This window comes from Chaetodon auriga, chromosome 8 (assembly GCF_051107435.1).
Source record: "Chaetodon auriga isolate fChaAug3 chromosome 8, fChaAug3.hap1, whole genome shotgun sequence".
NCBI lineage: Eukaryota > Metazoa > Chordata > Actinopteri > Chaetodontiformes > Chaetodontidae > Chaetodon > Chaetodon auriga.
This window is the reverse complement of record NC_135081.1, coordinates 17444500-17680655: the sequence shown is the minus strand read 5'-3', so window position 1 is coordinate 17680655 and position 236156 is coordinate 17444500. Positions and strand designations below refer to the sequence as shown.

The window sequence follows — 236156 nt, the reverse complement described above, 5'->3', positions numbered from 1 at the left end:
GTAATTACAGTAAATTCCTTGTGGCCATCTACAGATCAAGAGAATATTTGTACTTTACTGCGCTGCACAGCCTGAGCAATAACTAATCTACCGCTACGACTGTCTACTCTTGATTGATTGTAACTCCAATCATAAGCGCGAGTCTGCGCTGCTCGGTCATGACAAGCCATTGATTACCTTGAGACAGCAACAGTGAAAAGACCACTTTTCCAAATGTGCTGTTGCTGTTGGCTACTGACGGTGCACCGAAGTAATCCCAAGATGAAAATGTGTGATGCTGAAGTCTGCGTATTTATTTACCCTTTATTGATTCAAATTTAATGAAATGTCTAATGGCAACGGTTGAAACAGTGCAGGCATTGATCTGGCTGTGATTGAAGTGATGGTCAGTACTCCCATGTTGCTTACATTGGACCTGGCCTCAGAGATTAGAATAATATAAGCACATAAGCCCTTGCTTGTTCTCTGCCTCTCCACCCATGCCCCCTCTTACTCCTGCTGCACTGCTCCCTCCCACTTCCCCCCATTTTCCCCTGTTTCCTCTCTCTGCATCACCTACAACTCAATACATTTATGAATTATATAATTGCACTGAGTATTTTCTGCACGATGTTTCCAAGTGGAGCACATTTGGGAAGAGGACTGTTGGCTCTCTAAAACTAACAAAGAGCTGTTGTCCTCATGAGGCGATGACTGATCCAAATCCCGTCAGCGTAACTCCGCCGGGGACAAGTGAGCCTGTCTTATGTGCAGACTGTTATGCCACTGTACGTGTATGCACTGTACTAACTCGAAACCACTCCCCCTCTCCCCTCTCCCTCACTTTGCAGATGTTAAGTAAAGAGGGGGGTAACTTTGAGGGGGGTTGCGTTGAGTACAGAGGCCCCTCTCAGATGCTTTACTGCCAGTAAAACAAATAAAAATACATTAAAAAATACATATATTCATAGGAAGGCTAAATCAAACCAGCGCGCTGAACTGAATTACACTATTTGGAAATTCATGAAAGAGCAAATGTTTGTTTGTGGATCCACTCTTTTTTCTGTTGCTGTGTTGAGTTGCATTTGAAGTAGTTATCTCAGGTATGCATCTAGTCATTGCTCCAGCCAGTTACACACATATAAAGGCATTTGCCAGACAGCATTATGAGGTGTGTCTTTATTTAAACACTGGTAGCTGTATTGGACATAAAGACATGATTAAATGGTTACATTGTAGGTAGTAAAATGATGCTGTGGTGGAGTTCGACAAGCAGTAATGTTTCTTATACTATGCTTTCATGACTCTGATTATCAACAATAAAAAAAGAGCTCTCAGCGCCATGTGATGACATGCATGTGTATCTCACGTGAAAATGAAAGTTAATGAAACAGATTCCTGTTCACTGCCTGCAGCCATCAATCTTGTATTCATCTGTAAATGCATCAAACCCCATGCAGGCGGCTCTATGTGCAGATCTTTTACATTCTTCTGGTGAAGGCTGTCTTTCAACCCAGGTGTTTGATTCCAACAGATACTGCATCCTGCAAAAAGAGGTAAAGAGTGAACAGAATGAGAATCCATCAGGGTAAAATCACACTTGCATTTAATGTGACTCACGATACTTACATTCCATCTGAGTCGGTTGTGGAGCCATCTTTGCCCATGATGAGATACTGCTTTCCCAAGTCTAGCTGTCCTTTACACTGACGCCTCTTAGCAAACACTCGAACAGAATTCTCACTCACGAGGATATCTCCATCTGGTTGACAAGAGGATTGTCATTATATTCTTGATACGTCTTCCCAGCATAGATGTAATGGTACGCAGCTATTTAGAGGACGGTGATACAGTGCCTGCTGAGGCTTGTGGTTGCAGCTTACTTACGTGATCTGAGTACCTCCTTTACGTTCATTTTGTACAGCTCAAAGTTACTCTTCATAGTAACATTGAAGACTTCAACAATGTATGCTGAAATAAAACAAGAGCCATTTATCAACAACCATTAGTTTTGGTATAGTGTAATTATATGATAGAATGGATCCTTTATAGTCAAGTTAATATTAGATACTGACCGTAATCTACTATAGGGAAGAAGCAAGCATGTTGCAAACGGACATCCTTCGTGATTCTTCGACCTCTTTGTGATTGGAATGTATTTTGTATTTTGTGACAGGGTCCTGAAGAAAACATGAACATAAGGCAGATACAATTTCATTTACACGAACCTGAAGGGTAAAGCTACATGTTCTCAGGTGTTTGTCAGTACGGGTCTGAAGAGTAATGGCCTACTTTCTGCACATTGGCACACATCCTCTGAACATAGTTTGGAAACCACCTTGCTTCTTTGGGGGGCGGAGTAGAACACAGTGCACTTTTTGCCTACAAGGAAAGCACGAGTAGTTCATAAATTCCTGGTAAATTAAACAAACATGTTCCCTCTGTCCTGACAAAAATGCACAAAATGTCAAATAAAAAGCTTACTTGGTTCGTAATAATCATAGAACACAGCTGGAGCAGGCTGTAGAAGGCCAATCGGTATTCTCTGTATCGCATCGAAGTTAATGCATTCCTCTGAGTCAAAGAGCTAGAGTGAGACAAGAAATCTTTAATACTGGCCATGTACCATTTTTGTGTATGTAAACAGATTTCAGCCTTACCTCATTGAAGTAGATCAGCACTCTTCCATAGGAGACCTCGTAATGGGTAATATATTGTTCAGGTCCGTCTCTTAGCTACATGGAGATGAGATTTGAAATTTTGACACGACAGCAGGAGAAAAGACAGTTCTTAAGACCGTTGCTCTCATTTATTGCTTTGTCAACAGAGTTTTGAGTTGAGTTAAATATGAAGGCTAGCTTAGCCTTAGAATAAACAGTAGAAACAGGGAAATAGAAAGCCTGGCTCTCTCCAAAGTTAACTAAATCTGCCTATTAGTACCTCTAAAGACTAATATTTGACATGTATCTTGTACATTTAGTGTAAAAAAAACAGATAGCAGTTTTACAAGGAGTTATGTGCCGGACTACTTGTTAGTTAGGACCAGTAACCTACTGGATTTTCAGTTTAGGCAACAAGTCATACTCAACTTTTCATCTTTTGATGTACAGAAGCTTGTATTTTCTATCCAAGAGCCAAGATATTTTGCGACAGAGCTGCTAATCTTTTGAGTGTTTCATGTCCATCCAAGCTCCAACTGTCAGTTACCTCAGCTTGTCTACTGGGAACATGAATGAGAGGTGCCCAAAATAGCTATGGAGGAGGAGGTAGAGAGAGCTGCTCACCTTGTCCAGATCCTCAGTGACAGCCTCAAATCCACTCAGAAGTGTGATGTCAGCAATGGCCATTCCTGAGAGATTTCTGTTCAGGCTGTGACTATACACAGGAAAATAATGAAGAACACAGGCTGAGAAAGATGCTCAGTTTTTTGCGCAAAGCTTCTTGTCTCATAAACACCCGGACAAATGTGATGTGAATCTCTGTTGCTAACCTGACACAGACTGTGTAGGTGACAGTCTCATCCACATCATTGTTCTCAAGATCTCTCCTGTTTCGTGTGCGAGCATCAAACCACTCAATCGCTGATCTTGGCACTCGTGTCTCCGCATCCTCGATGTCACTGTCGTCATCGTAGAATTCATAATTTTCTATGACCTTAGCTAGGGAGACATGAGTTAACGTAAGTGTGTTGCTTTTCTCAGTAATACATGTGTTAATGATTTGTTATCAGTGACATAAGCTGACCAGTGTACTTCACTTTTCCCTCCGCTGTGACACTGATAGACACTTCTTTACAGTCGTCCTTGGGGTCGAGGAGATGGAAAGCCTTTACAACCTGCCAAACAGATTGGTGATTTACTGTAAATGATGGCACTCGTTCAGCATACTGCATATGCAGACGTTAATCAATCTCACCTTTAGCTTGACGTCGCCTTTTCCTGTCAGCTGCACAATGATGTTGTTCCCTGCAAATTTCTTGGAGAAAAGACAAGAAAAAATAAGTCATCAGAATGATATTATATATTTATGTGCGTGTTTAAGTGTAATGCTGAGCCTGTTTTTGTGATACCTTGAGGTTTGTTTCCACCTTGTCCTTCTTTTTTTCCAGAGTAAGCTTCAAAATTTCTGTCTTTCCTGGAACGGTGAACTCTGCTACTAGATTTGCATCGGGACTGGAGTGCGTCTTTAGCTCGTACTCAGCGAGGGCTTCTAATGCCATTATGGTATCCTGGGCATGGAAATAAAACATTAATAACTTATTCAACATCCCTACATCCCTGATGGACTATACTGTATGATGTGGGCCCACACGGGATACAATGGTTCAAACAGTCCTCAGTCTAGCATCCCAGTCACCTGTGACGATCTGAAGCCTCCAAAATAGTTTTCTTGGGTGGTTAACCAGCAGGCTATTTTGTCTGCATACTTATTATGCCCAAGTTCCACTGCAGCTATGAGAGCATAGGCAGTAGCATCTATTGTGATGGCATCCGCCGTCTTCTTATTCTGTGGGCTGGCATCAGTTGTCCACAGATAACAACCATTCTCCCCTGATAATTAAGAAACAGACAATCAGCAAAAATGTACAACAATCACTAACAATAGCATACTGCGACACACCATTTTACTGAACTTTATATTCTGACCAAAACAAGTATTGTTGCTCTTTGGGTTGGGCGATATGTGAATATACTGTATGAGATAATAGAAACTGACAGACATTCTGCCACATACTGTTAACACCATCATTTTAATATTTCTGAATGTATTAGGCAATGTTGCAAATCAATTAGAAGGACCTCTTTATGGAAATATTGGATTTCTAGATGACTTTTGCATCACTGTAATGAAATGCCTTGCTTTGTCAGACAGTTAATTCACTGGATTTGCTAAAGATGGATATTACTGTCAAGTGATTTTATCAATAATCGCCCATTCATTTTGTTTGGACATGCCTTCAGTTGCCAGTGCTTGAAGTTTTGTCCGGGTAGATGAATGATCTGTTCCCTTTGGTAGGCAAGCTGCGAGGCAGTAGGCTGTAATGGCAACAGCGTAGGGATGTTGAAGGTCCATCAGGCGTGATTGGAGATATGTTGCTGCTCTTGAAATGCTGGCTTCCTGGTACAAAGTAGCATAAAGACAGTCAATTATTTTTTTTTGCAAATTATGCATTTACTAAAGTGTAATAAAATAAGTTAAATGTAAAACTGCAACAGTTACAAGGCTAAGACTCAATAGCCTGCTAGCAGCTCTATGGAGTTGTACTTAGGCACAGCAGTGCTTTGAGCTACATGGTTACATCAGCATGCTAACATGCAGATGTATAGTGTACCATTGTCGCCATCTTATTCTAGCTTGCTAGCCTGCTAATGTTTGCTCATTAGCTCAAAACACAAGGCTGAGATGAGAACGTGGTTAGTTTGGCAGGTATGTGGTCGTAAAACCAAACTACTGGACAAACTGAAATTTTGACCTCTTGATGGCGCTAGAGGAAAGTATCACAATTTAATCTCTGGTCTCAATGGTTGTCGAGATATTTCATTCTATACCAACTGGGTAGACTGACCAATGCGGCCATCACAAAAGCAACACTGCTAGCATGGCTCAAAGCGTGGCACAGTAAGTCTTTACATTATCTCACCGTATTACTTTTCCCTTCGGTGTCCAGAAAAGGAAGGGACCGTTTCAGTGCAAGAGTTATGAAAGCCGTCATGGATGCTCTTCGGTCTTCATCTTTCTACATTAAACACAAAGATAATTCTGTCTTCAAGTCACTGCTGTTGAGCTGGTTGCCACATCTAATACTGCTCTAATGTGTCCAGTATGTGCATGTTCTAGCTTGTACGCAGTAGCAGTTACCAGAACTCCTCTGTGCAGCACTGGATTTGGGTCGCCAAATGACCCATCATTTTTCTGTACTGAAAGCAAGTGACGGACTGGACGCCTGATCTCTTCGACTGGTACAAGCCTGGACCTCCTGCCCTGCTGTCCAAAAGTCACTGCCTGACGCTCTCCCACCAATGATAGCACTTTCACTATAAGAGCAGTCATCCTGAGAACAGGAGAAAGAAAACAAAGGGAGACATGAGAATGAAAAAGTTGATTTACAATATACTAGAAATGAGGACAGCAGATTTGCTATGTGAGCCAGTGGAAGTAACTACAGTTTCTTGCAGTGTAGAACAAATACTCACCAATTACTATACGGCACTGTGCTCCATGTTCCATAAACTCCCTTGGAATTTTTCTTTCCTAAAATGTGAGTGTAACCTGGCAAAGAAAGGGTTAACTTTGTTAGAAACAACACGGTCTATCAAGGCGATCACAAAATACTGAATGAAAACAAGACGAAACAGAAGCTTAGGGGTTACTTTTGATTCCCAGTTAAACTTTCCTCATTTAAAATAAGCTGAGTCAGCTATTCCATGCTGTGTCTCTCAACTGTTTTTTACTGTTGAGAAACATTATATATCTATGCCTCTGACAGCTCGAACAAATCGTCCATTCTTTTATTGTAATGCACTGTATTCTTGTGTAAACCAAGAAGATGAAACACACATTATTCAATCACTAGCAGTTGGTTGTTCTGCTGTAGTTAAATTGAGAGCCGGTCTATACGTTTGAGAATCCAGTTTCCTTGTTACTACAGCACCTTATTTTTCTCTCACGCTTATCATAAAAACAGTTTCTGATAGATACAAAAGCAGTAAAACAAATAAAAGCACCAAAAGGGCAGTTAAATAAAAATCACTTGTGAAAGCTCTGTCACATCTTGTTTTCAGCCTTAGGAACAGATGAAAGACTTCTGCTCGAGGATACACACTGGCTCAGATATATAGCATGGTGAGAGGCCATGAAGAGCTTTGAAAGTCAACATGAAGATCTTAAAATCAATTCAAAACATATTGGTGCAAGGAGGCTAAAACAGACATTATGTAGCCCCTTCTCTCTGATGTTGTTAAAAGCCTGGCAGCTGAGTTCTGTACAATCTGGAGCCGATTAACAGATTTTTGGTTGAGGCAGATGAGGTTGTTGCAATAGAGATGAAGGCGTGTAAAAAGGTCTCTGTGTCTTTCAAAGATAAAACATGGAAATATTTCTAAGATGACAAAGACAAGACTGCACAAGTTTTGTTGTGTGCTGCTCAAACCTTAAATTAGTATCAAAACCAATGCCAAGATTCTTTGTAGCAGGCTTGTTGTGTTCCAGCAGGGAACCAGCAGATGGCAGGTCAGTGCTGGGAGCCAGTTACAATAATCTGCAGCATCACATAGGCAGTCATAATGAACTATATCCACCAGAAAAAGGTAAGAGGAGCAATCAAGACAGATTCATAGTGAGGTCAGATGATAATGAGATTTTAGAGTTTATGTTTGGCTCAAACTTTTTCCTTCTTCAGTCTGTCGTAGTCACAGAAAAAGGGCTTCATGACTGTTTGATGTGTTCCTACCTCGCTCGAGTTTATCAAGAGCATCATCTCTGGAACCAGCAGGCAGGTCGAACCATTGTTCACTCAGGTCAAGGTAGCGGATGGCCGAGGCTGTAGGGGCAAGTCGTGTCATCGTCTGTTCTAAACATCCAGTAGGTAATTTGATCAGGTTTGCAACCTTTTCAGGAGAAAGAAGGTTCTTCACATGTGAGCTGCCAAATCCATTTCCTGTCAGATGAGAAGACCAAACGGGTGAGGTACTGTTATTTACAAAGGTCTGTGATTTGTCTGTCTGTGTCTAAAAGCACATACCTTCAGCTGAAATGAAAATATTAGAGCCTGACTCTGGGACTGTGTCAGATGGCAGAGATCCATCAATACTAAAATTCTTGCTGCTCCTTCCTATCAAGATAAAGAGAAGTACATGATTAAACCAAACCAAGAATAAATATTACTGTCAAGCAAGTACCAGTAGGACTCACCATCTAATTTAAACACTCTGGTTTCTTCCACTCTCTTTTCTAGTCCTTCTGTCTACAACATGAGAAAATAGAGCCAAATTACTGTGCGCCCGTTGCCTTACAGATGGAAATATGCAAGTGAAAGAAGCATGATAATTGAAGATTTCTAGTACACAAATATGCTCCTAAGTTAAATCCTCACAATCACTTAATGATACAATTTTTAAGACAAGCACAGAGATTGCAGTTATTGACAAAACTTTTATCAGTTTGTGAAGATTGACTGACCGTTAGTATAAGCATAAATAGCTATCACCAGAAAGTACCGAGTTAAAAAGAAAACAGCTGATAGTGTTAGTGAACTTATGAGAAAAATGCTGATAGGTCACAGATGGAGAGTCAACAAAGTCACGTCATTTTAACATTTTATCCAGCAAGACTCCCAATGTGTCATGCATTTATTTTGTCCTCTATGATAAGATTTTTTTGCAGAGATAATGTCACTAACCAGCACATTCAAAGTCTTCTGAACTGCATCAATTCCCGCCTCATTCTCCATGTCGTAGAGACGTATTTTGATGGGTATTGAGCCGATTATCATGGGGACGGCAGAGAAGGAGACAACCTGGGAAGACTCTGGTTCCACAGTAATGTTAACAAAAGCTGTCGTGGTGGCTGAGCCAGGGGAACACAGCCCCTCAGTTTGTTCCATATGAACTGCCAGCTATAAAAATGCAGGCGTCCACAGATAAACAATATTAAGAACAGAATTTCAGTTTGTACAGTAGGCAGTTACTCTTTTTAGTGCAACTTCAAGTCAACATTTTATCTACCTGTAGTGGGCCAGCGCCATAGTTGTAGATAACAGGCGAAATGGATAGTTGCTCATATTTCCTCACTGAGTAAGGCAGTCTCAGAGATACAAAGACATTCTTAAATGCTCTGACCTCTGACGGCTTAACTACACAGAAACCTGAAACATAGAGTAAGCAAATTGTTTTTAATGAGACGCTCTTCAATCAAACATCAGAGATGCATTTGTAAAGCAAGAAACTGTTATTACCAGTAGCTGGAGACAGAGTGGCAACCTGAATCTCCCATGTGGTGATGGAATCAGGTAGAGGCAACAAATACCTAAGAATTTTCAATTAAGATTCAATGAATAAACTAATGGTAAAAAATACATCTGACAAATGCTTTGTCTGCTTATGTTGTATGCCGTAGGACTTAAGGTAATGCATTTAACCAGATTGACTCACACACATTCACACTGAACCGGGAGAAAAAGCAGAAATTGTTGCATAGACGGTACCAAACACAAAGGATATAACTAAAACTACGGGGTAGCAAAGCTTTTAAAGGCTGTGACTGGCTGCTGTGTTTCATTAGAAGAGAAAATATCTATTTAAACAGGTCTTAAAAGTTCACTGTCCTCCTCTTACCTTCCTTTTCCATTTACATCAAATTCTGTGAAGGAAAAGCTTGGAGGGAAAACCCGTCGGATGTACTGAGCAGCTGTGTCCAAGAAGAACTGTTCAATGTCATCTATGGTTGCAGCTGAAATTGAGGCAATGAAAGGTTTGTGATTAAACTCTGTGATAATAATGCCACAGTTATTTAATACTACCTCAGTAAACGTGCAATGCATTTAAAATCCACATGACAACTTCATCTCACTCCTGCCAAACTCTTTCTGGGAGTCCTCTTCTATCTTTTTTTGTCGCAGACGCTCTCCTTCGAGGCAGCACTTCAAAAAGGTTTCTGCACAAAGAGGAGTCATTTCCACCTGAGCCACTCTCTGCGCTCTTTCCTGACATGTTCGTCTCATAGGGATGAGGGAAAACCCATGAGCGCAGCACTCTTGCAACTTTTCATCAGAAAAGTTTGACTCTGAATGTGAACAGAAACGCAAAAAGCATTTTTAAAGCGTATTAAAGCAGAAGTATCTTCCATTATGTCAGACCGGAGAATGCCAGAATGTCGTCTTACTTAAGGTCATCATTTCCTGTTGAAGGTCCACAGAGCGTCTCTGTCGTGCAGCTTGTGAATCACAGCCAAGATCTGGAAAAGTAGCATAACAGCATTGAAGCTCAGCATGTGGATGGTTGCTTGAGTTTGGATGGTTGTTGGAATCATGAAAAGAGTGATTTGCTAAAAAGGTCATTTCTGCATTAGTGGTTGTAGCCACTAGTACCAACGCTGTCTCCAAATTTAGTCTATTCTCTGCTGTATTGAACATCATCCACACAGATAGAAATACTGGATGGAACTGGATGAATAATATGTTAGTCCTATTTAACATTTTAAAGGGTTTCAATGATGAGAAATTGTGCTTTTGTCATACTCTGTCTCCCCTTTGACTGAGAATGAGATACAAAAGACAGTCCAGCATCAGTTAGCACAGATGCAGGGTCAGCTCCTCCACTGTATGAGCAACCCAAGTCATATGACTGCATGGTGGAAAACACCTGAAAAGTAGGAAGAAGAGCTTGGATTTACTGTATTATAATATATGGGTTGAATTAAATAGTCAGTGTGTTGTAACAGAAAGTACAAGGGGAGGGAGAAAGGGTGAAAGGGTTACCTGTTTGGCAGTGAGTTTATTGTCGGCATGGAGAGCGTAGAAGGCCTTATCCACAGCCAGCAAAGCCACTCTGGCTTTCTGACCATGGAAATCAAATTGCAGCTCAGACTGTCTTCCAGGTGCAAATGGTCCTTTTCGTTCTACCTAAATTAAAGTCATAATATTACAGAGATTTTTAAACTCCATGGCCAATGGTAATTCAATCAACATTAAAACGAAACATCTAAATACAGTATATACCACTAAACACGTGTTCAGTAGTTGAAACTAACCTAGACTAAATAGGACACCTCCCTGTCCATTTATAACAAATGTGATACAATATAAGAAGTGTCCTACTTATACAAAATGAACCTATTCAAACACACACAGTCATTAGAGGTAAAGTGTTTGCTTGCTGTTTTCTTCTGCTCAGACTGCCCTCTTATCCACTCTGTTTACTGTTTACTCACCTTGACGTTTATCTCACATTCATCCCTGACATCTACCCACACCGAGTCAGCAATGATGTTACCACGCTGGTCATAGAAGTAGCCAATCAGACGGAAGGATGGCACCATATCAGCCGTTATCTGCAGGTTGTCCCTAGCAGAATAACCCATTTTGACAGAACCCTTTTTTACGAGGATCCCACAGCTTAACACCTAAAACATAGTCGATTTAGAAATGTTAGTTATAAAAAGCTTTTGCTTCTCTTTGTCAAAGCAAACCGTGTTGTGTTCACTCACCATGTAGTATATAAACCCATTTTTCTGGCCACTGATGGTGTTGTAATTTACAGTTAGTAACTCGCCCACAGAGTACATCCTGTTGGTAAAACTCAGGTAAAGGAAGCTGTTACTTGGAGATGAAGTGGGTTGCATGACTTTCCTCTGCTGAGATCTTTCTGCCGACACCTAATGAGGTCAGAATGTAAACAGTTACCCTGAACTAAAGGAAAATCCAGCCATGACACCTTTAAATTGTTAGTTGTTTAGGGATACTAACTTCAACAGTAATCTGATCTATAGTGGGAATGTTGAACACAGTAAACACTGCCCCCTCCTGGTCAGTGATGCCTTGCCATGATTTCTCAGTAGATGCTGGTACTTTAACCTGAACTGGCACACCAGCTGCTGGGGAGCCATCTGGGAGATGCACAAGCGCCTATAAAAACAACAACAACAACAACAACAACAACAACAACAACAACAACAAAAATGTGTTACATATCAAATCATCACACTCATGTACATGGCTGTGCACCCATTTGTTAGTTTCATGCATACCACCACATCTAGAGGATATCCGGGAAGGAAATGTGAGCGTGTTCGAGAGAGATCCAAGGTGTATTTGTGGGAGATGACTGGAAGGTAAACTTCTGCCTCTTGTATTTCGCCACCTAGACCAAAAAATGCAGATATCAGATGCAATAAAAAATATATATATATTCCCAATATCTTCCTCTTCTTATTCTTATATTTTTAAACAACAAATATTTTACACATAAAATATATTCTATCTTTAAATAATAAGAATAAGAATAATGTTTAGCTCTTTTGGGAGGTTGCTGACTTAAACACTGGCATACAGTGTGACAGAGTGGTTCATTACTTTGTATGTTGGTGACAAATACTCTCAGGTAGAGTTGCGATCCCTTTTGCTGTAATCCAGAGAGCGTTTGATTCTTCTGGTCTTGGAGGCGCAGACGTAAGTCTTCCATCTGGAGAGAAACATCTGCAGTTCCATCCTCGACCTGCAAGAAAAGGCAAAGCTTGTCAAACTTAAAAGATGCAATATGTTGCCAGATTATTTGAACTCAGATCTTCAAATGAGCTGCGTTTTAAATTTTGGATTGGTGTCTGTTTCCTCACCGAACCAGTCAACTCAAGTCCCGTGATAAAGACAGGCTTCATCTTCTCACTAGCTTTTTCTACCACTCCAAATTGGCAGTGGTAAGCCCCTTTAACTTTCTCACCATGTGAATACCTGGAGAAAATAATTATAAAATTGTGATGCTGACTTTAAGAAAAAGATGCAATGTAATGTAATGCTGGAGCTTGAGACAAGATTGTCACATTATAATTTACTGCAAAATATGTAGACTAGCAAGCTTTCCTTCAAATCACAACTGCATTAATCAGCATCAGCATTAAAGACAACCCAGTTGTTGAGCACCTAAAGTGGCATTAGCTAAGCTAATGAGGCATTTTTTTCAGGAGCTGGTCGACTAACTGTAACTGTTACACCAATGCAAAAAGGCCTGTGAATAATGGGCTACGTTCATCGTTAGTCCAATAACATAATTCTGGATGTCAAAGTAATCTATTGCTTACCGTTGGAAAGCTAATGCTAATAGTTAGGTAAAGCAATGCTAACAGTTAGGTAAGCTAATTCTAGCTTTTAGCCGTAATGTTGGCTGCAACATTAGCAATTTCATAATGCAACAAGTTATCTGTTTCAACTAGTCTTTGAGTTCTCCTGACATCTAGTGGCCAAAACTGATTATTGCAGAGTTAACAGGAAAACTTGGTAGTAAAGTGAGTTTCATAGAAAAATGTCCGCACTTACTTGGCTGAGATGGTGAAGGTTAACTGTTCAGCATTCAACAAAATATAGTTTGGCGTCATTGCGACGTTCACCTCAAAACTGGGTAAAACTAGGGTGTGCGACAATAAAGAACATTTGTTTTTTCAGGGAAGAAATGTCTGAAAATTTTTTAAAAAGTGAAATACGTAAATTTACTTTTCTTACCGAATTTTTGTACTTTAAACTCTCGGTAAGCAGCGTTTGCTTCATCATCTTCATAGTGAGCTGTAATCTTCCATATGCCCATTCTTTGCAAACAAAACATGCATGTGTTATCAGGCCCATATCAAAGTTGCTTGTGCTGCTGGACGCAGTTTATTGTGAATCTGTTTTGACCTACTTGGAGATATCAGGTATTTGAAATAGGCCTTTGAGTATTCCTCCCTTTGCAGTCTTAAGGGACTTCATTACTCTGTTTCCAGCCGCATTCTATCATAAAATGATAAAAAGCACGAATCATGGAATTAAATGTGCACATCTTTCAAAGTCCTTTTTATTATATAAGAAAACATATCTACTCACAAATACAGATATGTAGAACACTTCCTCATGAGGCCTGAATCTGTGGTCAAGAGTGAATATTCTGTACTTCACTAGAAGAGAGATAATCAACATAAAATGGCTTTAAAAACAATCACTGTTACTCTTTATAGTGTGTAGAAATATTTCACATTGTTTTACATTTGTCTTTGTTGACGTTCCTTTTACCTGTCTGTGCTGGGTTGTAGATTGGCTGATCAGTCTGAATGAAAATACTGCCCCTGTGTTTTGACACCAGGACCCTTGTTTGCTTCCTGCCTCTGAAGGAGGGGCTCTCTGCCACCAGCATTAGGTACATACGGTCTCGACGTTGAGGTAATCTTGACATCATGTCCGTGTCAATCTGTAAAAATGCATATTAGCAGTTTGGATTTACGATATCTCAGTCCTGTCTGCAGTAAATGTTTTGCTTTTTGTATGAGTGGGCAGGTTTCTCGTACCATGAGCTCAACTGTTTCGACCTTCTCCTCCACGGTACACACAATTGTTTTCTTGGCAGACAAAATAATACTGGTGACCTCATGCTCCAGGTAGAGAGTTATAGGATTATTAAGATGAGACACTCCCATCTGGACGAACACTTTCTCATTTACACCCACATGAAACACTCCGGGGGCTGAGATGAAGAATCTACACACAAAGGTGAAAAAATTGCACTTACTACTCCTTCATTGCTATATTTTGCTTCATCAATTTCTATCCCTGATGCTAAACATCTGCTATGCTGCCTATTTTGTCTTATATTTTACATTATGACATAATAATGTATTGTAAGTTAATGTATTATGTATTCCACTGAAAACATATTTATGTTATTTAATGTCTGATGAAACCACAGAAGCCATATTTTAACCCTCTTTGCATTAAACACATTGGCATTACGCTGAGTCAGTACATAATGTAGATTCATGCAGTTGTTTCTCTTCTTACCTGTCGCCCGGTGAACACTCTGATTTCCAGATCAGGAACAGTATGAAAAAGATGTGGCACTTCATTGTGCAGCTCTTGTCTGTTTCCCTGCTCTGACACAGGCTTTTGATTAACTGGGGTTTTATAAGGCGTCCACCCCTGTATTTCTCAATCGTTGGATTTCTCAGTGCCCTCCCTCTGTTTTTTTTTCTTCTTCAATGATAACTCAGAAAGAATTATCATTCTTGAGAGTGATGCATACATAAACTGAGAAAATCACTATACTATCACATATGTGTGCTGATGTGCACAGATGTGTGACACACTTGCTGGTTCAGTGGTGTGTCCGTTTCTACATAGATGAAAGTATGACAGATTTATAGAACATGAGGTTAACAATACAAATCAGATCACCGTGGACTGACAGATGCATTTCAGACTGCAACCATTTAGTAAAAGTCTATTTTATATCACAGTTTAGCTTGCAACATGGAAAGTGTTTGCTTCTGTTTCACAATGTGTAACCGTTCTCCCATTGGCTATGGCAAGTCAGCCAGATTTCCCACAGATCATGTGATTTACAAGAAACCAAGTTTAAGCTCTTTGGGATGGAGAGAGAGCTGTTGACTCTGCAGTGCAAGGTTCAGGCAGGATTTGCACAGTAGAGTTCCACTTATCTGTAAACTGCCTCAGCTTAATTCAGTTTAGTCAATCAGATTTTAATTATCTTATCAGCATTTACCAGAGATTCTTATTTAACACATCATAAACGCTCTGTGCGGTTTACTTTTCGATCCTTACCGTGTGTATTTTCATCAATGAACAGATTATATGATGAATGGAATTTTAAAAGCTCCCAGACGTTGTCCTGATCTGTCAAAATGGAACAGTTGTAGGATTCATGACAGAAACACAGAACAAATAAGCAAGTAACAAAGATAAACGGAGACGAGGTCTGGGACTTTATTTCTTACTATATAAACATGTTGGTGTAAGATGCAATAAGCAGATTTACAAAAAGTGAATGCATCATATTTGTATGTCTTTATTGATATTTTACTTTACACACATAGCTCTTGAGTAAATGCAAACACCCATAAAAATCCATGTCAAGTTTTTGGGAAGAATTTATGTACCAAAATGTTCATCCGCTCCATGTTGAGTCACTGATCCCCAGAGAAATTTTGTCTCAATTTTCCATTGTAGATCTTGTATATTTTGTAAGGAAATTTAATCAGTGTTGCTATTCTCCCTTATTTTTTGTCAATAATCAATCAATTTTACACATCATTCTTTAAAATATTTCTGGGTATTCATTTAAAAAGCTTTTAATTGCATTTTAAAAATGTATCGACTTTTCAGATTAGATAATAAAGAGCTGTAACATCAGCATTAAGCTTCAGATAGCTTCAAAGAACTGGAAAATATTGGCTCCTATAATGTTGCCATCAAGCTAACATACTGTATTCACAAGTTATACAAATACACACGCAGTTAAGCATAAAATTGGTATGTCACGATGCTGTGTAATCCAAAGACACATTTAGCACATGGAAGAAACTTCTCTGTCAGCCTCCATTTCACTTCACCAGCCGCATGCCATGTGGCCCTGTGCCATATCATCTCCTCATCCATTAATAATCTGATTCTCCCCACATAGCGAGAGAAGCTAATTGTACTTTTGAAAATGTTTCTGTCCAACAAACTATCAGAATTACACAGAAAAGTGAAAAACGCCAGTCCACTGCTGCAGCCTTAGAGAAGGTAGGCAGCCTGCAAGAGAGAACTTAGGGAACTGAAAAGTCAGAGCCCAGGTTGTGGAAGCTTAATGTGAATTAAGATTCAGTTAACAGAATCCAGTGAGGGTCCTGCAAAGTCATTTTTTGCACCATTTAAAATGCAGTCCCATCAAAAATTAAACATGTTTGATTAAGTCCCATGTTGGTCTCTGTCTTATTCCAGTAAGAAGTAAGAGGAAGTGAACGAGAGTCGGGGGCATGATGTCCATCCACAACTCCTGGATATGGAGAAGTAACACAAGAATTGCGTTTGGACAATCAACACCAGATTCCCTGTCAAACTTGAAATGAACCATGCTGGGAGTAAATCCTGCAATGGATGGATGGTTTGATAAAATATCACAGGAGATGAATTCATTAAACAAGCGCAGAAATATCTAGAATGTGCTGACATTTTTAAAGCTTCTGTTCAGGCAGTTGCTGTTAGTTAAGAGACTGAAGAATTAATGAAATGTCAAGAGAAATCAGTCTAAACACTCCAAAAATGAATCCAAGAGTAGCTGTTTCTTAAAAAGACTACATGCAGTTGGTGTAATCCAAAGGTTTCTACCACTAAATGCTTTCTTTAAAAAAATGGTATATTGTTCATTCAACAATTCCTTCTATTTAAGCTTACATATTAGTGACTTAACTTTTCCAATAAGTGAAAAACAAACTATTTTAATACTTACACTGTGCATCATCAACGATGCAGTGATAATAATCCCAGAGAAGCAGCTATAAATCATGTGTCTCTGTGCATAAGAAATATTAAACTAACTTTTGTCAAATACTGTTTACTCTCCTCTGCATCCGTCCTCAACCGCTGCTTGTTCAGTTTGCCTGTCCATGTCCCCCTCTCTATCTCTTCCCCTCTGTCCATCTCATTTCATGCAGGAGTGGGGTTACCTAAGAGACTCGGCCTCAATGGAGAAAATCTCTTTTTCTACAATTAACTGTGAAAGTGACAGAAGGAAGAAAGAAGGGAGGGATCTGCGGAGGGGTGCAGACTCAGAGAAGAAAAGGAGAGAGAGGAAGGACACAAGTGCGCATGGCAGGTGGAGAGACGTAAAGTTAAAAACTAATATTTGCCCGCATTTTGAAAGTTTCACCCTCAGAAGTTTCAGAATTGATCTTCTTCAGACTCTCAAGACAGCAGCATTTGGATGCTGCATTTAACTTTTTGATTAAGTAAATATTATGTATACTGCATTTAGTGAGGCGAATAATTCACATCATAAACTGATATGTAAGGTAATGGCTATACCTCATGTCCTATCATGGGAAGATTTGAAAACAAGCTCTTCATAAATACATACATTTCAGTTTTGTAGCACCTCATACTTGAATTGGGATTAGGCCAAATTAGGCTGCATTACACTGATCCCACTGAAAGTGAATTATATCTATCACCATAATTGCTAAAAATGCAGAGGGAGTGACCGCTAGGTTTCCATGGAGAGATGTACACAAAAGGGTGTGGCGTGGGAATGTTCTTGGGGGTCAGGAGTGAGGGTGAAAGGGTCAGAGGTCAGAGCCAGCTGGACAGCACACAAGAGGAGATGAGGGTGAGAAAAGGAGGTGAGGGGGTAGTCCAGAGACCGACTGACTGGACCCAATGGGACATTAACATTGAACTGATAGGAGGCTCACTGACCAATGCCTATTCAGGGAGAAGCTAAGCTATGACACACTCATGTGTAATGGTCCGTGGTAATTGACAAGTGACAAGACCCTCATTGTGGATGCAAAAGCAGTTATCAGAATGAAGTGGTGGATTACAAGCTATACATACTGGTATTCAGTGGTTATAAGGAGTTTTTTAATTCAGTAATGCAAACATGCTTGTATACAGGTGAAACTATTAAAAGCACCATCCTTAAAATGGGATAATGTCACTTCTTTTCCACAAAGAGGCCTGCTGGAATATATTGGGACATAGGTTTTTATCATCTGTTTGTGGTTTAAGGATTCACATCAGTACGTACCCAGTACCACCATTTGTTTTCCAATAGTTTTCTCTAACAGCATTAGAAGAACTTACAGTGTGCATATTTTATTATTCTGTTTACATTTTCCTTTTTTAACTCAGAGAACATAGACTTTAACATGCACCAGCTGACATGTCAAACATGCAAAAGCAAGCTTTTACTGTTTGTGTGTGTAAAATAAAAAATGGAAATAAAAATACACAGAAAACATCTGATGTTTCTCCAAAAACTCGTTCTATGGAACAAGCTGTCTGATAACAGTGAAAACTGTCCATGCACAGTCTCATTCATGCCATAAAATTTGGGATCAGTGATGAAAATGCTGAATCATTTCCAGTTCCCACGGTTATAGATGCTCCGTGTACCTCAAGGGTGCAGACAGGAAGGTGAGCGTCTGTGAGCTCTGTCTTCCATGTTGCTGCTAGTGAAGGTCAGGTCAGTGAGGGCAGCAGGCAGTCTAGATCGGGGCCATACTCTGGTGGTCTAGAAAAGACAATCTTGGGGCCCAACCCAGGGGGTCAACATGCAAATAGTAACCCCTGAGTGAGAGGCACAGAGCAGATCAATGTTCTCACATTACTCTTGCTGCCCATGACTGTGAATGTGCACGCCTACACACCACATGAGGTTTTTATATTTAATGAAATTCAATCTCAACAATAGAGAAGGCAGCTGTATTTCAACAAAGGTAGATGATGACGTCATAAGTGGTGGTTGAAATAACTATGTTATCTCAAAGTCCACTAGTTTGATGTTGCAACTGTCAAAAACATCGACTCTGTAACTGCAAAAATATCATCATGAAACAACAAAGCTTGTTAAACCGGGACTCATTTAAAAATTCTTGGTCATCTGCAGTGTCACTGTTCTCATCCAGCACATGCATAGCAGAGGAAATTCAGTTTTTCTGTCTCAGGCAAGCCTACCCACTGCTGCCCCCCAGTGGCCTGAATGGCACCTGTGACACCACAGTCATATTTCCCTTCAGATCCTTCTCCTGGTGCCCAGTTCAGGTAACAGCCAGCAGTCGAACTGGTCCAGAACCAGAAGTTAAAGTTACAAGTGTAGCGTAGACCTAGCCAAACATGGGGAGACGTGGCATTCTTTGCCTTCTCAGCCACCTCCCTCTGAATATCTTTGGTGGGAATGTGGACAAGGTCAATATGATGCTTCCTGCAGTAACTCATAGCTTCAATCCATGTCATATTTTCCTGGATTAGTATCATGTTTCCTTCTGGAAGACAACAGAGAGACAAACAGAGAAGTTAAATTCATAATACAAATGTAAGCACCACAAAGGCCATTGATCATTTTAAACATACCTGGAGGCAAACTTGGACTGTTCTCAGTGGGCTTGAGAGTTAAGGCCCGTGTGGTGCTCTGGGCGGAAGTCCCCGTCGGTGTTGTTAATGCAGAGACAGTGTCTGTAGTTAATTGCACATTAGTTGTGGGAGGTAGCTGCACTGCCGTCACAGTTGGCATTACTGTAGTTGCATTGTTGGGCGCAGTGCTTGCTGTGCTTGAGACAAGACCAAGGCTGTTTGTTGTTGTCACTTCACTGGCAGTTGTCGCTTTATTGGTGGGAACATTAGAAACATTTGAATATGATAAAGTGTTTGGAGGAGTTGGCAGATTTGTTGGCAACTGATCTGTTGGAAGGTTATCCTGTGTACCTGATTGACTGGTGGTTGCTGGGATTGATTTTCTTGCTGTGGGAGTAAAAAGTATTGTGTAAGGCTAAAAAAATTAAATATAACAATTTCTACAAGATCTGTTTGATGACCAAGAAAGTATGTAATACAGCAACTTACCCCCATGACAAAAAAAGGGGCGTTTGAAACTGCATTGCACGTCATTCCACTTCCCTTGGTCTTTGAATATGGCAACAACACAATTCTGATCCTCACGGTTGTTAGGCTGATTGGGTTTCCAATGACGGAATGATGAGTTGCTCCCATCAGACCACTTCCAGTGGTCTTTGAAGAGGCCAATCCACACATTTTGTGACACAAACACATTACGCACTGCCTCATTCTCCTCTGCTGAGTGTATGCTGACGAGATCAGACGATGAGCCTCTGCAGTGATTCTGAGCCTTCCTCCATGATTTGGCCTCAGCAACAAACATGTAAGCAGTGGTATCACTGTGGCCTGCAAGTTCAAAGGTTTCACATTTGAAACGCAAAGAACATAGTGGTGTTGAACATGATGTGTGCCATCTGAAATAACTTTGACTGCAATACTGCCATTTTACTTACCGCGACAAACAAAACTTCTTTTAGTTGCACAGTCACTTTCAAACCACTTCCCATATTGATCCATTGCTCCACATGCATCTTGATCCTCATTTTGTGGTTCTCCTGCCTTCCAGTTTGAAAAACCCAGTTTTTGACCAGGCGGCGACCAGTGCCACTTCCACACACTTCCAGTCTCCAGTCCTATCCAGGCTCTGGCAGTGTTATTTGACAGTAAAGTGATCATATTCATGTCTGTTGAGTTGTGAACTGTGGCTAAATCTGTGTACATCTCCCTGCAATAGTTTTTTGCTTCATTGTAGGTTTTTGACAGTTTAATAAGGTGAAATTCTGAAGATCCCAGCACAAAGGAAGAAAAACCTGTGAAAATGACAGAAAGTATGTTACAGCAGTTTGAATAACAACAATAATAACAAAACATTCTTGTATCTGTGAATCATTTCTAACTTTTTTATGCCATGATTTGCCACCCTTCTTCACAGTTCAAAGCTTAGTGCCTTCACACGTAGCTAACTACATTTGCACATTTATGCTACATGTTCATAATATGAGGAAAACAATTAACAGCAGTAAAAAACATATAAGATTCAAACCTGAGATAAACAGCAGATAAAAAGTTCGAGTCGCTTTCATCATGATGAATCAGCTTTCAGCAAAACAAAAAGCAAAGAAAAAAAGTCTGTGTAATTCAATCTAATGTTCTGTTATGAGCAGTTGCTGGTCCTAACGAGGCGATAACACCTGTGAGCAGCACAGTGATTGCAGCAAGAATGCCACTCGGCTAGTTAAGAGACAACTCTTCAGGAGCAGCTACTGTGACAAAGCAGTTTTTCAGGTTTCTTTCTCTCTTGCACATACTGTGTGGTTTATGGCTTTCTGTTTGTTGAGGTGAAATGAAAGCAGCTTTACCTCCCATGAAATACAAAAAAAAATTACAGTTAATCACACCTGACTGGATTGAAATCACTGATCAGGCCAGGTGTGTTATTTATGTCACTACACCTCACCTAGAAAACTAAATCCAGTCCGAATGAGGCTTTTGGCATCTTGTTCATCTGTGACATGGTTGGCAAAGAATGAAGGTGAGCACGTTGTTGTGCAAACTGAAAATTGTAAACCACTTTCCCATGTCTGCCTTCTTCTGACCTACATTGAAGACAAATGCTAATTAGGGATTAACACATATTTTCTCATCTAAAATATCTCAGATGGTGGAGAGTGCTAACAATTAATCATTTCTGGCTCCTCCCAAGCATCCATGATGACTGAGAGCCCCCACCCACCCATTGATCTGTATGGGGAAAAGGGAATTATTCATTATAAAAGTCATTCATTCGATTAGTAAATTAATCCACTATGGTGCTGAATCAACCATACTCTGATATTAGCGTCTGTTGGATCATACATAGTGGAAAATGCTAATTTTTGGGGTGCTGCATCTAATTTAGGACAGCTTTTGTGACAAGGCTGTCAAGTTTCTCAAAGTGAATAGAAAATGAGCTGGAGTTTGCAGGTTACTTCTCGATATAAGGTTTTAAAAAGTGTTGCAGTTAATTTACAGCTCTGCCATTAGCATGCAGCTCATTCTTCTCCCTGGAGAGCAAGGGAGTTTAAAGACGACCCTGACTGATTGCAAGAACAGAAGACTGTGTTGAATATTTTAGATCATGGAAAATGATACTGTGCAACATCACTGGATCATAAAGATGCGCAATACTCGGCTGTATACCCACCCTGTCAAAGGCAAAAGTATTCCAGCACTTCTTGTAGGTGTGGCTGTCTAAGAGTTTGCTCAGATTAGCTTCCTTGTGTCATACTTAAGATACACCAACACCACACGTCAAATCTGTTTGAATTTACCCCAATTTACCATCTCATACTTGAATTTTAGATAACCATTACCACATCATAACAAAATTAACGTATTTTTTAACCCCCATTTGTCCAGGAAGCAATATTGTGTCACAGTACATGCAGATTTGCTGTGTATCATTTTCCATTACTTCCCTTGAATGCACCAGTGATATGCCCTATAATCACAGTATTTTGTGCATTGAACAGATGGTGTGTGTGAGTAGACTTTTTATTCTTGGATAGTCATTTACTCAATTTCAGAACAATATGTAGTGGGAAGGTTATAACAAACCACTAAGTATAATTCGTCATAATTTTCATGCATTTGTTCAAATCTTGTAGAGATTTATGAAACAATGAACCAGAACCAGTCCTATTAAATTACAAATCATGCTGAAGATGAAGGCCTACTGCAGGAGTGTCATATGACAGTAATGTTATGGGTGGTCCCCTGAGACAATTTGGCTCGAGGGATACTGGCACTGAGCCATCATGGCCTGTAAACAACAACAGCGTCAAGTTGAAATAAAGTGGATCTGAGTGTCGGCCTGTTGTCTGGTGCTTGTCTGATTACAACAAGTTTAGTGAAGCGGTTTTCAACCATGCCTCTAAGGTGTGTCTGGTAAGTAATTCCAACCTTCAAACGACCATGAGCTTTTTTGTCAACAACTGCTTCTTGAGCCTCAGCCTTCATCAGCCTGAACCGTGCGTTTGGGTAATGCTAACCATATTAGCTAAGGTAGCCGTGATGCAGCTAAGAGGCTAATCTTAGCCTGTTAGAAAACATTGCTCGAGCTGTACGGATTTATCGAAGTGGTTCGATGAACGTCGAGCTATCAAGCTACACATGTCTTAATGAATAACCAGGTATGTTCATGTTGTAGTTTTACGAAACGTACAACAGTGAAATATCAGTCAGACATATGCAAACCAAAGCTAATGTTAGCTGTAACCAGGGTCTTTCGAGCGTTTATGGGTCTGGCTAGATAACTAGCTAACGGTACAACAAACGTAGACTTTATTAATGTATTACGGTGAGTAATACAATGTACTAACGTTAACATTTATTCATGAAAACACAAATGGACACTCGCACTCCTATTTGTGGTCAGCGTTTTGCATTTATTTGCTGTTCTCCGCGTTAATCGTTAGCAACATTTAGCAAACGTGTAACGTTATTGCGGAGCCAACGGGGCCAGCTAACGTTATCAAACACTACATACGGCCAGCAAATGTGAACGTGCTTAATGGTTTGTTCGGTTTGAGGAAAGATCATCACACAAAATATGGTTTTGTCTTAATGTCCTTTTTCATGAAATTTGTCCAAATAGGGCGATACATGTAAATCAGTCTGGACCTTGAGCTTCTATCTAGCGTTAGCTAATATACGGTGTGGTCTCAATCTTACTCGTCCATCAAATCCCTCTTTTTGTGTGCGACAACTAATAACGTTACGTGTCAGGTTTATTTTTAGGTTTTGGTTCAATAGATAGCCTGCTAACGTTAGCTATTGGAAAATCTGCAGCGTCAATGTGTCCTGCAACAAGGGCTACAGTATGTTCTCGTTAATCGTTAATTAATTGTTGTGTAAAATTACAGAGAGCGCTGAAAAATTCCATCGCAAGTCTGAGCTGATCAAATGAAAAGCCCGATTTTGTCCGGCCAACATCCCTAAAGCCAAAGATATTTCATCTTTAAGTGCACAAAACAGAGGAAAGTAGCAAGTCCTCAGAGCCAGAGTGATTGAAACCAGAGACTGATCGGCAGCTTTGCTTGAAAAACGACTTTAATGATTCATGGATTAGTTCTTGTTTTAGCTCTGCTTGCCATCACAGCCAGTTCAATCCAAAAACTTTGTGAAGCTAATAATATCCTTTTGTGCCACCCACAGACTGATATCCTTCAGACAGGACACCATCCTCTCAACCGGGTAGCTTACTAGCCATGTCCTCACAGCAGCCCAACAGCTCAGCCTCCAACAGCCCTACCAACATCTTGGGATCTCCTTTCTCAGTGATTAGTCCCTCACTTAACTCACCAGTGGTCTCACCATCCTTGGGATTTGGACCCATCAGCAACAGTCAGGTAAGTGACATTAGAGTCTGTGAACTGATGTTATGATGCAAAAGAGGAGGAAGCATACTTGGATAATGCCAGTTGCAGGAAGCTTTTGTATGAGTACTGGACACTGTCGTCAAATTCTTGTGATCAGGTATTGATTTAATAAGGTGACGAATTAGTCAAGCCAACAGAAAGTAGTGTTGTCATTTACTATTGCGCATAGACATGACAGTGTTTTAATGATTTTTTTTTTTTTTTCCCGCTGTTTATCCAGATCTCTTCTTCAGCACCCGTAACAGGCATGCACTCAATCAGCAGCTCAGAAGATATCAAGCCTCCGTTTGGCCTGAGGCCCATGCCAGCTCACAGCCCTGGACTAATGTTGTCTCAGAAACGCTTGTGTGTCATCTGTGGAGACCGTTCTTCTGGTGAGTGAGCGCACTAAGAGCAGGATTAGCAGAAGTGAAACGTCACCAAGGGACTGTTTTCATGACAATTTTAGTGTGGATAATCCCTGACTGACTGACAGATATTTGTGCCTGCGTTCCCTCAACATTTTACCAAAATGGATCTTGGTCTCTATTGCCAATGAAAATCCAAAATGTGTGTCAGACTGTTGCATTCTGTGTTTGATCACCCATCAGCTTCTGACTTTTTAACTTACATAATTTACAGGCAAGCACTATGGAGTGTACAGCTGTGAAGGTTGCAAAGGATTCTTCAAACGAACTGTGCGCAAAGACCTGAGCTATACCTGCAGGGATAACAAGGAGTGTCTGGTGGACAAACGCCAGCGCAATCGCTGCCAATACTGCCGCTACCAGAAGTGCCTGGCCATGGGCATGAAGAGGGAAGGTATGCAAGGAGCAGGGTTGTATTAGAGGTCTAAGTTTACTGTGCAAAGGTGTCATACATTGGAGTTTTCTGCAACATAGAGTTAAAAATCTATTTTTAGAATGATTTAAACATTGGCAGTCAATTAGATTTCTTAAAATAAGTCAATATGCCAAAGTAAGCCCAATTACATTGATTAAGTTATATTGGATTAGCACAGTATTTCTGGCGTAGGTGAGGGCGGATGCTAGATTAGGTAAGATAAAGGGTAGAGACTGGTGCATTGGGGCTGGTTTATATAACTGAACCCTCTCCATCTCTTCTCTTCATTTTCTCCTATTCTGCCCTTTCTCCATCTTTCAATAGTGATCAAACATGTAAAGTGGATAAAAGAAGATGGAAAGGATGAGGGATGGATGAGTATGACATTGAAATCTTAAAGATACTGTATTTTCATGTTACTTGGAGAATTAGCCTGTTCTGTTAAGCTTGGTTTAGGCTTCGGCGTCGCGGCGACGCCGTACCTACGGCGTACACCCTACGCCGTCACTGAGCATTCGTAGTTCTGCGTCGAGGGAACGCGTTGCTCCGCAATTCACCGCCAAGCCGCTAGGGGGGTGCGGCTGTGTCTTTGTATGGTTTCGGGGGGCTCTTGCTGCCGCGAAGAGGAGTTGTAGAGGTGGTCGTACTTGCGTACCTCCTCGATAATTCTTTCTTCGGCTTGGTCCAGTTTTTCTTGTAGCTCTCACCACAGAAACTTTGAAAATGGCGGTGTTGTTGTGCTGCGACCATAGGGCTGCGACTGAACCGAAAATTACGTTCTGAACGGACCAATCACAGTCCTCGACGTTCACGTCACTACGCGTCGACGCGACGCGTAGTCAGGATTTTTTGGAGGCGCGCGTCAGGCTACGGCGTAGGGTCCGCGTAGGGGTCTGCGTCGACGGCGTAGGTACGGCGTCGCCGCGACGCAGAAGCCTAAACCAAGCTTTAGACATGCTGAATGGTCGAGTGGGGGAAAACATACCTAGAAATGATGGAGAGTGAGGATCGCGGTATATTGCCCTGTGATGATAGACTGCTTTATAAGATAAGCAATTAGACAGCTCTAAGTTGTTTGCAGAGTGTGTGTAAGTGTAAGATCTGGTGGAGTCAATTCGTGTTGAAGCAGCATAGAATACAGTTGGATCCCATTATAGTTAAGGCATTGCTAGGCCAGTCCAGGCCAGTACGCTTTTTGTCAAATTCAGCAAAAATCAGCAGTTCGTTCTGTGTGTGCGCTGGAAGGGGGGCACATGATATCTGGCACATGCTAAGATGTAATTACACTTGAAAGAAGGAGATGGCCAAGAGGCAGCCAAAGAGGAGAACATCAGAAGAGCAAATATTGATAAAGAAGGGTTATTATCAGGAAAGATCAAGAGATGCGTTAACAATCCTGAGGCTTTGTAACGGTGGAGAGACCTCAGAGAGTTGAAAGGCATGAAGATGGATGTCTTCTGTCTCTGCTTTATAGGTGCGTAACATTAGTGTTGCAATGTTTGTGAATCGTCACTTGCCCATGAACATTCAGCTTACTTTCTAGTTTGTCAGGACATGTTATGTTGTTGTGGTGTTAGCTAGAAGCAGGAGAGTTGTAAGTATTGCTGTCTGGAGGTGGTGTTCTGGTTTCTGGGCAACTGTCTCATGCTCTCAGCCTGCTAGCTGCACGTCTGTGAATTTTGAAGGCGTAGCTTCTGAAGGAGCACTGCAGGGAGGGGTGTGTTTGTGTGGGTGTGGAGTACAAAGAACAGTAATCTTTTTCTGGAATGGCTCATCCCACCTTTGTGTATCACTATTGCATACAGTGTATGGTACATGCACTATGAGAGGTCTCGCTTCTTGTGTCTGATCTGCCAGTGAGATGGGTAGATTATATGTCAGTGTCAGTATTTTTAAAGAGATTTACACAGTTTGGTTGGGTTCTCTCCCCAAATTTGATCGAGGGAAGTTGTAATATGTGGTGGTATTTTTTTGGATTAGACAGCAGCTTTGCTTCTTCCACCTCATTGAGATCACAGTCTCCTTTTGGGTTGCTATAAATGAAGTAGACTCACTTTTTTTAACTGCTGTTAAGTTTTAACAACCTTCACATGCTAGTCCTCAGTTGTTCTTTGTGCTAGTTAGGACAGCAACACACTGGAGTCATGCTGCCATATTGGTAGAGGTGGGAAAAACACTAGGTTTTTAGATGCATCATGGTTCTGTCTTAAATGATTTAGTATTCGATTGTGAGACATTAAACTAATGCATGTGAGCTAACTCGAGCGAGGCATGTTAATAACAAGCTCATGCATGTAACTTCAACCTGCCAGTGACTCTACTTCTGTTGATGATGGAAGTGAATTCATCTGACTTGTGTCATGATGGATATGAATTATGCTTTCGTGAATGTCTTACTACAGCAGATAAAGTGTGGAAGTCAAAAATCAACATGTACACAGATGCATTGAGAAACATAACCAGTAATCATAATCAGGTCTTCCCACCCTGAATCAAAATCCTATTTTGAGGAGCGTGCTGTAGAGACTGCCAGCCCTACATTTGAGTTATAATTCTCAACAATCCACTGAATGCGCTGAATGAAATGTGTTTTGCTGTTAATGATACGATTACATTTTTATCAAGACTGTAGAATTTCAAGAGGACTTTCTCAATGCAGCAAAAACCCTGTGGAGAAGCAGAGCATTTTGCATAATAATCACTCTTTAACCCATAAATTCATCAGTTTACATTTTTCTTATCTCCACAGTCTCTTCATTCCTCAATATTTACCATCGTCTCATTCCTTTTCTCCCCCCCCACCACTGTCTCCTTTTGTTTTGTCTGATGCAGCGGTCCAGGAAGAGCGCCAGAGGAACCGAGAGCGTGAAGGAGACTTAGAGTTCAGTGTCGGAGTGAATGAGGAGATGCCTGTGGAGAAGATTTTAGAGGCAGAGACTGCTGTGGAGCAGAAGACTGAGCTTCACTCTGATGGTGGTTCTGCAGGCAACTCTGTGAGTGCTTACACCATATCAGTAGATAGAGAATCAGTAGATTTATATGAATAACTTTGCATCATCTGTTTCTCACAGTAGCATAACGGCATTAAGCCTCATGCTTTTAGAATAACCCATTTAAAATCTTTGAAGTACAGGTTTACTGTAATTACTGGAAGCATTTGTTTCAGATAATAACTAAGTAAACCAGCATATTGTTTGGTTTCAGCCCCACGATGCTGTCACCAACATCTGCCAGACTGCAGACAAACAGCTGTTTGCCTTGGTGGAGTGGGCAAAGAGAATCCCTCATTTCTCTGAGCTGCCTCTTGACGACCAGGTCATCCTTCTGCGTGCAGGTATGAGCGAGCGCCTTCAGAATCAACACTTAAAACACGGAGACCAGATCCACAGTATGTCTTTGCAAGTTTTTTTAGAGGCAGGTTATGAATGTTGCAGTCTTACAAAGTACAGATACACCATAAGGTGAAACACAAGGAAATGTTTATGTTCGGGTGGAAACAGATTTGCCACTGGAGCTAAAAGCCTATAAGTTTACCTTTTGCTGCACTTCACATCTAGAATAGAAAGTAACTACAAAACATCTTATATGATAACATGTACATGATGTGTACTTACATTCCATTTGTCAGGGTGGAACGAGCTCCTCATCGCCTCGTTCTCCCATCGCTCAATCGCTTTGAAGGACGGCGTTCTCCTGGCCTCTGAGCTGCAGCGTGACAGTGCGCACAGCGCAGGAGTGGGAGCCATTTTTGACAGGTACACGTATGGAGACGAAACAAATCGCTAGCGTACTCAAATATAAACTGTAACGATTTGTAATGCCGTTGTCCACTGTTTTAGAGATGTGCAGCGTCTGCATAATAGTTTGTTTTCTTTAACACAGAGAGAGTGTGCAGAGTGCAGAGGTTGGCGCCATATTTGACCGGTAATTTTTCTCTTTTGTAATAATAACATCTCTCAGTCAATTAATTTCTCATTATGTATTGCATGTCAAACTTAGAAACTTTTTTCAAAACTCTGTGCAAAATCTGTCGTCGTTTAGGGTTCTTACCGAGCTTGTCAATAAAATGAGAGATATGCAAATGGACAAAACAGAGCTGGGCTGCCTCCGAGCCATCGTCCTCTTCAACCCAGGTGCCTGCATAGTGCTGATATCTAAATAAAAAGAAAGTTTTTTTAACAGTAGGATGTATTGTTAAGTGTCTTGGCCCTAATGAAAATGTGTCCTGTATATGTTTTTTTGCAGATGCTAAAGGGCTCTCCAACACCGGTGAGGTGGAGCTCCTCAGAGAAAAGGTCTATGCATCGTTGGAAGCCTACTGCAAACAGAGATACCCGGAGCAGCAGGGAAGGTAAAGGTCCTCAGCTACGATGAGCTCGGCGTAGTCTTGTTTTTCACTCAGCTGCATCGATTTGACATGATCAGATGGCAACGTTGAACGTCGCCGGTGCATGAATGCTGTCTCCTTTGCTCTGTGCAGGTTTGCTAAGCTCCTTCTCCGACTGCCAGCACTGCGATCCATTGGCTTGAAGTGCTTGGAGCATCTCTTCTTCTTCAAGTTGATCGGTGACACGCCTATTGACACTTTCCTCATGGAAATGCTTGAAGCTCCCCATCAGTTGTCTTAGATAGGAAACGCGTACTGTGGTTAGGTTTAGATAGCTGAAGTCTGGGAAGCTGGAGTGGGACTGGAGTGGCACTTTAAGTTCTTTGAAGATTTGTCAATTTGTCTCACTGCTGTCTGGGTTACACTATTTTAGTGCAGCACAGATTTGCTTTTTAGACCAAACCCAAGGCTTGGCATGACCTACAAGCTGGTGCTATATGTTCAGACGACTTCATGAGTAACTATAGTTTAAAAAAACAAAAAAGAAAAAAAGGTATTTTTAAAAATGTAAACATTTACATATTTCCCTCACAGGAGCTATAATTTGGGTATACACTTTTATATAAGCTTTTTAGACACCTCAAACATTCAGCTTCAGTTGTTCCTCCAACTGAACGTACCCCTAAAACCTGTTTTTTAAAAGGAAGGCCACCTTAATCATGAGTGCGCATTAAGGATGGAGTCTTCTTTTTACAATTTCTAATTCTAGCTAGACCTAAAAGTATATTGTACCAAACAGTCCCTGGGATCTGTGTCCAGTAACAGCTCTGGGTTTACCTGTATCCACTGCAGAAGATTATATCTTAACCATGACCCTGAGATAGAAGACGAGTCGGTGGCTGAACCTGTCCGGTCCGACTTGACTGTGTTGATTGAGGATCAGCTTTATGTGTCTGGTAATATACAGTTAGTGCCGTTTACTCCTTTGCCATTTTATAAATCGAATCATTTTGTGGTTAACGATTAAACCGCACTGCACACTTGCTATATACTATTTCTAAAAGATACTTTCAGTAAACGCCTGGCGTGTAAATGGTCAGGCGTTTGTCTTTTGGTGCTATTTTCAGATAATTTGACGTTATTGGTGCAGATGCACACCAAACTACACACCTAAGAAAATATGCAAAACTGAAAATCCCTTTCTTAATCTTTGTTAAAAAATGTAGCAATATAAAATGTAAACTGCATAAGAGCTTTCTGCCTGTCAGTCATTCAGGGGTTTTACAAAGTAAATCGTGTCTGGTGGAAAGGGAATACTCCATTGTGTTAATTTATCTATACAATTCAGAGGTACTGTGCAAAAGTAATTGTTCAGGGAAAATGTACATTGATAAATTTGAATTATGATCAGGAGATACAAATTATATAATTCTTAATATGTGCCCTTGTTTTTAGTTTTCAGCGCTAATAAAGCAGAACATGTCTTGGGTTGCACTGGATTTGCTGAGACTGTTTGAGCTGATTTTTATTTTTTGTGCTTTTTTTTTTTTTTAATGCTCAGTTGTATTTTCCTACCTTTCCCCCCTTTTTGTAGGTAGCTGTCTTGTTCAACGTATTGTCTCTGCAATTTATTAAAAGCAAACCATAATCACATGTAGATCCATAACACCTGTGGACATATAGGAATTTTAAACAAGACCAAATGAGGTCTGTATGATGGCCATGTGTAAACACCAGATGAGCTGTATTGGCAAGCTTGTCATCGACCTCTGTATGCTCTTGAACATAAAGTGACTTGAAGCATAGGTTGTGTGGACTGAAAATAAAGAGGCTTAAGGTTTTTTGCTTGCTTGCTTGCTTGCTTTTTCTTCCCCCAAAAGCCTTAGATGTAACTCTTATTTTTCCCTGCGGGAAGCTCAGATTTTAGGGAAAAGCAAAAAAGCATCAAAAGATGTTTTTAAGGAACCTTTTTATTGTAGTTGTTACATAGTTTTTGCTGTGGGCACAGATGCAATAGAAGCCTTGGTTGTATAGCACTTATGTCGTAGTTCCACAGTGATGTTATGGCACAGGCAGCAATGTGTGTGGTGGGCTAATGTTAAATTAAAAGGAGAAAACGTTGAAGTGCAATGAAATCGAAGGCTTCTAAGGGATTCCACAGGACTAGCTGGTGAATGTCATCACTGCGCGTTTCACCACATTTCTTCACTTTCCAGTCTGCAAAGTAAAAAGGTTTAATAAGACGCACATAAACCCTGCAGCTCTGCGAACCAATGGGAAGCTCCCTGTGTTTCGAGCAGAAGTGACACATTTTGAAACCATGCATGGCTTGGTTTGCTTAAATTATATTTAGAATAATACTGCTTTCAGTCTATAATACACTATTCTACACATGGAGCAATCAAAAAAGAAGAACAAAGACACTGTCATGACATGTACATAATTTTACAGCATTCCCCCATATTACTTAAAACCTCTTTCTCATTTTTGACACAAATCAGTACAATCTGGGAAACACAACGAGCCCCCCCCCCCCCCCCTCCCATAACTACTAAGTTGCATGCTACACATTGAGTCTAAGGTGCTGAATTGGTTTCAGTAAATTCTAAAGAAAACAAAAACATGTACTGCTGGTGTGGTTTTATGTAACTTTATCATGATGTCGCGCTTGTTTCTTGTTTCTCTCGACGGCTACATCTCCATCACAGTGAAGATTTGCAAGTGGGCAGATGAACCTTCCCAGCATATAAACTAGTTATGCATGTCATAAATTTAGCCAAGGCCATATTTAATAGCAGAATGAGCTCATGAAAAGTTCAAAAACAGACCTACATAATCAAAGTTAAACAGTGGGCTCCTTCTTGTTCAATACAGATTTACATGTTTTCAAATAGATAAATAATGCAGATTTTATGTGCGTCCATATTACTAATTATCATGTTACCCCTGATGTTCACAGTCATACAGAGTGAGGGAATACTCTGTCATGTGATTAACAAAGCAAAGATCTCCAGTGATGCCAGCTGAGCTACACATTAATTTGGCCTGGTCTATTTTTAACTCTCATATTTCACCTTGATCTGGACTCGAGTGGGACAATGCGTGTCCGTATTCCACAGTAAGGCAACAGGATCCAGCTAATGTGCATAGCCAATCCCCAAGTTGTCAGAAATACTTTAAAGCTATCGTCATAACAAGCTATTTGATTCAAGACGTAGCATGGAAAAAAAAAGAAGCAATTTTGCTAGGACAAGTTTAAAAACACTGGTTAAAAATAAATCACAGCTCGTGAAACATTGCAATAACTCCCCCCTCCCCCCGCACACTCAGACTGCACATCTGTAGTAACATTTCCTTGATTTTATGTCCCTGAAAACGTCTTAATAAATAACTGTCTCTGAAAGGCACTCTGAAATGTGCAGCTCATAGTTTCTAGAAAATAAAATCACGTGTCTCTGTGAACGTTGCTCACCTCTAACACTGCACCTGCCTTCCTCAGACCATTTCCAACCGTGAGAACAGGCCATGTAATGCAACTTGTCTACATTTGTTTAAGCTAAAAAATGTTTGCATTTGATGAGCTTTAGTCTGAAACTAGTGGTATCACCGGTCCTACCCCGAGAAGCTGAACTGCTCTTTACAAAAATGTTTCTCGGATAAATTCCTTCTCATGCTGTCAACTAACAGACGTTTGACAAAGCTTGAGATGCACGTCTGCCTTGACTCTTTGAACAGACATTGAAAATGTGCTACTATTGGTTTGCTGGTTAAACTGTTGAGTATATTTTCAGGTTCAGATGTCAGAGTGGTTCATCAGTGTCAAGGATTTCACATTCCATTGATACCCAACTTTTACATCCAGTGCAATTGTTCCTCATTTGAGCACCTTCTTGAGCAAAATGAAAAGAAACACAAAACTACCACAGTAGTATATAACAAAATAACCTTCTGCACAAAGCCATCTATTCAATAGATGAAATTTCTTTCAATTCAACTAATCACGAAAGCTTCAGGGCTGACACTAAACCCACGCAGCGCAGAGTTTAGTGTCTGTACCACACTTTAGCCCTTTTGATTCAGTCAAGGCCACGGAGGCTGAAGCACACGCACCGCCTGCTCCTCTCAAAACACACTTTTGCGCGGGTGTTTGCAATGTCACATTCGGAGGATGACTGTGATGAAACCTTGTGAGCGCAGATCATCGATGTTTATCCGGCAGCAGCAAAGCTTGGTGTTTTGAATGCTGCACTCGGGTTCTGCTCTTTCTGCCCATCAGTTTGTAGATAATGACCTTGTTCCGCTTTTTATCCACTCTCCTCAGGAAGCACTTGTGTCAAGCCGATGCAAACCAAACGCAGAAAGATGAGATCAACTCATCAAAGCTGGGGGGATTTTAGTGCCAAGCCAGAACAGAGGGGGTTGCCGGGTTGGGTGCGGGTGTTGGAGGGGCAGTGAAAGGGCTTCTGAATGTCTTTATGCCCAGCTCACACCTGCATCTCTGATCCACTGGATAAGCCAAGAGCGTTTGCCTCCTCTGTTGTCAGACCGTTCTTCAGTGTCCTTCTCACTGTGCAGACAGGAAGAAAAATAAAAAGGGAAGTGGAGAGAGAATGATAAACTGATTACAGCTTTCGGTAGGTGTATATTTACACTGTTCACACATGCAGCCGATAGCATTTCTCTGTGCGTGGCAAGAAAACTGGCCACTTGTCCAACAGTTGACCCGACTCACGTGATTTTCGGTTGGCTCGGGATCGCCTCCTCTCCCGAGGCTGCGTCCGCTGGCTGGGCCCCTGAGTGGCTGACCTTACAATCCTCTCCATGATCTCATCAGCCGTATCATCTGTGCAGTTCACTGGGTCGTCATTGGCAGAGTACCATGGGGGAACGCGCCCTAAAACAACAAGGTCAGAAAAGGTAAGAAAACAACAGGGATATTGTAGGACAGGTTTAAGAAATCAAGACTGGAAGTCCACACTAGCATGCCTTTTAGTGCACTCAAACAGTACGAAGCCAATAAAGTGCACACTTATTATGACGCCCACGCTAACGTCAGCATGCTAACATACTTGCAACTACGAAACAATGTTAAAGTAGAGCTGATGGATTTAGTAATAAAGGAAAATGTTGACCTGATGATGGTGCAAAAGTTTTAGAATCGTGTGCGCAAAATTTCATGGAAGTCCATCCAATAGCTGTCAAAAACACAAATGTGAATCTTTTTTGCTGCTGGAGAAAGTCAGGGAGTCACCCAAGTCAATAGTCTGTACAAAATCTTACAGCGATGCATCTCATACCATGCTGTTAGTGTGGCTAAAAAATAGCAGTTCTAGTGAAAGATTATCTCAAAGGTTTCATGCAGAATTGCTCAAGTGTCACTGAAATGATCCGGAGCAGATATGACCACAGAGGAATGCAAATGTCAGTGTAGTGGACGGATGAAGCTATGTAGCAGCTGTAACAGTGTAACATGTTAATGGAACTGACCTCGGGTGCTGCTGGCTCTGGTGCGTGTGCGGAGGCCGGGCACCGTGGACGCTCCACTCTCTCCGCCCTGCAGGCTGCTCTTTAGTACGGCCTTCATGTTCTCATGTTCAGCTGCATCTTCTGCATACTGGATACCCTGAGGCTGGCTCTCCTGTGCTTCTGACGGGGCACCGCCAAATTTACCACTCTGCGGGGGGGGGGGGGGGGGGGCACAGGATTACAATATCTGACATTCTACAAGCAGGAGATGGTGAAACTCAGCTCCATGCTCTGCCACTTTTAGTATTAGGGAAGAACCATGAGGAAAATCTTTAAATATCAAACATGTCATATAGGTTAATCTTCACTATAGTGACACAGCATTTTCCAGCCGAAAATAAGAACAATCAGTCATTTCAAAGAGTGGAAAGTTCCACATACGCATTGAAAGGGCTGTTTATTCTGTGCACAAGCAAACAAAAATCCGCATGACTATCTCTTGCAACAGTGCAGACATGCCAGGTTCGAGAGGTCAGCTCTGAATCCCTCTGAGGTCCATTCATTTCCAACAGGAAGTAGCTGTGGCGATTCCCTCGAGTGAGATTCACTCAACACTCCTGTCGACACCGTGCGGACACCTCTTTTTCTCTCCTCATCATCACCTTCAAGCTTCCTCTTTCATGTGAGGTCACACACACAGGACCTGTCAGTCTCACTGACGGCTTGTCCTTTGTTAATCCTCATAGACACACCAGTTATTGTTCAGAGTTACGACAGCACAGTCCGGTTGAGCGTTAGTCACAACGGAAAGTTCACATGCACTTGCTTGCACACAATGTTACCTCACTATCATCGTCATCCTCACTCTACAGAGATAAAGGAAATGGAAGGGGAAAAAATGCCAAAAGGTGTGTTGTGAATACAGTTAACTGCTGGTATCAAGTGAAAACCTTTCATCACAATTTTTCAGGAAGCAGTCTTTAAGTTTTCAGCCTGATAAACACACATTATGTAACTGGTTCCACAAAGGATGCAGTATTGTCTCAAATCACCAAGACGCACACAATCCTTGATTTGTACTGTAACCATGAAGGGAATAGGTCAACATTTTGAGGAGACTGATGAGAAGATGGATACCACCTTCATGTCTGTACGGCAAATATGAAGCTTGACCTTAACGTAGCTTAGCATAAAGACTACTAGCCTGGCTCTCGCTGCCACCTCTGAAGCTCACTAATTAACAAGTTATTCTTGTTTGATCCATAAAAAAACACAACAATTTGTGTTTTTATGTGGTGTTATTGGAAGTTCCTTTTTTTTGTTACTTTTGGACAGAGCAAGGCGAGCTGTTTCCCCTGCTTTCACTCTTTATGCTTGGCTAAGCTAACCAGCTGCTGGTTCCAGCGTCATTTTGAATCAACAGATACAAGAGTTGTATAAACCTTATGATATCTCGGCAAGAAAATGAATAAGGGTGTTGGACTAAATGTAAAACTATTCCTTTAAACATGATAATTGTTGGGAGATTTTCACCCCCCTGTATCATAAAACACATCGCAGCTTCGGAGCAGCGGAGCATATTTGACTGAACATCTTTGTAGGAGTGTGGTTAAGGTGAGGGTCTCATTATCTCTCCTTCAGGGACATGTAAAGGTTTGAATTTTCACACAGTGATTGAATTAGGGTCCCTTTGAAGAGAGAGGGGCCTCTGCCAGGGCTCACTGTGGAGTCCACTCTGAGCAGCCGACTCCTCAGGGTTTAAGGGATTTTAATCATGCAGGGAGGTGTTTGCTCTGGCTTTTCTTAGCCTGCTGCAGCTACAAAATGAGATACACTAAAAACAACTCACTGATTGTTGTTACAGTAACCTATACATGTGAAAACCAAGGAACTGTGCTGATGTCATTCCAAATGTATGCCGTGTCTGTCAGAAACGGCTCACGTTTGATGCTTTAACCAGATTAAAGTTATAACCAGTGTCGAGGGATTGCTCCTATTGATTCATAGAATTGAGAAAGCACAAACTAAACAAAGATGGGAATCAGGAAATGGAGAAAGAGCGTGTGTGACTTGTTGCTGGTGGTGAAGAGCACTTACATCTGTTATCATTTTTCCCCTGGTCTTGTTCCTCTCTCGGTGGTTGGCCCTCTTCTGTTTCTGTTGTAGCACCCGCTCTCTTGTTGTGCGATACTCCAGGGCAAATTCACTCAGGATCTTGCTAAAGCGATGAATGCTGACCTCACGGACTGCATATATCGGATGGCCCAGGAACAGCAGAAAGGCATGAAACCTGCAGATGCGTAGACAAACATCACATGGCTGCATGGAGAACACAGTTTAAACATGGAAAAATAGAAGTCACCAGGAATGAACACTAATAATGGTTGGAAATGTCATCGAAACAGGTAGAAATACTAGTGAAGATATTTGAAATTTTCTAAATGCAACAAAGGTTTTGTCTAATCAGCATGGAGTCCTTTGATCTACACATGAACGTACCTGTTGATTATTCTTCGATGTACAATCTTCAAAATAATGATTCTCTCTGCACAGTCTTTGAGGAAGTCTGACATTTTTTGTTTCAACACTGGTTTCATCTCATGTTTCGCAATGACCTTGAGGTGATCCCATGATGCCTTGCACCTTCGCTCCATCTGGGCCAGATTGTCTTGAAGCTGGTCAAAGTCCACCTGACGACAGTATCACAGACAGAACTCAGCACAGATGGCCGGGGACTCTCTCCGGTGCATATGACAGTTGCATTTACTGCTAATAGTAACAAAGTGTTAATGTGGATAAATGAAAGTTTCATTTTTTATGAGCAAACCTTGGTCAAGCGGGTGATGGCTCCAATCTCAGAGTAGAGGTCAGTGCTGTCTGGAAACTTCTCCACCACGATGGAGCAGGTATGGTGCAGCAGGGACTGCTTGTGAACTGTGTCCTTCACCTCCGGGACTTTCTCCAAGTAACTCAGCTCAAAGCCTTTCGCCTAAAGATGAACGCACACGCAGCAACACGGTCAGAGTGTGCGATGGAAACAACTGTCTGAGATTAAAAATCAAAAGCCTCTCCTCGAGGACCAAATTGCAGGGAATTTCCTTTTGGCACAGTCAGAAAAAGGGGCTCATTGGAGTGCGCAGGGTAGATATGCAGATTCATTAAGCTGGTGATTATCAAAAACCACAATCTACTTCAGACCCGACCGATTGTTCTGCTCACCACAGTGGAGCTAAAAAAAAAAAAAAGCCAGAACATATCATGAAAGACATAATCCCAAAAGGATCTCCCTTGTTCTCCTGCCAGTTTTAAATGACTTACTGCAAAAAACAAATGCAGCCATTATTTACAGGAACTACTCTTTTTTTTTAATGCTGATGACTTATGTTTCCCTTTTGCATTTGTGGCTCTCATATCCCAGAGGGTCACTCACACATAGACCTACACACAGATGCATGCACACAAAGGCACACGCGAGGCCGCAGACAGCCAAAAAGCAAGACACAGATGCAAGTTCACAGAGAAGCAGCCAGACGAACACAAGCTGTTAGAAGACACACAGTCACACAGCCTCCCTCCCTTTTTCCTCTCAGACAGACTGAGCCAGGTTCAGCAGAGGCCTTGACGAGCGTTTTTACTGCGGAGGGACAGCGTCTGGTGCTCATAGTCAGGCGGCACATTCTTCTACACATAGACTGTCCGCTGTTATCCTTGCCAAATAAATATGTGTGCGGGGGAGCTGGGGGAGGAGGAGGAGCGTGGGAGGAAATGGAGGAAGTGAGTAAAAGACAGAGGGAGAGAAAGTGAAAAAACAGGAACCTCTAAGCCACAGATGTCTTGAGGGTGACTCACATTAGTGCTGTTGAGGAAGTTGCCGATGGCTAGCAACGTGGTCAAGATGTGACGGAGTGTCTTGTTTTTCTCTAACTGGTCCATCCCTTCCTTGAGGTCCTGCAGAGGCTCTGCCACTTCCTGAAAGAGCATGAAAATGCAATCATGAAGCACATTAGCTATTCATTCCAATTCATCTCTCTGCCAGCTCACTCTGCTCTTCTTCTCCCTTGATAATGATGTGCAGAAAATTGCTGAAATAATAAAAAATTTAAAGTTGTATAAAGCCTTTTGTGGCTTGAGTTGTGTGAAGTCTGGTAAAAGTCCTCAAGTGATGGCTGCGTCAGCTGGGGCTGAAGACTGCAAGTTTGAAAATGAACAAAATCTTTGCATGCGGATTAAGAAAGTGTGGTTACAGAGCTTTGAAGCCCACTCCTCAGATCTATCTTGAGGCTTAATTAGCCTCTACTAGCATAACACACCCACATTTCCAACTAAACTGGCATTGTGGGTAAAGAGTGTGATAAAAAAAGAGGACATCATCAGTTCTGCTGAATCAGGAAGTACTGTTTTAGGCTCTTTTAAATAGTTCAAAGTTTTGGAACAAACACTTTCATTTCTAGATGAGAAGAAGCTGAGCCTATGAAGCTTCACCCTGCAGCCAGTTAGCTCATCTTGGTTATTCTGTGACCAGGCGAGCTGTTTCCCTCTATTTCCAGTGTTTATACTAAGATAAGTGGCTGTAGCTTCATATTCACCGTACAGACGGGACAGTGGTTGATCTTCTCATCTCTCAGCAGCAAGGCCTTTTCCCCAAAATCAAACTATTCCTTTAAGTTCCAAAAGCAAGTTGGGAAAAAATGGCTGCATGTGATTAAAGTTAACGAAACAGGAAATGTGTCTGACCTTCTCAATAAGATCATAGTCCATCTTGAATGCCCACAGCTGCAGGCGAGCAGACAGCTCTGTGATGGAGGAGAGGGTGAGAAGGAACTGTTCGGCGCTGCCCAGGGGAATATCAGGGTTGACCAGCTGAGCCTCCTGGATCCTCTGCTTCTCCTCCTCTGTGGGGATCATTGTCAGGATTTTCTAGGAGAGGGAGGAGGAAACGAGAGGAGGGGAAGGGAAAGGAAGAGGCTTATTGGATCATCCATCAAGTCAACCTATAAAATCTTTTTCAATGCCTGAGTAAAATTTTTTACATAATATGTCAGGCTGTAAATCATAGGTAGGGAGAGGAAACAAATCAATTCTGACATCTCTGGCTCTGCTTATCTGAAATGCTTCCAAGCTTGTGTGACATCTGAACTTTCAACCTCACTTTTGTTGTCTGGCTGAAAATATCTCAGGAGACAAAAGGTGGAGAGGAGCCCTCCTCTCTGAATGAACCCAAGGAGAAGCTCTGAGAACTGCAGCTTATATAATACCAAAGGGATGCAACATTAATCATTATCTGCTGATGTGAAGTCCTTCAAACGTCCATGGTATGGTTTTTAAAGCCAGCTGAAAATATGCATGTGGAGCTAACCTTTAATCATTGCTGTGATTAATTACGTGAGAACAGCCAAAAAGGCAGCCATGCAGCCAGAAAATCCCATGATATGTCAACATTGTGGGTCATCCCATATATATAAGTTAAATCTCCCTTGTTTGGGGAAATTCATCAGTGGACTTTGGTGTGCTGAGTAAATATCATTCAAGAAAACCATGTTTATTTTGGACCCAGTGAGCTTGAATGGATTTTATTTGATGGACTAGACTGTAGTTATACTATGAAGTACCAATTTAGATACAGTATGTGTCTTAAAGGAGAAAAACGGTTACCTCAATGCCTTCTTTGTTCAGTGCGTACTCATCGAAGTTGAGGATGGCTGTCTTGATGGTGCGGGGAGGAGGTAAGACAGTCAAGCCGATGTTTATAGCGTTGCTGCGTTTTGAATCCAGGACTATGATTTCTTGTCGTTTGCCATCAACAGCCGCTTTCTATGAGAGATTTCAAGAAATAAGGGTGTGAGCGTCACTTATGAGACCATGTATCTTGAGTAATGGAAGCAGTTCTTAATGGTTAGAAGATGCACTTGACAAAATATATGTAAAAACACATCCGACTCATCAGTCTTCATTACAAAACGGAGAGCACATTGCTATAAATTTCACCTGTGGTTGACATCTTGCGGGTACAATCAGCAGCCTGAATGATCCATGGATCAAACTGATGTAGTAATGAAATAGATGGTGGATGGATGCTGAGAAACATTTGCTGTTCTTAGATCCTGACTGTTAGCGGGGCAAAAGGTATAAAGTGTGATTCCTGTTATTTTCTGTGAACATGAAACAGGTAAGAAATAATTTTCTGGCCTGAGGGTATTGTTAGCAGAAAGGATGTGACAGGAAGGCGCTCATGGGGTTTTCATGTACAAGTGGATGGCTTAAGTGTTAAGCTACTTAAAGTTAAAAAGGATTTTCCTGTGGTGAACATGACATTTGCTCAGAAAACACTGCAACTACGTGCAACAGTTTGCCGTGATGGTGGGGCATCAGGGGTCATTAAAATAAAACTGTGTCCTCCAGAAGGCATGAATTAAACTCCAAATTAAGCAATGAACACAGACATCACTGAAGAGTTTAGTGATATTCATCATTTTCAGTGTCATTGTGTGGATGACACATTCTGTTGAGGTGGGCCTATTTGTGTAGTCTGGTGGTCTCTTCCTCTGCTGTTCTCACTAATATTGAGAGGAGTTTCGAACATTTTAAATGCTTACTCCACCCTGTGAATCCTAAGTTATGTGAGACACCCAGAGGGATAGTAGTTTGGCTAAATATATCACTAAACCCTCTCACCCTTCTCACATGGTGCCGGATAGCAGGAAATCCTGAGCTATGGCAGAGAAACCAAGGCTAATCAGGACTGCAAAATAAACCCCAAAGTGCAGAGTAATACTGCATGGTTCTACTGTAACAGCAGTACAACACTAAGTTACCTTGGTGACAGGCAGCTCCTTGGATTTGGACTCAAACAGCTGCTCCATCTTGGATGTGTCCAGTTTAATCGGCTCCAGCTTGGACCAGAGGGACTCCTTACAGAATTTATGGTTCTTACACTGCCAGTCCATGGGACGCACCTCATTCCAAAAGAGACGGATGGTCTTCTTCTTCTTCTGGAAGAGAGGCATGTCCCCTCGACTCAGCTGAGGGGAGGGTGGAGGGATAGGGGCCATAAATGGTGGCGGCGGTGGCATCATTTTGCCAAGCATGGGAGGAGGAGGGGGGCACCCAAACAGGGGCGGTGGTGGTGGCAGGGCAGTGCTGCATGGTGGAGGCGGAGGTGGCGGTATCAGGTCACCTGACCCCATCACACTGTCCATATCTAAAATGTCCTCATCATCCTCCTCCCTCAGGTCCGTGAAGTCCATCTCTTTGATCCGCAGCTCCCTGGGAGTGGCCATCAGCTGATCCCAGATATAGTCCGACTCTTTCTTCGGGGGTGATGTCGATGAAGCAGCGGTTGATGATTTGTCAGTCTGCTGCTGCTGCTGCTGCTGCTGCTCCTTCGAGGCCTCGACCTCAGGAGGAGATGTGAGCCCTTTTACCAAATCTCCAAACTTCTCAGCCACAGCTCGGACATTGCCCTGGTTGTCCAGAGGTCCCACCTCCAGTTTTTTCACATTTTCTTCTCTGGCCTGTCTGTGAGCTTCCAGTGTGGAGATCCTGCTGGCCAAGCTAGCCACAGAGGAGTCACTGACCTCTGTCTCCTTCTCACACTTACATGTTTCTTTCTCCGTCTCTACTACATTCTCTTCATCATTGCTGGTTGTCTTCTGAGCATAGAGCATATCCAGCATGAAGCGCTTGCTGTTGAGTATTTTGTTGCACTGGTCATTCACATCCGCGTCTTTAATGCACTGGGTCCATTGGCCTGTTGAAAGCAGACAATTTTGACATTGAGAGACATACATGCAGTTGATAATCAAAGTAAGTGAATAACATTAGCACCAATCATACCTGCTTCAATGTCATTGGTGAGTTTCTCCTCCCGCTCCTCCCTCTCCAGAGTGCTACTTGTGGAGGAGATGCTGGATGCAGAGCAGTTGTCCTTTTCATTCACTTCCTCGTTCTGTCTCTCCTTCTCGCTCAGCAGTACGTTGTCCTCTACATCCCTTTCCGTCGGTTGCGCCTCCTCTAACTCAACATTTGCCACTGCATCAGTTTCTCCCACCTCTGCCACATCTGCTACCTCCGCTTCTTCTACCTGCTCTTCAACCGCTACCTCATCCTTGCACGGCTTCTGTTCCTCAAGCTTCTCCTGCTCTTGCCTCTCTTCTTCCTCCGTGGCCGACTGCTCATCAGCCGCCGGCTCTGCTGCCACATTCTGGCCACACTGAGTCTCAGCAACGTCCTCTGTCTCTGCAGGCGACTCCGCCTCAATCTGCTGCTCGTCTGGCTCGGGTGGAGGTGTGGGGGAAGGTTCTGTTAGCTCTGATGCTGGACTTTTGGTCCTGGACTGTGGGTCAAGGTTTTGCTCTGAGATATGTTCTGTTCATGGGAATCAAAACAACATGGTATAAATTTACTTTCAGTACTTCTGTTATGTGCCTTTATTATCTGTTGTGACCCCATGAAACATTCTTTGTTTACCGTTAAAGCTGCTTTATATCACATACTGAGGTATCCTGAATTGCACTGAGAGATAAATCTACATACATTTTCGGACTGTAGAAGGAATTCACAAAGCATTACTTTGATATACGGTAAATTACCTTCAAATCACTGACACTGTTCAATCAGAACTTCATTAAAGCCATTTTGCTATTAAGAAAAGTAGATTTGTGTGCACCCCCACTCCTCCTTATGTTTTACTCAGGCATCTTGATATTGACTTCTAGAGTCAAGTAGGTCTTCTCAATAACTCCTTTCAAGAGAAGTGCAGCTGAATCTAATTTCTGTGCAATAATCATCCATGAAGTGTTAATGCCGAGCCCACAGTGTGTGACAGTTGTGCTGACAGCCAGTATTGTCTCTGCCAGCTCTGCAAGCCAACATTACACTCCATTCATGCTCACTCGGGTACTAATGATGAATAAATGCTTGGCGAATGCCATTTACCCGATGTCTGATGTGCAGTGGCGGCGGTGTCTTCCTGTGAGACAATGGATGAAGGTGTGGTACAGCGGGACGCTGAGCGGCTGGCAGGGTTCGTACTGAGACACAATGTGATCTCTGTCCGTCCTCTTGTCGGCACCCTGGGACGCTCTCGCTCAAACTCCTCAGCAGCTAGCCGCTCCACAGCTTTGTACCTGCAGTAACAAAATGCAGCTTTAGGACATCTGCCCACTATGGTTTAGATGCCTGCTGATCTCCACTCAGTGTTAATTTAAGTCTCAGCCATTTAATATCTGTTGATGATAGAATACACACAAACAAAGGAATGCAAACTGGTATTTATATATAACGTATAACATCTAACTGTATAACGACTAACAGATATTTGTGACATTCATATCTTCCTCTCTATAACAAACCTCCGAAGAAACTGATCAATTTAAAATATTACATTTTCCTACTATGAGGCCTCATCCAACAACAGTAAAAAAATTCAGTCAGGTTTTAGTTACTAATACCTATGGTGTCAATATTTCTGCTGTGAACAAATATGACATGTTTGCCGTATTCCAGGCTAATTATGGAAAAATGGAGCTGTAATTACTCAGAAACTCAAATGAAGACAAGTGACGCCCAAAGTGCTGATCAACATTTTTGCGGTTCCTGATCTGAGTTCACACACACCATAAAATCCAATGAGATGCATTCAGTTGACAGGGGTGAAATAGGTGAGGGGATTAAAAAAAAGCTATAAATCACTTCACGTCAGACGGAGAGGCCGGACCAAATCCATGCCGAAACACAATTACACACTTGTCCTGTTAACTTTGGGATGTCTTAATGGTGAGCATGCCTAAAGGGGCTCTGACACCTATAATTCAGCCTGAGGCTGGGTGCAAACCGACTTCACATCTGCTATCTATTTTAAAATAGGATCTCAAAGCATTCACAAACCTCCTCAGTTGTTTGATATATCGTCACTACTGCAGCATTATTGTGGATCCATGTGAACCCATGAAATAAACTCACCTCTCCTCTCTGGCTTGCCGTGCTTCTTCCCTCTTGTCTACGTAATCTCGACTGAGATAGAAAGACAGAAACAGAGCGAGAGTAAGGCTATGTAGGACCAGAACAAATATTATATTTTAAATCTGATGATTGTTTGGCTGAAAATGATCTGGTAAGTGCAAAGAAAGCCAACAAATTATTATAAAAAGCTAAGACAAGACATCTGCACAGAACATATGCTGTTAAAGACTCCTTCTGCCATGATTCAGAATATCAAATGATCCCCATAAAGACAAACAGCTCAGCTTTAATCAGACTCATGGTAGATTTGTTTTGTCGAACTGGTAAGGTGAGACTAACCTGAAGCGATTCCTCTCCTCTCTCTCGATTCTCTGCAGACGCTCCTCTCTTTCCAGGCGCCTCCTCTCTCTCTCTGCAGCCAGAGACTCCTGATGCTGTCTGTACGAGGACGTCAGTAGGCCCCCTAAAGCAGGTCTACTTGCCAAAGACAAACAACAAATTTAATAAAATAATCAAAATTGAGTGATTGGTTTGTGTTCTGATTTAGGTATTGGCGCATTTGGTCAAATAGGAGCTTTACAGATGGTTTGAGTTACATTCAATCAACCATATCCACGACATGTTCTGCATTAGCTGTGGAAAAGCTGAGATGCCAACCTGTCAACCGGTTTGGAGTCTGGTGTGGAGGGTGCTGAACTAGTGAAGCGATGGATGGGGGATGTAGGAGCCTGGTGCCTGCCAGGGTATGGAGTGCCATTGGCATTGATTCTGTTAAAAGAAGGGGAGAAATAAATGCTTTGCTCTCTCCAGAGACATTTCTCTACTGAAAGACAGAGAAGAAGGCCGAACATCACTTGAAAAATCTGTGATGTGATGCAAAGGACAGATACACTGAGATATGACTGTGCGGAGTAAAAGAACAGTGAGCTTGAGCACTTCTCAAGGTGCATTGCTCATGTCTGTACATGGGGGCATTTTGTCCTTGAACAGTTGCACAACACATCATGCGTAAATAAAACTAGTTAGCGAAGACGACGGATTCAGTCTCTAGAAACATAGTAGTGTTCAGCTATTACTGTTGTTCCACTGTTCAACGACAAACCTTTTCCCGACACTCTATTTAGGAAAATCACAGGATCTCAGAGCCATCTTACATCTTGTCCCTGCACACTCCTGTTACACTTGACCTGTTGACTCTTGGCCTTACCTTTCAGCCCAGCAGGGCTTTCTAGGTGAGTAAGATGTAGGAGAGTTGTTTATGTCTGTCAGACTGAAGATGGAAGTGAGAAAAAAAAAGAGTAAGGTCAGTCACTCCAAAGATAAAATGAGTAAAAGTTAGTCAGACACACAAGATAGTGAGGCAGCGGTCGGAGGAAGGAGGGCTGCAAGACCACACAACAACAGAGCCGACAGGGGCAAGACAACGTCTCTGTCTGTGTCAGTGTGCTATATAGAAGGTTAGAAACCTACTGTAAATTTTCATAAATAAAGTTCTTTTAGAGGCTTTCTCATCTTATCGTCCACTGCATTAAGAACTGAATTTGTGCTTTGATGCCAACATGGATACACTCTGAGCAACTGCTTTGCCAGTTCAGATTTGTTTCTATTACCAGAAACGATTGTCCCAGAAACATGGACAGCTAAGACACAGTGACTCCTCAATGCTTTGAATCGATTTATCGACTGGATGGATTAAATGTGGCACATGGCCACAATGAAAGACAGATGAGTCGTAAATGTTCTGCAAAATAACATTTTCCAGCAACTGAGAAAAGGAAGTCATTACCACTTTCCTTTTTCTGGTACCGTATGTCTTTGGAGATGAAAGATGCAACATAAATCACATATGATGGGATATAAAGGCATTTCTGGCCGCCGTGATCAAGAATTTTTCAAGGATGACGGAGAAACAGAGGAATAAAATTACAGCATGTCCAACACAAATAACCTCATAGGACGAAGAAAAGATGTAAAGAATACTTTAGGTTTTAGAATGACTACATCTGCCTTTACTCCTGTGACGCTTGCAGGTGTCTTTGCTGAGTGGACAGTGAGCTACAGTGAGACGCAGACACCAGTGACAGGGAGGACACTGTGTTTCCACATTGTGAGGCGCAATAGGATGTAACACACATAGATGAGCTGTAGCTCCTGCCTTCTCTGTCCTGGCCCTTTTCGCTCTACTCGGACCCAACAGTCACCTGGCTCTGGTTCAAATCATGGGACGAAGGGAGACGTCGGGGGAGAGGGAAGAGGGGTGAGGTTGGGGTAGACCGACACGTGCAAAGCCTGGCATTCTACAAAGCAACAGTCAGGTGGCTGGGGAGGAACACACCAAGGACTATGCATCCTCTTTTTAGGTGCAACGGACACAGGAGATGACGCCCTGGTCTTGACGCTGAGATATTTTCTCTGCCCTTCAGGGTCACTGGCTTTAGGGAGGATGTTGGCCATACACTTAAAGTTCAGACACATGTTAGGAGTGTCTCCTACAGCTGGAGCCACACTAGGATGACAAAATACAAGAGAGTCCAAAGGGAATAAGGAAAATAATCATACTTTCAAGTGGAGGAAAAAGTAGGGAGATACTGCATGGGTAAATGGGAAAACTGCGTGGGAAGGCACAGTTGGCCCAAAATACCTGTGAGCGCCCTGTCTAGAGGACTCAGTGACTGGGTGACTTTCATCATCTGCCTCTTCCTCGTCCTCCTCATCCTCCTCCTCCCCCTCTCCTTCCTCCTCCTCCTCTTCCTCCTCCTCTTCTTCCTCTTCCTCTTCTCTGTGGCGAGAGGAGGGGTCGAGGGTTGGAAGGAGGAAAGGGAGGATGTAGGCAGGCGAGAGGGAAGAGAAATTGGACACAGACAACATGAAAACACATGGCTGAGGACGCCGTCGGAGAGACAACACACAGGACCGACAAACACTAACAACAGGCTCGAAAGCAGGAAAGCATTAAAGGAAATATTAGTGTTTAGCAGGGACAGCCATTGAAAGATGTACGAGAGGGTTCGTCGGTTTTGACAACAGACACAAAATGTTAGAAATGGATATGTACAGCCAACAGGTACAACTACATTCAAGTGCAACATCAACGTTAACATTAACACAAAATAAATATAAAACATCTCCAAGTGAGTTTAATTGAGGAGGAAAATATTAATTTCAATAACAAGTGTTAGAGCTGTTAGGAGCTGATGGTCTGGACTACATCGGCACACGAGTCAGTGGCCGGTTGGCTATTTGGATCTCTCCTGGCTGTCTGGATTTCATTAACAATATGGAAACTGGTGAACTTCAAAGGCGGCTTGGATTTCCTGCGGTGAGCTGCAAGAAGCTAGTCTGGTATCATATGACCTGCTGGACTGAATTTAAGTGCACCTACAGGCCTGAGTGCTACCAGGAATATTGGCGCATATGCTGCTTTACGTTACGTTGTGTTACGTTGGAATCAGGAAAGACAGTAATCAGTGGTGACCTAAAAGACAAAAGGCAAGGCATCAAATAATTCCCTGTTTAAAATTTAATTCTAGTTGTTGTCTTCTGATATATGATCTATAAAAAAAAGTTTTTCTGGTGGTTTTATGGGGCACAGTCCAAGCTGCTGTGCAATTAAACAAGACTGCAATTTGCTTCTTCTTCTGAATCACCAGTTTCTTTTGGTTTCTTTGAGTTTGTGCAGTCACAAAGGTTTGCTGCATATAAAACAGAAGTGAAATCTAATGGACTCTCACTGAAGGAAGCATGAGACCAGGCAGATAGCTCATATCAAGTGTTTACAGAAGCTTCCTATTTCGATCAGCGGCAGGAGAATGCCTCTGACAGTGGGAAAATTAATTTAAATGTCACTTTCCAGCAGCAGTCTCCTCTTTGCCTTTCTTTAAATTACTGTATAATTAAATTCTGCTTTAGCTTGGGACAGAATCGGCAAGTCTCTCCAAGACTGAAATACAATACAACACTTGCAGTCAAGCTGTTTCCTGTGAAACGGAGTAATACTCCACGGGCCCAGGAATAATTTGTGATTCCTTTTTAGTTGCACATATCTCTCAGGGTTTAAAATATACGAGATCAAAACAAACCCTCCTGGCTGAACCTTTTACAGCCAGGATCAGACCAAGTTCAAGCTAAAATGGGAGCGAGGATGAAGTTTCTTTTCTGCTCTTGAATAGCTTCCACTTTTCCGTTTCTCTACAACCTCCCACCGCCTCACCTTTCGCTGATGTCTTCGATGCGCTGGCCCCCGTAGGGCAGGAAGCTGCTTGCATGAGTGTGAGGGCTGCTGGGTGATGCTGGGGCAGAAGCGTGGCCTCTGCTATTCTGGAGCGAATGTCTCCGGCTGCGTCTTCTCTCCAGGCCACGCCTCTCGTTGGTGCCGCCGACGCTGGCCCGACGGCGGTCCTTGCGGCCGCTGGGAGGCAACTGGGTTTCATCGTCTCCGTCCTCATGGCGGAGAGTCATCTGGATCAAATGCATCACAGAAGAACTGAGTAAATAAACTGTACGACTGTTGTTCATAAACAGCAACCTTGGTAGACACTTCATTCCGGGGATATGAGAGGTCACGTGACCATGACCTATGATGAGACACACATTCCTGACCTCATAGATGTTGAACTGCTCTACGAGGTCGAGGTCAGTGCCTTTCCTGCTCAGGTGTCTCTGGGCCATGGCTTCAATGCCCTGCTCCTCCAGACAGTCCACCATGTCGTAGTATGAGTCCTGGTCTGGGAGGCCTGCCAGAGTCTGAAACGCAAACACATTCAACAAAAACAGCATAAGATGCAATATTTTATATTAACTGTGAGAGAACAAAAACACACTGGTATAATCAAGAGAGACAGAAAGGGAATAAAACGTCTGGAGCCATTTTGTTTAAACCTCGTATTGAAATGGAATCTGTAACCAGATATGCCATCTAAATAAATCAATCACCACTATTTAAGACACTCACATCTTCTGTATTTTGACTCCAGTGTAATTAGAGCCATTTTTTTCTGTGCACTATAAAAAAACAGGGCAGGTTCATTAAAGTATAAAGTTATACAATCCACATTCCTTTAAATCAAGGACTCTTCTGTTGCTGCTGTTTCAAACTACTACAGCAGCTCCTTCACTTATAAGGTGGAGCAACAGGTGTTAATGGGTCACACTGCAACAAAACTCACAAATACAATCAACATACAGACTGAGTTTGCACCTGATTCAATCGAGCTGAATACAGTTTTGAAAACAATGCTGCTTCGCTGAGAACATTTACACCTCAAGTCAACAGACGTTTCTCCTTGTCCCAGATGTGGATTGCATTTTAATACAATGTGTAAGAGGGGTTTGACAGACAGAGACTGAAGAAAGAAAGAAGAAAATACTGTCATGGAGCAGACCATGTTAAAGGGTAAATAATTAGCTGGTTACTAGCCCGAGGTGGTATTCATTCACTGACCTTATTGATGAGTGTCATTGCATACACCAGCAGCTCTGTATCCACTCCATCCTTCTCATCCAGGATCTCCATGATGTTTGACCACAGCTTTGTGCCTGCAGCAGCGAATGGCATGCAACACATTGCATATCACGAGACAAACACACAGCAAGACAGAGCTTCCTGTATTTTCACATGGACAACAGATAATAATGAAGTCTGAATCCACCTGCTCATCTGAAGGCATAAAAAAACTACTGCAACCTCGCAGCTCCACCAGTGTGCAAGAAGCAAAACACAAATTGTTTTGTCATCTCATGGCTCCAGCAGGAGAAATGCAGTCATAGCAGTCTTTCTCTAGAAAAGCAGCAGTGGAAAAACAGAGCAGCGAGAGCCAAGCAGCCTTGTGTCTCTCACACACAAGGGTCAAGTCCATCTCCTTCTCGTCAGGACACTGGGGATCAGGTTTAGTCTCCTTACGCAACAGCAGAAGTGTCGGGATAAGATGGAGCTGAGACAGAGGGATACCCGACCCCTGCACGCTGCTGTTCAACCCCCTGTTGTACGTCACAGTACAATGCGAAGCCTTTTAGAGCAGCAGGTAACTGAAACCCATTGCAGACGGGAGTTACAGTCTTTCTAAACAAGCCTCGTTCCACGCAGGGAGCTGCTCAGGACGACTGATCTGACTCCTGTGTAACAGGAGACTGTGATCTATGGTCAGCTGAGCAGCACTACAGCCAGCATGGATAGCTTGATTTCCGTATTGAAGGAAAAATCTACCCAAAAAGGGTATTTTGATATTGACTTGAACACCCCAAAATCACTCTATACTATCACTAATCACTCATATACTATCCACTATATTCTATTAGTTTTGCCTTAGATTCCCTATCTACAGTTAAACTGCTGGCTGGTTAGCCTGGGCTCTTACCTCTTTTGGCATCCACCACGTTCACAGCCTTTATGAGCAGGGCGGCGTTCGACTCGGTGTACTCCACAAACACCAACAGCAGCTTCAGGGCTGTCTTCACCACCAAACGGAACTACACAAGGAGAATAATGAAGTTAACACAGACCACCGAACTCCAAGCACATAACCGACAATCCACTGAATTTCAATTGTAAACGATGTTCTTGTTGAAACACAAGGATCAACATGATGCAGAGAGTTATGTGTGGCAGCCCTTGAACTTCCAACTCACAAATGGCATCGTATCATCTTTTAAAAGCTTTTCCTGTCTGAACCATCTTGAGAGGTTTGATAAGAACCTTGTGTGAAGTTGAGGCAAATGGGAACATGTTGTTCTGTGCTCAGAGTGGAAATAGCAAGAAAGTAAAAATGACTACAATGACAATAAAACAAAAACTGGGTTAGAAAAAAAGAGTCTAAAAATGCTGAAGCTAATAGTCGAAATTTACACTCCTGCAAAAACATGAAAAGGAGAGAGAAAACTATTAACAGCAAAGCTGTCAGGGTTGATTTGCTTGGGAGTGAAAATCAACATCATGTCAGTGATGATAAAACCATCAGAGTTAATTTAACGCTTCTGAACAGCTGCCACATCAGCACTGCGACTGGACAAGCAACGGCCCGATCATCATCGTCAAACTGACTATTGGTGATGGAAATCTGCCACATAAAATGATTGGGAAGACAGAGTTTTGATTAAAAAAAACAAGGTGGATGCCAAATATTATTTCAATATTTACACAAGAAGGCAGAAAAGTAATTAGTGAGAACAGAAAACAGTGGGGTAAGAGAGGATCATCTGCTGCAAATATGTTGCACATGTGGGAATCTGGCCACTAGAGGGCCGAGGTGGCCACAGTGACAGGGCTTTCCACAGACCATTTCAGCCTTTGTCAGAGCACAGATGGGGTTGCTGAGTTGATTTTTACAGTGCACCTACTGTGCTGGCTGTGCTGAAAATGAATGTTCATATTCTTTACCTTGGATCCGACCAGGGTGTAAAGCCACTGGACTGTTTCATTGTGAGATATGAGGCCGTTCATCCCATCCACATACAGCATTATCTGTCCAAGAGCTGAAAGATGGAGAGAGAGAAAAAGATGGGGTTTGGTTAATCATCTGCCACTTCACTTTTGTTTTCTTTTTTTTTTTTCCTGTTTTCACTAAAACCTGAACATCACATTGGTCTTGCAGTCCTTACTCGCTCCTCAGTGTTTGGTGCCTGTTCAGAAGACTGATCATGACTCTCAGTGGAACCTTTTATATGCAAAGCAGGCGAAACGTCACCTACCTGGTTGGCTTTGGAGTCCTAGAGAAGCCCTAAATATGCACTTTGAGAGTTGCTTTGTGTTAACTGTATGCAAAACAAGTTTGTTAGGACAGTAGGTAAAACTCTGAGTGTACCCTGACTGACTTCAGCTCACCCTGTATGTCTGAAAACAGGACCTTGTCGTATGTATTATGAACAAAAACATAGATTTTTCAAAGTGGGAGTCACATATGCATGTATAAACAAGCACTCACACTCATACACACTAATGTGTATTGTTAGTGAAATCTACATACAAACTGGAGCTGCTGTGGAGATAAACCTTTGACAAATCACAACAGTTTGGTGCACAAAAAGAGTCTGGAGGGAAAATATTTCAGCAGTGTGCCTCAGTGGATGCTGACATGACTTCCATCTGTAACAGGATACATAAATAAGAACATAATAAGAGCCAAGGGATCTCGATGGGGGGCAGTAAAAGTGAAGGGCTTCTGTTAAAGAAGGAGACGGGGGAGGGGAGACAAACACCGCTGGACACCAGTGGAACAGACAAAAGCTCCTTTTAAATATGCAGTCTTTTTTTTTTTTTTTTTTTTTTAACCAGCATCTCAGTGGCCATCCACACACAGCAACTTAATGCATTCACACAGAAGACCACAGCAACAGGATGAGCTCAGCTTGAACCCACTGCAACTTCAGGTGATAGATTAGCTGACACGGGAAAAAAGCTGGAGCATAAACATGTGAACACATCGAAAGTGGAACATTTTTGGAAGGCCTGTTTGACTATTTCTTGGCAGACGCTGTGGCTGTGGGGGGTAATGCCTGTGAGAATTTTTGGAAAAAGTCAGTAAGGCCGGTCACGTCTTTTTCAAACATGACAAAAGGTGAGCTTGTACTGATCAAATTCAGAGATGTATGACTGGCTGGAGAATTCTTCACGGGCTGCAGAAACTGACACACCAGCTGTTTTCAACTGTCAGAAATCCAGGAAGGAATAACAAAAACAGGCAGAGTTCAATCTTTGACCAACAACTAGATAAAATACTTCAACAGACTTAAAGCTCCTTAAAACGGTTTCTGCTGACATGTTTTGATGAGAGGCTGCAGCTTCTGTCGTATATTTTTCCTCCCCTCTTCTCTGGAGGGGCATGAAAATCATGAAAATGCTGTAGATAAGCCAAAATTCCCAGGTGCAGCTGCTGTGTGTGCATGGTGCATGAGAGTGTGTGGGTGGATGCATGAGTGCATGAGTGCGTGTGTGCGTGTGTGTGTGGTGACAGGCCCACTGCTGCTGCAGTTCATCTTTTATCAATCAGGGCTAATTACTCACAACATGTCAGGCCAGAGCATTCCTAAGAGTCCTCTCCTGCAGCGAGCTCAGAGTCGTGTGTCAGCAGCGCCATGGACAATATGGCGAATCAAAGCAGACCACATCAGAGCGTGTTTATGAAAACATGATTAACCCCCTCAGTCAACGAAGGCCATAGTGTCAGCCTCTCGTGTAACACTCCCACTTTGTATGGGACCACCGCTGAAAGATGAGTGACAGCAGTAATGACATGACATACAGCTGGTCTACTGAGTCCAGAATGGTATACTGTGAAGAGAAAAAGCTCTAACTAGCATGTAAAAAAGTGGCTAAAAGAACTTTTCTTTTCAAAATTCTTTAGAGACGGACACAAACACCTGTGACTTTTGCTGGATGAGTAATGAGCTGCATGCTCTTCTTGTCAAATTGGTAGCCGATGTCTGACCCGTGGTATCATCACTGCGAAGACTTTTATCTCTCGTGTGCACCTGTGTACAGTATCTGGTGAGGTTTTGAGGAATGTCCATTGAAAGCAGGGGTGAGAAGAGATAGGCGGCCTTAATGAGGCTTTTGAAAGTGTCATTACACAACGTGAAGGTTCAGCCGCTGACGGATGAGACGTTGCTGATTGTTCTTCAAAGTTGACCACGAACCAAAATGGCTTTTAGATCATTCTGACATGTTATCATAAGAGATTATTTAAAGACACCATCAGTCGGATAGGAGTGGCTTTCTTACTGAAGCATGTAGCCAAGCAAAATGAAATCAGAACAAATGTCTATATCGTATGTGAATTTAATTTAGCGAGCAGTTAAGATACAGAAATGATATGATATTCAAACATTTATGAACCACGCCAGAAACCGCACAATCATTACCCTTTTGTCTCAGATTCATTAAAACTGCTGCTTCATGGAATTATTCAATGCCAGCTGCCACTTACGTACAATTCAACTCTGAGTACCAGAAACCACATGGACTGCAGCTACCCTGTGAGCAGTTAGGTAAAACGATACTGTAACTGCTTTAAAAAAAAAATAAAATTACCTTTCATTATGGGAAACTACAACCTTCAGAGTCTGGTCAGAAACTGTTTAAAGGAAACATCTAATTACTCTCAAAGCAATCACCTTTGTGAACTTCAAATGGAACTGATTTCCACACACTTGTGATTAAATTAGTCATGAAACTGCTCCGGAAAATGAAAAGCAACCTGTGTAGTTGCAGTCCAGGCTTTAAAAGGGTGATCAAATCATTACAGTATGGCGTCCTTTCCCAGGCTTGTACCTTTGTGACTAGCTGAGTCTGTGTGTCCAGAACCTGGGATCTGTTTTTAAACTCTACAACAGTCAGTCATCGATAACTCTGGAAGAGGGTTAATAAAAAGAGCATGTGAGTGCTGAGTCTGTACAAGACACCCTCCACTTCAAGCACTGATCCGGGGCCAAAAATGTGGGCCTCCATTCGAGTAATCATGAGCAGCTCTACAATACCTCACACAAAGTACAACAATAACATTGCTAAGTCTCTTTGCATGTATGTCACGTAAAGAGATGCTGGCAGACAATGAGCTTCCTTCAAAACACAGTGATTAGAATATAAATGTAGCCATTATGGGAAGGGATAGCCGAGGAGGAAAGAGTTAGCTAAAAAGAAACTTGGAAGTGTTCAATGAGAAGCCTGGCGTCTGTGCAGCGCTCTCACACTCCCATTTCTTTCAGTGCTTAACATACGTTTGCCTTCGGTGTAAATACAACATTTGAATTGTACTGAGCTGCAGAGAGGAACCACAGACCCACCGTGTGGATGAGACAGACCCCGTTCCTGTGTCTGGACCAGAACTCTGAGAGACGTAAAAACTTCAGCAACTGAGGTCGGCTGGAAGTGTTTCTTCTGGGCCTCTCCCTCTCATAAACCGCAGCAATTATCTTCCACAGCCCCAGGAATGTGCAGGAAGGGCTGCTCCCTGACCACTGCTGAGGTGAGAAGCACTCTGAGGTCTGGGTGGCAGCACCAACACGAGCCAGTTGACTCATATGCGGACATAAAAAAAAAAAATCCTTATCTATGAAGACGCAAGAAATCAACAGCTGCACTTCCAAACTCCCCTTCCACTCACCACTCTGCCGCCTTCGGTTTCATTTACAATTTGGAATTTATCAAAACTGGGTCAGCCAAACTGTCTGTCAGCGTGCAACATTTATTTTACCAGGACTTAAGGAAAGGGGCCAAATCTCCATCCCATACAGTCCAACTTAGACCCTCTTATCTTGTTATGCTCTTAGGCGGCACTCAGGTCTGAAGTGTGCCTCCCTTTACTCACGTGACCTGAATGTGCTTTACTGCAAAGTCTGGAAAATACTGAACTGTTCTGCCACATTATGCCCGCTAAATATTGAAGTACAAATTGATTTTTTTTGTCCATGTTGATGGTAAACATGTTAGCTTATTGACAGATCCAGCAGAGCAGCATTAGCATTCATTTTGAGTTGTTTCTGGGCATTTCACGAACCTTAGTCCAATAGTTAATCTCCGTTTAGCGCTTTGGTCTCCACCAACTCCAGCATGTCGCCGTTTGGTGCTGGGCAGGTAATGTTACATGTTACATGGAGGCTTATTCACATAAGCTGCAAGGGTGAACCAAATCAGTAAAGTAGCAGGCTGTAAAACCAAAACAGTGAGCTGAAAGACTGAGGCTCTGCAAGGATGAGGGGAAATGCAGAGTCAGCTTTGTAAAACAATGTCTGTTCTGACATATTTCTGCAGAATTTAGAAAGTTCCTTTCAAAAAAGCAGTGCAACGTAAAATGAAAGATTTCCTTTTGTTACTGACATCTGTCATTATCAGTTTAGGGTCTACAATAAAAAGGCAACTTTATTACTATTACTGTTATACAGCTCTTACTGTATATGAACTGGATAAGATGTGTTCATGGGTTACGTTCCATTTGTTATTCAGCTAATCACCCAGACCATTAGAGCCAGACAAACTGCCTCTGCCAGACCAATTCCAGTCACCGAGCTGGCTGCCAGACTTGCATTGAGCCCCATACAGTAAAACAACAGGGGGACGCTTCCATTTTCAGTCCTGAATACATGTCTGCCAGAATCTGACACAATTTACTGTGGGCCGAAGCCCAAATAAATTCCCCAAAGACAAACAAACAAACCTAATGGACTAATAGCATGAAGTAAGGCAGGGGAGCCTCTCCAGTATTTGGCTGAGCAAGCTCTACAGGCACTGCGGACCTGATGAACCACCGCAGTGCTGAGTAGGACACAGTGAGCGGAGAAGACAACAATGCTATAAAGAAGATAAAAAGGCTGAACAGTACTATTTCCTCCACCTCTGTATTTACAAACTATAAAGTGGATAGATTAGAGGTATTACTGTACTAGAAAAATGTTAGAAAATCATTTTAGGACAATGAACAACTGGGGAAAGCCCAACAGATGAGCTTTTCCCATCCCATCCAAGCGGGGAAGACTTTGGAGAAAAGCTACTGCATGACATCCACCCACTTGTAAAGCGAACTGAAAGATGAGCTGCGGTAAATTCTTACTGCTCTACAGAGAGTAGTGGTGTGATTCGCTCTGGTCCTGGCCAGCCATATGCTGAATTCAGTCCCAAAATACAGTCAGCTCGCAGGAATCAGCCGTAAAAACCCACTCGAACGCTGAGGATTTCAGTCTATCTGCCTGCGTGCTACATTAATGCAAGAGATTTATTTTTTTTCCAAATGATAGTTTATGTATCTTAGACAGCAAGGTCAGAGATGATAAAATAAGAGCTGGAGAAATGAACCAAATCAAACATTCTTACAATATAATTGCCTTGTATACTGAATTCGGTTACAGTAAAACAGGCTGTGGTGCAGGGTTGTAATCCCACTGCCAGGGGGTTTGCTAAGGCTGAAAATCCCAACAGATGAAGGGAGAAGAAAAAGGGGAGGCAGAATATAGGTCAAGCAGGTGGGGTTGAATTAGGTTCAGATGGAAGCTCATGTGAGGGGGATCTGACGGGGTCTGTGGGGGTCTGCAGGCTCTGACACAGGGGGAGGACAGGGTGGGACGTATCCGGTAGGAACAAGGCTCTAAGTTTAACCAAAAACATGACAGCGGGTGATGTTTTTCTATTCAGTTAAAGGTCGTCTGGTCAACGATTTTTTTGTTTTAAACTTTTAATTGTTCACCTATTGGTAAAGGACGTTAAAGGCTACATCCACACGAGAAATTTTGATTTTAAAACAGCATTTTAAAAAGAAAACAATGCCCCTCCAGATGAGCATTTTAGCACCATCACAAATAATCTCCATCCAGACTAACACACCTGAAAGTGCATATGGGCAAGAGTGTGGTATGGTAAAATGCAGAATCTAACTGCATAACATCTGCTAGCATTGGCAACAAGGTCAGCAACGCCTGCACATTCGTTAAGTTAACTGCTGTAGACAAGGCTCATAAATATATACATGCTGATGTTGTTTAATTTCTTCTGGAAAAAGGTTACATGATAGAGGCATGACAAATCAGGGAGTGATAAGACCGATCAGGAAGCGAATGTGTGTGTCTGCATGATCTTTTCCAAAAAGTGCTATGTGTAAATGCAGCAACAGCTATGCGCCTCAAAACGATAAGGTATTAAATGACAAGTTGTGTTATTTCTTCAAGACATGTCCGTGGAGCATGTACAGTAGACTGTGTTTTTGTGCTTTTGAAAGCTGGTGATTTAATTCAATAGAGGCCCTGCTGGAGGCAAAGACAAAATGTGCCAGTAGAGCAGAGAAGTTGTAGGCTAAAACCATATGTAGCACTCATTTCCTACATTTCCTGTCACAAGTAAAGATGCTAAATTATGTAGCCTATGACAACATCATTGGCTTTCTAAAGAGGACAAAACCTTTTTGAGAGCTTGGTTAGGGTGTCAACTTGTACTTCAGCAATGAAGCAACCTGTCGAATGACCTTCAGATCATAACCTGCATATTTAAACAAGTGTTAATAAATTAACCTTTAAAAGCACAAGTAGTATCACGGATTTGCATGTGTATTAGCGAGCTTTACACAAAGGGGCAGCAGGGGCACTGGCTGGCTCTGAGAGTTGCAGGAGATTGGGAGGAAAAAATGCATTATGTTCCCATGGGGTTTCATTACAAACCAGGAGTTCAAGTTTCTATTGGTACGACAAGGGCATTCCTGGAGATCTCCCTCTGGCTTCAACGCAGCGCTTGTCCACATGTGTGTGTCAGCAGTTCCTATGTTTTCCCCGCTCAAATTTCCTTTCTCCTCTGAGATTTAACGGGACGTTTCTTCACCTTCTCCTACGCATCATTCTTGCATGATCACACCAATAAGGAAGTGATCACACCTAAAATAACCAGAATATACACTGATACATTTACACAAAGCCTCTCAATGGAACCCAGACAGAATGGAAATGTTTATCCAGACCATGGGCCATAGTAAAGGTCTCCCCCCTCTAGAACAGACGACCTATAACACAGCCAGACAACACAATACACACTGTTTCCAACAAGAGCGTCCAACACCACTGTTAACCCAACTGTGCCTGGGTTTTCACTTAATGCTCAGTAAAACAGTCCAACCAGCAAAGAAGGAATTCAGTTATGCTCTGTTAAATGTTTAAAGGACTTAGGTCAGGGCATTACACAGAAACAATGATCTTGACTCAAAAATTAAGAGAAATAAAAGGTCACTCTAGTATGAAATGTTATGCTGGAAAAACTCCAGTCCATCATCCATGTTTTCTTTTATTTGCCAAATCATCTGTTTGTAATGAAGCAATGCTTACATGGTGATAAAGAAATATACTTTGTAAAGGATTTAAAGCTTAATTGTCCCTGTTGGTTCTTAGCTGTGTGCAGTAAAGGTCTAAAGGTTTACAGGTTTTCCATCCGACCGCTGATTAAACTGCTTAGACTACAAAGACGGAGTGAATAAGTGAATTTAGCAGCTACTGTGTTTGTTTACGATGAAAACTTCACTGGATGTTCTGGCTTGCTGATCTGCCACATACTGTATAAAATGTGACTCCACGACACTAGAAACACCACAGAGACCAACAACAACTTCAACAAAAGGTCTTGTGTTTCAGGTGCACTTGTAGCCTTGTGAAAAAGACTGCTGCCCACTAAAGTTACTGCCGTGTGTGACACTAAAGGCTGGACTGAGTGCTGTATTCAGAACAGTGTTCCAGGTCCCAGACAGTTTAAGAGGCAATGTAACACTTGAGCACATCTCCCTTTCCCACTGAGGCCCTTTGCATATCTCCCTCTGGAAACCAGGAAGTCAAGGCGCTTTAACTTATGGCATTATAACTGCCGTGTCATTAAAAACAGAAGATCTCAAAATGGTAGCAGGAGAGAGAGAGAGATAGAAAGAGAGAGGAAGAAAGGATGAGATAAAAGCACAAAATGAAATATGGGCATGACTTATTTGATACAGTAATACTTTTGGACCGTTCACAGCACAACTCCCATTTCTGTGGTAGCTATAAATTCACAAATATAAGTTATAGCATGTTAGCCTATGTATATACAATATAATATAGCATGAGATGAGATATGGCCTTCTGAGTATGACGGCAATTTATGCAATGTTTAGGAATGTGTTTTCCAAGACGGCTTTGAAAAAAGACTAAAAGTCTAAATTCCTACAGATCGAAAACTTAACGTCACTTCCAATTCGATTCTGCCGAGACTTCGAGAAGGCAAGTGTTTGGTAAACAACAGTGTGCAGACAGAAATGGCACGGCCTTTAAGGAGCACAAACAGAGAAAGTGTTGCTAAAAACATAGCTTATGGGGAGGAATGTCTACTGTGCACATTTCAAAGCAGGGAATAATTGCTTCAAGTTGACTGTAATTGGTTTGTCTTTAATCTGCCCTCCATCTGCCGCTCCCATTTTACGGTGAAGAATTAAACACAGTTGTTACTTTTGTTGGTGCTCTTTCTGTAAATACTACATGCGGAACGATGATCCAGGAAAAAACCTTGTTTTTGTGTTTCCATCTCCTCTCCCAGTCTTGCTCATGATAATAAGCACCGTAGGGATCTTTTACTTACCGCAGTGAAAAAGCTTGAGCTTAGCGCAGAAACGTCTTTGACCTTTTGCACGAGCTGCTTTCGTTTTAGGGCTGCTGAGGCGCATACTGTGATGTCAACAGCAATGTCTTGCTGTGACAATCAATTATGTTTTTTTGCACGTTAAAGACTGGAATAGAAAGTCTACTGCATGGAACAAAAGCATGCAGGGGATGGACAAAATAACAGAAACACCTTGCTATATTTTGCAGTGTGCACCTGTGCTTCAGCAATTTGATTTGATGATGGCCGATCTGGACGTTTAGCACCTCTGCACTGTAAATGTTGGAATGTGGGCTTGATGACTCAGTTAAAAGAAGTGATTATTAGATCTCTCATCAGGCTGTATGTAGTTCACAAGGTAGCTACACAAATAACCTCCAAAATAAAATAAATAAGATGAAATATAAGCCTCCAAAAAAATGTTCAACTACGTTAAACATAGTGAATCTGCTTTAGTGATAATGAACAATGTTCAGTAGATGCTCAGAAAAGCTTCCTGTCATGGTTTCAAAAAATTAAATGTGGTGTTTACAATGGATTTATTAACTAGGTAACATTTACTGTAAAGTGAAGCATTTTGTCTGTTACCTGGCTAGTCTTGCTAATGTCATGCTGCTAACACCAGCATACAGTGACAGTGCTAGCATGCTGATGTTTAGTAGGTGTAATGTTTAACATGCTGGGCATCTTAGTTTAGAGACACTGGAATTTAATCCATCCAATAGTTCTTGAGATATTTAACTGAACCACAAATGCGAAACAAACTGCTGAAGGAGCTAGAGGAAAAGTCAGGGGGTCGCCAAAGTCAGCAGGATTTATTCTGGGGATCATGACTGATTCCATGGCAATTCATGTGATAGCTGTCAAGATATTTGGGTCCAAGAGAAATGTCCAAGGAAATGTAGAGGGATGACTGACAGACTGACGCTGACGTCCCTAGAGCTGCTGGCACGGTTAAACAGCCAGTTTTCTCTGTGATTAAACATTTTGACTCGAAGAAAAGTTTGCATCTGTTTTCTGCACCTGGGTTGGAGCCTGACAGCCAAAGACTTTGAGAGTAGCTTAAGCTTTCCACGTCACCAACGATTTATGGTTTCAAGATCTATTTTGGAAAAATTCTAAATATATATAGACATAGATGTTCTGCGTTGCGTGAAACACAGCCTCTGTGTTCATTTAAATTCTGAAACAAAGAACATGCAAGCGCTTTTCTCAAATGAATATCTCTAATGAGCCCTTCACAACCTTTGTGGCTCCTGTGTGTTTGCAGCACTACACCAGGGCAGAGTGTAAGGTTTACAGGGGTACCAGATGGCACAGGCACCTCTGAAAAAGTGACCTCACACCCTTTCCCTCTGATGGGGTGATAAAGGCATACATGCTTTCCCCTGGGCCAAAAAACGCAAGCCTCCAAGGAGCTGAGTGCAGGTCTGGAAGCCCTCCGAGCCAGGTGTGAGGGGCCCAGAGAGGGGCCTGACCCCAGCCAGGCAGAGCCAGAAATCCCCACATCACTGAGGGAGCACTAACTGGCCACAGACACCTCCAGGGCTTTGGGAAGATGGAATGAAAAAGTGAGGGGAAAAGAAAAAAGTGAGATGGTGTAGATTGCTGAGAGAGCAGCAGGAACTACCATTTACAATGACGGCAATGTTCCAGAGACTGGGAACCTCCTCTTGTAAAATTCATGCAGACTGGTGTGCACGTGTGCCTTTTTCATCTACAAAAGACCATAAGATTGATTTTTATTCATGAAAGAGAGCAAGATTGTTTTGTCGGGAGGTTTTTTAATGCACACCAGACAGATGGGTTCAAGGCTGCATTCCTATTTCTTCTTTTTTTTTTCCTTTTGGTGGCCTCGACTTGAAAGACATTACAGCAAAAAAAAACCCACATTAGAAGTGATCAATGTTTGATACCAAACCAACTGCTGTTGTTGGTTCTCTCTCTGTCTCCCCATCTCTCTGCACGTGTTAAAATTTCAGGCATGTAATTTACTCCCCTCCTGGGAATCCTTATGACATAGCTCCTCTTGGAAGTCATCAACCAGATCTGTATACATTTCTGACCTGTGCATCTGTGCTGCAGCACATGCTCGACTTGCGTTCTCCAACACATGGCTCACGAGGGAGGGTGATGTGCTGCACTGCTACACACTTCCTCAGCTGGTCAGGAGAAATTAGGTCAGGAGTTGAAACAGGTTAAATGGGCTTTTGGGAGAGAGATACTTTGGTTTAGTTTCTCATGGTGATGCAGGGATACATGAGGGGAAACTGTCTGAGTCCACAGAAATGAAGCGATAAATTAGCACATGAAAGAATAAAGAGAGTCCCACAGAAACGCTCTGACACAGATGTTTTATCAGAATACGCTGGGAGGTAAAGGGAAAAAAGGACAGCACAATAAGGAGGAGTGAAACGATATGAGAAGTGGCCTCATCATTCACAGCACAATGACACTAACAACTCTTACATGTGGTCAACGCTGAACTTTCCAAAAGCCTGTCGTTCCCATCCTCTGCCTTGTTTTGGCCATTTACCTCATGTGATTTATCTGTCTGAGTCAGAGAACAGGCCAAGTTCACATGAAGAACCAAGCATTAAAGAGCCTACAGAGGTAGTGCTGGCAGGGGTCATGTTCATGGTTATGACTTGCCCCAGGGGGTGGGGGTCAACATCAGAACTTTGTCACAGACATCTACACTTTGCTCTTTGATTTTTTTCAATAACAGTGAGTAGCTCGGAAAATTAGAGAGGAAGCATTGCAGGGGGGGGGGGGTTAACATCTGATTGAAATGTGGCTCCAAATTACACTGAGATTCCTTTTAGCAAAGCTTAAAGAAGAAATAACAGAAGGGGTGTCTGGACTGTGAAACTGGAGCCTTACAATGAAACTTTTTAGGACAAAAGATGAATCCAAGCTTATGTCTACATTTATATTATGTACTGTACCTAAAAAAACACTTGAGTAATAAAGGCCTGACGCACTGGCTCGGCTTAATTAACAGAAGTGAATCTTCATGAACACACAAGGTAAACTAAAAATGAGAGATTAAAAAAAAAAAAAAAAAAAGAGAAGAGGGGAAATTTGTTTTATGATCTGCAATATCCTGCCAGAACTTTTATTGGCCACTTAAGCATGTGTGACCTGCCCCCTCACAGCAGGCTGTTAAATAGTAGTGACCTTGTAGCCGGTGTTATGAACCCCTCTAGTATCCTTGAACATGCTGCCCCCTGCCCACCCCTGACTTGACCACATGCAATCTTTCACCTTAGCGACATGGGGCAGATAAATTAACCAGCTGCTCAACTTGGCTTCCACATTATCTGCGGCACACATTTAAGTTTGTTTATACGCTGTAAGTGTGTGAGTGTGAGGAGGTCGTCAAGCAGAATCATCAATTTACATGGTGCGCGTAAACACATGTGGTCCTGGATAGGTTTACGGAAAGAAAAGTGTTACAGGATTGATGAATAACATCCTCGATTAGCCCGTGTTGTAAATTGAGGTGTGAGAAAGCGGCGGAGAGGAAACGTATGCTGTGAGTTTATGGGTTCTGCAGTGGACGTACCCCTGAGGATGTAATTCTGGTAGTTCTGGTCGGCTTCAGCTCCCACTTTTATCAAACAAGTGAGTCCTTCTGCCACCACAAACTCATGCACCAGGTCCTTGTCATCCTGGAAAGAAGTCAAAGGGAAAGAGGCGTCACATACAGAGCCAAAGCCTATATTGATTCAATGTTTTTTTTTAAATAATTAGTGCCAGTTGGAACCTGTTGTTTAATAGCTCACACAGTGCCTTCCAATTACTTAACAGTTTTTATGTGATAACGAAATAAATCAACCCCTGAAAATTGGCATCTTATGAACAGAGGGCACAGATGACTTCATAATTTCAACTCGGTAATGACTCAGTAATGGAGATTTCATATAGCTCAACAAACTTTTCTATTGCTTTAACTTAAACATTGCTGAACAACACCTTGTACTGTCTTATATTTAAGTGACGTACCATTTGCCAGACAGCACGAGCACATCACTCCATTCAGCCTCTACAAACTCCTCAACATTCAGTTATAGCTACTGTAGGAGCAGCGAGCAATTCAATCTGCTTGCTGCATGTTCGGATGGGCTCCTGTTGCTTTGGCCTCCCCACTTCATCCCACATTTTGTCCTGGATGACAAAACCACCTGCATCTCTCACATCTGTCAATGGCTCTGTAATTTAAGACTCATACATGCACACTACACTAGTGCAATGAAGAAAAGTAATACCGAAATCAGGCCAAATGGACATTTATTACACAACAAGAATCATAAATATTCTCTACAACCAAAGCCACTCATAGCGTAAAAGTGAGCTATTCTAATCTATTCTGGGCCTGCATCGACGTCTGTTGCTCTCTTTTCCATTTAACTGTCAGTTCACCCTCCCCCTCTATGGCCGACTGCCCATCAGGCCAACCCAGCCCAGCCCCAGTGTGTGAAGTATGACCAGACCTGAACACTCCACAGCTGCCACGAAGGCAGACTCTGAGCAGCACAGCTCTGCCTCAAGAAAACAATGCTGCGTCCAAGTGTGAGTGTGCATGTTGGCTGATCCTAAGAGGTCCAGAAAGAGCTCAAAAAGAGAACTAATTACCTGAAAAATCTGCTTGAGGGAAAAGAGGGCTCTCCTCAGCTCCCGTCCAGTTGAGTTGTAGAGTTTTTCTGTGTGGTGAGAGGAAAGAAGAATGGAAAAAAATCAGCTGACAATCGCACATGTGGTATCCGTCTATGACGCTGTCCTGCAAAAAGTGAATGTAACAAACGGACATGAGGTTCAGAATCATTGTGATTCCTTTTGAAAAGTGTTATCGCATCATCAAATCCATGATGAACCACACATTTCTCTTTCAAAATCACTTCCTTGTGCCTACGTCACACACATATCATCGGCAGCAATTATGCCAAGTAGCGGAATGTGAAAAATACTCTGCAAGGGGAATAGTGAGAGCAAAAGCAACAGCAGGAGCAACTCAGAGCACATCTGTGGAGAGTTAGTGAACAGTGGATGTTTCCTGCTGACAAAGCCATATCTGTAGCTTACCATAATATTAAGTCGAGGCAGAAACTTAAACCAATAGCCACCACAATGGCTAGGAAACAATACACCCATTAATCAGTTATGGAAACACCACAGAGTACTAAAGGAGAGATATGACAGATGAAAGATGCTTGAGACGGAGGCGAACATTTTCTGCAGCGACTGTCCTTCACCCTGCACGCAGTCTGCCAGGGGGTGGCAGCAGTGAGCACAGTCCTTGTAGCTCACTCATCACTGCTGAGTGAACTCTCTCTGACTCAGCAAAAACTGCCCCTGTTATTGCTGCAGATGCAGTAACATACAGCACAGCACAGTTCAGTGCAGTACAGTTAGGTAATACTGCTGCTTCTCCCTCAGTATTTTCTTTTTTTACTCACCCATTGCTTACTGTTATGTCCCAAAATGCTTCTTTCATCTGTCTTTGACAGATACATCTTCGCATGAGGGAGTGGTGATTTGTCTCACCCAGCACAGATCGGACAGGAGACTTGCATGTACACAGAAGGCATGAACACAGTGAGGTTGTGTGGTTCTCTCTCTCTCAGACACACACACACACACACGTATGCACACACACACAGATACACCCTACATGCAGTGAAGCACTTTTCAATGTGCCTTCAGTCTGTTTATTGCACCACTGCAGCTGTTGCAGTCGCAGTGGGATGATTTATCTCCGTTGGTGCACGAGCATGTTTTAGTTCAAACACACCCAAACATGAAACATGAGCAGGGCTGCAACTAACGATTATTGTCATTATCGAGTAATCTGCAGATTATTTCAATGATTCATCGATTAATGGTTTAAGTTTATAAAATGGAAAAAATGCTCATCACAATTTCCCGTAGCTTAGTTACATCTTTAAATCGCTTCTTTTGTCCAACCAACAGTCTAAACCTCACAAACCCTTCTTTTACTATCATAAACAAAAATGGCAAGAGAGCAGCAGATCCTTAGATTTACGAAACTGGAGCCAGCGAATGTTTGAAAAATGACTGAAATGATTAATCATCTAATCGTTACAGCTCTACAACTGATCAGCAGACACAACCTATGTAGATCCCGCCTTCCCATATCCATAAACAAACACACAAATCATTTGTGCCTATGTGTGCCTCATCTTTACAAACAGCTGCCAGTAATTCTATTCAAAAGTGTGAGAAACACACACCAGTGAGTGCATACGCTTGGGAACAGGCCTCTATTCATTGTTGTCCCCTCAGCAGATGAACTGAGAGAGAGAAACAGGGTGTGTGTTGCCAGTTCTGTGGGCACACACAGGCTGCTTGTAGACGCTGGACCAGACAGAGCGAGCACTCGTGGTCTGATGTCTTGAAGTGCCTTTCCAATGATACATAACATTTTCACAACAAACATAAAAAAAATCACACACGGTGACAGCTAGCATACGGAGGCCCACTGAGAAGGCTATCAGGCAACATCATGAAGAGTTTTGGGGAAAACATGTCAACAAATTAACAGCTATGATAACTGAATAACTAATTAACTATATCTTCAATGTACTGTTAAAACGTTAAATTATGAGTCAAACTTTGATTTAAATATCTGTGTTGCATTCCTGGGTTAAATATTGCACCCATGTTCCAGGACATGCCATTGCACGGTAAGGTTGTCCACACTAGTGTAACTCAAACTTCATATTATTGGTGTAATCCGGTCTAGTTCAGACAGAGAAGACACTGGAGATGCCTCTGTAATGCAGACAGCCTGGGACTGGGCCATATGTGGTTAAAAGGCTCCCATTTGATGAGGCTGCACACTGAAATCACACACCTCACAATCCGGTTCCAGCAGAGCTCCTTATCTTTAGAAGATGTCTTGTTTCTAATTTATGACTCTAATGGTATTTGGTGTGAGTGGAGCCGGGCTTTGGATGTTTGCACGTTCAGTGCCGTACATGGCTCAGACGCATGATGAGTCAATGAGTGTTAGTCCCAGTCAGTCACTGGAAACAACATCCACAAGGAATAAATCTCCACTGGTCCAGAGAGGGGAAGCTGTGCGATGTTGGTGATTTGTGTCTTTATAAATAACAGGAAGGAACTGTGACCGGCCCTTTTCGGTCTGGGGCCCCCAGCTGTGGAACTCCCAGCCAGAGAGCCTCAGGGTTGCCAAGTTGGCATCATCTTTTAAATCTCCTCTCAAAACTGACACATTTTTGTAGTGGTATCTTTCTTTCCTTTCATTTACTCCCTTTTAAAACTTCTGATTCTATTTTCATCATCGTCATCATTGCGATAAAGCACTTCGTAACTCAGTCGATGAAAGTGATATATAAATGATTAATAACAATGATCCACTCACAACAATACCTAAAATAAATTTTAATCCTTTTTTTTAGATTTGGTCTGAGCTTCATGCAGCTGGAATGAACTGAATCCTTTTACAACCATTCTGCTATGAGCTCAGGTCTGTGGTTAAAGCTTTTTAACTAGTGCACCCCCTCTTGCAGGTCAAGGTAGGGCCACATCCATTGCCCTATACCTCAGGAAGATGACTCAGAGTTTAGATTAGTGATCTCTAAACAGACAAGCTCTCTGATCGCTGGAGCGGAAAGACAGAGGGAGATGCTCTGGGTTACTCATCACACCTTCGCCACACAAAGCAAACTTGATTTGCGGTCCTACTAAACCCAAGTCCCTGAATCCATGTGCTCCTTTTCTTCTCAAAGGCTTCCCTGCACTTCCTCACGGACATTGAATGTTAATTAGTCGACAGTTAAATTACACCCAGCACTGCTGAGCAACCGGTGATGATTCTGCCCAGCAGCACAGCACTACGGCAGTGATGCATCAGCACCTGGGCTGCCACTGGGTTTGAATAAATCCCAGGAGCATGTTTTGTGTGTGTTTGTGTGTGTGTGTGTGTGTGTGTGTGTGTGTGTGTCCACCAGTACCAGCATGGCAGAGACATTCTTCTTTTTGCTCCTCTACTTAGCCCTGCAGTTTGGACCACAATAAAACTGTCAGAAAGTTATTCCTGCCCGACACTAAATGAAGCCCATCTGCAGGAACAGACTGTTCCTTCCCTGTCCCTGTCTGCAGTCCGCATACACTGATGCACCTCCGAGAGGCCCATTTCTAATGAGAAATAGCTCAGCGGGGATTAGTTCCATACCATTTGGCACAGATATGCACCCTAAAGTATGGGCCTTCTGCATTTCCATATTTAGGAAAAGAACCCAGCCACTCATTTACTCAGAGGAAATGTTTGTGAACCCCAACTCTCATAGTCACATCCACCTGAAACCCTGAAACTAGCTGAAACGTCAAACTCAATAGCTCTCTACATTTGTCATGTATTTGTTGTTGGGCCAAGGCAAACCCAGGGCTACAAGAGCAAAGGGAGATATGATGGATAACACACAGTTTGGGCACTGCAAGACATTCTGGGCACTTGAGATGCATCTTTCACTTCTGACTGGAGTGGAGCCAAAACACAGCTACAGCTAGAACACAAAGAAACTGTAGCAGCCAAGTAGCTCTCCACGAGCTAATCTTGAGATTAATATAATATGCCTATATGGCTAAATGGCCATTTAAGCGTGTTGCAAATTCCTCTTCATACCACAAAACAAGACACCCTTAAAATTAAAACAATGCAGGAGTGCAGCTGAGGACAAGCAGCCCATTTTTTGCCTGTCATCTTTACTTTCCCCTGAGGCTTTTACTGACAAGAAGCTGACAGTGGAATGACTCAACCAAGTGAAAGTGGGTTTTTTTTTTTTCTTTGATGCCTCATATTGATGTACGAAAGGGAGCAGCTGTTTTCTCCTCTTAAATTGCAATCCACAGTCACGTTTTGTCAGCTGGAATGGCTACAGGGATGTGTTGGTCTCGTAATTATAACAATCATAAAAGTAGTAGCGGAATTTCTATAATCATCAGGAATGCGCTCAACTACCCCGAGTGGGAGGGTGAAGGAAAAGCGACTGTGGGGCCTGAAACATTCAGACAGGCCAGGACTTCATGGACGGTTGTGCTACTGCTGAGGGGACAACTTTTAGAGGCATATCTGTCCTGTGCTGCTCTTGACACCTTCTGGTGTCTCTGTGACAGTGCCAGCACATTCCAGTAATGCTGTTTTTTCGTCTGAGTCATGGGTCACTTTTTATTTATCTCTGCACGTCAGTCTCAACCCAAGACCAGTTTCTATCTCCTCACTGCTGGACAGCTCACAGATTATCCACATTAATTTGCCAATAAAGCGATTGACCTTTCCATTTTCCATCTGCGAACACATATGACATGCTCAGTTACTCTGTAATCTGTTAGCATGCTTGTACAGTATATCCAGAGAAGTGCCATAAAATGAAAAGGATGACTACCACTGCTCATGCTTCCCGCAGCAGGCGGAACACAAAAACCACATCCAAGGCACAGCCAGGAAACCCACAAAGACCCCACTGGGCGGTACAGCCTCACACACGCTGCTGTAAATTAAACTGTGTTTGCTTTTAGGAGTGGAGCCGTCAAGACAAGAGGCACAAGAGGAGGATCCCTAACAGTGTACTGATGATTGTAAACAAGACTGTCGTAACAATGCACAATCACATCCACAGTTTTTTCATGCCGGACGCACAGATGCTCACGTTGAGAAGAATACAGCTATTACTTCTGCAATTAGCAAGGCTGATTTTTTGCATGATGTTATTATACCACATGATAACGTGGTATAATAACATCTCTTTCTCTCACCACGTCACTTCCGCAAGCGTGGTCGAAGCACAGCTCAGACTAGAATGGGGAGTGGTGATAATTAGGTTTCCTTGCTGGAGAAAACTTCAGAGCCTACAGGTGGATTCTGGGTTGGATGTGGGACTTATAAAGACCTAACTGAGCAGCAGCAGCAGCTGTGTTAAGTGGGGAAGGCATTGACAGCTTAAGGAGACGGCCTCATAGATGGTATGTTGCATGCACATTGCAGTACATAGAGGTTGTCATTTGTCAGTACAGCAGCGCAACTCAAATTGTTTGCTTAATCTACCTCACAGGCATTGTTCTATGTATTGCATGGAGCTGCTGTGATCACCGATTGTCCTTAACACATTCTATTTGGAAAAGACTTCATTTCATATGGGTGAATCCTGGTAAAGGAAAACAAATCATGAAGCTACAATCTACACAAATCAAAAGGCAGGAAATGTGTTTTTGTGCAGCCTTGCAGGAGTAAAGGTCAGTTTGTGATGGCCAACGCTGGACTGTAAGAGCTGAATTCAGTCCCAACCAGTGCCCTGCCCATGTCTGCATTTAGCCCCGTCTCAGAGAGCCCGGAGCCCGTTCCACTGGTCAGTAAAGGCCACAGACTCTGTGAGAGGTGACGGCGGTCAGACTGAGCCCAGACAAACTGTAGCCATCTGGGAGACCACGGCCTTGTGTGAGCCAGCATCGCCACATCACTGCCTGCCATGTGTAAGGATAAAGGGACCCATCTTTCATTTTTGTCCCCCTGGTATTTTCATGAGAAGCCCTTGAGTTTACAGTACGCGTAATGGCCCTCTGCAGTCACGAAACACAGCAGCATAACAAGATCAACACTGCTTCCTACTCATTTTTTCCTCTTCTCCTTTCTCACTCTGTAAGGGAAACCTCCTGGTCCAAACTTTATGGAGAGAAAACAAAAGTAATTAAGGTGGAAGACCTCCCAGCATGTGCATGGGTTTGTAACATGCTACTTTGTGGACTGGGGTTTCTTCTGCTCTTTTTATCCCTTTCTCCTTGAACAAAAACATAAGGTGAATGATGGGTCAATAAAAGCAGACTTTAGCACTCAGGTGGAAATCATTAAGTGGGAATGCAGGTAAGAATGAGATCACTGTCAGCGTGTTTGAGCTTTGAGTACAAACGCAAAGTGGATCAAGACAATTATATGGACAATGTGTGTGTGTGTCTGTACATGAACATGCACTATAAACATGCAAGGACACTCAGACAGGCAGTTTATAAAGTGCACAGAGGAATAAAGACATTAATTAATTTGTTCCTGTTGCCTGGAGTTTATTCAAATGCTTTGGAAGTTGTGATGGAAGACATATGGAGATGATGGTTTAGATTAGGGAAAACTGAGTTGGGCCACACAGACTAAAGAAGGCTCTGTCATTGGGAGCAGGCCTCACAGGGAGGCCTGGGTGGACCCACGGGGCGAGAAAGTCTCTGAGCAGACACACAGCTAAGGCATGGGACAAGATCAGAATCATCAAAATAACTAGTAAATCTGGGCTTAATTTAGTGATGAGGAAAGAGTTAACACACAGGGCAGGGCCGTAAAAAGTCACATGTGTGCTGCCTTTGTGTGTGCTTTGCTACCATTGATATAGCTGACTGCTATATGATTGGCTTTTGCAAAAAGATCTCGCAAGCTCCACAATAAAATATGCCTGGACACATGTTCCTTCAGCGTTCGAACATGCAAATAAACCTCGCTAATTCATTTTGATTTGATTTCCTTCACGGATGTTGTACCTGGACTTCCTCTGCACATCATGCGAGAGAGCACGGTGTTTAAAATCTCACAGGAGCAGTGAGGAGATCAGGTTTCTGGGCTGCGACACTCTATCCTGGCAGAGACATTTGATACCGAGGCATACCACAGCTTAGTTCCAATAAACACAAAACCCGGCCCACAGAGCTCAACGGCACTCATTGTCCCTTGATGGAAACGGGGGAAATTGGATTGTTGTGTTTATTGATGTGTTTACGTAAGACTTTCTGTGAAAGTTTATGTTTTTGTCAGTCACAGTAATTCTTCTGGAAGGCAGCAGTGGCATTTGTCTTTTAGCTCGGAGCAAAGTTTAGCCTCGCGCACCTTTTCATTATTCTCGTGAGGTAGAACATGTTCCGCAGAGCACTTAAAGGGCATCGCGCGGGCTAATTATTTTTGGGTCCCTTCAATAAACTGTACGTTAACCAGCCGTCAAGATACTATCTGATGCTGTCAAAGAGAAACAGTCCAGGAAAGCGAGGGTGGAATCTGCAGAATTCCAGACGAGGAGAGAGACATGACAGCAAGGCCAATGTGAGGACAGACAAATCTTTCATTAGTGCCTGCCTGTCTAATGAGTCATTCCTTCGCTACCAGGTGGGGTGACCCTCACTACACCCCTCAGTAAATACCCCCTTCTCTTCCCTCTGCTTTTTTGTAGCCCACTGCCCTCTTTCACCTCCTCAGCGGGGCTTCCCCACACTCGCCACCGCTGACACAAATAGGTAGTGGAGCGGAGAGCAGAGTAAAGGCATGTACTCATTCAGCAGGCCAGACAAAAGCCTGACACAGATATAAACCGGGGGATCAACAATTGAAGTGGGTCTGCTTCGGGGTGGTGCTGCTGGAACACAGTTAAAGCCAGGCACCGTGAAGTTATGGTGACCGCTGTCAGGGGTGAGCTGGTCATTAGCAGCATTTCTGTGACTCTGTTGGTGAATGCTCCTCTAATAACCTCTGTATGTAAAGTTGGAAGGAGGCTGGGTCAAGGCCTTTCCCCATGTGTTGCTTGGCAGCTGCTTCAGCCAAACAGCTTTTCTTACTGCAGTAAAAACCAGCGCATGTGCATATGGATGCAGGGCCAGATGCTTAGAGAGTAAGATTTAAAATCTCAGTCCATACAGCATATTCCCCTACTGTCACGTGTGCACACATATGCTGTAGTGCTTTTTTTTTTTTTAAATTTGAGGATTTTTATCTTTTTAGCCATAACAGACAATTCCACAAAGCCAAGTGCTTTTCTCAATTTAGACTTTATGACCCTTAAAATGAAAAACGTTTCATTTCATGTACTTGCAATTAAATGTGAATGTGAAAAAATGTTTTTTTCTTCCTAAAGTAGGGATGGAAAATATTCTCAACAATGACCTCAGTGACTCTCTCCCCAAACCTACTTCATTCCCCTCTTCCTCTCTCACTCCTCTTGGCTGTCTCTCTGCCTCTGCCTTACTCAGCTCCCTCTTATTCTTAACAACCTGACACGTGGGGAAATGCACCAGTGCAAACTCTGTCCAATAAACACAGTTGTGCTGAGACCACATCTATTTCAGACTCTGCTCTAGGAATAGGAAGCTGACCGATGTGGAAGCGCACACATCTGTGACAGCACACCGTCTCATTTCCATACTGACCACACAGTGACTGTACTCTTAATGGAAAAGAAATGGAAAAAAAGTTCTTCCATCTCACTCACTTTCTGTCAAAACACCTGGTTTGTGGATAAGTGGGACCCACTGCGGTCTTTCTCAAACTCCTTTTCTTTTTAATGCCAGGGAAAAATTAGTTTCCTCCTGTCTTCTCAGTGAGGAAGAAGAGGACGTTTGGTATCTGTCTGTCAGTGCTTAGGTACAGACACAACCTAGTTAACCTGACATCCAGTCTAATAGGAGCAGCCCCCTGTCATCAGTGTTGCTCACAACCTTTGATGACCTTCGGTAATTACTCCCACCAGTCAGAGACAGACGGACACTTAAAAACACATGTGACAAGGAAGAATAAAGAATCTGATGTTGAACATTTGCAAGGCGTCACTGTCCAGTGACAACCATGCATGTCCAATTTTTAATATTTCAAATACATTCAATGATTAAGTTCCTTTACGGCTCAACAAACGTCCCCTACCTCTGAGATTAAATACACCTTTAAACCCACTGGACATTCTCACAAAGCTAAAAACAGGGTTGTTTTTTCTTAGCCCATGAAAAAGTGACCTTTTGGAGCCACACGGTTTTCAGAGTAGTTCGCCAAAAAGCAATGTATAAATGCCTGACAGGAGATAAAATGTACTGCGCTAGTCATATGATCCGCATCTTACAAAGGGAAGCTTAAGTATTTGCTACATGTGAAAGCATATGGAAGCTTACTTAACTGGCCACTGAACAAAATAAAGCCTGGACTGAAAGCCTGTAAGAGCAGGGCTCCACATTTGCATGAGGGAAAAGTCAGGCTGTTCAAGTACGGACAATCCTTCATAGTTATGAGTTATGGAGACAGAAATAACAAAAAGACCAAGCTCTCTCTCGCTCACATACATATCTTCAAACACTACTCATTTCTTGGCAGAGGGAAGTTTATGCCATCATCTTTGATCCAGATCCAATCAGGCTGGCACAGATGCTACCTACAGTACAATCATCAAGCAAGCTAGCGCATGAGTTTGTTTTTATAGTTTGTGTAATCTCCAAAGTCGTCACAGTGAAATGATTTCTAATGAATCCACAGAGGATGAACAGTGGGCTTTTTCAAAGCCATGTACGGCTTAAAAAGATATGGGTGGACTTAAAATTATTCTCTGCGGTGATCTGTGATCATAAACTTCATTTGCCATGACCATCCTGGTCTTGCATGAGTGCTCTGTCATGTCAAATTGTTGCACCTTGGCACTAGCTTTGCTATGCCAAGCTGGGTGTGAAGTGTGATCTGACTGCTGACAGGTGGCAGAGCCCAGGGAAGGGTCAAGTCAGCACTATTATTGACAACCGAAGAGGCAGGATAAAATGGATTTATATGAATAGCATACTGTAATAAGAGAGATTTGATATTCCTGTTTATGGTAGGCTTAGATCTGACATTGTAAATATTAAACACGCAATTACAGTCCAATCCAAATTGTTTAAAAGACATTTGCTGCACGAAAACAGAACATTTCTTACGACTCAGAGGAGACAGTTTCATCCACAATTAATTATCTCTGTTGTCGAGGAGGTGTTTTGTTTGGATAGAGACTGCTTTATTCTGAGGTGTCATTGAAATGAATATAATCCATGCTTGGCACAGACAGTCAAAGGACTGAAAGACCTGTTTTGTCCTCTGGGGCCAACCTGTTTGCCCAACTGGAACAAATTCACAATCAACATGACTGACTGCTTTCTCTCCAAAATCCTGCTTGACAATGCCAAATGACTGATGTGTTTGCTGTTTTATTTCTGATGGATCATATCAGAAATTTCCCACTCATGTTAGCGCTGTTTGATAAGGAATTAATGTTTGCTAGGCAAGCCAGCTGAGTACAGTAAACTACAGCCTTTTGGCATGATACATTTACAATACACAGTTGTCAAATCAAAGAGAACACAAGGCCGGTTTCTATTTATTGTACAGTGCGAAGAAAAACTGAGCGAAAGCTCAAATATTCAAACATGTCTTCCTCCCTTGTCAGAGAGCATCAGCTGTCATTTCTCTCCAGTGTCACTGGGCCTCACAGCACCCCCGACATATTTGGACTGGTCTGAATAAATATGGTAAAACAGTTCCCTGGTATCACTGTACCACACTGGGCCAGTCTCGGAGAGGAGACGTAACTGCAGCTCAAATCCATCAAACTCTGACGCACTCACACACAGCAGACATTAATTCGCATCATGATGAAAGGAGATACGGAATGACCCCACAAATTTGAGATAAAATGCAATAATACCCCTTTGATAGATAGGAGTGGCCTCTGTGATCTCATGTTACCCAGCGAAAATCAACAAGAGATGGGCCAGTATATTGCAGCAGACTGCTTGTCTACATTTTAAGCGATACGCTGGGCCTCTTTCCTCACCATTCATCTGTCATGTGAGAGGGTATCCACTGTTCCAGTGTGGAGGAAACCAAGGGCCTTTCTACCATACATAACCCTTAATGAGCTAATTTAACCTCGGCCTGTATTGTTGGGTTCAATTTGCCGTTATGTTGATGAAAAACAGATTAAAGTGAATGTCTTTAAATGCACACGTTTCTTAGATTAACTTATCTTAACTTATCTAGTTTCTATAAGGACCAAATCTCTTTTCCCTTCGTCATAAAAGGAAAACTACGAACGAAAAAGAACAGCAAAACCATCTGCGACTGAAGATCACAGCTACACTTAAAACAAGAGACGGGGTTATGGTACTTTATCTATTAGTTTCTCAGTCTGACAACCTAAATGTCTTCCCAGAATGACTATTTTGAAAAATATGCATGCATGGAAAATTAAACAAGCCCCGTATCTTCAATACAAAACAAAGGGGAAAATTACTGCCTCAATGAAAAGTGAGATGGTCTGCTTTACTAGCAACTGCTGCACACTTTGAAGAGAGACATACCTGGCATTCAGCAAACATGCCCTAGCAATATAAATCACATGAAGAGATTTTTGAAAACCACCATTAGGAGCCAGTCATGCATCCCTGTAGCATGACAGTGTCGAGGTGGAGAGGGATTGGCTGGCACACCTAAAGCACCCTCAATTTCTGATAGGATAAAAGGCCGTTTTGGCTCGCAGCACTACAGAGGATCAGCCGTCTTTTGGCAAGAAAGAATGTTAAGTGTTCTCTTACCTTATTTAGCCAAAGCCAGCCATCATATCACAGAGCGTGCAATGGAAAAAAGGGAGAGATAGAGCCAAGATTATGATCCAAAGCTATAAAAAAAACAATGTCAACAGAACATACCTTAAAGTAATGAAAAGACATTTGTGGTATGAGGATGACAAGAGGTGTGTCCAGCACAACACATTTATTAGGGAGGAACCACATGCCGTGAGATAACAGAGTCTCCATAACATTTATTTTGTCTGAGAACGATGGAGTGGATATATGGCACCTCCTGTTACTCCAGTGAGTGGGAGAGTTATTCAAAGACTAATTCCAGATTAATATAATCTGCTACAAAGTGCATGAATCTGATATTGTCAGACATGACAAGACATTCTTTAGATGGACCACATTAGCTTAGTGGTCAAGCTAATGAATGGTTTAACTTGACCGCTAATGGTACATTAGATTCCAACACTACTGTCTAAAACAGCTTCCATACACTCCCATAGAACTATTTCACGGAAAGGCTGCTTGTTTGTGTGTCTCCTTTACAAGGAAGAAATATTAACACATGGGGCTCGGACCAACATGTAAAATTAATTAGATCTCATTCAATAAAACCTCAACAGAAAGGTAACTTAAACGTAATCTACCTTTCAAAACATAAGCAACTTAGTTACACCTTGGTTATAGCTCATAACTGATCTGCTTCAAGTGGGTGTCTTTACCATCCCAACCTCTAGAGGTCTCTGTCTGGTATTTTATTCCAAGCTTTGCTGTGTTTGCATGAGAAGTAGAGTTAACAGGTTTAACTATCCCAACAAGACGGGGGGGCCGGTGTAATAAAGCTGCAGAAAAAAAAGAGACCTTGTTCTCTGCGCAGCAGGGGGTGAGATTCACGCATGGCTGCATCTACATCTATAGAGACACAAATGTGGAAAAAAAAAAAAAAGAAGAAAAAAAAACCTCTTGCATAACTTTGGTCATTGTGATGACATTGTGGTGTTGGTATTTCAACCCCCTCCCCGCAGAAAAGTAGAGCCCAAATTATTTCTGGCTAATGTTGGCTAATAAGATTCAGCATATCGGTATCAGCATATGCACTTCAGTAGATGTGCAAAAAAATGCAGTAGATACATGTTTTATATACTGTTAAATACAGTATCTTATGTCTTTTTAAGTTATGGTTATTTGCATTTACTTTTAGAAACTTACTGCTACATTAACTTTGGCAATGACATTTATTGTCTACTCTTGGATAACCAAATAGAACAGATGGATTTTGCTGGCAGTTAAGTTTAAGATACTGTTTGAGATACTGTGAACTCCTCCCTAAACTGGCTGCATAGTGTTGTGCATATAGTGATGACTATTCCCAGAACAACAGCTGTTTAACAAAAAATAGCTCAGCTCAGCTCAGACCACCAACAAAAGCTACCTGGTTTGGACTCGTCCACGGCGCGTGACCACAGATACCTGTGGAGTGTGGTTTACATGAGGCTGTGGGTGTACTGCTGGGTGTAGCCCTGATGCCTTTCAAAACAGACGATTTCATAGTTGGGAAAATGCTCTCTTTTTATTTTTCTTCCTTCGCCCCACTTGGCTTGTTGTACAGAGACTATGATGGACTGTAAATCTTACAACTCACCTCATTTGTCTTTCATCTTGATTGACCATGGCCTAGCCATAAAATCAGCCAGATTTAAGAGCCAAATCTTGAAAATAACATTTATGACTTCACACGACCCACATATATGCGTGTTCATTTACCCTCCACCTACTAAAGAAGCCAAAGAAAAAATGCAATAATGCTACGTTTCGGGGGGGGGGGGGGGGGGGGGGGGGTGCTCAGAAATCTGAGCATGCGTGAGACAAGATTTCAACAGGCAACAGCCCTGCATGATCACACCATAACAATTTCAGACACCTTAGCCCAACACTCTGGTACCAGCTTCAGGCCGTTTGATGTTTTCACATTAAGCGATTCCATTCCTCTGGTACTCACCCCTCTTTCGCACCCCTCCTACTTCCACCCTGTCTTGACCCTGTGCCAGTTTCACCAAAACCTTTTCGAGCACACCTGGTAGTGGTTAGGCTCAATCACAGTATAAAGCTTCTGAGCGCTGCTGCAGAAGACTGGAAGAACTTGACAAAAAAAAGGTGCTCTCATTAACACATCCACGCTTTATACTATGTTCCATACTGGACTTAGATGCATGTAAGTGAATGCACTTGACAATGCATGCTTTTCCTAAAAAAAATATCTAATGTTTTATGCAGCTATTTTGTATGTTTATGCACAGCTGGACTAAAGTTTACTGCAGTAAACTTTAATAAGCCTAGATGTGCCCAAGTCTGAAAGCGCACTGTAGGAATGCAGATCTATTCTTTTTTATTTTACAGGACTTCTGTTAGAAATAATAGTCCTGAAAATAGGTCTGACCCACATTCAGAGGGTAGTATTTTGTGACGACAAAGAACATGAGTTGGTCATTATAGAGAGAGGGAAATGTTGCCACACCTGCTGAGGAGTGTTTGAGAGTTTAAGTACTTTACAATAGGTGGAGTCAGGATAGGATTGTAGGTATGTATGCACACAGTTTTGGGGTCACAGTTTTACATTTACCAGCTGCTGCATCAAAGGCTTAATGGGTGGTGTAATTTCACTGATTTAGATCAAATTTCATCGCTCAGGAGATTTAAAATGAGTTTTATTGTAGATTCCTGGAACCTCCCTCACCATGTGAGACTAGTATCAGCAGGCACAATAGATACTGGAATGAAAACAACTCCGTGATCCCAGTGTTTAATCTGTACAAATGTATTCATGTTCTCTAAAACTCCTTGCTCTTCTAAAAGCTGCAGTGGGTCTCTGACTGGACTTCGCTTGGCTCTGATCTGGTTCAGATAAATGTGGAACTTTGGAAGTGCTGGACTGAGCCAGCTGGATTCCATAAAGGCCTCAAAGCGGCCTTTGCACTCTCTGTAAAAAGCCATGGGATTTAACCAGCGGACAACGTAACCTTAACCTCTATATATTCTAAATATTACATGATTAGAAAGAGGGGAGGTTAGATAAGCAGAGCAGAATATACCACACAATTACAGACTTACAAACACAAGCTGTGTTTGGACTGAGAACAATGGCGGCTTGTAAATGAACGCTATGATTTGCATAGTATTGAAGTATGGAGGGGAAGAAAGAACACTTTTTGCTCAATGAGTAAAACAAATATTGAAACACTCCTAATGGCATCCAGAGGGGGAAACAGACGTGTTTGTTTACGATGTCAGGGTAATGGCTGTGCTATTTCATTCTCCTTCAAGTGGACTGTTGTTGATATGTTTGATCATGGAGTGGATTTTTTTTCTATTATTGCTTTTCTAAATTTTCCACGACTGGACGGAGAGAAGGTGTGATGACTGTACAGTAATACACAACGTTACTACCAGGTTGCATAAGCTGTAGACTCATTAACTGTAAAAAATTAAAGCTTCAGTACAAGGGCTGTGATTTGTATGATGGTGTTCCTTTTAATGTGATGACATCTTTGGCAGCAATCCGTCATTGCTGTGGTGTTTGTAATGCATTTTCCAGAAATCAGTTTGTAATCACACAGTGTAGCCATGCAGGGTTGCAGCATCTTGGTGCATGCATGCTTTCTGCTGCAAGGTCCTGGTCTTTCCTTTGTCTGCCCTTCGTTGGTCACAATCTATCAATTTTCTTCATTACACATGAAATTGAGCTAATACGTACAGTAATGTTTCATGGTGAAATCACTGCTGCAGTAGCTGTTTGTCATTGAAAAATTGACAGTATAGAAAATAGGTCACGAGAAAAAAAAAAAAACACTTGATGATTGCACTAGATGAAAGGGTAAGAGATCACCAAAGAAAATGCATTTTATCATGAGGGGACCATGAACGTCTGTACAAAACCTACATTTAATAGCTGTTCAGATATTTCAGTCTGGGCCACAGTGTTCCATCACCATGCCTACAGCCACGCTGCCAGCATGGCTAAAACTGAACATTTTGTACACAAACATGTTACAAACTTTAAGAGATGAAGGGCAAAATGAACTATGAATAATAGACAGTCACTGATGAAGCCCTGTTTATCATCTCAAACATTCATAAAAGTCAATACTCCAAACCACAGAACACCGTTTACTGTACGACTGTACCACAGATAGACATTTGTTGAATCTGAAATGTGTTATGACATTTAGTCCAGTGTCACCAAAGTCAGGCATCTTCTTTGCATTACGGCTTGTTCTCTGCACATATGGGCCAAAACACTGTCAAATATAAACAAAAATCCAACTTGTGAATGCACAAAAGTCAAAATGATCCTCTTGCTTTGAACTCTGAACTGAATGTGTCACCAATATATTAACAATTAACAACAGTGATAATAAGAAACATCTGGTACCAATTAAAATAAGCTCTGCAGATAGAGAAGAAAAAAAGCTGGTAATGTTTTCCCACTGGAGGAGCAGGTTCTTGCCACTAGCTGTTTCACTTCAAAAAGTGACCTTTGACTCCCTGATATCAACAGCTCCTAGAGCCGGTCTGCCTCATCAAGAGCTAATTGTCTCCTTTAAGAAAATACACTATGTTTGAGGATCCACAGGGAATCCCCCCCCCTCCCAAGTCATTTGTTACCAATCATGTCAGCGAGTTCTTGGCCCCCCACATCTTACTCTCAGCACTTTAAAGGATTGATTGAAATAGCTTTGATTGAGCGAGCCAGGGCATTTCTGCAGGAGAAGTCTCACCAAATGCTTAATCCAGAGGCTGTCAGGATTACAGCTCTGCAGTTTTATTTACTGGTGCAATGTGTGCGTCTGCCACTTCAGTGCAGCATCATGTCAACCTCTGATTTAGAAACAATTCAGGTGTTAAGAATAGCTGTATTTACAAAGGTCACAGGCTTAAAATCGGATCTGAAAGTGGAGAGGGGTCAGGAGCATTCCTCGGACTGCTGGGTTTGAATCTGAGAGACTCTTTCTGGATGGCTGCCTTGCTTGTGTCCCCTCTTCGCCTGCACTGTATTAAAACTTGATTTTTAACATACTGTGCACTGAAAACCCTACCATATCTCCATGGTTAACCCTTGACCTAGATAATTTGTTTTTTTACCCTTTCATCCTAATGTTAACACAGCTACTTGAAGCCACAAAATGTCTCTATATCTTTGACTTTCCCTGAAACAAGTGTTTACATAAATATAAAGAAAGCTGTCTCCCCTGCTGTCCATGTCAGAATGTGTATAATTGCAGCAGAGTGAACACTTTGTGTTTGCATTGCGGGAGAGCAAGTCTGTACTTAGCATGTTGTTTTTAGCTAGTCTTAATGTCTTCCATGTCTGGGCCCATTTGTCTCTGGGCTGACTGGGCCACATCAGTGGGGAGCGAGAAGGAGAAAAGTGAAGTCTGAATGTGTGTGATGTGTATGACAGCTGCAGGCCTGGTTCACAGGGCTGCTGTGGCGCGCTCTGTCACACCAGCCAACAAACCCTCATCTGTAATTAGCAGATCCACGGTGAGATTTTTGTTTTAACTTGTTTGTGTTTGCTGTGTTTGTCCGTGCATTTAGCTACACAAATATGAATGCAAACATATGCAGCAAGTGGCAGAAAACAATTATTTGACAGTCGTGCATGCTGCTTTGTGGCATTACTGGGTTGCGAAACTAAAAAGAAAAAGTATGACAAAGCTATTTGAGTAGAGAAAGACAGAAATGATACTTTGAAAACATACAGGGGAATGAGGTGCAGTTAGGGTGGTGGCGACAGAGCAGACAGGAAGTGCTCACTGGAGTTTGATTTGATCCATGCCAGTGTGTTTGACAGTGAGGTCAGACTGAGTCCTCCACTGTTTATCCAGACTGCCAAGCAGAGAGCTGGTACAGGTGAATGTCTGATCCCTGGACCTTAAACTCTTCACTTGTCTGTTTCCTTTGCTTCTGTTTACTCATACTGGGGGATAAATCCTTGCTGCTCTATTACAATAGCTTAGTTATAAAGTAGATTTGTACTATTAACACACTGTTTCTTTGTAGAACTGCTCATCTTGTTCAAGGTTGAAGTGCACTGGGTGAGAAGCAGTGAAACACCTTTGACAGGTAGTTTAGTCCATCGCTGACACAGACAAGTACAGTTACACCCACCATCCCACTGGTGAGAAGTTCAGTTTCCCATTCATCCGAGCCCCCACAGGAAACCCACTCGAAAGCAGGTAGAACATGCAAGAACTCTGCAGAGAGTTAGCTGGGATCAAAGTCGGCAGGTCTTTTGCTCTAAGTCAGTGCTGACGCCGTGTTCTCATTCTAAAGAAGCTGCTAATTACCTTCCAAAACAATACTACTAATGTCAAAATCCAAGTATGGGGACTTTTTTATGATCCTGAAACCTCTGATACTGTATATATGAACTGCAGCAAAGCAGTACATGTCTGACCAACACATGAACACTGGCACCTCACATCAGCTGGAGTCCATTGTTAAGGGACCTAAACCTGAACGTAATGCTGTGTGCAACCCTCTTATATCAACAACCCTTGCTACATTAGGCATATTGAAACAGTCTGTCCATAACATGGCTGGAGATCACCATCTTGGGTTGTTTAGGTGAACACTTTTAAATTATAACCACTGGAATCTTTTCAACCCTCCATTCAACATGATGTGAACGAGGCCAAACCACTGAGCCACTGCTCCACCACTCCAAAACATCAAAAACAACAAATAAAAAGATATCCTGCCACCACTATACGGACTAAAATAGGAGAGACTTAAGGAGTAAAGTCAATTTGTCCGCCCTGTCGCATTGATGTGAATGCCCAGTATGGCAATGACAGGGATAAATATGAATATAATTGTTAAAGAATAAAGATATATATTTGTTTGACAAGATTATACTGTTTACAAAAATATCCAACAGAGATCAAGAGAAAATGACAGTCTCATGTATTCTTCAGTGCATGGAAACGTACCAAATATGTCCACCACAGCAATTTATGACCGCAACAGTATAACAAACAAACAATAAAATGAGCAGAAAAAAAAATGCAAACATTATATTCATTACATCTTACTGACATGTTTAAAACCCCAAACACCAGCAATAAACTCCCAGGGAGTGAAGCATGTGAATTCACTTTGTTGAAGCTGTGCTGGTTGCCAGAACTGGCCTTTGTACCAGACAGTTCTTTGCCACTCTGCCATTTGCTCGTTCGCAGGTATTTGTTTGCTTTTCAAATTGCTGTCTCCTGACAACAGACAATCAGTAACTTAGATGTGCCCCAATCCAGGCAATTCTAAGTGCTTAAGGGGCTCTATGTTTGAAATCTGATTTTAGGTAGCAATGCTGGGTGTGGAGCCTGAGTTTGTGTCCCATCATCTCCCCTCTGGACACCATTAACTTTTCCAAACAGCTGCACTGGTTCATATGACGAGCACAAGATAAAGGTCTCTTATAATACTGTGAGCCATGGGACATTATCATCTGATTCTGCTGACCCATATTTTTGCGTTGTTGCATTGTTTGGTCCCTAAAGTGAAATGCAGGGGTGGGGGATTTACTTTCCGTCTGTTCATTTATTCACATCCACATCTGTCCATCACAAAAACCTCAGACACCACGGACTAGATTTTGATGTTCTGATCACTGCAACGCTAAAAATACAAGTTGAATCAAGCTGACAGAGTATTTGTTGGCCCAGAGATGGACTGCATCATTCATTGTTTAGTCATTGTCAAGGTGATGATCTGATAATTGGGGTATACAAAATTGCAATCATAGCATGGAAAGGATGCAACCTTTGAATTTAAAGAGAGCTACAAGGGGTGGTCACGTTGAAGGGCAGTTGTCAGTGCGTGTCAGTGAGAGGTTTGACAATCACCACTTTAATATGCCAGTTTTCAGAAGCAAGCAAGTAAGCAGCCTCAGTCACAAAGGTAGAGAGCAATCTTTAGCAGGATTGTTGCTGAAAAGTATGGCCGAAACTTTGCAGTTTCCAAACAAAAAACTTTCCAAAGATGATATTTACAGCTGTATTGCCATTTGGAAATCACTTACTGTCGGCCTACATCCAAGGATAACGCGCGATGACATATACTCTGGCATCCCACAAAACTGGGGAAAAAAAAGTAATATGGTGTGATAAGTCGTTTTCACCCTTTCCCTACATGAAGTGGATCTGCAGCCATCTCATGCCAGGCATTAGGTCTGATGTTAGCTCTGCATAGCGGCGTAACCGCCAAGAAATATGAGGTGTTTTTTACAGGACCAGGTGCACCTTTTGATGCATTGTTCCCTCAGTATGTTAAGAGATGGCAAAGCCCCCATACACACAGCTAAACAAATTCAAGAGTGGTTTCATAAACACTGGGGTGAATTCCAACACCTTCACGGTCAAATCTCCTCATGCACACAGCTCAGTGCTTGTATTACAGCATTCCTTGGGGAATTGAAGATGCTGGAAAGGCTGAACATGGCTCCTTCTTTGGTTATCGATATTAGTTGGGGGGGGGGGGGGGGTGTTCTTCCTCTGTAGTATCAGAGTAGAAAACAAAGCACTTTCTCTCCACTTTCTTATTGAATAGCACATAAAGCTCATCTGGACAAACTCTTTGGAAAAGGCTCAAGCTCTCAAAGATGAACCCATTACTTGTACACAGCTGCCATTTGTAGACATTACGCAAAAGTAAAGACAGGACTGACATCTTTTCCCCACACTCCTCTTTTTCTGAGCTTTACTGAGAATGACCGAAATTCCTCGGACATCCTGTAAAGTCATCAACCTGACTTCCCCTCATGTCACAATTCAACAGGCGGTGGAATACTGTAGCAAAGCACATCCAGGCCAAACCCTACCTGACTCAAGGCATGAATAGCGGTGTAAGCAACTTTCTGGGACATCTTGGCAAATGTAAGAGTGGAGGACAGATGCTATGTTACATAATACTGAAAATGACAGAAAAGCATGATTTTTTACTTTAAACAGTAATCTGAGGTCTTACACTATGACCATTTGCATAGGATTTTAAAACCTACATGGGATTGTGCAGCTCTGCAGACTATTACTGGCCGACTTACTCACCAAACAGAGTATCCTACTAAAGTAATCAGCTGGCGAGAGCTGATACAGCTGAGGCCTGCTCTCTGAGCTGTATGTGACAGGAAAGTGAGACCTGTCTGCACCCAAAATATATGCAGGCTAGATCAAAAAATAAATTAGCACCGTTGCAAACACTCTTAATGAGTCAGCTGCTGAGAAGTCCAAACGGGGGGAGGGGCATCACGCTAAAGATAAACATAAGCACATGTAAAACCATAAGGTAAAAATATTGCATTCAACATATGTGGCACATGGCGCGTGGTGACGTCTATAAACAACGACCTGCCCTGCTGATGCTCAGCTCTTCTCTAAAAGGCAAACAACAAGTGACAAAGCTCCTCTGTTAACATTCAGGTCACTCTTTCATTACCACTCTTTATCTAACCGAGAATATCTGCTGTATCATGAGCACAGCTGATGTGATATTTTAGTCACGCAAGCAGATCAAGTGACACAGAGTGCTTGGTCTGGTGATGATAAGAATAATAGTCACATTTAATTGCTTACGTCTAGGATTTCATAAAATCCCTCCAGGAAAAGAGGAAACCTCCCCGCATTAGACGGCAGTGCTGCAAATACATTTAGGGGTATTTATATATATGTATATATATTCTTAAAGCAGCTACGCAGAGTTTTAACTGGTCTCAATTCAATATCGATGCCTCGATCTGACCCACGTAAGCAAACGAGACCATCAGTGAGAAGATTGGCTATTTCTATATAGTTATATTTAATGCCTGTCACCGGCTCAGATTCCCTGTGAAATCCAGCTAAACAATTTATGGCAAGCAGACAGGAAGAGCCTATGTTTAAATTTTAGCGAGTAGTACGTTAGCTAGTTAAAAGAAAGCCGGAGGAGAGTTTTATTTTTGATGTTACATTTTGTGGTTGTGGATGATACTGGTGTAGAGTCATATACATTAGTATAATACAACTGGTCCATATCAGGCTGCTGTCTTATTATCATGAAGATGTAACATTATTAAGGAATGTTGATAACTTTAGCTTTCTCAGCAAAATCATTTTTTCAGGGAAACCCATACCTCCTGCAAACAGCTATGTTCAAAGAAGAAAAATAGTGTTATGTCTTTCTTTGACTCAGTTACCAAACAAATGTGCCAGCTAGATTAAGTTCTTTAAAACAGAGGCGCTCATGGGAAATGCAGTCTGGAAACACTACCACTTTTGTCCACAGGAGGCGCCAAAATCACTCAATCAATTACTTTCTAAAATTAAACATACAGTGTTAGATAAGATGTTCGCTAATTCTTAAGGGAATTTGTTCCTCTTCACATGATAAATCATAAACTTGTCATAGTTCGAAAACATTTGTTCTTATTGCCATTTGTGAACAGAGAACAGAAGAGGTATCTTTGGTTTCTGATTATGTATCACTTTGTATCTTTATGCCAGAGAAAGAAAGCTATAAGGATCTCTGCCTACGACATGAAAAGTTATGTAATGTCTTGTATTTACGGTAATGCAATATGTGATATTACCGATAAATAATACTGTTCAGTTAAGACCACGATAAAATATTCAGGAATGTAGTGCCTGGGGTAGAACCTGATACCAGATACTTGAGAGTTAAACATAGAATACAGCGTATTACACAGTGTACTATGCTTTACGTAATTATACAGTGTACTTTAATACGGTTCCAAAGAGGATGTACAGCCAGCTATGTTCAAAAAGTATGAAATTGTATAATAATAATGAAATAAACTCTTGCATCAAAAGAAAACAGTAGATCTGATGAGAAACTGTCCCAGCCTGAAAGCCTTATGAATGTTCCATTATACCACAGTCTTCTGCTTGCCAAGTCAGGAAATAGCCATGCTGTTTTGATGAGACAAACATCCATAGAAATTCAGCATTTCTGCAGGGTGCTAATTTGTCATGCCCCGCCACAACATGCACAATGTATAGGAGGCCATCCAATCTCCTGCTGGCTTTTGGGGGTCATTATGAAGGGAAAAATCACAGCAATATAGACAGGCAGAATGAGATGGATTCCTGCATTAAGTGGATGAGGCCCTCCTCACTACAGGACTTGGGTTACACTACAGCCGACTACACATATGGAGCTCTTTGTCCCACATTCCCTCAGCGTTCTCATGACAAAAAAGCCCAAACTGTGTCAGCTAAAAGCAACGTCCAATCTTGGACCACTTCACTGGACCATGCGGCTCTCAGTGTCAGAGAGGGCTTGTCATTTCCCGTCATCAAAAACATGACTGTGGTCTTTGTTGTTGCAAAAAATGTTCAATAAACTGCAAAGCTGATCAGTTTTCCTTGGGCTCAGTTAAATAACCGGGAAGGCAGGAAGCGTTTCCTCTCTGCTACGACAGCATAGACAGTGCTTTGATACCCATCAACTGTTGTGCTATTTGCTACTGCTTTCTTTAAGTCGTCTAAAGAGCAGCACAGTGTCTCCATCTTTCCTTAGTAATAGTGAGCCTGGGATGTCTAGCTGACACTGGACTCCGTGCTCCTGGGTTTCTGTGGACTCGACACTTTCCAAAGATAACACGGGCCAAAGATTTCCACTCACGGGCAGGCTGAGGCCCTGCTGAGGCAGCCTGCCTGATGGGGAACAGACGAGAAAGAGCTGGCTCAAGACATCTACTGGGATGCATAGCACTGTACTGTGTGATATGCCTTCAAGGTCTATAGTTAGTTACTACCGATGAGATAAACCGGGACCAAACGTATTTCTCTTTGAATGCACTCAAAGGATGAAGAAGCAGACGCGGGATGCTCAGCCGGCTTGACGACATGATACCAGAGGTGAAGAATAATGATGTCATCACATCCAAAAAAGGCAAAGAAATCAAGGGCATTTCAAGCGCGTTTTCCTCATTACTGTAACTCTTCACTAATAGCTGTCTGTTTCATGTAGACGTAGATGTCTGTGATATATTGACCCTTTTCTATTATTCAGGGGTAAATTGAGATTTCCAGGAAAGGCTTGTCCCTCTGAGAGAGCCTGGAAAGCCCGGCCTGGCGGTGTGCAGAGTCATACACCACATGACGTCTTAGCAGGGGAACATTCCTCCGTGTCTTTTTCTCTCCCTCTAAAACCATCTTTCTCGATTTAGAAATGGGGGGGGCACCAAAGTGGTTTAGCGCAAAAATATAGGGCAGCAGATTAATGCAAAATTAGGCCATAAAAAACCTGACATATGTGAAATGTCCCAGACTGGGAGTGAAATATCATTTCTCCCTATTCAGGAACTTTCCACAGGAAGAAATACATGAGACTGAATTCCACTTAACCTCCTTCTTCTGTGTATCCAATGAGGAAAAAGAAAAAAATGGCTAAAAGTTTTACCATTGCCAAACATTACCATTACCTAACAGGATCTCTCTGGGGGGAGTAGGCATCTACAGTATGTCCAAAAGGTAATGCCTTGGACGGACGTTACCACAACTCCAGCCAAACAGCCACTTTAAAATATTTTATTTCCAGCTATGTCCTCCTAAACACCACTGAGGACTGAAATGATGTTATGGCTTCAGCACTGAATGTAGCTTACAGGAGCTGGGATTGTGTCTCTTCTCCATAAATCATTTAATGGTGACAGGGGGTGGTCCTCTACTCACTCAGCCCGCCCCCGCCGGCTGACCTCAGGGGTGACAGCTTCCCTCAAGCGCCAACCCAAACAAAAAGGGGTGCAGCCAGCTCCCATAGCCGAAGCTATAGAGGTCACACAGGCCTGTGTCACACCAGCCCTTTCATCATATAACATTTACAGGATCAGCATCCCAGAACACAGGCATCAAAGACAGAGAGAAGGAGAGGGAGAGAGAGAGAGAGAGAGAGAGAGAGAGAGAGAGAGAGAGAGAGAGAGAGAGAGAGAGAAATGACCTCTATGGTCCTTAATATGTGTGCAACTCATGTGTAGGAGGGTGTGGGATAATCCTGGTGAGCTGCGTAGTGGGGGTCTCCAGGTGGCCCAGAGGGTTAGACAGGGTTAACCCCAGTTGACCCTGGCTTTCTGCTGTCAGAAGTAGGAGATCCACCCTTAGCTTGTCAAGGAAACCAGAACAATGTGGCGTGTCCCCCAAGTGAGACAGTCCCTGAAAGAGTTGAAATGGGATTAACTCCCTTTTATGTTTTCCTTGTGCAAATGTGCATCAGGAAAACATAAAATCATAGACTTTGTTATGAAACCACATGGCTGTGCATCAGAACACTCTTCACTTTCTGTATCTTGTCAAAACTGTGTTTAAATTACACCCATCTGTTCCTGCTGTCTAAGTATTAAATGTCACAATGGCAAACTCAACCCTAACCCAAACATTTTTTTTTTTCCTTTTCAATCTAACTCTTATTACTGTATGCCAAGTTTAAAGAGGATACCAGTTACATTTGTTCCAATAAAGCGAAATGATAGCGTCTGTCTCAGGACAAGCCTCGGCAGAAACACGCGGCTGGTTGGCAGGTTGTGCCCAAACACTTCCTCTAAATGCTGAGACACAAAGGTCTCAGATGGCAGCACATGGCAGGGTGGGGGTCTCCTTCAGCGTCGTATTAAGCAGTCTAGGAGTGCCTGCAGCCTGCAACAGCTGACTCTTAGTTAGTTTGGGGTCACAGTCTAATTTTACTCATGAGTTTTGTGTTCAGATGTCCAGGCGAGGACTTAAGATAAGCTTTAACATTCAGTTATGTGGATGTTGTCTGAAGATGATCCGTGGAATTAAAAAACTGTCTCAGGAGGATGACACTGTTACTGTACTTGTATTCTTTTTTTTCCACTGTGATATGTTGTATTTTCTCCATCAGTGGGCACTAAACATTCAGCAAATCCAACCACAAAGCATGAGTCCTGACAAAAGAACTACTTATACCCAATGCAACCTATATGCATTTAGGGGCCTGCTGGATACTCACTTGTGGTGTACTTTAGTGTACTCCACATACAGTCCAGCTGTAGGAGAGTTTGTCTTCTTTGCTTAATGTCAGGCCTCTACAATACGGCTGTTGGGAGAAATTGCGGGATTGGCAGTACAAATCTGCCCAGCACAATAAACATTTTCATTAGTTACTCATACAGCTGGAATTTAGTGGGCCTGATCAAAATTTGATGAATGTGTTTGTGTATGCAGTCTGGCCTCTCTCCTGTGACCTGGACTCCAAGGGACAAAGCGTGGCAGACGGCAGTTGTCAGGAAGCAGGTGCGTGCACAGACTAGCATGTGTAGACTTTTGGCAATGTGGAAAACTGTGTCGATAAATTCTGGGCTTGACGGAGCATATCACCCACTGTAAGCTAACAGTGCTACAGACGTTTTAATATGAAGTTCACGTGGCAAACGTGTAAATCCAAAGCTATTTAACTGTCTAACAATGTCTCACAACAGATCGCCACCTCACAATGATCATCCATTCTGCTTTCGTGACTTATTGTGAAGCAAACCCTCAACCGAGCCGTCCCTTGTTTCTACACTAGAAATCAGGGGTGAATAGAAGACACCGTACTCTTCTTCTTCCACGACTCGCTTCCAACACAGCTGCTCGTGTTGCCTGCCACAGTAGGCTGTGCTCGGCCGCAGGACTGGAAAGTTCAGAGGTATTCTGAGGCTAATATGTGGTTCCTGATGCATTTTTCATGAAGATGCTAAACTAAATGATTGTGTTCGTGAAGTGCACCTAAAATTACTTGTCACATAAGGCCAGCATAAAGTCGATGAATAGCCAAATAGCTATCTGAAGTGCTGTGGTTATATCTCTGGCAGGGCCTGCTAGTATGTCATTAAAGTCAAGAAAAAGGTGAGTTACTCATGTAGATTGCCTGTACCCTTATGGATCAGGTGTTGCCAGCAGATTTGGTAATAGATTTGATAATGTCCCTTGGTTTTGGCAAACTGGACTTACGAATACTGTTACTGAATACAGAGCACTTATAAAGCTTATAGACCGCTGCTTGACATTGAATTTGACTAGCCCATGACGTTGCATTGACAAGTGCAATGTAGTACTTCAAAGTTAAATCTAAGTGTCATGTGCCGTTTCCTTTTCATGTTCTTCATACAAGTGCAGGAAGCGACAAAAATAGCACTTGTAAAACGTGATGCTCCTTTTGTAAAACCTCGGTGTGCTTTTTGTTGGCAGTTCATCAGAGAGCTGTTGAATGAGGTTGTACTTTGTGGTGCGGGGGGTGCTTTGGAATGCATTAGACTTAAAGGCAGCCTGGTTTACATTCTAACCCACACTTCTGAAAATCAAAACAAAAACGAAAAAACAGATATCACAATGTAATGCCAAAGAGGATAGGATAATGCAATCCAGCGTACTGAACAGATGTTTGCATGTTGTTTCGACGAGGGTCAGGTGACAGGACGAATATAACAGCTACTGGGGATTGGCTGAATCCTATGCTGTTTGTTTTTTGGGAAGTTTTTTGTCATTTTCTTTGCTAGTTTCATGGTCTGTATTTGAAGAATGAGTGAGAGCTGCTCAGCGAGATAACCCAGTAGTACAACAAAAGCCAGCAAGAGTGAAGTGACAAGACAAAATAAGGTTTTGGTGAGGTTTTTTTTTTTTTTTTTTCTGACCGAGGTGTGTTTTACAAATGAGTTTACAAAGTAATGAAGCTAGAAACTTGAATTCGGAAGGTGTGCAGTTGTATTTTTTCTGCTTAATAAGGAAAATAGGTTTCTTTCTTGGACACACACCTGTGCAACTATATCGCCAAGTGCTGATTGTTGGGCTGAAATTTTAACATATTGGCCAACCCTAGTTTCCACCCCCTATATTTAGTATCCGTGTGTGTGTGTGTGTGTGTGTGTGTGTGTGTGTGTGTGTGTGTGTGTGTGTGAATAGCAAATTCTGAATGAAATCCTATACAGCCCCTCTTTTTGTGTTGAACGTCGCTAATACAAAAGGCATTCATCACAGAACAAGCAGAGAGAACAGCCACTGATGTCATTGAATTTTGAGGTCCAGACACTGGGAGAGATTCAAACATTTTTCACATTTCTAAACACAGAGATTAAAGGCTTATACGCAGGCTTTTATCTTATAAACAAGAGCTCTAAGCAAAACATTTTAGCGCTTTGTGTGCTCAATGATCCTTAAGTGACCACTGAGAAAACCACCACACAACACATATGAATAGATCTGAATGGATCACAACAAAGTCTGACATATTCACTGAAAGATGAGACTTAACTTTACACAGCTTTAACCACAACAATGATGTAAACATGGCTCGCTTTCCTCACATCTTCAGGAAACATCACTTATGGTTTATACCAATAGAGATTTTCACTCCTCTTTATAACCCAGACTAAGCAAAAGCAGACAATGTTTCTTTTACTCTCACCACGGAGCAAGATTGAGTAAGCTATTTGTTCAAATGTAATTAGTGCTGAATTTATTACTTTTTCCCACAAAATCTGACAATTCATTGCTGAATTAAAGAGCATTCTCCACTTCCTCAGCTCCATCAGTGTTATATTAATGATGAAAGCTCCTGGGTGTCACACGTTCATATGCTTTGCTTGAGCGTGCTGCACTTGTAGGATACTTGACTACCATATGCAACATACATTTCAGGAGGACACAGTGAATCCTCTTGTACCCAGACAGAGCGTCCCAACTGCCCAACATGCCTGAACCGATTAAGTAGGCTCTTGGCCGACATTCACACAAGGCACAGGGGCCTCTTCTGTTTTTGTCCTCCGTCCACCGTATGGCTCTTTTTCCCCTGCTTTGAAGAAGGCAACAATGGTTGTCCAATCTTCTCCTGCTCAGGCCACTCTGAGTGGTCCGCTCCAGAGCCATGGGTGGGCTGCAAGAGGAGATTCTCCTGGTGCTTGAGCTCTTTATTTCAACTGGGCTCTCCAATCACCCGACAATGTCTGGAATGGAGGTGAGAGGATGGAGAAATTTCATCCTCGGTCGCAGCCTTAATCATAAGCCAAGTGAGAACAATGCAGTTGATTGCTTAAAATTTGCTCTGAGTTTGATGAAAAGGTGGTTTAATTGCCTCAACTTCTTCTGTTTCATCAGTATCAAATGATGTTGTGAATGTCATCACATGCTCTAGTCTTTTTTATGAATCCCTCCCTCGCCTCAGTGTTCAGTATAAAGTGAATAGAAAATGATGTGAGGTTAACAGTGGAAGGGATATTATGTTTCATTAAAGGCCCTGCAATATAAATATTACTTATCCCACTTCTGCCCTGGACTTGAGCTTTCATCAGCTCTAAAAATAACAACTATAGTTGTCCCTTGGCCTTGAACATATTTGAAGCTGATAAAGACAAACAGATACCCAGGATGGCCTAGCTAATATTTACAGTGGATCACAATATGGTCAGCAACATCCATAATGACTCCACAGCTGCGTGTCATGCCTCCCCCTCTGGGTGCTTACACTGTTGTGAACCAGAACACGAGTGGACGGCTCTCAAATCATTAACACATCACCACGAAGCGCCACATACTTTCTGCCAAATGGCTCACAGTGAACATGCCTGAAGTTTCTGTTGGCCCCCAACCAATCCCCACAACACAATGTGACACGTGGGAGGCCACAGGTGTTCCAGAGCTACAGCACAGAGTCATGGAGCAATAAAAAAAAGGACACTGTTAATCTGTCTAATGCCATGGAATGAAAAAGCTACTGTTTACCTGATAAAACAGAAAGTCTGCAAGGTTCCTCTGACTGTATCATCATATGTGCATGAGAGGCTCGCAAGTCAGAGGGAGGAAGATGCAAAGGCAGAAAGAGGTGGAGGAGAAATGCACCCGCAGAGCAAGGAGGGCATAACACGTACGTAGCAAGGCAAGATTTTTCACAGAGGAAGATGAGGGATTCAGATGGCTTTGCAGAAATGTAAAAACATGTAGTGCTTAAATATTTTGTTGTGTCAGTCTCTCCACACAAGTCAATTCTTCTATCAAGAGTGACATTTTGAGTACAAGAGTTCAGTTTTCAATTTGGACATTATGCAAAAATGACTCGCTCTAAACTAAGGCCTAAACCGATCTTGTCAATATTTATTTTTCTAGCTGATGTCAGCTTAAAGGCTCAATCAATCTCTGCACATGGATGTGACAAAAATCCAATAAATCCCCCTTCAAAGTAAAACAGCAATGCCAAATGATTCAAAGCTAGCCAGCTGTGGCAACACTGCTTGATCCAAGGTGAGAGAAGAAATAACAAGGCTGTTTCATAGAACTCTGGATGAGTGACAGTTACTGTAACGACAAACAGAGAAAATATGAAATGTTTTGGTTCTGGGAAGCATTTCTCATATTCTCTTGATAGATGCAGAGAGGGAAAGAGACGTTCCCTTACAAAGACATTGACATCAAAGCTGAAGGAGAGAAAAGGAGCCAGCATGACATGTGAGGGAGGATGTGAGATGGAATTCCACGGCACACTAGGATTTGGCTGAAGGCCAGTGGGGTACTGAGTTATAGGTCAGGGTTTTTTTTTTTCTAGGAAATACTGGCACTCAAATTCTCTCTGCCCATATACTATAACCACAATCCCAGCTGAAACAATTAGTCAAACAAAACCAAAAATAATCAGCGACTATTTGGATAGATGATGTTTTCCAAGTTGCAAATTTCCGTAATGTAAGGATTTGCTGCTGTTCTTTTTTTTAATGTGTTAGTAGCTGAAAGTTTGGGGGTCATGAACTGTGAGCGGGACAAAACAAGAAGTCATGGCACATCATAAAATGTGATGGGCATTTTTCACCATTTACTGACATTTTAAAGACCAAACAATTATGCACTGAATCAGCTTAACAATCATCAGATTAACTCATAATGAAAATAATCATTAGTTGCAGCCCAAAACTGGTTCAATTAAAAGTAAGAGCATTTAAAGAACGTCACGCATGTGTTTTCCCAGTCAGGATACGGAGAGAGGGCAAACGCTGGCTGTGCAGAGGCACCTCAAACCTCAGCTCTAAAACATCATAGACCCTTGTGTAAATATACAATAAACAATTCTCTGCAGACATCAAATAAATGTTGGTTTGAGCAAAAACAAACTCAGATTCCTTCCAAATGTTCCTTCCTGCGAGCAGTCAGCTGTTTAAAGTCTGCGGCCAGTGAGGTTACACACCTGTCCACTTCAACAAGGACAGCTCCAGTCTCACAGCAGTGGTAAACCCCACAGTGGTCTGGTTCATATGGCAGCCACTCTTAGCGGTCCGACTCATATGTCGTGATGTGCCACTTTGAAAAACTATATTTTGTTATGAGCTGAGCGTAAGTTATACCAATTTTGAACCAAACATCTGATTTTTTTTGACAGGAGCTTGGCTGGCTGTCAGTGAAGTGAAGTGAGGGGAGGTGAGTAGAACGTCATTTACTACACTGAAGCTCCGTAACGAGGCTGTAAGAACCCTCGTTATCCACAGGAGCACAGTTCTGTCCCCTGGCCCGGCTGCATGCTCACCCTTCTCCCTCCATCCTGTAAACACAGCAAGGAAAAAACACTCCCCTCTTGGATGAAAACGTAGACAGCGCTCTTCATTTTGGACGGGTGAGGAGCAGTGCTGTGGGGCCTTACAACTGGAACCAGATGGCTTCTTAATACGTGCATGCCCTTTGCACGAGTGTGTGCATGTGAATGCGAGCGTACGAGTGTGCTTATACGAATTAATGTTATAGTAGTGTATAACACTTGTGCAGTATGGACGCAAATGTACAAAATAGCCAACAATTAGCCCTAATCCTACCCAAAAATGGAAAATGTTGCATTTTAGCTGTGAGGGATAAAATGGGGGGAAACGTTGTCCTGCACGGTTGCCCATAAATGAAGCATTAACCTAATCCATGTTGTTATCTCTCTGCATGGGGCTGTTGGGCTCACAGCCAAACAAAGAGCATAGAAAAACTGAGCGGGAGAAAGTGTGAGATGAATGATACCATCACACCTTCCTGATCGAGTTTTGCTATCAGCTGTGATTTGAAAAGAAAAACCTTCCCCGCTCGCTCCTCTTCCTGAGATGTTTGCTGCTTCAGATTTCTCCTCTTTGGCACGGTGTTGTTTAGGTTGGCCATCTGGGGTGACTGTAAGTCCGTGATCCCATTTTGGAGTCTGTTTGTGGGAAGTCAAGGAGATGAGAGACCAAGCCATTTGATCTTCCTGTGTCTCTCATGGGTGCCACGTGATACGTATGCGTTCAATTATTCCTCGCTTGCTTAGCACCCGCCAGTCACAGGAACATGACTAGATATGTGATTTGGCTGCTTTAATGTGATTCTGAAGGGTGATGCTGTACTGAGGGTCCTCAGTATGTGATCCAATCCAAAAGTTGAGTTGTTGCAGAGCTATAATACAGATATTATCAACCAGATAAGAATGTCAAACAAATATATGAATATGTGTGTAACATTATCCCTGAATCCATCTGACCTGATGCAGAGAACTGCACATGAGTCATGACGTGGGGTATAATTGAGTCTCTTGGCTCTTAACAAAATGATAGCAGACATTTTGAGGTGATCTTTTTTAATAGGCAGGTTAACTACTGGAATTGTTTTTTATGTGTTCCCAAAACTGCAGATGACTTAGTGCAGATCTGGCAGAGCGTATGGAAAAGACAGGCAGTGTGGTTGGAGCACCAGCATAACCCACAGGTGATCTTATCGTCTTAAGTCAAAGCGCCGACATCCCCCCCCCCCCCACACACACACATTAATTACACATTAAATTAGACAAACAAACACTGAGCAGCCCATACTTAACGGCGCGTATATCCCTACAACTGTGCTGTTAGCTGCCAGGAAGTCATCCTCCAACGTTTGCAGAGGGATAATCGTAGAGAATTTACTGCTCATCGTCTTCCATCTTAACAACCACAGAGTTTTCAGCTGTCAACCTGATGATCAAAACTACCAATTTGACAAAATTATAGCGTGAAAAAAAACACAAGTCAACAGTGGTCACAATGAATCATGCACTGAGTCCGGATTATAAGAGGTTGTAAAACACAAGGCAGATAATCCACTAAGAATGTGTCACCTCTGATTACAGCTGTCACTGCTCAGCTGGGATCAATGTGTCGACAGATGAACCTGCTCTTAAAGGGGAACACCGACACATTTCAGCCGTCAAACGCATGATTTTTACATTCGCGAATAATAACGACTTGCTGTAAACAAAAAGTTTGTACCACCCACCGATCTGTGATGTGTGAGCGGGCTCCATCTAAAATCATTTGCAAGAGTATGACTGTGCCAGAGTTCAAGATGATTTTCTGGGGATCAAGGAGAATTTTCTGGATTGCACTCGATAGATTCACCACATCAGATGTTCGCCCTGCATTGCGCAAATGTCATTAATTGGCAGAAGTCCGGCTTCTGACTGTACATCTGCATGAACTCAAGAGAAGCTTGTTTGGAGTCTTTACTTTGCAAGAGCTGCTGCTGATTACAAAACATATGTGACATTTGTTAATTCTTTACTTGGTATCCCCCCATTTAAACATTCTGCTGCCCACACTAAAGTCTCACTCCCGGTCTTCAAATTCTCCTTACCATCACATCACAGCAACCCGGGCAAATCTCAGAAACAAAATGACACATAACGACAGGACCTGCTGTCCTAGACGACATTAAAACACAAGACTGCTTTAATCAGACCCTCGCTACCACATCTAGTCCACCAACAACAATAGCAGCCCAACAATTTAAACAGGCTGTGGCCAAATGCTAACACGCAGAAAGGGGCGAGTTGAGTTTTTTCTAATTTACAGGCTGTTGTGCTGGTCAAACAAATATAAACCACAATCAAATCATCACCATTAATGGTTACTTAATGACAAAAACATGCATTCTGAAGTCATTTTCTTGTCTCTCCACATGAGGATTAATGTGCACATCAACTTACTGCATAAAACGTATACATGCCTTGATCTAGTGGCACCCATGTATTACATCAATAGCAATCACATCTATCATGTGAGAGCACTGAATCCAGCCACCGAGCACCAAGAAGGCTCATGCTGGAAGCCAGTGTGTGCCTCCTGAACACCTTCAATGTTAATGTGAGCCATTAGGACTTCATCTGTTGTTACATTTAGTGGTTATAAAACAGGTCAAGCTAATGAGGCTACACCCAGAGACAAACTTTTGTGTGGTGCCTGATAGGCGCTTTCAGTAGACAAAGAGCCTGGACTGCTTCACTGCATGATTACAACAAATCACTGTGCCAGAGGTGGACCAGTAAAAAGCAGTTTAATAAACCATCAACTCTTTGGGTGAGCACTTTCCTTCCTCTGCTTACTCTGATGCATAGATTTCCGCCTGGCCCCTGCACAACCATATGTATGTGAGAGCTAATGACTATGATTAGGGAAGCCTGGATTACATCTCACTGTGGTTCATGACACGTGGACACACATACACATGAACAAAACCAGCCCTGTGATGTGTAAATTTGGAGAAACACAAAAAACAAGAAACAAAGTTATGTATGGCTTAATTAAAACTTACAATACATACACTGGGTTTTCCACAAAACAGTGCTGAAAGACGCCGATTACATACATGATTGTAACCAACTCATCACTGGTGCTAATGGAGGGGGCCTCAGGGATAAACAAGTTATTTTGACGATGTAGGCTGACTTAGCAGCCAATCTTACGTGAGGATACCTTCAAAAAGATTTGATGTAACAGCACGGGTAATGTTGATCAGGATCAAGCTAACACAAGATTGGTGCTATTAGGTCAAGCTTGTTGGACTTACACAAAGATTTCCAGACATTTACAAAAATCACCATGTTAAAGCCACACTGATGCCTCTGTACATTTTGTGCTGGCTATTCTCCAAAGGCCATTTAGTGTAAAAGAGTGCAGCTTTTTTTCATTGCATCCCTCATTATAGAAAGACAAAAGAGGGTGCAAACAAAAAAAATAATCACTGACAGTAAGGGGGCTCCTCTCTGGGGACATGTTGGTCTTTATGAAGTGACAGCAGGGCAACGCTCAATCCCTTAATACAGAGCAAGTGCACAGCCTAAAGAATACCATGCCATTTGTCTCTGGAAGACTAACGAATTATCTCCTGCGTGGAGCAGGAAAATCACCCAGTAATTCTGCACTCGTGGGGTACGAGGTAAGCCCTCTAGTCAGATGAAATTAGGCTCAAATGTCTGGACAAGTTACAGTAACAGTGACCACCTCACCTAGAGGAAATAAATCAGCTAGCCACGCAGGCAGTCACTGAGGGAGGCTAGAGAAGGGCAACAGGTGGCTGTCAACTTAAAGAGAAAGAGGGTCATCATCCACTTAGAGAAGAGCAGCACGTCTGTCTGCCACTCCCCAGGCTCCACTAAGCTAAGCCACGCACCAGCAGGAGGAGAGAAAAAGGTAAAGCCAGTTCAGCGTAGAGTGTGGACAAGGCTCAGCCAAATATTCACAAGTTGAGCCATGTTCAGCATGTGACCTGTGACATCAGGAAAAGACTGGGAATGTCTTCTATCCAGTGTTATAAAATCATTATTCACAATTGGAATTTAGCAATGTTTGAAAAGTCTGCCTGTACAACATTTGATAGGTTTACTGTTATCAGTTACATGATTACGGTGTGAAGAGCATCAAAGAGAAATCGACATGCGCAAACTAGGCCTCATCAAGAACAAACTGTCTCATTTCGCTCATGTCTCACCAGTAGTTTAATGAGCTGTCATGACAGAACGCTAAGTAAAATAAATCCACTGGAGAGTCCATATCTTTGCGTTACACCTCATGCATCAGCAGGTACAATAATAACCAGAGACGACTGTCCGAGATAGTTCTCAGATCATAGTGACTTCACTTGAATGAAAAATGTCTGGGCCTTTGGTTTACTTCTACTGCATTAGAGGAAAAAAAAGGACCAAATTCTGACAATTTACAGCCTAATAGCTTTTCCAGGCATTGGGTTATTTTTACACGTGAAGCCTGCAGAGGAGGCACCCTGTGTGAGAATGTGTGCTTCTCCACGTTCTGCTACTGACAACCACAGTGCTCTTTGTACAGACCCTACAAGTCACTGGCAAATTACTTTACAAGGGCTTGTGTATTCATTTCTTACGTGCGTTTAACACGGTAGCAAAACAATTAACACCTATTTATCGGTCACATCTTGCCAGAAAGATGCGGAAAAAGTAAGCCTCTAACAGGAATTTAAGCCAAAATCTACACTGTAGTTAGTAAAAGTTCAGGCGGTTAACATCCTCAGTTTAATCAAAAGCCAAACTCAGATAAGAACATTCTGTGAGTGTGTGTGTTTCCACGCATGCCACGTGCATGTATGTTTGCATATGTTTTCACTCAGCTCTTTGTGCTAGTTCCCTCACATTACTCAAAGACACCAGGAGGCCCAATAAAACAAAGTGACAGAACACAGTAACTCCAAAAACATAAAATGTTCTCCGTCTCTGCTCCGCGCCAGCGCTCTGTTTTTCACAGCGCTGTTGAAATGCTATTAATTCTCGCTCAAATTAAGATTCTAGGCTGCTTCCCAAAACTGCCACCGTGCAAGTTCAACGCGGACCTCAATAAAATAATCCACTGGTAATGGATGTGATTAAGGCTCATACCTCACCGGTGATATAGACCGAAGAAGACAAATTGACCATGATAAAGTGAGACGTGACAGTTTAGATTACAGGACAGAATATTACCCACCGATGCAGGCATGAACTCTGACGGAGAGCTGCGTTCGAAGAATAATGCTGTGTTTCTTGCCTCTCCTGTGAAGAAAAAAAAAAGGAGAAAAAGAGAAATGTTACTTGGACATTAAGCCATGCATGGTCATTTAAATTTGTGTGTGTATGTGTGTTTTGGTCTGTGTGTATATATCACACACACACACACACACACACACACACACACACACTTATATCAAGATAAAGAAACAGAATGTCTGTCTGAATCTAGGGCAGCCATCAATATGCCAGGGGCAGGCAGGCAAGTGCTGACAAGAAAATACAGCTGAGGAGCTACTGTGCAAAGCTGCAAAATGATCTTCCAGCTAAATTCTTTTCCAACAAATGATACCATTCAGTCTCATCCAAACCCTTCAATATGTGAAGTTTGAACACAGCAGGGAAGGGGGGGGGGTCTCCAAAGGTAAAAATGAGGGATGGGAGCAGCTCAGAGGTCACCTCCGCCCCCTGTGTTAATGGAGATATGCCAAGACACGATCACCATCCTGTCAACTGCTTACAATGCCTGAATGACAATCCAAAACAAAAATGACAACAATGCCACCCAATTCTATTCAAACGTGAAAGTGAATGCGAGAGCGGTTTAGTTTGTAGTCAGACACAAGATCATTTGGCTACTTGGAAGCCTGCTCTCTTATATGCATACAGAGATCGATGTCAAATTTGCCTTTTTAAAGGATATGACTGACATTATTCTGTGTTTTTCTTCTTCTAGTGTCAACAAATCCCATTAAAAGACCCAAACCGACAATGCGCTGGGTCCCTACCCTGTCTGTGGCACTCAGCCACAAGCTCAATCATTACTGAAAATGTAAACCTTTAAAGGCTCACTAATTTCCTTAAACAGGTGGGCGCTGTAGATTTCACTCCTGTTAAAGTCTAACAGGATTAAATGGAGAATTTCTAGACAAGAGTTTTCAGCCGTGGACAGTAACAATGATACATGCAATAATAAATATGTGCGAAGTTACTGGGTATTTATGTCAGTAGGAAAGCGTGTGTGGGGCTGACTAAAAATAGACTACATCGCCAATAATGGATATCTACGGCAGAAATAAAGCATATCTGGCTTCCGCTACAGAGTCAATACTTGTTGGTGGAGTTGTTGATGAGTGGCAAGAAAAATATAGAATATGCTAATATAATATATGCCTCCCAAATGTAAACTTACCTGTAACAATATAAGAAAAAAAAGACTCATGTCTACAACCCTGATTCCAAAAAAGTTGGGACGCTCCAGGATGCAATAATTTGAAAACAAACTGTGTTTACTGGTTTTACGAAGTGTCCCTGAGCTCATGTACTAATATCCTTTATACAATCATGTGTTCACAAAGTGCTTGTGAACGGCTGAGCCTTTCCAGGATGCCCTTTTCATACCCACAGCTTTCCCAGAAATGTGTTGCTGCATCAAGTCCAGAACGAGCATATATTTAAAAAAAAGAAAAAATCTATGATATTGATGAGGTAAAATAAATATTTTGTCTTTGTACAGTTTTGAGTTGAGTCAAAAAGGTTTAGTAAATTATCACATTCTGTTTTATTTATGTTTTACACAGCATTCCAACTTGTTGGAAGGTTGGTTGTTGCAATGTCTCAATTAATTTGACGAATTTTGGTGGTGGGGGCCACTCTCTTTGGATCACAGATTGTGTCTTTAACCTCCCAGCTAGCTAAGAAGCATACAAACCAACCCAGCAGACACAACTGTAGACAAGAGCACAGCAGGTAGAGTTGCTCAACAACCCCCCTCCTAATTCGGCTCTCTGACAAATGGGCTTTTATGCCGCCTGCACAAAGGCTGTGTGATTGTTCAGACAGGCGCAGTGCCAGCAACAGACTGTCGCTGTTAGTGACAGTCAGGCAGCAGTAGGTCTGACAGAGAGAGAAAAAGTCCATCAGCACAGAAGGCAGTTCATACTGCTGCCTCACCATCCAACCAATGAGCAGCATTACTGCTCCACACATCCAGACAGACAGACATACTGACATCTTTCCTGCCCCAACCAGTTAGTTGGAGACTGCACTGACATGCACACAAGCAGATTACATGGCAGGGGAAGTCTGAATATGCTCACTGTTTATTAAATTTAATATCCAGCAGCAAGCAGAGGCGACACAGCAGTAACATCTGTCAACATGGACCTTAACTGGTGAGATGAGATGGCAAACAGGAACTTAATCCTCTACGATGCTGTTGAGGCAAATGGGTAACCAGAGCCGTTTTGTCACGAATGTCTGCTTTCTCTCTGCTTGGCTGCAACAGTATCCCTGTGCTTAACCAAGACCTGAGGCTACATAGGCCAACGTGCTCATTATCAAATTAAACAAATGTGCATGGAATATAAGTGAGGTTTTCAGACCCCCCTTCAACAATTAAACATGAAAATTGGACACTCCCACAGACAATGCTGCAGGCCTGTGAAGGAAGGAGCCCAGAGTTCCAGAGATAATCGGAGGTATAAAGAATGTGAGCCAAATAACAAATTGGCTACATGTTGGGTTATAATACCTTTTGGTCTAGTGTTCCTCTGTGCCAGGATGTTCTGGTTTCTTGCACTGGTGGTACTGTATAATCAACTTAGCCAAGCTCCTATTAAATCTGATTCATCATGTACAACATCATCTCAGCTTCTGAAATACCTTTGTTGCTCTCATTTGAACAACCATGACTATTTCAAATAATCTCATGAAATGAATAAACTTACCCAAAACAATTACTCCTTACTTTAGGTTTTATTTCCTGACCATTACCCAAGGCAACTGGTCATAATTAGATGGGTTTTATAGAAGATGAATGGAAACATATGGCCATTTGATTCATTCTGTACATGAAGAGAAGCAGTACGCTATAAATCTTTAAGCCTGATATTCATCATCATCACTTTGCCCATCAAACGTTACAAAACGGAATGCAGCTGCGGAAACATAACAGCTATACCTGCCAATTAGATACCCCGCCTTATTTTCTTCTCTTTTTGTCTCCATTACCCCGTCATTGCTCTGCTGTACGGGGCCCTCATAAAGCTCGGTCTTAATCCTAATACCCTGAGCAGCAGCAACTGGACAAGTGGATGCCTGCCAGCTCCATGCTCTCTGGCTTTATCTACGGGAGCATTATTGGCCCTGTTTATAAAACAGCACAAAATGTGTACCCACGGAAAGTGAGCACACACACTTGGGCTACAGTAAAGCTAGTGCTTTTCCTCGAAGACCAATTAATGCCAGACCAGAAGGCCCCACAGAGATCTACTGACTCAGCACTTCTTGGTGAACACCCCTGCTCCTGCATTGGTGGCTACAGAGAGACCTGCAGAGGATGAGGGATACGGAGGCTGGAGAATCAGCCTGGGAGACTATGTACAGGGCCCATTTCCCTCAGAGGGACTGCCTCAGTAATCACTGACCTGGTCTCACACACACACACAGAACAATCACCGAGCTGTTCTATTCTATTCTGTTAATAATACCCATAAACTGCTCTGCAAACACAGAGGGGACAACTGGTGTTTTATGTCTCTCCTTGAAGTTCAAGCCGTACCATGTTTGACAATTCCTCTGGTTCTTTTCAAATGTGCATTTTCTCCTCAAATGAAAATCTCGTGTGCTTGCGAGCGTCGGCGAAACAATGTCCAAGTCGGTCAGAAAAAAATGAAAATAATGAAAGTGGAGCTGTCCTAAGAGAGATGAAAGGATATGATGAGAAACTCTGAATAGCTGAGGCCTACAGTGCAAGAAGAGTTGGATTTTGAAATGCCTGACTTCTAACTGGTTGTCGAGCACATCAAAAACACTCAATAAAACCAGAAAAGGCATATTCAGCACAACAATTGTTAGCTTTCAGATGTGCTTTATATGCACCAGGGCAGTGAAATGCTAAGACGTGTCTTCTTCTGTGCTGTTCTTCTCAGCTACACATTTCACATGCTGAATCCATTATGGCGTCAATAACACCACTTCATGTTATCTTCTAAAGACAAGCCAGGGAATATATCCTTGAGGACTTACAACTTTACTAATCATCTGCCAATCAATGTCATATATTTGGGCAAAAAAACATCAAGCCCAACACATAACTCCACTCAATACAACATTTTTCCAACATCAAACCCAAGTTCCCCTTAAAACTCTGCAACAGGCTCGCTCTCTTCAATCCATGTAATCCACAAAAATACTCAAGGGCTATAAATGTCTGTAAGCACATGTCAGGACATCTGATCCTAACTACGTCCACCATACTCCATCTCGGCCCCAGGGCTACAAATGCAGGAAATTGTGTGTATGGGGTCAATCAATCTATCATAGCTACAAACCTAAATGACACACTGACTACCTAAAACTGTGCAGATATGTTTCAGCACATGTCTGGGCTATATGGTCACTTTATAACTTGAAGTGAGACTGTATTAGGGATGGGACAGGGGAGTTATGAGTCACAATCTCCTATAGCTGAGTTTCAAAGACGGTGTGGAAGTGATTATGGCCCTTAAGCTCCCATGACATGGATATCTCCTGGCTCTGCAGCGCTCTGTCAGAGGATCATTCTTTAATCTGTTTGTAAAGACACTAGGTATGACACAGGCGCCTCAGGAATGTAACCTGTCATTAATATCAATTACAGATGGATTCGATGGCCAATGATCAGTAGGTTCAGGAACTCAGGAAGTGTATGAATATGGTCCAATTTTCTTTCCAAAGGTAGGTGGGCTGGGCTTAAAGGAAAAATAATGACAGCACAATTTGGTTTTCAGCTTGAGTTCGTGCAGTGCTGTTACTTTCACATCAACTTGTAAACTTCCAAAGGGGAAAAAAAAATAATAAAACAACACCTGAGAAATACTCCAGTTCCTCTCTGTAGGTGAAAAGATTTAGAGTTGGAGACTGCTGTTGACAGATCTTATGCAGTAAAAGGAGGGTGAAAACAAAAATAATATGGAACAAGTAAAGGTGAAATGCCTCGTCAGACCTTTTATTAGCTCAATAATCATCAAATCAACGACGCCGAGCAGTGGGGGATGCAATCACGGGCACATCAGCACCATAAAAAGCCAGGGAGCAGAACTGCCCTACTTTTCCAAAATAATTGGCTAACCACCTTCACCCCCAGCCTCCTCAGACAACACTGTGTGGGTTTAATGACACACATCCATACCAGCCTGTGCCAGCTGGCACTGCACGGGTCCTGGCAGCCTCGGCCTTTGACGAGAGAAGAAGTGGACCACTTTAACCTCACAGCTCTCAATAGCCTCCCATAAGCTCCTAGCAATTTCAGAGGGAACTGGGAAAGGACAGCCATCTCAGCGTCCAGTAGAAACACCAAGCCAGAGAGCAGCTTATGAATTCCAAGTTAGACAAATAAATCCATACATGTTTGTGGTCCAGCCGACCAGGAACCCCCGTGCCAACCTTTGGTTTGTGATCATCTAAAGTGGGCGGCATATGAGCGATATATCAACATACTCCACAGTACATGAGAAAACATATGGAGTCAATAAAGTAACTGGCCAAAGACCGTGGATGAAACAGAAATGAAACTAACACAATTTTAAACCTCTTCTTCATCCAGGTCTAAAGTTATGTCAAGACAGAACCTCCCTGAACTACATATTACAGGAAAACTACGCAGCTAAATTAGAAGCTGACGGTTGTATGGTGGTGGGTGTACAATTGTTGTTTGGCCACTTCTAATGAGGGCACTGAGGTAACATTCAACAGAGATGAGGGTGATTACTCCTGAGACGTGTCTACACCTCATAAGTGGTTTATATGACATCACTGCTGCCACTCAGCCAGGTATTTTAAGGGACATGAATGGATGAATGCCATGGAAACTCTGAGACATTTAGTCTGTTACTAAAAATGGCACTAATACCACCACAGATCTGATAAAATAAATCAACTACACTTGCTAACTTTCATACCATGTGACAAATATGATTTAGCAACGCGTTCCACTTATTCATCAGCTAACAAAATGACATCCTGAGCTAATGAGAGATCTAGTGGCTGGTTCACACAGGAATTAGTGAAGCTAATAATACTGATATTCCATTAAACTTCTTTTTCCTCCAGAATACCAAAGTGCTGAAAGACTTCTGAAATTGAGAGTCCCTCAGGTGGGGCAAAGCCCGTCCCCTCAGCTCTTTGACAGACCCAACCACCTCCTGAGAGCAGCTTTTGAGCAGGGGAGCTCAATCAGCTGAGGCCCGGAAAAGGGATTATTTCCCTAATTCATCCTGGACTGACATGGGTATCATTATGATTCAAATCACTCTAATAGAATCAAATTAGGCAAGCAGGATATTAATACGTATCCCCGTACTCAAAGATTTAAATACGGTATCTTTTCCCTCTTATCTCCTAAATTTTTACGTGGACCTCTCTGGAAATACAGTAATCACATTGTGCCGATTATATCTGACTGCTAAAGCAGAGACATGTGTGTGTTTTTAAAAGTCAGATTGTTGTAATCAAAAAGTCAGTGACTCTTGAATGGAGTATTTTTATTTCTGGTTCATAACAATTAATTTGACCACAACAACCTCAATAATCTATTCCTGAGCAATCAAAACCTGGCAAGTAATGTACATACGTAGATTAACCTGCTAGGCAGTGCCAGTCCCTCTTGTGTTTTCAATCTGAGCTGCTCTGGCACAAGTCCCAGCTGCACCTTTTGAAGTGCAAAGAATATATGACCACCTTTTTATAGAGGTACCTATATGTATTTCAGTTTTCAACTTTAGAGCAGTAACGCAGAATGTTTTTCATTTCAGCACATTGTGCAATTGCTTGCTTTCGAAGTTTGGTGATGGTGAAGGAAAAGCTAAGAGGGGTAGACAGAGGCGATCGTTATCTTACCCTCCTTCCTCCTGAAATCCCTCCAGCTCATCTTTCTGCTCTGCCAGGGTGGACTCCAAGTCCAGGTAGCTTCCATTATGGGACAGCTGAAGGGCACAGTCGTCAGGCTGGATGGGAAGGAGACACAAACATTGATTTGCCATCAAGACACTGAGGATCATGTCATTTTCACTTTACACATGTAAAGAATGCCAAACATTAGGTAAGCAGATGTTTATGTTCAGTTGATGCTGGGAGCAAAAGGCCTGCTGCACCGCATACTACTCCAATCTGATCAGATCAGAGCCTGCATATCAGCTGAACAAGGTAAAAACAGGCTGATTTGCAGACTCAGACATCCTGTTATAACCGTGACCATGAAAGATATCAAAACTAGGCAACCTTTCCAAAGCAGTGAGGAAGTTATCTAGGAGCTTCAATGTTTTTTAAAAAAGGCTGAGCTCTTGAGAGGCTTGCAACAACAATACTATTTGTTGTGTGAGGCAAAAAAACAATCTTATTATCAGAAGGGGTCGTATGCAAAACATGACTTTATTGTTTTAATGGGTCAGCGCACAAATGTATGGGGTATGTCTAGTCTGAAGCATCCTGTAGAAAGTTAGTTTTATCAGCTCCTGTCAGCGCTCTGCAATGACAAGCAGGGCAAGGTTGAGAGAAGTCATGCAGATTCGGAGCAGCTTGGCAGTCTGGTGCCTCTTATCTCGCTGCTCTCCCTGTCTGATAAACCATCATCACACAAGATGATGTTGCAGAGGGGGCATGATTTGTCTGGTCTTGAATGGCTGTCATCAGCTCACTGTGGTCAAGGAGGTGAGGAATGAGAGCGTCTGTTCACTTGTCTGGGTGACCTCCAAATTGGAGATATTAACCTATTTATATTCAGAGCCTGTCAGCTCCACAGGGCAGCGGCTCCAACAGCGAAGCAGACGACAGGAAAACAAATACCATTGCAGGAGGGCAAACATAAAGTTTATGAGGAGACAGTGACACTGCTCTACTCCACCAACAGTACGGGTGTCTGAAACAGCAACATACTGAACAGCCCACAGTTATACAGAACTCAGTACATTTGTCTTCTCTTGTCACTTTTCTCTCTTAAAAGAAGAGAAATGCATGTAAACATGTATGTAACATGCAAAGCCATGTGTTTTTTAAATCAGACCCGTTATTGCAAGATCTGATGCAGATCAATTTCCTCTCCCATATGACAGTAACTTAATTGAATATGAAGGAAAAAGGCTGGGAAAGACATTATGGTTGTGACGGCTTTGATCTGTTGGGCCACTCTGTTTGTATTACTGCACTACAGCACTCAAGCACTGTGTCATATTTGAGAGCTGAAACAAAACATGTGGTTGGTTAGGATAACTCTCGCTCTTTCTCCGGCTCTCTCTCTCTGACTCTGAGCCGTCTTGTTTGCTTTCCAAGCATGGTGAAACAAGAGATTATTGATAATATTATAGTTGTAGAGATTATAGGGCTGAACATCTTCATTTTGAGAGGATACAAGAGATGAGGGAAAGCAAAAGAAGGCCAACGCAGTAAACGTACAGCTAAAACGTTAATCGCTCAGGAAATCCTGGTGTTTCTCACACAAGACTTCGGTGATGATCTTACACGAAGGCAGACTGAGAGGTAGAACGGGACAGAGAGAAGTGGAGGCGGGAAGAAGACAAACAAACAAACAAAACTATGCTGTACACAAGCAGAGGGAAGAAACTGCAGGACAGATGCTGGACGGACAGGAAATCCAGGAATAAAGGTCAGTGTTTGGCCTGCTATTTTTATGGCTATGGACTGACATGCATTTAAAAATGATGGGTGTGACATTAACATGAAATGCAGCCTACAGGAGAAGACACACTAAATCGTACATGCTGCCGGCGGCTGGACCCTAGGTAACCTGTGATGTACTGAACCAAAACAAGGACAAGTTGGGCTTTTACTGAATGTCTGTTTTTACCCACCAGGGGTCTCCCTAATGTCTAAATCACAAAATATCACCATCACAAGTCCACAGTGGTTTTCTTCAGGTCTTAAATGTTAATGGATTCATTTGTTTATCAGTATATTAATGTATTGTTCACTTGCTTGTTGTTGGCTGTTTTCATTTGGTCATATCTCTGTTGTTAATCAGTACTAGCTGTGAGATGTTGCGCCTGCCAGTGGTGTTTTGTCATCTCAATCATCTGGAACCATTCACATTTAAAAAAAACACTTGAGTTTTCCAGTGGCCATTCTTTAGTTTAGTTCTGTTTGTTCCAAATAAAATGATGTTCCTGCTTACAAGGAGAACATACATATACATATATCTACCAGAGGATAATTTGTAAACGTAAAAGCTGTCATGAACTTGGTACAAATGCTGTCCCTTAAAAAAAAAGAAAAAGAAAATCTGATTTAATATAATAGTTCAGTGCCATATTCTAGTTTTTCTTTCCCTCTCTTTACATTTGTAGTTCTTTAAATTCTACTTAAAGTCCTGTTGAAGTTCTTGGATTGGATAAAAGGGCAAAATAAAATTGTTTGTTCTCTTTCAGCTTTACGCTCTGTATCACAACCTGAAATAGACAAAACATTGGGCTGAATTTGCAGCAGTAACCAGTAATTAGCTAACTGTGGGACAGAGAAATGCATTTCCCCACACAAGGTTTTGACTCGCAGACCATAAGTGAAAAAGCAGAAAAGTCAAAGTGAGCGACTCGAGTCTGGCATTAATCAGTCCCCATCTCTACATCCATCTACTCATCCATGTATCCAAGCATTCATAACAGAGTCACTTGAGGTTCTCATTATATAATCAACCTGGATTACTGGCCACAGGTCTTGCCGTGTATAACCATGCCAGGTTGATGCACATAAATGGCCCTTAATCCAGGAACACTGGTACCAGATTATCAGCAGTAGAGGCTTCTTTAGCTGTCCCCCGCCCAGGACTTGAACCTACAGTGGCCCTGCAATGGCCAAGTCCAGAGAAGGAACCACAAGCGCTCTGCTCACACTGAGGTCTGGCCTCTCCCTTCAACCACCATACTGTGGTCCACTGACCAGGGAGGCAGTTAAGGCAGAGGGGACTAAAAATAAACACCATGCAATTTCCAATTAAAAACTGCTACCTCACTCCAAATGTCTTTGTATTCCACAGGGGGAAAGACATCTGGAATGAAATAGCATATATTGTGTGCAAGTTGTATGCTAACCCTGTGACAGCCAACCTTACACATTTCTTGTCTTAAAACTTCAACAAACTCTGAATCAAACAAGAGGAATTACAGTAAGCCACTTAAAAAGCTCACAGTTTGTTTGATAAAGGTGAGGATGGGATTTGTGGTTTCTCTCCGAAGGCAAGTGATTTAAAACACATTAAAACGCACTTGATGGATGAAAGAGGAACCACAACAGTAATCTCACATTTCTGTCGAGCATGCAGAGGATGGGTCTGTCCACAGATGCTGCATTCTTCTGAAAGGAGCCCTCTGCTGATACAAGCTTTCAAAATGCACAGGCCGGCAAAACCTCAACTCTGCATAACAATGTGTAAAAGAATTCAAAGGAGCTTTGACAGGCATGAAGGAGGAACCTGTACTTTACAGCATTTAACATAACTTCTCATTATGGGACTCTGTAATTTCTTTGGGAGAAAAAAAATGCAGGAAAACAACCGGCCCAAAAATTGGAATTGGTAAAGTGAGAGTCCATTCTCCAAGACTTAGCCACATTTTCCCTCCCTTGAATTCTGCTTTGCAATCTGATGCCAGGCCTCAAGGCCACCAGGCCACAAACTACAAAACACTGACAGAGAAGAAAGCATGGGAAGGACTATTGATCTGTTGATTTGTGTTGACATCACCAGCAGATTTGGAAGAACCCCAGCAGTTTCTGAACAACACTTTGTCATCTGACAAGATGCATTCATCACCAAAATCACACGGCTGACTCAGGTATTGCCCAGTAATACTCTCCATCCACAGAAGTAACACAAAAGCTGGTTTATAGATGAGATACTGCAGGTATACATGGTATGGATTAATATTGCTGACTTTAACACAAAGAACTGATCAGCCTTCAGGATGTTCACTGCTACTGCAATAACACCACATTACGCACTGCATCAGGATACATGGTGGCATGGCATTTTCCAACTTCAAAGTGTGTCTGCTGTCCTGACGAAGCTGCTGTTGCTACACAACAAGTATTTTTTGTTTGAATCCTTGTTGCTATAAAAAATAAACCCTGCACATAATGGCTTTTGATGTTCGAACCTTACAAAACAGTTACTTCTGAGGTCTCACAGCATAGCCGAAGTGTCATCCCACGTCCAACCCAATCCAACACACACATTTAAACAACAGTCGCGCACACACGTACAGTGTTGAGACTGCGGGCTGAAACTGACAGGAACAGCCCAGAGACAGCATATGCTAGCTGTTTCGACTCCCTCGGCACCATGTGTTTGCAGGATGCTATTTATACCAGATTGACCTGCACCATAGAGACGGAGCTCAAAGACAACAGGTTTGCTGTCTAAGGTATTTGCAGGGTCACGCCAATGTCACTTCTTCAAAATTTTGAGGGCGTGAATCAGAGAACTCGACCTCAAATGCGGTGAGTCGTGTCATCTACCTGTTAGTTTTCACGAAGAGCACAAGGGCTGCTAACCACATATGTGAGCAAATCTCACAAACCAGGCACTGCAGAGTCTACCACTGCGACTCCTTCTCTGTCTAGTTTGCGGTCCAGCCGGCCTGCTGCTAAACTGAGACCAGTCAACAGCGCAGGGTACATCATCTCTTTTGTTTGTGTTTTTAATTCTGCTCGCTTCCCTCTCCTCTCTCAAACAGGGGAAAGCGTTCCCATCCCATCCTGCTGGTCAGACCGAGTGGGCTGCAGAATGAGAGCCAGGCTTGCGGTGATCCGCAGCATCCTGAGGCTTCCGTGACTTATCTTAGCAGCTCTACTCAAACAAGATGGAGTACAACTGATCTGACAGAATGAAGAAAGACCCTAATTAACTTTATATTTATGCGACTTCCCAACCAGACTGAGATGAATGCCGAATAAAAGACTTGACTTCAGATGCAATGGCCCCTGTGTTTGAACGTGAAGGTCAGGAGATGAGGCGTTATGAAAGTGTGATTGCATGCACACAGTCTGATCAGCATACAGGCAAAAATATAAATGATATAAAAGGTAAAAAAGTTTATAAAAGTAGATAATGAGCTTCAGGTTTACAATATTTGTCACTGGCTTTCTTCACGAAACTTAAAACAGGGCAATTATACCATACCAAATTGGACCATTTAGTTATTTTGAGCTGCTTAAAACTGGCTGTGCAGCTGTGGATTTTGGGAAGGCCAACTTTTGCAACCAAAACAATGTGTACTGTTTCACCTCCACAAATAGTTCAGTTATGACTGAAGACCAACGTGACGCTGCTGACCAAACACAACAATACAGAGGTACAGCAAAAATGCAAAAGAACAAAAAGAGCTCTGTTTAGATACACATGGATCCAGAAGTGGGGTTGAGATCAGTTGCAAATTCGAATCCCCAGATTTAGGACAATCCGGGTCAACGACTGACCAACTGGGCATTTGACCTCACCAAAGAGTGGTTTCCTACACAGACTCCAAGCCTGCCCATTCATAATACCACACATGCAAAGCAGGCTCTGTTTCCATGAAGGACTTTTTTTTCATCTCCTTCATAGTTAAAACAAGATGAGCCCAACTGAAAGTTGAAGGAAGGTTAAATTGTTAAGAAAAGACAGTCAGCATTAATACACCACCATTGTGTTTTCTTCTTTTTGTTCCTTTTCTCTTAAAAAACTCTCCCCAAGACTAGACAATGAATATTAAGAGAAGCAGGTTAAACTGAGGGAAATTATTGTTGTGGTTGAAGTAAACATTAACAGATGACTGCCTCCCCTCACCCAAATAATGGGTGTCTACTCCACCCCAATACCACCTAAAGCCACCAAATGTTCCACCATGTCAGATCATAAACCTATCTGACACCGTGCCTGAAATAACTGATTGAATGCATGTTTACGCTCCATCAGCATCACAGATCAGCTTCAAGTCACTGGCACAGTCAATGGTCCATTAGGTTTGTTTGGTAGTAACCCCATCAACATGCTCGAGCTAATCATTAATTTAGCATTTTGTAGCTGTTATCTTTTCACTGAGCTCATTTAAAGAAATGTGATCAAGAGCTGAGAAAGTATCCCACATACCTTCTGTGGAGCTTTCAGCTGCCTGTGGACTCCAGCAATCTGATTGATCAGAGGAATATCTTCTCTGAAAGTGTACAGAGGTGGTCTGGTGGGCTCGGGGAAATTGGTGCTGTTAAATGGATCAGTATCATCTAAGAACTGTACCCTGCATACAAACGTAGCCATGATGTATCCATGCAAGGCGATTTGAGATGATGAAAAGAGCGGATGCGACAACGCAGCCTCTGACAGACGGGCAGCCCCCCGGGCAGCGAACTACCGGCAGGTCCTCTGCAGTAGCAAAATCCTGCACCCTCTGTTATCCTTGGACCTTCTCCATTCCCTTCACGCAGCGCAGATGACTCAGGACAGTGCACCCAACAGTCCAGAAGTAAAGATCCAGGGTGCCTCGTTGAGAGATACAGCCAGTCAGAGCGGTGTGCAACTGAGCGGGGCGGCGGTATCCAAGGGCATTGCGGGCGTTTGAGGTGCTGAGGCACACTGCGGACGGGACTGCTACACTTGGCGCCTGGTCTGTGGGAGCGATGCGAAGCGGATCCCTCCTCAAGCACTAACTCTGCCAGGGGACGCAGCGGCCAGACCTCAGCCGGCCGACACAGCTCATATTACAATTGCAATGGCGACGTCCTGTGGCGAATATGAGAAGTGCACGAAATTCTACACCGGTAAAATAAGATGTAGAAGAAATCTACTTGATAGTGATGATAAGGATGAAAATAAAATTAAAATAAAATTTAAAAAAAGGCATAAAACCACACTATAAAATATTAATTCTAGGTAAAAATAGAGTAGAATAAGAATAAAAATGTGAAGAAGTCTATGAAAACGAAGCTCTGAAAGAACTCTTCGTCTCTGATGTCTGTGGTCCTCCTCTACAGATACTGACTCACAGGGCTTGATTACACCAAAATTCATGGACATCATCAAAAATGATGTAATATTAAAGCACCATATGCACCAATTACATTCAACTATTTAATCTCATTTTGAATCTACCCAGATGGACGTGCTGAGGATGAGAATGCACATTCTGTCCCAGAAGTGATGCAGTGGCTGCCTGGACAGTCACACAGCCCCTACTCCTCTCAGAGAGAGGAACTGTTAAGATCAGTCCGCTTCGACCACACGATTTGTTATCCATTAGTTAGCACGTGCACACACACCATGACTTTTCCCACTGCACACTGTGTGAATTACTGTGAATTTAAGGAGAATATGACAGCAATCAAATGTGGTGCAGGCTTTTACAGGATCTGAAAATGTCTTAAAGGGTAGCTGCATTACCTAAAATGTTGTTAGTGTAAAATTACAGCATAAAAGAATTCAAAACGTTGACCACTTTTGTTGTGCAGTGTTAAAACTTAAGACCACATTTACACGTTCGTGTCCTCTTAATGTTAATGTATATTTAACGGTCAGAATTTGTCTTTTGCCATTGATTCCTAATTACCAACACAACCCTGAGATCCAGATGAATCTGATGCTTCATGAGATGATTAATGGGTGAGGAAACAAGAAAAATTAAGACCTGCTACACAAGTTTGTATTATTTTAGGAGTTTTCTATGGTCTTTAATATTTTTGTGAAAATTTGGGTTTCATTTCTTTGGTGTCAAACGGTTATTTAAAGGAGACTAAGGCAAAGTTGTAGTTAGTTGTATTTTATTGATTGATCATCTTAATCTGCCAAGTAAACAGTACCTCTAACTGTCAGATAAACATAGTGAAGTGAAAAGTACAGTATGTCCCTCATAAATATAATGCAGTGCATAGTAGCATAAAATCCCAATACTGAGATACCGCTAGTGGTGGAAAGTAACTAAGTACGTTTACTCAAGTATTGCACTTCAGAGTGAAACCTGACCAGTTTCTATTTGGCTGAATGTCAGCTAGCAGCGAAATACACAATACAAAGAACTGCTCAACCCTTACTCAAAGTACATTTAAAATGAACTACAGTATATTTCACTCTTAGCTTTGCAGACTTTTTCAGTAATACTTTATGAAACAGCAAGAAAGTAACAATACCTCTAATTTCCTGTACTTTTTTCTACCACAGCGCTCATACTGTATAGATCAAGTTGTTCAATGAATGTGTCCTGTAGAAAACAGTGTGCAGGGACATGGGATGAGGTAACAGCTGCATAACTTTCCCGTGATGCCAACAATTGAATAGAAAGTGCAAAACATATCAGTATTACAGTACAAAAGTGTGAAGATGCAATTTTATAGGCAGTTATTTTGTAAATTCATAGGAATTGAAAACTCGTGACTGCTCTTGATTCTACTGTTTGCAAAAAGAAGTGCAATTGTATAAAATCTTATGAGAAAATGACCATACTCATTTATAACCTGTGTAAACATTTTCCTTTTGAGTTTCAGGTATCAATCGCTAGTTCAAAGTCTTCAATTCAAAGTATGATGTTCGTTTTGTAAATGATGGTATCATGTAGAGTAAAATAGCAGGATACGCTTGTAATCATGTTTGGTTTCTCATAATGATAAAATAGTTTATGAAAATGAGTTCATTGTCTCATAATGATGAGCCAGAGGTGATAATCATGAGAAAACATACTAGAACTTTTATTTGGTGAATGCATTACATGCAGACTTACCACACCTAATATATCTCTGTTATTACACATTCAGGTGCTTCATTGGCATCGATCCCAAAGAGGAACAAAGGCAGTGGTGTCCAAGAAGCAACTGTTGATCTCTATGTGGCTGTCGGTATAAAAAAAAAAAAAACCTCATGGACTCTGAGTGGGGCTTTAGGCCACAACACATCGCCACACTTGACCTCACTTTCACAAGTTGTGTTATTTCAAGGTAACAAGTCTCAATTTTATGGTCTGTTAAGTTCAGAAAAGTCAGAAAAGAAGCAAGTTACTTCACTTGCTTTCTATTGCATGTGATCAGAACTCAGGAAAGATGCACACTGAAGGCAGGGTGTACTAAGTATGATATGCAAGGTGTATACAAATTGTTGAGAGTCTGCTTCCCGTGGATAGTATTTTACAATAATTGTATTATTTGAAGTGCATTGAATGTTGTTTTTATGGATCGTGTTTTTTGTGTTCTGCAAAAATAGTATTTCAAAAGTGGCCTTTTTTGCTTTCAGCTGACGCAGACAAGTTGAAGCGCTCGGCTCTCTTCTGTCGTCTCTGCTCAGCAAAAGGTGAAACTTTACATCAGAGCACATGCCGCTGCCAGGGGTGTTGCTCCTGCTGATGAATACATGCACACGTGAATGAATCTCATGTGTAGTATTACAGTGTTTCCTGGTTTTACACCGTCACACCACTGAAAGTATTACTGTGTCGAGAGGCTCCTGCTGGACATGTGTGTAACATCCTGTTTGAGTGTGTTTTTGAGAGCTCAAATACCGTTTCCACATGTGACAGAGATCTTTGTATGAATGTATTATTAGTGAATGCAAAAACATGTCATACGTGTTAGTGGGACGCTCGATGTCGAGGTTCCTACAGCAGATATCGAACATGGCCTTGCTGTCCATCATGAAGGTGCAGTCAGAGTGCTCCAGGGTGGTGTGGGTGGGTAAGGATGGGGTTGTAGGGTTCCACCACAGCAGTGGACACCTGTGGAGCTGGGCAGATGGAGAACCCCAGCTTGGGCTTCCTGCTGTATTCCCCAGACTGACACTCCATTCCCAGGGAGGTGAAACCAGAGTCAGTGCTACCTCCAAGGCTGTTGAAAATCAGGAAGGCCAGTGCACTGATCAGCCTGAGGACAGAGAGAGAGAGCAGTTTGGCCTGAACCTGGGCATTTAAGGCTTTACTCCAGAGGAGTGGTCTGTCAGGCAGGAAGTGGAGAGTCAGCAGGAATCCAGAGAAGAGAGAGGACGGAGGATGAGAGAGGCATCTACTCTTATGGACACCAGGAGTTCAGATGGGAGTTTGATCCACCTGAAGGGCTGAACCCTGAAGACATCACTGCTACCTGGCTCCAGACAAGAAGCTCCACATCCAATTAAACTAAAATAAACTGTGAATATTTCAAGACGCACAGTCTTACAGACGCCAGCCACAAAAGGATCAGTCTTGATGTTACTTCTCTGGTAGGTAGGATGAATCTGAAAATTTACACACTTGAGCATTTTTAATCAAGCTAATGTTTGAGAACGTGTGTAGAGATTTTAGGTTGAGTGACAACAATCAGTACTGATACTGGAGTAATTTCACTCGTGTCAACACAGAGGTTTTATTGCCCTCCTGTGGTTGAAACAGTGTCTGTTTCTTCACACTTGGAGTCCAGTAACAAGTGCAGCATGAAAACATTGCTGTTAACAATAAACATAAGGCAGTTTGAAATGAGCACAGTAAAAGGCACAGAGGTAAGGAAGAACAACATGCATGGGTGATTTGTAGTGGTTCAAATATGTAGGGAGCATAAAATAGCATCAGTAAACTCACTGCCTGTGCACACATACCTGCTGTGCAGGTTGATTACAGCGTCCATGCTGTCCTCTGGTGCCAGACACAGAACCAGGGTGCCTTTCTCGTACTTCTTGTCTATGCAGAGACAGCCAAAGCCTGGCAGGAACACCACCCGAGGAACAACGTAATACAGACCTGTGGTGAGGTAAATCAATACACTTGGATACTCTGTTGCATGGGCTCATTTAACCATGAATAAACTTTGATGATCTAACTTTACTGATTCATACATCAGTGCTCTCTCCTTTGTTCTTTATATGTGTGTGTTTCAGAGCACACATGGGTTCGACTTCAACCTTCACCGCTCCAGGTTCAGAGAGATTGGTCCCTCGTATGTTGAAAGGAAGCAGATCACTGCTGAACACTTCGCTGAGCAGTCAAAACAAGTCCAACCTTTGACCTCTCGCCCCCACCACAGAGGTCAGACTCAGACCTCAGCATCTGCGTACAGCCTAAAAGCCGAGATCATCCGGTTGCGATCTGAGGTGATGCCTAAAAGTTCTATTTTATTTTTCATTTACAAGTGCTATAGTGGCGGCTGGTGATTAAATTTTTTGGGAAGGGGCAGGAGGGCCTGGGGAAGGCCTTCAAGGTGGTGGTCAGAGCTTCTTCCAGGAATGCTGCGTTCACTCAACAAAGCGGTCACCCTGCAGTAAGGTGGCACTGATGAGGTGGTCAGTGAATGAGAAGCGTTCCCTGGTACAGTCATCAGGAAGGATGACAGCAAGACGATCTTTTAATGCTGCAGCGATGGACTCAGCTGTTGCTGACTGCAGAGGAATGAATTCAGAAAATCTTTCCAGCACATCACGCTTGTCATCAGGGTACCGCAGCACAAGCACAAGCTGGGTCTGTGTGCCAATATCCATTGTCTCATCTGCCTGTTCTGGGTGTAGCCACACTGGTTCAACAAAGTAAAGGCCACGACTCTTGCTGATGTCTTCTGTAATTTTATTTGCTGCGCTCTCTCATCAGCAGACACCATGAAAACGGCAAGAAAATAAAACACGTAGAGACATCTCTCTGCCTTCTCAAAATCTCTGAAACTAATGTCCATTGAAGAGCAACATGTCAACACAGCCGAAATTATAATGAAATCAGATGCAATTACTCACATATCACGTTGACCATGAGGGTATATCAGTAAACTCACGAAAATATAAGAAATTAAAGATAATTACCGTGTGCGCCTCTTGAACCATGTGCAGAACGAAGTCTTTGCTGAGCTCTCTGCAGACATGCCTCCCCTCCACATCCACGCTGGCCTTTTGGCTTTTTCCCACAACACCACGGTTCTGGTCATGTGACCCATAACTTCCTGGATACACACAAACATTTTTTTTTTTTTATTATTTTTTTTTAACCATGGCATGTTTTTAGATTAATTTTCTACGAACTGTCAACATTTCAACCTCTTATTTATATCACATTTTATCGATATTCAAATATGACAGAAACATATGACAAAACCAACATCCCATTGAAATACTGTCTGCGACAGTTACACCGGGCTGCATACAGGCAAGCAGCTCGTTCAATTCCAGGACTCTGAAATAAAAGACAGGGAAAGCTAAAGGCATTACTCACGCCACATCCAGCTAACCAACTCCGTTTGTCATAAAGAGTCATGGGGAAGCTTCGTCCGTCGTCCGCTGTTCAATATATTTTCAACATATTTTCTGTTAATGAGCACCAAGCTATACTTGTCACCAGTGTATGTGTAATACCTATTTTACCAGCAACACTGCCTCACCTTCATTTTAAGAGTTGCTGTAAAGAAATAATTTGTTTAGTAGTAACTTAATCAAAACGGTGGTTGTCACAAGTTTTGCAGTCGCTGTTGCACATAATTGTTTGCATTAATTAATGTATTTTACAAAAATGTCTTCTTGTGTCTGTCTTGGATGTCTCTTTCTCTCTCAATCTCTTTGTCCATTTCTGTTTCTTTGTTAGTCTGTTAGTCCAGCTGAAAACATGCCATTTATCAGACATGTAGGAGAAAGTGAGAGAGTTTGCAGCCAAACTGGCACTGGTGCCTATCCCCCCTCCTGGGCAACTACATTTGGTGTGTGTGTGTGTGTGTGTGTGTGTGTGTGCGTGCAACCAAACTGCAATTACATATCCATTCACTACTATGATTACTGGTCCTAAAAATATTTACATTCATAGTATCATTAGCCAGAAATTATCAGGCTCGTATTGCTTACATAGCAAACTGCCATAGGTAGTGGTGCCTCTTACATGAGTGTACATATAGGGGAGAGTGGGGTAATTTGTGCCAAGGGGCAAGTAGTGCCACCCCTGTTATTTAGAAAACCATAGAAGAAGTTGGTCATGTGACCACATATTTTTGAAGAGGCATCCATTTCGCTCATTCTGCAAAGAAGGGAGACACATGACTTGAGAGGTAAGCACATTTAAGTTCAAAAAACATTTTTTTGCCCTCCAAAGTAAAATTTCTATGACTAAGGTTTTTTGATTGCTGTGTTTGAACAATTATAGAAAACTTTGAAAACAGTTCACACATGTTTTAGTGCTTTAGTAAGCTACATCATGAGTCTATACAGTTAGCATGATGCTAGCTCAAAACAGCTGGGGGATGCATTTTTTTCAAAATGGTGGGCTTGGGGTAATTTGTGCCAAAGGAGCTGGGTTAAGTTGTGCCAGTGGCACAACTTCCCCCATCTTATGATTATTTACTATATATTACTTTATTGTATTTTATTGATGACGATGATGATGATGATGATGGTGACAAGGATCTGTCTGCTGGTGACTTTGTCTTTGTGAAGTTTGCAGGTAAAAAATCCAAATCCTATAACTATGTTGGATTGGTGGAGAATGTTGAAGGTGACGAGATCAGTGCAAAGTTTCTGAAGCAAAGTTGTAAGAGGTCTGTTGATGGAAAGCCCATCTTCACATTTAGAGAGAATGATGAAGGAGTCATCCCTAGAGGTGATGTGCTCAAGAAACTACCCACACCACAAAAGCTTGGTGGTACAGCCAGAAGGGAGCACAAGTTCACATTCCCCTGCAGCATTGACAAGTGGAATGTCCAGTAGTAGGCTGAATCTGTGAAGATATTCAGATGCAGATGCAGTTAGGTGCCCATTTTGGAATTTTCATTTGGTTCTGAGCATGTGTTCATGTGGTGCTAGGCCTTGTTGAAGCAAACTGGCCTTTGATGATGTTAAAACTTTAAATAAACATTAAACAAGTACTTTTGTATTGAAATTGTCTTGCTTTTATATAGCATTATCGTTTGTGAGATTAAAATGATCTTTTTTACTTCAGTTATCAATGGCACAATTTACCCCAGTGTATTCTGACTAATGGCACAACTTACCCCGCACTGGGGGCAAGTTGTGCCACAAAACCACTTTTTTTTCTAAAGCTATATTTCTGAAACAGTTTATTTAAGATCCAAAGTGATTGCTCCCAGGGATACACAACATCCTAAACTATATGTACATATTTTAGTTGGAGGCATTCCTGTAATCCCCTTGCGTAAAAGGCACTTTAAGTAAAAATTGGCACTACTTACCCCACTCTCCCCTACCCATTTTCACTGCATTCTTTGACTGTGATGACAGAAGGTAGAACAACACAAACTACAACACTGTGTATGTTTTGCAGATGTTTACCTTGCATCCTCTGACCATTGTATAACCAAAGAGAGACAAAGACAAAGACCAGCCAGCTATAGATTTAGACCTTCATCTGTCTTTCTTCTGTTTCAGGCCGCAGCAGCTACTGCAGGTACCACACACACCTCTTGTGTTCGTGTTGGATCGTGTAAACTCTCTTAATTCTTTTCCGTCCCTGTTTCTGTAGGTGCTGTCTGGTCTCCTGCAGGAGCAGCGGGTGGTGGTATTTTCTGCTGATTGGGCCAGACTCACACTGGTGGCAGAGAGCTTGTTACTTTTCCTGCAGGTCCGTTGAAAACATCTGCAAAGGGCACAATAGTGTTTCGCGGTGATTTTCATTGAATTTAACCCTTAACTATGATATCAGAAGTACTTTTGCAAAAATGTGCATCTTGTGTCATTACATTCACTTTGAAATAATGCCTTACTACTTAATTTGTTTCAATGAACGATTTAAGAACATCCCTGCATAGACAACTTGCAGCATTGAAAAGTGTTGAATCCTCCATAATCCCTCATCAAGCCATCCGTTCTTTCATCTTTTGACCTTGTCCCTCCATGCCTCTTTCTTCCAGCCTCTGTCCTGGCAACAGCCATATGTTCCTGTCCTGGCCAGAGCCATGCTGGACTTTCTCATGGCTCCTACTGCCTTCCTCATGAGCTGCCTTCTCAGCCATTTTGAAAGGGTTACTGCTGTGAGTACATACCTTCCAAAAGAGTTCAAACTTCCTGCACAAGACAGTTGTTGTTTTTAGAGAAAAGGGGCATGGAAAATGCTGCGATGAATGTCCATTTAACCCATCAACAGTACATACTGAATGTCTGGTAGCTTTTTCATCCTTCTTCTCTGATTCATAAATGATGATGAAAAGAGTGAGAGACTGACAGGGCAGACTCCAGCCTTCTGCTTCAGGCTTGGTTGGATTATTAGAGGAATGGGTTTGTTTCTGTCTCTGGCCACAGAAAATAGGCACTTAATTTTAATGCATCTAAATAAATATTTAACTAAGAAGGTTGTCTGTAGCAGGTTTACATACAGTGTGAGTTACAGTTCTAAGTGAATACTTTGCTTACTTAACTTAAAGAGTTATTTATTCTTGATCTTCCTCCATCCAGGAAACAGATGATCTGATTCTAATCAACACTGATAACGGAAGTGTTTCCACTTCTTGCTCTGAGACTGTTGACCTACCAGAGATTCCCCTGGCTGCTGCAGACTGCTTCACACAGAGGTATTCGCTAATGCCAAGAATAATACAACTACAGCTAATCTGTAATAGTACAATACAAAAAGATGGATTTGGACTGCAGATGTACAACTTTACTGATCCAGTAACCTTTTCTTGGCAAGAGATATGAACATATTTCTGTTTGTTTATACAGTATGAGTGTGTATTTGCAGGTGTCTGTCCCTGAACATCCATTTTGACCTGCATCAGTGCCACCGTGCAAGCTGCACTGACATCAGTGAGCACAGAGAAGAGCGTGGCAACGCAGCCTCAACCACGACATCCAGAGGATCACACTGGAACTGATTGTCGACGTATTCAGGTTCTGTGTGTGCTCTTTGAGATCTAATGGGATGGTTTTCAAAATAATGTATTTTGTTAATATCTAAATGAATGTATGTAACAGATATGTCGGCAGTCATTTGAACTATGAGCATCGAGTGTTCAACAGTGAAGAGTTCCTGAGAACCAGAGAGCCAGCTGAACAGCTTTTTTACAAGGAGGTAAATGCTAATTTGGTGTAACAATTTATATATTTTTATTATTTTAACTTGAAATGGGACAAATGTTGCCATGTTGCAGGTGTTGGAGACACACATCTTCCATTCATTCCTCAAGTTTCGTCTCAACAGGAAAATGGACAGCTTTGCTCGAATGGAACTCTGGACTTGCTCTGTGATGCAGAAGTGAGATATAAACCTGTTTTTAAAAAGCCTCAAACCAAATGATAGTATTCATGAAGTTCACCCCTTGATCTGTGCGTTGATCTAAAGGTTGTACAAAATCTTAGAAATTTACTGCTGGGCTTATGCAGACCTGGAAACTAAGTAAATACTGAAAGTACATGGAGTTTCAGTTAGGGACACATGTGAACACATGCATACCTGATCAGACTGCAGGTACACGCTCTGTGTGAGTTTACTGGGCCAGTCAAACAGTTAATGTTTATACCTAACAACTGACAGCATTTTGAAGTCTGCAGCTGAGGCGAGGTATCAAATAACCACTGCAATCTCCTCTAACTGTGTGGTAAAATTTGTATTATTTGATCTGCTTTTTGTGCTGGAAAAGTACCTGCGCTGCATTGTTCTTTATCATGTGCCATCTAGGATGAAGGCTACGGTTGAAGTCTGCAGACCCACCATGCAGGAGATTCAGGTTGTGGTGACAGCATTGTGGAACTGAAAAAGAACGGGACACCACAAAGAAGGATGGCACTTCCTGATAACCTACGGAGCATGCCCAGTAGCTTCAGCAGCTTCATTGTCATCCCAGAGGTGACTTTGCAGTCATCAGCTAATGTGTTTATCTATTAAACAAGCTGGCAGCCATTTGGTGGTTTAGCAAGTCAGTCATTCAGTCTGAAACATGGCAGGACATTAAACACTTCAGGAAAAAATACTCCCATGAGTTAAGATATAGTGTAGCTGGAACAAATATTATTACACAAATAGTATTTACCACAAACATTCCCCAGGATTCAGATGTGCAGACACAACCATATTATGACTTCAATGCCTTAGCCCATTTTTGTGTGCTTGTGCCAGCAAGGTCAGTTGTGGACGGGCTGTGCAGACTCAGGGGAGCTGTGTCTGTGGCACACTAACAACCACAGACAGCCACCCAAGAGATTACCCCTGCCTGGCAGTTCAGGAGTCACCCGCATGATTCGAGTCAAGGACCAGGTGATACATGATATATGATCCTTTTCTTTTCACGGCCCTCTTCAATCACCACCTAACCACTGCTACCTTTGATTTCCTTGATGCTCTCCCCCCCTCAGATCTGGGTGGGCTGTCGTGGCCGGAGCAGTGTCGGAGGTCAGTGTGACAGGCAGCTGAGAAGTCAGGTGTTGGTGATGGACCCAGAGAGCCACACTGTGTCAAAGGAGCTGCAGGCCCACTCGGACAGCGTCCAGATGCTCAGACTCTGAGTATCCTCTGCTCTGCTGAGGATCGCTACATCTTGAGTGGCTCTGCACGACATGATGGCAAGATCGCCATCTGGAAAGTCGAGTTGAGAACACAGACAGGTAGCACAAATGAAGTAAGACGGGGCCATGTGGAGAGAAGACGACTTTTGGGTATTTGACTGTGACAAAAAGATCCTCTTGTTGGGGGCTGACTAGAGAAAGGGTGGACACAGGTGGACAACATGGTGAAGAATCAAACTGAATAGAGGTGTAGAGGCATCTTTTTGGAGCCATATCTCAATGGTAATTCAGTTTTCATAAAGTCACAAAATGTTAAAAGCAGCCCTTTTAAAGATGACATTTCGAGACTTTTATGGAAGAGAGAACCCCTAAACAAAGTATGTACTGCATGTAACAAAGATCTGGTTTTTGACACTGGTCTGGACTATGAAGAGCAGCTCTTTTTCTTTCTACACACAAGAGATGTCCAACTGGTTTCCTCTGCATGTTCTGTTTGAAAAACTTAATTTTTCATTTTCCAGCATTTTCGATAAAAAGCAGTTCAGGTATTATCATGTAATCTTTGTGTCACATCACCTCTGAGTAAAGACAAAATTTCAAAAACACAACCTCAAAACACACATGAAGCAATATAGAATACAAGAAAATTTCCAGTTTTGTTACTGATTTGAGGTCATCAGTCTTTATTCTTTATTAATACAAATACAGTTCAGCCACAGTTAAAGAGCTGGAGCACATCAAATCTTTGAATTCTTCATTGGTGATGTTGACTAATTGTTACCATTATTGCTTTGTTATATGGATTTAGACCAACTCTTGACATGAAAAGACAGTTTAAGCTATAAATACATAGATCACAAAGTAATATGAATGCTGCGTTGAATCGTGAATTGAATAAAGTCGTCTGGGTTTGCAGCATTCTGGTTCCTGAGTGATGCTTTCATGTATATGGGTGGGTGGATGGATGGATGGATGGATGGATGGATAGAAGGATGGATGAGTGAAAGAGCTTCTCTGGTCTCAGTAGTATAATTCTTGATCCCACCAACCTGACAGATGACAAACCATAGATAAGTGAATGCTGAACACATGTAGAGATGTTAATAGTTTGATGAATGGATGGTGAATAAAGAATATTACTTCCTGGATGTCTTCTGACTCCTAGCTTCCTGATCTCGTCGTAGACAAAGATTAAAATGCCATATGGAAGAGGAACAAACCACCACTGAAATCTGGAGAGAATACACAGCGAGTAACATGAGAGCATGGGCTGCAACCTTTAATCTCAAATATGGAAAAAGGAGTTATTGTAGTGGAAAAACAGCTTTTTTTAAGCATTTTTTAATCGAAATGTGTATTCCCAGAATTTACAGCATACAGATTGCTTCTTCCTTCTAATCCAGTCTGAGCTTTGACTTGAGATGGTGACCATGTGAATGAGGCCCTGTGTGCTTTTACCTGATGGGCATGAAATTGAAGATATTGGGCATTAGAGGGCAGTAACAAAGCAGATTACCCAGGCAGAGCTGGAAGACTATGGCAGTAACCAGGACACGGTTCCTACACACAAGTAAAAACATAAATAACCAAATGTCCTGCTGGAATCTTCTTAAAAAGATAAGGAGATTAGTTCAGGTCTAACTGTTGCCATATGTTTTATGCAAATATAACAATTGTAACACATACACTTAAAATGTATTAAACTGTTCATAAATCACAAAATAAGGTGTTTCAAGCACCTTAGATGACTGCAACACTCTCAAAGTTGGAATAATGGGAGGTTTTCCTGTTCTTCCCATTTTGCTCAGGAGGTTTTATTGGTAATGTCAGAATTTTATCAATTGAAAAACAATCTGTAGATCGATTCATGTTAGAGATGGGTCTTTACTGACCTAAAGAAGCCTTGCTGGAACGCAGAGAGGCGTCGAGTTTTCCTGATCAGCACATCTGCGATCTGACAGATTTCTATACTGACGAAAAATACAGTGTAGCACGTATACTCCTGGTACAACCTCTGACTGAAGGTCTGGAAGGAGTGGAGAGGAGAGGAGTTATGTTATGTCCATAGTTTGAAAAGAGTCCAAAGGTAGGATCTATACTAACCCATTCTTGTCCATAGCTGTCCTGTAAGTCTTGAAGGTGAACATTCTCCCACTGAGAACGCAGGCCAACACACAAGAGTGGGAACCAGCCCTCCTGGGCCATGGCTGTGAAATAATCTGTGAAACCTGCAAAAGACTGGATGGCTCCTAAAACAGAGAAAGAAGAAATGGAAATATCACATACAGTAAGCATGGCTTTCTCACCAGCACACAAACACACACACACACACACACACACACACACACAGTCTCACCTATCTGGAAGTATGAGTACACAGCCAGGGCTTCGTTTACCAGACGATCACGACGAGGGTTCCTAGGCTTCAGGTGCATGATGTCACTCTCAGCTTTCTCATAAGCCAGAGAGACAGAGGGGAACTACAGGAGAGACGGGACAGACTTAAACAAATTATATTTTACAGCAGATATAGGAGTGAGGAAGATCATTTACAATTAATGCCAGCAAGTAACCCCCATATAGGAATAAATGAAAATAAATAGCCAGTGAGATGATCAGTGATTTTTTTTTCATGCTGAACTATCACTAATGTCCTAATTACTAATTACTTACGATGTCAGTGGCCAGTTCGATGAAGAGGATAGTGATGCAGCCCAGAGGAAGAGGCACGCTCACAGTGATGTAGATCAGATATGGAGTCAGCTCAGGGATGTTCTTGGTTAGTGTGTAAGCAATAGACTTCTTCAGGTTGTCAAAGATAAGACGGCCTACACACACACACACACACACACACACACACACACACACACACATTTAAAGTCAACTAAATAGCTCAATATACTCTATGTATTTGAATAACAAAGACAAAAGAGGGAGAACAGAGACATCCTTCAACAGAGACAGGAGTGTTGACCTCCCCTCCACATACCACCACCTGTTATCACGTGTGGTCTCACCTTGCTCCACTCCAGTGACAATAGAAGCAAAGTTGTCATCCAACAGGATCATGTCTGCAGCGTTCTTGGCAGCATCTGACCCTGCGATGCCCATGGCGACACCAATATCAGCCTTCTTAAGAGCCGGAGAGTCATTCACACCGTCACCTGTTACAGCAACAATTGAGCCCTGTGTGTGGGGATGAAAGGTGAGAACACGTTACACAAGCCTGAAAATGAAGTCTGATCCTCGTCGTCCTCTCAGGGGACAGCAAGATAAATTAGTAGTATTGGTATATTTACCAGACGCTGACAGCTCTCCACGATGATCAATTTCTGCTGAGGGGATGTTCTGGCAAACACCATCTCGGGATGGTTCCGCAGCGCTTCATCTAACTCATCACTACTCATCTCTTTCAGCTGACCACCGCTGATCACACAGGCACGAGCGTCCCTGCACACAGACAGCAGAGAGACGGATGGAGTTAGATTCAATAAATAGACAGAGAGCATGCACACAGTCAGACCTGACAGACCGGTAGGATAAACATCTATTGCAATGAGCAGTCATAGAGGTGAGGGTTGTTCAAAGTGTGGACAGCACTGATGCAAATACCTCTTGTTCACTTGTTCGACAGGTATGCGCTTCCTCTGGGCAATATCCTCAACTGTTTCACTGCCCTCTGAGATGATACCAACATTTGCTGCTATTGCCTTTGCTGTGATTGGATGGTCCCCAGTCACCATGACAACCTGAAGTTCCAAGATACAAAAGAAAACTCACAAGTTTCTTGCAAACTTCTGCAATATAAAAGAAATTTTTAAGCATTTCTTTCAGTATTCAAGATGCTCATGCACGTGGGGCATGTGAACACACCCTGATACCAGCAGTACGGCATTTCATCACTGCATCCGGTACGGTTGCTCTAGGGGGGTCAATCATCGAGATGAGACCAGCAAAGCACAATCCTGAAGTGGTGAAATTCATCTCATCCGGGTCAAATTGAAAGCCTCGAGGAAATGATTTCTCATTCAGATAGATATGACAGAAACCCAGAACTCTCTCTCCCAGTCCTCCCAGGTCCATATAAGCTGTCTGAAAGGCTTCTCTCCACTGCTCATCCAAAGGCAGCTCCTGGCCTTTTATCAAAATTGTGGAGCAGCGCTCTAAGATGCGTTCTGGTGCTCCCTTCATCACCAAAAGGTAGCGTAGGTCCAGAGGATCCTCCAGTTCATGGACGGACAGCTGCAGAGAGATGGATGGTTGATAGAGGCTGAATAAAACATTAATCTGTGAATCACAGGAGTGTCACTACTCCAAATGTTTTCTGGTTTACACTTATACACTTAAGCCCTAACTTCACCTGGAACTTGTTGGTGGAGTTGAAGGGCACCTCCACAACTTTCTTAAAGCGATCACGGTAGTCCATGATGTTCCCCACAGTGAGCTCAGTGAACTTCAGCAGAGCTGTTTCCGATGCGTCTCCCACCACAAGCCTCTGGGTGAGATGGATAAAGTGAGACAAAGGGAACAAATCTGTTCTTGTAATAATTTAAGAGAGGAGAACATTTTGTCGGCTCATGTGACTTCACATGGATGCTTACTACAAATGCCTTAACATTTGTACCTTAGGAATAGATACACCTTCCTGACCAGGTTTGAATATAGCTCTGTTACACAGGGAAGCCACTCTCGCCAGTGAACGCCACGTTTCTGATGACTGGTCAAAACTCTGGCCTGGAAACCACACAATCGCATGATTACTGAAAGATTACTCAAATGTGAAATGACAGTACTCTACCTTTGAAGCACTCATAATAGTTGAAATAACAACCCACAGGTTAGCTTATCTTATATTATGCTTATATGACAGCGCTTACAACAATGTTACATTGATATATTTCAAGAGGAAGTGCTGTGAACAAAACCAGAGGTTTATCTGTGTTTACCTGACTGATCTTCAGTGGTATCAGCAGCGTGGATGTGGTTGTCGAACCAAAGGTGAGCTACAGTCATCCTGTTCTGGGTCAGGGTACCCGTCTTATCAGAACAGATCACTGAAGTGGAGCCTAAACACACACAGTTTACACACATACTTTTATATTAAACTTATGTCATTATGCTGCATGAGGTATGGAGTTGGAGTTGAGGATGTAAGCATGTGATCTAAAGGCTTTCTTTGGATGGCAAAGCTGACGAAGGGGTGGCCTAAACAGAATTAAAAGTGTTCATGTTCAAATTTTAAAGTTCACAGTCCCTGAACTCACAAAACTGTCAGGAACAGGATGCGTTGTGTGATCAGGCATACTAACCTAATGTCTCCACAGCTTCCAGGTTCTTCACGACACAGTTCTTCCTGGCAAGTCGTTTAGCAGTCAGAGACAGACATACCTGTCCACAGAGACAGGTTACTACAGAGCAGTGTTAGACTTGTCGAGCCTACAGAACGTGTGATGACCTCAAGCTACATTCATTTTGCATATTTTTTACTAATCCATGATTTTGCATTGGGGACCACATCCAAACTGAGCAGTCGCACAGTCCAGTTCTGATACTAAAGACATAATTGGAAGTACACATCATAATGTTACTCACAGTGACTGTGGCCAGTAGACCTTCTGGCACATAAGCCACCACGATAGCCATGAAGAAGATCATGGCTTCCAGGAAGGCATATCCGATGAACATGGCAACCACAAAGAAGGTGAACCCAAAAAAGATTGCAAGACCAGCAATGATGTCAACAAAATGCTCGATTTCAATGGCAATGGGTGTCTTCTCGTTGCCAACGCCGCTTGCCAAGCTGGCAATGCGACCGATGATGGTACGATCACCTGTGTTGATGATCACACCAGTCGCGACACCTGGAGAAAAGATGAGGGTTTATGTTGTGGCTAAAGCTCTGGCAGAAGATTATAACTACTTAAATAAATGACTAAATAGGTTACGTCTAGGCCCAGATACGTGCTGGTTGAATGTAGAGCGTGTGCTGCTCACTGTACCTTCCAGACAGGTTGTAGAGAAGAAAGCAATGTTTCTGGTCTCCAGTGGACTCTCATGGGTACATTCAGGGCTCCTGGTTTGCGGTTCTGACTCTCCTGTCAAGGACGAGTTGTCCACCTGGTACACAGAGAATATTCGCAAAAAGTTCATTACATGGTCACAGGATAAAATGGGATAAGGAGGGACATATGTCTGATAGTGGATTGGACTACACCTGCCCCTCAAATATGACACAGCTTAAAGGAGTGATTCAGTTTTCAGTTGTCATTTGAGTATTTAAATACAAGCAGTCGTACAGAAATCACGATGTAAAAACTAAGCATGTTACATTGGCCAGCCTATTGAGGATGGTGTAATTGAAACATGACAGATTTTAAGTTGAAAATGGTGTTTGAGTTGACATTTTGTATTCTGTTGTTTGAAAAATACATTGATTTATGTGGACCCAGTGATATAAAATTATAGAAATGTCAAACTCTGAGCATAATCTTCTGTCATAGCATGTTTCATTTGTATTAACAAGCAGTAGATACAGTATATGTGTGCGATCTACCTTGCAGCCCTGACCAAAGATGACCCGAATGTCAGCAGGGACTCTGTCTCCTCCTTTGATCTCCACCAAATCCCCAACCACCAATTCGTTGGCGTTGATCTGGTTTTTCTGGCCATCACGGATCACAATGGCTTGCTATGTTTGGAAATTAGGAGTAAGGTTAGCAAAGATGAAGGGAAATGAACACAAGCAGAAAGGCAAAGAGTGCGAGAAGGAAGAAATAGAGTGACGGAAAAGCAAAGTGATCGAATGATAGAGACGCCATTAATGATTAATCCAGCAATGTGCTGACATGAAGTTTCTTACCTGTGGCACCAGATTCTTGAAGCTTGCAATGATGTTGGTACTCTTGAATTCTTGGTAGTAACCAAAGCAACCAGTTACCACAACGACGGCAATTAGGGTGATGGCCAAGTACAGCTGAAGTGAAAAAAATTATGTAACGATAAAAACTTTTATATCTGTTTTTTCCACAGTGTAACACATTAGAAACTCTCTACATAGGACTATAACTCACATCATCAAAGCTGGAGAGGTTCCCTCTCCCAAGTTCAATTCCAAAGGCGATGAAGCAGATGACAGCCGCGACCCACATCAGGCACTGCAGCCCCCCGGCCAGCTGCCTGGCAAACTTCACATACTCTGGGGTTCCTTTAGGGGGCTTCAGTTCATTGGGACCATCTCTCTCCAAAACCTGAGCTGCAAAGGCACTTGTCAAACCCTGTGGATGGAGAGCAGATGAAATGAGTGACTATGGTTCAGGAGAAGACACCATTGTATGAGAACATAGGGAAAAAGGGTGGTGTTGCATATGGTTGAAGGGAAAAGAACCTGTAAGAGGAATAAAGTGCACAAACACAACAGAAACTATCCAAATGAGGCATTAAAGAGACAAAGTCATTATGGAAGAAATATCTTACCTTGGTAACACTGGTGTTATACCTCATTTCAAGCTCTTCTATTGTAATCTCATGGTCGTCCTGCAGGAGGCGACAAATCACAACATTGTTTCAGAACAACCTATAAGGCAGATCTGAGTGTATCAAGGTAATTTATTCATAGGTGGTTGGTTGCAACTTCTTCTCACTAACTAACGATAATTAATCTCATTACACTCCATGCATCTTCTATGGAATCACCTCTAAATCTCAGGTAGATCTTTGCAGCACAAATCTAATAACTGATCTGACTTTAAATCACTCACTACAACTTCTTGACCTCCACAACTGTTTTCTGCCACGTAATGTTTACTTACTATATCCATTTCTTTCTTCATGCCCTCCAGTTTCTCCTTCTTCTTCATCTTCTTCTTCTTCTTCTTGTCCATGTCTCCATCCATCTCAAACATGTCGTACGTGTTCTAAATGCAGACAGCAGTTGGCAAAATATTCATTGGCATACATTTAAGCAGGAAATCTATCTGTGTGGTGTCTTGTTATTCTTTGTGATATGGATACCAAATACAGTATTGTATTTTCTGTATCTTCTATATGCTCTTGAAAAGGACTGTGCATTATAAGTGACCCCTCAAACAGCTAATTTCATGTAAAATACATACATTTATATACACATCTGGTTTGTAGTAAATCAATTAACCTTGACACCTCACAAATTGGAGTCAAAGAAAACTAATGTAAACTGAAATAACTTACAAAAACTCAAGGCACTATTACTTTCTTTGACTTTATTTACATGCAATGACACCATTACAAAGTAAAGGTGCAGTGATATATATATATATTGAGAGAGTGGAGTTCATCTTAGAAGTCATGCAGAACATCACAGATAACCAGTGCCGGGAGGCTAAAAATAAGGGCGATAATTCTTGTTGAACCTTTTTCATTTCTACAGTAGTTTGTCTGTGCAGTACACAACAGCTTGAGGCCATGCATTTTTAAAGTCTGTGTTTAAGTCCCTGTGCCCCCGTCCCCCCCAAATTCACGAAAGACTTGTTCCTGAGTGGTCATCAGCCAATCTGCTGGGTCTCCTACCTGTTTATCCATGGTTGCAGGTGTGACAGGGGACTGCTCTCCTAAATCAATGGAGGTCCAGACCACTCGATCCTTCTTCGCCCCCGGAATTTTGCCTGTAAGTTAGGGTCCGGTCCCAAACACACACCCTGTTTCTCCCTCACTCACACAAACAATGGCCAGAAACAGGGCAAATTGCCTGGAAAAGCCTTTTATACGTGACAACTCCCTTTTACATATGCACATGCGCACAAACACACGTGTATGTTTAAATGTGCACTTTAATACGACTACCCGTGTAAAATGGTACCTCAAGTAGCAACAATGTCACCCCTAGGCAGAACACACAACACATACAAATACACTCATATCATAGGCTATGCGTAGGTTAGTGTTTCTCTTCTATCTCTTATCTCCCCAAAGCACGTTTCTTATCCTGATAAACTGATTGGAGTTAAGAGCACAGGAACAGTGAAGGTTATAACAGACCAATGTCATTCCTACCAGCCTGTCTGACATTGCGCTGCATCAATTTACACCAAATGCTGCACAACTACAGCACACTATTGGCCATTGAGTCAGTATGGGGGTCAAAATGGGATTGATTGTCTTGACATGGTGAGAATTAACTGAAAAACACAATAAGAGAGAAGAACTCATACTCGGCATGCACAGTCCACAGCCTGACAGCAGTGCCATCAGGCCACATAGTGCAGCTCCACACAAAACCAAATTCAAAAGGAGAAGACACTTGGGAGAAAATTGCCTATGGCTGGAATTAATCAGCAGTCACACCTGATGCCAACCACAGCTCATCAGCAGGGCTGCAGCCGGGAGCATCGACCACGGAGCAAAGTTAATGGTGTCAGCATGTCCACTGTGGTAGGGTTTCCTCCTCCTGTGGACTGTGTTTACCTTGATGACCACACATTCCTTCTGTCTTCACCCATCTCCTCCTCTGTCTGCAGCTTCTACCCCACACTGCCACCACATTTGATTAATGCACTCTCCTCTGCAGGTGTGTGTACCTCATTTGTCATTTTGTCTGGTTATGATGCCTAGCTTGTGTTTCCACTGCCACAACTCTGTAAAAAAACAGAATTAATGTGTTACTACCACGACTCCAGAGAGCTGAGTCTTTATATTAGCACAAAAAAAACATCCTCTTACAAACATGAGAGCTTCAACCATAACTCAATATGTTTAATTATGTTTGATTGTAGCACATATACATATTGAATTTGATGGGCTGTAACAAACAATAGTAGTAGTAGCAACAGAGACAAGAGGCACTGGATTTGAGGCAAAGGCGGTGGAGAAAAACAGGAAAGAAAGGGAAGTTTGAAAGTTGCAAAACAGTACAGCATTGGCCTATTATCTGCTGATGTTTTAACTGGCTAATTAACACAACTACATGAAGGCAGCCTCAGTTTATGGTGACAGAGGTTTCTACTATTAAATTTTGAATTTTGCTTATGGGACCTTTGTTTAACAGATTTTTAATGTAACAAAATCTGTAAATAACTAAATGACCAAAATGGTTGATCAAGAACACAGTTGTTCAGTGACATTCAAGCCCAGCGCTAGCCTGTGTTAGCCTGCAGAGGGTCATGATATTAGACATGCATCAGCAGCCCTCTCTGCCAACATAACAATAACCTCTGACAAAAGACCAACTGAGGCCTCTCAGTTTGTACTGCACAGTAAAGGACATTATTCCACAACATTGAGACATAACTTCCATTTCAAAAGGCATTACTTTGAATCCTATAATATTGTATTATCCTGTACTGAAGAAAAGTAAGCAAAAATGGAGCTAGGGTCACCCTGTCCCTTAAGTGTTTCTGCTCAGGACATGGTGCATGCCGGATAAATAAGATCCAGGAAAAGATAAGTTGTGTTTAAGAAAGTCAATATTGTACTGCACTGTAACCTGTAGAGTGACAGTGGCTTTGTAGTCAGAGCGATGTTATCAGCCCAGTTTTATCAGTTCTAATTACACATTGCTGGGGGGGACAGGTGAGGAGGAAGACGATAGAGAGGATGATCAGTTGACAACTGAGTAAGAGACAGGAACAGATAGAGCTACCAACATATATACACTACAGTATCTAATCACACACTCCCTGCCCTTTGTAGGTAAAAGGTAAGTTTGGTAAGAAAAAAAAGAGCACAGTATGTGCATTACATGGTGGTTACATGGGCACACAGGAAGACGGATGTTTTAAGTGAAACTTTAAGTGTCAATGGTCGATGCTCTGAGCACCACAAAATAAATCTTAGGAAATGTCTGAACAAAGACATAAGTGAGCTGCATCATGGTTAAAATGTAGGATCCAACACGGGTCTAAAAGTCAGGCTATCTTAGCCTCTTTATTTTAGATTATTTTATGTTTACATGGAGCATATTCTCAAGGTCCTTAACGAAATAGTCCAGCCATGAAGGCTATGTTGGCTACCTGGAGACCTGGGCAATTAAAACCAAAACTAGAATCCTTCCATTTTGAGCAAAACAAGTGTACTCATATATTCAGTCACATCGACACTTGAAACTTAGTTTCGACTATAAACTGATCTATAAAGCGCTTTGTTGGTGTGCAAATTCTTCGAAACGTGACGAACATGTCTAGCCAATTACAGCTGCGTCCGCCGGCCACGTGAGAGCGTCCCGCTACGTCATTTTCCAGCGACTCTTCCTGACAGACTCCATGTGAACAGCTTTCATCAAAGTTATCGTGAATTATTGGTAAGTCGTGTGTCAGAATGGTAGCTGGTGGTGCTGTGGGGGTTTTGTTGTGCGTTGCGCTTTTTGCAGATTAAACTTCCGATCGGAGACGGAATGAAACGCTGCCGATCAGCAGCATTTCTCAGCGTCCATTCCTGATCGCGACAAGGTCAGGATTTAACGTTTCTCTGGCAGCTCTTTCCGCGAACATCACCTTTACAATACGCGTGGTGTCGTTTTATTCAGTCACAATAACAGATGTGTTGCTGATCCTAACCTAGCTACATTCTGGTGTAGGTGTACTGAGATAAGTGCCTGCGTAATGGGTTACGCAAGCGTCCCCTTGGTCGTGACATTACACGACTCAAGAACTCTGCTCCTTTCACTAAAGGCAAATGGATCGAGCATTTGACTGACATGGCGATGAATGTATGACCAACGGAGTGAAGGCTCAGTTCATTGTTGGGGTGTCTCTGTAAGCTGTCAACCCTTTAACCGCCTCTTGCTGAATTCTCCACTGCCCCCTTAGGTTGGATGTGGGATGGTGACACCAGCTGCTGAATTTTGAGAAACCTCTGCTCTCCTTTTCTACCTGTAGCCACTGTCTGGTCTGTCAAGATCAATGGCCAGCCGTCTCTTGGGTAGATATGCCCGTCTGCTCTCCAGGGCCTACTCCCAGGCTCCAGCTGCTGCTGCCGCCCGCATGCCTCCACCTGGGGCTGGGGTTGCGGAGGTGCAGAGGGCTCAGGGATGGCCATGGGCCACGGAGAGGTCTATGTGTGAGGTAAGGACATTTGCCAAGGAAGACGTCCTTTCGAACCCCCCTATGGGCACCCAGCTGGATGACTTGGTGCAGAAGGCCGCGTCGCCAGAGGACATCCTGCTGGCCTGGGCAGAGCATGGAGGAAGTGGTAATCAAGCAGCTTATGCCCTGATTAAGTGGACTCAGTTGGTGTTAAGAACGACGGGCAACTTTAAGGAGCAACAAGACAAAGCGATGAGGGATTCAAGGCTGATGGACATGATGGATACCGTATCTCGGGAGGTAAGGGTACAGAGATGGCCTGGCACTGTCATCATGTAAGGTGACTGACATCTTATCCAAGCACTTGTGCCGAAGGTAATCTCTCATTTTTGTGTGTGTGTGTGCGTTTTTTTTCTTCCAGGTGTCAAAAGTCTGGAACAACAACTTAGTGGCCCTCTTGCGAGCTCTCTGGATTATGGGTTTGCCCTCTACTGATGTAGTACTCAGGTCTATCCAGACGGAGGTCCTGTGGCGAGTCCGCCGGCTGACCTACAAACAGCTGGCAAAGCTGCTAGATTGGAGAGGAGACAAGAAAAGACAACAGAATGTGTTGATAGTGGCCGCTGCATTAAAACAGCTGGAACTGCGCTGGACTGAAATCGCTGATGCCAGAACCGTCAGTGTGCTGATATCCAAAGGAAAATCCATCTCGCCTACCTTGATGGACAGACTTGAAGAAAAGGTATCAGAGTCCTTCATCATTTAACACAGAGTTAATTGCTCAGATAAACATGCTGCCTTAACCTCACTGTATAGGCAGTCAGTTGAACGTATTGTCACAAGATGATTGAAAGATGAAATCACAGGTGTTTACTAAAGCATACAGTGAAAAACACAAGGATAGCTGAAGTTCAAAGATTGTACACCTGTGAACAGCGCATCATGAATGTCCCGCTGTCTGTCTCTATTGCAGGCTTTGGAGCTCGCAGAGGGCTTTACAGCAGAAGAGATCAGCAAAGTGTGTGTGTCTTTGGCGACTCAGAACCGCAGATCTGTCCCGCTGCTCAGAGCTTTGTCCTACCACCTTCTCCAGAAGCCGTCGTCAGAGTTCACCACTCCACTGATACTGGACATGGCTTTTGCATACGGTAATAAAAAAACACTGATGACACACAGTCGTAATTGCCTCACGGGGAAACGACTTCATGTCCAGGGAGAGTCAGGACAGATTAAAGCTGTCTCGGCTCAGTAGCGTGCTGTACAATGATAACAGTAACGACTCTGTCTTTGTCCCTCTGCAGGCAAGTTGAATTTCAACCAGTCTCAGGTATTTCAGCGAATGGCCGCAGAGTTGTTACCCAGAATCCCTGAGCTCAACTCTGTCGATGTCACACGCTGTGCTAAATCACTGGGCTTCCTCAAATGGCTTCACATCCCTCTCTTTGAGGCCTTTGCTGAGGTCAGTCATGTACTTACAACTAACTTGGTTTCAGTTGATTTTAAAGTGCTTAATCTCTTATCTGAAGCTGAGTCGTAATATTTCCTCACTGACCGTGCTTTCCCTGCGTGTGCCTTTTTTCACCAGCACTACACAGCAAACAGTCAGAGCTACAGTACTCTTCAGCTCTGTAATCTGCTCATGACTTTTGCCAGACTGGACTTCCAGCCCAGCAAAGGAGACGAGTTTTATAGCAAGGTACAGAAGATGTCAAAGGCTGTCTGTTGACTCTACAGTGCTGCTTCCGCCTCTTAGCCTAAACATATTCTTTGTGTTTGCTGTTTTGTGTGAAGGTTCACTCTGTGCTGGAGGATGCTCTCTCAGGCCTGGAGCCCTTCTTGAAGACAGATGTAGTTTGGTCTCTGTGTGTGCTGCAGCAGGCCAGACCCCACTACCTCACCCCCCTCACACAGCAGAATCACATTACCAAGCTGTCAGGTAAGAACAGCCCACAGCTGTGGGCACTGACTCTTCTTCTGTACCGTGCCGTTTCCTGATAAATGGTGAATTTATAAATCCATGACAACAATATTCTGTAGTTGCAGCTCAAGAATATTGTTGTCTATCTTGTATAAACCCTGTTGAAATATTTTACAAACAGCCCGATTAGAATTAAAGGAGACATTTTCTCACCATGCAATAAGGCCCGCGTTAACTTTACAGTTTAAATCATCTTGACTGAATTAGCCCATGTTATCGTAAGTTATTAGACTGACGTGTGCGTGGTAGTTTCTTTGGGACCGTTCAAATGTTCTGACTCCTGTTTTTATTTTTTAACATCCTGTCCTGCTGTGTAGTCTCTGGGTTCTGGGAGCTCACTGGCAAAATACCCTTCTGGCTCAGCAGATGGCAGTGCAGCACCAATAGATTTCTTCGTAGACGGCCACATGAGTCCCTTTTTCTCACAGATGCGAAGCATAGCATTGATTAGTCAAACATTGTTGATGTGGTTTTGATGCTCGTGGCTTGTCAGCACTCAGTCTCTCTGTTATCTCTTCTGTCTGCAGATGGCAGTCCAGTTCGATTGGGGAGCTATCAGCTGAAGGTCCTCCACATTGCCGCTACTCTCCAGTTAGAGCATCCGGGTTCCCCAAAAACTCCATCCTCCCAGAGTGCTCTGTCTGTCCCGGTCAGCAGCCCCACCCTCACCCTGCTGCAGAGCAGTCTGAGAGAAGCTTTACAGAGTCTAGTGAGTGGGAGGACAGAGGCCCTTCGCACTGGGGTTGACACTGTGTATGGATGGACTATTGGTAAGGGTAGCACATTGAGATCACATACATGCCTTATAGTCAAAGCAGCATTCGCCACATCTCTGTGTAAACTTAAAGGTGAGTGTCTTTTGAGACGTAGAGCTTTTTTCACAACTGACCTGACTTTCTCCAACCAGATGGAGAGCTGGTAGTGGATTGTGACAACAGACCAATTGACATGTCAATGCTGAAAGCCCCTCATCTGCCCAGCGGAGGAGGAGGCCAGGCTTTACCTGCAGGGGCACGGCGGTGAGTCGTAGAGGAGAATCATGAGGGCTTGCGTTGTTTCAGCATTTATTTTTGTTTTCTTCCTTTCTTTTGCTTACTTGTCTAAAGTTACTTTGCCCTCTGTTGCTCTCATCTCCACCTGTTTGCAGGCTTGCTTTCTTAGCTTGGGACTTTCCAAGCTTTGGCTCAAAGAGTAAAGACCTCCTGGGGCGGTTTGCCATGATGAAGCGGCATCTCCAGTTGGCTGGCTTCATCACAGTGGAGGTAGGGAGAGGCAGAAGATGGGATAACCCATCTTTGTAGCAGACAGTGATCAAGTTATATCCTCTCTCTCTCTACAGATGGGGTGAACTGAGCTATTTGTTCTTTACATCAGTTTTTCATTACACACCCACTAAAGCCAATTGCAAGAGGATTTTTTTTTGTGTGTTGTGTTTTCTGTGATAGTGAGTCATATTTCAGTGAACAGAGGCACTGCTGCTGCTGCTGTATCTGACAGGCTATGCAAACATTGGACCTAATACTTTGGTAGAGCTGAGAGTCAGGTGGGTCCTGCTGCAGTGTGTGGTATAAATAGAGCTCCAGCTGCAGCTCTGCCTCATCTAGGCCGATGCAAGCTCTCTCTCTCTCTCCCTCTGATCTAGGACAATGTCCTTTGCCAGCAGTAGCATCAGTTGCCTCTCAGGTTTGCAGTGCTGCAGGATGTGTTAACTGCAGGGCAACATTGTCTACATGAGACTGAAACGCATCCTTTTTTCAGCGTGACCGTAAATGTATGACAGTAAAATGAGTTTTACAATGACATTCCCTTCAAGCACTCACTGGTAATGAGGAGGTACTCTCTCTCTTCAAAGAAATGTTATCAAGCTCATCCTTTTTGTCCTCTTTCAGGTGCCATATTACGAGTGGCTGGAGCTGAAGACAGACTGGCAGAAATTGGCGTACCTGAAGGATAAAATAGGGAAAGCTGTGGCCGAGGACATGGCCAAGTGAGCCCATCGGTCTTGAGCAAATTTGCAGACTCGGCTAAATCAGAGCTTTCCCAACCAAATGGGACTACAGGGAATACACATGTACACCCACGTTCACACGCGTTGCAGAAAAGCTCGCTCGTACTTTATCTGAAAAAACTATATCGTATTTTTACTCTGGTTCCCGTGGCAACATGTGGGGCTTTCCCTGTTTCCATGGTGACGACGAGCGAGAGTTGTGGAGCCAGAGAGCGACCGAAATAAACACGACAGCGAGTCCTTCTGCAGAAATGATATGATCGACGGTCACGTCTTTGCATCTGCGAGTGACATTGTGCTTGCTATGAGTATGTGAATAGTTTGGAGTAACTTAATTATCTCTGTGTCAGCTTGTGATGGAATAAATTGTATTGCCGTCAGGTTTTTTTTTTGTCTTTTAATTCTTACGAGATCGACCGCTTTTAGGATTCAGCCTCAGGATGTGGGTGTGTACAGTCAGTTGCATTAGATTGAGTGTTCAGACGGTTTCATTTCACATCTAACAGCTAATGGCACACCTCTCTGCCATACTGGTGTGAGTGCATCAGTATTATTAGCGAACAACATCACAGGGCAGGGTTGATGAGATGTTTAAGTAATTTATTCAGTCATTTTTGGTTTGCAATATAAAACAAGGCATTAAAATCACTGAACGTAGCAAGTTTGAGTGAAGGATACATTTGTATATTTCATTTCTTCAAATATGCTTATGTTTAAATGGATATTTAGAAATTTCATACTGAATCTATGTTTGTGTGTTAATGTTATGACGAGACAGCGAGGGTAAGACTCACATAAACACTTCGCTGACCTGAAACTGCTTACACAACACCACGGGCAGAGGCAGCACTCTGACATCAGAGGCTGTTGAGAAGCAGAGGGAAGAAAATGCAACGCTGAACAGAAGAGAGGAAATGAGTTCAAGTGACAGGGAGCAAAAAGATAACACAAAGCCAGAGTGATAAATAAGCTACCAGGAAATGACGCACGCAAAAATTGTTACTCTGATCAACCATCACGTGATCCGAAGCCTCCATCATTCTTCCTGATATACAGGGATTAATGGATCGATTGATGGCCTGTTGACAAAGAGCCCAGCCAGCACTTCCAGTATTGAACTCCTTGGTCATTGTGTCTCCTGTGTGATGGGTTGGCGGTGTGCAGGTGCAGCCAATGTGTTCAGGCAAAGCTAAGGAACAAAAGATGTGGAAATACTTCACTGTGCAGTGATAAATTACCTTAATACAGTGAAGCTACAGTGAAACTCCATTGCTACCTGAGCTTACTGATACTTGAGAAATGCTGCTGTGCACAGGGCACCTACAACCAGGAAGATAATTAGAGTTTGTCGAGGTCACCTGAATTGCATGGAGGCTGTTATACATTATCCAGTGAAGCGGCACTCACTTCTGCTGAGCTGGCACTCTATCATGGGAAGTTTTGGGTTGCCATGGAGACTACCCTTGCTGATCATTTGGCTCAGTGCTGCCGCCCCCTCTCCGTCTTTCTATTTCTGTTTATCTTTCCCTCACTTGTTATCTTTAAAGCAGAGAAACAAAGAAGAGAACAATCAAGAGTGTTGACGAGGTGGGTGAGATGGAGGGTGGAGGCAGATGGCCTCGGGGTCTTTCTGTTGATTCCCAGGGGATGCAATCGGAGCAGGAGACAGGGGGTATGATCAGCAGCTCGGTTCTAGGTTCTGTTTCTGCCCTTTTGATTGTTTGTGTTTTCAGTTTCCATTTCTCCCTGGTTGTTTTGTTCTCCCTGATCCCCCCCCCTTTGCTTGATTTCTCCATCATCCTCTTGTTTTTGCAGTACTGGTCCTTTCCTTCAAGGTTGAGGGCAGCACTGAGAGAGTGGTGGAAATCTGCTGACATCATCTCCCAAGATCCAGTCATAGCTTGGCTAAGGGGAAGGGGGGGAGAGAAGGGGGAGAACGATACGGGGAGGCAGGAAGGGAGGGAGGAAGAGGGAGGGAAACAAGAATTGGGCATCAGGAGAGAATACTGCAGCTCGCTCTCAGATTCTACACACACCCTGACACACACACACACACACACACACGCACACACATATTCAGATGAACTGGATCATGAGGCTCTAAAACGCACGCCCACAACAACAGCATCACTGTGCTGCACCACAGAGAGAGACAGACCTCCATCTACTCCATCTCTCACTCTTTCTCTGTCTTTTTCACTGTTTCTCTCTCTGTCTCATATACAAACACACACACACACACACACACATAGACGGACACGTGCTGCAGGGAAGATCTGAGTGCTGGGTCGCTGAGCATTCAGGTCCCCCCTCCCCTTCTTCTTCCTCTCTCTCCCTCTCACTCTCTCACTGCCTCTCCCTGTTCACCTTGTCTGTTCCGGCTGTATGGTTTATTGTTGCGTCAGAGCCAAAGAGAGCCAGCGAGAAGCATGCCGGGGGAGAGCGCTCACAGATCTGTCCCCACCGACAAGCATCCTGAACAGGGAGCTGAGGAGACAGGGCTCCCTGGACCAGGTAGGACCTCTGGGGTTGGGAATGGAGAGGGCAGAATGAGGTGATGAAGCAAACAGATACGATCGAAGACAGAGACCAGGACATATTCAAAAAAAAAAAGAGATGATGAGGATAGTGCAGAACAAGCAGATAGTGTCAAATAGATTGGGGCAGGAGGAAGAGAGTTAGCTGGATAGAAAGCATGGCAGACATAGACTGTAGAGACTACTGGGCAAGTGAAAGTGTAAGAGACTGTTAGCTAAACATGATCTGCTTGAAACTGGCATGTGGAGAACAGTCAGTTTAGAGCTGAGTCATTTGTATCTGTTGACGTGCAGCCTGAGAAAGCTGTGATTCGGCTGCATGTTAGCCTCCTCACTAAACTGCATGTTGTCCCCCTTCCAGCTCCCAGCTGTTAGCAGCCTCTCTGAAACCTCCACCCGAGAACTCCCAGCCCACATCATATGCACATCACTAAATCCTGATTAACAAACAATCTCTCGTTCAAATTCACTATCTGACTTCCCAAACCTTGCTGTAATTGCCCTCCCTCCAGCACCCAGTGCCTGTCCTCATCAGAACCCAACCCCATTTTCCCCCCACCCTAACTCTGGCCTCCTCACCCCTATCCCTCCTCCCACTGCCCTGTCTTCAGCCCTGGTGCCACCCCATCTGCATCCACATCCCCCCCAGTAATTTTGTGAGCTGTGAGGGCAGCGTAGAATGGCTCCTCCCTTTCCCCAGCCTTCGCAGGAACATGACACAGCCGCATGGCAGCACTCTGTAGGAGTACTGTAGGAACACACAAACACAAGCACAAGAGCTTCTGTTATTGTTGCCAACTGTTTTAAAATCTTGTCAATATTGCCAGTGTTGCTGCCGTATATTTGAAATTGTGAAATCATGAATTAAGTAATAATGAAAAGTAAGGTTGGGTCGGTGCAAATGAGAGATTGGAGGATCAAGATGGTATTAATGTCCCCTTGATTACAGTTTGGCAATAATGGTCAGTGAGACTGTCGTCACTTGAACAAAGTCCTGTGACTGCTGTGTCACAGTTATTGCACACAGTATAGCTTCCAGCTTGCAGTGTATCTTTCTTATAAACAGTTCTGATGGATAACCTTAATGGCTATTAAGAAAACTTCCTGCCTCCTTTCTGCTGGAGGTAGATTACAGCGGTTTGCTATTTTGGAAATCTTCCTGCTTTCATGTGATTGTTGCCCTGATCTGTTCTTATAGGCTTGAAATTATTTTAAGATGTCTTGGCCTGAATCTTGACAGAGGAGGGAGGAGAGGGGATCGTCGGATGCTCTGGTTACAACTTGTATTCTGGCACGTACTGATGAAAAAGGAGAGGTTAGAAGATCGATTATGACTAAAGACGGGGGAGCAGATAGAGAAAGACAAGGAAGCATATGAGACTATTGGGGTGTCTCTTCTTTGCGGCTCAATCTCAGCTACAGCTGAAATAGAGGCTCCCCTTGGGGCTGACAGGCCAGCACTGCAGCCTCTGTGACGCAGCTCCAGTCTGCTCAGCTTGCTGAGGCCTGCTCTTCGTACGGCAAGCCGGGTGCTCAATTTCACTGCGTTCCCCCAGAGGAGACTCCCAGGCTGGGCCACGGAGGGGAAGAGAGGCAGACATGCTCACAATCTGTGGCAAATAGACAGAGACAGTTATACACCAGCAGACATGTCACTGGCTTATTTAGCAGCCTAGCATAGCAGTATATCCAACAGCATGCAGCTCTTACATGTGATTCTAAGCCTAGTGTATAAGGGGGGAGATACAGTATTTCTGAATGTGTTCAATGTAGTTGTTGTTTTGCTTGATTTTCTATGAATCAGATATAGCTTAATTATTGGGTTTTTGCTCGCCTGTGCATCTGTACCATTGAAGCTAGGTGCCTTTTTATCAGGCCATGCAGGATGAGACAATCACATGTGCTACAGCTATTCATCATATTAGACAGCAAATGCAGAGCTCTAGTGTGCATTTCTCTTAGTGACAGGTTTTAGTCTGTAAAGCATGACTCAGCACACACACAAACACACCTAGAGCTTATTATTGGGGCAGTGATCACGCAGGGCTGCTAAGTGCTGATGATTGCATCTGCCACCACCACAGGCAGGGCAGGAGAACAGCAAGGGAGGAGAGGCAAAGGAGATATACTATATGGGCAAAAGAGTGCATGGAGGTGAGAGAGTCTCAACTAAAAGAGAAGCAAGGAGAAGAAGCTATTTATATGTTCATGTATAAAACAGGACAGAGGAGAGGATCAGATAGCGAGAGGTTTTGGGAGAAATTTTGAGGGAGTGAGACAAAGGAGGGGATACAGAGCAGAGATTGAATTAGTAAGTGATAGATGGGTTTCTGGCAGAACAAGAGTGTGTGAGTGTGTGTGTCAGGGTGTGTTTGTGGCTGGCACCAATCTGAGCCACTTGTGTGTTATAATGGCCAATCAGCATGTGGATTGAGGTCACCGTGGCAATAGCCCAGTTAAGAGAAAAAATGGATGTTCTGTTCCTTCCCTACGCAGAGAAGGAGCCTTACATCACTTCCTTTAGGGATATTTCAGTGAATGTATAGTCTTGTACTGCATCAGTAATCAATCTGACATAAGAAAACCATTTAAGATATGCACTGGAACTGAAACAAATGAAGAATATAGTCTTTTAGTCCATCTTATGCCTCCATTTGCTTTCTGTTTCTTGCTCATACACAAGACTCCCTCTACTCACCCCGACCCCATTTCTTTCATTCATCCTGTCATTTCATCTCAGTGATTTCCCCGTTCTGGATGACAATTATGAAGATGATAGCATGGTCTAGAAAGACGAGATGACAGAGAAAACCGTAATTCAATAACAATTCCGTTTGCCTCTGGCTAATTGTGCAATTGTGCATGTTGATACAGAAAGAAAAAGAGAGACAGAGAAACTCAGAGAGGTAAAGTGAGACACTGTAAGTGTAGCTACAGAAGCGCTGGTTTTCACGTCTGCTCCAGGCAGGATTATTTCCCTGTTTCAAATACTTTTCCAAAATACTCTGTTTTCAGTCTTGCTGATTGCTTTGCTCTATAAAGCCATTTGCAGTGTCAGAGTAACATGCAGAGATGAGAGGTATTAAATGTACCAGCTGGAATTTGGGTGACTTTTGGGTGATTGTTTGTAGTTCTCTCTGAGTTAGTGTGTGGGAGGAGAAAAGCAAAGTTCAACTGAAAAGATGAAAAGTCTATTATTGCACACTACAGGATGTATAACCTTCCACATCATGTCTAATGCTGTGCAACTGAGATAATTCAGTCAGCTCAATTGATCTTACTTGTTTTTTAATTCCTCGCTGCAAAGCATGGAGTTTTTTGCTCCTTCCCCTTATTTTAACTGCTGTTTTATGTATTACTTTTTCTGTTTTTCAGACATGACCAGACACCCGTCCACTGACTCCTCACCTAGTGACAATGGCTCCTCCCCGAGCGACAGTGGTTCTAGCCCTTCTCCAAGTACACCTCAGAAGCTACTCCCAGCATGCACCTCTCCATTTGGACCACGCATATTTCATGCAACACCTAGCTCCTCTGGTACTCCAAGACCTCAACCTGAAGGCTCAGACCATCGCAACAACACACCCAGATTGTCTGGAAAGTTAGGTGGTCATGGACCATGTGGCCGCCATGTCCCTGTTAAGATGGAAAGAATCAAGGTGCGTAATGTGCTGCTGAGCATGTTTGACATTTTACAGCCAGTGCATTTTACTAGTATACTGCGATTAACTTTTACATGTATGTATCTGTTTTATCCAGGTCCTGACTGGTTCTGAGGTGGAGAGTGACTATCAAGAGCCACAGACAATTGACACAAGGGTGGTGATGGGTCAGGAGACACTGCTCAAAACAACAGAGATCCAGAAAGGGAAACCCCTGGTTGAACCCAGCAGTCAGGCTATTCCTTTGCCAGCTGTTCCCAGCTTTTCAGATCCTCAGTCACAAGCAAAAGAGACCCGACTGGAAACCAACAGAGAGGAAAGCCAAGACCAAAGCCCCCCAGAAGAGCAAGATCTGCAAAAAGACCCTGTACAACCCCCAACCATACTCCCTTCCCCTTTTCACAACCCCCTATGCCCTTCCCCTTCCTCCCCAGAGCCAATCACAACAGAAGACAATTTAATAGACACCCAGGAAGATGGTGAAACCCTTTCTCAAGATGAAGTGCCTTCCCTCTCTTTTTCTGAGCTGGCCTGTCCAGTTGCTTTGTCCTTCTCTGAGCCTACCTATGCTGTAGACCCACTACGAGTGGGTGTGCCCTCATCTCTTGACCCTGACTTATACTATACTGCCCCTTCCACCCCAATCAAGATGGCTTCCTGCTCTTCGCACCTTAAACATCATTCATATCCTGGCTCTCCAGCCTGCCCACTCTCCCCTGGCTCTCCCTCAGACAGCGAGGACCTCTGTTCCCCTCTCACCTCTCCCTCTGGCTCTTATATCACAGCGGAGGGAGGCAGTTGGACCTCCTCTTATACATCTTCCACTTCTCCTTCCACCTCTCCTAACTTGCTCCTCACAGAAGAAGCACAGGAGGCCCCTGCTTGTTTTGTGGGCTCCTTATCAGAGATTGGAGATGAAGTTGGGGAGGAAAAGGGACGAGCAGGTCCAGAACGGGAGGAGGAAAGGTCAGGGGACTTCTGCCTGTACTGTCCTGAGGATTTTGTCATGAATTCACAAATAGGTATAACAGGGGCAGTGATCCTTGAGGAGGATGAGGCTGTAAAAGCGGAAGAGATTAAGATTTCCAGAGAAAGTTGTCGTCCTTGCTGGGTGACTGAGAACACATCCCCTCTAAGGAGCAGTAGCAGTCGTAGCAGTGACTCCCAGGAGGATGGGGGAGAGTCTGAAAGCTCGCTCTGCCCAATGGAAGAGGCCAGTGTAGGGAGGGCAGAGTACCCTAGACCCATGCAGACAGGCCTGAAACTGCAACTGGAGGCATGCATATCACAGGAACATTATGGACAGATCGACGACCATTCAGAACTACCCTCCACTGCCTTGACTCCTGATACAGAGAACATGACCATGGCCTCGTCAAGTCTTAGTGCTGACTCACCTGTCATCCCCCTGGATGCCTTCTGTCCTGGAGCCTTTGGTAGGCTTGGCCCCAGTTCTTTCATGCTTTCCCAAGCAGCCTGTGCTGATGACATACCTGAGGAGGAAAGAATGATTCCTGCCTCCCTCATCTCCTTTCCCCTCCACACCAGCCTTATCTTTAAGGCTGATTCAATGGAAATTACCCTTTTTCCAACTGAGGAAGAGAATGAAATAGGAGAAGTTAATGACGTAAATGAAGGAAAGGATGTTAATGCATATGCAGCAGGAGAGGAGGAGGCTGATGTGGAAGATGATGATGATGATGAAGATGATGATGATGATGACGATGATGATTATGATTATGATGACGATGGCGATTGCAACACCAATGGTGCTGCTGATGGTGATGACGATAATGAAAATCATGAAGATGATGACAGTGAGCACCATGATGAAACAGGTGAGGAAGCTAAGGTGGAGGTGAAAGTGGTAGAAGATGAGGAAGGGGAGGAAGAAGAAGAGCAGGAAGAGGATGAGGAGGAGTGTGATAGCAAAGCAGTGGAGGATCCAACAGATGAGGACAGCTCAGCATCCTTCCTTCATTCACTTTCAGAGACATCTATCAACGAGGGGTTGGACGAATCTTTCTGTTTTCAAGATGATACAGATGACTCGTTAGATTCTGCCTCCTATAATGGGGAGGAAGACGAATGTTTATACAGCACTGAAAGGCATGCACAATCACTAGAACCCACACCAGTGGATGCACTTGATTCACTTGAAAATCAACCAGAACCTGAACAGGGGTCTACCATTGGAACAGGTGAAACTGAACCTTTGCACACACAACTGAGCACAAACAAACTAGTAGATCACCCCAAAGCCACCTGTCTTTCTGAAGCCATTGCTACCCACCCCAAAGGCGACAATATAGAACCCAAAGCTGTCGACGAACCAATACCCCCTGAAACACAATTAGATCCTGAACTGGAATCCCCCAGTGAAATAGGTCAGACAAAACCTTTGCACATGCACGTGAGCACAGACAAACCAGTGGATCTCCAGAAACTGTCTGGTCATTCAGAAGCACTTTCTTGTCAGCCAGAATCCTCCAGCAACCTGGATGAGAGTGGGAGTGAGAGTGAGATGATGGATATCTCTGGTTCTTCCAACCCCCTGGAACAACCTAAAGACAGCCCTTCCACCAGTCCTGTTGTCATTCATGCTCCGCCTGACCCCACAGCTTCTTCCACACAGGAGACAACAGACCTTAACAGTACAGTTCTTCTGGAAGAATTGGCTGAGGACAATCCCCAGATGACAGATATGGATTTGAATCAGAGCAATGATTATTCAGGTGAGAAACCCACAGAAGAACCAGAAAGAGACTCTTTCAAATTGCTCATTAAGCCTCGTCATTATCGTCCAGAAAGCCACAGGACTATCGGAGCAAGTAGACTTTTATTATCAAAGTCATTCTCCAATAAATCTGACATGCCTGGAGTGGCAGAGGCCGCGTGTAGGACCAGTATTCATGAGGAGTCTGACATTGAGCTTGACCAGAAAAATGGGAATGCCTCAGTAGAGTCTACGAGTGTGGAAAGTAGAAGCACTGATTCTGGTCCCTCTCTGAATATGGTCACTGCCACCAATGACTTGAATAAAGGTGTTCCTCTCCTCTCCTGCCCTAAAGACCCTAGTCCCAACCTCAGTAATATCCCTGTTTCTGCCTCTCAAGAGATCATCTCCGAACTTGCTGACAATCTAGCCCTGACCCCTGAACACTGCCCTGGTGACTCTGCCCAGGAGAACCTGAGGGAAAACACCCTGAGTACTGACGAGGGGGTGCTGAGAACTGTTGGATCCCCACACTCCCCCCTTGCCATCTCACCCAAAAGGGAAAACTCAGAAACAGACACAAGCAGGGAAACGGGCCTTAGAGCTGGAGCATGGTGTGATGACAGGATGGGGCTGGGGATCCATCTAGGATTAGGATCACGGGCTGAGTTTGGTGTCTGGGGAGCAGGGGAGTCTCTCTCCCTGTCTCTGGGGAAGAAGTATGAGTTAGAGGCAGAGAGTCTGCTCATGTGTGATGTGGAGGGCCAAAGCACACAAACGGCTGTGGCTCCCAACGTGAGCAATGAAGTATGCAAACATTATGACAATGTTCTGGGTTCTGTTCTGGATGAGGAAGATAACAACAGTGTGTGTGGGAAGAGGGACCGGATGGCAGATGAAGAACTAGTGGTAGTGGAGGGAGCTTCTGAGTCCAACTTGGGCCACTGGAGGTCCATTGAGGAGATCTCAGAAGCAGGGGGAGGAGAGGATGGAAGCTCTAGATTCCCAGAGGATGACGTCAGTAATCTAAATCCAGACAATGATGGAGATAACACAGACATGCAAATACAAGACACTTGGAGGAATTCTAACAATAACAATGACTCTGCCTTTGAGACCTTGGAAGTAGCCATGTGTGGAAGTTTGAATGCTCTATCAGAGGAAGTAAGACCCCAGAGTGTGAGTATCAGTGTTAGAGAGTCTGTATCTAATATTCCACTTGAGGAGATGCCACCTCAGGTTTCTGACACAATTCCCGATGAAGACCAAGAACCAATAGACACCTCCAGAAACAAGACATCAGACACAGCGCAGACACCATCCTCAAAAGAAGGTATCTGTACTATCTCAGTGCCATTAGCTGAAACTCATGCGGACAAAGCTGTAACAGACCAGCATTTCAGTTCACCAGATAAGACAAAGTCAAGATCTCATACTAGTCCAGAGTGTCAGGTAATTGCCACAGAGAGTAATACAGCATTTTCTTTGCTACATGGATCCTTTGGTTCTTTTACCCCTAAATGTAAATCTAATGAATCCAGACCAAATAGAGCATGTCAAGACAAAATGGAAAATATTGCTTCTCAATCAGAACCAAAGATTGTGGAGGCTCAGACTGAAGGCCAGAGAAAAGATGATGTCATTCCAACAGACAGACTTATTGACGAACCAAAGACTACAGATGCTTTTAGAGGACAGCAGTGTGTTGTTTGTAACTCAGGGGGAGAAGAGGAGGAAGAAAAAGCAGAAGTGAAAGCAAAAGTGAGAGGTGAAGAGGTAGATAAGAACAAAAATGAAAGAAAAACCTCTCCTGCACAAAATGACCCAGAGCACTTGGTGTGTCACATCCCAAAAGGGGAACTTTGCACAGAAAAACCAGTTGTTGCAAAGAAAGGGAGGAGAGGGAAGCAGAACAAACATAGGGCATCCCAGACAGGCAGTTATGCTGACTCCAGCCCTGAATCTGCTGATGATCCAAAGAAACCTTCTGTTCCATTAAATACCACAGCAGATGGATGGTCAAAGGGGACTGCAGACAGTTCTAAAACTAAGACAGGTCGAAAGGCAAACAACAAAGCTTCTTCATCAGACTGTCAACAAAGTACATCTGGGACAGACAAAACTGAGTCCGGTTCACAGATACAAGAGGATACCAGTCCCAGTCCTGATGCCAAAAGTCCTAGCCATGAATACTGCAGTTCTACCACACATACTGCAGACAACCTCAATGTTGTGATTGCAGTGAACCAAGAATTACATCAGAAACAGGAAGTGCTTGATAACAGACCATTATCTGATAGTCAGAGAGGAATCACAGTGGACATTAATGACAACAACATAGATACTGGCCATAGTCCTAATCCATTCTCTTTGACTCCACTTTCTGCCTCAACATCTCCTGTTTCGTCCTCCGCGCCTCTACCTGCCTCAAAAGAGCCAGAGGATGATCTTCCTACACCTGTGCAGGAATCTCAACCTGTCCTCACAGCCGAGCAGTCCTCACTATCCATGTGCCACATCACCCCTGCGCTTTGCTCTACTTCCCACACAACACAGCAAGCCCCTGATTCACAATTTCCTCCTAACAAGAACCTCCAAGAGGTCACTGTTCTCCTTCCTACATCAACTACGTCTGCCACAAGTGTCTCTTTGCCCTCATTCTCCACTGCCTTGCCATTAAGCCTGTCCCAGCCTACCCAAGAGTCATCTTCACCTGAGTCTGGGACTCTGGATTCAGCATGTGTTCCAGACTCTATTTCCTGTCCCCAGTCTCAGTCCTATCAACGGTCACAGCCTAATCTCAACATCCAGTCTCACAAACAAGTCAAGCAAGGTCTTGCATGGAGCACACAAGATAGGTGCAGAGGTGAGTATAGAAATGATGACTTCTTATATTGATATCACAGTGTAATACAGGCTGAGCTTTTTGTTCCAGTCAGTTCTGGCAACAGTGAGAGGGTGCTTTGCAAGTTGGGATTGCTTTCAAACATAAAACAAAAATTTTATTAAAACAAAGACAAATGTGAGCTCCCTAATACAAATATGATCAATTAATGTGTGCTCTGAAAGGTCCCATTTTGGCTGAGGATGAGACAGACAGCGAGGATGATGGTGGACTGCCTCGACGTGGTCACAGATCCCAGCCCAGAGGTGTTGCAGGAAACAGAAATGGATCCATGCACAAAGAGTCTGGTCCATCCAATCAACGGGAAATACAGCCTTTCTCTGCCCACCAGATAAGTGACAGACAGTCCGGCTGTCCAATCAACCACAGCCACAAGATTTCTGAAGAGATCGACCTATCCTTCAAGAACAATTGTGAGTTGTTTCAGACCTCCTATGGGACGTAACAATCAGCATTCGAAATCCCCTAAATTTCTTTCTCTCTGTCATACACTTCACCCTTCTCTCCTTCTGCCTCTTTCCCTCACTTTCTGTTTTCTGCATTGGTAAACCCACAGTTACTGTTAGTCTTTGTTACATTCATATAAGTTTGAATATAAATTGATGACATCGGACAGAATAGCTTAAAGTGGCTGTACTATCATGACAGATGACATCACAGGAGATGCACTTTTTCTTCATTATATAGTTCACTGTTTGAATTATGGATGAAGAGTGTCCCATTGTTGCCAATAGTGCATTGTATATAATGTAAAAATCACATATGATGGAGATATAATTGAATTAATTTTCCATGGTCTAATTAAATTCCTTGTATTGATGAGATGGGCTTCTGGGATGATTTGATGAACACTCTTCATCAGCATAGCATGAATGAAATATAGTCACTAACGCCCTCATTACATCTGCTATGGTGATTAGTTTCTATGGCAACAAGCATATAATCCACTTCACTTACATGTACTTGAATGCATGTGTAATATGTGCTGCCTTGTGTAGGTTCCATATTGGCTTCTTGTAATGAATCTGAGAGTGAGGGGTCAGTGCCTGAGCTGGAGGAGTCAGAACCACTGAGACCATCAGAGCCCCAGGTGAGTCTGTTGATTCTGCTTTATTAGAAAGCAACTGCTCTTGTACTGAGTTACCAATATCATTTTTATCACCTGTATGGCATGCCAACAGAGGACATGAGAAAAGCAGATTTTAGATTGTCATAACCCATTTCCCTGCCTAATTTATATTTTCAGTCGATTAAGATTGTTGGTCTGTTCCTTATTTAGCCATAGTGGCTAATGTCATGATAAATGTCATTTACTTCAAGCAAGCTGCTGTTACTGCTGTTGCTATAAACATAAAATGCATTGTATCCTGTGTGCACAAGACAAAACAAGCTGCCCTGCAACAACAAAATAGCAGTGAAAACCTGACTGGGAAAAAGACGAGTCACTTCAGCATATAAATCACACATTATCCCAGTAAAGTAACAGATTTTTTTTCTTCAGTCTATCTCCTCTGCAGATGAGGGGCTAAACAGATCAAAACAGAGCCGCAGTGAGAAGAAGGCCCGCAAGGTCAGACTACTGGCTGCATAAAAATAAATGATTGAAGTGGTCAGAGATGATATCAAAACTGATTATGAAGGCAATTATTCCCAGGAAATCATTTCATTTGTGCTACTTTGTCTTTTCTTTCTCACTCTCTCTGCTGCTGTATGTATGTAGGCCATGTCTAAACTGGGTCTGAAGCCGGTCCATGGTGTGACCAGAATCACCATTAGGAAGTCCAAGAGTATCTTGTTTGTCATCAGCAGACCAGATGTGTTCAAAAGCCCTGCATCAGACATTTACATTGTATTTGGAGAGGCAAAGGTAACTTTCTTTCTTCTTTCTTTCTTATGCTTCAGTACATGTATTGCATCTCAATCTCTCCTCTCCTCTCCTCTCCTCTCAGATTGAGGACCTGTCTCAGCAGGCTCACAAAGCAGCTGCAGAGAAATTCAAGGTGCCTGTGACCTCCTCTCCCTTGGCCCCACCTGTCCCACCCAGCCTCACCATCAAGGAGGAGAGTGAGGAGGAGGAAGAAGAGGTACTTCCCATCTAAACTGTTGTTTCTGCGCACTTACTGTCACTACAGTAGGCTGTTGCTATGTAAAATCTTTTATGCTGTTGTTAACTTCATATGCCTTTTTCTTGCTCTCTATACATCAGGTGGATGAGGGAGGTCTTGAGCAGAGGGACATTGAGCTGGTGATGGCTCAGGCCAACGTGTCACGAGCCAAGGCCGTCCGTGCACTGAAACACAACAAGAATGACATTGTGAATGCTATCATGGTGAGAAGAAAGGAGAGAGTGAGAGAGGAGGAGCAGGAGGGTAGAGGGAGGGCAGATGGTGAACAAAATAATGAGTCATAGCCAGGGAGCAGGGGAATGTGTGGAGGGGAGGGTGGAGAAAGTGAAGGAGAAAGAGCAGAGGACAAATGACAAGTATTTCTCCCCAGTAACTGAGCAACCTCTACAGTTCTGTAGGTCATCAGTGCAGGCTGATGCCCACTAGGTGGCAGCAACAACACACGCTGACATAACTGAGATGACTAGCAGGAGTTGCATAAGTTGAAACAGAGCCTCTTACGCAGAATGATTTTATTCATTCTTGCAGTGTGACATCTGTCTTATGTCTTCTTTTCAATAGTAGGTAACATGGTGTTTTGTATTCTTGAATGAAAGAAAATCAGCTGTTATATTTTTGTTTTCATCTGAATTTCATTTATTACATTGTATCATCATCTTCATTTTGACTGACATTTGTACTCAAATCTCTGTTCTCTTTCTGTCTCTTCTGTCTGTCTCTCCCTCTTCCATACAGGAGCTGACCATGTGAGTGGTGAGGATGACTTGACTCCTGACCCCCTCCTCCAGCCTATAAAGCCTAAACGCCACTGACTCTTCTGTATCGCTGCTACTGTATGTTGCATCCCCAATATCTGCTAAATAAAGTCTGTTCCAACGTGGGCTGTGAGTGCATTGTGAGATTGATTTTGCTGAAAAGACCGCAGATGGTTTGGTGTAACTTGTTCCGACACGACAAGCAGCACAGTCCTTAACATTCTGCAGATTCACAAGGCCTACATTTAAAAGTTGTTTCCTGACCCAACCACCTCTACCAACCAACACCCACGCTTTGATTCTTTTTTCTTTTGGCCAGTCTTTCAAAACTTACAAAGGATTATCATATCATAAGTACAGTTATGTCATATCTATCAATTGTTTCACGTGTTTTCGTCTGATATGTGTTACATGTGACTCAAAAGTAAAGAGAATAGGAACCTGTTATCAGTCAAAGTGAGTGACAACAACATAATCACTGTTTTTGATGCTGATGTTAATGGTTAACAGGCCTACATTTTAAAGTATGAGCAGCTGAAAAACACATAAAAGGGTCAAAAGGCTTAATTTTCACCCTATCTCAAAGTCATGACGTGAAAAAATCTGTTATTTAAATGGCGTGCTATATCATCACATGCTGTTCATGTGTGACAGAAGCTCAGGACTGGGTGAAATAAGCAAGGCAAAAATGTAATTTCTGGTAATGGCTTTTCAGAGGAAACATTGCAAGTATTCTGCATTGTAATATCACCATGGCAGAGGAACGGAGGCAGTCTGCGATATTAAAGTAATACATTGCACTGCTAGATCAGTTTTTTTGACCCAGTAGATTTATGCAAGTCTCACAATTATTCAGACCTTCAATGCTTTGGAAACTTGGGAAAATAAAAGAGTGTCTACATATACAACTAATTGTCTTAGAGCATTCCTCTAGAGTTACACTTTACCAGCACTATGCCAGATTCAGATGTCACATTTTTCTAAAAAAAAGTCACTGTCATTAAGTCAATATGCAATTAAACTCTCATTTTCTTCTGTTTCTCATTCGCTTATAATGTCACACAGTACAGATGACACAGGCATGCACAGACAGATGCCAAATTCTGACAATCTATCAACTTTATTGCACAAAACTGATTAGAGTACAAAACACACCCCCGGGACGGCAGGGCTCTGCTTTGACAAGTGGGGGCAATAACACAAACTCATACTGAGCATGCTGAGTCATCCACTTTTATGTGAGAAGCCTGTCCCTTTGACTTAGTTCCCATTCTTGCGCAGATGTTAGCCTATGATACATTTCAGTGTGTGAAATTAGAAAAGTGTTGGCATTAATGAATTACACATTTTAATACTGTCACAGGCAATGCAAATGACCATCAAAATCAAGATTATAAATCCAAATGGTCCAAATGACAAACACAGGACTTTAAGCCTGAGTACATTCCATCGTATAAAATCCATTCAAGGTAGTAGTATGGTTCTTTAATAGGTAAGAAGTGGTGCTCTCCTGAGTGTGCCCTGTAGCAGTGCAGGCAGATAACTTCAGACTCTCCTGGAAAATGAAATAAATGCCTTTGGGTTTGAGTCAAGTGAGCGGATCTAGACATCTTTAGGTGGTGGTTTTAGCTGGGAGGACGTTGTTCTCAAAGTGTCCCTGGTTAGTGACATTCCCAGCAGGGAAGTATCTGGCCACCACGAAAGAAGAGCCGTCCGACGCAGTGGCCTTACCGACACCCAGCTTTTTAGTGTTCTTCCACACCATGGCTGTGAAATGTCCTTTAGATGACATCAGGAATGAGAAACAGAAAGAAAAAGAGTGTTAGGATATGTTTTAAGCTGAGTGCACACAGACTTAAGTTCCTCTAAATATTTACAGATGCAGGAATCTTAATTCCTCTCCCACTCGTCTGTCAAAAACTTCTGCTCTTGCCTGGACTTTATTCTTGTCTTACTCTTTACATGAATCAGTGTGAATCACGGAGATGAGCTCCTAGGAGTGATCTGCTTCATGTATGATTAAGTGAAATAGAGTCTGAGGCAATGGGAAACCATCTGGAGGAATTAGGACAGACTGGAAATGACACGTGGGCTGAGGAGTGATACAGAGGACTGTGATTTCCCCTCAGTTTCCCTATGGCTGGTCACTGAGTCAGAGACAGTCACACGCCGTCTGAGGTGTGACATCAGCATGAGGATAACAACAACCTTGGCCATGCCTGGCTAAATGTGACGCTGAGACAGAGAAACTGACAACAAGCAAACGGAAAATGACAAAGAAAAAGAGCAAAATAAATAAATATATGCGCTGAAGACAAAGATGAGGAGAAACGAGATGAGACGAGACAGGAAGACATGAAAATATATGCAAAGTGTTTGATATAACGTGTCAGGGCGAAATTGAATATGTTTGTTTTACATATGGTGAGACACAATACTGATGCTTAAAGTAATGCACATTCAGGCTACACTGACAAGGTGACCTCTGAAATACTCCAGTTTCCCTATCACGTTCAATGGGATGAACACAATGTTATTTGAGGGCATCTAAAATCATTATTTTTTTCATATTGATTAGTCTCCTGACTATTCCCTTGATTAAGTTCTGTGTGTGCACTAAAAAAGATGCCTTGTTTTTTTGTATGCAGCCCTGGCTCTGTAAATGGGAGACAAACAAAATAGCTCAGACTGAGCCACACAACACTGTTATAGGCAGCCAGCAACAGGTGCTGTTCATGCTCGTGTACAGAACAAGGGGAAGAGGAGATGGAGGTGGGGGGGAGTGAGAGGGACATTAAATCTGGCATGCTAACGTGTAATCACATTATGAAGAAGGAGAGATGGTAACATCAACACTCTCTCTCCAGAATGACTCACCCCGCATTTCATCTCTGCGATGTTCAGTGTCAGAAAATAGTTAAAAATGCCAAAAGCCCAGTCTCCAAATTGCTTGTTTTAGCCAACCATCATATTTGCATATTCCATAAATATCACAGAATTTAAACTAAAACTAATAATTAATCATCAAAATAATTGCTAGTTAATCAACTAAATCAACAAATTGTTTCAACTCTAAATTATCACATTATTTTTCATACATAAGACATATTGTTATACTTTATATTAATATAGCATAAGTTCTTATGATTACTTATGATTTTCCTGATATTGAATTCAGTCATTTTGCACACTTTGTTGATAGTAAACTGTAGCTCAGAGGAGGTTTGCCACTGACGACAGACAGACAGACACACAGACAGACAGACACACACACACACACACAGACACACACACACACACACACACACACACACACACACACGTGTAAATCTCACCAGTGCCGGAGGAGAATCCAGGACGGTTGAAGTTGTACTGTTTCACTTCATCATACCAGCGGTCTGCCACATCCTTTCCTGAACATGCAGGACAAAGTGTAAGCTCAACTTAAATCTAATCAGTCTTGCCTCGTACATATTGATCAGGATGACAGCAGTGTTAAGAAGAGTGCACCTATAAATCCCATTTGGGCCATATGTTTACAGTGCTGCACTTTTTGTCACCCAGCACTGCTCTGTAGGATCCTTTTTTCTGAATCACACCGTCCTTCACTGACATATTTCTGCAGTGAGTCATGGTGTCTGAGCTCGCAAACACAGTGCGAAGTGGAGGGAAATAGATCCCAGCTGTTCGCTTTGAGGGTGCGACAGTCTGCTTTCAGCCCCATGGACTAAAATATTGTATGTATGGACGGATGTGTCTTATTAGATCCAACCCATCACGAACAGGGCATATACACAAGATCATCCAGGTGGTTCATAGATAGCATACTGAGGATGTGTGTATGTGTTCATATACAGTACGTACCTGATTGGTCATAGGAGGCCCACGCCAGGTTTTCTCCACAGCTCCCTCTACTGGACTCCACACTGTGTTTCAGGATCCTTGTACTGGCCAGACTTTCAGCATAACTGCGGACAGAGACAAGTAAAAGGTGGGGATAGCACTGCTTAAACTGTCCTCTCCGCTAACCTGCTACAAAACAGAGTACACTCCTGCGCTTCTCCAATGTCCTGAGCTGTTTGGACTTTAAAGCATACTTTGAAATTACATGATTTAACCCTCCAAGAGTCTCAGTTTTTAAAAAGTTTAGGCACAAAAAACCAATTCATCTTCTTAATAACTGCCTTTTGGTAATTGGGTTGATATTATTACTGGTTCAAATACTATCTAAGACTTACATCCATTTCCATGGACTAATTAGATGTTGTGAAGTTCAGTCTCAATAATCACATGGAATTATATGCTAACCTAACCTTTACAGCACTGAATTCAAACAGAATACAATGATTTGCAAATCTTTTTCAAATTATATTCAATTAAATACAGTACAAGGACAAGATAATTACAGCACAAACTGATCAACTTTTGTCGCAACTTGCATTTTGTAGATGCAGTGATGAACTGTACTGTCAATGGTTTTCTGAAGTGTGCCCAAGCACATCTATTAATATCCTTTATGCCATCGTGTCAGTTTTAAATGCAGAGCCACCTGAGTCATCAAAGGTCACAGGACTTCAGTTAGTTTTCAGCCCTTCCCCTTACATGCAAAGATTTCCCCCAGATTCTCATAGAGATTGTTGATGGTGAAATCCCTGGATTCCACTGTGTGTGAATAAACATTGTTCTTAAACTGTTGGACTATTTGCCGACACAGTTTTTCACAAGAGTGGTGAACCTCGCTCCATCCTCCCTTGTGAGCGACTGAGCCTTTCGAGGACGTCCCTTTCACACCCAGTCACCTGTCACCAATGAAACTGTTTACCTGTGGAAAGCGTCTCTGTTTAAAAGACTGTATTGTGCCTGCCATCGTAAGACCAACTCCAGCTGTTCGATCACAAATCCAGTGATCTTGTTGCTCGCTTTGTTGGATTATATTCTGAACTGAAACTTCAGATACAAATTATTCCCAGGACATGCAACTGTAAATGAGCTAAAGATACATGAACCTTCCTCCTGAACAGGGGTGAAACAGTTATGAATGCATCATTTTGTTAAGTGCCTTTACAAACATTGGTGGACACAGAGGTTCTACCATTTTCCAGTGAACTGTGCTGCGCTTTAAATAGTAGATAATCACCAAACTCAAATATTTACCATCAAATATATTAACAGTATACAGTGTTTAGACACCCACATTAGTGTAGACTGTTTCTCATTTAAGTTATGATATACTATAGTTTAAGGCCTCTTCTTTTAAATATATTTCAACACATTCAGATCCTCAATTGATCTGATAAACATTCTTTCACCCTAGCACAGATTTTATTGTGCCTTGAATGTTACTATGCATTTCCATATCAGATATCATAAGAAGAATGGTTGTTTTGCAATTGCCGTTGCAAATGCCTATCAAACATGTTCCAGGAAATGGACTGAAATTCGATTAACCAAGGCCTCTCGGTTTCCTGACAGCACTGATCAAGTGTACCTTTACTCAACACAGTAACAATCATATGAAAAGTTAATATTGCTGCAACTAGTGGCAACACATTGTCAACATAACTTCTAATTACAATGGAAGCAAACCCAGACTCTTGGTATTGCATTCTATTCTGTAGTTGTTTTATTTGACAGGCTTGACTGGAACTGTCACTGTTATCCAGAGCAATTTGACAATGACTGGTATGTGTAGTCCTTGCTAATGAGGTTTCTTATTAGATTTGTGTGTGCATGAACCCACCGGCTAGCCTCTCTACTCAACTTGCTGCTCAGCTTCAGTGGAGGAGCCTGGTGCTTCCTCCTGAACTCATTATGGCACTGAAGCAACTCCTCAGCAAACTGCTTCGAGGCTGAGAGACAGAGAGGACAGAGACAGGAAGGGTCAGGCAACCAGAGAGAGAGAAGTGACCAGGGAGACAAAATGATGCAACGTGAAGATTCACGCGTGACTGCAGGATACCAGCTCGAGCTGAAATGTAAGTTAGAGACACCACCTGACGACTGACTGACCTCAGACAGGGAGCACAACTCAATGACAGATGATGGAGCAGAAAACGTCATCCACATCACCCCCATCTGCCTGGTGCCTATCACTCACTGGCCTTTTCATAAGTCCCACAACCTCTTGAGTGCCCACACAATAGGCACATTGACAAAGCCACACACAAACAATACAAATACCAGCGCTGCCTAACAGCCCGCCTCTACTTGGCATGCTGCAAGATGAATCTTAACTAAAGATCCGTAAAAGCCACTTTAAAATCTCATCTGAGGCACCATTAAAGGGGAAAAGAAACTAGTATTTTCTGTTACAGTTTTGTATGTCCTCTGTCATATTTCTCAAAGACAGCAACGCTCACAGGCACACACAGTAAACAAGCAAGCACACACACATGCACGCACACCCATTCATGGGGCAAAGTTCTCACTCAGGCCAAATTGATACAATCAAAGTTAAAATCCTCTGGGTGCACTTTCCACTTACCTGACTTTCCCATGGTGCTGACACAGGAAGCTTTCAGAGAGATCAGTAACACACTTAGCACAGAACGAAAGCAGCCTCTCCCCTGTGTTTTCTGTTTCTGCTCTCTTCCTCTCTGCCTCTTTCTCTGCTGCTCCTTCTCCCTCACTTCCTTCAGTGCTGCCTATCTAACGCTGATGCTTTGAAACAGCCGCTAATGCCTTTATTCCTTCAATTCCTCTCAGTCCACCTTGAACTTAACAGCAGTTGTGCAAAGTTCCGCTTTAGCTATTTGTTTGGGCGCACTGATCATTACGAAACATGCTTCTTCCTCAAGTTTTGCTTGACTTACTTAAACCTGTCTGTGTCTCGACTATCTACATGGCCTGCGTCTGTCTTTATGGCTCACGGGAGCACACACCCACTCTGTGTCTTTACATTCCTACAAATGAAAAGGGAGCCCCTGCAGTCGTTGGTGACATCATCCCTGTGAGACACATGCCCATATATGGCACTGAGATTCTTCTTAGTAGCCAGTGTTACTTCTGGCAGCTGTTACCGGCACAGTGGCTTTCCTCACAATACACACTGTCGTGATGCAGCATTTTGCTATAGCTAATGTGCCACTGAAGACAGCTGCAGACTCTGTGAGCTACACAGTGCATACTGTAAGTGATGCTGCTTATGTTTGTGTCAAATATTCCACTTATAATTCTTTACGTGTAGTTTATCTCACTTCTGTACGTTTCTGTGTGTGTTATACTAATGTTGCTGTGGTATCTGGCTATAATAAACTTTGACTTGACTCAACTTTCAGTAATGCTAACAGTTTCAAAGCAAAAACCTCACTTTTCTTCAGTAACTTCTGCATCAGTAAGTTACCTCCGATACACCCGGTTGTAAATGATTGATCGAAAGAGATTCCTTCACTGCCATCCTGGATGAAGAGGCAGTGACTGTGCCATTTGCCTACTGCAGTTGACACACAGGGAGAGGCAGAATCATCATCCATCATACTGCAGAACAGGTTTCTGCTATTTGTATTGTCTGTATGAGGTATGCTACCCTCTGTGCTTTAATGGCATTTTCCAAACTGGGATATTTGTCATTAAGAAAAAAAAAAAGACACATGCTTTAACAAAGGCAGGAGCGGCATGCAACACAACCTCAGAATGAATTACCTCACATTTTACTGTGCATCTCATAACTCAGTCTTTGAAATTGTCTCTCCACTTCTTGTACCGGCCACAGCTTGTATAAAGAATGAATACCATAGATGATACAGAGAAAAATTACATTTTCTTACACCTTCTAAATCAATAATGGTGAAGCTGCTTAAAACTGTAAAATGCCAGGCTAAATTGCTAATCTCCAACTTGTTGATGTGAGTTTATCCACACTTTGTTTGGCTTGAAAAAATCAGTAAAGACACTACAGTCACTGTGTCAATATCCATTACAATCAGTAGATTGTAATGAAAACTTTGTACAGACATGCCCTGATCCCCAGAGGATGAATCCCTCAGACTTTGATGGGACCTTGACTTTTCCTTTAGCACCATCATGTGGTCAACATTTCACTTTGTCCTACACGTGTATCGTCACACACCTGCAGAATGAATCACATTCCCACCACCCACAGCAAATGTTAGCATGCTAACTAACTTATCTAAGATGCTAAACATGGGAAACATTGTACCAGGTAAACGTCAGCATATTGTCATGTGAGCATGCTGCCATGCTAACATTAGCATTTAGCTCAAGGCACCGACTCAGAACCGCTAGCATGGCTGTGAACCTGTTGAGTCTCTTCCCCTTGCCACATTTCGTGATTTTGTGGCTTGGCAACCGATGCAGCAGTTCATGCTGCAAATACAATAAATTAGATTTCCAAAGACAGCTTCATGACTCATATCAGTCTCAATGCCAGTTTGCGGTATATATGTCAGCTTTTAAAGAGGTCTAATAATCATAATTTTCATGCAACTTCTTAAGCCGTCATAAGTCCAGTTGAAACCTTCACAAAGAAACCAGATAATCACTGCCTGAACTGCTGATGTGTCATAGCAAACACCACAGTTCAGCAAAAAGGAGAAGTCTAAAATAACAAGAATAAAAAAACAGTGACGCTATATGGACGAACATTTAAGCGGACATTCATCAACACCGACTGACAAAAGATGTGTGTGTTTTGTCATTAAATTTTAATTACATCTCGTTATCGGACAACCAAATGTATCCAGGCAGCCTGAGGCATCACGTCAATCCTCAGCCCATGTATGGATACATTTCCTGACCAGAAAGATTCATCCGCACTGTAAATATATTAGTTTCATTTTCTATGAGCTGAGAAAAAATGAGCTCTTCCTTCAGTCCATCTTCTCTTTTTTGTCAGATGTCTGACCTTAAGGGAGAAGCCTCTCTGACATTTATTCATGAATCATCATTTAAAGGTACAGTGCTGCACCTTTTGTCACCCAGCACTGTAAACATGTGGCCCAAATGGGATTTATAGCCCCGGGGTGCACTCTTCTTAACACTGCTGTCACCCTGATCAATATGTACGATGCAAGACTGATTAGATTGTCCTTTAAGTTGAGGTCACACTTCGTCCTGTGCATGTACAGGAAAGGATGCGGCAGACCGCTGGTGTGATGAAGTGACACAGAACAACTTCTGTCAGAGTATCAGATTACATGTGATAAAAACCACTTCACATCTGCATAATCCAACAATGTGCATGCAAGTTCCAGTGTTACAATTATTATCAAACCCCAACTCCAAAAAGTGCAAAACATAACAGAATGTTACCATTACTTATCCTTTCTGACATACACTCAACTGAAAACTGTACAAGACTGTATATTTAATGTTTACACCAACATCTTCATTGATTTTTGTAAATATATGCTACATCTGAATTTGATGCCAGCAACACTGTTGGGCAGGAATCCTCAATTATGAACGGAATATATGTAAATGTATGTATGTGTACATAGAGAGAAATCACTAGCGTCTCTTCGAGCAGCTCTGTGAGGAAACGCAGAGCACAAACATATTCTCTTATACACAGAAGTGAAATGGTTTTCTAAAGGTAGATCGCTGGCCAGAGTTTTTGAGTTACGAAATCAGCTCCAGAGATTTCTTTTAGAAAAACAGTCACCACCAGCAGCACATTTCACTAGCACAGAATGGGTGCTTACTTGGGTGACATCTTCAACCTGCTCAGCGAACTCAATCTGTCACTTCAGGGGAGAACAACAACTGTCTTCAAGTCGGCAGATAAAGTGGCTGCATTCAAGGCCAAACTGGAATTATTGAGACGGCGTGTGAATGTGGGGATATTTGACATGTTTCAAATGTTGGCAGGGATTTTGGAAGAGACTGAGCCTGGGCCTTCAGCCTCCCAGCTGGTGCACGGTCACCTATCTCAGTTTTCAAGAGACTTTGAGCATTACTTCCAAACCACAAAAGACCCCCAAACTGGGAAGGAATGGATCCATGAGCCATTTTTGAATGAGCCAGATGAGTCGACTTTGTCCGTGCTATAAGGAGATCAACTGCTTCAGTTCGCAAATGATGGTGGCCTTAAAAGTAAGTTTGAGACAACTTCAAATCTACTTATGTTCTGGATTAAAGTCAAAGCGGATATCCTGAGATCGCCACAAAAGTGCTGAAAAACCTGCTTCCAGATTACAGAGTAGAGTGGACATAAGGAACAGGTGTCATTTGTAGCAGGTGATAGTATCATGATTGGGAGTGAAAGGGACGTCCTCAAAAGGCTGAGTCACAAGCAAGGGTGGAGCGAGGTCCACCACTTTGTCAACACAGGATAAACCTGTTGTTGGTCAACACATTTCATTTCTGCTTTTATTTACATTTTATACCACGTCCCAACTTTTTTTGAATTGGGGCAAACGGGTGTGAGACAAAGCTGGGGCTCTGGAAATATTTCCTGTGGTACCAACAACCGATTTTAATCCACTCCATTTTAATCAAAAACAAACATTACGATCTGAAATTAGTTTAAAAGAGGCCTGCTGTTTTCCATTGAGAGGCGTTTCAGTCAATTTACCCAATTTGTGATTCTTTTAAGTGTAATTATCTCATTTGCCACAAGGTGGGACTGTTAGCAAAGACACTGAACAAGGATGTGGTTGGACTATTAGTCACACTAAGTGCAACTAATGACATCTTAGTTTCATAATATGAGTGGACATGATGGGATTCATGTGAAAAGTCAAGCCACTTGATTTCTCATTAGCTGGATAGTGCTATCTTAACAAATTGATTTCCTCCTTGCCTCCTCCCACCATCTGTATAGTGATGGGACTGGACAGCTGGAAGAAGACATTTACATAGTGGTCTTGAGACACTGAGACTTTACAGCCATACATCTTAATTCATACTAATTGAGATAGCTGTGGAGTGTGTGTATTTGTGTGTATCTGCGGTGTGAATGTGTGTATTTGAGTGCGTGCGCGTGCACGTGTAGAAGGAAGGATAGCGCTGTAATTTATAGAGCGAGCCCCTTTTAGAGGGACAGTACAGACATCGATCCATGCAGATATTACATCATTTATCTCTGCACATTGGCTATATCTGCTGTACTTATTGCTTGGCTCCCCTCCCTGTCAGCTGCGACATCGTTCCTTCGCTCTCCTCTCCTCCCCATCACTTTCCCCTCTGTCTCCCATCCCTTCCCTCATTTCCTCCAATCTGTAATTTTCATTTTTTTCCCTCACCTGAAGCCCCGTAATGAAAATCGTCCAGCAGATCCCTCATGAAAAAGAAAGGAACTCCATATTCTTTCTGGGCCAGAAATAATTTTCTACTCCTGTCATGACTGAAGTGAATATGGATTTATGGCAACAGAAATGTGAAATAACTCTTACTGGGGATGTAAGTGCACTTAGTTGCATATAATTCCTCTTTAGTGGTCCCAGGAGGAAGGTGAGGACTTTTTAATAACTCTTTCCATTCACCTCCATCCTCATTAAGAGGTCTAGTTGACTGAAAATGGAGAGATCTACTGAGGGGGTGTTGAGAGGATTGATCTTAACTGAGAGAAGAGAAGTGAGGGGGCTGTACTTTTTCTAAGGAGTTGTTGGAAGCTTGCTCTCCAGAGCGCCGCTCCAGAATTTGACACATCAAGAAGCCTTTTATGGTGTCATTAGTGTAACTGTTCCACCGAGGACAAATGATTCGTCGGGTTAAGAGGAGTTAATCACCTGCCAGTCAAACCTCATCAAGCCGCCTCTATGGATGAGGCACTATACAAATCTCATCATATTTCTGGAGCCTTCAATTAAGCAGATACAGGCAAGGAGACACATGTAGAAGGAGAGAGCGACAGGGCGAGCAGAGGGCATGATGGGAGGGTAGGAAAGGAAGAAAGACAGAGATAGAGGGAGACAGAGACAGTAAGCAGAGCTGGACGACTCCTGTCTGACACTAAGCAGCAGAAATGTAATGTCTTAAAAGGCCATCGCAGTCAATAAAGTTCCTAATGTGCTTAAAGCAATTACTGTGTCCAGAGAGGAGCAGAGTGCATGCAGGATATTAACCTCAGTAACCCACTCTATCTGGTCCATAATTAAATTATCCTCACATCCTCATTCTAATACAGACACACACACACTCACACACACACTCACATAGTCATGCAAGCATGCATTTATGAACGTTCACATACAGTATGTGTTGAACCGTATCCTGACCTGACAAGAATAGAGAGAAGACAAAAGAAGAGAAAAGGTGAAAGTAAAAGACGGATGATGACTTGGGATCTCAGCGCTGGTAAAAGCATAAGCATTGTTTGACCTTGACTCTGACGGACGTGTTATGTTTTGATGGTTGCTAGTCTCATGACATACTGTACAGCTGGCTTCCATGCATCCACTTCAAGACTAATGAGCAGCTCTCTGACAGTCTCTACGGTCTCTCCTACTATCTACAACAATATTAAGCAACAAATATATTTTATTTTTCCTATAATTTAATGGAAAAAAAAAACATCTATGTAATTGTTAAGGTTCCTGAAAAGGAACAAGCAATTTTGTGCAAATTCAAGGGGAAATGGAAACAGTGTTCAACTGGTATTTAGAAAATCAATAGTCAATATAGATGTAATAGTATAATTAAAATAATTAGAATAATCAAGATAATATGATTACATTTCCAGTTGCAAATAAACAATAGATGTATATTTACTTGAGCAACTCAACATAACTAACTCTACTTGGGTATTTTTCTCAGAATGCTGCTTCTGGTTTCCCTATGATTTTTACCAAATCACATAATTATTTCCAGGAAGCTTCCAAGAAAATACAAAGGAAATTTCAGGCATGTCCTTGCACTCTTCTACTTATCAATGTCCATTTACCTGTTTGCTCTTGTTGCATACAGACATCCTGTAATCATGGCTTCCATTCGGCTGTGCTGCCTGTCTCTTCCACTCTACGTCCCTTCTCACTCTGTGTTATGTATGCTCAAATTTAAACAGCTATGTCCAAGTAGTAACTAATAAGCTCTTCAAGCTGATTTAATGCTGTTTAATTGTTGCCATACAAATTGTTATTTGCAGAGCCAGAGAGAAATCTTGACACTATGGGCACTAATTATTGCTTCTGAAAATAACTAACCACCCTTGAGCATTATGCATGGGCCCCCTGATGGCAGTTTCCTCAGCATCTGGGACAGCTTTTGTGGTTGGACTGGGCAGCAGGCTAATTTACTATTTCCGGATGGTGCCTCTTCGGCTTATTTTACTCTTGTGTTTGTACTGATAAGTAATATTTCATAACCTTGCCTTGGGAATGCTAAGCTGCTGCTTCAGGTCAAGAACAAAGCTGTTTGTTAAATATGAATTGTAAGCATGATTGTGCTTGTGAATGTGTGTGTGTGTGTGTGTGTGTGTGTGTGAGGTTGTGTCTATGTGTATGTGTGGTTGCCTTTGTCTAGGTGTGCATTGTTTACCATGCTGAGGAGGACTCCATTGCTCTGGCGAGACGATACAGGAGGCTGTCTGGAAAAAAACGTGTTAGCCCATCATCAGACTGTCAACCACACACAGTCACACTGTCACACACAGACAGACAGACACACATATTTTCATGCACACACACACACACGCACACACACACACACACACACACACACACACACGAATAAAATACAGCATCAAATACTGATTAATACAGAGATTGGATAGAAAAGGTATTTTTATGCCAGTGGTCACCAGCAGTCTGTTGCATCCGCAGTATGCATGCATGCTCAAGAACCCACTATGCACATGGATATACCCTCATGTAAGCTTTGTTATATGAACAACAATTTGTGACCCTGTGGTGTTTAAGCTTTCACGACGACCAGAGTGTGAATATGATGAACTGGGCTTGTGCGCTGAATTTAATCAAATCATCTGCTGCAAACCCAGCAGGAATTACAGCTTAAACCACATTACAGTGAGTAAGCACTTTTGGAAATTCATACATATGTCCTTGAGGTATTTGAGTATCGTGTGTTAATGAATATTTAATGATGAAAATAGTAACCTCTGAGCAGACTTAATTTTCAAACATGCATCACTGCACATTTCAAGAAATATCTTAGTATGTTAACTGGAAGAAAGTGATGATTTTAACCCATGTATATAAAACTGTATCTATTCTTCACTCTGCTGAACACTGTAAAGTGACAGCCTCCTCCTGGCACTGAAAGGAACATGGTAGGTGCAGAAAATGAATTAACAAAGTTTATGCATGAACAGTTGATATGATTTACCCAAGAGCTGTAATCATATCTGGTAGCATGTGATTTTTTTTGGCACTCTCATGTAAATATAAAGGCATCTTAGGGGCTAATGACATCTGTATACTGCAGCTTGATTTTTTTGTATCTGAGGAAGGTCATTTTCTATAGAGATGTATTATATAAATGACTGGAGTATAAGTATATCAGACTTATTCAGCCTCAGGATGCTATGTAGATGGATGAAGTCAACATGCTGTTAATGACAACATTATATCATCTAAATTCCGGGTGGGGGTGGGGTGGGGCGAGGAAATTCACAAGTACAAAAAAGCAACTATAAAATACAAAAAATTCTCTCAACAGCTCTTTATCTTTTTTCTGCAATAAAAGACAATAACATAAAATAGCAGACTAACACTTGACCGTGTAGTCCATGAACACAACACACTGTTATTTGTCATCAATAACATGCATCATGGAGAAGGTCAGGAAGAGAAGGTTGATGTGGCACTTTCCGAGAGAAATGGACAAATGATTTTTTTTTTTTTTTCTTGCAGTAAAAGGCATACCAGAGTGCTTAAGTTAGTTTGTGGGGACGCGCTCACAGTGATGAAATCTTGAGTGTCACTACAGCTCCAAACATGCTGAACTGGATGAGCTGCAAGGACAAATGTGCTTGGATTAAAGTTATCCCTCTTCAGTAGGGTTTGGGCACTCAATCAAGCTTTACTTTGCTGGACAAAGAAGAGGAGAACAGGTAAGAGTTGTAACTTTAAATACATATATGCTACGTAACTAAAAGGAAATTAAGATAATGACGAACTAAATGCAACAAAAACAAACAGGGTGGAAGCTGGGGGAGAGAGCAGCTGGTTGACTGCCACCAGCTTATATATCTTCTGGCCAGAGCAGATGAGCTGCACCGGGCTCCTGAAGGGAGACGCCTGCTGAGAGGGTCGTCACACCAAGTACCTCTCAGAGCTGAACCTCAAGCTCCAAGGTCGAGGCCAGCTCTCTGCTTTCAAATCTGAAGCAAAATTAAAGCAGTGGCAAGTGCAACTGGAAAGAAGCAACACTGTGCATTTTCCAACTCTGCGCCAACAAAAGCCTGCTGTGACATCTGAATATGCTGTTGAGAGTGAAAACTCCTTCAGGCATTTGGCGAGAGGTTTCAGGACATGAAAAGTAAACAAAAGGAACCAAACCATGTTTGCTTCTCTGTTTAATGTGGAACCACCTGATGTGCCTGACAACCTACAACACGAAATCATTGAGCTGCAAAGCAATATTGAGCTCAAAGCAACAGTAGGTACAACAACCTCTCTCTGCTTGAGCTCTAGAAACTGTAAGTACATCCTGAGGATTTTCCCATGCTGAAGAGACATGCCCTGAAGTAAACATTTCTGTTTGGGACAACCTACATCTGTGACCACTGCTTATCAAAACTGACTTTTGCAAAGGTTCGGTTGCACTAAAAACTGACAGACCCAAACCTGGAAAACCAGCTGCGGGTAGCATCATCATCACCACCACTGAAACCAGATGCCTCGACAAAGAGAAGCAGTTCCAGCCATTGCAGAGGTTAGTGTGATATATGTGTTCAATAATTTAGTATGGCCCTCAAAGGATGTTTTAAAAATTAAAAAGATCCTTGATAGGAAAAAGGTTTCCCACCTCTGGTCTAAATAAAGGGCACGGACACGATTCAAATGTAAATGTAAGGTTTCCACAGGAAAATCATGCAACTCACATTACACTGCATCATTCAGTGTAAGTGTGTGTTTACAGGCACAATGAACTTATAGAGTGCACACGTATGTCTAACAAAGACACAGAACAAGCCCAAAAGTGCAGAAATTTTGTGCAGGGGGGTGGGTGGGTGGGAGGTGGGGGGGGGGTGCTTGCTGGTATTTCAGTGAGGGATAAAGCTACTGGACAGCTCAATACTGCATGTCTGTCGTGCTAATATCCATTTTATTTGCTCTCACTGTGTGTTCTTTCTCGTTTTGTGGTCATGGATCATAGAAGGCCAGAGAGAACAAACAAAAAAATTTAATATGAAGTGAAAATGCATGACCATAGCCTTGGGAAGTAGAAGGACAGCACGGTAGGGACTCTGTGTGTGTGTGTGTGTGTGTGTGTGTGTGTGTGTGTGTGTGTGTGTGTGTGTGTGTGTGTATACATGTGTGAGAGGCATAAAGAAGGGACCATTTCTCTCAGAGCCAAAATGAGGTTGGGGAATTGGATAGAACACTTTCGTTCCCCCCAATGAAAGTGGCTCTCTCATATTCGCAGGAGGACATATGGGGCGTGAAGCAAAGCCATCGGCTGACGACAGGGGGAGAGGAATGCTTGCGAGCCTGAAGAGATGACAAGGAAAATAAAATTGAAACCAAGTTAACGGGGAATCAGTTGCAGAGATTGCTTGGGAAACCTCGGGACTGGCACCACTGTAAACTTTAATGAAGAAACTTCTTGAGTCTCTCCAACGGGACCGAGTGCCAGGGTTTCAACCATCTAAACACAACACAGGGATTCTGTCAAACACTGATGGGCTGCACAGCATGTTCTAACACCATAGAGCACAATATACAGTGTCCACCTCAGCTCACTCCATCACTGTGAATGTGCTGATACACTTAGGCTTGCACATGTACAGACATCCCCACACAGCACGCACGCGCACCTTTATGCATGCACACACACAATAACAGATACACACACAGGCAAGACAAGGTGGTAGACAGTCAGTGTGGAGATAGATGGGGGAGGTAAATAGGGGTGTCATGGCAGTGTGATGGAATGAGGCAGAGGAGAATTCATCCTGTGTTTCCTCTAGCCTCTGTCCCCCTGCTGACAGCATCCTGAAATAGGGCCCACTGTGTCTGTATATATATACTTGTGTGTGTGTGTGTGTGTGTGTGTGTGTGTGTGTGTGTGTGTGTGTGTGTGTGTGTGTGCATTTTTCTTTTGTACAGCCCCAGTTCTTAAAAGCTGGGACACTGTGTGAGGCATAAATAAAACAGAATGTGCTAACTTATAATAATCCTAATTATTAATTATAATTATCATGATTAATCCTTCTTCATATAAACTCAACGGAAAACAGCAGAAACACCATACATTTCATGTTTTACCTCATCAACTTGATTTTTGTAAATATATGCTCATTGTGATTTTGATGCCTGCAGCACGTTTCAAACACGTTGGGACAGGAGCAACTGAAGGCTGGGAGAGTTGTGGAATGCCCCAAAAACACCTGTTTGGAACATTCCACAGGTAAACAGGTTCATTGGTAACAGGTGACAGAAAGGTTCACCACTTTGTAAACACGTGATTACATAAAAGATATTACTGCATGGACTCGGGAACACTTCGTTAAACTGCTGTCGGTAAGCACAGTTCATTTGCACATGACTGCATTCTGTTTCATTTACGCTTTATACAGCGTCCCAACTTTATTGGAATCCTGATTGTATGTGCTCCCTCCTTTTCCCTCTGTGTACTTTTTCCACATCTGTGTGCCTGTGTGTGTTTCTACATCTGTGTGTTGTGCATCTGCTCAGCTCTGGGAGTCGGATGAAAATGGCAAAAGGAGAAAGATAGAGATAACACAAGGGAATGAGCGAGAGAGACAGGGAGAGAGGGTCCTCTGGGGAAAATAGAACATCCTCCCTGTTTCCTTTTTATGTTCAGATCTGGTTTGAACTGGAATCCCATTGGGCCAGTGGTCAGTAAAGTGTTGTTAGATCCCACAGAGCATCTGTCTATATTCTGTACTGGCTGGAAATACCTGGGGTAATCATTTAAATGTTGTTGCTGCTAAAGGTAAAAGAGACATAGCTACAAAAGTGTTAGGTATTTAGCGTATGTTTCCCCTTTTCTGTGCACCAGTGGGACCGCTTTGGGTCATACAAATGGTACCTTTGTGAAAAAAAGAAAAGAAAGAAGAATAAGAAAAACAAACAAACAAAAGAAAACATCCTTTGGGTACGGGGGAACGCTGCAACAGGGACGATCCTACATACACGCAAATCTACCTTCTGCAACTGCTCAGTTTTATGTTTCACCAGTTCTCATTAAAATTAAATTTCATGATCAGTCAGTAGATGAGAATTCACTTTTTTCTTTCTGCCTCCCACCTTTTGGACCAAGACTAACTGTTGTGTTAAATTATTTCTGTTTGGCAGACACGATTATCCCCTCTAGGGACATACATGCCAAAAATGCCATCAATATGGCAGAAAAAAGGCTCAACAGAGCAGCTAAAGTCTGAAAAAAAAAAAAAAAAATCACAATACCCTGCAAAAGTAGGAGCGAAAATTGGCTTTGGACAGTGCTTTTGAAATGTAATAAGAGAGCATTTTGTTCTGGGTATTTTAATACATACAAATGCAGATTGTGGGTGCTTTGTCAACAGGTAACATTAATGATGGTGTCTCAGCATTAGACTGTTGTTTAGCAAGGTTTGCACAGGCAAGCTTTTGTTTGGTGGTTGAACTCTCCAGCCCAACCTAACCTGCTGCTTTTTAAACGGCGTGTTTATCATCCTGCAGCCAAGTACCTCGCGCCATAGAATGCACCTTTAACTCTGCTGGTGGAGCTCTGTATCATTCAAAGCGAGCCCTCGGTGAAACAGCGTTGAGCCAGACAGTACTCGTTTAGTTCAACCTTCTTCTTTTCACTTTCAACTTTCTGTTTCTTACCGTTTGTCTTTCTCTGCCTCTCTGTCTGTCTGCCTTTGTCTCCTAGAGTCTCCCCCTGTTTCTCTCCCAAGGGATAAAGACCCTCCCAGTCTTCAGCTCACTCAAGCCTGTGTGGAGTAATTAGAATTAAAGTATTAGAGTTAAAAAGGAGGATTGAGTCTGATTATGATGAAGGAAAAACTATAATCCAAATACTCCCTCATGGGTGTTATAAACTTTCAGTGCAATCCACTCAAATACACAACACTAAACAGACCAAACATTATTTGCTGTTAATGTTTGTAGTGAATGAGTGTGTGTGCATACTTAAGGCACGCATGCGTGTGTATGGTGTTCATAGGTGTGTGTGTGTGTGTGTGTGTGGGTGAATGTGAGAGTCTATCTGCCTTTTTCTTTGCACTGAAGCCGACTTTTCCTCTCGATTAAAAATGAATGTCCCCCCTTCTGCTCTCTGTCGCTTTCCTGCTCTTTTTGCTCCTGCTCGCTCTCTTTTTCACCGTTATCCCCTCTACATCCTCTCTATTTTCTTCGAGCCGTCTCTATATATCACCCCCCCCCTTCTTCATGCACACATGCCCTGACACTTTCTTCCCTCCCTGCTCATCCTGGCTCTCTCCTCCCATCTCATTCTCTACGACCCCCCTCTCTTTCTGAACATATTTCATCAAAGGTCTCCTCGCAGGTAACACTCACCCTGATCTCATTAACTGCTGCTAAGCACAGAAGACTTGAAAGAACACACTGTCGTGAACACGCACGTACACACACACACGTACACGGCCACAGACACACACTGCTTGTGTAACCCTAACAGCGGCACAGGACAAGAGAATCAAAGACAGGAATCTTCCAGAAAGCTCATGTATAATTCTTAAACTAGGATAGTTAGCACTGTAGATAGAGACTGCACGAGCACTGAGAAAGGCCTTTATATTACCTGTGTGTGCATGCAGGTGTATGTGTATATACACACACACACACTCACGCAGACACACACTCATTCTCTGTCCTGTTAGTGGCTGTATTAACCTGGGGTCTCTCTGCACTCCTGATCACGGTAACCCCATTAACTCCCATTAAGTCTCATTACCACCCTCGTGAGGATCGTTACCGCTTGCTTTATCTCATTTCCTAAACACCACACTATGCATTCTGTGGATGTCTGCTTGGTGCAACACAATTTTAGTCAGTAATTGCCAGTCGTTATGTGTTTCATCGAAGGCGGGACCAGGTGTGAATGGTGGTTTGCCAGTCAGTGATTGACAGCGACTGAGCAATCCACTGGTATCGAAAGATGAAAAAAGCAGCCCACACCGCCAAGGAAACCGTTCTTTGAGGCCTGAAGGGCTGTGTGGAAAAACTAGCAGAAAAGGGGCACTGGAGTGACAGTTTGACACAGAGTCAACTATAATTATACATGACTGTCAGACTGAAATATTCAGCAATGTGTGGTCATGGGGATGAATTATATATTCATTACCGTCAGGACTTTGTTCCAAAGTGGGATTTGATGTTATAGAGGCTGAGGGGGAGTGGGATCTGGCGTAAAATAGAGGGAAAAAACACAGAAAAAGGAGTGAATGGAGTGATTACAGACGAGAAGAGAGGGCAGATTAGATCAGACATGGAGAAAGTGAAGTTTTACTAGAGCTCACTGAAGTCTGAAATGTCCCCAGGTGCATGGAAGATGTATGCCAGGCACTGCTGACTTAAAGCCAGAGGATTAGGATTTTTCTATCACACGTTTTATTAAAAAATGTTTCATTTAAATTTCAGTTTTCAGCATGCATTCAGTAGTTTTAGGTAATATCTTCTTTCTGGTCATTTGGTGGTTGCAGACGACTCACTGAAACGTGATGATTCATGCACATCCTCAAAGGATGCAAAAGTGCTGAACAGAGCATGCTGCTTCCAGTTTATTTAGTTTCAGTTCTTGTTTTAGTGCGTTTGGCAAGATTTGTCTTTTTGTGGAATGTAAATATAATTACAATGTTCATGAAGTTTCAGAATAGGTCTGTTGTAACTGTTTTCAGAATGCGTTGTGTAACGCAATGAGTAAATCACAAATGGCACATATGGAGCAACCCCTGCAAAGCTGCCACACTCACATCACACACTCTAATCGCTGCAATCTCCAACTGTTCCTTTGTCATAAGTCGGTGTATTTAAGATGTCGAAAGCTCAGGTTGCACTCTTGTACTGCCGGTGTTGCTGCTTTATGGCTCAGTTTGCATCTAGTGCTGCCACAGTTACTGCTGCTGCGGCACTCCTGCATTTCATCAACAGCTAGTGCCTGACCCAAGCACAGGTTTCACAAGACAGATATTCCTCTCAGGGGCTTTGAGGTGTCTAGTAGTGTAATGGACATATGGTAGCTGACACAGAAAATATGTATTCAGTGTGGCATCTGGATTCGAAAAACTCCAAGCTTTAAAACTCTTGGCTTAAAATCATAGTTTTTCACCATAACAATAAGCCGTTGAAAAACATCTTCCGTTCTTATATGGTGACCCAACAACTGCCCTTAAATTTTGTTGATAAATGTTGCTAAATCTTGATTGGTGCCCTGAAGTGTCATCACACTGAGCTCCGCCCACTTCAAACCACTGGGGGTTGCGGGCGGGGCATACAGAAACTTCTCGTGGGGAACTGGATTGGATAACTGGATCCCATCGTGCACAGTCAGAAGCCGATTGTGGAAAAATATTGTTCGGGACATTTAAAATGTGTCTTTGCAGAAAGTGGAGAGATCAGAGGCACAGCTTAAAATACCAATTCTGCAGATACTCTGTGTATACAATACTGTACATGAAACCACTGACATTCGGCAGAAACATCCAGAAATTCTCCCTTAATTTTTACCCATTATTAAACCAAAGACCAAAAGTTAAAACATTTCAAACAAATTTAAAATTAACCTTAGATTTTGTGTAGGGGGGGCTCCTCAGGGAGGTTAATTTTTTTTTGTACTAATGATTCGATCTGGAGAGTTTTTGGCTGAACTAAGCTGTAAAACTGTTGATCGAAAAATGAACGGGACCAACAGTTTACGGTTCCATTTTGTAACATCTCCACATCATGTTGGTGTTAGTTTCAGGGGACAGTGTCAACTGTGTACACACAGGTGGACCTAATATCCAGAGTCTCAATTCTTCAGCGTCGCTGTAATATCGCATACATCAGTGTTACCACAGAACTGCTGCTCACTCATTCGGTCAAGTTTTATAACCGCTGTGATTAGAGTCCCTATAAAGCTTAGACCACGTCCTGATGCTGCTCTGAATTGCAAGAGACAGAAAGAGAGACGGCGCAGTGTGACGGTGAAGATGTGTGTGTGCGTCTGAGGAAGAGAGAAAGTGAGGTAGCCGTGTGTGTGTGTGTGTGTGTGTGTGTGTGTGTGTGTGTGTGTGTGTGTGGAGTGAAGTGTGTTACAAGGAAAGATTGGATCTGACCCATTAACTTTACAGGCCACTCGTTGAGCACCAGTGCAGTAGGGGTCAGTAGGGAGATTTCACTGTAAATCTCCACAACGATCACATTGATAGACCTCAGAGTGAGAGAGAGAGAGAGACACAGAGGGACAGAGAGAGCGAGAGAGAGAGATAGTGTGTGTGTGTGTGTGTGTGTGTGTGTGAGAGAGAGAGAGAGAGACAGAGAGATAGTGTGTGTGTGTGTGTCTGTCTGTGTGTGTGTGTGAGAGAGAGAGAGAGAGAGAGAGAGAGAGAGATAGTGTGTGTGTGTGTGTGTGTGTGTGTGTGAGAGAGAGAGAGAGACAGAGAGATAGTGTGTGTGTGTGTGTCTGTCTGTGTGTGTGTGTGAGAGAAAGAGAGAGAGAGAGAGAGAGAGAGAGAGAGAGACAGAGAGAGAGAGAGAGAGAGAGATTGTGTGTGTGTGTGTGTGTGAGAGAGAGAGAGAGAGAGAGACAGAGAGATAGTGTGTGTGTGTGTCTGTGTGTGAGAGAGAGAGAGAGAGAGAGAGAGAGAGACAGAGGGACAGAGAGAGAGATAGTGTGTGTGTGTGTGTGTGTGTGTGTGAGAGAGAGAGAGAGAGGCACAGCTTGCAGCTCTGTTTCTGACTCTGTCCAAAGCCAAGATAAGTTTCACTAAGGATATCATCTGCTGCCAACCAGCCAGCTGGACTTTATTTTCTTCTGTTACTCATTTAAAAGCTCCACAAAAAAAGCCTTTGACAACTTAGCCATTTTCTGAGCAAATCATGAGAGCATGAGTGGGTTGTTTTTTCAGCCGGGCCCTCATGTTTTGCGCCTTAAGAAAAGCTGTTTTTAGATGTGGCCTTTCTGGTTGTGTCAGGTCATGGCCTTTGTACCCAAAACATAACCTCAAAAGCATAGCCAAGGGGGCTCATATGGGGACACTCTGAGCCTCAAGGAAAAGACAAACATCAGATGTGTCGTGTAGAGGAGGTGAAGCGAGAAGAGGGAAAAGTCACTGTACCAAACATCGGCCTCAGACCAGGATATTTCTTGCTTTCTCTTTTTTTGCCCCACGGCACAGCAGCTTTTTGGCTTGGTCACACCTCAGATCTAACTACCTCTACCCACCAAACCCCTGCAGTACTGTGCAACCATTATCTAGCAGGACTTCTATCTAACACACCCACATCTCCCTCTTTCTTCCTTTTCCTTTTTCTTTTTTTTTTTCTTTTTTTTTTTTTTACATCAAATCACAGTCTGCAACAAATCTTTCCACTGTAGATTATTAATTATTTATCCCCCCTCACCATGCTTTTCACTGAATAATTGCACAGTTACTCAAGTATCTGATAATCCATCACCTGGGGAGCATCTGTTCTGATAACCTCATCACCGAAAACCTACATCCCGTCTTCCTTCCTCAGTTCTCTAAGGTCTAAATTACACCATGGTAACAATAATACATTAATTGGGGCTGCTTTATAAATAGCACAGAACCCCACGCTACCAAACACAACACATTGCATTAAAAAAATCAATCATTTTGATTATATAGTACAATGATCTAGAAAGCAGGATGTTACTGTATCAGTGAGCCTCATTTCATGCACCAGAATTCATTAGCATAGACTTGTGGCTCTAATGCACCCTGCATTTTGCTTAGACAATCAGATATTGCACAGCGTAAAGCCAATCAGGTTAATGGCTGTAGCCTGGGAATACTGGGCGATCCAATCATCACCCTTGCCTGAGTATGCCTTTTTTTCAAACCTGACATTTGGTGTGTGATTGCGGCTTCCTTTCAGTTTTGTTTTGATCATCAGAAACCGCCCACACTGTTTGAGACTTGATTCTGTAGTGTGTAGCTCACAGGCACTTGACTGCAGCTCACAGAGGTCGAGCTCTTTTCTGTACTGCCTTTGCTGCTAGTGGTTGATCTTTGAGTTTGGCTTCAGGGGAAAGGACCTCTGGGTCAGTTATAACTGACCACTCAACATGGGAAAAAAAATAAAGCTACACCACAGTGTATAATGCTGACCTGCTGAAATTACATTAAACTTCAACCACTTTTCAAACAACCATTCTTTTGTTTGCTCTTGTTCTCATGTATGATTGCAACACCCCATGATTTTTCTTTGCTTGTTAAGCCTGACCGCTCCTATTTTATGAGCATCGCCTCACTTAATGTTTTAGAAAAGTAAGTGTTTACCAAACAGCAGATTCACTAACAACGACCATGACAATAAAATACAGATTTAGAAAGGTTTAATAAATATTATGGGTGGAGGAGACCAGAGGTGGGAAGGTCAGATGTATAAGGGTCCAGAGGGGAGGGATGAAGGGGTAAGGGGAAGAAGGGTGAGGGTGAAGGGATGAGGGGATGATGGGAGAAATGGAGGGATGAAGATAAAGGGAAGAAGACTGAGAGATGAAGGGGTGATGGGACAGATCCAGGTCGTGGATGGATGGAAGAAGTGTGCAATAATGGACTGGTATTGGCTGCCAACAGGAAGATAAGAGAGAAATCCAGAGTCGAGACTCTGGATGGGGGGGGGGGGGGGGGGGGGGGGGGCATCTTTATTAATACCCTGTAGGGGAAATTACGATGTTACAGGCAGCAGCAGCAATAGTAGCAGGAATATAAAAGGAGACATAGAACAGAATAAAAAATACAAAATCAACTATATATATATTCTATACAAAATACTATTACTCATGGGAAAATTGGATGGGTTTATTACAGGCCTGTGATAGCCATAGATACAGGATATTTTTTTTTTCTTTTGTTTTGTCAGAACATTTGTTTTATTGGTTGCTGTTGAGACATAAAAAGAATTTCAACAAATGTGAGAAAAATGCTTCTATAATAGATACCTACCCTCGCTTTAAGGTCTCAGAATAATTACTGCGCGAGAAACCAGATTAGCGGCAAATTTAATTACATTATGCGTGTGTGTGTGTGTGTGTGTGTGTGTGTGTGTGCTTGTAAAATACCATTTTATTGGTGTCACATGCAGGCACACACTCACACAAACACACACTGGCCAGTTAGTGAAGCAGCAGAGCAGAGGGAGTAATTACAGCATAGGACAGGTCACTAGGCCCGTGGTTCACCTCAACCCTGAACACTGGAGCTATTCTGGACCACTGGGAAAATAAGAAGGGCTGCACTCAGAGGCCAACTTCAGTTACAAGGCTAAGAACATTAATTACTCATAGGCGCAACACAAGAGTGCAGATTAGACTGTAATTGGTGGGTTTGCCTGCTTGCATGAATCAGTGAGTGCCTCCACTGACCGCCATGTCAGTGACTGATTATAAGGATTGAGTTCTTTCACTCCAAGTGCACAGCAAATGACCTGCTGCTAAAAAAAATATGTGTTATTTGTTTTGCACACATGTCAAAGTGATTATGCACTTGGCGGGGTGTGTGAATGTTTTGGTCGTATAATGGAGATTACATAAGAGGACGAGAGGAGGGGGCTGGGAGCATTCCACAGTGTGTCTGTGCATACCGTGACCTAGACTTGGACCAGATAGTGTGTTTGTAGAGCACCCAGTGCTACTGCTTCACGGTTGTGATGAATAAACTGTTAGGTAATTGTCTTACCCTGTACTTAATCTAGGACGCTGGTTTAACATCTGATTTTGTTTTCACTGCTTTGGTCTTATTCTGTGTAATTACTTAAACCTGTGGTAATGATCCTGTTTTTGAGCAGCTGACATTAGATAAACTACAATTAAAAAAATCCGTCTGATACTGTGCCCCTTCAGAGAGAGCCTGTTGTGATTTTTAGATATGCATTTCCTTTATTTCCTCACCACTACTTTCAATTTCTCTTTTCGTCAGTGTGTTTCTTAATGTGTGCAGTCGTGGCAGTGATTTGGTAAAACCAAAAAAAACATCTTGGCAGACTGTAAAGAACAAAGTGTCATTTTCTGGTGTTGCGTAATCTGCTTTCCCAGAAGAAGACTGAAGTTTTGCCACAAAATTTCCCATCCCGACACGAACACACACAGTCATAGGCAAACACAGAGCGTGCACAAAGAAAACAAACCTCGTGCCTCCCACCTTTGGTGATGGAGTTTCCCAGTTTAGACAAACTTCACCCTGAGGCAGGGGAGGGGATGGGCCAATACAAAAATTGACTGGAGACAGAAAAATCTGTCAGTGTAGAGAGCAAATGAGTTAGAAGAACAGACACGTGGGCTTCAGGGGCAGACAGCTTATTTGCTAACCCCTTTTTCCAGAAGCACCCAGAGCTGTTACTTTGAGGACTATTATTTTGTTACATCTGCCTTGAATCTGGACACATTAGTCAGTCATATTTCAGAAAAAGCTGTCTAGCTTTGACAGAAAACCTGGTGAAGTGTTTTGTTCACGGGAGATATCTTCACTGATTGTGTCGGACTGAAGCCACGTCGACTGACAGACTGAGCAGCATGTCAAAGGAGGTGAAGCCAGAGAGCGTGTCGCTGTGTCCTCTGGGCACAGCAGCTGCCCCCGAGCAGGAGCTGCTGTGCATCTTTGGGACGGGGGACTTCGGGCGCTCTCTGGGCCAGCGTCTGCTCCAGTCTGGCTACAGGGTGGTGTACGGCAGCCGCAGACCTCACAGCTGTGGCCCTGTGCCTCAGGGAGCTCAGGTACAACACGTCACACGACGTCTTCTCAAACTCTGGAATTCAACTTTTTTCTTGTCCCCAGCTTCTTTTGATGATTGTTGTTGTAACTGACAGCTGACGTTTCAGAACGTGAGTTGCACGATGGACCTGAGCCAACTCCAATAAACGTGTCAGTAAAAGCCAAAGTGCATTGTTACTGCTGGGGGAAAAAAAGAAGCAGTTGTTATCTTGTAAAGTTGACTGAGCTAGACAAGGCCACTGATAGTGTGTGTGTGTATGTGTGTCTGCACATGTCGCTGTGTTTGGTTAGTGTGCTACATTCTGCTGTGTTTTGCTTTCATCTTTTGTGCAATATGGTATGCTGAACTAGTGAACTATCACTGACCTGGCTCAGCAAGTTATTGCTAAGCGTGTTGACACATTTAATGGCCAGGCACTATGGTTATACTGTTGTGTTTGTGTGTGTTGTGCAGGTGATGAGCCATGTGGCTGCAGCCCAGTCAGCCAGTCTGGTCTTTCTTTGCATTCACAGAGAACACTATGACTTCCTGGCGACACTCGAACCTCAACTCAAGGGGAAGGTATCTTGCTGCACAGTCAGATGCCCTTGTATAACATAACCATTGCTTAGTTTCTAACTTTTCATCCACCCTGCTGATTTCATTGATTCGAAGGTGCTGGTGGACGTCAGCAACAACCTGAAGAAGAATCTATACCCAGAGGCTAATGCTGAGTATCTGCAGAGGTAAGAGGAAATTAGGCAATAATCGAATCACCTAAAATATAGGGAGATGTCATGGACCATATGGTCTGAGTCACCACCAAATGGCAGAACATGAAGCAAAACAGAGTGTGTTGTTTGTTGTCTAGGCTGATCCCCGGAGCTCATGTGGTGAAAGCTTTTAACACCTTGTCTGCCTGGACCCTGCAGCAGGGCCCCTCGGACAGCAATAGACAGGTACTGAATGTGTCTGTTTGTGATGTTCTGTTTATCTTAATTATGTTTTAGTCGGCAAAGTGTATATGACACTTAGTAAAATGTAAATAGTTTTTCCTCCTTCTGCTATTTAGGAAACCTGTTTTTTTTTTTCTTTTGAAATTCTGGAATTAAACTATTCGGTACTACTTGTCAAATTCTTCTTCCACTACAAAACTACAAGCTTTTTCCAGTTCTCTGATGTGCTCTCACAGTGGGGTGTTGACCAACAAGTTAAAAATAATAGTCTCTTTCAGAAAGGAAAGCGTTTCAGTCCAAATTATATTATTAACTCATTTTGAAGTTTTGATCAAACCAAATGCAAGTAAAAGAAGCCAAATCTAAGGAGTCAGCCTTATGTCTTTGCTGTGGATGCCATCTCTGATGTATCCTTGAATCAATTAACTCCACAGTCTCTCTTAGATCTAAGCTTCCCATCACATGCTTTGCTCTCTCACTCTGCACTGCAAAGCTGCAGCATATGTGGGTTTTTCTGTTTCATTTTGATCTGGTTGTGCAATCCCAGAGGACGGTAAAAAAAACACACAGGAGCATGTGTGTGTTTGGTGGTTGAGGGTGGGGGGGGTGAGGGGCCTATGTTTATGTACTGGGGTGTGTTGGTGCATTTGGTGCACCATCAGTAACATCACATAGATGCTGACTGAGCCTTGTTGCTTTTTACCTGCTTTCTTCAACTAAATTTAATATTTCATACAGGAAGCCACAGCATCTCCAGGTACTTTTATGTTTGATCCTCCGAAGTCCAAACTACCTTTTCATCATTGTGTGTGCAAATCACATGGGGCATTTTGAATACTTAGCTGTTTTCATGCTCCAGGTGTTCATGTGTGGAAACAGTGCTGTGGCAAAGCAGGCAGTAGCAGAGGTGGCGACCAAACTGGGCTTCACTGTTCTGGACAGAGGGTCTCTGACTGCAGCCAGAGAGCTGGAGGACTACCCCCTGCAGCTGTTCCCAGAGTGGAGGCTGCCGCTACGTGTGGCCATTGGCCTCACCACCTTTTTCTTCTTCTATGTGGTCATCAGAGATGTCGTGTATGCATATGTTGATCAGGGGAAAGACATCTCCTTCAGAATCATGGTGTCCCTCGCCAACAGGGTAAAGACTGTTAAATATCTTGCAAATTAGCATTTGTCCCTCTTTTAAAGCTAACCTTCAGGCGTGTTCTGCAGAAATCATTTTTAACGTGAATCTGGTTATGTGTTTATCACCATCTTTCAGGTGTTTCCTGTTGTGTCTCTCATCATGTTGTCTCTGTGTTACCTGCCTGGTGTCATAGCTGCCTTCCTTCAGCTCTACAGAGGAACCAAATTCAAGTCAGATATCAAAAAATGATGCACTGATATTTAGTGCCCGCACAGACATTCACAATTTCAAATATAAATCAAATATTGTATCATGTAAGTCTAAATATATCTGTTTCAGGCGTTTCCCAGACTGGCTGGATCGCTGGATGCTGTGCAGGAAACAGCTGGGACTGCTAGCACTTGGCTTTGCTTTTCTACATGTGCTCTACACTCTCATCATCCCCATAAGGTATGTAACACACATCCTCACACGCTTCAACATATGTGAAAACAATAAATCAAAACTGTTACTTTTGTTGCCAGTTTATCAGGACCACCTAGCTTCAGCTAACACAGTCTGAAAACAGCCCTGAAACAACTGTACATTTTGGATGCTGTTGTTTGTGCTACTGTTGAGCTGCGTAATGTGCATACTGCTGAGAGTAACTGCTAATATTTAGTCTACCCTCATTGATATAAATTGGGTTGCAGGGCTGTTGTACTGTTCTGCATTACTTTAATGTGTACCTACTAAGTTGGCAAGCGAGTAACCTGGTTCTAAAAGAAAGAATAGGAACAGTAGAAAGAAAGAACCCAGTTTGACATGAAAGAAAGAAAGAAAGAAAGAAAGAAAGAAAGAAAGAAAGAAAGAAAGGTCACACAGCAAGCAGTACTCGGGGCGTTTGCTGTATGCTAGGTGGTTATGGTGAAGGATTTTGATGCCCCTCAGATGGATCAGTTTTCTGATTTAGGAAGTTGTTCTTCAGAAGACCTTTTAAGCCCTAATGCACCATGGACACTACAAAGACGGTGTATTATATTTATCAGGTTTAATGCTAATATATATGCTAATAAATATCTTTTCTAAGACGTTTGTTGCTAGGAGGTTATTTGGTGATTAATGTGGTGTTCTGCTAGCACTCAGGGTGGGTGTATTATGGCGATGGTAGGGTGTAATAATGTCTGTAGCAGTCACAGAGGTTGTACTGGAAGGGATAGTGGTAGTAGTAGTGATAGCAGTTGTAGCGGTTGCAGCACGATGAGGAGGACAGACTCATTCTTTTAGATCTGAGTTGTAAAGCTCAGGTTTGAATAAATTGTGGTTGTGGACTTTTACACAAAACATGTTCGACCTTCATCAGCGTGTATAAATGCAGGGGTACAATCCCTGCTTATGGGCGCCAGGTAAGTTAGCAGGTGAATTAAATCGCCAATCACTGTGATTTCATACAGAGTCGACAGGTGAACATGACCATCAATCACTGTGACTCCACACAAAATGGAAATGAATTAACTTCAGAGTAAATCATTGCTATGCATTAAACATTAAATACAATTTCACCCGAAGCCTATCAATCAGTCAGACATTTCAAATAACTCACTTAAAAATAAATACAACATAAAATGCACAAAACAACTGTGGTAATTACTGTGGACCTCAGGTTTCTTAATCTTCAAAAGATCAAACCAACATTTGGTGGAAAAAAAATATTCTGTTATCTAACAAGGGATCATTCTAACTTCCAAAAGACACACCATTTGTAATCCAAGCCACATATAATATCCAACACATTTTCTGCCCTTGAAATTATCTTATTTCAGTGACTTATTGTTGTTGTGTAATAAAATATCCTCTATGATAAAGCAAATGAAAATAAAAAGAAGGCACAATGGAAGAAATGGGAGAAGGAAGACAATTTGAACCGTAAGTGCCCACAAGATCTTTGAATTGATGGGCGCTAAAAAAGATGAAGTTATAATGTGATGTGGTATCTACCACCTTATTTATGTGAAAGAGTTAGGCCTGTCTGAATTCTCCTGATGATGTTCAGTTTTGTCGTTTTGGTCCTCAGATATTATGTGAGATTCAAAATTGCTGCCAGCACAGTCTCCAAGGTAAGACAGCCACACAGCGTGAAAACAAGTGTGTTTGATAAATTCAAATCCTTGTGTTTGCTTAAAAATTAGTTCCTTATTCACATACAACCATGAATTCAGACGATTTGAGATAATTCTGTACTGTTTCCATTGCTACAGAGACTGTTAATAAAAACCTCTCTGTCACTTCAAGGTCAAGGAGAACCAAACATCAGTGTTTGACACCACCACGGCCTGGCGTACTGACTCATACTACTCCATGGGGATTCTGGGATTTGGCCTGTATCTCCTGTTGGGAATCACGTCTCTCCCCTCCGTCAGCAATGCTCTCAGCTGGAGAGAGTTCAACTTCATACAGGTGGATACTGGCATGTGTGTCTGAGTCATATGATATGTGGGTATGTGGATGTGTTAGAGCGTATGAGCATCAGCGTGCCCATACATTATGGATACAGAATACAGAACTCTATATTAGCTGTGCAGGACGCTGCACAACCCATAAATATTTGGCTGAATCCCTGCATCCTGTTTACTGGCGGTCACAACTGGAGGAATGAGACTGTGGGATTTTTCCAACAGTTTCCAGTGGTGCTGGCCCTGGCCTCCCACGCAATCTGTTCAACAGCTTTTCCCTCACGCACGTTTGTACGCCTGGGCATGTTTTTACAGGAATTACTGAATAACAGATTGTGTAAAGAAATTTGCCCGGTATGTGTGCATATGTATGTGTGTGTATCTTCGGAAAGGTAGCAAAGGCGCCACATATTTTGTAGCCAACAGATTTGGCACTCTTAGCCCACAAAAAGGAAACTGAGTGGCAGACAAGCACATTGCCGGTTATTTTAGAGCCATTTCTATGATATTTCATGAGCCAGCTTCTGATCAAATGAATACAAACAAGCTCATTGGGAAATTTAATTTGGGACAACTGATTATCTCACCTCTACACTGTGGCCTTGAAAAGCTGCAAATGACACCCAGATTGATGATTCAGTTAACAGAGATACATGCTCACAATATTAAATAGGCTCAGACGGTATCCACTTACAATGTGCCCGCTGGAGATATTTTAAAGTGCGTTATGAAATTTTCTGCATACTGCCGCCACAGCATTGCACCTGTTTATGCTCTAGGCTGCTGAGGTTGAGTAAGTGTGGAAATTTACAGAGGCTACTGGACCTTTAAGGGATGTGGATACTGGCTGAAAAAGTATTTGCTACGATTTTCACATCATGTCCATTAGCCAAGATTCAAGCGATGACAGATGAGGACGATTCTGTGCTTCAGCCCAGATAGAAAATAGTTGTGTGGGCCAGAAAGCAGTTTCTAACTTCCTATTGGAAGTAATCTGTGTGATATTTCTGTGCTAAAGCTTCCACTGTGATTGTTTTTACTTGGGCAAAAACAAATGTTTACCTTTTTCCCCACTTTGACCAATTGAAAATGAAATCGGTCTCACCACAGGGAACAAACTCATTCATAAATGTAACTGGGTCATGTCAAGCTCATTTTCTCATTCCACACCCCTCCCCTTTACTCCAGTCCAAATTAGAGCAGTGCTTTAAATGTTAAGTTATTCATCAAATGTACTTTGGGGGCGAAAATTATCCACAGTCTTTAGGTTTTGTTCATGTGTATGGAATGAATTTACTGTATGTGCCTGTAAATTTGCGAGTGTGTATGCACATTCTGTCTACATTAACTGGATTATCTCTGTGTACGTCTGTGCACACAAAGCAGATGAGTGTGTTCGAGTGTGTGCATGTGTAGGTCGAATGCCTGCCTCTGTAAAGGTCACTCTATCGCATTCCAGCTTACTGAGCCTATTACACAGTAATTAGCTCTGTCATTAGAAGTGCAAGTCATGTGAATTTGTGAATGTGCACAGACTCAGTAAGCAGAGTGTGAAGGTATGTGTCTGTTTTTTTTCTCTTCCAGTCCAAGTTGGGATACCTGACTTTGTTCTTCTGTACATTTCACACCTACCTGTATGGCTGGGACAAGTTCCTCCGCCCCTCTTACTACAAATGGTACACTCCTCCGGCCTACATGCTCTGTCTGGTGGTGCCTACTGTGGTGATTGTGCTCAAGCTGCTGATCCTCCTGCCCTGCGTGGACCGCAGCCTCACCCGCATTCGACACGGCTGGGAGAGGACGAATCCAGAGGATGACAGCAAGAAATCACTGCTAACATAGCGGTCACAATTACAAACACAAAAACAATGGTGTGCACAGGAAACGCAGACGCAAAGACACCACAGCAGCCGTGTTCCCATTAATGTATTTTTAATGCATATTTTGAAGTTTCGCGTTAGAAAAGTTTGATAGACGACAGAATTTGGAAACACTTTGGTCTGAGCTGGTTTTTGCATTTGACTCACCAGACTGAATGACACAAGGGCATAACTTTGGGTTAAACATTGGAGGGGTTGAGATTTCATAAGAAAGTCCAGGGGTGGAGTTTAAAAAAAAAAAAAAGGCATTTAAATTTCTATTTTACACGAGGCGAAGAGCCACACCTAAATAACATGATATGTATCCTAAGTAGTGCAGAGGAACACCATAAAATTCTAAACTTTGATAAAAGAATCTATTTCTAATATTCTAATATGTTTTTGATTCCAGCATTATCCTTTCCTGAATTTATGTCCAGTCTTGTACTATATATCACAGTGAATCTTAATTATTCTTCTGTGCTGGGTTTTTTTTCAGCACTGACAGCTATCAAGGCCTTAAGATGCCACATTTGAGGTATTTTGTTTCTATGTTTAAACAATAAGTCTCAAAGCTTTACAGATGAATCATTTGCATTGGCATTACTGTAAGCTGCGAGAGTTCTCAGAAAAACAAAGCAAACTGACCATATAACCCAAATATTAAAGTCCTTACACTGGCTTCCACTAAGATATAGAATTGACTTTAAAGCACTGCTGCTTTACACTACTACACCCCCATTAATATGTACATAGCACACGCACGCTATCATTTTTACAACACACAGAATTACCAAAAAATAGACAAGTTCTCATATGAACCAAGTCCTGACCCATTCAAACCGTCCTCCCCTGTTAGCTAACTTACCTCATATTAGCCATAAGCTGGCAAACTACCTAATAGTTAACGTTAGTTAGTTCAGCAGCTAACAAAATCATTTACTTATTTGAGTTATGACTGTTAAGGCCATTACTTTACTATTTTATCAAAATAAATACTTTCCATTAAGAGATTATGGGGAGGGATCCCCCCCAACAAAAAAAACAACAACAACAAATAACTGGTTTTGTATTGTATTTATTACTGCCATGCATAACAGACCATGATGTCAAGTTGTGACGAAAACACTCTTCGCGTAGCCAAGTGTGTTTGCTCCAAACCAGCTGACGGAAACGTGCCTCACCTTTTTTTTTCTTTTTTTTTGGTGGCATTTCAAAAGTTCGCTTCATTTCCCCTTGGAAACACGGGTGGTGACTTGTCTTCTAGGTGCTCTGTCATGAGGAAACCCTGGCTCATTGTTTTAGCTGTCAGAGATCCAAGATTATACAATTACACCTATCGCTCTGCTCTTTATCGTCAGAGTTATCTAGGTCAGTCTGTCTTTGTGTAATCAAGTTTCATTTTGCATGATGTGATACAATGGCACTACGTCGGTTTTCATCAGTTATACAAATATCTTGGACCTACACAGACTCACATACTTTAAAAAAGCCATACTGCATGTTTACATGACTTTGCCTTTGTAAGATAATTTCTTTTTTTTTGTTTACTAGTAGCACAATAGTTGAGTTTGTCATCAACCTTCATTGAGAGTAAATACTGGATTTACTTTGGATCTTTTTCTATGATTTTTTTTTCTTCCTCCTTATTAGTGTTCCTTTATGTCAAGTGTAACCACTGTGAAATGCTCTTCAAAATAAACATAAGAGTGACTGAGCAGCACTGTCTTGTCTCTCCTTCTCCCTCTCGTATACAGTACATCTCATCCTGTCTGGAAGCTCAGTCAAATTCACAGAGTTTTTCCCTGCTGAGTTGAGTACTCTGTCTAGTCGTCTCGGTCTGATCCCTCTCCAGGGTTCACCCCTCCGGCTGATCTGATGCCGTTCTCCAGGAAACATTCGCTCTGAGCTGCAGGCTTCTCCCCAGTCACTACTGGATCTCACCACATCAGTAGAGAGACTCCGTCACTGAAGTCCTCTGCAGAGAGGATATAATATTTGGTTGTGACAGTGCAGATAGGCCCTTGATGTTGTGCTTCAAGTAATTTTAACTGACGGTGAGAGCAAGGAAGAAAGAATAGAACTCAGACAATTAAAAGTTTTTAGTGACACAAGGTCAAACATTAATCTACAAACACTGACAAGCAGGCATGCACAAATGCAGAATGAACATGCAATGCAATCAAAACACAGGGCACACACACAAACACACACATCTGTTGCGTAGGAAGACAAAGGAAAGAAAGAGAAAGACAATAAATCTATAAATAAAAACCCTCTATGCATAGTTTTGTACAGCCTTATGACATGTCTTGTAGTTTGGGAGGTTATGGTGTGTGGGAAGAGACTGAAGTGTATTATTCCTCCCTTTCACCAAAAACAAACACACAAACAAACCAAAAAAATTAAACCTGAAGTGCCTGATCAGAAGAGTGGGCTAGTTAAAGCCACAAGAGAGCCAGAAATCTGCTATCACCACAAACCTCATGTGTCACTTTGCTGGTAAAAAATCAGTTTCCAAATGTCCTGCATTAGCCAAATGTTTTGCTAAGACTCCACCTTTATTATCAATTATTTAAAGATTAATATCTTACAAATGAGATTTTTTTTTTTCAGACTTTGAGTAGCAGGACAGCCTTTAGCGCAACTCCTGTCATTTTCTGTCATCTCTCATGTGTTCAGCAATTACGTTGCAGCCATGGATTGTCACAAATACTTATTCCTAAAAAAAATATGCAATTACATGACCAATTATGACAAGCGATGAAAGAACATTCATTATTCTTGGTTGCCTTGATTTTGTGCCTTCTAGTGGGGGTAACACAGCACATCAAACTGATTTTAAAAAAATCAGGACATGATATTTCAACACTAGGCATAACCGTTGAAACTGAATTCTGTTGAATCAACAGAAATTATGGAATAACAGTTTTCACAACCCAGACACAGCGCAGAAAAGACTTCGTAAACAGACAGTAATGAGGAAGCAGCAGTGAATACAAAACTCACATCGTTGCACACAAAATCATGACAACCTTCAAGGTAAGATCATGACATGAGCTAAACTGAAAAACTTGTCTGTGTTAGGTGCAAACTGTTTATAAGCCTCCTCTGTCTGTACAGCATTTTATAGCAGGTCAAGATAAATAAGAGTACATTCATTTGTGGACCATTACACATTGAAAGGCATTGAAAGTATTCGTAGCAACACAAAATATTTAATGTGTTGGATAAAATGTGTCTATGGTGGCATTTTGTTTTTTAATTAGATGGAGTTTTTGCTTCCTCTGGTGATGCTGACAGCATGTGCTGCAAGTCCTCAAGGTAAGACATATATTCTTTATTTAACAAAGTGAATACCAAAAAGAAACATCGCAATAAAATTGCTGCTAGGGTTGACAGTTTATAGGAGTTTGTTGTCTTTGCCTTTAGCTTAATCAAAACTAATGAAGTAGGTTTTGTAATATGATAATTGTTTTGTTTTCGGACATACATTTGTTCAACACGACACAACACCAAAAACACTGACGCTGATTTCTTTTTCAACCAGGAATGTTATGGTTAATGTTTTAGATTTGGACCCAAGGCCACAGAGACAGAGCACAGAACAAAGGGAGCCAGTTTAATGCCAAAAAACAGAACACAAAAAGTACTACAGCCAGGCAGCAACACCTCTTAAATAAAGCAGGCTGAGTAACAGGGGAGCAAGGAAACAGGTGAACACACTGGACACGAAAGCTGCAGAGTCTTGCATTACACAGAGAGCAATCTGGCAACGAGACTTCTCCGGCATGCCGCTTAAATGGAGCGGGGGTTGATGAGCTGAAAGATTCCAGGTGCACCGTCTGCCCAGCCTGGCCACACCTCCACTGCCACACTGGAGGGAGAGAGCTGAAACCAGAAATGAGCCCAAAGCAACAGAGCAGTGGAAAAAAGAAGTGACCAACCCAGCTTCCAAACAAGGAATTATCTGCAGACGAACCTGATCCACGTATTACCCTGTGTAAAACAAATAGACACTATATAAAACAATAAGTAAACTGCAGTGGGATATCAAGAAAGATTTTGTTAACAATATTCTCTCTTTGTATGGGACTTCCTCAAAACTTCAAAGCCTTTTTTCATAAATCATGGATGATGGGTTGGCTACACGGGGAGCAGACCTGAAATGTATGCCATGCTGACTGCAAGCATCAGTGGTTTTTATTTTGCTGTATGTTCCTGAAATTCTGTATGAAAATTTCCACCACAAATTGTCACCACAGCTGACTTTTATCTTACGTATACAGGCAGGAAATAAAATGTCAAAATATCTTCTTACAGTACATTCATTTCTCATACATTATCTCCACTAATTTCTTTATTTTTGTCCTCACTGAGTGATTCATTCATTCATTATACAATGTGAGTAAAACATTTGATCTCTAATCATCTCCTTCTGTCTTATTTTTAGATCTGTCTGGTAAAATGTTCACCTTCCCTCAACAAACCAACACTGCTCGTGTGAAACTGATTACATCAAAGCAGGATTTCAGTGCTGTTACTGTCTGCCTCAGGTAGTGTTAAAGGTTTGAAATGAATGAAAGTGCCCATGTGAGAGGACAGCAGAGTGTGATCATTTCTTTTCACTGCCTGCAGGTCCATTACAGACCTCAGAAGAGACCACAATCTCTTCTCTCTGGCCACACCTTCTGCTGACAATGACTTCCTGATCTTCTGGCATGCTGTAAAAAATGACTTGAAGGTCTTCAGCAGAAACAGTGATGCAGCATTTGGAGGGCTGGACTACAAGCTGAACATGTGGCACTCTATTTGTTCCACATGGGACTCTGCGTCTGGAGTGACGCAGGTGTGGTTTGATGGGCGACCTTCGATTAGGAAATTCATCAGCTCTGGATCAAACATCAGTGGACCCACTATAATTATCTTAGGCCAGGTACAGTTTGCTGCTAAGCACTATTTATGATGTACCATATGTCTCTATTGTATAGACCACTAGTGTTGGGAAGATTACTTTTGAAATCTATCAGATAACAGATTCCTAGTTACCCTGCTAAAAATATAATCTGTTGCTACTCCCCAGCGCTCGACTTAACAAATATTGTCAATATTAAAGCTACTTTATCTGCAATTTGTACAGGAGCAGGATTCCCACGGTGGGGGGTTTGACATTTCGCAGTCTTTTGTTGGCATGATCTCTGATGTCCACATGTGGGACTACACCCTCTCCCCCTGTGAGATCCAGCACTACATGGATGATCTAAACTTCACTCCAGGGAATGTGCTCAACTGGAGGGCGCTGGAGTTCCAGACCATCGGAAAAGTGTTGATCGAGGATAAACACATGACCTGTCACTAAACCTCTCAAACAGAACTATTAATGTCTTGCAATATCTTGAGTTTGTCTGTCCAGTTTTCTGTAATTTCATGTCCAATAAAATTATGAGATTATCATTTCTTCTAATTTGGTATTTTTATCTCTCCCTTTCTTTGTTTTACACATGAGCGTCTTTCTACATCTATTCTAAAGGCCTAATAATAACTTTAAAGGGCTGAAAAGGCGTTTTTGCTTACCACCAGTGGATGAAGTCACTTACACGTGCAACAAAGCATTCAAACAGCAATTTTCCACTAAGAGAAGAATCAAAATTGTGCTGAATAATCTGAAAAAACACACAACCTCCACCTACCTTGGAGCAAGAAATGGACTACCACCCAAGGAAGTGCATCGTGACTGCATGTGTTCCACTACTAACACCTATAGCAACTGATAACGTAGTCAGTCAGAAAGATTTTCCGCACAAAACTGCAAAAAATGGTAACATGTAGGAATGAAGTACTTCATATCAGTCTTATGGAGTACCTCGCAAGACTGTTGAGAGGTTGCAGCTAGTCACATTCATCTGCAATACAGAAGCATGACCATGACCTTTCACTGTAAATTATGTTGACTTGCAGAAAACATTGTGTATGGGATACCATGTTCTTTCACATTTCAGGAATCTGAAGCCCAAAAAAATGCAGAAGTAGATAAAGGAAGGAAACCAACAGGCAGAAATGGGGAAGCAGTGAGGGCACAAAAATCACAGTCCTATTCACTGCTGGGCACAAAATCCAGACGCAGATTTCAAGGTAAGATCCACACATGCAAAATTGATCAAATCACACCAAGGAAAATTCATTGGTTGTCTTTGGCACGTATAGAGTTTTAGTAGCACTCGAAAGCAATTTGTCGAATCAAAAGCAGAAAGAATGTTTTCCATTTTATCTTTTTATCTTTTCATTAGATGAAGCTTTTGCTGCTGCTAACGCTGTTGACAGCATGTGCTGCATCTCCTCAAGGTAAACATAAATCCTTACTCAACAGAGGGAATACCAAAGGGACATGTAGTTTGTAGGAGTCTGTTGCCATTTACCTTTGAATTTGCTTTTCCTACATTCATTTTTTTTTCTTTTCACAATTTCTTTGCATGAAAGAACAGTTTTTGCAATATAACAATAGCAGACTTTTGAATATGGCAGAATATATCAAATATATTTCATCTACCAATGTTGTCTGGAGGCATATGTCTGACATAATAATTTCATTCTTTTACATTTTTTACTTACTGTATGTTACTGTAAGACGACTTTCATCTAAATTCATCATGTCTCAACTTGGTTACCATAATGTGTGTATAATATACATAAAAATACTACTACTACGAATAATAATATGGTAAGTCAACTGATGGGCAAAAATGATCATCTAAACTAAAAAAAAACCCCAAACATAAAATACATTTTTCATTCTCTCTCTTTTCAGATCTGTCAGGTAAAATGTTCACCTTTCCACAAGAAACCAACACAGCTCATGTGAGGCTGACTGCATCAAGCCAGGATTTTGGGGCTGTAACTGCCTGTCACAGGTAAAAATGAATGTGCAAAATGCATGAAACAATCCACTGTATCTCTGACTGTGAAAGGTATAATGCATAATATTTTTGTAATGCCTACAGGTCCTTTACAGACCTCAAAAGGGACCACATCCTTTTCTCTCTGGCCACCCCCTCAAACGCCAATAGCTTACTGATTTTCTGGGACGAAACAAATAAGGAGATGGAGCCCCATATCAGGGATAAAAAGTCAGAATATCGAGGGCAGGACTACAAACCGAACATGTGGCACTCTATTTGTACCACATGGGACTCTGCATCTGGACTGGTGCAGCTGTGGTTTGATGGACGACCTTCGATTAGGAAATTCGTCAGCTCTGGATCAAGCATCAGAGGCTCCACTATAATTATATTAGGACAGGTACAGTTGCAATAATAAGCACAATAGTTTATGGTCTTTCAACAAAATGCTGTAAATGCCGACATTTGATTTATTATGTGTCTCTAGTGTAAAGATTTCAGTACAAATATTGTACAATGCAGCTTTTATTTACTGAATGTCAAACCTCTAATCTCTACAGGAGCAGGATTCTCATGGTGGGGGTTTTGACCTTAAGCAGTCTTTTGTTGGCATGATGTCTGATGTCCACATGTGGGACTACATCCTTTCACCCTGTGAGATCCAGAACTACATGGATGATCTAAACTTCACTCCAGGGAATGTGCTCAACTGGAGGGCACTGGAGTTCCAGATTATAGACAGAGTGCTGGTAGAGGATAAACACATGACCTGTCACTAAACTTTTCAAACAAACCTATTAATGTCTTGCAAAGTCCATAAATTTTATGTTTGTCTCTCCAGTTTTCTGTGACTTCATGTCAAAAATCACATTTTCTGTGCTTTTATGTCCAATGTAATGTGTAAATAACAATTCCAGCATTTTATATTAAATCATTAAAGGATAGGTTCTGATTTACCTTCATACAATAATCACATGAAGGAGTTGTTTTGTTTGGTCTGATTATTGTACTTGTCCATAGCATGGCAAAGAGAAAGAACTGCCACCACTGTCCTCCTGATTCATTTCAGTCCTCAGACCTTCACAAAGACAAAGAACATTGTCACTCCTCCTCAGGTGTGGACAGTCAGGGATCCTGAGCAATCAGTCTCACAGGCTGTATGCATTTAGCTAATTAGAAGACACTACCCACCATCAAAAATGGACTTTCCTTATTTTACAATGACCAGCAACTACATTAACCTACACACAAAACTGATCAATGTAAATAAAATTAAAATCTATATATCCATCTCTTCCATCAATAGTAACAATAATTTACAATGGTAGCCACATTAATCACATAAGAGAAAAAGGGGAAAAGAAAATAACAACAGATATTTTTTGGAATTGAAAAACATAAACATAAGAATGATGAAGACAATATGCAAAGACTATCCAACCAGCCTCTGTACCTTAAAATAGACAGAAAGCTATCATTATATGGGATAAAATAACCACTTTCAATCATATAATAGTAAGACCAAATGTGTACATAAAATCTGACAATCCAAATAAACAAACCTAGGAATTATTGTAGATAACGTGCAAAATGTACCTGAGCTCTCTCCTCTGGTTCATGTATTTCCTCCCTACTGTCAAGGTGTCCATGAGCTTTTAGAGCTAAGACCTCTGAATATCATGAAATGATCTTTTTAAAAAAGCTAAAGGAGCATGCATGTATGATGGGCGGCTGAGGAGGAAACGGTCCAGGTGTGCATGTGGGTGTGGAAGCCTAGTGATGCGGAAAGGCAGAGACACAAGAAATCCAAAACCATGTTTCTGTAAATTAAGTTTCTTACATTTTAGATTTGTGGTTGGCAATAATGCAGCTTGCAAACAGAAAGTAGAAGTGCAGAATTCTGTCACATGCAGCATGTTTCAACATGCAGTTGGCAGAGCGATACGTGGTACAGTCTGCCATCTGTGTGTGCAATTCATTATAGGCACTAACCTTCTTTCTTAATCTGTTTTCATTTCTTTGCTTTTCAAACTATAAAAATCATGATGAGAAAGGAGGAAAATGAAAACACTGGGAATGAGTCACTCATGGTTACCGAGCAGAGAATAACCACTCTGCGTCTCCACGCAGACCTTTACCCTGTCTACCACATTGTCCTGGTTTTGCTGACAGCACATTTCCTCTGTGGTCCTCTCCAGACTTACTGCGCAGCTATTTGTTTAGACTGAAACTAAAAAGCAGTGATGTTCTTCCATGCCTGCTGAATGTGTAAGTAAATCATTGTTCTTTAACGTTTAAACTTTACAGAGCGATCGTTTCCGGGCTGTGGATCTGTCAAGTTGTTTTCATGTCACCCGCCCCCTACTGGCCAAACATCAGTAAATGCAGCTTTAACTGAGTTTGAATGTTTCTACCAATTGCCCTCACCTCAGCGCTGTTCTGATTGTTTTGAGATAAATAATGTCCTCATTCAATAGGACAGCACTACTTTGTAGTTACTCCACTATATGTGAATGGGACTGTACTTAGAATAGTGGCAGAGAGCTAAAGTTTCTCTGTGTTTCATCACTTCTCCCTGTTGGCTGATAGTAAATCATACACACTCCCACATGGACTTTTGATTGTTCAAAAGTCAGTCTGTGCTGACAGATGCTGTAAAACAACTCATCTTTTACATGGATCCACACTTCCTAATGAGAGGGACAACACTGTTCTCTGAGGCTGGTGATCAACAAACCAATGTTTGTTCACGGACACTTCAGTTACCTTTGTTTCTGAAGAAGTTACCAGCTCATGACACTCCGACAGTTCAAACTTATTGCTTGTCGGTTTATTTAAGACACTTACCCATAGAGAGCCTGGGCTTTTCTGTATATCTCCAAATCCTTTGCAAAAATCAAGTGGAACAAGCACTTGTGCATCTCTTCTCCGGAGGACTGTCACATTTGCTTAGACTTTGACACTCATGTTGCTGCAGGCTACTTGCAAACCTGCATGTATTTCAACTATAAATTAGGCTGCACAGTAGCAGTTGTAGCAGCAACATTACTCATCATAAACACCTTTCTTTTGATATGCCCATTATGTGCTGTGTGAGAACTCAAACGAGCCTCTTGTGTTAAGCTAGCAGGTTCCTGATGTAATGCAGAGCAACCTGAGTTTGCAATTAAGTATTAGTTAATTCATCCTCAGCACGAATGTTGAAATTCCACATGCGTTGTCAGTGGTTATCAGCTATTGCATAGAAATTGCCTTTAGCTTTATTAGTATTACTATTATTATTAGAATCATGTATTTTAAAGTACCTTACCTGGAAGAAGAGTGACTGGTCATATTCTGGTAGCATGACTGAGATTTGGTGCATATTGGTAACATATGCAACAGCTGTGTGGGTGTGCCAGTGGAACACACGGAAAGTTTATTGTAATTAATAAACATATTCCACAGTGTGAAAAAATGCGCCTATTTCAGAGCATCACATAAGAAAGACAAACACAATCTCACAAAGGATCCATCTGAAATCTCATACCATGTGAGTGAGAGCTTGTTGAGATCTTTTGCACTTTGAATGATCATTGACTTTATATTGACCCATTTTTCCCCCGCTGCTTCTCTGATGTCTGCCCTCCCTCTGGCTTCTCTCCTGGTATTTTCACATCTAACTTTGTGAATTATGGGTTTATTTCAACCAAGCCAGAGTTTTTGGTGATTGTTGGAACAATCCCTAGTCTATATATGTATGTGTTTTACCCAAAATGCAGCTGTTTATTTATGCTCCTGTTGACACCAGCCTTCGTGGCCAGACAAACAATAGTTGGAAAACGAGTTAACAGTAGCCCGGCTCTGTCAGAAGTGAAACAAGACTAAGAGTCTGCAGGCATGCCAGTAGCTCCAGTGCAGTGAGTCTGTATTTTGGCACAGTGGTGCTTTCAGCTAAATAGTACTGTCAGCATGGTAGAATGCTCACAATGACAATGCTCACGTGCTGATGTTGTGCAGGTGTTTACCATAGTCACCATCTTATGCCATGTCAGCATAACATTTGCTAATTAGCTAAAAAAAAAAAAAAAAAAAAGAACCACTTGACTTACTTGACTAAATTGTCAGGCAGCAGATTTTTTTCTTATCTCATGGTTATTTTACTTGCATTATTATATGTAACTGTGTGTTGTTTTTGTCTTGTTTATTTTTATTATTATTATTATTATTATTTTACAGCAACTAAGCAGTTCTATCTATTCAAGGCTATCTTGATAAGTGTAATATATTGTATAGGACAGTTTTAAGAGCTCTAAGTCAACCTTGTACATTTGCAAATTACTGGAATCTGAGGCCATAAATTGAACCAATGAGGAAGCAGACAAAGTAAAGTCACAATCCTGCACACAGTTAAAGACAACACTCTGACACACAAAGGAAGTAAACAAGTCCAAGGTGCAAACAGGAAAGAGTAGTTCAAGTTATGGCAGATACCAAAACAGGAAACAAAGGTTGGAACACAAAAGATAAACACATACCGAGCACAGTGAGCTGGCTGGAGCCTCCAGCTCTACTTTATTTTCTATAAGAAGCAGCGGATGTGATGAAAATGATGAGTAATCAATAAAACTTGACAAACATTGTAAATTTATTGTGAGTAAATGTACATATTTTGCAGTTTATAGTGGTGTGGCTCTATGGATGGCAAGTAAATACAACGTTTCAGGATTACTACTAAATAGCAACATCCAGGGCTAAAAAAAGGAAGCCACGTGGGAGTGCCGAGAACTGCAGTTCCTTGAATGACCACTTGAGGCCTGTGTAAAAAAACTGTTTTGGTCTCTATAGCTAATTTCCCCATTCATGACAATCCTACGGGGGCTGAATTTTTACATTACACATTCACTTAAATTTTAATAAGGCTTAAAGCTCTACAAAATAAGGGCTTGGCAGCTTTGAGTGACAGCTAGCCTCGAAATTCCAGTAACCAGGCTTCATTCAGCAAGCCTCAGCTCCACCGATGCTCCACCTCTTTGAGTTTTTTGAATTAGCCAGCCATCGAAGCTACTTGCAAACCTATGCAAGGACTTCCAAAATAAATCAGCTCAGACGAATCTCATCAGATTTTGTTGATTTCTCTTCAGAATGGCTGTTGAATCTGTAGCTCAAGTGAACAAAAAGACATCGCTTTAATGCAGCAAGCTCGATTATCATGGTTAGTGGATATAATGGGTTAGGTATTGTTAACTTGTCCTGTCAGCATTTGACCTGAATCATAACTTGATCGGCTAATGTTGGCTAACATTGTCCAGCACACTGCAGATTACTTGGACACGGTCAATGCATAAAACCAAAGAAACACATAGCTTACCGTGTGATCAACAAGTTGCCTTGCACTCGCTGTGTCTCCAGAATAAATGGATGGAATAGCTTCATTTTAAGGTTTGTGACAAAATCCATCTTCTTTTGCATACATTTTTATGACAGTACTCTGGAAAATGGCCACTACAAACATTAGTTTTTGGTGATTGTTTTTGGAACAATCCCTAGTCTATATATGTATGTGTTTTACCCAAAATGCAGCTGTTTATTTATGCTCCTGTTGACACCAGCCTTCGTGGCCAGACAAACAATAGTTGGAAAAGGAGTTAACAGTAGCCCGGCTCTGTCAGAAGTGAAACAAGACTAAGAGTCTGCAGGCATGCCAGCAGCTCCAGTGCAGCGAGTCTGTATTTTGGCACAGTGGTGCTTTCAGCTAAATAGTACTGTCAGCATGGTAGAATGCTCACAATGACAATGCTCACATGCTGATGTTGTGCAGGTGTTTACCATAGTCACCATCTTATGCCATGTCAGCATAACATTTGCTAATTAGCCAAAAAAAAAAAAAAAAAACCCACTTAACTTACTTTTTCTTATCTCATGGTTATTTTACTTGCATTATTATATGTAACTGTGTGTTGTTTTTGTCTTGTTTATCTTTTTTTTTTTTTTTTGTTTACAGCAACTAAGCAGTTCTATCTATTCAAGGCTATCTTGATAAGCGTAATATATTGTATAGGACAGTTTTAAGAGCTGTGAGTCAACATTGTACATTTGCAAATTACTGGAATCTGAAGCCATAAATTGAACTAATGAGGAAGCAGACAAAGTATAAAAGTCACAATCCTGCACACAGTTACAGAAAACATTCTGACACAGAATTCAAGGTAAGAGCATTACATGCAAACCTTTTCACCTTTTCTACCTACATTGTATATAGCAGGACAACTTCAGTGGAAGCAAATTAATTTGCAGTCTATTACACACTGGTGGTGAAAATAATCAACACTAAAGTATTTGATCCATTGCCTTTTAATGATGTTTATTTGTCTTTGTATTAGATGGTGTTGTTGCTTCTACTGGCGATGCTGACAGCGTGTGCTGCCGTTCCTCAAGGTAAAAAAAAAAAAAGTTCTTAATTTAACAAAAGGACAACTGAAATTAAACATCACAAAAAAAAAAAAAAAAAAAGCATGCAAGAATATCAGGCTCACAGGAGTTTGTTATCTTTAGTTGTCCTTAGGCTCACTCTTTTAGGTATGTGCAAATTCTTTTTTCCCCTAATTTAAGAGGATTTACCAAATATGAGCATGAATTGGAAAAACACACAGCATATGCTATTATCTTTGTCAAATATCTATTAAGACAGTTGGTTAGTTTGCAGCCTTACATTCAACAAAACAGGAAACAAAGGCTGGAACACAAAAGATAAACACATACCGAGCACAGTGAGCTGGCTGGAGCCTCCAGCTCTACTTCATTTTCTATAAGAAGCAGCGGATGTGATGAAAATGATGAGTGATCAATAAAACTTGACAAACATTGTAAATTTATTGTGAGTAAATGTACGTATTTTGCAGTTTATAGTGGTGTGGCTCTGTGTATGGCAAGTAAATACAACGTTTCAGGATTACTACTAAATAGCAACATCCAGGGCCAAAAAATGGAAGCCACGTGGGAGTACCGAGAACTGCAGTTCCTTGAATGACCACTTGAGGCCTGTGTAAAAAACTGTTTTGGTCTCTATAGCTAATTTCCCCATTCATGACAATCCTACGGGGGCTGAATTTTTACATTACACATTCACTTAAATTTTATTAAGGCTTAAAGCTCTACAAAATAAGGGCTTGGCAGCTTTGAGTGACAGCTAGCCTCTAAATTCCAGTAACCAGGCTTCATTCAGCAAGCCTCAGCTCCACCGATGCTCCACCTCTTTGAGTTTTTTGAATTAGCCAGGACTTTGGTGGAGTCAGGCACTGCCAAGATGACAACAGCCAGCACGACTGTCACTGAATTTTACAGTGGATCTTCAGACATGTATAAGACAATCACAGAGACAAAGTCAAAGTTTTATGCGGTCTAATCAAGACATTTGTGATTTTTTTAATGTCTCTCTCTCTTTTTCAGATCTGACAGGTAAAATGTTCACCTTCCCACAAGAAACCAATACAGCTCATGTGAGGCTGACCACATCGACACAGGAATTGAGGAGTCTATCCGCCTGTCTCAGGTAGTGTTGAAAATCAGTGAAACAATCCACTGTATCTATGAGAATAAAAATAATTAAGGATGATGGTGTCTTTGCAATGCCTACAGGTTCTTTACAGACCTCAGTAGAAACTACGGCTTATTCTCTTTGGCCACACCCTCTCATGCCAATGACTTCCTGATTTTCAACGAAGCTGGAAACAATGAGACTGACCTCTATGTCAAAGATCAAAAGGTGGATTTTAGAGGGCTGACCTACAACTTGCACAGACGGCACTCAATTTGCGTCACAGTCGACTTTATGTCTGGACTGGCGCAGCTGTGGTTGAATGGAAAGCCCTCGAGCAGGAAGTTCGTCGGCTCTGGATCCAAAATCAGCGGACCCATTCTAATTGTTTTGGGACAGGTACAGTGTTTTTATGCACCACTACTACTTAAAGGAATGGTTCAACATTATGGAAAACACACTAATTAGCTTTTACGCTGCAGGTTAATTAAGAAGATCAGTGACCTACTAGTCTCATGTCTGTCCTGCAAATATGTAGCTAGAGTCAGTGGCGTGTTAGCCTAGCTTAACACAAAGACAGTCTTGATGCTATGCTAAGCTAACAGACTGCTGCCTTCAGCTACATATTGAGGGCAATCTTTTGGCACGAGAGTGAGTAAGTGTATTATCCCAAATGTCAAACTATTCTGTAATTTTCTTCCAAAATAGCTACTTTGGGATTTGTGATATGTCCTCACAGGATATATATCATGAAAATCCAATAGCTGTTCTCAACTCTATGCAATCTGTACAGGAGCAGGATTCCCACGGTGGGGGGTTTGACATTAACCAGTCTTTCGTTGGCATGATGTCTGATGTCCACCTATGGGACCACACCCTCACCCCCAGTGAGATCCAGAACTACATGGAGCATCGAAGTTTCACCTCAGGGAATGTGCTCAGCTGGAGGGCGCTGGACTTCCAGGCCATTGGAAGAGTGCTGATAGAAGACCAACAACTGATTGGTTACTAAACCTTTGAAACAAAACTGTCAACTGTCACAACTGTTGTGTCTTGTTTACTTTATGAACCTTTGGCTACATGTTGCCAGCATTGTTTGTTAAATTTTTTTGCATTGATAATGTGAAGCAATCATGAATCCATTCAAAACTTTGCCAAGTTAATTCATGAATCAAGAATTCTAGTCATATCTCAATTATGCCATTTTTGACTGCTTTTATGTTAAATAACTTCTGCAGGTCAACAGCCTGAGAAAGAAAAGCGTAAATAACTTGTCATCATGTAAAAACTTATCTTTTTTTTTTTGTGGAATGATAAGATAAATAAATGTACCCAAAATGTCTGATTAGCCCTTTAGAATGAAAGCTAAGTGCAGAGCTGTTATACAATACATATGATATGATATACAATACGGTGCATGATACAGTGGTGGAATGAGAATACCATTGTGTTTTTGTGTGTGTGTGTGTGTGTGTGTGTGTGTGTGTGTGTGTGTGTGTAAAAAATGAATAAGATAAGAATAAAAACATTAAACCAAATGACAAATTTGCAAATGTGCTTCTTAATTTGCTTTTGTTCTGTTGATTTACGTGTATTCTTAAGCTGCTGTGCTTTGAGCTCTCGTGGCCACTACAATTTTGAACATTTGCTCGGACTGCACAGGAAACGAAGCTACTTGCAAACCTATGCAAGGACTTCCAAAATAAATCAGCTCAGGCGAATCTCATCAGATTTTGTTGATTTCTCTTCAGAATGGCTGTTGAATCTGTAGCTCCAGTGAACAAAAAGACATCGCTTTAATGCAGCAAGTTCAATTATATGCTGTTTATAGATATAATGGGTTAGGTATTGTTAACTTGTCACCAACCTCTTTGTACCTACCTCCTCGGTCTCTCACAGTCAAATTTACAGGTTAAACATTTTCATACTCTTGTTGAAATCTTTTACACAACCACTGATTTTTCTAAACTAACTTTAGTCACTCAGAGGATTTGGATGGTGTTACAAATAGTTTTTGAATACCAAAAAATATTTAGCATCGTAGTGTGCTGTCCCCAGTTTCAGCTCTTTATTTATGATCATGTAGAAGTGAGACTGTCTGGCTGGACACGCTTGATCTTATCATGTGTTTCAGGGTAGCCTGGATGTTTGAAACTAAGCATTAGTGCAAATGGTGAATGCAAGCTAGCTTGTTTGACAGCTTGTCTGTACGTTCCTACATCTTAATGTCTTCCCAGGGCAACATGGAACACTCAATTTTACATCAGCGCACACAAACACACACACACACACACACACACACACACACACACACACACACACACAATAATAAAAAAAAAAAAAACAGCCAAGCAGCAGGAAATAGGCTAAAATCAATAGCATTTCTTTGGTAATAGGGGAATAATACAATGCGAGAGGGTGTAAGGGCTCGCAGAATGTGTGTGCAGAAAATATCATTAGATGCTCGTCAACAGTCTCCGACTAAATGTTCTGCTTTGAGCAACAAATGGTACTGCACATTCTTCTTGTTGCAGCTTCTGCTCTGCAATCATCTGATTAATTTCTGCGCGGTTCAGACAAGCTTCTCCTGTTGTTCCACACCTGCCATTCTGCACCTGCCCTAAAGCTGTCCCTGCTGAGCCAGAGTCACAGGTATACCAAGCTGCTCTTAGTGTGCTCCCTAGTACACTATATTGACTCATTCACACTATTCACACTATTTTAGTGTGTCCAAAATGTATGTGTGCTGTTTGTGCATTGTGTAAAGTTCCTTTGAATTTCAGCCTGTAATTAGATCTGTGTGTCATCCAGTGTGTGCTCACTGTAGCTTAAATTGTTTTTTTCTCTTCCAGTCCAAGCTAGACCATCTAATAATGGGCCTCATGCAAAAAGCACGAATGCATAAAAAAAAATTGACACGTATGACTGATTTCAGAGAATTTACAGCATTCATCAATCTTCTTAAATATTTCCTTTGGTACGAACAAAATTGACCAGCTGTGGTCCACACCTGTTGTATGAGTCTTGTGCAGATACCTCTCTCCGTGGGGGAAAAAAACAGTCTGAATGATTCTGGAGTTTGAACACGATGTAGATGTAACTAAAATTAAATCTATGACTTAGACAAACGTAATCCATATTTAATATTATGTTCACCATCATCATCATCAAGGCTTGCCAATTAACTGAAAGCACAGCACAGCAACTTCTTCCACAGCTCAGTAGTTACAAGGAAAATTGCCTCACTCCAACAGCTGCCTTGGGGTCTTTATGCAGGTTGCTCTCCAACATCATCTTCTGTTGCACCAAACATTTACGGTATTATAAAATGTTTTTTTAGCTGATGTATTTGTGTGAAAGCATTCCCTCTTTGTGTCTGTGATTGTCACAGTACTGCTCCTCTGATAACATGTCTTTGACAGCTGCACTGTCACTTTATTGTAATTGTCTCAGGTCCTCTATACCACAACGGCTCACACGCAAAGCAGAACAGAAAGCCCTGTATGACAATTTTTGGGTTATTGATTATGCTAAAAACAGGAGGCAGTCTTGTGCATGAAACAAACAATTCACAACAAGTTTGTCCAGTTAAGTGAGTTCGGTGAATCTGACTTGGAGCACTTGTATGAGCAAACCTCTGAGAATAAGACAGAAAGGTTTAGGATAAGAATATTAAAATGTTCTTGCTTGAGGCCTATTGATTTTCTGTACCTTTCACATCTACCGGTAAGGCCTTTGGCATGTTCCTCTACCCCTCTACCTACCAGTGGTTCGCTCTGGGGTTACATGCTGGCTCTGGTGGTGCCCTCTGTATGTATAATATACTTTAAAACAGCAGATTTCCATCAGACAGAAAATATTTTCAAATCTTAGAGTGTAACTTAACTGGTAAATGGCCTCTAAAATAAACTTGAGTGTGATTGAAGAGTTTTGGAGTGTTTCTCTGTCTCTCTCTCTCTCTCTCGTGCCCACCAACTACGTCTCGTCCTGTCTGGAAGCTCAGTCAAACTCTGAGAGTTTGTCCCTGCTGAGTTGAGTGTGCTCTGTCTAGTCGTCTCGGTCTGATCCCTCTCCAGGGTTCATCCCTCTAGCTGATCTGATGCCGTTCTCCGGGAAACATTCGCTCTGAGCTGCAGCCACAGTCACTACTGGATCTCATCACATCAGTGGAGAGAGGAGTATGTAGACTCCCCCCTACAGTCCTCAGCAAAGAGGATGGAATATTTAAATGTGACAGTACAGATATGCGGTTGTGCTGTTGATGCTGTCCGTCACCTTGATATTTTAGCTGATCTACAGCGTGGAACACACAAGCTTCAGTGCAGCAAAAATGTATGTGCCAGTCACAATATTAATCAATCAACCAAAAATAGTGGACTGGCACCATTATATTGATTTCAATGCATTTTGATTCGGTGTTGCTCGATACATCAGACTAAATTAAAATACAATTTCTACAACACAACAGTTTGAAAATGTCCTTGAATCTAAATCTGATGATTTAGCTGCCCTTCATTGCCTTGCCTGGAGTCCACGACTGCTCCCCAAGAAGTCCAGATTAAGAGTTTACCGCAGCAGCATGAACTGTTTGCCATTTCAATGAGCTACATGCAGCTGGTTCATTAACTTCATACTCTAAATAGGAAATTTATTGTGAAAGTGAAAGACATTTTAAGGTTCTCCTCCTGCTGCTGCTTAAACCCCTACAAGCTCATTTCTGTTAATCTAAATTACTGTAGTACATATTTAGGTGTTTTTTCTCTGAAACAAATCCTCTGGGTCCTTAAAATGGCTTAGATATAACTCTATATAACATTTGTCTTCATTTACTATGCTTGGATCTAATTTGCAAATAGTCTCCACCTTTTTCTCCACCCACCCCTCTGTACCTGCTCACCCTGGACTCTGCTCGTCAAACATACAAAGGCCGCTCTCTGGCAGAAAGCCCAGAAGGAAAACTTCTCACACGTGCCACATGCACTTGAATGACCTAATCTTGGCTTGATAATGCAATACTAGCAACTTATGAGGATGACCTTTATCTCAATGTGTTATCGTAGTGAGCAACTTCAAAGTTTAGTCTAGTCTGTCAGAATTATTGTAATGAATATAGCCATCATCTAATTCAGCAGCTTAGCATACAAACTGTTCTGAGTAATGTTTGCCGTAATATTATAAAATGTCCTGTCAGCATTTGACCTGAATCATAACTTGATCAGCTAATGTTGGCTAACATTGTCCAGCACACTGCAGATTACTTGGACACGATCAATGCATAAAACCAAAGAAACACATAGCTTACCGTGTGATCAACAAGTTGCCTTGCACTCGCTGTGTCTCCAGAATAAATGGATGGAATAGCTTCATTCTAAGGTTTGTGACGAAATCCATCTTCTTTTGCATAAATTTTTATGACAGTACTCTGGAAAACAGCCACTACAAACATGGTTTTTCAGATCCTATGGTAATACCTGAAGGCTCATCACTTCTCCTTTTACAAATGAAAACAGAACAGGTGAAACTTGTGCTTGGATCAGACCACACGAAATCAAGCCCGATTATTGAGGTGATTTTGTCTTGGCTGACCAATTACCAGCATCATAGTCACAATCATGAACGACAATCCGGCGTTTGTACCTTGTAGTGTGACATGCTAAACGACCTGTCGTGCAATTACAATTGCAATTAGTCATTTGGCAGACGCTTTTATCCAAAGTGATGTACATATGGCGATGGGACAGCATCGGGAGCAGTTTTGGGGTTCAGTATCTTGCCCAAGGATACTCCAGCATGTGGACTTCCGAAGCCAGGAATTGAACCACCAACCTCCTGGTGGACAACCACTCTACCTCCTGAGCCACAGCCACCGTCATACATCTCGTACATCCCACAACACTACGACAAAAAGACTAGCATGTCAGAATTTTTTGTCTTGACACATTTAGTGTGACATATCCCATGACATGTTCTTCAGCATTTACCAATCAGGTGCTCTCTCCAGAGTGCAGTCAGGTAACCATGGTGAAGATGAGGAGGGATGCTGAGGTTGAAGCTGTCAGGTGGGACCATGAAAGAGAGGAAAAGTTCTTTGAGCTGTGGCAACAGTACCCCTACCTATTTCACTCAAGGGAGTACCATGGCCAAGTGAAAAAGACAAATGTTGGCCAGAAATAGCGGAAGCACTTCATCAGCCCAGAGAGCAGCTGGCTGTGCGGTCATAACAATATCCCCGGTCCTAACTGCAGGAATATGCTTATCATTACTAACTCCAGATCAAACGTTAAAGGAGCCTGTTTGATGCAGGCAACAGTAAAGCCTGCTCCTTGTACAGTAAATAACTATGTACCTTCCTAATGGTTCTCAGGGTGCTACCCAGTCGATGTATACATACATATATATATATAACCCCATACTATGGGCATGTTATTAAGGTTAAAAATGGAATTTTCTTTGCAGGGGCCTTTAATACGCTGTGACCTATTTTGTTGTTGATGGGTATCATGGATGACGAGCCGATCCTCACCAGGAAACCGACTTGCAAGTGGTTATTACAGCCTGTATTTACGTTTATTGTTCAGCAGTGTACTGATACAGTAAAAACAACAAGAAAGTCAATATTTGGAGAAAGGTGGGGTGGTTGGATGGGTCAAACAAACACAGGACTTTCAACCAGGATGCCGCTGTTTGTGTCCTGTCTGAAACCAAAGTCAGCGTTGACCCATTTTGAGCTACATGATGCATTTACGTTACATGACGCGCATAAGACAAACATACTTATTTTAACCCATAATCCTTCCCTAAACCTAAACCTCAACCATAATGTTGATGATGTGAGGAGGAATGTCCAACATTACGAAAGTCTGCCTTCGCAATTGTTGTCGCTGGTTCTCTTCAGCTGTGATATATGTTGTTTTGGGAGTCACTGGCTATCAACCTATTCAATCATTTAGGTATGAGGATGTGTTCTGTATGTTGTGTCTATTTTTAGTACTTCACCCAAATACCTTCTCAATGATTGAGTTTTCTGGAACAAAAGAACAAAAGGTGTCACATGCGCGCCTACGTTATACTCCAGCTTTATGACGTATGCATGTATATTTGTATATTTTGTGTAATCTCCTGTGCATTTTATCTTAATTACCTACACTATTAAATCTGCTAAATGCACCTTACCTTTTAATGTTTCATAGTAACTGAACACTTCCCACTGGATGTGTGTTAATATGGCTGATAAAACAGCATCAGGAGCCCCTAATGTACATTTGTCTGCACTTAGCAAAAACAATGCTCCAAATTTACAAAATGAGAACACAATGACTACATTGTGTTGAAATCATGTTTAACGCAACCGGTGTCTGTGCACAAGGAAGTACTATATATTTGAAATAGGAGCTGTGACACTGGAATGAGGAAACTGTGAGTGTATAAAATGACACCCTTGTTTGCTGTTGCACACAGCATCCTCACTCTGACTTGAAGGTAAGATCATGACATCCATGATATCCAATGCAAAATAGAGTATTATACTATATATTATACTATATATTGTGTCAGGCAATGGCAAGTAAATTGATTTGAAGCACTGGTAGTTATTATTGGTGTTAATAGCAGCAGCATTTTAAGATTTTCTTTGGTGTCTTGTCATTTGTTTTTGTATCAGATGGATTTTTTGCTTCTCTTGGCGTTGCTGACAGCATGTGCTGCAAGTCCTCAAGGTAAAAAACAACAACAAAAAAAAAGTCATTTCACAAAAAAAGTTACATGCACATGTACACAGTCTGTTAATGTTTGTAAAAACGTTTTCTTCCTAAATTAATAGGATGAAACAAATATGTAATTGTAACCGGGAAAAAACATGTAAAGTGTACAACTAAATTACTAAAGTTACATCTGTTGTCTTTGTCGTGATAACTGAAGTGTTTTTGTGTAACTAAATGAGAATTTTATACACAGACAGAGAGAGATGTGTGTAAGAACCAGTTGAACCACTAATAAGAAAAGCAACACACAAAGTAGTTTTAGTACAGAGATTTGGCATCTGTGTGTGTGTTTGTGTGTGTGTGTGTGTGTGTGTGTGTGTGTGTGTGTGTGGTGTGTGTGTGTGTGTGTGTTCAGGGTGGGGTGCAAAAGAAAACAACCCACCTCTAGAGAATTTGCAGAACAGAAAAGGGCTTTTGTTACATGTTTAGTTCGCTCCATCAGACTTCAAAGTGTTCTTATAAATGATGAAATAACCTCATGGGGAGCAGCACTTACACACATGCCATCACACTTCAAGAGTCTGTGGTTCAAATGCGACTGCGTGTTCCTAATTTTCAGCAAAGCATTTTTCACCAAAAAATACAGTAACTTGACATTTCAGTGTTATTACCACATTATTTTCTTCATATTCTTGAGGCAGGATATAGCTTTGAGGTGGTACTGGGGCACAGTGTGCTGTATAATTTATTTGTTCATTGTATAATTTACATTTAGCATTTTGCTACTTTCTTTCTCTTTCTTTTTTTTTCTAGATCTGTCTGGTAAAATGTTCACCTTCCCAGAGGAAACCAACACAGCTAATGTGAGACTGACAGCATCAAAACAGGATTTCAGCGCTGTGACTGTCTGTCTCAGGTTGTGTTAAAGTGCAAAATGCATGAAAGAATGCGCAATATCTCTGACTTTAAAAGTATCCTGTTTGATAATTTATTTCTTTCAATGCTAACAGGTCCATTACAGACCTCACCAGAAACCACGCGATTTTCTCTCTGGCTATGCCTTCTGCTGACAATGGTTTCCTGATATTCAAGAGCAGCACAAGAGATGTGATAGATCTCTCTGTCGGGAATAAAGAGGTAGAATTTGGAGCGCAGGACTACAAGCTGAATGTGTGGCACACAGTTTGTTCTACATGGGACTCTGCATCTGGCCTGGTGCAGCTGTGGTATGATGGAAAACCCTCAATTAGGAAATTTGTTGGCGGATCAAAAATCACTACACCCATTGTTATCCTCGGACAGGTGAGTTTAATATTGTTTTTGTTCGTAAATTATAACAGAAATCATACAACATAGACGTTTTTTATCTCAACTCTTTGCCATCTGTTACAGGAGCAGGATTCCCACGGTGGGGGGTTTGACAGTAAGCAGTCTTTTGTTGGCATGATGTCTGATGTCCACATGTGGGACTACACCCTCTCCCCCTGTGAGATCCAGCGCTACGTGGACGATCTAAACTTCACTCCAGGGAATGTGCTCAACTGGAGGGCGCTGGTGTTCCAGACCGCCGGAAGAGTGTTGATAGAAGACAAACAAGTGACCTGTCACCACTAAAACAAGACCTCAAGTAAAGAGGGTCTTTTCCTTTCTCACTGTCCTGTCGACTTAAACAGCATCTTTAAAAAATGTGTGGTCTTTGATAAGGGAAGCGGCTTTAATCAGCTTGAATTTCTAAGAAATAGTACCACTATTTTTGTGTGAAGTTCTTCTTGGCAGTTCATTAAAAATGACAGAATTTTGCACTGCAATCCAGTCTCGTGTCCATCATTCTGACTTAGACCATTTAATAAGATTCAGCTTGTCAGTGGAAGGCAGAGTGCCGTGGAAATTTAGAGCCCTTGATAACAGCTCAACAAGCCTTGATGCAACACATTTCTTCTTATCTCTGGCATGTTTCAGAGGCCCAGTCCAGCTCTGGGCTGCCCTGTGGTGCCTCTGTTCATCTGTGTTACACTCTGTACCGCATTACTGTACATCTGTGTACCTTAGCCTATAGGCAATTATGACAGTCGACCAAGAAAACACTGGTACTGCTTGGTAATCTCGCACTTGGCTTTCAAAATCCTATTTTTGCCCCACTTACTTTTATTGTTTCAGGTTGATTTTCATGTTAAAATATCTGTGAACATTCTTCTCTTAATGTGCAGCCAGCTTAGTCCAAATGAGACTTGATAAAAAATAACCTGGGTTATTTCTTATAAGTGACACGTGGGCAGTCTGATCTTACTAGTAAAGATCAACAAACTACAAACGTGTGTATGAAAACTTGTTTGTTTGCTTTATTGAAAAAGGTTTAAAAATGGTGTAATGTTGTTGAAGATACCCTTTCACTGACCTCATGCACATGACTTGGTGGTACTTGCAGGTATGGATGACTGCATGTGGATTTTTCGTGGTGTCGTTCTGTCTCCTCAGGTTTTGCAGGTTTTGCAGGTTTTTTTAAAATCAGCTGGGTGGTGCCTTGTCAGTCATTATGATGTGTGGTGGACTGTCCACTTGATTAGAAATGACGGAGTAAGAGAAGTTTTCTTCTCTGAAGGAGCTGTAACATTCAGGCTACACGCAAACCTCCAGAGACATCCGCAATAAATTAGGCTGCATGGAGGAGCTGCAGCAGTAACACCGCTCACCTTAAACACCTCTCTTTTGACATTCCTGCTGAATCAATTAAGCATTATGTGCTGTGTGAGCACTCAAAAAAGCCCATGTGGTATGCTAGCTGCTTCCTGATGTAATGGAGGGCAACTTTTACCTCAAGAGACTGAGGAATTGAAAGCTTGGGCTTATTGTAAAAGTCTAACCCACCGGACAATGAGGAACACTCGGGTCACTTGGGATGCTATTTGCCCCCTTGATGTCCTGGGCCACGGTGCTTTTGCCCCATGCTGTGCTGAGTTATACAGTGTTAAATGCAGTCCTGGGGTGTTACAAGTTGAGCTTTCTGATCTGTATTAAAAAAACAGTAGAGTGTCAAAATTTACCATATGTGTAAAGACTTTTATTGAATCTATTTCAAGCAACAAGACTCAGTTCTTCTTTGAACTTGGAGAGCTTACAGAAGGCAGCAGATTTTCATTTAGAAATCTATTTAACAATAGATTAAATAGATTCTGGGATAGATTTTTTTAACCTGAAAACAAAACAGTGTATTTAAGTTTTTAACAGTTTACTTGTAAACAGTTTGCAAGGCACTTCTATGTGGATGCTGTGTGTGCACAGCCTTGAACGAAACCACTGCTGAGACAAGGCAAAACAACAAGGCAACATCAAATTAGCTTTTCTTAACTGAAAGAGCAGTATTAATACAATGTTGTACAGTAACAAATCTCAAAAAATCTCTGCATAACAGATGAAATATCAAATTTCATACAATTAAGCACAGTGTATGGGAATAAATCAGTATATATCTCCATTTCTTAGAGCCTTTTAACTTCACAAAATATAAATATTCACAACTGTTTAGCACAAGAAATTTCATATAATTTAGTATCAAGATAACAAAGCAAATCGGCCAAAAAAACTCTTTGAGAGCTGTTTTTCATTATTTACCTTTCATTGAACATCCAAGTGTACATTTCACAGACGAATCCTGGGTGAACTCAGGGAGTGTATTTACCAACGATTTCAGATGTTTATTTATGCTCATATATAAGTTCATGGCTGGACACACATAATCTTGTTAGAGGTGTCAGTGTAGCCTGGGTGGATGAAATTAAACACTTAGGAAATGGGGAATGTAAGCTAGCTTGTTTCACAGCCTTTCTCAGGGTTGCTACATCTTAATTCTTTCCCAGGGCAACATTGGAATACTCTATCTCATTTTTACATCAGTGCACACACACACACACACACACACACAAATGCACACACACATACACACGCATAGAGCCCAACACACCCCAACAGCAGGAAATAGGCTAAAATCAACAGCAGTTCTTTGGAAATAGGAGAATAATACGAGAGGGTGTAAGCGCTTGCAGATTGTGTGTGTAGATAATATCGTTAGATGCTAGATAACAGGATGTCTCTGACTAAACGTTTGCTTAGGGCGGAAAAGGCGTTGCACATTCCTCTTGTAGCGCCAGACTCTGTTTTGGCGACAGCTGCTTCATCCTCCTCTCTTCCCTCTTCTGCCTCTGGATCTGATTAGTGTTGTACATACTAACATGCCATCTTGCTTCACACCTGCCACTCTGCACCTGTCCACAGTCACTATTGACTTTTCCCACCTCTGCTCATCAAGTCACCTACCTCCCCAGCAGCTATCGGTGCATCATTAGGGCAGTTCACATACTGTCTGCATTTCCTTCAATACACAGCCTATAGTCTGTCCTGTCTCCATGTTTAGCCCACTGAATTTGTTGCTGACTGTAACCCTGTTTCAGATCTAGTAAAGATTGTTTTTGTCACACCTGTTCTGCCTCCCGAGTCTGCTTTTGGCTACCAAATCTCTTCCCGATCCACTGTCACATTCTGGTGTTGGCACTTGTATGTGTGCGTCTGTGTGCTTTGATCGGCATGTAGCAATATAATTAGCTTAACCTTAGTCTCCTTTACATTGCATATGTAAGAATAAGTGTGTCAGTGTGCACATTTGCATGCCCTTGAGAGGCAGGCGGGTTTGGGCAGCGAGGTATTTTTGAAAGAAAACAGAGAGATCAATAACATCCTGAAAAGAGAGCAACCTCAGGGATGCAATCGCACCACTTGAAGGGAAAGGAGAGAGGAAAATGGAAACTGTTGCCTATGTTTATCAAAACAATGGATTTCAGCAGGGGATATCAATCTATTTTCCACCACATTCTGTGAAAAGATACAGCTCAAACATGAAATCTGTTGGGTTTTTTTTTTTTTTTTTAAGCTCAAAGGAAATAGACATTAAAAACATTTATATCCACGGAGACCTGTCCATTTGGCTGCAATAAACTGTACTTTTTGTTTTGTTTGGCTATTGCACTGTTGAGAATAGCAGTGCTGACTGATCTAAGGACACAATCACAAAAACGGACAAAATAATCTTTGGATGTGTCTTTCTATCATCACTCAATCTACATATATACTAAATCAAACAGGGAGTATTGTAAATACTATGTACAAATTACAGAGATTTTTATCATTAAGACCATTTGTGCTATGTGCTATGTGCTATCAGGTATGTTCCCTCAAAATAATGAGTGATTGAAACCCTCAATAATCAGAAACCCTGAAGGTTTCATCGTCAGTTCAAAAGTTGGTGGCCTTATTTATACCCAGTTCCTCCTTGGACTGGGTCCTCTCCCAGCCTTGTCGAATGCGGGTTAGGGTTCGGTCCACGCAGGGGAGGAGAAGCAGCGCCTTCAGCACCAGCACAACAGACGGCACAATCAGGCAGAGCATGAAGCCCGGAGGGGTGTACCATTTGTAGGTGGAGACACGAAGAAATTTGTTCCAGCCGTACAAGTAGCCATGTGCTGTGCAAATAAACAGGGTCAGGTGGCCCAGCTTTGACTGAGAAAAAAAAAAATCAGATGAATTGTTAGAAGAAAGAAGTGACATTTTAGGAAATATACTTATTAGGTTTCTTAGTGAGAGTTAGATGAGAACATTTCTACCACTCTTGTGTCTGTACGGCAAGAAACAAGCGAGACAGGACAACGTGCGGCTTAGAGGTGCTGGTCGGCAGATTTCACCTATTTTCAGCCTTTATGCTAAGCTAAGTTAAGCTAACACAAATACACATTGTACTCTAGAAGGACAGATTCACTGACATGTACAGACATGCACAATTGACATATTTGCCCGACAGTGTCAACATTGCACTCCGTGGAGTGGTGGATTCAGAGGTCTGGACCCAGGCAAATAACAGATGTGGCATCATAATCACCTTCTCTGTAAAAGACTGTTGGTAGCTGAATGGCCTGAGGCTGACGTGCATACTTACATTGTATTTGAGTGAATATAATTGTATTCAGCTATTTTTTCAAAGAGAACATTGTGTTTTTGGTTAAATCGGAAATACTGTAGTACTGATCTTAGGAACAGAAACCTGCCACACACTGAAGTTAACTCTGTGGCGTTTGTCTGATAGATTTAAAGATGAATGTCTGATTATTTCCTGTTCTCATGGAAACCTTATGTGTTACAATGAGCTGAAGATACAAACTGAATCGCAGCCATAACAGAAGAACTGGGTTTGTGGCACCGATGGCCTCTGAGACTCCATTATTGTTCATTACCTGGATGATGTGTTTTGATTTACATTGTTAGCATTTGGATGCCGTATTATCATCCACAGTGACTTACAATAAGTGCAATAATAGGAGCACAATAAGGAAATATTCGTATTAATGTAGTGCAGCAATGAACTGTTCACTTTCATGATAATTGGGGATCTTATCTAACCAATTTACAGCTGCAAATACATCTGATAGGAACATTAAAATGTATAATAACAAAAAAAAATGCATTTCTCTGTTGACAATCTTATTCACACCAGAAAAAAGAGCGTTTATTCGTTTTACTGTATGTCTGTATGTCTGTCGCAACTCTTTATTTCTTGAGGATTATCTTGACCTAGACCTCTATCTCTGAGTCTCATTCCTTATCTGGGGTCTATGTACCTGTGGGCCTGACCTTTACACAAATGGACCTGTGACCTGTATTAACAATCTTATCCCAGAGGATTATATCAGGTATCATAATTCTATTTAATGAATAACTTAACATTTAAAATCCTGGGCTGAAGTCAGCCAGGCTTTCACTCGGTGTGCCTCTGTCAGGCAGTTAGTTAACTAGACTCCGGGGAGATGAGTGCCAGTGACATATTGCTTTTACAACACTTTAATAACTCTGATGAAAACTTGGTGCACTCCAAATATAGATTATCATAGTAGGTAGTATGATAATAAGCACATGACTGATAAGATCTATAGGCTTAAAGGTGAACACAAGCACACACACCCACGCTAACACATGCGCATAAAGGACTGTATATTTGCAACTGCGCTCTGACCTGAATGAATGTGAACTCTCTCCAGCTGAGAGTGCCTCCAACAGAGGGCAGGGATGTTAGTCCCAGCAGGACGTAAAGAAAGAAGCCCAGGATCCCCAGCGCGAAGAATGAGTCTGTGCCCCATGCCTCTGTATTATCAAAGTCGAACGGCGTGGTTTTGTTCTTCTTTATCTATGAAAGACAGAGAGATCGTACTGTTGGTGACTCGTGATTGATGTTAGCTTTAAGCCATACTGCTGTATGTACAAGATGAGGGAGACCCCGCAAGGTGTGAGCCGGCCTGCTGTACCTCATCCACCACAGTCGAGATGAGTTTGTGTCTGACATTATAGCGTATAGGAATGATGAATGTATAGATGGCATGGAGAAAAGCTAAGCCCAGCGCAACCAGACCCATCTGCTTCCTGCACAGCATCCAGCGGTCTAACCAATCAGGGAAGCGCCTGGAACATGCAAAGATGAGCACATTACACTCCAAAAAGAATACACCTTTTACAACAATTTGCACAGGTAGTGACCATTTTTGTCTTGGTCTGAAGTCTGACCTGTACTTTGTCCCTCTGTAGAGCTGAAGGAACCCAGCTATCGAACCAGGTAGGTAACACAGAGACAACATGATCAGAGACACGATTGGAAACACCTGAAAGGGGGGTGAACATAGAACACATGCTTTAAAGGGAGCACAAAATACCATCTACGGGACATTTAACCAGAGGGGGGACAGATCTTTACCTTGTTAGCCAGGGATACCATGATTCTGAAGGACACGTCTTTCCCCTGTTCAACATAGGCGTAGATGACGTCTCTGATGAGCAGATAGAAGAAGAAGAAGGCGATGAGGCCAAATGCCACACTTAGTGGCAGCCTCCACTCTGGGAACAGCCGAAGGGGAAAGTCCTCCAGCTCTCTGGCTGCTGACAGAGACCCTTTATCCAGAACAGTGACGCCCAGCTTGGTGGCCATCTCTGCCACTGCTTGCTTTGCTTCTGCGCTGTTCCCACAGAGGTACACCTGGAGCATGGAGGTGTGGGTTATTTTTAAAATGGGCTGCAGTATATTCATGGGCTGTTTCATTATTGAGGATCAAATACCAGAATACGACCACAACTAACGAGTAGCTCATCTCTCGTTTCTTCCCAACTTCTGAAAACTGTCACTCAGCCCCACACACACACACACACACACACACATATATATATTTTTTAATTAAAAAAAAGGGCAAATAATTTCGTTAAATCCCTTGGCACATTTTCAAGCAAGAGTAAATAGTGTATTTATTCAGAACTATTTTCAGCAGCGGATGGTGATGCTGGACTGACTCAAAATAAACTACAGAGCCCATTTTCATGGCAAACACAGAATATGTCTCCCAGTCCAACAGCATGCCCCATTGGTGTGATCTGATATTTTGGACGTCTATGGCACAGACAAATAAGCCAATAAGCAGGCTTTGGCTACACAGATGATGCTCTTCGAAAAAAACAGAGAATATTGCCAGACTCATCTTTAACATCGACAGTAGCCAGTACTGTGATTAATCGTTAGCATTGAAAAGTTTTTGCAATTCCATCAGTCAGTAATTATGAAAAAAAGTGTGTCTTTTCTTCAAAAATGCCAGAGATATTTTCCTCACGCTGCATTCTGATCAACTTTTGTTTTTCCGTTGCTAATAATTATCCTCAGATTATTGTTAGGTGACTCATTTGGAATACGTGGCGCATGACTGCACCATGTGCACCTACAGCGTCTGTCTGCAGAATTACCCTCATTGTTTGTTGATCTGCACATTGCTGTTCTGGCAATTTAGAGAGGAAGCCCTGGAAGTATGTGACTATGTAAAGACACACACATATACACATATGCCGCTCAGTATGTAATCCCGTTTCGAGATCTCACTGTGCTGAAGGTTATTACCACACTCACGGCTCTGTGATAAGACGATTAAGTTGTTTGTAAAGGGGAAGAAAATCATACAAAGGGAGAGAGACAGAGAGAGTTAGAGGGAGAGAGAGAGCAGTTTGACAGGCATATAGTGGAGTCAGTAGGATTGAGCAGTTTTCCCCCAGGTGTGTGTATAAGTGGACCGGGCAGCCAGCCATGTCTCCCTACATTACTGCACCAGGAACAGCAGGGGACGGCCGACAGACTAAATCTCCATCTGAATGTAAATGTGACAGAAGCACTGCCCCGCTGTGGATCTAATCAAATTGCTAGCCGGGGAATAGCACACACATTACAAGCATGTGCATTTGGATATATACTGTACCTACACTGATAAAGACACACACATTCAAACACACTACTCATGTTCTCTCGCCACTACCTGTTTTCAAAGAAAATAGAGCACTGCAGTGGTATCTGTGTGTATGGATGGGGGGTTGTTTGTGTTGAAGAGGATTCGAGGCAGATTCAGGTTTGGTCTCCTGAGGTTCCAGCATGTTTGTGCTGCTCTTTGTAGCTGTGAAACGGAAGCTGCAATAAACGCTGGTCTTTCTACTTTGTAACATCATAAAGTGTGTTTGTTTGTTTGTGTGTTTATACAAGCACTGTCCTCATTTTCTCTTACATTGTTATGGAAAGACGGTGAAATCAATCACCTGCAGCAACATGAATGAAATCAATTCCTAAATTCTGCATGGTGTGTGGTGAAGCGCCTATTATTAACAAGTCTGAGAGCCACTTATCACATTGTGATTCAAGAAATATTGAAAGAAGTTACTGTTGCTCTCAAAATATGCCTCATCATGAAAAGATCAAGTTGGTAATCCCCCTCCTGTTGCTGCTCTGTCTCTGTATCTTTGCTCTAGTCAACCAAAGCCCTCCTTAAGGCTCGGAAGCTTCCTGGCTCTGTTTCACCTTGATCCCGCTGCCATCTCTTAACAGATTCCTTATTCCTGCTTCCTTTCTCACCTGTTTTCCTGCCAGGAGTCCATTCTGCAGGGCCCAGGCAGACAGCGTGTTAAGGCCTTTCACCACAGCAGCTCCAGGGACCAGTCTGAAGAACACACAGACAAGGACTTTAGTTGCTATTGTTTCTGTCTACAAATACACAGCCAGGGGAAGGAAGGGTTTCAGAATGGTGAGAATCAATGTTTCCACTTCAACAAAATAGACGCACAGCAGGCTACTCTGCCCAGGGAGCCGCAACCCTGCAAATTTTTTCATTTCTTTTGGATTCAGTTGAGAGTTTTGATGTCTCATGCTCTAAGTGGCGTTTAGGAGCACTTTCCCAAAAAGACACCCAGCGTTCAGAAAAAAAAGAGCGGCACCCACTGATGCAAAATGATATCTGATATCAAACCAAGACTTGTCTGGAGAAAAGTTAGCTCAGTTTGCGGATGAGAATGTGTATATGCACAGTATATTTATGTGTGAGACACCATTGATTTCCTCTCCATGCTTTCGCAGGAGTCTCTTACCTCTGCAGGTAGGCGGCATTGGCTTCTGGGTATACGCCTTTCTTCAGGTTGTTACTGAGGTCCACCAGCACCTTATCATCAGCATCGACACAGGAGAGAAGAGATAAAAGTAGTTACATCTCTTCAATTAACTCTTATCTCACATTCCTTCCAGATTAAAGGGAGAATGTTGAGTAATTCAGAAAGTACTTTAAAGGTGTGAACGGAACTGAGCTCATTACAGTCCTTTTAAGGGTAAACTCAACAGAAATTGCTGATTATGCACAATGTCACCTGTAGTCCTTTACAAACTAAGGCGTTACTGCAATGTACTGTGCAAGTGAAGTACATACTGTTGGTAATTACAAATAATGTCATTTCTGATTTTCCTATCTTATTCCTATATCCTATTCTGTTTCTAGCTATTTTATTATTTTCTCCATAGCATGTTTATTATCCTTTACCTGAACCTTTAGCTATCATACATTGTTGGTTTTGTAGCGAGCTGTTTCATTTGCAAGCACCGTTATACATCTCGACACCTTGTAAATATGTGATTTTTCATCATTATAAGTTGTTACGTTGCTACATTGTTTTGTCTTGAACTGCTTCATTCTGCCTTTGAGATATATTAGGTGTCTCAGTTGCAAGTGAATCATTTGAAGCAAAAACAATGTAAAGCTTGTGCGGCTGGAAAATCTGCTTATTCATTTTACGACAAGCAAAGAGCGATGTGTAATTCAGAACTGTTTAACAGCCACGGCTGTAATACCGGCTCTGTGGAGATTCGGGTGCAATGTTACAACACAGTACACAAAGTCCAGAGCAATTACTGAGTATGTAGAGAATAACTCTGGAAGGAATGGGACATTAATTAACAAGTCTGAACAAGTCGAGAAACCTATTCAAATGAAAGAGTGAAGTATCATTCTTGGGTGGAACTAATCAAAAGTCAATATGATGAGTAGGCAACCCTTTTTTAAAGTCCACAACCACAGACTTAGAACTGATGATCAAGCAATATCCCATAATCCAAAACTTATCACTGCTATGTATATAATAATACATCGGTTAATCATTGTTTCCATGGCACTTATCACGTAATTCATAGTTTATTGGCAGCAATATGTAGATATTTTCTTGCTTAGTTGGCTTATTTCTCAACTGTCTTCATTGATTCAGCATCAGGACATACATTTCACAGTGAGTAGTCATTTGCAGTTAGCTATTTTTTCCTGATTTGTTCCTTTGTAACTACTGTGTACCGTATTGTTGTAGCTTCTGTACTCACTTTTCCCTGAAGATGAGGTGCGAGGTTCTGCAGGAAGTCATAGTGTTCTCTGTGAACACATATAAAGATCAGACCGGCTGACTGGGCTGCTGCTGCGTGGCTCATAACCTGGAAAAAACACACATTCGACATAAAGACACATGAACATGTTTGACCAAAATACTCACATCTTGTTGTACAGTTTGGCAAAGTGTTGCCATGTGTTGTACCTGAGCTCCCTGAGGCAAGGGGCCACAGCTGTCAGGTCTGCGGCTGCCGTACACCACCCTGTAGCCAGACTGGAGCAGACGCAGGCCCAGAGAGCGCCCCAAGTCCCCCGTCCCGAAGATACACAGCAGCTCTGGCACAGGGGCAGATGCTGTGCCCAGAGGATGCAGCGTCACGCTTTCTGGCTTCATCTCACTCGTCACTGTCATGTTCACAGACTGACTTTGGATGGTTACTGGTCCTGCACTTATACTGCTGTGGATTATGACCTGTACATTGCCTCTTCCTGTTTGTCTCTGAGTCTGATGTTTAACTCATCTCTTCCTGGTGTAATAGTTCGTGTGTGTACTTGGTGGAGGTGTCTGTTTATTGCACCTGTAATCAATAGCTGAGAGTACAGGTTCAGGAGTGTACTAGTATTCGTCTGCTCACATGACGGTGTTTTTGTTTTTTTTTTGTCACTGTGACTCATCACCCAAAAATCAGAAAATTCATTTTTATCTTTTTATTATTGCCTCCGCTTCCTAGAAATTAACTGATACAGCAGGACTTTGAACTGTAAATCACTTGTTTGAGGAACCGTCTGTGCTCTGTGGATGCAACATTAACCTCTGATTCACATTTTTTAAAACATTTTAGCACTTCTTAGGAACACAGGCTGCTTTAAAGGCAATATCTAGTTCAGCCAGAATTTGACTTTCACATTTGACAGGGGGGAAAAAAATTGCTGCTTTCTGCTGCTTTCCAGGGCTGCCTTATTCTATTTCTTCTGTTTCCACACTAGACATGGTGCCATGTGGGAGATCCTGGCCCACAGATTCATTATCATTTCAAAACCCACTGTTCCAACCAAACGACTGGGAAGAGAATTTGTGCAAATTTAGTGTTCATGTCCCCATGGCTAAAACATCTGCAAAGTTGTGACACGAACAGACTCAACAGAGCAGAAATGAAGCTTGGCACATGTGTAAGTGTTTTGTGTGTGGCTGTTTTACTTTGTATGACTGCATGTTTTCGCTTGCAAGCGTGTGTGTGTGTGTCTGTGTGTGCGTGGGTGTGTGTGTGTGAGAGAGTGTGCGCGTGCCCATGCATGTCTGTGCATGTGAGCTGAAATGGGTCAGGATGATCAGAGTCTCAGCTGTGATGTGCAGCACCTGGGGATTTGGCTCTGCAGACAGGGTGACTACCTGGCTGTAGAAATGACACATCGCATCACATCAACTTTACTGACTATTTGCACAAAAATACACTCCTCACCATAAAAGCAGCCTCTTTGAAATCACAATGTGCACATACATAGCCAGCGATATTTATGGAAGACAAGCAACGTGTTACCTCAGGAGCTTTTACAGTCAAGTCCATAACTAAAGCATTAATGTCTACCTGGGGGGATATCGCAGCAAAATGAGAAATCATTTTATGCCTAACCTTTAAGGCATCCATTCACTTGTAGCACTGTTAGAATAGACGTGATAGCAGATCCACTCCGATGACTCATTTACTAGCTCTGCCTCCGGGAAATCTCTTTTCTTCTCCTCTCCCTTCTTTCTCTTCCTAAAACAGTCTCTCTCCCTTTTTATATCACCACTGTCCTACAGTATCTGCCTTTCTTTCTGTCTTTCTTTCTTTCTTTCTTTCTGTTATTTTTCTCCCTATGCTCTCTCACTTCGTCCCTGGTGCTTTCCCACCTCTCTTTTCCAGCCTTTCTCTAAATTAACTTCGATTGAACCCAATGAGAAAATTCCATGCGAAGCTTCCTGTAATAGTGTCATCAGAGACCACGTCCTCTGTCGCTCTGTTTGACAGAACATCCTTGTTCCTCTAAAGGTTATCAGTGGTTAATAACTTTATCAGCCCCTTCAACTATAAACACATAGGTTGACCTATTTTAAGGACAGTGACTTCTTACTGGAAGTTTGCCCCAACTACGCCTTGAGATTTCAGTCATGGTTGATTTTACAAAAGATTTAAAATGTAAGATATAAAAGATGGGCACTGCAGAGTCATATGAGAATTCTCTGTTGGGCTCTTTTACATTACACATAACCATGTCATCTATTGCTAATAGAAAAAATGGGAGGATGGACAGGATGACAACTTTAACTGTAATTAGTACATGTCAAACCATGAATGTGGCCAGAATGTAACCCAGTTCTGACTGGGGGAGGTCGTGGAGGGTGGTACACTGCCTGGGACGAGGCATTGCTGGAGGGGCTAAGAAAACATCAGTTCTCCCCTATTTGCCAAGCTGTCCCTAATCAGCCAGTGTGTAGTCCAAAATGTGTCTCCAAAGTTGGCAAGACTAACACAAACACGCACGCGCACACACACCTCTGTTTCCTATGTTCTTCAAGACTTGAGTCCTTGAGGTTTCCACTGAAGTCCAGAGAGGATTTGAAACCATATGAGTATTTTCTGCTTATCTGAAAACATCTTGCGACATTTAGCAGTGATGCTCTCTGGGACATGTTTACATCAAACACACGCTGAAGTGCCATTTTATAAATGCCAGGTGAACCACGTGAGAAACGAATTTTGGCAGTGTTGTGTTGGATAAGCCTGCAGTGCATTACTGAAAAAAAGGCCATGCAATAGTGAACATTAAACATTTATTCTTGCATCTTAACAGAATGAAGATTTCTCATTTGCAAACCTCGCTGACTACACTGCACTGCATGCACTGCAAGCAAGAGTGAACTGCTGTGGTGCTGAGGTCCAGTTCCCGGGGGGAATGATTTGGGAGTTTCCAGCTGTTTCCAGCTGTCAGAAGGCACACAGGATGATATGAGGCATGGTTATTAAAGGCAGTTTGGGAGATACAGCGTGCATATTGTATGTAGTTCCATGCTGCTACAATGGGCAAAGAATAGCCTGCAGGATAGATGGGTTCTGAGGGATTTCGGTTATATGATGGCTTCTACTTTAATGCATTAGGTATGAGGTTCAGATTGAGGTTCTGACTGAGCACAGGTTTTGAGGTTGTTGAAAAAACAGATAGACAGAAAGGTAGGAAGGCACAGAGAAAGATACTGTATATACAATGAGACACAAAGACAGAAACAGAGAGAGAATAGCAGAGAGAGTGGGACACAAACAGCGAGTGAGAGATGCAACTTAGGATAGCCGAAATTGTGTCTCAGTAGAACAAAGACGCTTGTTATAACCAGAGTTTCCCACAAGTATTCCCAGAAATATTCTATAAATATTCCATTACCAGCTTTCCAGACAGACACGCATGGGATGCTCATTATGAAACACTTAGATTAGGTTTAAGGAGAATCAGAGACAGTTTGGAAGAAAGTGTAACCTATTTCTGCACATGTTTGTATTTGATGGGATTGCTGCTTGAGGGGTGATGATATACGGTAAATTAACAGTTCATATGTCTTCGTATAGTATGGTGTGTACACACGTTTTCCTCATGTTCTGGGTTTTATTATGTTTGTGTGACTTTCCGCGTGCGTCATTGTGTATGCTGGGTGTAACATTATCTCCATCTCCACAGCAGGCCTACATACCATATAGGAACATCTCCCGACTCAGAGCCTCGGCGTCTATCTCTGCTTTAACAGGATGAGCATTGACTGCATGTTTGAAGTTCAGAATCTTATCTGGCAAGCCGAGCGGCAGAAATCAGAGGCGGGGAGGAGCTGCATGAAACTGCAGATTTAGAGATTTTCCTCTCTCGTCCGACACACATGGCTGCTGAATTGCATGGCCTTGCTTATTTCAGAGTTCAGCCTTTTCAACAACAGAGGGGACTGTGACACTTTGCAAGACAATGCTTGCATGGGATTGTCTTATCCTCGCCTTGGAAGGCAAGCTTTGATAATCTTTTTGCCTCATCTAGCTTCTTCCTTCCCCTTTCCACCCTATGTCACTCTTTGTATGATCTAAGATAGATGAAACCAAACAGGGCCATTTTGGTCACCATGCTGTGAGAGTTGAGATTGAAATCTCTGATGTCTCTGTGTCATTCTATATAATCATATCTTTGACAAACAGCTGTGGTCTGCAAATAGCATGCATCCACACAGCTCCTCCTTGGTGGCTGCGAGGAAATCGGCAGCCCATTATAAGGCTGGAATAGGCCTGAAGAATTTTTCGCCTCATCTCCTCAGCCTTACCTCCAGTCGAGTGAAAGAGCTGACAAGGTAGGAAAAAGCTGACACAGAAGTCTAATTCTATAAGGATGAAAACCTCATACTCATCAGAGGTGCAATTTCCCTGCTCTGAATTTTTTACAGCAGGAGGGGCGAAGGAAGAGGTGGGCTAGGCAGCATGCAATTCGCACAAATTTAACGAGCAGTATGGTGATCAGTGGTGATTAGGTAAATTGTTGGTCTGTGTACATTTTCACACTAAATCTATAGTTAACAAGAGGGGGGAAATTCTCCTAACAAGGGAGGATGCCATTTGTTCTCATTCCTGTTCGTACTGCCTTCTGGGATACAATGTCCAAATGAGTCCATTCACATAGAGCCATGATTGGTGAAAAATAATTACGAGCCTGCAGCAGGCCTGTTAGATCAGTGGCATGGTAACCAATTTTAATTGAGGTCTTGTCTGTCATGCCAGTCTAGTGGTCCATCTGCCCGCGTCTGTGTCTTGCATCTATATCTGAAGGATTCATTTGCAAAAAACAGATATCTCAGTTCTCATTTATTTTTGTTCCTCATGTTTTCATGCACTCCAGCGAATATCAATCAAACTGGTGTCGGGTTGTTTTGATAAGATAGCTCTTTTTTTTTTTTTTTTTAATTTTTCATAAATCATATTTTGTGTACAGGCAAGAGAATATCAATCAAACTGGTGTTGCTTTAAGAACTCATCTTCACTATGAGGTTTCATTTAAAATGATCATCCTTAAGGTTTTCGTCAAATCAAACCCCTTTTTGATAATATTTATGGCCGACATTTCTTCCGGAATACCTTTTCAGTGTGTTTGCATTCAGTGATCACCTCTCTGTATCAGATTGATCACTCTTTTTACACCATAGCAGACCTGTATTAAGATACTGCTAATGCAAACTGAATATGCTCCTGCTGCTGGTTCACATTGAACATGTTCAAATGGGGAAATACAGGGTGGCTTTTATTGTGAAGAAGCCACAGGAAATAAAGTGTATCTGTCACCAAGTTGAGTGATGACAATGTTAATTTTCATTATTATTATTTGTTTATTTTTCAAGTATATTGCAGGAAATAATGAAACAGGAAGGATTAGCCACAGAGCTGTGGATGTAGAGTGGCAGCTGACAGGCGACACACCAACTGCTATTGTGAGGAAAACCACACGTGCAGCATGAAATCAGTTTGTGGTTGCAATTATTACCGACTGAATGCCTTATTAGCAAAACATGAATTTGTCTGGCTGTGCCTTTGACGGACACACAAGTTGCTCTTCTGTTGTTTTTCTGACAAAGTTGCTTGCTCAAAGAGTGTGTAATCAAACGGCAGCCATTTTCCTCTGATGTCGGGTTCGCGGTGGGAAGCTTAAATGCAGTTATCTAAAGGATAACGTCGTACTGCTGTCCTAATGGTTGAAAATCATGGAGTCTGACAAGTCATTATCATTTCACCGCTTCCCAGTAGTGAAAATCTCAAAGGACATCGGGCCATATTTCAAGGTAAAACAACATATTTGATAGCCCATTAGCTACCATTAAATGACAGCTAATGCACTTCCAAGCTAACCTTAACGTTTGGTAGTATTACACGATTACGATACAAAAGGCGTAAATTAACTCTGTCATATGAAGGCACATCTTGGAAACATTTATTTAAGCCTGGAGGTAAAACACACTGGATGTAATTACCATTTTTTTGGCAATATTACCACAGTTATCACAAGTGTCACTTAATCAACCAGGACTGTAAACCGTAAAAGATTCAGCAACAATTAATTCATTAGCTTTGGTAAGTCTGCAAATGATGGATTTGCCTTTTCTGCTGTTTATTTTTGGAGAATAAATGAAGTAACGTGAAAATATGGGATATGCCCTTGAACATCAGCTGAGACTGTGGCTTGTTTTGTATGAGAACTGTCAGGCTGGTGTTGATAATATCAGTGCAGACATGTCTCTCCTTACACCCATAAACTATGTTTTGCGGTGATTTCTAACAAACCACAATAAAGTTACATTAAAAGATAATGGCGACCTGCTTTTCCTGCATGTGGTATGGTTATATGGTGCCACCTCAGTTTGAATAGAAACCTGACTAAGAGTTTAAATAAACCTCGTGAAACATGCTCTGTTTGAAAATGTGTTTGTTTGGTAGCTGTGCGTCTCTCTCTTTGGCCGTCTCTCTGCCTGCCTGTTTATCTGTCTGTTAGTTTGTCTGCGCGTCTGGCCGCCCGTCTATCTCTGTGTTGCCAGCGGATGTGGTAATTCAGAGAGAAAACACGATTTCCAGAGATTTGCTTTGAATTGAAGTGTATTGTGATGTTAATGTAAGAGCTTTGTTACTTACATTTCTCTGTAATTGCAAAAGAAAAAAACATTCTTAGTAATTCAGAACCATCCGGCGTTTCCGTGTCTGGTGCTTCCCTGGAGAAAATACAACCATACATACTGACAGCGCTGATAAGACACATCACTTTCTCCTGCATTCTGCTGTCTCATGTTGGTTTTTAATAGAGAAAGAGAATTATTCATTGTCTTCTACAGTACACTAATCTGTTAGGTCTGTTCAACCATACTTCTGTTTGCCTTTCTCTGTGATTCTATTATGTTCTATTGTGGTGAACATTCCTGCGCTTTCATTCAGTATTGTGTTTCCGAATAGCAGATGGCTTGCTAGCAGCGATAAGAAACACACATTTAGCAGATAAATGAATAAATAAAAATGACGATTGGGTATAATATGTAATATTCATACAATGCCAAGCAGCCATAAAAAAACACAGATGTGTTTTCTTCACTCTCTCTTTTTCTCTGTGTGTGTGCGAGAGAGATAAAGAGAGATTATTCCATTGTGAGACAAATCACCTGCAGAACATAAACTTAAATTCAGCACATTTTAATGGAAAATCTCTTTAAATAATTGGTGTTCAATGTGTGCATTAGTATATAATGCTCGCCTAATTCTGACTGGAAATCAGTTGTGGAGGGATGGTGTAACGTTTGAACATTTTTAGTAAATTAACAGAGCGACCTACAACTGGTCAGACATACATACAATGGATACTTGAGAAAAAATCTGCTAGAAACACACACATGCAGTGTGTGAGTGTGCGTGTGTGTGTGTGTTACATGTATGCATGAACGTGTAGGCCTGGAAGTGTGAGACAAAGAGAGAGGCACTATGCTAGCGTATGTCCTTGTCATTCTGAAAAATATATTTTGAGAGAACCACAAATAATTAATGACTTGCGGCAATCACATATTAAAGAATTCAAGCATGACTTGTGTGTGTGATTGCGTGCACGTGTGTGTGGGTTTGTGTGTCATGAGGCAGCGTCCTTGCTTGGAAGCTGGCTGAAAAATGCCGTGCACGCAAACCTGAAATGGCAGGTGTCGGCAAGAACAGGTGAAAATCACACACCGTATGATGCATCGTGCCTGTGTGTGTGTGCGTGTGTGTGTGTTTGTGTGTGCATGTGCGTGTGAAGGAGAGAGAGAGAGAGACTGCATGGGAATATATTTGACAAAGGTTGGCATGAAACTTTTTGTACACACTAGTTTATTTTAAACTCTATTTCCTCCAAATCTATCCACTTCAGTGTGCAAATGACTGCTAAAATATTCCATTTGATGAAATTGACCCCATTTGGAAGGGCACAGATGGAAAAGGAGCGGAGGGGGAGACATGCAGTGCAAATTTGCATCAGTTGCAGTTTATGCATGTGTGCATGAATGTGTGTGTAAGAGAGAGACAGACACAGAGCAGGGAGGAGCGACACTTTGTACAATATGTGTGGGTTAATTGCTGTGTGACCATGCTGAGAGCAGTGAACTCTGACACGTCAAAGGTCAGGCATGGCCTTTCTGAGTGGCTTGCAGAAGAGAAATTGTATAATTACTCTGAATGCCCTTGTTGATGACCTTCATATTCAGCGGAACACATCCTAGGCGCTCATGTGCCGACATGGGCGCAAACCCACGCGTAGTGTTGCCGGGAACTCAGTCCATCGTTTCTCAGTTCTATAACCAACAAACATGCCAGTTTTTCATGCTCTTTAATGTTTTTTCTAGCAATGTTCCTGATGTCTAATTAAGAAACAAACAAAAAAAAGAGAATAGCTAAAGCTCCAACCATAAAATGTCAAGTGGTCGTATGGGGTGTTCATACACACTATACTGGTCTGAAAGATGTCAAAATGTAGCCACACACCTGAGATGTGAATATATGCATGAAAGGGATCAATTCACATAAGAATGTTTCTCTATGAGTGTGTTTGTAAACTTCTGAGAGTGTGTGTGTGTGTGTGTGTGTGTGTGTGTGTGTGTGTGTTAGTGTGTTACAGAGGACACTAATCCCTCTGGCTTTGTCCAGGTCACGTATCCTGCCAGGTAGCCGTGGAGATTCAAAGAAAGAGCCGATGGAACGTCTTTGTGTCAGCAGAGCAGTATAATTAGTCTCCGACTTCCTGAGCTTGAAATTGACATTTAAGTGTCGTTCGCACTCCTCTGTTTTGGTGTGTGTGTGTGTGTGTGTGTGTGTGTGTGTATCACTGCAACAAATGTGTGTGTCTGTTATGCTTGTGCCAGGATTTAGTACTGTATATGAACATACACACACACACACACACACACACACACACACATGCACTGTACAAACGCCTCAGGGTGTAACCCCCCTCTCTGTGTCATGTCTGGACCTGGCCATAATCTTACTTGACACATTGTGACAGAAACTATGACATGATATCATATCATCATGGCTAGCAGACCGCTAACAGAGACAGCCTGACTGCACTCAATACCAAATGGATGAGGAATGTGCATGATGCAGTGGATCTTATTGTATTGTATGGTAATGTTTTCTATTGTGCATGGTGTTGCACTATGCCTTTTGGAAGGATCGTATTGCATTGTGTTGTATTTCACCATGTCTGTCCTGAGGCCAGTTTATGCAAGTGCAGCTGACACGTCCTGAAGACCTGCGGACTGTCTGTAAATGTTAACGTTAGACAGATTCAATATTCCTTTATGTACATGTGCATGCTTTCCCTCATAATGTGTGCACTATTGTGTGTGTGTGTGCGTGCGTGCATGTGTGCCTCTCTCAGCGTTAATGCCATGGAGGCAATGTGTGAAAGCTGTCAGAGAACATCAGGTTCCTAAAATAGACACTCCCCATGGGAAAGAAAGGGGAAGAGAGAGAGAGAGATTGTAGAGTAGGTATTCACATTTATGAGACAAAAAGCCCAGATTCTAGGACAATGACAATGATTAATTATAGATTAGAGATTACAGTAAACAGACAAGCGCATATGTGCACGCAAACACACATTTACTCCAGCACACTGATGCGCATCGACAAACACAGTACCATGTGGAGTTTGTAGAAAGTCTCTCGTTGTCACATTACACTAGAGGAAGGCCTAATGCCAAACATACAGCAGCTTCTCCTCATAATAAAAGTCCTCTATGAAAAAGGTTTTACTATTTACACAAGTTTAAATAGAACAACTGACGCTGAACTAACAGAATAATATGAAGAGGGGGAAAAAAGGACTTAGACAGTATGTTACCTCTACCTAAAGGATGATGTTCACAGTGTCAAAAGTATACAAAGGTTTTGACATTAAAAAAAAAAAAACCATTCATCAGAGATTAAAGTCTTTATAAACCTGAGGACTTAAAGGAGTCTGTAGGACTTTAAGGAAGATTTCATCTGAACCAAATGAAATAATAATAAGATAATTATAAGTCAAGACCACTATATCTTCTTGAAAACTGACCAAATTGATTCTGCCAATGAGATATTCGGGAAGATGAGGATTAAATGACTGCCTGGATGAGAAAGAGTGAAGAGTTAATTAGTTTGGAAATTAGACTTGAGACAATTGGGAACATTTCCCTGATTTGTTACCTAGTGTACACACATTTGGTCAACATTAATATGATAAAATGTGACAACTTGATACAGGAAGCTGACGGGGTGCAAGGATTTGAAGGGTTTTCGATTCGAACATAATATAATTTTCTGCATGATGTACTGATGTACCAATACTGAGTTGATTTTTTTCAAAACTCTTCACACAGTCAGCACAACAGAAGTCAGTGTGGAAAAAACTGTGGATCACTTTTAATTGCTTTCACTCAAAACTGTAAAATCCACTGAATTGAACATAATGTTGTTCCAGTGTTACTGCTGGGGAGACAAATGTCACCAGTGTTCTCGTACAGGGTTAAGATTGCTCTTGAGATGCGAACGGCGTGTTTTTTGTTGCACTACATTTTGCATGTGAGATTAACTGTTATGCTGCTTGCAGTGCGGTGTGTGTTGTTGTGTTTCGGCAGGATTTGGAGCCAACAGCAGACATGCAGACAGGAGGTAAGGGTTAAATAGGAATCTATTGAATGGAATGTGAAGGAAGAGTCCAGGTATGCAGGAAACTCCCAGCTGGGAAGTCCTGGCAATAGCAGGTGAGGCACAAGGCACTGAGGTGGAGAGCAGTTCAGAGATACGCTGGAGCGCACAGAGCTCAGGTGGTACGGCATTGAGGGCACGTGGTGGTGGAGGCACAGATGAAACTACGTGGTGATGGTTGTGGACTAGAGGCAGGTGGAGGCACGAGGCTGGGCAGCGTGGTGACAGAGACACTGGAGCTAGAGATCGGTGCATGAGAAGTCACTGAGCATAAAGACACAAGCACTGAGCACGAGAGAAACAAAAATTAAATATAAACTTCTATTCGCAGGTAGCACTAGTAAACAGCCAATAATACCGCAAAGCAGCGGAAACAATCTGGCCTGGGGCCCTCTGCAGTCCACAGGCTTTATGCTGTGCTTGATTGTGATGAGTCCCAGCTGAGTTGGAGCCAGCTCCCAAGCCACCTGGTGAACCACGCCCAGCCTCTGCCAAAAAAGGACACACAGGAACCAAGCCCCACACCTCTCCACAGTACGCAAGAAAACCATCAGTGTGTGTTTGAATGGGTGAATGTGGCAGGTGTTGTGAAGCGCTGTGAGTGGTCAGAGTAGACTATAAAAGCATTATATAAATGCAGTCCATTTACTAGTGCACTTACCTTCCCATGTCATTGTGAAAAAGGCCGCACACTGAGAAAATGAGTTTACTGCATGAGCAAAAGGTGACAAATGTGAAAAAGTGATAGTCACAGACTCCAACAGCAAGACGTCGTCATTGTGTGTAACAAGCAATAACAAAGCGACTTTGATTAAAATTCATGTAAATTTTCACTGATGTTTGAGACACGTGTCACGTGTCTGCTTA

General features: G+C 42.2%; 15 protein-coding genes and 1 pseudogene across 25 annotated transcripts; 9 read left to right on the top strand and 7 right to left on the bottom strand.

The window, feature by feature from the left end:
• Positions 1-1149: 1149 nt before the first annotated feature.
• On the bottom strand, positions 1150-14566 carry c4b (complement C4B (Chido/Rodgers blood group)). Its single transcript, XM_076738210.1, has 41 exons — positions 14492-14566; positions 14002-14191; positions 13730-13904; positions 13544-13614; positions 13362-13450; positions 13187-13269; positions 13004-13091; positions 12307-12421; positions 12047-12188; positions 11722-11834; positions 11441-11599; positions 11182-11349; positions 10906-11097; positions 10454-10597; positions 10214-10337; positions 9859-9930; positions 9547-9759; positions 9312-9426; positions 8933-9003; positions 8703-8842; positions 8378-8593; positions 7891-7942; positions 7721-7810; positions 7430-7636; positions 6174-6249; positions 5839-6031; positions 5621-5716; positions 4935-5097; positions 4336-4529; positions 4049-4207; positions 3895-3954; positions 3724-3814; positions 3470-3638; positions 3264-3354; positions 2640-2714; positions 2464-2566; positions 2272-2361; positions 2055-2159; positions 1867-1950; positions 1609-1741; positions 1150-1523 (listed from the first exon to the last, which is right to left on the bottom strand). The coding sequence occupies exons 1-41, from the start codon at positions 14554-14556 to the stop codon at positions 1382-1384; spliced, it is 5118 nt and encodes a 1705-aa protein (XP_076594325.1). The 5' UTR covers positions 14557-14566; the 3' UTR covers positions 1150-1381.
• Positions 14567-18130: 3564 nt separating this feature from the next.
• Positions 18131-21234, bottom strand: LOC143324954 (uncharacterized). 2 transcript variants are annotated; one of them, XM_076737776.1, is made up of 6 exons: positions 21087-21234; positions 20497-20853; positions 20051-20389; positions 19913-19948; positions 19562-19810; positions 18131-19473 (listed from the first exon to the last, which is right to left on the bottom strand). In XM_076737776.1, exons 1-6 carry the CDS (start codon positions 21127-21129, stop codon positions 19109-19111), a joined length of 1389 nt encoding a protein of 462 aa, XP_076593891.1. In that variant the 5' UTR covers positions 21130-21234; the 3' UTR covers positions 18131-19108. The 2 variants fall into 2 exon arrangements, with proteins under 2 accessions (XP_076593891.1, XP_076593890.1); XM_076737775.1 differs by having other exon boundaries at positions 19562-19948.
• A 1588-nt stretch (positions 21235-22822) lies between these two features.
• Positions 22823-31452, top strand: LOC143324948 (retinoic acid receptor RXR-beta-A-like). Of its 5 annotated transcripts, none has more exons than XM_076737765.1 (12): positions 22830-22969; positions 24239-24432; positions 24683-24836; positions 25084-25263; positions 25609-25662; positions 28117-28277; positions 28489-28618; positions 28913-29039; positions 29167-29208; positions 29326-29417; positions 29530-29635; positions 29765-31452. In XM_076737765.1, the coding sequence occupies exons 2-12, from the start codon at positions 24292-24294 to the stop codon at positions 29910-29912; spliced, it is 1335 nt and encodes a 444-aa protein (XP_076593880.1). In that variant the 5' UTR covers positions 22830-22969; positions 24239-24291; the 3' UTR covers positions 29913-31452. The 5 variants fall into 5 exon arrangements, with proteins under 5 accessions (XP_076593883.1, XP_076593880.1, XP_076593882.1 ...); XM_076737767.1 differs by having other exon boundaries at positions 22845-22960; XM_076737766.1 differs by lacking the exon at positions 22830-22969 and adding an exon at positions 22999-23214.
• Positions 31453-31563: 111 nt separating this feature from the next.
• LOC143324947 (FH1/FH2 domain-containing protein 3-like) lies at positions 31564-115953 on the bottom strand. Of its 5 annotated transcripts, XM_076737760.1 has the most exons (27): positions 115396-115953; positions 109161-109267; positions 102262-102326; positions 65754-65821; positions 64684-64789; positions 52410-52504; positions 51391-51502; positions 50478-50572; positions 49637-49780; positions 49248-49495; positions 47679-47816; positions 46245-46307; positions 45695-45805; positions 45377-45511; positions 45038-45088; positions 44012-44202; positions 42911-43441; positions 41890-42824; positions 40730-40888; positions 39812-39994; positions 38927-39046; positions 37905-38066; positions 37577-37767; positions 37175-37367; positions 35099-35285; positions 34344-34505; positions 31564-34178 (listed from the first exon to the last, which is right to left on the bottom strand). In XM_076737760.1, the coding sequence occupies exons 1-27, from the start codon at positions 115558-115560 to the stop codon at positions 34096-34098; spliced, it is 4800 nt and encodes a 1599-aa protein (XP_076593875.1). In that variant the 5' UTR covers positions 115561-115953; the 3' UTR covers positions 31564-34095. The 5 variants fall into 5 exon arrangements, with proteins under 5 accessions (XP_076593875.1, XP_076593876.1, XP_076593877.1 ...); XM_076737761.1 differs by lacking the exon at positions 47679-47816 and having other exon boundaries at positions 45377-45514; XM_076737762.1 differs by lacking the exon at positions 47679-47816.
• A 1088-nt stretch (positions 115954-117041) lies between these two features.
• On the bottom strand, positions 117042-121131 carry LOC143324951 (tubulin alpha-5 chain-like). Its single transcript, XM_076737772.1, has 3 exons — positions 121033-121131; positions 119845-119986; positions 117042-119138 (listed from the first exon to the last, which is right to left on the bottom strand). Exons 2-3 carry the CDS (start codon positions 119871-119873, stop codon positions 118925-118927), a joined length of 243 nt encoding a protein of 80 aa, XP_076593887.1. The 5' UTR covers positions 119874-119986; positions 121033-121131; the 3' UTR covers positions 117042-118924.
• A 167-nt stretch (positions 121132-121298) lies between these two features.
• On the top strand, positions 121299-126818 carry LOC143324351 (DENN domain-containing protein 3-like; annotated as a pseudogene).
• Positions 126819-127664: 846 nt separating this feature from the next.
• On the bottom strand, positions 127665-134540 carry LOC143324209 (potassium-transporting ATPase alpha chain 1). Its single transcript, XM_076736511.1, has 22 exons — positions 134469-134540; positions 134134-134193; positions 133731-133934; positions 133520-133633; positions 133214-133348; positions 132660-132777; positions 132253-132521; positions 131970-132048; positions 131607-131726; positions 131285-131394; positions 131021-131155; positions 130534-130902; positions 130273-130409; positions 129960-130110; positions 129678-129846; positions 129334-129488; positions 129017-129140; positions 128764-128909; positions 128553-128686; positions 128119-128220; positions 127801-127892; positions 127665-127709 (listed from the first exon to the last, which is right to left on the bottom strand). Exons 1-22 carry the CDS (start codon positions 134538-134540, stop codon positions 127681-127683), a joined length of 3024 nt encoding a protein of 1007 aa, XP_076592626.1. The 3' UTR covers positions 127665-127680.
• A 3304-nt stretch (positions 134541-137844) lies between these two features.
• tbrg4 (transforming growth factor beta regulator 4) lies at positions 137845-143019 on the top strand. Of its 2 annotated transcripts, none has more exons than XM_076736514.1 (11): positions 137845-137929; positions 138507-138953; positions 139075-139395; positions 139627-139801; positions 139955-140112; positions 140239-140349; positions 140445-140589; positions 141159-141401; positions 141539-141650; positions 141779-141893; positions 142521-143019. In XM_076736514.1, the coding sequence occupies exons 2-11, from the start codon at positions 138531-138533 to the stop codon at positions 142620-142622; spliced, it is 1905 nt and encodes a 634-aa protein (XP_076592629.1). In that variant the 5' UTR covers positions 137845-137929; positions 138507-138530; the 3' UTR covers positions 142623-143019. The 2 variants fall into 2 exon arrangements, with proteins under 2 accessions (XP_076592629.1, XP_076592627.1); XM_076736512.1 differs by having other exon boundaries at positions 138438-138953.
• A 1592-nt stretch (positions 143020-144611) lies between these two features.
• On the top strand, positions 144612-157466 carry nacad (NAC alpha domain containing). The gene is made up of 10 exons (XM_076738174.1): positions 144612-145153; positions 148552-148835; positions 148936-154420; positions 154624-154872; positions 155458-155549; positions 155961-156029; positions 156180-156326; positions 156409-156543; positions 156666-156788; positions 157321-157466. Exons 1-10 carry the CDS (start codon positions 145069-145071, stop codon positions 157333-157335), a joined length of 6684 nt encoding a protein of 2227 aa, XP_076594289.1. The 5' UTR covers positions 144612-145068; the 3' UTR covers positions 157336-157466.
• A 970-nt stretch (positions 157467-158436) lies between these two features.
• glipr2l (GLI pathogenesis-related 2, like) lies at positions 158437-164253 on the bottom strand. Its single transcript, XM_076738178.1, has 5 exons — positions 163825-164253; positions 163081-163189; positions 161205-161308; positions 160676-160753; positions 158437-159119 (listed from the first exon to the last, which is right to left on the bottom strand). Exons 1-5 carry the CDS (start codon positions 163835-163837, stop codon positions 158953-158955), a joined length of 471 nt encoding a protein of 156 aa, XP_076594293.1. The 5' UTR covers positions 163838-164253; the 3' UTR covers positions 158437-158952.
• Positions 164254-184019: 19766 nt separating this feature from the next.
• Positions 184020-191736, top strand: LOC143325099 (metalloreductase STEAP4-like). The gene is made up of 10 exons (XM_076737994.1): positions 184020-184337; positions 184790-184897; positions 184991-185061; positions 185187-185274; positions 186131-186409; positions 186533-186627; positions 186737-186847; positions 188451-188493; positions 188669-188833; positions 190414-191736. The coding sequence occupies exons 1-10, from the start codon at positions 184137-184139 to the stop codon at positions 190669-190671; spliced, it is 1419 nt and encodes a 472-aa protein (XP_076594109.1). The 5' UTR covers positions 184020-184136; the 3' UTR covers positions 190672-191736.
• A 1916-nt stretch (positions 191737-193652) lies between these two features.
• LOC143324700 (C-reactive protein-like) lies at positions 193653-196109 on the top strand. Its single transcript, XM_076737402.1, has 5 exons — positions 193653-193730; positions 193958-194012; positions 195142-195244; positions 195327-195624; positions 195829-196109. Exons 1-5 carry the CDS (start codon positions 193716-193718, stop codon positions 196045-196047), a joined length of 690 nt encoding a protein of 229 aa, XP_076593517.1. The 5' UTR covers positions 193653-193715; the 3' UTR covers positions 196048-196109.
• A 657-nt stretch (positions 196110-196766) lies between these two features.
• On the top strand, positions 196767-198561 carry LOC143324654 (C-reactive protein-like). Its single transcript, XM_076737344.1, has 5 exons — positions 196767-196820; positions 196976-197030; positions 197494-197596; positions 197687-197984; positions 198145-198561. The coding sequence occupies exons 2-5, from the start codon at positions 196976-196978 to the stop codon at positions 198361-198363; spliced, it is 675 nt and encodes a 224-aa protein (XP_076593459.1). The 5' UTR covers positions 196767-196820; the 3' UTR covers positions 198364-198561.
• A 5385-nt stretch (positions 198562-203946) lies between these two features.
• LOC143324928 (serum amyloid P-component-like) lies at positions 203947-206112 on the top strand. Its single transcript, XM_076737737.1, has 4 exons — positions 203947-204001; positions 205013-205115; positions 205202-205499; positions 205894-206112. Exons 1-4 carry the CDS (start codon positions 203947-203949, stop codon positions 206110-206112), a joined length of 675 nt encoding a protein of 224 aa, XP_076593852.1.
• Positions 206113-212546: 6434 nt separating this feature from the next.
• Positions 212547-214624, top strand: LOC143324568 (C-reactive protein-like). The gene is made up of 5 exons (XM_076737187.1): positions 212547-212579; positions 212761-212815; positions 213614-213716; positions 213811-214102; positions 214193-214624. Exons 2-5 carry the CDS (start codon positions 212761-212763, stop codon positions 214412-214414), a joined length of 672 nt encoding a protein of 223 aa, XP_076593302.1. The 5' UTR covers positions 212547-212579; the 3' UTR covers positions 214415-214624.
• A 3459-nt stretch (positions 214625-218083) lies between these two features.
• LOC143324350 (metalloreductase STEAP4-like) lies at positions 218084-224956 on the bottom strand. Its single transcript, XM_076736741.1, has 9 exons — positions 224750-224956; positions 224541-224648; positions 223271-223341; positions 222762-222846; positions 220584-220862; positions 220397-220491; positions 220141-220294; positions 219852-220022; positions 218084-218347 (listed from the first exon to the last, which is right to left on the bottom strand). Exons 1-9 carry the CDS (start codon positions 224954-224956, stop codon positions 218084-218086), a joined length of 1434 nt encoding a protein of 477 aa, XP_076592856.1.
• Positions 224957-236156: the final 11200 nt, after the last annotated feature.

What these genes read in the sequence shown, in the direction of transcription:
- LOC143325099 (XM_076737994.1), top strand. Translation starts at nt 184,137, where the DNA reads ATGTCAAAGGAGGTGAAGCCAGAGAGCGTGTCGCTGTGTCCTCTGGGC. An exon ending in TACAGAGGAACCAAATTCAA is followed by an intron (nt 186,628 to 186,736) that starts GTCAGATATCAA and finishes TATCTGTTTCAG; the next exon opens with GCGTTTCCCAGACTGGCTGG. An exon ending in CTGCCAGCACAGTCTCCAAG is followed by an intron (nt 188,494 to 188,668) that starts GTAAGACAGCCA and finishes TGTCACTTCAAG; the next exon opens with GTCAAGGAGAACCAAACATC.
- LOC143324209 (XM_076736511.1), bottom strand. Translation starts at nt 134,540, where the DNA reads ATGGACAAGAAGAAGAAGAAGAAGATGAAGAAGAAGGAGAAACTGGAG. An exon ending in GGAAGCTGTGGAGACATTAG is followed by an intron (nt 131,727 to 131,969) that starts GTTAGTATGCCT and finishes GTGTGTGTTTAG; the next exon opens with GCTCCACTTCAGTGATCTGT. An exon ending in TACCACTGAAGATCAGTCAG is followed by an intron (nt 131,395 to 131,606) that starts GTAAACACAGAT and finishes TGTGGTTTCCAG; the next exon opens with GCCAGAGTTTTGACCAGTCA.
- LOC143324948 (XM_076737765.1), top strand. Translation starts at nt 24,292, where the DNA reads ATGTCCTCACAGCAGCCCAACAGCTCAGCCTCCAACAGCCCTACCAAC. An exon ending in CATGGGCATGAAGAGGGAAG is followed by an intron (nt 25,264 to 25,608) that starts GTATGCAAGGAG and finishes ATCTTTCAATAG; the next exon opens with TGATCAAACATGTAAAGTGG. An exon ending in GTGGGAGCCATTTTTGACAG is followed by an intron (nt 29,040 to 29,166) that starts GTACACGTATGG and finishes TCTTTAACACAG; the next exon opens with AGAGAGTGTGCAGAGTGCAG.
- LOC143324350 (XM_076736741.1), bottom strand. Translation starts at nt 224,956, where the DNA reads ATGACAGTGACGAGTGAGATGAAGCCAGAAAGCGTGACGCTGCATCCT. An exon ending in AATGCCGCCTACCTGCAGAG is followed by an intron (nt 222,847 to 223,270) that starts GTAAGAGACTCC and finishes TGTGTTCTTCAG; the next exon opens with ACTGGTCCCTGGAGCTGCTG. An exon ending in GAGAGTTCACATTCATTCAG is followed by an intron (nt 218,348 to 219,851) that starts GTCAGAGCGCAG and finishes TTTTTTTCTCAG; the next exon opens with TCAAAGCTGGGCCACCTGAC.
- nacad (XM_076738174.1), top strand. Translation starts at nt 145,069, where the DNA reads ATGCCGGGGGAGAGCGCTCACAGATCTGTCCCCACCGACAAGCATCCT. An exon ending in GTGAGAAGAAGGCCCGCAAG is followed by an intron (nt 156,030 to 156,179) that starts GTCAGACTACTG and finishes GTATGTATGTAG; the next exon opens with GCCATGTCTAAACTGGGTCT. An exon ending in GTGAGGAGGAGGAAGAAGAG is followed by an intron (nt 156,544 to 156,665) that starts GTACTTCCCATC and finishes TCTATACATCAG; the next exon opens with GTGGATGAGGGAGGTCTTGA.
- LOC143324951 (XM_076737772.1), bottom strand. Translation starts at nt 119,873, where the DNA reads ATGGACGCTGTAATCAACCTGCACAGCAG. An exon ending in GTAATCAACCTGCACAGCAG is followed by an intron (nt 119,139 to 119,844) that starts GTATGTGTGCAC and finishes CTCTGTCCTCAG; the next exon opens with GCTGATCAGTGCACTGGCCT.
- tbrg4 (XM_076736514.1), top strand. Translation starts at nt 138,531, where the DNA reads ATGGCCAGCCGTCTCTTGGGTAGATATGCCCGTCTGCTCTCCAGGGCC. An exon ending in TGGACAGACTTGAAGAAAAG is followed by an intron (nt 139,396 to 139,626) that starts GTATCAGAGTCC and finishes TCTCTATTGCAG; the next exon opens with GCTTTGGAGCTCGCAGAGGG. An exon ending in CTGGCTTCATCACAGTGGAG is followed by an intron (nt 141,894 to 142,520) that starts GTAGGGAGAGGC and finishes GTCCTCTTTCAG; the next exon opens with GTGCCATATTACGAGTGGCT.
- LOC143324654 (XM_076737344.1), top strand. Translation starts at nt 196,976, where the DNA reads ATGAAGCTTTTGCTGCTGCTAACGCTGTTGACAGCATGTGCTGCATCT. An exon ending in ATGTGCTGCATCTCCTCAAG is followed by an intron (nt 197,031 to 197,493) that starts GTAAACATAAAT and finishes CTCTCTTTTCAG; the next exon opens with ATCTGTCAGGTAAAATGTTC. An exon ending in GCTGTAACTGCCTGTCACAG is followed by an intron (nt 197,597 to 197,686) that starts GTAAAAATGAAT and finishes TAATGCCTACAG; the next exon opens with GTCCTTTACAGACCTCAAAA.
- c4b (XM_076738210.1), bottom strand. Translation starts at nt 14,556, where the DNA reads ATGAAGTGCCACATCTTTTTCATACTGTTCCTGATCTGGAAATCAGAG. An exon ending in ATAAACTCACTGCCAAACAG is followed by an intron (nt 10,338 to 10,453) that starts GTAACCCTTTCA and finishes CCTACTTTTCAG; the next exon opens with GTGTTTTCCACCATGCAGTC. An exon ending in TCAGTCAAAGGGGAGACAGA is followed by an intron (nt 9,931 to 10,213) that starts GTATGACAAAAG and finishes CTACTTTTCCAG; the next exon opens with ATCTTGGCTGTGATTCACAA.
- LOC143324700 (XM_076737402.1), top strand. An exon ending in GCTGTTACTGTCTGCCTCAG is followed by an intron (nt 195,245 to 195,326) that starts GTAGTGTTAAAG and finishes CACTGCCTGCAG; the next exon opens with GTCCATTACAGACCTCAGAA. An exon ending in CTATAATTATCTTAGGCCAG is followed by an intron (nt 195,625 to 195,828) that starts GTACAGTTTGCT and finishes CAATTTGTACAG; the next exon opens with GAGCAGGATTCCCACGGTGG.
- glipr2l (XM_076738178.1), bottom strand. An exon ending in GGCCTCCTATGACCAATCAG is followed by an intron (nt 160,754 to 161,204) that starts GTACGTACTGTA and finishes CTGCATGTTCAG; the next exon opens with GAAAGGATGTGGCAGACCGC. An exon ending in TGGATTCTCCTCCGGCACTG is followed by an intron (nt 159,120 to 160,675) that starts GTGAGATTTACA and finishes TGTCATCTAAAG; the next exon opens with GACATTTCACAGCCATGGTG.
- LOC143324928 (XM_076737737.1), top strand. Translation starts at nt 203,947, where the DNA reads ATGGTGTTGTTGCTTCTACTGGCGATGCTGACAGCGTGTGCTGCCGTT. An exon ending in GTGTGCTGCCGTTCCTCAAG is followed by an intron (nt 204,002 to 205,012) that starts GTAAAAAAAAAA and finishes TCTCTTTTTCAG; the next exon opens with ATCTGACAGGTAAAATGTTC. An exon ending in TTCTAATTGTTTTGGGACAG is followed by an intron (nt 205,500 to 205,893) that starts GTACAGTGTTTT and finishes CAATCTGTACAG; the next exon opens with GAGCAGGATTCCCACGGTGG.
- LOC143324568 (XM_076737187.1), top strand. Translation starts at nt 212,761, where the DNA reads ATGGATTTTTTGCTTCTCTTGGCGTTGCTGACAGCATGTGCTGCAAGT. An exon ending in ATGTGCTGCAAGTCCTCAAG is followed by an intron (nt 212,816 to 213,613) that starts GTAAAAAACAAC and finishes TTTTTTTTCTAG; the next exon opens with ATCTGTCTGGTAAAATGTTC. An exon ending in CCATTGTTATCCTCGGACAG is followed by an intron (nt 214,103 to 214,192) that starts GTGAGTTTAATA and finishes CATCTGTTACAG; the next exon opens with GAGCAGGATTCCCACGGTGG.
- LOC143324947 (XM_076737760.1), bottom strand. Translation starts at nt 115,560, where the DNA reads ATGGCTACGTTTGTATGCAGGGTACAGTTCTTAGATGATACTGATCCA. An exon ending in CAGAGTTCATGCCTGCATCG is followed by an intron (nt 65,822 to 102,261) that starts GTGGGTAATATT and finishes CTCACCACACAG; the next exon opens with AAAAACTCTACAACTCAACT. An exon ending in CAATGACACTCATCAATAAG is followed by an intron (nt 49,781 to 50,477) that starts GTCAGTGAATGA and finishes TTTGCGTTTCAG; the next exon opens with ACTCTGGCAGGCCTCCCAGA.
- LOC143324954 (XM_076737775.1), bottom strand. Translation starts at nt 21,129, where the DNA reads ATGATGAAAGCGACTCGAACTTTTTATCTGCTGTTTATCTCAG. An exon ending in AAGAAGTTTTGTTTGTCGCG is followed by an intron (nt 20,390 to 20,496) that starts GTAAGTAAAATG and finishes TTGAACTTGCAG; the next exon opens with GCCACAGTGATACCACTGCT. An exon ending in CAGTCCAAGTTTGCCTCCAG is followed by an intron (nt 19,474 to 19,561) that starts GTATGTTTAAAA and finishes GTTGTCTTCCAG; the next exon opens with AAGGAAACATGATACTAATC.